The following is a 288,358-nucleotide window of genomic DNA, read 5'->3' as shown; positions in this document are numbered from 1 at the left end:
AAATTATATAAGGGTAAAATACTTGTGGGTTATTGGGTGCAATTTATTAAGTGAGAATCCACCCAATTAATACTTGATAGGAAAAAATCCCTTATAAATTCAGTTAAATGAGGAACTGGGAACAAGGAACTTCAGCCAAAGCTGAACATTTACCTGTTTTTCCTTCCCAAAATCTGTCACCAGTCCCTCCAACAGAGCACACATTTATCTGTATCATCACAGATAAATGGTATTTCCAACTCCAGCTGAATTTTTCATCTTACATTCTTTGCATAAACTCTGAGGGATTAAACAACGTCAGGAAAAACTAAAACTAGGCCTGGAATAACTTGCATAGCAACTTTTGGTTGAGTTTTTTTTTTCAACTGTCCAGCACAGCACTTGTTTTTCTCTCATGTGATGGAGTCGTAGCAAGGAAATCATGGCCAAAGGTCCTCTCCATTAAATCATTCAACCAGCAAAATCCCACAAAAATGCTGAAGGAATCTTACAGTTATAAAGAGACTGTCAGTGTAGGGCTCTTCCATGGACGGAAAAAGGATGAGATTAGTTTCATATTTGTGTTGGATGTGCCAGGGTTAACAGGGCTGGTTTTACCTTGCCAGGTGAAGTCCTAACCAAGCACCAGTATCAGAGTCAGATCTGAACCAGGTGGCAGAACTTCAGGCTGCACCTGCAGGATGGTGGCCGAAGGAAGTGAAAGACATTCCTGTGTTGAGGATCTTGGATTCCTGATTACAGATCTTGGATTACAGTGACCACAGGAAGAATTTGGCAGCTGGATGCACTGTGTGGTGGGTGTTACACCTGCCCAAAACCTGCAGAATCTCACTCAATTCTCTTCTGCTGCTCCGTGAAGATTCTGACAGCCCAGCAGTGCTGAGGAAAATCACCAACTCCTTGTTTTCCTCAACGGTCTTGGCTGCTCTTTTTCACAGCGATCCTGGGATTCTGTGATTCACACTTCCCTAGCATTACCTTCAGTTTTGGGTGGGGTGGGGAAAGCCACTGCCTTCAGCCCCACCTCAAATGCACATCCTGAAGAGCTACAACGCTTTTGGCAGCTCCGGGCGAATACGCCCTGTGCTAAAATAGCTGCCTGGAGCAAAGAAATAACCTCCCTGTCACAAACACAAACTGTTTGGAGCAGTAACAGCAACCTGTCACTTCCCTGCTTCCCTCTTCACTCCACTGACACCCCTGGCCACCAGCAGAGGCCTCACACCCCCCCACTGCAGCTGAGAGAACAGCACTGTCCTGTATCGTGACTTCTCCCACAGACAGCAATTATTACAGCTCATCTTTAACAACCCAAGGAGAACCACTCCCTAAAAAAAAAAAAAAGAAAAAAAAAGGGTGAAATTGCCAAGGGTTGTGCAGAGTCTCATGCTGATTCCACTGAACTAGAACATACAGATCCTAGTAGGAATCCTCCCAGGAAAGGCCTCCAACCATGAGGGTTATCTTGTCCTTAAAAAGACACAACAGACTGACAGCCCTGGAGAAAGTTCTAGTCCCACTAAAACCTTTTTTCACTGATCCTTGATGAAATTTCTGTGAAAAGGCATTAGACCACATCTTCCCCTCCCAGCTAATACGGACCATACTCACAATGGCAACATTTTGGAACCACTCCAGCAATTCTCACTCCTGTGAGGGACAACAGAAGTTGGTTTTGCCTCTCTAGATGTTCCACCTGAATGCCTGCTGTAGGGATCATACTCAATATCTACCTTGTATGGCATATATGTGTGGCACTTCAGAAAGCTGAGCACATGGAGAGTCCAATACCTGGACTTGTTAAAAAAAGCTGCAATTAATCAATAACGGAAACTTTGAGCTGGAACCACAATATTTTTTTCTCCCCTCATAGGAGCTACTAATTCTGCCTGTCAAAAAGAAATTACTCCAGCACTGCTGTCACATAATTATTGCCCAAGTTTTGGCAAGAACAGTCCCATGTAGACCTTGAGAGCGAAGGAGGCAGTTAAATTGTTTATTAATGACAACAGAAACAAAGTAAAACTGATAAACCAAACAGATACTTCTTTAAATATAAAGTTTCTAGTCATCTAGTGTTCTGTCAGGCTCCTCTCTTTTTTTTTCTTTTCTTTTTTTTTTTTTTTTTTTTTTTTTTTTATTTTTATTTTGTAGTTACAAAAATCCAGAGGATTTAGGGAAATATACTTAACATAAATTGGTCACCTATGACAACAGCAAACATCGTATAAAGAAAAAAACCTCAAAATATATTTACAAATCCATCCTTTGTAGTCATTGAGAAGTTTCTTGGTCAACAAGTGGCAGATTTATGCATGGACACTACATTCCCAGAGGCATTATCCAACCAGAGTCACTTAGCATAAAATTAAGCTGACAAACAGATTGTCTAAAAATAAGGCCAGTTTCACTCCTAATTTATGCATTTGATGACCAGAATTTTCTGCTATTCCTATGTTGATTTAAAAGAAAAAATAGCATAAGAGCACCTAAACTCACCCAAATAGGATATACAGACCAAACTGCAAATTTCATTCTTAGTTATTCAGAGCAGAAATTCATGAGCAAGGACAATAGGATACGCCTTTTTTGCCATCTTGTCTATTGCTGATTTTAAATGCTAATTTTAAATGCTTGTACAAAAACAAACCCCCCACACCCTATTTCCAGTATGATCATAAATAGGCGATAGTTTAAAAATGTAAGATATGATTACCTTGGACTATCAAGCTGTTTCACACTTCAGAAAAAAGTGGACAAAGGCTAAACACCTTTCTCTTCTTTTCCCTCCCTCTGTCCCCTCCCTCCACTCCTGTTTCCAAACTAGGGGAAAAAAAAGTTATACTCTAATGGATCTTGGAACTGGCACCAACATTCATGCTAGTTGCCCTGATGTGCAACAGAGAGTTCATTTACAATTGTCAGAAATATTCTTATGCACTAGCCCCAAAGAGTTCAGCTCCAGAAGCTTTCCAGAAACAGTCTGGGAGAAATCCCATCAGGTACGATGTGGGCAGCACCCAGAGGGCTCAGGAATGTCCAACACCCTGGGTCGATCTTTAGTGTCATCTGTGGCTGTGGAATCTTCGTCTTCATCCACTGCAGGCTCGTTAGGATTTGTTTCCTAATACAAAACACACCCATGGTTTAATTAAAACCTTCTCTTCAGTTATAAGAAAGCACCAACAACTGCCTAGAAAAATCTGATCTGCATTATCATGTTGATGAACTGAAGCAAACATTGAGATCCACGTCCTGAAACCAGCTCCTTACAATTACTGAGTTTAATTTGCAAAAGAGATCATTTTACCAAGTTACTTGACCTTTAACTCAGTAAATCTTCATTAGGTTTCATCATTCCATACCTACCACTATGTAAGCCCCAATTCAGTATCTCAGCTCTATTTATTTTCTTGGTGGCTTAGGTTGTCTTTTATTTATTTTAAAAACAAAAGGATCACTGCTACCTTTAAAACAGAGGTAAAGCAACAGAGAAAAGCAAATTATTTTTACAGTCAGCTGAAGGGAAGGAGGTTTCAGCTCCCAAAACTGTGAGCAAGAGTTAAGAGATGTCACTTTCTGTTAGAAGCACGACATCTGCTGGCACCTCCTGTTAGAGCCACAGGGAATGAGTGTCTCAAATCCTGGGATAAACCTGAGAAAGTGCACAATGCCTACCCCTGAGGAAGGACCCAGTGCTTGTACAAAAACTAGGAATAAAATACATCAAGGATTCTTCTCTAAATGTGCCAAAGAAAAAGGAGAAATGATACAATTAACTTGCAATCTCCAAACTAAAATTACATTATAATTAACAGCAAGTGAATCATCTTGGTGATTTGCAAAGCTACTTTATGAAATGCACTTTCAGCAAGAACTAATGAACATCACACAGACTGTACAGCTTTTAAACTGCCATTAACTGGAACTTGTCTGAAAAAAGCAGACGTTATTAAAGCTAAAACAGATGAGCGTGGTCATACAGGCCACACTTCAAAGAGCCTTTCAAGAAAGAACCTCTTAAAGAACTCTGAAATCCAAACAGCTCCTGCAATATCATCTTTGTAGGCAAAATATCTGAAATATCATTCATGGTCTGTTTGGAGCTGTTTTGAAAACTGCATCTCCACTTACCATTCATGCTGTAGACACCTTGAATGTTGGACACACCATATGAAATCTGGGAATTGTGACATTAAAGAATCTGTCCTTGTAGTAGAGGCAATGGAAGGTGTAATAGCCCTCCATGTATCCAGATGTTGTGGAAAACGTAGTACAGCTGGTGTATTCATAGACTCTCCCTGGACTGATAATTGGAAACTCCCCTGTTGGTAAAATATTAAATCAAAATGGTAAGGACTGAAGTAGAACTACAATTTAGCAGTTTGCTAAAGCACTTGCACTCCACAACATAATCAGGCAGCTCATTTTATATTCCAGGGGATGCATAAATGACTTTCAGCAATTATTGATATTCAAAAAAAAACAAACCCAACTGTCTGAAGAGCAGTTAAGTAGCAGGATGTTCAGATATCCCTTACAAACCAACTTTAAAGCCAAAACAGATGGAAGCATATCTTTTTCTCTCAAGCAACAAAATGATTTTGATACAAACCATAAAACTACTACCCTGATCAACAACTAATAACAGAATTTTCATAATAAATACATTAAATATTCTCTCTATTAGGTTAGGAAAAGCAATCTTTCACTTACCAACTACTCCAGGACCTTGGACTTCATCCACATCGCCTTTGGCATTTGTTATTCTCCAGTATCGACTGTCCAGCTGACACGTCTTCTCAGGAAGAGCATCTTTGGACATTTCAATTCTAGAAGCCAAACGACACAGTGGTTACAAAACTACTTTCCCACACTTCAGGAATTCTTAAAGTGCCCTTGGGATCTCAAAGTAAGCTGGGAAAAAAAAAACCATTAAGGTAAAGTAACCTGACTCAGTTGGCAGGATACATCTCCATGCCCCTGCTTCACTCTGTTATTTACCCCTTTCTAAATCACAAGAGCTGCTTGTAATTTCTTTCCCCCTACCCCACTGTGCTTTTCCAATTACCACCTGACCAGGTAATAATTTAGTGTGTTTTATATTAAAGTACAGCATGTTGGGCACATCCTATTAATTTTAGAACTGTTTTGAATGCTGGACATAAATTTGCAACAACTGATGCTTTGGAGATTCCATAGATCTATCCTGTGCTAAAAGAAATAATTCAATTTTATTCAATTTTTACCTGATTCTGTAAGTGAAGAAATAATGTGGTGGATGTACAGAACTAAGTTCAGGCAGAAAAGAGGTGGACACAGACACAGTAATATCTTCTGTGGTAGCAACACATTCTTTATCATGCACATACCTACAGAGAGGAAAACATTAACTCTGCAAACAGCTCTGCATATTCAATACAGAAAAACAGACATGGAAAGCAATTAGTTAATTACTAATAAGAACACTGTGATGCTAAGTTAAATGTAATTTTTAACCTTTCATTAAGCAGTAAAATAAAGGATGGGCGTGCGCAGTGTCTTCATGACGTGTAATTCCTCATCACCTAAGAAGCTGTGCCTCTCTTTGGAACTCCATTAACACTTGCACCAAGTTAGGTGCATTGTTTGATCTGAAGTCAATGAAAACACACTTGTTTAATAAGGTTGTGTCATTCTGCTATTCAAAGAATAAAACCTAGAAATTCTAACAGCAAATTAATTTACAGATCAAGAACTTGGTTCTACAGCATCCCAGTTAGATAGGATTAAGGTTCTTGATTGTATTTAGAAGAATTGTAAGTGCAAGAAGATTCAAACACCAGATCAAGTCCTGTTTATTGCATACTCAAGTGTCATTTTAAGACCAATTTGCTGAAACAATTGGTTTTTTAATAACTCAGAACAGTCCTGTAACAGCAACACACTCATGGCACACAGAATAAATATCTTGCTGTTCACTAAACTTCAGATCACCTATAATGCAAAATTCTGGTCCCATTAATGCAAAGTTATAAGCTCTGAAACTTCTGGTTAAAAAAATGAGGTTGCTGTTTTACAGTTTTATTTTCAGGAAGTTTCATGTGCTTTTTCCTCTCTCCACCATCAGCTTTTGTCTCAGATACCAAAAACTACTTGGAAAGAGGTCAGAATTCTAGAAGCAGCATCAAAACCTTGCACTGAGGTTATAAATGCCAGTCACGATACCTGAAAATCTGGTCTCTGATGATGGGATAACCTCCAGTTACAACTTTGTTTACATAGGATGTAAACCATTCCAAGTAGGATGTACCTACATACCAAAGAAAAAAAGCATTCATAAGGACAGGCAAATGTACCACTGAGCACGTTACAGTAAATACCTCAAGGAAAAAGTTTAAAGCTTTGAATATTTTTATAACAAACTCTCACTTCCTTAGATGAGTCAGTCGATATTCCAGTTCATCCTACCAACAAGGAGAATTTGCAGGAACCAACCAAGAATTAGGAGTTAAGAGTGCACACTCCAGAAATCACACAGCCAACAAAGAATCCCTTAACTACAATACCTTCACATTATGATCATGGTCTCACTATTTGGTTTCCATATGAATAGTTTCTAAAAAACATGCCAGCAAGGTGCAGAATTTCCTCTCCTTAAAAAGAGTGATAAGTCCGACACCCTCCACATTCCTGCTACAATCCCAGAAGACTAAGGCTGTGTGTCATTCCAAACAGCCTGGGATTTTCATACAATTGGAGCCCTTGTCTGAGAACAGCTTCTCATACACCCACAGCCATTCTTTTGGAACAGCCTGATTGCTAAGCAGACACTCAGGATGTCACATTTAACTCTCAGTTTCATACACAGAATTTCTCAGCCATAAATCTTCCAAGCATTGCAATACAGAGCTCTATAGAAGAGTTCAACTGTTTGTCAATATTTGTGATTCAAAACTGGATTTAAGCTGAAATACTGAGAACTGATTATCCTCACCTTCACTGATGTGTTATTAAGTGCTCCCACTCCTATTAGATTAAGTGTACTTACCACTTCTTCCTTTGAGCACGAGCTCTGTGTGCTGTCCTTTGCCCTTTTGGAAGTCTAAGGGACTCCATGTCTATTATCCTCCTTTCTACCACTAACCTACAAAATGCAAACCTTGTGTAAAGTAACTCCAGATGGAGAAATTGGATCAATTTACCTGCCACCTTCAAGAGAAATGCTGTGTGTGAAGCTTCTCCTCCACCCTGTGGTAAGCCAAGATTAACCCTTCCAGCCAAGTGGAATACTTTGAAATAAGTTGGACCATCCCACAAGCAGCAACACCTAAAAAGGTTTCCTCAAACTGACATAGCTAAGAGTTTGACCACCTTCTACCCAAGGCATAGCATTGCCCAGTGTGGCTTCTCACAGTAATAAGAAATGTGAGAGGCTACATTTTAGTTTTAATTTTGGTGACACTTGTTACATGTCTTCTTTGCCACTGAAAGGAATTAAATTTGACATAACCACAAATACCAGATTTTTTCAACCTCTCACATGGTTGCAGAAACTACTGGGGAAAAAGAAAAGAAAATAAAATCTTTCTGTCCACTTGGGTGTTGTATTTAATAAGCACTGACATCACCCCATGACAGCTAACAGAGGTTTTGCTCACCTTGTCAGACAGGTTAGAAAGTGACTGATTCGTACCAAAGACATACAGAAGGGCAAGTTTTAATAGAAAATATTTTATCTCAATTGTTACCTGTAATGAACATAACAATAGCAGATGGATTTCGAGCCATTTGGTCCTAAAAGGGAAAGTTTAAGGTGTATTAGAAAGAGAGCATTGGACTTACAAGGTTCAAATTCAACACTTGAAATATAACAATGGGAACACTTTCCCAATATTCACTAAACCTAAATCTGGCTGCTTAACACAGCAGGGCTGTCCACAGATAAACCAAAATAGAAGTGTTTGAGGAACATTCCAAGTTCCCAAGCTGCACCAGAAGGTTTAAATACTTGGCATAATACAAAGGAGAATCTTAACATTCTTCAAGTGATCCATTATCAAACAATCCCTAGAAATGTCATTGCTACCTGCTTTGAAAACAAACTGCCACAAACTCAACAGCAGGATGAAGATCCCCATCTTTTTTACAAGAACCATCCTTTACACATCCCACTGTTTTTTCAGGTGAATGGATGGTGGAAGGGAAGCCACCAGGTCTTTTCTTCCTTACAGAAACAGGGAGTGTGTACATATATATACACACACCTGCCATAAACTGAGCAAATTAAATTGATACCTTCCAATAAGAATGAATCTTGTCCACTGTCACGACCTATAGAAATTGCTATAGCCATTAACAACTTTAAGTCAATGATAATCAGATGGTAACTCAGGGGCAAACTAATAATCATCTCTTAGTGTTCACTTTCTGCTACATAAAATATTTCAGACACCCAATAACATGCAAAGGGGCACCATCAATCATTAGCAAAGTACATTGGCAAGTATAAACATATGTTCCTTACTGGACACTGGTAGAAGATCTCGTATTTATTCCGTCCTTCCACCTTCTCCAGGGCCATGTATTGGCTCAGGCCAGTGTGGATGCAGAAGGTGAGGGGCAGGCACTGCTTCAGCCCCAGCCTCTGCTGGAACCCTCCAGCTGCTGTGTCGATGTCCAGCAGATCCTCGGAGCGGTAGTGGTTGGACAGGGCCATGCTTCCCATCAGACTGGAAACAGCAAAAACAGGAAAGATAAATCCACAAGGCAAAGTTGTGATCTTCTGGGAAATATAATAATAGCCAGCGATCTGTATCTCCAGTTTTGTACAAGTTCATTTCAATACTATCAAAGCATCCGCGATGTTTCCATGGAATAAACAATACCGAGCTGCTACAGGGACAGTCAGTGATCAAAATTACACTGAGCAAGGTGGTCTGTGCTTCAGGGAAAAGGTTGAGAAGCAAAATAACCACTGAGTCAGAGATATTATAATTTCAGTATAAAACTAAGGCATGCAGACACAAATAAACAGACATACGAGGCAGGAATGAGACAAGATTCATCAACATGATATAGCAAGGTCATCAACTGCCTAATTTTTAACTAGCTTTGTGTAAGCATCACAGCAAGGGATGGGATTTTTTATTTGGTTTTGACAGTAAGAAAGTGATGTTGAAGCAGTAAAAGCAGTCTCTCTTCTCATATATAAAAGACGAAAATAAGCATTTGGAAAAAAGTAGTGCTAATCGGAAAGGTGTAGAGATTAGGAACGGAGGTGAGCATTGGAAGCTAAGGTTAATGTTGATAGGAGTGTTGGGCTAGATGAGAGCCAGGGTGAAAATAAAAAACCCAAGCAACATACACTCAATGTAAGAATGATCAAAAAAGGTAACATGATCAAACTGATAACTCCCAAGGGCAGTGCATTTGGCAAAGGAAGAGTACACAGGTCTGCAGTGTATAGATCCACACCCACACTCCCTGCTGAGAACACCAGGGAAAGGCAAATTAGATGCAAACTCCTGCAGATGCTGAGCTTTCAGTGGTGTTATGAAAGCAGTGACTCAGGTGCAAGCTGCCACATGTCAGTGTGCCATAGGCTGATCCCATCTTGGGCAACAGGTTCCATTCCTCTTTCTCCTTACGAAGTCATGCCTGGAATTAGCACATTCTGCCAACATCCAAACACAGAAACCTGGAGCACCTGACAATGACAATTGCTTCCATTTCTGATTTATGCTGAAACTGCATAAAATTGTAAAATCTAGTGAGAAAACTTAATTTGCAGAACTGACATTTTCATTCTACTTAATATGACTGATTTGAAAGTTATTCCCTAACCATTTTAAAGAAAAAGAAAGGTATTAAAGAATGAAGTCTGAGGAGTGCAAGAGGCTAATTTACTTCTGTAATACAAAGCAAAACTTCAGGGAAGCAACTTGCAGTGGGATGATTAAAAGTGTAACAGCTGGAAGTTTGAGTTACTGCAAAAAATCAAAAAGGTTTTCACTAGGAAACAGGGAAGTTTAAGAGTAATTGGAGCAATTAGAAATCTATCCTGTGTTTTCAATTACTTCCAAGATTAGAAGGCAGCCGTTTCTAGCAGTGTCACTCAAGTGGTGACTCAGTGACAATCCATTTAAATGCTTCATTTATCCTGTTCAGGAGACATTTTACATCATTAATAAATAAGGTGTCCAAGAAATACAACAGGAATGAATAACTTGGTGAGTAGTTTTCTCTCCTTACCCAGGCACAACCAACTTCTGCCCGTTGTGGATGCGGAATGAACATCGATAATCATCTGGTAGTTTGCAACGTATCTGCGCTTCCACAGCATCCAGGTCTTCCTCCCTCACACTCTCTGGGGACAAAAGAAATGCTATTTTAAGTATTTCCAACACAAAGCATGGAATTTGTAAATGCCTTGATCAAAAGAACACAGACTCAAGTCAGTATCTGGTGACTTTACTGTGTGCTGGGTGGCACAGAATGAATATGACATAAATTTGGAAGGGAGATGATGACGTGAACTGATTATTTAAGACAGCACCAATCTCCAGCCAGAGAAACCTCAACAGGCCTGACTTCAGCACAAAGTATTTATCAAGTGAAATCAACCTTTTCCCCAGAATTTGTCATGAGCTGAGTCCCAGTTACAACTTTCAGGCAATATTGATTTTACTCTTTTATCATTCTCTCTTAGTTTCCAGTTCAATCAGTAACACAGATATGTTGGCTGCAGCCACCATTCACCTGGAATTTGAAGCAATAAATGGGTTTTAACAAGGGGATTTTCATATCAACAACAGAAAGGGGCGGAGAGTAACTATTCTTACACCTCCACATGCAGGTTTCCACACCCTCACTTCTAGCAAAATTCAACTGGGTGGCCTGTATGGTCTGTTCCAATCAAGGTTTGTTTGGCAATCTTTTGAAACCCTTTATGCATTCATTATCTGTTTAATTTATAGGACATAATTTAAAAATTCATTGAAACAATATCCCTTACAAAAGGTATTAAAAAGGTTTGAAACAATATCACTTACAAAGGGTATTAAAAAGATTTTATCTGAAAGGTTTATCTACAAAGATCTTATCTAAAACCTGCCACTGCTCTACAAGTGTGAAAATTGATAATTTTAATTTATATTTGACTTTCTGTAGACAAAGAGAAGCTTCATTGCACCAACTGCTTACGAGGGATTTTCGAAGTAAAACTGTGGTAAAATCTGTCCAACACCCCCAACTTTCTATTTTAGTAACCAAATATCTGACTGACAATGCAGAGGTTCTGAATACCTGAGTGAAGCCTCAAGCTACACCTCCACAAAAATGTAAAGAAAACATTAAGTTCTAACCATATTCTATTATCACAAATACTTAGCAAAACTTAGGAATCCAGCACTATCCAGCAAGGCAAGAAAATTCAAGATTTAAGTAGGAAAGAGATCATTTGTCTTTTAATTTCTCAGATCAGGTTATATCAAACATCTTGGGCTATAAGTCAACTTCATACAGAAAACCGAGTAGTTGAAAATTTAAAAGTCTTTTATGTCCCTATACCAGAAAAGCTCAAACTCAACTGTAGCTGTGTAAGATTCATGAGCCAGAACACTGGATGTACTTCAAGTCTTAAAACACAAACTGAAATTGAAAATAGAATCTTAAGTGGGAAAAAAAAAAAGGAAAACCAATTGTTTGACCACAGGAAAAAAAAAAAAAAACAACTTCCTTTTTGTTTGGCTTCAGATTAAAATGCCTGTTTTCGCATGACTGTGTTTTAATTAAGTCTTAAGAAAACCTCACACATAAAATCAGAGTAATATTGGGAGTAATGGGATTACTACACTAAAAAATATTAACAAACAAACAAACAAAAAAAATCAGTCAACCAAAGACAAAGCTGGGTGAGCCAGGCAGGTGTGACAGTACCTTTCAAAGAGCCGATCATGCGGGGACACCACTGTCCCAGGTATTTCACCAGGTCATCCCAGGCCTTTTTCAGGGTGGCATAGTAGCGGATGTACCTCCCCAGGTCGGAGTAGGTGCTGATGAAGATGGATTTCCAGCTCTCATTCCGTCGGCTTTTCTCCTCTCTAAGTCAACACAAAGGAAATAAGTTCAATACCAGCCTGAAAAGCTCGTGTTCTAAACTCAAGGAGTTGGGATTTGTTATTTGGCAGGAATATGAACCCAGGAACACTTTGTGCTATGTGAAGCTACACAAACTCAATTAATTCCAGCATCTATTCAAACAGCAAGCTGGAACCAAATTAGGAAACATTTGGGGTACTTAGGGGAAAATTTGGAAACAATGCTCCTTTACACAGAGTGCCTTTTAAACAGATTCTGTATAATAGTGAGTTCTGGAACTGGTGAATAGCTAATTCACAGCACATTTTACACACACGCTTTTTATCTACTGCATTAGTCACAAACTCCTTTATTCACTCACTAAGAAGGATTAAGGAGCAAACCAGAGAGTTAAATGAGAACTCAGAGACTTTCAGATCAGTGCACATTCTTAGGGAATTCCTGTATATTCCGTTTTCCTCACAGGCTATGGGAAGACAGGCTGTCAAAAAAGTGCTGACTAACATCTGACAGAGGATGTTTGCCTCCAAATTGTTGCAGCCCTTGCATCTCTCTGATAGGATATATTTCAACTCCTCACTTCAATGCTGAAGCTACAAAATTTAGCACACCTTCACACACCTAAATAAAAATGTAACAATTGAGAAGTCTCCACACCAACTCTTCTCTATCCACTCATAAAACTTTTTAACCCTCACATGTTCATGAAGCTTTTTTACATAATTTATCATGTCTTAGAAATTCATTTTTAGAGAAAAAAAGGTTTTAAACAACCCTACTTACTCTGAAATAAGCCAGTATTTCTTGCAGTGTCTTTTCCACAATGGATCATGGCTTGACAGCTGATTCAGTCTTCGATTTAAATAGCAGCAACTATAAATATAAAATCATTACATTTGATTGCAGAAGAGCAGCAAAACAAACAGGGATAACCACTGAGCAATGAAATAAATGCAGAGTTTGAAAGTTAGCTAGCTGGCCTTTTAGAGCTGTGCTTGCAATGATTAAAAGTCTTCAGTAGAGCTGTGTAAGTCATGAACTACTTTTCTACAAAGTGATTTTGTAAAGCAGGTCATCCTGTAGACCTACACCCGTACAAACACTGCTTGAAGGATTCCAGCATGACTCCACTCCTCCAGTGGTAAGCAATCCAGTAGCACTGGCTGGCTATGATTTAAATCTCTTTCTTACCTGGATTGTCAGGCTCTACCTAATCTTTTCCACAGTAAGCCACAGAAACTATACAGTTGGAATGTTACAAAGCTACTTTCCACTTAGAGTTGTTTAAACAACAAACTTCATGACCAGAAAAAAAAGACAGACACAGGAAAAATACAAATGATGATAACATGGAAATAAATACTGCAAGGTCACCCTAATGAAAACCAGATATCAGCTATTGCCATTGCATTGCTGCTTCAGAAAGTTAAAAGAATCACATCCTGCACTACAAAGCACTACTGCAAATGAAATATTAAAACCCCTGTAGTATATAGGTCTAAAACAGCCCTCAGAAATCATTTAAGTTGATCCTGGCTTGATGAATTTGAGCTGAATTATCAGCTAAACTTTGAAGAACCTCCCCAAAAGATACCACCAGTTCAGATGTGGAAATATCACTTCCTCTGGTAGCTTGTTCTAACAGTTAATGTGTGTGAATGGCTGTGATTAACATCTAAATACCCCAAATGAGGTTACCAAACTTAAGTTTTCAGTTACTACTTTTTGGGGGTTTGTCAGTGTAGAACAGAAACTGGTAAATAAGAAAGACATAGTTAGATAATGAGATAAAGATGACTCTCAGTCTTGTCTTTTATAAGTAAAATCAGCCAAAGTCCACAGCTGGTCAAAGCATCTTGCACTAATACAGAATTATTCATACTAGCTGTTCAAGACATCTTTTTTCCTCCCTCATATCCACTGTAAGCTGTTTAAACTGGAATTGTAATTGTATTTCAAAATCAACCTCATCAAAGTGATTCTCCTGCATGTACTGAAATTACCCTTTGCATCCTCAACGACACAAACACGTTCACTTCAATCCCTGACATCTGGATATGTAAGAACTTAATTCATGACACAGGGATTTTTTTATATTTACATGTTTTATTATTATATTTATATTATATATGGGCTGTGGGGAACAGAAATATCCCAAAGTCAAAGCCCTTGCAGAAATCTGTTGTGTTGGTGTTTTTCAATCAAGCCTGTAATTTCTGGAAGGAAAGAAGCTACTGAGGCATCACAGGATCACGTGGCTTAAAATGTGATAAAAGTGCAATTAAAGCCATTCTCACTAATTACATAAACAATGCAAAAGCTGAGAAGTGACCAAATATTTAAGGGCCACCACCAGATTTACCAGTTGGTGGAATAGAGGGAAACTGTAGTGTTTGTAATGCTTACAGTATATATGTCACTTAAGTAAATATAAGCAACCTAGAGATTTCCTCAATTAACACTTTGAGTGTTACAAACAGCCAGTTCCGCAAAACTGCCATTACTGACCTTATAAATAAGACATCTACACAGTATTTAGCTATCTTTGCACAGCAAAACCCATCTTATTTTCTTAAATACGTTACAAAAACTGTAGTGCCTTTACTACACCATTAGCAACTACAACCAGACCATCTATAACAACTGTAAAGAGTTTTTGTTACACTTAATCTCTTTTTTTGTTCTCCCTGATGTCTTTATCATTCTTGACTAATATTTTTGAGGGGGAAAAAAACCCAAACCAAGCCCCCATATTTGGGCAATATTCTATTTTATTCATAATTATTCTTTCCTCCTTGACTGAACAGTGATTTCAATCACTGCCAGAGCCTGCAGTTCACTGGTGAGGTTTTACCTGAAACCACACTCTCGTCTTTACTGAGTCACAACTCTTCCAAGAAGCACCTGCAACTTTCCCTCCCTGAAAAGTCACCCGATTAATTTCATTTGGTCTTCCTTCAAACAGAAGCTCATTCGCATGATGGAATATATTTACTGGCAGCAAGACCACCCTTTGTCTGCCCATGGATACACAAGAGTTTTAGGGGAAAAAATTACTAATTTCCCAAATTCAGTTATTGGTTCGCTTAGGTACAAAAAAAGCCAACATATAATGGGGGAGATAAAAGCAGAATCGCAGAATGGTTTGGGTTGAAAGGGACCTTAAAGACTGCTGAATTCCAACCCTGTCATGGGCGGGGACACCTTCCACTATCCCAGGTTGCTCTAAGCCCCGTCCAACCTGGCCTGGAACACTTCCACGCATGGGGTAGCCACAGCTTCTCTGGGCAACCTGTGCCAGCGTCTTACCACCCTCTCAGTAAAAGGGAACATCTCAATTTGTTAAAAAAAAAAAAAAAAGGAAAAAAAAGGAAAAAACGGGGGAAAGCCCGTAGCTGCTGGATGGGAAGGGGTGCTCAGGCCGTGTCCGCCGCAGGAAGCCAAACCCTTTTCCCACCCAGCCTCGGGAGCGCCGTGCCCGTGCCAGCCCCGCGAGCCGCCCGTACCTCACCAGATCCCGGTAGTCGAGGAAGCTGAGGATGAGGAGCAGCGGGTCGGTCGGGAGCAGCTCCAGGCTCAGGGCTGCGGGCGGCTCCATGTCTGGGGGCGCCGCCATCTTGAGAGACGTCCCGGGGACGCACCGCCCATCGCGGCGCTCGCGCGGCACGGCCCAGGCAGCGCCCCCTGGGCGCGGCGGAGCTTCACCCTCACCCGCAGCAGCCTCAGCCCTCAGAACTCAGCCCCCAGCCCTCAGCCCCGGAGGGATTAAAGGCATCCGACCGGGCTGCGGGGCTTTGGGGCGGGCAGGGTTCCGCACGCTGCCCCGGTGCAACCCCCGCCGAGCAGCGGAGGGCGGCCGCCTCCAGCCCCCGTGCCGCCTCAGTGGTTAAACGTGTCATAAAATCATAGAGCGTTATAAGGGGTTGGAAAGGACTTTAAAGATCATCTTGTCCTCTGCTATGGGCAGGGGACACCTTCCACGAGACCGGGTTGCTCCAAGCTCTGTCCAGCCTGGGTTTGAACACTGATAGGGTTGAGGTATCCACAGCTTCTCTGGGCAACCTGTGCCAGTGTCTCACCACCCTCACAGGGAAGAATTTTATCCTAATATGTAACCTAAATTTTCACTCTTTCATTCTGTACCCATTACTCCTTGTCCTATCACTACAGTTCCTCACAAAGAGTCCGTCCCTGGCTTGTCTGTAGGTCCCCTTCAGATACTGAAAGGTTGCTCTGAGATCTCCACGCAAACTTCTCCAGGCTGAATATCCCAAACTTTCTCAGCCCGTCTCTGTACGAAAAGTGCTCCAGCCCTCTTATCAACTCCATGGCCTCCCCTGAACTCACTCCAATAGTTCTATGTCCTTCTTATGTTGGGGACACGAGAACTGAACAATATTCTCCAGGTCAGATCTCACGAGAGCAGAGCAAAGGGGGAAAATCCTCTTCTTTGGCCTTTGGGTGCAGCCCAGGATGCCATTGGCATTCCAAGCTGTGAGCACACACTGCTAGCTCATGTTGAGTTTTTCATCAGCCATAACCCCCAAGTCCTTCTCTGCAGGGCTGCTCTCAATCCCTTCTCAGCCCAACCTGTGTGTCTGGGATTGCCACGACCCAGTGTAGGACCTTGCCTTTGTTGAACTTTGTCCTGTAGAGATGCTTGACTCAGACAGAGCCCCAGCATTGTGGGGAGCTCAGGCCACCAGGGTTTTGGTGGTCTGTGCCCTGGTGCTGCTCAGCCCTTGCTGACTGTGCCAATCTGTGAACCCTGGGCAGGTGTCTCCATATCCTCGAGCATCCCAGATGGTGTCTGGCTCTTGTGGTTTGGGTACTGGCAGGAGCCCAGCTTGCCAATCTGGGGCTTAACAGATGCACACAAAGCTGTGCTTTCCTTCTAATGAATACTAAGAGATCAAGTGTCTTAATTTGCTTTCCTGAAACAGAAAAAATTACCTGTGTTCAGTAGAGTACTTGGACCACTGAATTTTCATGTGGATATATTCTTGTAGGATCAGACCATGGAGATCCCTGAAAGATGAGGGGGAACTTCCTGCTTCCAACAGCTTTGCCATTTGTTTTGAAGTTTTCTGTTTACCAAAGGGATGGGAATTAATAGGAAGTGTTGGGGTTGTGCATCCAGGAGAACTTAAGAACCCCTTCCAGTGCCTAAAGGGGCTCCAAGAAAGCTGGAGAGGGCCTGGAGTGACAGGACAAGGGGGAATGGCTTCAAATAAAAAAAAACATGTTGCATCTTAAGGGTATATATGGATCACATTTTATATGAAACAAATCACATGATATGCAACAGCTGCAGCAAAAATAGAAGCTATTCTTTTTATGTCCCTCACTTTTAGTGAGCTTGTTCTGATTTGAGAGAAAGAATTGTTTCTAATGCATGATTAAAATGTTACTAAAATGCTTTTACTTGTGTTTGTCCTTGGGCTTGTGGTCCATGAAGATCTAACAATGCAGAGCCAAGAGAAGGTCTATAATTCTTTATCTCCATCAGGTTTTGCCAAAAGATTGATCCAAAGCCTGGAAAGTTTTGCTTCTAGTACTTGCATAGATCTGAGGTGTTAGTCAAGGGTTTAGCATTTTACTTTCCTAAAGGATCTCCTAACAAGTGTGAAAAACACATAGTAAAAGAGAAATACCCGTTCCTGAGGCAGAAGAAAAAATTCACAAAAAACAACCAACCAACCAAAACCCACAAAACCAAAAGCAAATATAAAACCACTTAAAATTGCCGTATTTTGATCTTGTACCCACATCAGCCTTTGCATTCTCTATTAAGTAACTGACAGCTGCACAAAGTGACACCAGTAGGTTATCATGGAATTTTTCCAGCTCTCTCTAGACATAAAGGTTCTTTTCCACTTTAATAATTGGAGCCTAATTTTTCTTCCATTATCACCAGTCATAGAGCCCAAACGGCCAAATAGATCAGAGGTGCTCCTCAGGCTGAAAATTTCTCAGATTGCTTCGTGCATCCCATGTTTAATCTTTGAAAGATGATGAGGCTTTTAGCATCCTTCATTTATTTTTACTTATAGAAAACCTAGTGAAATTAAACACTAGGGATCTTCACCACCGGATGCTGAGTGTCTCTTGAAATTCAACTAATGTGCTAAGGTTTTTGGGCAGGGAATGGTCTGCTTTTCACATCAGCTTCTTAGTGCTCTAAATGGACAATAAAAAGTGGGCAAAACTGAGACTTCGAGGGGAGTAGGCAGCTTAGGGAATTGGTAGTAAGAAAGAAGCTGAGGTCTAGAAAATTTGTATTGTTATTATACTGTTATTATTGGGTTTGTTCTTTACTGTGGCAAAGATGCAATAAGGTTGAGGCTTTATAGGAACAACGAGGCGGTGACCTTTCCTTGGAAATCAGATCATCTCAAATTACCCAGAACACAATGAGTGGCTGTAATAAAGAGCACGGAAGGAGTAGGGTAAGAAAATCAAAAATGGGAGCTCTAGGGTCATCCAGTGACTCCAGTGAATCACTTATAGACATAAAGACAGTTCAGCAGTCCTTTGAAAAGTGGGGGATTTACAAATGAACTGATAACAAATTGCTTGTTGAGGCTTCACAGGAGTGAATCTCAGATGAGATGTGAAAGATGACAGGGAGGCAGAGAAAGGGATCAGAGCCAGAACTTCAGGGAAATGTGTACCTGAATAAATTAAATATTGCAGAGTAGCTTGTGGGACATTTTAGTAACAAATGGGATATCTGTCAGAGTACAGCTTTGAGCTGCTTTCTCACAGAATGAAACAACACATGAAAAAATCCTTTCCTCATTACTGCCATGTGGACCCAGGCAAAAACACCCTCCTCCTGAATCTCACAGGTTGGTAAATTAGCCTTGACAGCTCCACAGTTAAACAAAGTTAAAGGAATCACCAAGAATCAATCAATGGACTTCATCTAGTGGTTACAGTGAAAGACTCAGAGCAACTGGAATTGTCTGTCAGTTCTGTCTGGAATTGTCCAATGACCCTACATGGTTGCTCTTGCCTACATCAGTTGCCTGAGGTTGTCAGAAACCTCTTCTGGTTGTCCCAGCTCTGAGCCAAAGTGCTCTGTGACTTCAGGCTTGTTTTTGTTATTAGCAAATATTTTTGTCTCAGATTCTTAGCTCTGAAATGGGTCTAAAATATTTATGTATGTTTGGAGAGTTTGGAATCCCACTTAGAGAGGAATGTTGATAGACTGGGCTTTTGTCTTTGGATGAAAGATTCAATGTTGACACAAACTGGCAAAGCCAAGTTTTTTTCTTTCCCAGGGTTGCTTAGCTCGGAGTTGGTTTGCTTTTCATATCATCCTCTTTCACATAAACCAAATAGAAAATACTACTAAAAACGGAAACATTAACCTATGAAAGTATAAAAAAAAAGTTTATTTACTTTACAGAGCATGGATGGCATAGAAGGGCATGATTCTTGCCTCCAAGAGCTAACACATGCAATTAAGCAGATAATGTATAAGAGTAACTCAGTGGATAATCAGCGGTACTTCATCAAAGGTCAGCAGCACTGCTACCTGTGTTCAGGTTTTGTGCATAGTTGTGTGTGCTTGATTAACACTGACAGAGACTAGCACTGACTACATCCACAGGAGACCAAGATTGCTAATTTCAATCTTAACTTGGTCCAAAAGGGCAGTAATAAAGCCTCAGGAATATTCCTGATTTCATGCACTTCCAGCATTTTCACCGTGTGTGATTCCTGATTCCTGACGTGTGAAAGACTCCAGCAAAAGCAAGGGTTGGAGGAATATTTCATGATCCTGTGGAAAGTGCTGAGACCTTGGTTGTTTTGTATGGGAGCTCAGGAGGCGTTTCTTTACCTGAGGAACATGGAGAATAATGAGGCATCCCCGGAGAAAACTGCTGCTATTCTTTCCTGAACTAAAAAAACCCCACATCTGTATGAAGCAGACAGCAGCTCACTCTTCAGCTCCACACACTCTCTTTAGGTCATTAGCTGAGATTGTTAACGAGGAGGGCAGCTAGATGAGGCTGCAGTGGTGGGTTTTTTGGTTACGAACACCTGAACCCAGAGTGCACTCATTCATCAGAGGATGGCAATAACAAATGTCTGAAGTGCTGAGCTAGATTTGAAGAGGCAGCACACAAATAAAAGCCTCCAGAAGCCCTTTGCAATTCCCTTAGTCATCCATTCCCACCGAAAGCTTCTCTTTTGAAGCTTCCAGGAAGCCTGGTGCAACCTTTGGTTGTCCTTTTGGTCCGAGCTCTTATCTGTGTAGTGCAGACCCGGCCTCTCTCTGCTCGTCCTACTCAAAAACAGTTGTTATGGGATAAACAAACCATATTTGCTGATGCACGTTCTCAGTTCTCTTATCAGCTGAACAACACGCTTCTCGTGCATGGTGGGTCAAACAAGCTGCTGGTCCAACTCCAAGAATTCCAGGGCAACTGCATCACGACTCATTTTGAGCTTGTTCACAGCTCTGGACTGCAAGAAATCACAACCACGTGATGATAGAGCATGACTGACCAAGAGTTTCCCAGTGTTACAAAGCGTATTTAGGTTGATGATTGCAGGCCTTAGGTCTTTTTTATTGAGATATTAACATGATAAGCACTGCTTTGGGTAGCTGTTAAGATGCTTCAGGATATGGTCAAACTGAAGACTATGTGTCTTATTGGAGAAGAATTTCAGCTTTATTGTGATTGTCTCTTAAAATGTAAATAAATAAGTAAAGCATCTCTAGCTCAAAACTACTTCACAGCTGTCCTGAAATACATTGGTAAAGTTGTTTGAGATGAGACACACATCTGAGGAGAGGAGAAAACCAAACCCCTGTGAGCTTTTACCAACCAAGCCAAGAAGTTACAGCCCTGTGATGAGGAAACATCTCAGGAATCATATGAAAGGTAGCTGGCACATTGGACAAAAAAAAGGGGTTAATTCTCTTGGTCATGGCTTTAAAAGGTTACTCCTCTCTCAACACCACAAAGCAACAGCTTTCCATCGCTCTAGTCACTCCTGTTACAGCATTCCTTCTTGCTACCCCTCCAGTTCCAGCATCTCCACAGAAATCAGTGCAGTCTGTTCACCTTTGATTACAGCTTTGCTGTCTTACATCAATGTATAAATATAACCAGAATATGCCAGAGAGCAGAGGTGATCACAGAGCACCTAGCAAAAGGTGTATTCAATTTTTTCATTAAAAAAAGAAATATCTCTACTCTGAAAATCTTTTCAAAAAAATATAATTTTTTCATGCATTATCTGCTTTTCGCCCTGCAAAAAATTAAATATTTGAAAATTTACTTTTTAATAGAGAAGCAGTTTAACGGGAGCTTTTTGATCATCCCTTTGCTGTGGGTGAAGAGCACAGGGGCTTCAAGAGTTGCTTGAGTATTTCTACACAGAGTAAAATGGTGGGTCAAGCTCTGTGTTTGAAGAATACACCAGAGATGTCACCAAATGTGTTTATTTTAGCAGAAGTTCATGGCTTTTTACCACCCAAGTGCAAATGTCTGCAGAGGCTGTTGAGTAATTAATGCTTGCAAGGCACTTGAAAATGGAACATGGTGTATACTCCTGCAAACTATGTTTAATTAACCATCAGAGATCTGCTGATTTATTAGAGACCTTTCCAAGATGTGCCTTCTCATTAGCCTGGTACAAAGCGACCCACAGCAGGAGGGAACAACTTGCTTCAAACAGGGTTCAACTTTCAGCCAGTTTAATCTTCATCCCATTGATAGACTTCTGAATCCTAATTTAATTATAGTTCCTTAAATGTTTTGTGATATCATATCTCAGTCTCTCTGTTCTGTGTCTTTTTATGTTTTTTTGTCAGTTGTTGTGGGACAGAGGAATAGATAATTTTTTTCAATATCCATTAAAATTCTCTTTGCCTGCAGTGCAGTATATGCTCTACAAAAGAGATGAACCTGCTGCAAGTGAAATAAGCTGATGCCGCACTGTCTTTTCAGAGCAACAAAAATCTTTATAGATTATTTTCCCAAGTGTCACGAATCTCCTTCAAAGCCTTAAGCCACTGATACCAATTAATAAACTTAACAGTCTAATTTTCAATTCACACCCAGGCCACACAAAGCGGATGCTCACCCTGGCAGATGCTTGAAAGCTTTGCCTTTCAGAGATAAAATGTTACCTTGTGTGTGATAGGGATGTTAAGGTGGGGGTGATTCAGGAGCAGAAAGACCTGTTAAAGTGCAGCACCTGAGGCCTTCTTGTTTTCTGAATTTACAGTCTGGGGCTGGCAGTCGTATAAATGAGTGATGCTCTCTGATGTTCCCTTCCAAGGCAGCTACAAAATTGGCAGGGAGTCTTGGGTTTTGTGCTGATGTGTCCAGAATTCAAATAATTTGATTCTTGGGTATAATGACAATTGGAGGCAGAGTATTACCTTGAGAAAAGAGAGGGGAGAGACAGCTTCTGGATCCTGTATTGAATTAACAAGCGATTCCCATTTACTCTCTCCCCTGAAAACTCCATTATACAGGGCTCTTATTGCCCTTATTCAAGGGCAGGGAATTAAAAAAGTGATATGGATGGTAATGCTCCCATCTTCCTACCATGACATTGAATAATGGGGACAAAGAAGGGAAATCTTGACAGATGATACGCCTTTTAAAATACTGCTGATAGTGAAAACACAGGAAGGATGGTGCATTTGAATATCAGCGATGAAGTCATAGTCAGATTTTTGTGTTTTTTGCTCATGAGTTCAAGTCATCTTTGCTTTTATTTTTGCTGTGGTTTTTCGAATATTTTATCTTCTTGTTATTCCAGTTCCTTACTCTAAGGAGCATAACTGAGGTGAGGACAGAGGTGAAGTGTTGGTTACACTAATTCCAGGAGAAATCTGCTCTCTCTCTCCTGGATTCGAAGAGCAAGAGTTGGGAACCCAGTAGGGAAAAGTCCACCAGCAGACTGATATAATTATACAGTTAGAGCAATGTTACTGCTCAAGAGGAGGCTCTTCTTCTTTCCAGTTCAGCCTAAGCTTTCTGAAGTTACATAGACTGCATCACACTGGTGGTCTTATAACAAAATAAGGATACGCACTGTGGACCCTTCAACATCCTTGCTTTACAAATACATTAATTTAGGTTTAAAAAAATGAATTTTGCTGTTTAAACTACACCTTACACAAAATGAGCATATTTGCATTAGGAAATCTTAAAAATTTTATGGAATAATTGACAATATCTGCATTCTACAAGTGCATAATTGAAAAATAGAATATTTAACTACTTTGACAAAAGTCACACAGGGAACACCTTCTGAGGTGAGAACAAAATACAGATCTTGGTCTAGTTCATGTAAATCACAAAGCCTCCCTGAACTATTGACACTCTTACCTGATCTCAGCCCAGATGTTAACGAGGCCCCTTAAACTAAATTTTTGGTCAAACCTCTTTGTGAGGAGGAATCATGAAAATCAGCTCTGCAGCATGACCTAGTAAGGTTAGAAATGACGCTGGGAAAGGTTTAGGGAAAAAGTGTCAAAACCCTTACCTGTACTGATACCTGTTGATTCTGACCATGTCGGTGCTGTTGTTATATTGGTGTAACTCTGATTTTAGAGTCAGTGGTACCATCTTGCTGCAGGAGAGCAGGATGTAGCTCAAAACCTCTTGAGAGCAACTCTGAGAAGCCAAATCATGGCTTGCTTTGTCGAAGGGAAGCTCATTTTATCTCCCACTGCCCCTCACCAGTCAGCAGATGCCAACCTGTCATCTGGGTACATGCACCAAGCCATGTAAATTAATTAATTAATTAATTAGTTTAGACTTTGTTTCCATCTGGATCTAAGATTTGCAAGGAGCCATTGTGAATGAAGAGAGCTGACAGCTGAATTTTCCTCTTGCACATCTCTTTCTTTCCTCTAGTGGCAAGAATTTAGGCTGGTAATTATAATTCCAACCAGCCGCCTGTGGCCTCCAGAGGTCAGCATATCACCGGAGAAGAGCTCAGTCACAGCGCCCTCAAACCGTACTTTTCAATGATTTCATTAAGTGTAGTTTCCACTTCCACTAGTAATAAGATTTAAGAGTTTTGTCCCCAACGCTTGTTGTGGCAACAAAATCAAGAAAAGTCAAACGAGCTCTCAGAATATCCATTGTAAAATGCAAAGTGTTGTCATTGATCTGTGCTGCTACTTGGATGGGAGATGCCTTAAGTGACAAATTTATTGAAAATAATCAAATTGATACCCATAGGTATGGGTGTTATTCCTGATGCGTTAGTTCTGATGGGGGGAATGGACATGCTAAGTGTATTCTAAGTGGATAGGACTTGTTCAGTTCTGTCAAAAGGTTTAAATTTTAGTGTATTTGAGCACAACTTGCAGTTCTAGTGATACCTATCTCAAAAAGGGTAACATATAATCAGAAAAACAGAGACAGATGAGAAATAGAGATTGTCAGAGGTGAGAAACAGCTTTCATGCAAGAAGGAATTTAGACTATTTATCCTAGAGAAAACAAGTTGGAGGAAATATGATACCACAGAATCATAGAATGGTTTGGGTTGGAAGGGACCTCAAAGATCAGCCAGTTCCAACTCCCTGCCGTGGGCAGGGACACCTTCCACTAGACCAGGTTGCTCCGAGCCCCAACAAGAAAATAAATAATACAACCAAAATCCAGCCCAACTCAAAAAAAAAAAAAAAAAAAAAAAAAAAAAAAAGAAAAGGAATAACAACACTTAATTCTTCCATTATTTTTATTAAAGCTGCAGAGTCTTACTACACACAACGAATATTTTATTGATATAATCTAAGTTAATAAAATAGTTGAACAACTCTTTAGATTTATATTTGTATAGAAATGATCTGGGGAACATCTCATCTCAAAACAGCAGTGCCCGAAAACAACTATACAGCAGGATTTTTTAAAAGAAGAGTTTGGGACTAGAGGATGCACTGTTCATTCCCAAAGGAAAAACAAAAAATCCATGCAAAAATAACCCCCACCCTCCTCCTGCTTTCTTTCCCATCCAAAGTGGAAGGCCATGTGGAATGACCACGTCAGGGATGGTTCTTTCCTTCCAGTATTCCTCCTCACACCTAATTTGGGAGCTGTAGTCTAAACTTAATTCATTAAAACAAGACAAAAAGAAAATTTAATTGCACAATCCTAGTCTGCAGGTGATGACATCATAACATCTCTTTACAGAAGTCCCTACTCTTTCCCAGCTGGGAGAATTGGTTATGGAGTTGTGTTTGTCCCCGTGGCTGATGTCAGTTACTGTCCATGTGGTCACCACAAGTCAGTCTATCTGCTATTGCTTTGCTCTCCCTCCTTCACCTATGTGTAGTTTACATTCTATGTGGCACTGCCTGCAAAGGGCCGACTCCGTGGTGTTTCCCCCCCTTTTAAATTCCACAGCTCCAGTGTCGATCTCCTCACTGCAGCTGGGCACCGGCATCGCCCGCGAGATGTCTGTGACAGACTCTGAGACACGTCCTTGCTAGATCATCCCATTGATCTTAGTCCACTCGTAGATGTCCTGTTCACACACTATGTCCGAGTTGATGAGGAGGTATCTGTCCCCAACACAGAAATGTTTCTGGCAGGCAGCGCATTTGAAGCATTCCAGGTGATACACCTTGTCCTTCACCCTCATGGTCATCTCGTAGGCCCGGATTCGCTTGTCGCAGGAGGCGCAGAGCCCGTCCTGGCCGAAGAGCCTGGAACAACACGGCAGAGGAGTGAGCAGAGTTCCTTTGCTGGGAGGTGGGAAAAACCACATCAAAACAAGGACACAACCCCAGTGCCTCGAGCCATTAGTCATAGCAGTGTGGAGTTAGAAAGACTTGGAAAAGATGAGGAAAGCTGCCGAGCAGAGCTGGAAACTTTGCAACACCAAAAACTGAAGCAGAAAATCCAAGGTCCTCACCTGCTTTCAGTATCATGGAAGCAGAGTATGGTTTGGGTTGGAAGGAACTGTAAAGTCCATGCAGTTCCAACCCCTGCCATGGGCAGGGACACCTTCCACTAGACCAGGTTGCTCCAACCCCTATCCAACTTGGCCTTGGACACTTCCAGGGATGGGGCAGCCACAACTTCTCTGGGCAACCTGTGCCAGGGCCTCACCACCCTCACAGGGAAGGATTTCTTCTAATATCCAATCTAAATCTCCTCAAATCTATCAATATAATTTACTTCTCTGATCAATGACCTTATCCTGAATTGCTGAGCACTTCAGGAAGAGGTTCCCCAGAATATTGCACAAAGTTGTGCCCTGCTAATACTTCCACTTCTGTAAATGACAAATTACCTTTCCATGGATAAATGTTGCTTGTCTTCAGCTGTGCTTTGTAGTTTAAGGAAAGGATTAAAGGGAAAGAACATAATTTCTTTCATCTACCAGGAGATGTCACTGTTCGCTTCTGCCCAACAAAAGTAATGCTAAGGTTACACAAAGGTTGCCAAATTTTTCATTAACGGGGGAAGATATTATCTGTTGCATTATTAAATAAATAAAAGGATTGAATTTCATTGCAAGACAATGCATTAATTGTATTGCCATACTTCCTGTTGCTTCCATTTTAAGATGAAAAGTATTTGGGGAGTCTAATTAACACTGGATCACTGCTAGATTTACAAGTGGTCCCATTAGCAGAACTTAGTCCTTACTTTCAGCTTAGCAAAATTCCCATCAGCAAAGCTCAGGGACAGCATAATTAGGGAGTCCACTGAGATTTTGGTATAGTTTTTATTGGCAGGTAAATCAGCCTTCAGTGAAATAGCTGGAAAAATACCATTAAATATCATTATTCTGTTCCCTGACACGTTAGGGATCCATTAGAAGAAATGGAACACAACCAGAAGAAATGGAACACATTTTAATTGTACTCAAGAATGTAAAGATCCTTTGTTACCAATTTTTATGAAATATATTAATCTCCAACTAATCCTTCTACTTACAAATTTTGGGAAAAACTGACAGGTAGAGGGTTATCAACGAAAATACCCATAAGAAGTAACAACACTGACCCTGTAGGGTTCACCTGGAGCTGTGGGGTTATGTCTGTGCAGACCACAAGATGCCAACAACCCCAAGTCCTAGGAGCTCTTACTATGTTCTTCACATTATCAAATAATTCTGATTTATCCACCACATGTAGCAATGCTTTTGTTTCCATTAGAAAATGCCTTTTTTTAAACAAGATTTTAAAGACTTAACTGTAAACAACTCCAAGTTTTTTATCTAACCAACACAGATAATCTTTAGATTTGTCTAGAAGTTACTGAAGAATCCCAGCAATACTATAAAGCATCTGGACATGAAACCCAAAATTATGAAGACAGGCTGAGAGAGCTGTGGGTTTCAGCCTGGAGAAGAGACAGCTCTGGGGAAACCTTATAACACCTACCAGTGCCTAAAGGGGCTCCAAGAGAGCTGGAGAGGGACTTTGGACAAGGGCTTGAAGTGCCAGGACAAGGGGGAATGGCTTCACACTGCAAGAGAGTGGGTTTAGATTAAATATTGGCAAGGAATTCTTCCCTGTGAGGGTGGTGAGACCCTGGCACAGGTTGCCCAGAGAAGCTGTGGCTGCCCCATCCCTGGAAGTGCTGGACGGGGCTTGGAGCAACCTGGTCTAGTGGAAGGTGTCCTTGCTCATGGCAGGGGGTTGGAACGAGATGATCTTTAAGATCCCTTCCAACCCCAACCATTCTGGGATTCTACAAGTATGATACGAGTCCACATCTCAAACCCGAGCTGCGTCACACTCCCGGCTGCTGTCAGGCCTTAAGAGCAATTAAAAATCAATTCCTTATTCCTCGCTGTACTCACTAAATGAACAAGCAAAGCTGAAATGTGAAGGAGAGGGCTGAAGGTGTGAGGAGTGGGTTGTGTACCTGAGATAGTCCCTCCTGCAGAGCTTTCTGCCCAGTTTGTAGTAGAGGCGTCTCCCCACCTCGCCGAGCCTGCAGCCACAGAGGTCGCAGCTCAGACAGTCCTCGTGCCAGTACTGGTCGATGGCCTTCAGGAAATACCGGTCCCCAATGTTCTGCTGGCACCCTCCACATGTCAGCAGAGAAGGGGGGATCTGGAGGACTTCATCCACTGGCTCCCTGAGGGAATGAGAGAATCATTGGAGTTGGAAAGTCAACTCTGATCTGAAAGCATCTGTGTGAGGAGAAGGAAAAGCAAAATAAAACACGTTGGAATAGGGATTATATCCTTTTTTTTATTCCATCTCACCAAGGGCTAAAGGACTAGAAATGGCACCTGAGGGATTTTACACTTTCCATTGGGAAATGTAAATTTGAAGGCTGAGTCTGAGGATGTCATTTCCCTGAACACCATGAAATGAATAAATGCAACAGATGAGACCAGTGCCCAACTGGTTTGAGATTCACTGCTGGTTTTAATAGAGCCAGAATTTTACCTCATGTTAGTGCAGGACTTCTTTTTTGCCTTAGCCAAGGACATGAATCCACTGGGATGGGTCTCTATACTCAAGCAAATATTTGGGATTACACATTAGACACACAAATCTTTATTGTGATATTAGCATTGACTAGTCAGCACCTTATGCTGTTGCTTTTTTAAAAAGCTCTGAAATCTAAGATGGTTCTGGTAATATCTGGGGATAAAGCAAGAATTTTCTTCAAAACTATTTTCTTAAGGAATTCTCTTCTTTGTCTTTTTGGGTAATTTTACAAGTTAAGAGAAGAAAAAAAAAAAAAAGAACAGCAAAAAAATTCAAAGGAAGGTGCCTGAGCTCAGTTCTGTAAGGTTTTGGCTTCACTCAAACCCCATGGAAGTCACTAAAAAATCTCTTGGATCCATCTTCTAAGCACTTGCTTAATTTCAAACCTGTGGGAACTAGAGTGGACCCCCAAATTTTTTCATGTTATTTGTTTCTTGCTCTAACACAGAGCCCTTCAGCAAATTGTTTCTGTCACTGGTCTGTCCTCCCTTGGGCTGGTGGGGGTAGAGGAGACCTACACTGATGGAGAAGGAGCTGGCTGCTCACAGTTTCCAACAGGCAACAGGAAAAAATTATATTACTCCTGCTTATTTACTGGATCAGCAGTTTTCTGGGCAAAAATGACTTTCTTCAGCAGGGAGGAATGACCTCTGGTCAAGAACTTCTGGGCTGAGAAAGTGATCCTGCAGTTTTTATTTAGGCAAGCTGAGCCCTGAGATATTATCTGGTTATATTCTGCTCTGGTTTTCACTCTTCTAAGTTTAAACTGCTGTGCCCTGCAAGTTGTGTGGTAACATCCTTCTCCTGCCAGCTCTCCATCCTGTGAGTTTTCATTAAAAATCATGGGGAACTCATGATTAGGCCCTGGTTTTTCCAAATGTATCCTTTTGGGCTCCATTACTCCCTTTCCTAATGTGTGGGCTCCATTCTGGCAACTCCTGAGAGCCTTCCAATAGGAAACACACATCATTATCCTTTATTATCCTTTATTTGAAACTTCAGATGCATCCCAAAATATTCCATCTGAGGGGTGTTTGGGAATCCCAAGCCAGGTTTCTTGGACAGCCCTAAACTCCAGAACAGCCCAACAGATGTTTATGCAGAACAGCATTCCTGGTTTACACATTAAGCTTTTTGATGTCCATAGATTCCTAAGCCAGCACTTAAGTCACTAGAACACAAGGCAGGTAAATAAATAAAGATTAAAAAACTTTGTAGTTGAAAGTTGGACATCATTAGGAGCTTGGATTAGCATTTCTTAAAAAACAGCATAAAAGAAGAGAAAATGTAACATGTAAAACATCAGATGTGACATGGAATGAAGTGATTTAATCCCCAAAAGCAGCGGTTCCCATGTGTTCACTCCGGGCTCCAAGTAATGGCATTTTTAGTATCTCACAGGAAACAAACCACGAATGACTCAATTTACTCTGAGTGATGTTTGAAGCGTTATCTGCAAATGAAGATTTTATAATTCTTTTTTTTTCTTCCCTCTTATCATGATTCCAAACAATCCTAAGTGCAGTTATTAGCATGTGCAGGGCTGAAGTGACCCTGGGTCTGTGCTGAGCTCCCATCCCTGGGTGTGCAGGAGGGACGGGACAGCAGGAGCACAGCCCAAAAGCCTGGATCGGGGTACTGGAGCCAGTCCCTTCTCTGAGTGGAAAACCCAGCGAGGGAAATTCTCATCTCCTACATCCCGGCCATCAAGTCTTTCTCCATGCCCTTAGCAGAACACCCAGCCCCCACCAAAGCAGTTTCTATGAGCTCTTGAAAGTTGCATCATGAAAACGTGGAAGTTGGGCACCCGCAGACAAAACAGCCCCGACCTTCCACTGATGGGCTGCAGAGAGCTGGGCAGACCAGGGATGGGGCACAGGGGGTCCCTAGGGATGGGGCAGGGAGGTTTCCCTCCCTGAAAAACCTTCAGGCTTGGGAAGCGGGATGCTGTCCCTCTCTCCTAGCATCCCCAGCACCCCGGGGTGGGATGAGTGGTGCCTGCCGGGAGGGGGGTTGTGTGTGTCCTGCGCCTCTCTGCTGTCGCTGCTGCTCTTTCCCACAACTCGGGGGGCTCTCCCCAACCTCCCCCACGCCGCCAGCCCCGCGGGTCGGGGCAGCCTGAGCGCAGTGCCCGGTGTCCCCGGTGCGGCGCCTCCGAGCGTCTCCAGCACCGCGGGGTGGGATGAGCGGGTGGGAGATTCCCTGCCCGGGGCCGGGGGGGTGCGTTTGCCTGCTCCCGGCTGCTCCGTCCCACAGCTCGGGGGGCCCTTCCCAACCTCCCCCAGATCGTGAGCCTCGCGGGTCGGGGCATCCCGGCCGCCGGTGCTCGGTGTCGCCGGCGCGGCATCTCCAGCACTCCGGGGTGGGATGAGCGGGTGGGACATTCCCTGCCCGGGGTGGGGAGTGCGTCCGTCTGCTCCTGGCTGCTCCTTCCCACAACTTGGGGGGCTTTCCCCATCGCCAGCCCCGCGGGCCGGGCATCCCGGTGCGGTTCCAGTGCGGGGGCAGCGAGGAGCGAGGGCTGGTGCCGAAGCCCTGCGGGGCTGCCGGGCACACAATGCCAGTGGTGGCTCCGTCGGGGAGGACGAGGTGGCACCGGGAGCCTCTTGGGGAAGGATGGACAGCGGAGATGGAGAATGGGGAGGACCGGTCAGAAAAAGCAGCCACTTACTCGGAAGGATCGAGGCTTTTCCTCTCGATGGCCGATGACATTGGCAGGGCCGGTTCCTTTGTGGCGTGCCGGTGGTGGGCTCTGCCCCCGCCGGCTGCGCACAGGGTGTCTGCCCGCGGAGCCTTGTCTCCAGCCGCGCTCCCTCGCCGGCCCGCGATGACATTCACAGGATTTCCTCCTGCAGCACCGACACACAGACACAAACAGGCGCTGGGGCTGCGTTCCAGCCCCGCACCTCCCTCCTCTCCCCCCTCCACCCCCATCCCCGCACTGCCCCCGCCCGCAGCTCTGACCTCCCATCCCCGCCGCGCTCCCCCCGCGCCCCGGCCGGCGGGGCCGCTCCCGATCCCGCTCCCGATCCCGCTCCCGCGGGCGGGGGGCGGCGGCCGCGGCCGCCACCGCGGCTACTCCGCGCCCGGCGCTCGCTGCGGGCGGCGGGACCCGCAGCCCCGCGGGGTTATTACTGCGCGGCTCGGCCCCCGGGGCTCTGCTTTCATTTCCTTTTTCCTGATCGCGGTTCAAATACAATGGGAGGAAATCACGCTTTAAAGAGACAGATGCCCGTTTTCTTTAACTGCACCCCTGGGGGCTCGGCGGGGCGAGCGGCAGCGTCGCGGCTCGATGGGTTGTTTAAAGGGGCAGAACGGGGCTCTCTGGAGCCGGGGCTGCGGGCTGCCAAGGCTTTCTCCTCCCTTATTATTCCTTTGCTAACGTTGGCTGGGTGGGCAACCTGAAAATCATCCCAAGGGCTGGGAAAAAATAAGCGCCTGGCTCTGTGCTCTGCCGCCTTCCCAGCCCCACACAGGACCAGAGCGACACTCACCATCCCTCTCCTTGCCCTCTCCTTCTCTTACATGTGTGTGCACATGCCTGCATGTGTTTGGACGGTGCTTTGAGATCCACAGGTAAAGATCCCCAAGCATTATTTTCCCACCCAGAGTTCAAACTACTCAGCTCAGTCGTGTTTCATTTATACCCCCCGAGTGAACGTTTGCGGGTGTTTGCTCCCCGCCATCCCCCAGTTCTTGTAACGTCACCCAGTTCATTTGTTCATTTAACAAATTTATACCCTGACACCGTTTGATGTTAATGAGCGATAAAAGCCGGCGAGTACGAGGTATCGATCTGTAATTAATCACAGAGGAGCTAAAGATGGGAAAGTCTTGCCTGGATATCTCTGTTTTCCCTCCCACCCTTCCTCCTTCTCCATCAGCACAGCACATCCCGGAAAGGACTGATTTACAGCGTCGGAGTGAAAACTATTACAGCAAATCGAGCCTTTCCCAGTCTCTGTGGCATTAGATACTGGCCCTTGCTGGAGGCAGACTTCTGCATGAGATGAACTGCTTGCTCTGTTAATTCCTTTAAAAACAGTAAGAAAATATCTATAATAAAGCACTAGAGAGCAGTAGTAGAAACACTTTGCTTCTATTTTAATTCCCAGAAGAGAAATTCACTTGATGTCTATTTTTATTACTAGATTCTCGGTTTTTTTCAGCTTTTTGGCAGCTGGGGGTATAATATCTGCAATTTATTAATGAGCCAGATTCAAAGATTAGTAATGTCAGCAGAAGGACTGTTATTCCTTTTAAGGGTCTTTGAGCCAAGCTCTTGCAATACTTTAGAGCCATCACTGGTCATTAGAACACATCTTTCTAATTCTTTAAACACATTATCTCCAATGTATTTTAAGCTATTACAGCATGACAGTCACTCTTATTTCTGTTAAAGGAAAAGGCTCTTTTGTTAGGTTTTCACAGACGGGATTGAATTATATGATGACTATTTAATTTCTGGTGTATTTACCCTGTGATCAGAAAAGTAAAACATAAATCTTTCCAGAAGACTGAATATTTAAACTGCCAAAAAAAATCTGCCAGGAACTTTACTTGGTTTAAAAAAATCAGAAATTAAATTTAAAGGTGGCTCAAAAACATCCATAAGGACATCAAATGTTTAAAAAAAATGAAGACACTTCTATGAGCTTGGTTTCTCACTTTGTGTCTCAAGGTTTAATACAGTATAAACTCTGAAGCAAAATTTTCCTGATGATTGGGGTATTCACATTCTGAATAACTCCTGATGGAATAATGTGAACAATTCCATGATGCTAGTGAATGTTCTGCTTTCATAAATTGTGCACAGACTACAGACATACTGGCCTGCTGCCTCCCTTCTATTTATTTTTCCAAAATTCACAGGAAATTGTTATATTTAAGAACTCTGTCCCTTAATGTATCTGAAAGAGATCAGCTGCTTCAAAAGTTTTGATGAGGGATGAAAACACCTAAGGAATTACTTAATTCCTCAGAAAAATAACATAAAAACAAAGACTTATGATACACAGTGGCCAGCGATTATTGGAAAAAACCCAATTTTTAAGGATTTACAATTCCTTGCTTTGGTCAGACCACCTCCGATCTAATGAGATATTTCTCGTATTCCTAGTCGAGCACATGCATTGCTGGACAGACCAGGAACATTCTCTGCTTTGCCAGATTAATCCCTTGACTTGCAGAAAGTTTTTCTGTATAAAAAACAGTGGAGCAGCTTGAAATACAGAAGCTGAAGAGGACAATTTGTATGTGTTTTATTTTTTTTCAGTCAGATGCAGAACAAACTTGGCTAGAATAAGTCAGATCTTGAAGCACTGAACTTGTGATAGTGCTGGGATCATTCTATGGGCCTGAAAGCACTGCCTGTTTGCTCATCTAAAATAATTGTAATTAAACTGTGAGATTATTTCTTATTTTCTATCAGTCCTATGAAGGGGAGATACCAAGCAAAGTCATGAGCAAAGAAAAGTGAAAAAAAAAATCTGGATTTGCAGCAAAAAGCCCAGCAAGCAGGTCCTCAGAATGCTGACCAAGACCTGCATCTTCTAACAGTTCTGAGGAACAAAGACATATACCTTTTTGGGACAATTCCATTTTCATTTATTGGGTTTACATATACTAAACTCTTGCTCTGGACAGTGAAATTTGGCATTTCCAGACGAGGACTTTCTGTCCCACCAGAACAGATGACCAATAATCATGAGCAACTTCTTTTCTTCACCTTGAGCAAGTCCCCTAATACCTCTTTGCCTCGATTTTCCCATCTGCAAATGTTTACTTTCCTCAGCAGAATTGGCTGTTGATTTACTTTTGCATCCCGCTGAATAACAGTTCACAAAGACAAAGCGTTATTCAGCCCTGGAATTGGTGGTGCGACATTTCCTGCCCAGGGACAAAAAGACTTGCACTATTTTTAGTCAGGGCTTTTCTTTCCATTGTCCCTTTCTCTGTGAAGCTGAATTTTCCAGTGTTTTTTAGTGTGCCTTTGTGTGTGTGTGTGTGTGTGTGTGTGTGTGTGTGTTCATTGATTGAAAATCCTAAGGGATGAGTTTTGGTTTCAATTAACTTTTGTTAACAAAGATCATGCTATAGGCTAATTATTGGAGCATGGCTGAGGTCAAATCTGCTGTTAGAAACTACATTTAGCATTCAGTGGAATAATGTGCCTCAAAGAAGTCAGCTGGACTTTTCTAGATGTTTCTCACTGAAGATGTTTCTCACAGTTTAATGTAAATGTAAATGTTTAATGTAAAACTGCATTATTTCTATGAGTGGTGTAATTTAAAGAAAGAGCCCAGTGTGCCTGTTTCACGACCCTCTTGGACTCTGAGTATTTTCAGCTTGGTTTTGGAAGGCCATAGTATCATCATCATCATCACACAGTCTCAGGTTGTTCCTACCTTTTTTCTTTAGCATATCCCAGCTTTATTCCCCCTATGGCTTATGGATATTACTGAGATATTTCAGGTCAGCCTCATTTAGAGAAGTCTGTGTTCAGTAAGATTAACTTTGCTGCCCTCAATAGCCAGTAATGCTGGTTGCCTAAAAATGCAGTTTATGAAGTCTCTGCGTAGACAGAAGAATTAAATCTCAGTGATGGTGGCCTAGATTTTCTGGTAATGCTTTCTAGGGGAGAGAAAACTCAGGACCATGACTAAAGGGTGAACAATTAACATGAAAGGTGGCAGAAAGGAATAAGGATTTCTGTAATTTGGGCTGTGTTCTGCTGCTGACCCACCATGTGGTGTTTGAATAATCGCTGCTCCACTCCAATCCTCAATTTACCTATTTGCAAAATCCTCCTCTTTCCCACTACACACTGGACTGAAGCCTTGACATGCCTGCCCTTCAGATAAGACTCTGGAGAAATGGAAATTTTGGGTTGGTTTGGGTGTTTTGAGCACAACTTTGACCTTGCAGAACAAGTTGGGACCTTGGTCTCTGCTAAAGAATACAGAATATTTGAGGAGAAATTTGGGGGTTGGGTCTAGATGTTCTTCAAATTCCCTTCCAACCCAAACCACTCTGCAATTCCATGATTCCATGAATATAAACCAGGACATTTGAATGTGCCACTGGAGAATCAAACCTGTATCAATAGTTACTCATATCACCACCGTGGCATATTAATGGCATGAAAAGCACTACATAATTCAAAGGCAAAAAAATATGTATTTATTCCCTTTTCATGTATCTTTTTCTTTCTCAATTTCTTTTTCAGCCAGTGAGTTCTGGTCTGGTCTGTGTGCTCTCCACAAGTGCTGTTTCGATGTTGTTGTTTTTTTCATATCAAGAACTCCTCATCATTATCCTAATAATTAGTACATTTTCTAACCTCCCTAGGGACAGAATAGCAAGGACAAGGAGCTGTCCTTGAGCAATGACCACATGCACTGACTTGAATGCACTTGGGAGGCTTTTGGTAAAGTGTGACTCAGAGAGCTTACAGATTCCTGACCAAGGACACACTTCTCTTTTTGGGGCTTAACCTTTTCTTTGAACTGGAAGAAAACAAACCAGAACAATAAAAACCACACTCAGGGTGAGGTTTGCCCTGGGACTCTGAGGTCCAGACGTTAGATAAGGATCCTGCTGCATAAAGAGGTTTGAGCAGTTACAAAGTTCTGTTTTGTTTTGCCTTATTTTCTTCCATGGGCAACAAAGATGAGAAAAAAACACCCAGCCCCTCACTGTGTTTATAGCTGAGAGAAATCTCCAACTGCAGATCACATCAGGGATGATGAAAAGTAAGTTACAGGCAGTCAGATGAAGGGATATTTCTCTGCAAAAATGTGAAAGGTTCCCCCTCCCCGTTTCCTCTCTCTTCTTTTATTGATTTCTCTTGCTGCCATCGAGCCCTTGCTGCCTTGCACACAAGCCATATCCAATTAGCCTGTCATGGTTTTCATAAGGCTCCTGCTCTACAGCACAGTCCTTTCAAGTAATTTCCCCTTTTTCCATGGTAAATACTCTCTGCTATGCTGGTGCATGGGAATGACCCCAGTAGGGCACTGGGGATAGTTTGGACTTTGGTATTAAACATCTCATCCCAAGCCATTCATGTCAGAGGAGAGACATATCTGAACTGAAATGGGCTTTGAGTTGGACCCACAAATACTTTCAGTTTAGAAAAATAAATGGTGACTGGGAAAGCAATTCCCTCAGGGAACATTTTACAGGGAGACAGAGACAACCAGAAACTGTAGCTCAGGCTGTCCTGTTTATACATACAGACACACATATGTGTATATATAATTATATGTTTATGTAATTATACATATGGATGCATTTTTACATGTTTTTCTATGTTATATGTATATAATTATGCATTTGTGTCTGTTGTCTGTTAGTAAACACACAGAGGCACATACAGACTTGCAGGTCATCTAGTTTAATCTTTTGCTGCTTTCCAAGCTGTTTCCCAAACAAAAGTAGCTTTTCCAGATTCCCACTGGCCCCAGCCACCACTCTCCTTTGTGTTATCTCCTGAGAGAGTCCCCAGGTAGATGCAGAAACCTTGGCACTAATCAGCAAGATTACTAGGAAGTCTGACATCGTTCCAGGAACCTAGCGCTCCTCCTGTTCCCCTTTGTAATGTTGTTATTTCTGCTTTTAATTTCTTTTGGGGCTTCAACAAGAAATAAAGCAATCTTCCCTAATTAAGAACATTAGGAGCTAACGAGAAAGTCTGGTGTCACCTCATTCACACCAACTGCTGAATCAGTGAGACTGAGTGGCTGTGCCATTCCATTGCACAGGCAGACTCCCAAAAACACATGGCCTGGGGACTGGATAACAAGGGGGTTGGAAGGGACCTTAAAATCCATCTCATTCCAATCCCCTGCCATGCACAATAACATGACACAAATAATGGCCAAGCATTATTGGACTAGATGGTGGACCTTCAGAAAAAACAGCCAGAAACAAAACAAACAGTCAGAAATAAAACAAACAGCTCAATTCACTGTTGTCACACCAGCTCAAATTAAAACTGAAGTGTAGAGGAGCCACATTCACCTCTGTTTCAGAAGCTTGAGCTCAGCTTCAAACCTTACCACCCATTTTCCCACACTCCCTTTAGAAATTCATCTGACACGCTTCATGCTGGAGTCTGTCCAAGCTTCATCCATAGACCTGTGTGCTGGACCACTTCATATTCCCTAATCCACTCCCTTCACTGGCCTACCTTCAGCAGGTCTGCTGATGCTCCAATGAAATTTCATCACCTGGGAGTGTCTGATGCATCCTTTAAATTGCTTCTTATTTTTTTCCTACCTAACAAGGGTCTGTCCCAGGCATAGCAGCCACCTAATTACTAACTTTGACCTTGGGAAAAAAAAACCCAGCAGAGTGTGTTTAATAACAACTCCAGTGAGCTGAGGCAGCTTTACAATTATGTTGCATAATGTAGTCATGAGGAGAGGGTTACCAGGGAGATAATGGTAAACATCAGCCTTAATTCTGCCTGAAAAATAATTGGAGTGGTCTCCCTTTGTGGCTGGGGTAGAGGAGAAAATTGGATGGGTACATTTCCCGTTCCTGCAGATGTTAGTAGAACATGCTGCACTCCATCACTGACCAAATTATTAGCTGGCTCTGAATGCCATGGGTATGAGTTGTCTGGCTTTCTCCCCATGCATGCAAATCTGTGGATAAGTATCATTTCCAGGGAGAAAACAGCATTGGTTGCAGCAAAATTGGTGTCTTTCCATGCTGTTACTACATCTCCTCTTCACAGTGGCCCTATCAAGCTGTTTACTGTAGTATTCATCAATGCTGACACATTTTTAAAATATAGAGCCTTTGTGACCTTGTCCATGAGAGTTGAAGTTATAGTTATCCTGGTGCAATCCTTATGCCTTCAGTGGGCTGCAGAGTGTGATCCAGGCAGGAATCTGCCGTGCCTTGTCCCGCCTCCTCGCTCTCTGCACCAGCCATGGCTCTGGAGCGCCTGGCTCACCTCTGGAGCACCTGCACAGCTGTTGGCAGAGCCATCTCCTTGCTCTGGCGGGACGTGGAGGAGTCAGGTGTGAGCCCAAGGAGGAGTGATGGGATGCTGAGAGGTTTGCTGGCAGAGAATTTCACACTGTCCCACTGCTGAAGCTCTGTTTGGACCTGGTACCACAGGAAACACGACTGGGGCCATTCTCAGGTAGAAATACACCCAGAAGAAGAACAGACACTGCGCTCTGGAGTGCACCATTTGCTGGAGCTCTCCCTTCTAGTTTCTTAGCCCCTTTAGGGACCTTTCCACTGATGCCACAACCCAGATTATCACCAGGAAGCTGCAACTTCTCTTCCTGGTCATCAAGAACAACAGCAAAGCCTGGACATGCTTTCCTGCATTTTCTGCCTGCACCTCAGGCCAGATGCCTCTCAACCTGCCTGTACTACAGCTCTCTCCCAGACATTTTAGGCAGCGAGCTCTTCAGCCTTTATTTATATTTAGAGCAGGCATTTAATTCCACAACCACAGGGGCTGAGCGTGCTCAAATCAATTTGTGTTTTCAATTCCCCTTTGACTCAGTTGTGGAGTTACCTGAGCACAGTGACAGACAGGTGTAATAACTCTTATCACAGAGGTATCAGGCAGCCTTCCATGGAGGTCCAAGGGTGGAATTATTCAGCATCTCCTATTAATATTAAAGTGAAGGCAGTATTAGACAGCTGTCTGTGTTTTTCGGTGTGAAGTTTCTGTCAGCTCTCCTGCTGCTTTGCAGTGCCTTTGGAGCAGCAGGGGCTAGTCCTGGTGGATTCTTGCTGGATCCCAGAGGATCTAGGCTGATGGATCCCAGCAGGTAGAACTGGGAGCACTGGTGCCTACCTCGTACAAAGCAAAAGAACTGGAGGAGCAGTAGGAAAACTTACGGTAAAATCTAATGGTTTCCAGTGCTTGTGGCTTTTGCACCTGCCATCTTCTGTGGCTTGTGTGGGGATGAAATTAGATGATTTTGAATGTCCCTTCCAACCCAAAACATTCCATGATTCTATAATTCCAGGCAATTTGGGAGCTCGAGGACACAGGCACCTTGTTTTGGCAGAGCAGCCAGGCCAACCACTTCTGATTGCTTCTGATTCCACTCAAACAGCATCTTCTCCGCTTTCCACACCACAGCCAAGCTCAGCACCACCGAGCTCTGCTGGTTGTGAGACCCCAGCCCTGCTGGGCTCGGCCCACATCCAGCACTGCCACACTCCCCCTCTCCACTGCTCAGCAGAGCCCTCTTGATGTCAAGCCACACTTGTTGGCACAAACACATCCTTTCGAGCTGCTTTCTTCTACCCAATTAGAAGGTTGTCAGCAGCACAGCCATCACTCCTCCTGCAGCTTCTGACAAGCCTGGACACTGCTATGCTGCTGCTGAAGATGAAAGAAGTCTCTCCTTTGTGTTACCCAGCAGCTGTGTGCCCGCCAGAAACTAATTCCCCTTCCCAATGGATGTGAGTGTGGAACAGCTAATAGGCTCTGCAAGCCTGTCTCCTTGTGAAAAGAAACACACACACTAAAGAACTGAGTTTTCTAATATACATTTGTCCCCCGTTTTCCTTTTCACCAAATTGCATTTCCTGAAAATTGGAGATTTGGGAGGGGTGGAGGTGCTTTCTAGTAGTTACAGCAGGAATTCTCAATTTTAATGAATCATTTAGCAGTGATAGGGATGGTGTCCACTCTCTGCTCCCCACATCCTCTGAAACCAAGGAATGGGTGGGTGTGTGATGCTTTCACTTCCATTTTGCTGTTTCAAAGCTGCTCTGGGCTGGTGACAACAGCCCCTCGTTATGCTCCAAGGGCTGTTTGGTGTGAAATGGCTTGAATGACAATGCTGTACACTAACTTTACCACCAAACATAAAGATTACTGGGCAGTACAAAAGAAACGTTGCTTTAATCTCCTGCAGCAGAACAGAGGAGCTCAGATTTGGCAGAAGGACTGATGGTCTAGGGGGGGACTCGATCTCAACAGCATTCCAGGCTGCTCCTGAGGCTGCACTTGGCCCATTAACTTCCAAATTCTGACTGTATTACATGGTAAACCTGACTGATGGAATATGGAAACCTAAAACACAACTAAAATAATTGATCACGCTTAAATTCCATCAAACTCCCCAAGAATTGGAACAAGTATGCACAGAGTACTCAAAACTCATAAATTCATTTAGCATCGGATAAAGTCCACCTATTTCCACTGGTGTAAATATGGAGTAATTCCACTGAAGCACAGAATACGTGAGGTCAGTGGAGTTGACTAGCATTAAACTGGCATCGTTGAGAATAATTTTTTAGCTATAAAGAATGAAAGATAAATGCTCTTTGAATTCATGACCCTGCTGTGAAAATGAAATACAAGATGTGGCAACTCTTTGAAACTGATAGAAATGTCTCCGTCTCAGATCTCCCTCTGTTAATCAAAACAAGGCACTGTAATCAGCCCCAGTTCTGGGTCTATCTGTGAGGAACAAAGAGAACTCAGAGAATTAAATCATTTAACACATTATTTCCTTCCTCATTTTGGTGCTGATTGAGCTTATTGCACAATTTCTGCCCCCCCCCCCCTCCCTACCCTGCAGCCGGGTTACTCTGCATTTGCAGGGCTGCAGGGTAGGACAATCCCCAACTTTCCAGTTTACTGCAGGGACTTCTACTTTGGGAAATTCTCCTCCAGACTCAGAGGTTTCTTCTCTGCCTTCCTGAGGTCCGGTTTCCTATTTCCTTTACTACCTGCTGAGTAGGAAACTCTGGAGAGACCTTAATAGGGAATATTTGCCAGTGCTGTTAAACCATCCCAGCAAAATACTGGTTGTGTAGCCATAGCTAGAAGCTTCAGCACAGAATCATGGAATTGTTTAGGCTGGAAAAACCCCCTAAGACTCTTCTCCCAGCACTACCAAGGCCACCACTAAACCATGTCCCCACATTTACCTGGCTTTTACATCCCCCAGGGATGGGGAATCCATCACTGCCCTGGGCAGCCTGTTCTGAAGCATCTTCTGGAAGAGTTTCTTGCTGCCTTCCTGGAATGAAACAAAATCCAGTGGTCTTTTCCACAGCAGAATTGGCAGAAATTACATACTTAATGCTTATTCTAAATTTATATTTGGGGAAAGGCTGAAATATGGTCTTTTTTTAGAGATAGTACCAGACTCTTAAAATAACATTGTCTTCATTGAATCAATAAACCTTATTTATGGTTTTTTAGATTTTAGATTTGTTTTATAGATTTACAGTTTCAATCTAGGAAGATTTTTATCAATATCAATTGTTCAGGGAATATTCTAAACATACTTTGGTTATTTCACATAATAGGAAATGTAATAATTATATAGCCAGTGGCCTGGGCAGAGGAAAAACCTTTTCCAGGTGGGATAACTGCCCTAATATTGCATAGACAATATGAACAATCAGATATTTTGCAATCTCAGAAATATTTTCTGTATTTTCTGTGGCTTTTCTAGAATTAATGGCCATTCTTTTAGAATTAATGGCTATTTCAGTCACTATTTACCCATGGGAAAAACATAACTTTAATTTGGAAGGTGGGATTGGCTTTGCCTTGTTAGAGAAGTATCCACTGAGATCCCACAGGTACATTGTACACTATTGCTTTTCTGTGACTCATTTAAAGTTTTATGAGGGTTTGGCCACTAAATAATTTGTTTCCCCCTATTTCAAACCCTTGTGTGTTTTTGAGAATTCACCAAAATGCTGAGCGTGAATTTCTGGCCAGACAAAAATTACCCCTCTCAAGAAAACTTGGAGGGTTGGACTCGATGATATTAAAGGTCTTTTCCAATCTAAATGATTCTAAAAGCACCCACTGTACTCTTATAATTATTCCTATTTCAAATAGATTTCCTGCTAACTGTGCCTACAGGAAATAAATGCCCACTAAATACACATAGGTTCTTAACTAAAGCACTTTGCATTCCAGGGCTAATAACGAGTGATGATTCTCAATTGACAACTGGCTTCCTCCCCGGTGCCGTTTCGGGAAAGTGTCAAGGAGAAAACTGTCAGGGGAGGGAAATAATAATAAAAAATGGGTGCTGGGCTGGCTGGGTTTCCTGCAGAGCTGCCTGTGCACAGATGGTTCCTGCGATAGCTCCTCCCGGGCACCACGGCCGGGTCCCGCCTCACACACAGCAGCTCTGAGGGTTTGGTGGCTGAGCCTGTGCTTGGGTTGTCTGGGCTCCTTGGACCTGGATCAGAAAGTGGGTGAAATATTTGCCTTTGGGTTTGTCTGATTCTCACAGCAATTTAAACCTCACTGCTTTCTTTGTTTCCACAGAAGGGATACTGTGGGTGTGGAGCAAGTGAAGGCTTTGTTCCAGAGCTGTGTGAGCACAGGTGGGGTATGAACTGTGTGACTGTACAAGAGAGCTGCAGAGGGACTTTGGACAAGGGCCTGGAGTGACAGGACGAGGGGGAATGGCTTCACACTGACAGAGAGCAAGTTTAGATGGGATATTGAGGAGAAATTCTTCCCTGTGAGGGTGGTGAGGCCCTGGCACAGGTTGCCCAGAGAAGCTGTGGATGCTCCATCCCTGAAAGTGTTCAAGGACAGCCTGGATAGAGCTCTGAGCAACCTGATCTAGTGGAAGGTGTCCCTGCCCATGGCAGGGAGTGGGACTAGGTGACCTCTAAAGGTCCCTTCCAACCTAAACCATTCTATGAATGTACGTCCCAGGAGAATGTCATCCCAGGCAGTACAGGAGGATATAGAGAATTTAACCCACAGTGCAAATCATAAAGGAATTGTTTCACTGGGATGACCACACCAGACAGCAGAAACAGATAAGAACTGAATGTAAAGAGGCAGCTTGAGAGCATCTTCATTTATGGTGCATAGGTGAGGCAAGACCAAGTCTACAGGTCCCTTCAGTAACTTTTTAGCACAGAGGAACAAGATTCCCACCCATCCAGCAAGTTAAAGCTGTTCATGTGTCCTGCAATTGATGCCAAGTGCACGGGCTCAGTCAGAAACAAAAATTCTGGATTCTTAGATTGCTCATAAGTAAGTCCATATCTTGAAGCCTTTCTTTTTTAATGGATCCATTGGCTTAACTATTCCGAACAATACTGGAGATATAGGGGAGTTCTGACACCTTCCTACCAAAACCAACAGCAGCAGTCAGCTTATCTTGAGGGGATGTTCATTGAATTATGGAATGGGTTGGGTTGGAAAGGACCTCAAAGTTCGTCTCAACCCCATGCCATGGGCAGGAATACCTTGTACTAGACCAGGTTGCTCAGGTTGCTTGTGAAATATGACAGGACCATTATTTACCAACACTATTTCAGCCTTAATAAGCTTTGGAGGTTATCAAATTACTTTCTAGCACAGTGTGGGCAAAATTCAGTGTCTGGGTTGGAAAAGCTTAGTGGTGCTCTCAGTTACACCTTTGGGAATAGAATAGAATAGAATAAATATTGATATCTCTCCTGCAAGTGCATATGTTTCATTAACATTATGACAAATGTGGTGTTGTGTAACGAAAATATTTAAAACTTTGAAAATTAGTTCAAACCCCATTAAATCAAGCTTGATTTTCATGGGTAAAAAAAGCCTCAGTCCTGCTGGGTACAGCTCCAGCAAGGAAGATTTCATTCTTTATGACAGTCTGATTTGTCTTCATTCCAAAGCTTTATTTTGTTTGAGCAGGACTGATTGTGTGAGTGATTGACAGATGGAGAGACAGACACACATCTATCAGGGACAACCTCTCCCAATTTGCCTTGGCCAATATGTACCTGAAGGCTGTCACCTCTTGCCTGTACTGACTCACATCTCACCCAACTTACCAAAAACCTGGGGGAGCCTGAATTTTTAGCAGAAATCACTAAGCTTATAATAAATCTTAACAATCAGTTTTTCACCTCTTTTCCCTGAAACTTTAGTTTTCTAACAACCTGCCCATTTCCCTTGAATTATGCAGCAAAACCCATCACCTTCAATATCCACACTGGACTCTTTTATCACCACAATATTTATTGCTAACTGACCCATGGAACCTATTCAGCATATAACCCTCTTTCTTTTTCTTTTCGACCACAATCCATTTCCCCTGTGTGCATGTCTCCCTGTATCTCATCCCATCCCATTAGCTCTCTGTGCTGAATAGCCTGTTCCAGGACATCAAACTTTAATTTAAACAGAAGATGATCAATAAGCTTAGCAAATTGCCTATGGCAACATCAGCAGTTTGAGTCAAAGGGGTTTATAGGTAATTTAAAGGGCATCCTCATTCATCCCCACAACGTGGGACGTACCTATTGCTTGCTTTGCCAAGTGCAGCCCAGTTGGTTGAACACGAGGAAGAAGAGCTTTCCCTCCACAGATGAGCTGGGAAAAGGTACCCAAAGCATTCATCCTGGGGGGTTTCAAAAGTGTGTTTTCAAACCACAAAAGATAGGGAGGGAAAAAACAGCCTAACTCACAAGACTTGTTAAAAAGTCTCCAACAACAAATCAGAGCTTAGAATCAACATCAGCACTAAAGCAATAGAGATGTAAAAGGAAAAAACACACACCCCTCAGTCCAACCCTATTCTGGCTTAAGACCACCATATTTTCATGTAAGGGAGAAGAGACCATGCTTTAATCTGTTTCTAAAATCTCACCAATTTGATTTTCAAACATCCCAGGTAAATCCTCAATGTTTATGTTGAAGAGTTTAGGTGAGAAAAACTACATCTGTAGCCACAGTTTTGGGGGTGCTTTGTTTGTACCAAGTTCCATGGCCACTGACTTGGATGATGGTACTTTGAAGCTGCAAATACATTTATTTTGAACTTTTCTTGAGGACATGAATGGTTGGAATGAAAATGAAAAGAAAATGAACTGGTGAGTTGGACTGGTGGCTCAGTAAAGCCAACAGCTGCCCAGCACATGGAATCACAGGATAACAGACTGGTTTGGGTTGGAAAGGACCTTAAAGACCATCTTGTTCCATCCCCTGCCATAAGCAGGGACACCTTCCACTAGACCAGGATGGTCAGAACTCCATCCAGGCTGGCCTTGAACCCTTCCAGGGATGGAGCAGCCACAGCTTCTCTGGGCAACCTGTGCCAGGGCCTCATCCCCTTCACAGGGAAGAATTTCTCCCCAGTATTCAGTCTAAACCCACCCTCTGTCAGTTTAAAACCATTCCTATCCCTCCATGACCTTGTAAAAAGACATGATCTTCAGGATTCATGAAATGAATATGAGGGGAATTCTTTGGGCAGTCAGAAATCTCTCTGGCCTGTTTTAGCCACACACAAACATTGTGCCCTGTTATTTTGGAGCTGAGGGGCCGACAAGGCCCTTGCAAGAGGGGACATGTGGCTCTGGAGGCACTTAGCTCCTCTCTGGCTCGGAAGTTACACAATGGATGTTGAAATGCTGGCTTGTTGAAAAGTTGTCATTCGAGTAATGGATGCTTTATTTCCTGTTTTTGCTGAAAGCTAAAGAGAAACATAATTAGCAAGCGAGAAAGCAACCTTGGCAGCCAAACAAAAAAAGCACATTTTGGGCACACGAGCCAATTAAAATTGTTTATGTAGCTCATGAACAATATTTTTCTCAAAATCATTATAACTGAGGGAATTCAGCATAACACAGCCAGGCTTGGTTCTCCCAGAGCTGCTCCTGTGACAAGCTGTGACAGCTTCCTAGGATGGACTGAGGGCATGATGTGATGCCCAGAATACTTGCAGGGCTGAAAAAGAAAAGGCTTGTGACTGGCAGGGGAAGGCTCAGCTCCCATTTGTTTTAGTTTTGGGTTAATCCTGAGCATAGGAGAACTTTAATGTGCCTTTGTGATTGGAATATCTATTAATTATAAATTAAAAATCTCTTTTTTCAGCCTGTTTTATGGCACAGAAGTTCAGATCCTCTGCCTTTTGCTCTCTAAAATGAGAGTTTAAGAAGCCCCCATTATTCTTTTCAGTACTTGAATCCATACCCTGAGAGATTGTTTCACAGTTGATGATATAAGGTCTGCCTTCTCTTCTTTTTATATGAGAAAATAATTCTTTAGGAAAACAAGAACAATAGTGGACAAATATTCCTGCTAAGGGATGATACTCACTTGCTCCTCTTGTAACAAATGATTGAATTCTCAGCTTTCATTCCTGTATGTGGAGTCATTTTATGCCAAATATTTCAGTATATTTTTATGAATTGGCCTGTTTAAATGTTTTGCTTGTTTCTGAAGCAAAATTAAATGTGATCGTGAAAATTATCACCACCCTTTGGTAAAAATTAGACATGTCCTGAAATAAAGAGAAGTGAATGGATCAACACAGGCAAAAATCAATTTCTCTAGCATGTAGCCCATTGCCAAGCAGTACCAATTAAGTGCTTACACACACCAAACAAATGTTTGTGTCTAGACATGCCCAAACTTGTATTTTTCTGTAAATTTGTTTTTCTTTCTGCCTATTTCAGGCCGTGTTTGGGGGGTGTGTTTATGCTATCGAGCATCACCTGTTTTGTTTCGAGACCTTCAGAAAGAAAAATGAATTGGGTGTGAAGTGTCCTGGGAATGTTCTCAAAACAAAGCATTGGGTGGGTGTTCAGGCTGTTTTAACTTGCCCTTGGTACAAAGTCGAGGGCACAAATGGGGTGAGTGGACTCATGGATCGAAGCTGCTGGAAGCAGCAATCCTGGGTTCAGGCTCTGATCCTGACGGACCGAGAGGATAAAAAAGCACCTTGTTATTTACAGTGAAATAGTGGCAGAGGGCTGTGTAGGAGCAGTTCTTGTGCTTAAATACAGGTGTTGGCATTTACTGAGCACTCACAGCTTATGTGTTACTGCTCATAGATCTGGCTGGAAGGCACCTTAAAGCTCATCTTTAGTCAAACCCTCCTGCAAGAAGCAGGAACATCTTCAACCAGACCAGGTTGCTCAGAGCCCAGTCCAACCTGGCCTTGGACACTTCCAGGGATGGGACAGCCACAGCTTCTCTGGGCAACCTGTGCCAGGGTCTCACCACCCTCAGGGAAAAATACGTAAATACACAAACCTGGGTGAAGGGAGGGATTAACCACAGTCTTCCAGGATGGACCAGTGGGCACTGAATGACCAGAAACAACAAAGGCAAAGTGGTCATGGTGGGAATCACTGACAGGCACAACTGTACTTTTACAGACACACCAGCAGGGGATGGCGAGGGTGAAAATAAGCACTGTTGGTTAGTAAGAGTGGTGAGTATAAAATCAGTAACGAAACATGATGTGCACTGTCTTAACTGACCAAACAAGATTTTTTTTTTCTCTGAAATGTGTTAGCCTGGAGTGGACTTATCCATTTAGCCATTTTCCTTGATAAATGCCTCCCACTCAAATAGTCTGTGATGGAGTAGAGAAAGGAGCCTGGTGAGACCACGATAGCCTACAAACCACTTTGAATGCAACAATTGCTTGTCTAAAAGGTAACAATTTGGTCAAATCGTTGCTATTGTGAGGTTGTGGGTTTCGTGTTGCTGTCATTGTGGCATTAATACACTGAGAAATTCAGATAGTTTATCAGCATCCATTAAGGAATGGCAGGAAATTAGGACAAAAGCCTGTTGTTTATTCAAGGTTGTGTTTTATTTATCCTCTGGCTTTTAAAAGCCTCTTATTTTATGTGCCTTCTGGGCACAGAGGCTTTAGTTTAAAAACATCACCGCTAAAACAAACAACCAAACTGACAAAAGTCCTTTTGGGGAGAGCAGCTGAGATGTAAAAGCAGCTCAGTAGTCTCAGCACCCCTTGAGGTAAAAACCTTCTGCTAAGGTCTGCAGGACCACGACCCCTGGATCAGACCAAATGGGGGAATCGTGACTCCCGGCAAAGCAGATGTTCCTACTTTGGCTCTTTAGACTTTGTATCTGTGAACTCTGGGCAGCCCGGGAGGTTGTGGGGGGGATGTGATCACATCCCTTTGTGTACAGACACCAAGCTCATCCGGGGCTCAATTAACCAACGAGCACTTCCATGTAGAATAGAGGGGGGAAAACAGACAGGAAAAGCAGAGATCGAAGGACAAACATTTGTATTTCTGTGGACACATGATAAGCATAAAACGTTGGGAGCTTTCTCCCTGACGTTATCTGATTTCCCAGCCTCTTCTCTGACAGCTCAAAGCTCATGTACTTTCCTTTTTGTTATCCATGGTTAAACTCACCAAACAGCAAAACATTGGAACGTTCTGAAGTGGTCTATTGACAGAACTTTTTGTTTTCTGTTTTATTCCTTTCTTTCCAGATCCATCAGGGACTGTCAGAAGGCCTGGGCTGAGGGCAGACTCAGTTGAGTAGAAAGAGCTGTTAAAATTCTCCTTCAGGAGAATTCGTTTTCACAAATTTTACAGATTTCACGGCTCCTCCTTCGCCACCACCTGACATCCCCAAACCCACCTGACTTGGGTGGGACATAGAAGTCCCCACCCGTGTTCCAGAAATATGGGAAACCCTTTCTGACCAGCCTTCCTTTGACTCCATTCCCTGCTCCCTGGCCATCTCTTCCAGTTAGATTCTGTGTATTAACCAAATTCAGTGTTTCTGTTTCCTTTTGTAGAATATGCTGAGCTCAGGCTGGGTCTTGCTACATAATGCAGATGCAAGTACTCTGCTTGTAGTGTGGGTGAGTCTGTTCGTGGATGGATGGATGGAGGTCAATCTAACAGTCAAATGATATTGATGAACCTCCTGATGGATGAAATTAAGTTTTCTTACCACTTGGACAGGGTTAAGAGGCCACTATGTCAACTAGTTGTGTAAGAGAACCAACTTCACACCCATCACTGCTCCTGGGATTATTCACACACATTGGGACACACTTTAGGAAGAACTCTCAGGGGAGGTAACCTGAAAGGGAATAAACAGATAGAGTTCAAGGAGCATTTGGACAATGCTCTCAGGCACATGGTGTGACTCTTGGGGATAGTCCTGTGCAGGGCCAGGAGTTGGACTCAATGATCCTTGTGGGTCCCTTCCAACTCAGCATCTTCTGTGATTTGGAAATTAGTCACCCAAGGATCTTCATTATTTTTCTACACTAAGGCAGTTCTTCCCCTTGAGGAAGTCACCCAATGAGGGCGGTTTTCCCAGTGCAAACTCTTGGAGCCCTCAGGGAAGGAATGGCACCAGTTTCCCAAACTGGTGGAAAGACCCCTGCATTGTATCCTTGAGGACTTTTTACGTTCTGTTGAGGAAACACAGCAATGTTTGGGGAAGCCAGACAGGGAGTCAAAGAGGAACCAGGGTTCTTTCAAAATGCTTTGGCTACAAAAAAGTGCCCTAAAATGTTTTTTTTCTGCACTCAGCATGGAGGGAGCAGCAGCCAATTGTGTTATAGCTCTGCTGATTACTTATGATTCCCTTCCTGTGAGGACAGGCCCTGATGTGTTGTTTTTTGATAACACTGACTCCTTTAGAGCAATAATGCTGGTACAGTTTCCTTCCTAATCGGAGAGCAATTACTGTACCTCAAAAGGGAAAACGTGGAGAGGAACCCAGTTTTAGCTCCAAAGTGATAACAGGGACATTTTCCTGCTAAGCTTGAGCTCATTCAAGCATCTCCCATGGCAATATATGAAAAAATCAAAGAGAAAGGAGTGGCTGGGTGTTGTTCTTGTCTGCCAAGTTCCTGTATGGTCAGATCCCCTGGTGCTTGTGTGGTTTGGAAGCTGGGACCGCGTTGGTGCACATCAGTTGTGAGAGAACATGGAATCTTTCCCCTCTAGGTCCTTAATTTGAATTTGCTCTAGTTTAGGAGTGAACATTTTTACTGTTACTGATGTCTGACCTGTGTTGATTGACCTGGTGGCCTTGACCAGCTCATGGTGGCAGGTGACTACATCCAGAAGCAGAAGGCTGCACTTCAGCGGTTTGCAGAAGTGCTGTTGCCTTTTATCTTGACAAACCCATCACTATTTTCAAATTAATTTGCCAAACATCCGTGGGAACAAAAATCAAAGATTAAAGGGCTGACAGGTTATTCTAGCAGAATGGTGTAGCCAAAGGCAGCGTTACCCTGGAGTTTTGAAAAGGGGCTGGCAAGCAAAATATTTTTTTGGGAAAAAAAAGTAGTTTCTGCTTGGACTGCTGGACTATTTCTGGTGATACAGGGCTGTCTTTAGGACTCATGCACTCAGGCATTTCCACCTAAGGCTGAGGCGTATGCTTTGGACCCCCTTGCTGGAGAAGTCCCTGGCTACAAAGGGTGTGTGTCTGTGGTGAGAGAAACACTATCTCACTGAAGTCAAGCAGGGAGAGGAAATGACTCAGTCATCAAAAGGCCCTCCTTCCTCAGGGAACTGTCCTTAATCAGTGTTATCCCGTTACAATAATACCATTTCAGAAGGACTGGGAACCAGAGCACTTGCGTAGCCATGTAAATGCTTCCTGTATTTGCCAAACAAAACAGCCTTCAGCAATTAATAGAATTTAGCTATTAGTCCTGCTATGATAAAACAACAACCGTGGCTCTTCATCCTGCAAAACCCTTGGTGCCATCCTTCTCCCAGGAAAAGTCCTTTTCTTTTGGATCTGCATTACCTGCTGCTCCAGGAAAGAATAAATAAGAATAATGTTGCCTTTTGCTTGGCTGAAAGTGTCATAGCTACAAAGATTGTCCTCATTACCCTTGCAAGAGCTGCTGCAAAGCTTTCTCCTGGGATGCCCTGATTAGTCATTGCTTTAGTATTAAGCTCGGATACTTTGCGCAGCTTGCCAGGGATCCTGGACAATCTTTACCTTTTGGTTCTTGATAATAGGCAGCTCCCAAAATTGGCAGTTGCAGCGATGGGATAAAGCAGTGGGTCCTTTGGAGCCTGGGGACCAGGAGCATTGCAGAGACTCAGCTCTCCCTAATTAACTCTGATTAGACACAGCCACAGATGGGCAGCAGCTCAGCAACAACTGGATCATTTGTTCTCCTTTGATTTGACAGGAGAGCAGCTCATTGCGTGACAAGAAAAGGCCACTTGTAACCTGCTCTGCCCTCAACACTTCCCTTCAGCACCAGCCTTCAGTCACTGCAGGTCAACTTCCACAGAATCCCAGAATGGTTTGGGTTGGAAGGAACCTTAAAGATCATCCAGTCCCACCCCCTGCCATGGGCCGGGACACCTTCCACTGGCCCAGGTTGATCCAAGCCCTGTCCGACCTGGCCTTGAACACTTCCAGGGATGGGGCAGCCACAGCTTCTCTGGGCAACCTGTGCCAGGGCCTCACCACCCTCACAGGGAAGAATTTCTTCCCAATATCTAATCTGAGCCCACCCTCTGTCAGTGTGAAGCCATTCCCCCTCGGCCTGGCACTCCATGCCCTTGTCCAAAGTCCCTCTGCGGCTCTGAAACACACACTGAACAGAAAACATTCTTGCATAAGTTAATTTTGACATAAATTTATCAGTCAGCAAGTTATTTAAAAAAAAAAATCATTCCGGATGCAGTGTTACCCAGGATGACTTCACCAGTGTGGGTTTTCCTCCTGGGAATAAATTGGCTGATAGCCAAAAAGACTCAATATGGGCATTTCAATGTGCTTTGGGAACATTTGCTTTGAAGCCTTTGCAGATGAACAAGGATTAGAATAGGGATAGAACAGAGGAAGGGAACACTTTGCTTTTCTTGGAAAGAGGGGCTACAAATTTTAACATCTTCCTCTGCTGGTTTCTGGTTACTGGGAATGATAAAAATGCAAAATTATACACTGAGTCCTCTCATTGCAAGAGGTGAAACTAAAGGCCAAAATTTATGGCTGATGCAATTTCACTGGAGGCAGTGGCTTTACACTGCAGAGTCCGACCATGTGGTTGGGTGTTTTTATACACCATAAACCTGAATGATGTTGATGATACTGTGACACCTCTGCTGTTGTGTTTCAACCCTAAAATTCCCCAAAACTTTCTGCTGTATAATACTCCAGAGGGTACATGTGTGATAATAGTAAGCTGCAGTCTGGATATTGGATTTGCAAGAATAGCATCACAGAGTTTGTCAGAAAAAGGCTTTCCTTTAAGTATTTTAAATATAAGATGTGAGCTGAGCAAAAAAAACCACTCCATGTCTGTATTCAGACTGCAAAATTAAAAAAGAGAGAGCGATGGTACCAACTTACCCCATGGTTAATTAAAAGAAGTGACAAAAATAAACCATTTTCTTAAAGCACTGTCTGCCAGTGAGGGTGCAGAGCTCCTGCTGAGCCACCACCCTTTACCTGAACTTCTGAGCATAACTTGGCAGAAGTAGAGGTTGAAATTCTCCTCTGGCTTGGGAAAACAGCAATGAATTTTTGGGAGCATTTGGGACTCTGCTCAAATCACTGAAATCAAAGGGTTCTTTTCATTTGCTTTGGATGAAAAAATATACTGCTGGGTGGGGGAAGGATCATCTTTGAAGGACTCAGGAGATGTTAATTCAGCTCTTGGCTGTGCCAGAGGTTCCCAGGGTGTTCTTGGGAAGACTGCTCCATCTGCCTCTGGAAGTTTTCCATTTGCATAGTCAAATGATACTGCTTCCTTCCTACCACCTTCTGCCTGCCTTGTCCTTGGAAACTGTTTGTGTAGGATCCATCCCAGACTTGTGTTTGTGCAGCATCTATTGCACTGCGGGCCCAGCTGAGGTGGAATCACAAAGAGGGACACAGGAGTGAATGAAATAAGTGATTTGGTAGGAAAAACATTAATCATGAAATATTATTTATGAAATGAGTAGTTTGACTAGAAAAACATGAGAATATTTTGTACTGCACTAATACTCTTAACTTTAAATCCTTAAATCATTTTGGGCTAACTTTCTGTGCTGGAGTTAAAAAATAACAGACAAATTGAGCTAAAAAATTTGGTTAAAAGTTAGGAAGAAATTCTTCCCTGTGAGAGTGGTGAGGCCCTGGCACAGGTTGCCCAGAGAAGCTTTGGCTGCCCCATCCCTGAAGTGTCCAAGGAGAGGCTGGATAGAGCCCCTACCATCCTGGTCTAGTGGAAGGTGTCCCTGCCCATGGCAAGGACATGGAACTGGATGATCTTTAAGGTTCCTTCCAACCCAAGCCAGTCTATGAATCTGTTCAGCCAGAAAGCTTTGTGACACATCACTCATTTCTAGCCTGGATTTCTATATTATCCAAAGAATCTAAATCCTTCAAAGACCTTTTTTAGAGATGACTCAGTGATTACTAACAGCAGTACCAGCAAGCCTGGGAGACTGATCCTAAAAGCAGGTACATTTTAGGTGAACAGTGAATTTTTGGGAGAGCTGTTTAAACAGATTCTTCTTCTTCATTAAAGTATCAGAAATAACATCCTTATTTCTGCATTTCTCACCATTCCCCTCTATGCAGTTTCACCAGCTTAATTGGGGTAGAAGCCCTTTTTCTGTTTCTGAATTTGCTACCCATGCATCCCATAGATACACTGTGGTCCATAATAAATCATGAGCAACAGGGATCCAAAAAGTGTGCTCAATGCCTACAGTCACCCAAGGCAGATTTGCAAATTAAACCTTTGTTTATCATGGCAACTGCTCAGGAAAATCTTCTTTCAAGATAATAGTGTTAACTCAGAAAGAGCAGGGCCACAATAAATCAAAAATCTTTGGCAATAAAAGGGAGAAAAAAATGGTTGGATAAAAGATACAAGCCCAGATGGGTAACCATTACACCTAGAATGATACAAAGCCAGTCTTTCCTGGGAGCAAAAACGATACTTGGCAAGACAGCAACAGAGGAAAAATATAACATTTTTCTAGCTTTATTGGCAAAGATTGCACAGGGTCAGATCCATCATGCCTTTGTTAGATCAAGTCCATGGAGACTTTCCTTGACACAACTAGATCTATCAAAAGAGGAAGAAAACCCAGTTAGCAGTCAGCAGTAAGGGATTCTCGTCAGGCTCCCCCCAAATTACTTGGAAAATATCTTTTCTTCAATCCTAGGCTTGTCCCTGGCTATTAAATATCTGGTCAGTTGTGGAAATACTCGGAAGATTACTGGGAGGTAAAACTGAGAAGAAAATAAAAGGTTTTCTAGTGCAGGGTGATTATGTGTAAACATACCTAGTAAAACAGATCCCCTTCTCATGGTCTGTGAGACAGCAGGGAAGAGTCTTGGGTGAAATTTGTCACCTGGACCATGTTTCAACTCCTCCCTTGTTCCCTGAGTTTCTTCATATCTATAATTATCTATGATTCTATGACAAATTATCACAGCAGAGGCTTCAGCTCTCAGGTGTACAACTATTATACCAGCCTGCCATAAAAACCAGTTGCTGGTCTAAAATGGCTGCAGACAAAAGCTTAGTCCTACAAAATTCTCTTAACATGCAAAAATTTGGGCAGAACTCAATAGGGCTGCATAAAATCTCTTGGATAATTATGTGCCTTAATGGCTGCAATCGGGAGCACACGTGGTATTGATACCAATAAGCAGAGCATCAGTTTCTCTAATCAAAACTGGCATTTAGAGAATTTCCATGGCAGAATATTTAAGAAAGGTAAAATACATGCAATTGAAATAAAATCAGCGACCCAGTAGAAGGGCAGTGACAACCACACAGAGTAAGAAATATTCAGACAGAAGGGGAAAACCTGTGACCCACCTGCGAGTGGCAGTAGAAGGTTATGGGAAGAGAAGGGGCTTATGGGGATGGATTAGCACATTAGAGGGGCTGAGCCATGTCACTGGGAATATGGGATGGCTGCTTGCCCATCCAAACTGGCTCCTCTGGAAGGCTCAGGGTACCTGGGAGGGTGGGAGCTGATTGTTCTTCCCACTGGATCCCAGCTGTGGGAAGCTGAGCTTTGTGTATGGTATTCTTTGGAGGGTAAATCTTTTGAAGATGGATGGTGGGAGGATTAAAAGGTATTTGTGGCACATCCCTGACTGATGAAGGAAAGTGCTGGAAGGAAACCTGCTCTCCTGAAAATGTACTGATAGAAATCCCTAAAAATATGCAATTCTGCCGGCCCCAATCCACCACCCCCACCCCAGGCCATCCCTTTCTGCCTGCACAGGGCAGGAGGTTCCCACAAATGCTGCAGAATTGTCCCCTGGGTGGACACTCCCTGTGTCCCTGAAGGAGCTGATAAAGTCACTTAACAACAGAGCTGGAAACACAAGGTACAAACAGAGGCAGTGAAGCCCAGGCAGATGTTGCTGAGAGCTTCTCTGCAGCCTAGTGATAATGGGGAGAGGGCTATCCCTCCTCCCAGATGTCCCCTCCAAAGAGCAGGAGGAAAGGGAAAGGCTGTGTGGTCAGGGGTGAGACCACCACCTCTCACCCACCCTTATCTGCCTCTCCAGAGACACAAACACTCCTCTCACAAGGGTGTGTAAAACACTCTTCAAAGTGATAGCAACGGAACCAACCGAGAAATGGCCCCTAAAAAGAATCAAAACAAAAACTTCAGCCGTGGGGGTTTATTTCCTGCTTTCTTTTTTTCCCCTCTAAACCCATTTGTGGGTTAGCACCCCCCTGTACACCCATTTCATAGTATGTGTCACATATATACTTCACATTGACAGTGGAAAAGGGAAGTGTACAAAATGTACTGAGCTCGGGGAAACCCAAATTCATTGCTCAGCAAGTGTTGACCATGTTCCCTTCCATGCAAGGGGAGCTGCAGGGACTCAGAGGTTCACTGAAGGCACACAGGGATACAACCATTTAGGGGTTCACAGGGAAATTATAAATTAGGGGTTCACAGGAGGGAAGGGGTTCTTGGAGCTCTGGAAAGGAAAACATGGACAGAGCAAAAGGGGAGAGAGGGAGGGAGAATAAAAATGAAAGGAGGTGAAGGGAGTGGACAGAATGGAGACAAAAGTTAAGGAATGAGATGCTATATCTAATTTAAGTAAAAAATGTAGCTGGAACACAATGAAGCCATGTGGTTTACTGTCACTGGAGTAATTGAATGAATCTGCTTTTGTAATCAACCCTGTTTACAGGAATAATACACATAAGGACTCTAAAACTCAAGTTTTAAATATCTAATATATCTATCTAATAAAAAATTAGTGCTCGTTTTTTTGCCGGTAACAGGGATATGAATAATAACAAACAAGAGGACAAGTCCCAGTAGGTCCAATCTGCCCTCTCCAGAGTACAAAAGTAAAGCAACACTTCAAGATAATGAAATAAAATACATTTTTTTTAAGGCCAAAGCTTTGATTTTTTTACCCAATGAACAGTTCACCTATGAACTTGTTTCTGTGATGTTTAAAACCTGGTATCTGCAAAGCTTGCAAGCTGGAGCTGACTTGTACAAATGATGAATGCAGGCATAAAAAGGCCTATTTTTTAGCTATTTGACTGTTAACAGACAGACCTGAAAGGAAAGTATCCTGCTGCTGGGATTTTGATTCCACAGTTGCCCCCTAAATTGTTAAGTACTGTTCCCACATAGAATGGACTTCAGGGAACGGGGCCACAGGGATGAAATCTGAAATGCTGGCACAGCAGGATTTAAAAGGGAATGGGGCAACAGGAGAAGGGGGAATGCCTTCCCACTGCCAGAGGGAGGGTTAGATGGGATGTTGGGAAGAAATTCTTCCCTGTGGGGATGGTGAGGTCCTGGCACAGGTTGCCCAGAGAAGTTGTGGCTGCCCCATCGCTGGAAGTGTCCAAGGCCAGGTTGGAGCAACCTGGTCTGGTGGAAGGTGTCCCTGCTCATGGTAGGGGGTTGGAACTGGATGAACTTTTAGATCCCTTCTAACCCAAACCATCCTATGATTCCATGATCCTGCAGGCTGTATATTAAACATGAAGGATCAAACCCATGGTTTGAACATCTTGGTGTGTGAAAGATTCCACGTCACTTTGCAAGAACAGACTTGTCAGGTTGGAAGGCAGTGACAGATCGGTGTTTAATTGAGATCATAAGAACGGTGAATCAGTTAAAAACGGGAAAGGTTGCAGAACATGTACCAAAATAACAGCAGTTGTAGGAGGGAGAGAGTACCAGGTGACTTGCTGAAGGCAATCTTTGTTTCCATCCCGGCAAAAGGTGATAAAAATAATTATGGAGGTGAAAGTTTATTGTCAGTACAAAGCAAAACTCTGCAAAAGTAGGAGCCAACAGATCAAAGCTGGGTTTAGAGGGAGCAGTGTGAGAAAAGCTGTGTGGCTTCAGACCAGGATGAAGTTGCATCAATCAGATATGCAGATTTTTACAGTTGATGGGGAGAAAAAAATAAGGAAGAATGGGGTTTAAAAGTGCTTCTTATTTTCCTTAGTACTATAAAGGCATTTTATTTGGAAGGAGCCATTAAAGAATGCAGCAAAAATGATACAACACCCAGATAAGCACATTGGTAGGACAAATTTTGGGAACTCCTGCAGTGCTGTAGGAATTGTGGAAAATTAAGCAACTGGTTCAAACCAAGGCTGGTATGAAACAAAGAACTAGGAATGTGCCAGAGGTTTCACTGTGCACTTCCAATGGACATTAGAGTGGTAAATGGGTGGAAACACGTGTCAATGGAAGATCTAAATTTCACATTATGCAAATGACATTGCATAATTGTCAGATAAATGAGGTAAAGTTGATTCTCTTTGCTAATTGACAAAATTGCTGCAGTCATCTTGCAGTTTGAAATCTGTGGGGGAAAAAAAGTGTTTCTGCCTTGGAAAGAACAGGGATTTTTGTATAAATATGTCTAGAGAGTTTAATCGGTGCTAAGGAAAAGGAGGAAAAAGTAAAAAGATGTGCTTAGCCAAAAGCTTAAAACATGATATGTGTTGAAAAATAGCACTAACACTCTATAGGTTGCTATCAATTATATCTTACATACATAAATATTTTGAATTAAATCATAGTGGCTGTATTAAATAAGTGTCATCTGGCCACTGCTGATGTAGGAATTCCTCCAAAGGCAGCAGGAATCAGGCAGCATAGGGATGGCAGAGAAATTAGGAGCAGGAAAAGATGCCAAATCAAGATTTGGTGGAATTAAGGCTGTGGTGGAAAAACATGACAATGAGGAGGGACGAGGATGAGAGAATACCAAAGACATTCCCACACCCACAGGGCTCAGGGCTGAACTGCCCCCCAGCCCCATGGATGGACCTTCCTGATGGGAATGGGACTGAAATAGATTTGCCAAAGGCATAAGCTCTAGATAAGGGTGTTACACAACTCCTGAGTCTGCAAAACCCCCCCCAAAAAAAGAGCCAGGAAAGAAGACGTATTAAAGTCTCTGCCTTGGCCAAACTCCAACTCAATTAATTACAATCTGCCTTTAAAAATTCCCCCTGAAGTTTCAGCTGGATAATAAATTCTTCCATGGCTGTCCTGCAAGGCTGGAAGAGGCACAGCCCACCACTGAGCCACCAGAGAGGATGTCATGGGTTCTGCACGGAATGCTGGTGTCAGCTCCGGTTTGGGAAGGCCCTGGGACCCTTGGAAATGAGAAGCACTTGGCAGAGCAAGGATGATGAAACCATAAAGAAACAGCAGAAGTCAGTTTGCTATAAATCTTCCTACTGTGCAGGGTTGGGGTTTTTTTTGAGATAAATGTGCTCAAAAAACCTCACTTCTGCCTTCTAGTGGGGAAAAGACTGGAGAGCATTGCAGGAGAGAGAACTGCTGAAAGGAAAATTAGCTTTGGATTCCTCAACAGCATTATTAGCAAGCCCTGAAGATCAGACACAAGCAGAAATCTTGTCATTTTTACTCATAACAGTGACTGTTGCCTGATTCTATTGATTGCAAGGGTACAAAGCCCAACTCCTCTCCTTTGGCATGGACCCAACCCTGCAGGGAACACCAAGGATATTGAAATGTTCTATACTGGGCTGATTTTGATTAGAACAGCTTCTGCTGCACCCACTTCTGATACTGCAAAAAAAGGTGAGGACAAGAAAGGTTTTTTTCTTGAGAGCAAAAAACACCTGGAGACCTCCTATAAGGAGGGATAAATCCCAATGGAATGTGCAGGCTGAGGTTTAGAGTTCTCCACTGCCTTTGCTAATGAGGCATATTTGGTTTCTTTAATAAAATTGGCTTTGGAAACTGCACTGAAGGACAAAGTGCAGCACCTGGCAGCACAAGGGCTCCATGGTTTTTTTGTTCTCTGTAGAGGTCTCAGTCTGCGCTCTTAGAATCATGGAATCCTGAAATAGTTTGGCTTGGAAAGCCCATCCAGTCCCACCCCCTGCCATGGGCAGGGGCACCTTCCACTAGACCAGGTTGCTCCAAGCCCCGTCTAACCTGGCCTTGACACTTCCAGGGATGGAGAATCCACAACTTCTCTGGGCCACCCGCTCCACTTTCAGCCAAAACTCTGAATATGAGGAGAAATTTTACAAATTAAAACCAAGTTTTACCAGCACTTAATAAAATGGCATTGCTTACTCATCCTTGGAATATGCAATCCATACCTTTTCTTAATAAAACTAGAACTAAGGATCTTTTCTAAATCTCTCAGGGCAAACACATCCAAGATATTTTTTCCTCTGATGTGCTGTTTCCCATCAGGGGTGGATACACCTGATTGGTACATCATCTGCTGAGAATAATTGTGGCAGAACATCCAGAAGTCTAGGATTGCCTCCATTCCTTCATCGTACTCTTCCTCACCGGAAGGAAGAGTGGAACCAGCAGAATTGTCTCCCTATTCCTCTTTCAAAATGCAGTGACTTATGCCACGCATCTCAGCTAAATCCTGGAGTCCAAGGGATGAGTTAAAACTGGAGTTTTAAAGCAATTCTCGAACGCTCTCTAGCGGTTAAATAGCAAATACTGCCAACGGCACCTTCCCTCACCTTTTCAATTTTAATTTAATAAATCATTAACAATGACTCATGCATCTCGGAGATTAAAAGATTTTTTTAATTACTGTTATAATTAATGTTGTAATTAGCATAATACTGTATTACAATTTATTCTTGGGCACTACAGTTGTGTTTTTCACTATACTCTCACCGCTGCGACCCGGGTTCGATTCCCGGCCCCCTGGGCAGGTGGAGCTCGTTAGCCGTGGAAGGCAATCCACCTAAGAGAAGGTCACTCTAAACAAACCTACATCCTGGGGACCTTACTGCCACTGTCCAAGCTTTGCTCGGCCCCGGCAGATGAACCTCAGGACTAAAGGGTGGGCTCAGTTCAGCGCACGCTGTGTCTCACCTAAAAAAAATCCACTGCGCAGGCTGGAAGGGTTAATGACCTTTCCCAAATCTTCGCTCGCGAAGACTGGCCATTATTATACAAAGTCATTCCTCTGCATCAAGTAATGTTTATCTTTTTGACCAACTGACAGTTGTCATCCAAACTGTTTGCAAAGCTTACTGAAAATCCATGTTGTCCATAAATATGAATACTTTATTTCCCCACCAATTTCAGGATTCCCAATTTCTAGAATAGCAGAAGCCCTGAATGTCTGTCACAGAAAATGCTCATTTTTCATTTCACAGCAGAAAACAAAAGTTGAGAAAGAACTAGGTGACCCAGTTATGGAAATCTGGCAGCTCCAAGACCAAAGGACAAGGAACATGTCACAGACAGTGACGGCAAAATCCTTGTGTTGGCTTTGAATAATTAATAGCTCACAAGCCTGTGTCCATGGGAATATTTGCATGAAGCATTATTTACATACTTTTTCAATGTTTAATTGCAACCTGTCTTGCAAAAACAAACACTGGCTCACAGACACTCATTATTTAAATGTTTTCTTTTATTTTTGTCTGCTCTCTGTTTATTTACAGGCTGTTACTACCTTCAGCATCATCAGCATCATCCGTTTAAACACCAGCCTGATTTTCAAGTAGACTGAAAGAACTTGGTTAGTTGCTCCAGTAACAATCCTACACAAAATCCTGGGTCATATAAGACCATTTGTAAGTATTGTATCACCCATATTTATTCCAAATGACAAATATTCCAGATATCCCCAATATTTATTCCAAATATCCCCAATATTTATTCCAAATCCCACATTTTTCAGCTCTTCAGGTCTCCCAAATAGAGTTTTAAGGATGTGAAGACACAAAACAAAGCTCAGTGGTGGGTCTGTGAGGAGCTGATGGAAACCTGCTTCCAAACTTCATGTTTGGTGTGGAAACTTTCTGTTAACCAGCAAATGGCACTCCCTGCTAATTTTTCATGACATTTCCCAGCCTGATGACAATTTCTCAGTTATTAAGTCATTAAAACACGTTGTAATTAATCTGACTTTCTAATTAGATAATTATTCTGTCATTGCAATTCTCAGAGTATAACATATTATTGCAATATGTTAGTTATTAATGTCAGTGAACCAAAATTGTGTGGGTTTTTTTTTTTAAACCTTAAATTTTGTGTTGCTCCTCAGATGAACTAAGTGTGCTACAGCCTCCTCAGGGAAAGCTGCTCCCAAATTTTTGATTTCCTCAGCTGCAGTAGGGTCTTACCCTGTATGTTTGTAGCTGCCTGGGAATAGTTCTGTTGCTCCTGAAAGACATTTATAATCCCTTCATCACTAAGGAAAAGCATCGCCTGGTGGACTTGAAGAGTTTGGATTTGAAGTAAGAAATTATTGAAGCACAGGCAAAAATTAGAACTGAATCTGAATTTACATGGGTGATCTCTTCCCCTATTTTTATGTTATTTTTATGGCTTGGGGGGTTTTTTCTTTGTTTGGGGTTTTCTGTTTGTTTGGGGCTTTTTTAAGCAGAAGTACTTGCAATTCTCGAGTGGAAGTTTTAGTTGAAGAATTCTTTAGTTCAGCTTCCCTTGAGGAACATATTTATGTTTCCTTTGGGAGTGCTGAGCAGACAGGAAGAAAAAGGGCTGCAGTGCCAGTGGGCACTCCTGGAGTCAGAATGGCTTGGCTTGGAAAGGCAGCCGTAACACCAACATGTTTGGAAATACCTGTTTCACACAACCAGTAATTTTTCTTTAGCATGAGGTCTGTGATTAGTCTTCCTAAAAATAGCCCAGCTGAGCCTAAAATACTGACTGGAGTGTGAGAATTGTGACAGACATTCAGGGCTTCTGCTATTCTAGAAATCAGCAACCCTGAAATAGGTGGGGAACTAAAGTATTCATATTTATGGACAACGTGGATTTTCTCCATCCTTGTTCTCCTCTGGGCTGGGGGCATTTTATCCCTTTATCCCAGGCTTTCTGCATTCCTTATGCCCATATTTCTTGTGAGATGTAATTCTATTCTCTATAAAGAAGTATCATCCATATTATTACTTTATCTTCTAAACAGACAAGTAGACACAAGACGGACAGACAAAAAAGCCAAAACATAGCCAATATATTGTGAACTTTAAAATATTCCTGACTTATATGAGAAATCCTCAGAATCTCTGAAAGGCAGGACAGATGTGCTAAACTATGATATAAACAAAATGACAAAACATTCTGTAATTTTATTTTCTTTTACTTTTTGGTTACATTAATAGGTTTTAAAGATTTTTAGAGTGGAATTGTAAGGAACAACCTGTACCTGCCCTTTGTTAAGTGCAGAGGTTTCATTGTTGTTCACTTCCAGTTCTTTTAGCCATGCTCTCTAAGTACACTTTTGTTCTCCACCATAAGAATATTATCTATAAGAGTTCTTAAGTATTTCCAGTCCCTTTCTGACCATGCAAAGAGACATCAGGTTAAGAAATGTGAATTATATAATAGAGCCTAAGTTAAGCAGGTCAGTATAACTGAACGCAAGAGTCAGACTGAGGAGAGGCGTCTCCTCATGTCAGTGCACAGGGCTTTCACATCAGCACTAATTTCTTTTTCTGGGAGAAACTTTGCCATTTGAAAGCTCTTAAAAAGAGGTTTTCAGCTTGGAAACAAAGCAGCAAGCTGATGTGGCCACTTGCAAATTAAGCTGTGTACTAGGTGTTCCTAAATTAAGTTAGAGATGCTCTACTGCTATTTGTGAAACATCCCAAGTGGGAAATAAAAGAGGTAACAGGCAACGTAAAACTGTCACAACCAAACTGTGAGAAACTACTTAATTTCTTTCCACAAAGAGATGGACAAAGGAGAAGTAAATGACATCTCCTGACTTTAATAATGTTTTTAATACTCTCTCACATGACTCAGAAGCAACCTGAGAAATCACGACCCAAATGAAACTACTGTAAAGCCAGTTTATGTAAAGAATAATTACCAGTGATTCCCTGTCAAAAGGAAAGGAAGTGTAAAGCAAGGAATTTGTCCTATATCAGCATTATGGATTCCCTAAAATAGTCAGTAATCCTTCACCTTCAAGTTACTTTCAATTTTACTCCTCCTTTACCTTTCCTATGTATGTGATGGGCAGGAAGATTTTGATGTGCCAGTTGGAGAAAATGAGGTTTGATTGCAATTTTCAGGTTTGCTTGGAAGCTTTGCATCATGACTATAAATAAATCATGAATATAATTAGAAAACAACATTGTTTGTCTAATGATTATGCCTGACCAAATCAGCTGAAGAGATGAAGAGCTTCAGCACAAATTTATTGGGGTGTAGGAGGGCAGAAAGTACCTGGATCTGCCCATTTGACTGTGAAGAACAATTTGGACTCCTCTATTCACAGAAATATTCATAGAAATAAAGATAAAATTACTCTATCCATAGAAATAAAGGTAAAAAGTTGGTATTAGACACATCATGAGCCCCATGTTACTACAGTAAATTTTGGCTTCCCACCAGGAGCAGCAGGCCCTGGCTGCTCCCTAACAGTATCTCTGCCCTCCAATTTTTGATTTTTATGATACTTTTCAGCACTGGGTTGAATATCCTTTCAGTGAGAGCCCTTTTTTCTCCACAGTTATACAGCACATCTCTTTGAAACAAAAAAGAACATTTGTTTGAGGTGATTACAAGTTTTGGCTGACAACCCCTCTAGATGTGAAGCAGAGATCTAAGATACTCATACTGTGATAAGCCTAAATTTGATTTACAGCCTTGTGATTTAAACTGCTGTGATACAGTCAAGTGGCTGACAAGTGAAAAAAACTCCCCACAATTGAACGGAATGTTGTTGTTTAGGAAGATGCTTTAGTTGGAGCATTTGTTGTAACACTTAACAATAAGGAAATAAAGACAGAATTACTTGACATAATTTTGATATGATTACTTGATATAATTTACAAATGCAAAAAGATGAGTGAAAAAGTAAATTAGAGGGAGGACAGGTATACTGGATATTGTGGTAAGCTGGGCCCATCCAATTGAGCTAATTCAGGTAAATATAAAGCCCTGGGCACTTTTGAACTACTTTTCAGTATTGAGATTTCTTTGGTATGTGGGACCAACCTACTCCTTGTCCATAAATGGAGGTTTAATCTGCTTTTTGTGTACAGTTTGTGTAGCGAAGGAGTGTCCCAGCCTGGTTCTGCAGCTGAAGACTTCTGTAAACAACTGCTCCCTGAAATGGTTGAAGAACCGTGTGACATCAATAGAAACAGAAATACCTTTTATAATGATTTATGATGATCAATGGTTGTGTAGGGAGATCTATCATTTAGTAGCATTTAATCAATTTTTTGCTGTATTGGATTGGAATTATGCTAGTTTTGACTGAGCATACCATTAGACATCACTTAATCTCCTCTGAACTCAAATACCTCCTGAATTTTTAATTGATTTTTCTCCTAAGACATCAGTGTTTAACATTTTTGATAAAAAACTTGTATTTTAATTTTATTCAGATGAAAAACATACACTGAGCTTTCAATCCTTATTCAGGGAAGTTTATTTTGTCTGGGTTTGATTTTGTTATGAAAGTTAGGTAGCCTGTGGCATTCCATAGAATGGGAATTTCTCTCCTTTGAGCAAATTCCTGTGGGAAAAGGAAACCCAAATAAAAAACAAAGTGATAACTTTCTAAAACTGCCTGACAAGCAGGAGGAACTCCAGCTTTTGAAATTTGCAGACTTGGCCCCTCTCAAAACCTAATAACCATAATCCTTGTGTATTAAATCTGGGAACTGGAAATAGAAGTTGGTGTTTCCTATTTTCTGTGCATCAGCAGTGGAATGGGATCTGCTTTTCAACTTTAACCTCAGGAACATGACAGAGTACTGGCAATACTGAAATCCCATAAGTATCCATGAGATCAGTCAGGGAACTGCTGGATGAATAGATCTGTGTAAAGTGCAAGAAGGAAATTTCATTTCAGTCTTGTGGATCCTATTTAAAAAAATAAAGTCCAATCCAACATAGAAAAATTTATATGAATTTCAGAATAATTCTGAGTATGCAGAGGGAGTAGATGTGACAATTAAGGAAAGAACGCTGCATACATGGGTCAGAGTTCCAGATTTGGGGAAGTAGGGAACATATCAACAGGGTGGGAAAGCTGGTGAGCTGTAGAACCAGTTGGATAAGTTGAATGAGCTGTTTTGGATAAGTGGGGAACAGGAAGATGGAAGGACACAGGCATGGGATAGCAGGTTTGGGGAGGGAGAACATCTCTACCTGTGTGCTTGGGTTTTCTGTACAGGAACGACCAGAACAAGGTCGTCCGCTGCAGGAAAACACAGCTTGGAGCTCCCAAGGAACTAACATGAGAACTCACTCTTGCTTGGAAGTAGCTTTTAGGACACTGGGAAAAAGCCATCATTTTTCCTTTTTTTCCTTGGAGAAAGAACAAGGGGGCAGAGAACCAGCAGTACTTCCCTGCAGGATTTTCCCCAGAGGGAGTGGCAAGGCTTGGCTTGGTTGAAAGTCCCCGAGCAAGTGGGCAAAGGGAGGAAATCTGGAGTGGGAAGGGCTGGGAATGTGTGCCAGGGGTAACAAAAGTGATATAAAGGAAGATCAGGGAACCCTGCCCGAGACAGTATTTCACTAGGGAGGCTCTGTGTTCCCACCAAGTATTTATACAAAAGTTGAGCCCTGATTACACCAAACAGATGAAGACTTTCTTTCCCTCTGTTGGTTTTTTTCCCTGTAACTGGCTGGTTATATGTGTTTTAAACACACCTGCCTCTGGCCTTGCCCTTCTGAAGGCTGGAAAGTGAGACACAGAAACAGTGTAATTCAGATTTCCCAATTACAGGTGATGTAAAATGATGATGAATAAAAACCCAGAAAAATCTGGCATGGGAGATGCTCCCTGGAACATGAAGAGCAAAGCCAACTGTCTCCTAAACTGGATCGCCACACTCTCTGCAGGGAGGGGGAGATCTCCCTCATCTTGAGCAATTCTGTTCACATTTGTGGGGGGCTTTCTCTCCTCTCTTGCCTTTCTATAGTGACTATATATGACTCCAAAATCAACAGCTCGGGAGCTGACATTTATTGACACAGCTCAGATGTGAAATACAAGGCCAGTTCCTTACAAATAAGATTTGATCTGTGCCATAATTATGCTGAAGTGTGATTTCAGCTGGGTACTGACATCAAAGAGTCAAGAGCAGAGAGACCTGAATCCAGATTTACCCCACGTGGTAAGTGAGGGGGATACTCATCTCTCAGAAATGTAAATGTTGAGACCCACATGCTAATTCCAAGTTTGCCAGGCTGGAAGTTGCCAGCACAGAGTTTACACCCAGATCAGAAGTGGTTTCAACACTTCCTTAAAGCAAAGAGGTTGAGGTCTCAGTTCCTATTTGATGGTCGGGAATTCTTCTGTGGGGTTTTCTCTGTCAGGCATTGATGATCAATATTGTTGGCACAAGATGATGAATTTGTGGTCACTGTTTCTAGAGGAATGGTATGAAAGAGGTAGATTAATAATTCACAGCATGATCTGCCTAAAATTATGAGCACATTAAGTATTCAGAGATATTTTAGGAGCTGAGATCAACTGTGTACTCTCCTGCAATAACTGCTCTCAGGAGCAGCATTTTAACTTCTTTTATTTTTGAGACCATAAGCATTTGCTACTTTGCATTTCACTTTCCTGTGAAGGATAAACATTTTACATTGGTGGACAAGATCAAGGTTTTATTGATCCATCACATATTCTCAATTTATTGTCCCCACTTCTCCCATCAGCGCTGACTTTTCTTTTATTGCAAGACAAGTTTTGAGTACAAACTCTATTAGGGCTTGGCTGAAAAATTTGCCCGAGTCCAGAGCTTATGGAGAATTGCAATGGCAACATGAGAAAAAGGAGAAATGAATAGGAATGGATGAAACAAATCCATATGATTTTAAAGTTTCACATTTTGTGGTCAAAAAACCTCAAGTGCTTCACATGTTCATGAAAAAACTACATTTGACTTGGGGAAAAAGGTCATTCCAAATCCTGTGTATGGACCTGGGAGAATTTAATGCATAAAAATGAAATCTTGTAAATATAATGGTATTAACAAAATCTTCTTTGTGAACAGTGGAAAGAAATGGACTTTTAATATTTGAAGATTTTGGTTTTATACTTTATTTATTCAACTGAAGTAATTGGGATGGGTGATTAGCTACTTGTGTTATAACCTGTTATGGAAAACAAGGTGATTTGTAAAGCAAATGGCCTAAAATAAAAATGACAAAGCATTGAGGTGCTACAGCAAATGCAAGAATACACCAAAGTAGAAGAATATTTACAGATGTAGAAAAAAATCTGACCATTCAAAATTAACCACTACCAGTTTATTGCTGGATTATCAACTTGAAGTAACTCTTGGATTATCAATTTGAAGTAAATCCTGGGAAGAAAGAATGAGGGTGGAAACAAAGGCAAGGATTTGATGAGGAAGGGCCATGAGACATCTCTCTTTTGGTGATACAGAACCACCAGGTTGGCCCATTTGTTCAAGAAATTGGGATTTTTCTCATGTCAATGTCATCAGTTGTGTGGATCCATGGTTGAACAAGATCAAAGGAAAAATCAGCTCTAAAAAACAACGACACAAATATAGTCTTAAATCAGTATTACAACCAAAACTCCATCTCCAGTTTGCAACTACTGTGAACTGAATTTCCAGAGATTCATATTCCCTGTCTTCTACCCATTAATTCCAGAAAGACAACTGAATAAATTCCAAATCCTTTCCTATATAGCTTCCAGCCTGCTGAAGGCATTTTCCAGCTGTACCTCACTAAGCAGGCAGAGTGTTCACCCAAAAATCTCCTTTAATTCACAGAAAGCCTGATGTTATTTCAGTATGTCTTTAGATTAATATTCGAGCAATTAATTGTTATTCAAGTAATTCTTAAGTAATTAATTGTTATCATAGAAGTAAAGGTTTACCAAGTGCTTTGTGCCATTGAAACGTGTAGAACTAAAACCAAACATGTTTTGTAGGGATTGTAGGGACAGTCATTTGGAAACGCAAATCCCTGAACAAAAGGCAAATGAGGCAACCGTTCCCAGTGACTGAACCGCGGTTATTACGGGCCAATTACAGCCGTATGAGTTTAGTGACATGCCCTAGGGCATGGAAGGGCGGAAAATATGTTTTGCAGCCACATTTATTGCTGGAAAAGGCGGCGGGGGAGGCGCGACGCAATCTGAGAAGAACCCGCCTATTGTGTGTGGCGCGGGGGCGCCCCCCGCGCGCCTGAAGGACCCCTCCGGGCGCGCCTCCTCCGCTCGGGGAGCCGCCCAGGCGCTCTCCGCGGGCACCCGCGTGGCGGCAAGGTCCCCGCGCGCCCCCGCGCCGCCTCGCCTCCCCGCCTCCCCGCGCCGCCTCGCCTCCCCGCGCCGGCGTGCGCGCCGCTGCTGCCTCTTTCCCTCCCTCCTCCCTCTCTCTCTCTCCCTGCCTGCCGCGGTGTAGCAGGAGCAGCGCGGCCGGAGCGCGGCGGAGGCGGCCATTCCTTAACACAGCGAGAGAGAGCGCGAGCGCAGCGTGTGCCCTCCCCCCCCCGCGGGCTCGGTCGCGCTCAGGGTGAGGGGAGGGCGTTGCGGCCCCTCCGGGCGGGGATCGGGAGGAGTGTTGGGGGGTGTCGCGAGGGGAAGTGACCGTTGGACGCGCGGCGGTCGCGCGGTCGCCGCCGCCCCGCGCGCGCCCCGGGGGGGCGGGCAGGTGCGGCTCGTGCGCGCGAGCAAGACCCCCCCCCGGCGGCCGCGTGCGCGCGCGCTCCCGCGCTCTTCCTTCCCCCCCTTCCTCCTCCTCCTCTCCCCGTGACGCGCCCGCCGCTCTCTCTCTCTCCGCTCCTCTTGTTTCTCCTTTCACAGAGATGCCCTCGGCTACCAACAGCACCATGGCGAGCAGCACCACCGGCGGCAGCGGCGGTGGCGCCGGCAAAGCCGCGCCGGGCAGCGAGGCCGCCCCGGCGGTGGCGGCGGCGGCCCCGCAGGCGGCGGCGGCGGGTGTGAACATCACTACGGTGCAGACCGAGGCCATGAAGCAGATCCTGGGGGTGATCGACAAGAAGCTGCGCAACCTGGAGAAGAAAAAGGTGCTCCCCCGTGTCCCCCTCTGACTCCCCCCACAGCGTTCTGCCCGCCCCTGGCCCCGGAGCTGCCACGGCCTTTCCTTTTCGTTCCCTTGTGCCGGACCCTCCGCCGAGCTCTCCCGGGTTGTTCCCGGCGTGGCCCCCAGAGGCCGCCCGCTGGAAGGTTCCAGAAGGGCGATCGCCGTTCCCCTGGCCTGTCCCCTTCCCCTCGCGGGGGTCCCGCTGCCCCGGGGCCCGGCCCCGCTCGGCACAGCCCGGAGGAGTCGCGGCTGCCTTCCTCCCTCCCCCCCCCCGCCGCCGCCGCCGCCCGGATCCCCCTCAGCGGCGCCGCTCCCTTCCCCCTCCTTCCGCCTTTTGTTCCCGGCGGCGGGGCCTTTCCCAGCGCCGCTCCCCTTATCCGGGCTCCGTGCGGCGGATGGAGCGCTCGGGATGGATGAACCCGGCGGGAGCGGTGCCCCGGGGCGGGCACATGGAGCGGAGCTGTAACATGGCGGCGGCCCGGCCTGCCCGGCTCGGCTCATTGTGCCGCCCTCACAAAGCCCTCACAGCCCACCCCGCCCCGCCATGGCCCTCAGCCCGGCCCTCCGCCGGCCTCGGCCCGCCTGCAACGCCTTATTTTTAGGAATGGGGTCCTGGACGTGTCGGGTGTGTTTTACACTGGGCCAGCGCTCCACGTTAAACCTCTGAGGGCTTTCCAACCTACAGAGCTGCCCGTCAGTAAAATAACTAACACAGAGCTCAAAGACTCGCCTCGAAACACCACATTGCCAAGCTGAAATTAGGGATGGGTGGAAAATGATTTCGTGTCTGAAAATAATTTCATACTGAAAAATAATTTGTGTCATAGCCCTATTTTTATTTTTATCTTTAGAAGTAAACAGGCAAAATAACTCTCCCTTTTTCTTTTAACTAGCGCTTTTGGTCGTAGTAGCCCAGACTAGTACTTGATACACCAGTAACACTGTGCTTATCCTCTTGATTTACTTCCAAGGACAGGTCAGAATGTTCACCTGAAAATTTTAGTTTTTCAAATACACATTTTTAGCATCATATAAAGTATTTTCAGAGGGGGAATATTAGAAGTAAAACAGTGTGTACAGGTGAGTTGTAAATGAAACAAACTGTGCTTTACCTGTAAATAATACACTGTACGTAAATAATATACTGTGTATAAATAATACACTTACAAATACACCGTGTAGTGTAGCTTCCCAGTTAAAAAAAATCAGCAGGGGATTTTCCTACATTTTAATAATGAAACGACCAAAAGCAGCAAACCAGGAACTCTTAGATAAATTTTGGAGTAGGACGAGCTTTAGATCTTTGTCTGAATACTGTTGTGTGTACACAGGACGGCATCTGTGTTTTAAACTTATTATTAATACGTGTGGATATGTGCACACAATACTGGTCCTCAGCTCAAGAAAGGGAGCAGATATTTTATGTCTCTGATTGTTTCAATTAAAAAAAAATGGATTGAAATTACTGTTGCAGCCAACATGCTCAAAAATCTCTGAAAATGTCTTATATAATGCTAAAAACGTGTATTTTAAAAACTGAAATTAGTAGGTGAACGTTCTGTCCTTTGAAGTAATCAGGAGGATAAGCCCAGTGTTATTGGTGAGAGGGTCAGCTTTCCTTGGGAGCAGTTTTTTATTTACCTTTGAAAATAAATAATTTACACCTAATTTACACTTGGCTTAACCCTTCCTTTCTGAGTGGACTTTTAGTCAACTTCCAGAGTACAAATGTAGTGTCACAGCAAGTGAATAAAGGGGACAAAGTGCCCTTTTTTCCTGGAAATAGCTTCTGTTGGAAGATATTCCTTTAAAATTACTTCAGGCAATTTGGGGGTACTCTGTGCTAGGCAGTGTGGGCTTAAAGAGGAGGAAATGGCTGGGTCTTGGAAACCTGGATGTGATCTCACAGGGATGAATTAAAGCTCAAAGACTCCTAAGTCTTAACGGGCTGAAGTTGGGAAACTTACTGAGTTAGGACTCAGATAAGCACTACAGAAGTCAGTAGTCCTTGATGTATTAAATAGAACTACAAATTTTCAGGCTTGAGCCTCTACTTTGATTCCTCAGTCAAGAGTTCTGTAGTAAATCAGTGTTCTTTATTAAAGAGTATTGAGGGCTTTGTGTCTTAAAACAACGCCTGTTGTACACGAGGGCCTCAGTATTTTTATTTTACTTCTTGGTAAGTGTACACAAATTCATTTGCTTTCCTTTATTTTGAATCTTTGGACAAGTATATATTAATTTTTTTAACCATTCAGGAAGTAAAATTACAGTGGATGCTGCACAGATGAGAAATCCAGTAAATCTCACTGAAACTTGTGCTTAGGTGAACATTTAATCCTTTCTTTGTCAGCAGCTGATAATGAAGGCCAGAAGAGAGTATTTTTGAGAGCTTTGTGTTTGAGAATGAATACAAAAATGTAGTTGAGTTAGACCCATCCTTCTGAAGGATGAAAAATGATTGCTCTGTAAGAGGGACCATCTTACGTTTTAGATCATATGAGTGTGTAGCTTTTAGTTGAGGAAAGGTCACCCTTTATGAAGAAAATAGAATTTTTGAATTAAATTTAGTGTCCTGTTTCCCTCTAAACTCTGAGGATAAAATGGCATGAGCACCAAAATACAATACACAAAGTGAAATAATATTTATAGCTTTGTTCTATACTATTTTGAATGTTTCTGTATAAACTGTAAATACAAGATTATTAGTTACACTTTCATTTTCTTTTCCTAAAAGTGACCTCATTTGAAGAATGAGTATTGCTTACATTAAAAGGGACCAGGGTAAACTGAATTGCTGTTCATAAATGGAAGTGAAAACATGGCCTGATAATGTCTGTGTTCCCCTCACGGCTTTATATTTGGAGATGATAGGAATGCTCTCCTGCGTTCTTCCTCTTCTTAGATGACAGGATATTTGTGTGTGCATGGAAGGGGGTAATCAAAGGGATATTTTCTCTACAGAAGATTCAAACCTGCAACTGGAGTATATGTTGACAAACTCAGTTAATTTAAAAGTTGCCTGAACTCCTCCCGGTGTTTGTTGGGTGTCTGAGGTTACAATCCTGCCTAGGAGAAAAATACTTCATTAAGACCTGCGTTATTTTCTTCTTTTCCCACCTTTTTTTTTTGTTTTGTTTTAGAGGGAAAAAACTTTCCAAATTCCAAGCCAAATGAATGTAGGTTGAACTTGGGTTTTGTTCCAGTGATGAATGAAAAAAAAAACAAACCAGTTATTTTTGCTTTCACCTTGTGTCATACAGCATGATCTGTATAAGAACAGTTGATGAAACAAATGTTCTGCTCAATGGGCAAAACAATTATTGCTAACACGTGATTTAGGGTATGGGCAGGTGTTCACAAGAGATTAGTCTTGGGCAGCTGTAAATATGAGGTAAAGCACATGATCTTTAATAACTCAACAAAGTTGGAAAGATGGCCCATGTTGGTTGGGGCTAGTAACTTGAGCTGCTGTTGCTTTATCAGCCTGACTGAATTTCCTACTGAGTGTAACCCGGACTGGAGTGGAAAATGAGGAGTTAACAAGTGCTGCTGTCGTTACTATGCAGGAATTCTCATGTAGCAGCAGAGGATATTTGACTTGATCTGACTTGGTTCAATAAAATGTTGAATTTCCCATGGGAAACAGCAACCTCCAGTAAAAGCTGGGATCAGTTTTCCACCGTTGTAGGTGCAGTTAATGGTGGCAGGAAGTGCCACACTTGAATTGCCCATTGGTAGCAACTTTCTGAAGTGCTTTTGACCACTGTTTGGGCCTCTTGGATGTTCCAGGCACATGAGTGTCTCCAGAAGCTCTCCTTGTGAAGCTTGGTTTGGAATTTATCTTTGGAAATTAAATATTACTCTGAAACAAATTTGTAAAATTTGTTTGAAATCATATATTGAAAACCCGTATCTTTGAAACCTCTCTTGACAGCAACTTTGGTTATCAAGCTTCATGTGTGAAAATCCAGGCAGGTTATCTGTGAAATCATGTGGTGGTTGGTGCTTCCAGGTTTCAGTGTGGTCTGTTTTGTTTTTAACTTGTCTCACAGCAACTTGTGTTAACTGGATACATGGTGAGTCCTACAAGCTGTGAAACACATTCTGGTTAAAGGTCTTCAGATGCTGCTTTGATGTTTTGTTGATGCTTTTTCTTTCAGAAGAAAAAGACACACAATGTGTTGGGAGAGCCTCATTTGTGTTCTAGAGCCCTGTTTGTGTTCTAGAACTCACTTCCTGTTGTAAAAGCAATTTATTTTGAACATAAATAATGCTTAGAGCAAAATCCAGGTCTCTTGCAGTGTAGTCAACTTCCCTGTAGATTCCTAGTTTCTGTAGGAAATGCAGTGTGATGGTTGTTTGGAAAGAATATCAAAACTTGGAGTTCCACTCCTCTGATTTAATTCTGGTAACTGAGAAAGCTTTTTTTTTTCCTCCGGGGTAAGCTGCTCATGAAACTGCAGTCTCAAACTAATACAGTGTGGAGGTATTTTTTCCTCAGCTGTCAAACTTACCAGACTTTGGGGAAAAAAAAACATAAGAGCATCTACAGCTGTTATTTCAAAAATAAATTCAGTTTAACCAGGAGACCTGTAAATGTTTTGTGTTCTGGAGTACTGGTGGTTTTTTATCCTTACATCTTGGTTGTAACTCAGGACTGAAACAGCTTCTCAGGACTTGTTGGGGTGTGTGTGTGTATATATAATTAGAAATTGTATCCAGACAGTGAGTGTGAGAACTGTGGTGGGTTTTGAGAGGTTCTCAACTTCATGTTTAATTAAACTGATATGATTTAAGTGTTTTACCTTTTTGATTTTTTTCCCCTGCCTATTTTTTGAGGCAATGGGAAGACTGATTTGGTTTTGGGGTTTCACTTGGTCGTTTCTGGGTAGTTTTTGCTGCAAAGTTAAACAGATGAATGAGTGAAGGTGATGGTGGAGGCAGAGAAATTACAATGTACAGATGTAAAACAGGTTAATAAACTTCTGGTTTGTAACTTGGCTTTTCTTTTGCTTCAGTGCAAAATGTATTACACAGCTAATTTAAATTTTGGATTATCTTCATTGCTTGGTGCTGTCAAAAGCATCCATGCAGGTTTTGAGATATCTCAGAAAACAGGCTTGCAATGTCCCCTTCATCTTTTCTTTGCTTGTAGTGAACTTTGCGTTACAAAAGGGTCACTCCAGCTGGTTGAAGAGGTTACCTTGTCCCCTAGCACCTTGTCACACACACTTGTGCTGCTGTCATTGCTATAACCATATCACTGAAATTATCTGGTTAAATATAGAGCCTCCCTCCTGCTCCTGACCCCCTTTTTTGAGGGTTATTTTTAATCTGATGATTCCAGTGATCCAGTTTAGAGCACAGCACTGTAAATGACTGTACAAGCACGGCTGAGTGATCAGGCATTTTTAAAACCACAGTTGGTTTGGAAGGTAATGTTATGGGACTGCATTTTTTTGTTTTCACTTCAGGATGACATTTTTGAGGCAATTCAGAGGAGGTCAAGAGAACTTGGGTGTGAGGAGAAGGTGTCTGTTGCCACAATAAGTAACTGAATTTTGGATTCCTATTCAAGTAAAATCCAGGGCATAGTTAAGCAAGGAACACCAGCACCTTCCCCCTGCCCCTGGGAGCCTGTTTGTAGTGCTTTTCTCCCAGGAAACTCCAGAATACTTGAGGTTTCTCAGTGGAAAAAGCTGGAGCAGGGTGGTTTGCTTCCTGTACAACTGGGAGCTGCTGACTCATGAGCTGTTCAATACACAATTTATGTGCTCACTTTGCCACTGGATTATTATTTTTTTCTGCTGGTTTAGCTTTTATGCTTGGAGATCTCTATCTGATGAGTGAGGGTGAGGTTCTGTAAGGGGGTAAAATCAGGAAAATCTTCCCCTCTTGCAGGCACTGCAGTAGGTTGCTAAGCAGGAATTTTACTGCAGTTATTTTACAGCACTAATGCTGCTCTTAGGTTGCTGGTAGAGATAAAAAGGAGGCATTTTACTTAATATTTGTGTGTAATGCAGCCTTTGGATCTCAGAGTGTGTTTGGGATGATAGGAAAATGCTTACTTGGCATTCGAAATCTTTGTGATAATGTCCAACTAAATGCACATTTGCTTGTCCTCTGCATTGCAGCTGACAAGGCTTTCCTTCCTCTGCTTTTACCTTCCCATTTGAATGTTTTTAATGAAGAACAAGTGAAGACAAGTAACTTTTCTTCTATCCCTTTGTTTTTTACTCAAATAAAACTGAGCAAAGCATTTACATTAGATTTCTAAATAATTGACCATTTAAGAAAACCTTGTGCATTGTTAAACATGTTACTGCAATATCTTAATCTGAAAACACCAGCTACGCTGAAATGCAGCAGCATGGAAAAAGTGTACAGGAATTGTAATTATTTAGGAGGTTTTTGTCTCTTCCCACCCTCGTGCCCTTGGCCACCAGAATGGATTATGTGAGTGCTTTGCAATATATGTTTTGTCGAACAAAGTAGTGTTCTGGAATATGATATTCTACCCTATTTGTTTTACTGTTGTTTATGGGTTTGTGTTGCAGACTGGCTCACAGAATTTGTTGGGGTTGTTTAATGCATTTTTGTAGACCTTGTTTAAACTGGTGCTTGCAGTGTGTTTACTGTGCAGCCTCCCAAACAATTGCATCAGTGTGACCAAGGGAATTGTGATCTGCAGCAGGGGAGTCAGGGACTCGAGCGAGTAGGAGCTTAGTTTAACATTTCCTTGCGTGCAAGCCAGTTTTTGTAGGATTTAAGCCCCCTTAGGCAGGGAAGGTCTGGGTAAGCCTGGCTTTGCTCTGGAGCTCTTTTCCCCTCCCTTCTGGCTTCACAGTTCAGCCACACTCAGAAAATGATGAGAACTGTTCTGTGATTGCCCAACCATGTCAGCATCTGTTCTAAAATCAGTGTGGAGAGGAGTAAACTAACCTTACTTCCTGTTGTGGGAGATCTGCAATGTGGCAAATGCTCTTCAGGGCTACTTTTTTGGTGTGTTTTGAACTGTGGCTGCTGTCTTTAAAAACTGTTACCATGTAGTGTCTGTCCCCAGCAGGAAATTCCCAGTAATATATTTTTGAAGCTCAGGAAGTTCTTCCTTTGACTTTGCCTTTCATCTATCAGATGAAGAAGTTAAATTTTGTATCTGACCTGTAGGACTTCCAAAGAAATAAACTGGGCATTAGATGACATCAAAAGGCCTGAGTCTCATAAGGGTGCTTGTGGTTCAGCAAGTGATGCTGGGCATCAAATACCTTATAAGAGGGGCTTTTCTGGTAAACTTTGACAGACTTTGAGCTTTCTGTAAGATCTGAGATTGAGCATAAAAGTTGAAATAACTAAAAAATTATCAGTAAAATGAAACAAAGGCCAAAAGCAACCAAAAAAAAAAAGTCACTCAGTGGGAAATATAAACCCTAAAGCAGTGGTTGCATCAGGGGTTTGATTCTTTCACATCAAAAATTAGGTGTTCCTCTCACTTTTCATGTTATGCTAGATTGGGAAGATAATAGTTAAGGATTCATTTTAATAACTTTTTTATTAGATCAAGGCAAATTTCATGCAAAATACAATCGTGTGATAATAGAGAAATGATGAAAACAGGTTAGTAATTAGGTATGTCCTTCTTATAGACTTTACTTCCTTTTGAAGACCCTTCTCCTTAGCCTATAGAGTCTCTGTGTTGGGCATGCAGGAGTTTTACCTGCTTTTTTGGTCGTGTCAGTGTTCTACATGAGTTTCTATTTAAGCAGATTAGATCTGCTGAAAATTAGCCTAATGATTCCTTTTTCAGTTTCTTCCCATGAAGAAAAAAAAAATCCTTAATGCTCTTGAAGGAAACTGTTTTAGAGCTATTAATATGAATTGTGTTGGTGGGCATTCTTCACAGAGGATCAGAAACTATTTTGAATTCTTAACAGCTCTTTTAACTGATGCAACTACAGAGAATTACAGTTCTGAATCCTAATAGAGTTGACAGTGGAGGTTTGCAGTCGTGTTTTTGGTGGTGTAGAGATACAGTGGTAATGAGCTCTAACTCAGACCTCAGTTCAGCTCTCTGATGTTTAGACTGAAGGAAACGTGTATGAGAGTGGTGTTCCCTTTGGCAGGAACGTGTATTTCCTTAGAGATTCACTCTAGTCATGAAGACATACTGTAATAACCAAATAAAGGTTAAAATATTTATCCCTTAGGAAGTATTTACATTTTGTTAACCCAGAAGACAGTTTTTCTGGGCGGTCTTTTTACATGACAGTTTCATGCTTGTGTTAGGTATTACTCTGTTTACTGGAATATTACAGTACATAATTCTGTTGGCACAAGTAGAAAAAGGCAGTAACTGGATTTAGACTCTTCATAACAGTGTTTTTCTTGCTTTTCAGAGCAAACTTGATGATTACCAGGAACGAATGAACAAGGGAGAACGTCTGAATCAAGATCAACTGGTAAAAACAACAAAAAAATACTATCTAGATTTCTGTTAAATTGTTCTGTGTTCTTGCATGGGAGGGAAGGGATGGATTTCACTTCCCCTGTGTAGTTTAGTTAGAGATGCAGCTCAGACCAATAATAAGCTCTGTCTGTGTGTCTGTCCCAGCTCTCAGTGCAGATGTGGAGCTCTAGATGAGCTCTGTGCTGCTTCTCTTCTTGTTGGGGCTGGTTCTTAAAGTAGGTTTTCGGAGAGCTCAATTCAACAGCAGTTTTGCAGTTGTTGTAAATACAGAACAAATAAGAATTTAAATTCAGTTGTGTGATGCAAACATGCATATTGATACTCGAGATTACCAGATGCTCAGTAATCAAGTGTTTTCTTGATGATTTTTAACACTGAGAAAGTGAAGCAAAAAAAAGGTACTTGCAGCTATTGCAGCTGTTGACACTTAAAAGATTATGAGCTACTTCCATTGGTCCATGTGCTCTTGTTCATCTGCCAGGGCTTCCTCACTTGGGCCCTTCTGTGCCAGCTGAAAACTGAAATATCTGTGTATTTTTATTTTGTAATGGCATCTTGTGAAGATAAAGGTTGCTGTTTGAGGAGCAGGGCAGAGAACTGACGTGTCATGTTGAGGAGGGATGGTCATGATTAAGTTTTAGGAGGGCAATATCTTGACTGCCAGACTTGAGAAAGCCCAGGAAAATCAAAATTTTACTTACCATAGTTGCAGTCCCATTCAGGGATGCTGTGTCTCACTTAGAAAGTAAAAATGTGGGGATTCATTTGTTAAAAGTCTGGGGGGGTTTTTTTCTATTTGTGATGATTTACATTTACTTGTGGTTTTCTCTGGGTTTTTTTTAAGGATGCAGTGTCAAAATACCAGGAAGTGACAAATAATCTGGAATTTGCTAAAGAACTGCAGAGGAGTTTCATGGCTCTGAGCCAAGATGTAAGTAAAGATCAAGCCATGCCATGTTTGTTTTCCAAACCTTTGGGCTTTAAACTCCTTTTCACTGGTGCAGTCAGTAGTCACCTCTGTTTACAGAGATTAATTGGTCATGGTTTCTTGTATGTTTGACTCTTTTATTCTGTATATTAGTTGGTGTCAGGTTTTCTGAAGACGATTTCTAAAAGATTTTCCTAATGCACTACATAAATGTATGGAAACAAGAATAATGACATAATTTTCTGACAGAAAAATAAGTGTTGAAAACAGTGGGATCACAGAACAGGCCTGTCATGCAATGTTATAGGTGGTCACTTGCTGCCAGTTTTCTTAAAGAAAGGATTTCACAGGCCTGCTTCTGACTCTGCCAGGTGACTGAGGGCTTTCATTTCTTGATTTACCACGTGGTATAGTCTCAGCACTTGAAAGCATTGCATTTCCTTTTTTAAAAGATTCTTCCTGTCTTGTTAGTTGCAAATAGTCTGAAACTATAGTCTGAGACAAGACTAATCTTATTTTCATAAAGGATAAATGAACTGAACAGTAGTAAAACGAGTCATCTTTTGGGTCGGTGTTTCATCAAGGATACAGAATAGGTGTGATCAAGAATTCAGTTCTAAAAAGTTATGGAAAGAGCAGCAACGCTGGAGGAATTGGTTGTGCAGTGGGTGTTAGTGCAGCAGACTGGTCTAATGAGTGTATTTAGTTTGTGAACAGACTATGTGATAATTTGAAGGGCATCAACATCCGCGTGTTACAAACAGCTTTCTCCATTCGTTCTGGCTGTAAATTTGTAGGACTCTAAGCCAAGCTGTTCCTTGGCTTTTGTTGCATCAGGGTTCCATCTATGTTTATGGAATGTTAGTAATGGAGAACTTGTCTTTTCTGGACAAGTTTGTCCTGAGGTATTTCCCTGGTCAGCTGACAGCAGTCAGTGAACCCAAATTGGTGCTCAGCTTTCAAACTTGGTTGCAGTTTTTCCTGATTATAGTTAGTTCTCATGCAGTTGATTTTAAGATATGTCTCTGATGTTAAAAAAAGAAATTTAGATGTTTCGAAGAGAGAAAGTTACTGTCACAAGTTAAATTTTTGGAAAGAGAAGATTTAAACAAAAAAGGAAACAAGCTGAATTTGGGATACTTAGATTAAGAATAGAGGAAACATCCTGTAGGTTCAGACTAATGTTGCATTTAAGACCTGTGTTGTGACTGCAGGTTTAGAAGGTTAAGTGCAGAGCACAAGGTTGATGATTATCATCCACTCCCTTCCAGCATCTGTGAGAATGCCAGGGTAGATGCAGATTTGTTCCCTGTAGTGTCTGACTGGGGACCACATGTCCAAGAATTCCTTTAAACCCTTTTTGAACTGGCTGATCCCATCTATCTCCCCAGCCTTTCATGGCAAAACATTCCATGAGTTCCCTCCTGTGGTACACGAAAAAACGAAGAATACTTTTGTTTCTCTGTTTTAAGCTGCTCTCCTGGTAGTTCCAATGAATCCCTCCTCCTATCATGGGATACGGTGAATATCTCTGTACCTTTTCTTAGCAATAAAAGCCATTTCCAATCTGTTTTTCCCTTGGGATCCCTCAGATCCAGAAGACAATAAAGAAGACAGCTCGCAGGGAGCAGCTGATGCGGGAGGAGGCTGAGCAGAAGCGTTTAAAGACTGTGCTGGAGCTGCAGTTCATTCTGGAGAAGCTGGGGGACGATGAAGTTCGCAGCGACTTGAAACAAGGCTCCAGTGGGGTCCCAGTGCTGACAGAGGAGGAGCTCACGATGCTGGATGAGTTCTACAAGCTGGTTTACCCTGAACGAGACATGAACGTGAGGTAGGGTTACAGCAAAGAGCTTTTCTTTCTAATTGTCAGTCACCTCATGTATTTACTGTAGTATTGAAAGATTTGGTAAGAAATTAACTCTTACTAATTATTTTTTAAGGTTGAATGAGCAGTATGAGCAAGCATCTGTTCACCTGTGGGACTTACTGGAAGGGAAAGAAAAACCAGTTTGTGGAACAACCTGTAAGTGTAGCCTCAGTATGAAGAGAGACAGCACACTGAATTTGTGCTTGAATTACAATACACTTCTGATATAAGAGAACTTAGACATCTACTTATCTTTGAGTTTTTAGAGTAACTGCTTTTTTTTCAGATCTTGGCTGGACTAACAATAACTTCTGAAGTGTGGGCTCCCTGTGTAGTGTATTTTTTTCATACTGACACAGCATTACTCAGTATTTAACCTGCTGTTTCAGCAGTATTCTGCTGCTGGTGGTGCTTAGTAGCAATTCTTTGTTTTCTGGAAACCTGTGTGAGAACAAGGAGCTTTTCAATAACATCTAATACATAAACTTTAATGGCCTTCATTAGTGGGATGTTCTCTCTCCCTTGCTCCTGCAGAAAGCGTTCTGGTTTTGCCATATTTTCATTGATGAACTCTGCAGACCAGGGTATGATCATGCCAGTAGTCTGCTTTTTTGCAGAAATAAAAATCTCCACAGTAATCTCCAGTAATGCTGCCTTGCCAGTGTGGCTGATTTCTTTTGGGTTAAGATGCCCAACCACTCATCTAAGGCATTGAATGAAAGTGGTTTTGTTTTCAAAGGCTGATTTGAGCCACTTCACCACAGAGGAAGAACCTTCACAAAGGTGGTACCCGTGTAAATTTGTTTTGTAAGAAATTGTTTTACAGTAATGTTTTTTTTAATGAGGAAATTACAAACAAGTCTGAGACAGTTGAAAGTTCAGTGAGTTTTGAAAACTTTCCAAACTGAAAACTAAGCAACCAGAGATGATTTTTTTAATAGCAGGAATAAAATAAAAAAAACCAACACAACAACACTTCGAAGTGTTTCACAAATCTTCTGAGGAGTATTATGTGCTCTTAAGGTTATTCTTGCCCTTAAGAAAGTGGGTTATTTATTGATTTATTTAATGTAACCTAGTAAGAAGTCCTGTAACAATAGTGGTCGTGCATTAGCTTGGGACAGCAACATCTCCCCAGCAAAAGGGTAGTAAAATTTCTGTGATCTTAGGGAAGGAAGGCAGAGATGATTAGGCTTGGGTTAGTGTTAATCTTTCACTTGCACTTTCCTAGACAAAGCCCTGAAGGAGGTGGTTGAACGGATCCTTCAGACCAGTTACTTCGACAGCACCCACAACCACCAGAATGGGCTGTGTGAGGAGGAGGAGGCAGCACCTGCCCCTGCAGTAGAAGACACTGTGGCAGAGGCTGGTAAGAACCTCAGGATGCCTGGGAGTGAGGTGTTTGTGTTGTACTGGCTTGTCTCTGGGTTCCTCACAATGATTACATTGCAAATTAAAGTTCTACCTGCCTGAGGCTTTCCCATTTTTCGGTCATTCCCACCAGTTTAATCCTTTGTTACGAGGGAACAGTTTTGAAGCAAAGTCTTAAGCTTACACACTTAAACTTGGGAATATTGTATCCAATTTTAAGAAAAAATCATTACTTCTTTCCTTTTTGAATATGGAGAAAATAGAAGCTTGGGGTAGCTGAACATGACTCTCCCCAGCAGGAATTTAATGTGGGGTTTTTTCTTGCTAATTCAAAACTTGGAGGTTATTTTTTTATTACTAGTTCTCTGTTATTGCCCCTGACATTTTCTCTTCATTCTTAGATACAAGAAGAGCATTTTTCATCTAATTTTGTATCTTCTTGATCTGTAACATATGTGGGTGGTGGGGTTTTCTGTTTGTTTTTGTGGGATTGTGTTGTGGTTTGTTGGGGTTGTGTTTTTTTTTTTTTTTTGTTTGGGTTTGGTTTTTTTTTGGGGGGGGTCTTCTCTTTGGGTCTTTTGCTTGGTTTTCTTGTTTGATTTTTCTCATACAAGGTGGTTTTTTCCCACATAAATTATGTATTTCTTTTTCTTACAGAACCTGATGCAGCAGAAGAATTTACTGAACCAACTGAAGTTGAATCAACTGAGGTATTATTCACTGGAAAGATTGTCATTTTGTATACCTTTAATGCCACTTACTTTTACTTTCATACCCTTTCTTATTTTTATTTTAGTATGTAAACAGACAATTCATGGCAGAGGCTCAGTTCAGCAGTAGTGAGAAGGAACAGGTAGATGAGTGGACAGTTGAAACGGTTGAGGTAAGATCTTGTGTACTGCAGGTAAAATTGCAATCCCTGTTTCTGCTGGCTCACAATTCATGAGAGGTTTTAGTATTGCATCCCTTCTCCCCCAATATATAAAAAAAATACATATATTTAAGTAGGCTTGGACTCACCACTCATTCTTTAATTACATAGTTAGCTCAGGAGTAACTAAAATAAAAAGAAATAAAACTCATGCAGTCTGGCTAAGTTTACAGAGAACTTGCTTTTGTTCATTAGTGGCTTACTTGGGAAAACAGGACTTAAAAGTCTTGGGCATAAAAAAAATACTTGAAATAGTTTTTTGAAGCCTTTTTTTTTAGGAGAACTTAGCTGCTAATACAGAACTTCAGGTTTATCTGCCCAGCTGCTGACAGCATGGCATAGTTGTGCTTTCATTGAGCAGGTCCATGGAGAGGGAGCTGAAATTAGTAACTCAACTAATAACCTCCTTCGGGTTGCTTATGTGCATAATTTTATGTTAAAATATGCTTGTATGTCGTCTCTGTTTCCAAGAACTACAGTTCCTCAAGTATTTCACTTGTTACTTCTTTGCAGTTGAGTGATTGTTCACTTATGGTGTTTGTGGCACACTGGGTTTGGGATCCATTCCCAGTTTAGTGATTTATGCTCTAGAATTTATGTTCTTCATGTGCTGTAAAGGACAAGTCCCATGGAGTCATTCAAATGTTTAATATGTTGGAATTTGATTTGTGTCCATCTGTTAGAAACAAGTATGAGCAGCACCTTTCAGGTGCTGGAAATTTCATTTTTTCATTCACTTTACCAGCAAAGTCCAGATTGTCAATTTTTTAGACTCTTCCTTGGTGTCTTCAGGCTGTTTTAAGTGTAGGAGTGGAGTAAGTGTTCAGCATCTTGTGGTGAAAAAGAGAGCAGCCATTTTGATCCTGCCTGATTTTACATGGAGTTGGGCAGAAATTTGTATCTTAGGGTGTTCAAGACCACTGAAAGATTTAACTAAGGATGGGTGTGGGGTTTCTAGAACTAACCAGACAACTTTGCCATGGATGTGAATGTTTGGTAGTTTATTGTCATAGTATTCCATTCCCTTACTTAAACCAAAAATATCGCTGCTATTGAATGTGTTTTAAGAGGTCTTTTTAAAAAACTGAAGAAACCCTCCAAGCCACACATAAAAGTCATGCTCAATTGAAATATTCTTAAAAGGCCCAGCATTTTAAAATTATTAATTGATTGGCTTCAATCTAACTTGAATTACACCCACAGTATATTTGTGTTTACACCAAGTGTCCAGAGTGGTTCAGTTCTCTGTAGTTCTTAATGCTATGGATGAAGACACAATTCAGGTTGTAAATTTGTATCTCAGATTTCAGAAGCTCCTCATTTTTCATGCGTCTTTACTAGTCTGCTAAGTCTGCGGTCTGAGCTTTGTTTTCATAGAACAATACAGAGAATATACACTGAGGTTGTCCTTTCTGTCCCAGTATCTTGGACATTGTAAAAAGGAATCATGTAAGAAATGGAGAGTTGAAGGCTGTTTCTTTGTAATTAAGAACCTTATTTTCTCAGATGTAACATAAATGGGGAAATTGAGAATATCTCTCTTTGACATTGGTTTTACTGCCCTTACTGGCATCACAGTCCCATTTCTCATGGGAATTCAACTGACTTGTCCTTAGGGAAGCTCATGGTGCACAATGTACAGAGCTTTTGTGCTCTTCAGCTCAAGATGGTTGTGGCATTAATAGAGTGATAGCTGGGAATTTTGGAAGCTGAAAGAGAACATTTGCTCAGAAAATCTCCATAGTTGTTCCTGAGGAGGAAGGATATCATAAACTCATCTCTTTTTCAGTAGATGGGATACAGTCACGATTTCTGTGGTATGTTTGTAGTTTGAGAAGTGATGGTGTCTCACAGGACATTTTTTGTATTGGCCTTCTGAAGTTTTGAATTAAAGAATTTGCTTGTGAATTTTCCAAGTGTATTTGGATTATATGATGTTCTCATTTTGGTGAATATGTCCTTTACTGGTAATAGTATTTATGGGGTTCTGTGTTGTTGTTTGGTGGGCTTCTAATTGATTTTTTTTTAAGTGCTTTCTTTGTAAAAAGGAATAACCTGAATCTGTTTGTATGCAAAATTCTCTGTCTTAAATTATGGAGTGTTGGTTGGATGGATTTTTTGTCAAATTGGAACCTGTTCTCAGACTGCCAGAATACGAGTTCATTCTGGTTGGTCTGTGGTCTCATTAAGCTTCTGGTTTTCCCTTTCCCCCTGTCAGTCTCCTGATTGTGTCTGGCAGCTCTTTCTGCTGCCAGTGTCAAGGGCAGGGTGTCAGAGGGGAGCCTACAGTTTGAGTCAAATATTATTCTGCTAACAGGTTCAGCTCTCCTGAAATAAAGTTGTGCTGTGCTGCCCTGTCCCCAGGATCAATGGACATGCATGGTCAGGAATAATTTGATTTTTGAGTAATGATCCTTTTATTTGAGTAATCTCTGTACCTTTTCATGCAGCACTGTTAGAAAGCTGTTAAATTTAGAACTGTCCTGTCCATTGGCAACTGAACACACTCATCTTGAAATTTATTTAGCAGTCTCATCCTACTATGATTGTACTCGGTCAAAGTACCTGGTAGTGCTGATAAGACTAAAGGAATAGGCCCTAAACGATTCCTCTTGACATTAAAAGAGGAGTGATGAAAAAGATGATCTAGAATCTGAAGCACCATCTGAAGTTCGTACTGTACTATTGGTGAAAAAGGAAAATGATAACATTTTGTCCCTGTTGTGTGTTGTTGACGATTCCATCAGCTTGTATTTTTGTCCTGAAGATACTGGATTGTTATGAATGACTTGGACTTCATAAGTTTAATGATAGTGCTTAAATAATCGAGAGTATTTTTGGTAATAATTTTGCAGGAGACAAGTATCTGATGGTTTCAAGTTTCACCCAGTGATCTGGCTTGTGTTTTTTCTTTGACTTTCAAACTCTGTAATGTGCCAAAGGTCTCTATATGTGATCTGAATAACATTTTCAGATAATTTTTTATTTCTTTACTTGGAAACAGTTAAGATTGTGAAACTTGGGGACTGTGTGATAGACCAGAGCAGTTGTGCTTGGTACTTACATGGGATTTATCAAATTGCTTCTCTGTGGATGCTAATAGCAGTGATTTGGATCTGAAGGGAATCTTGAAAAGGGACTATAGGTTGTGGTTAGTTTTTAGTTTTGTTGATATTTTCTGTTACAGATGGCTAGGGATTTGGTCAGGGATCAAGTCACTGGAGCTGAGGCAATTGCATGTGCAGAATGTCATATCTAAAAAAGGTTTGGAAGTGTGAGCAAGAAGTAGGAATACTGGAAGATGCTGTGTGTTTCTTTGAGAAATCTAAATAAAAAAATGCACAGGCTTTAGTGACAATTTGAAGTTTAAAGTTCAGACCTGTGATAATAGGACTGGTTTGTCATGTGTCCCAACTGCTGTACAAAAGTCTGTCTCCTGCAGTTCTAATGAGAAATCAAGTATTTCACATAAATATTTTGAACTTTCAGGTGCATGTATCCTAATTTATATCCTGTGCAACTGTAAGTTTAAGGCATTCCTGTTTATCTGGAAGATTATTAATATTAGAAGCTCATGGGAATAGAGAAGTGATAGACAAGTTATTGACAATGGTGTTGTTAAAGGACATTTGTTGACATGAAAAGGGCACTTCTGTATTCTGTGAGCTGCTCAAAGCAAAACTGGTTTAGGGACATCCAAGTGCTCCTTTGTGCAGCTCAACTGTCCTTGTTGCTGTTTGTTTTCAAACTCTTTGATGATGGATGTTCTCAGCTGCTCATGTCCAGCTTTCCTGGTGGCTCTGCTGTCTCTGATAAGGTGGTATTTGTTGCACATTTGATGTGTTGCCATATTGGAATCTGTCTGGTAAATCTGAGCTTTCCTGCCCACTGTGAGTTGTGCTTCTGCTTCTGGGCTTCTGGTGTCCCCCCATGGTGCTGCCTTGCAATCTTTGTCATGCAGTGCTGCCTGCTGTTCCCTGAGACAGTAAATCAGTTTGCTAGGATAAAAGTGGCTATGAAAATTGACCATTTTGAAGTCTTAAAAAAGACCCAAAAATTCTGGCTCCACTTGCACTTACTAAAAATCATTGTTCCCCATTTGTGCATATTTCTGAAGCTTTTTTCCTCCCCACCTTTCTTTAAATTTCCAAATGCTGATAAATTGCTGTCTCAAATCCTGCTATAAAAAATCCCCCTAGTATTGAACAAACATTTTATTAATGAGGAAAAGAGTAGATGGAGAGAAAACAGAGCACTATAATCCTGTGACTGCTGAGATCAGTAGCTGCCACTGATACTGGCATGACTGTAGGATGTAGTACTTTTCTTCAACATCACTACAGTAATTCCATCCATAATGAGTTAGGCAATAGCCATAAATTCCAAGAACTACCAAGTCACTTTTGTGTTGACTGGAGCTGAAATTTGAGTTGGTTGCTTGTCTCTTGTTAGGTCGTAAATTCGCTGCAGCAACAGACACAAGCGACATCTCCTCCTGTTCCTGAACCTCACACGCTTCCCACTGTGGCTCAGGCAGATCCTCTGGTGAGAAGACAGCGAGTACAGGACCTCATGGCCCAGATGCAGGGCCCCTACAACTTCATGCAGGTATTTCTCTGTTCTGAGTGCTCGTATTTTTAACAGACAGTAAATTGGATTTGATTTTTTTTTAATTGCTTTTTAATTTCTTCCCTTCAGGACTCCATGCTGGAATTTGAGAACCAAACACTTGATCCTGCCATTGTATCTGCACAGCCCATGAACCCAGCACAGAGTTTGGACATGCCACAAATGGTTTGCCCTCCAGGTTTGTAATGGTAAATCCTAAACATAAATATTGGGGAAGCCTGCGAGTCATCTGTTAAAAATGCTTCAGTTACTGCTGCAGAGTAAAAGGATCACCACAAGTAATGGTACAATCCTGGTCAAGTGTGTTTTTCTCAGAAAGGTATACTAGTTTTAGTCTTCCAATTCTCACTTGCTTATAGGTTTTGCTTAGAAATGTGGAACATCTGAAACATTTTTTTTTTGAATGAGCAAAGTACAATTTTGCTTTGGATTATTTTGGACAACTAGAAAAAATGTTCTTTGCATGGAGTTGGTAATTTGAGTATAGCTTTGGCATGCTAAAGGCTTCATCATCTTATGATGATTGGCTTTCAGATAACTGAAGCAGATATGATAGTAATGCTGTTCTGTAAAAGGTTTGATTGTATAGTAAGTGAAGTTATTTTCTTTCAGTTCATGCTGAGTCGAGACTTGCCCAGCCTACTCAAGTTCCTGTGCAACCAGAAGCTACACAGGTAAAATGTTTAGTACACTTTATTTTGGATTTGAGCTTTATATTCAGCCTGGTTACTGTTACAAAAGGATTTAATTCCGAACTGTATGAGAAACTCAAAGTAAAAGTTCTAATTTGGGGAAATGGTTATCTCCATTATTTCTTCAGCATTGTTGCTAAGAAGCATTACTAGGTACAGATTCTGTGCTCTGCAGACATTGCAGATTCTCAGTAATGGAGTCTTACCTTTGCCTAGTAGTGTTCCCTTAAGTTAAGTCATGTGTAGTAATACTTGTAATTTAGCTAGGAGCAGGTAGTCCTTTATGTATTTGCAACAGAAAGGCCAAAACCAAAATAACTTAGTTAAAGGGCAGCCCGTGTCTGTTCAAGTGAGTGTCAGCAGGAATAGATTTAAAGGATTAACTGTTCTGTTTTATTCACTTATTCTGTTAAGGATTATTCCCAGTTACTTTTTGGGCTGTGTTTTATACTGGAGTTGTATACTGAGTTGAATGGTATTTTCAGTTGAGCTTTAAGTAGGACCTCTTTAACTTGATTCTGTACTGTATAAATGGTCCCCTTCTTGTGAAGATGCTTCAGTTTCTTACTGAGTTGTCTAGTGATTAAAGAACTTCCTAATTTTGTGTTAAGCCATGTGGCATCTCTGAGGAATGGGTGTGATCCCTGTAGGTATTTGAAAGCCAAAGAAAAAATCTGGATAGCTTATGTATCTCATAATACTGGCAGTATAAATTGCCTGCTTTGTCCTGTCCAGATAGAGCTGCAAGGTTTAAGTCACTCATTCATACAGGAACAGGAGTGAGGGTTTTTTCATGAGTTTCCTCTGTAAGTACCTCCTGAAGTGTTGGTGCTCTCCCCTTTTGTTGTTTTGTAGGCGTAGAATAATTTCTTTTGGCAGAGGGTTTTCTCTGCACTGGCTTTTATTTTACTTTTAAGTGATATCTGTGAGTTAATCCAGTGGGATTTTTTTTTAAATTTATTTTCCTTGTCTCAGCCAGTGCTGCCAGTGATTCTCTTGAGGATCTTACAAGCAGTAGCTAAACTTAGTCTTTCCTTCTGAACATTCCAACATGATGTGAACACCCCCATCAGTTTTATCATTTTCCTCTTGAAATCCCCATGCCCTTAAATGCAAAGTCCTCTGCTTTGCTGGCTGGAGTTTTCACTGGACTCTTAAAGGAGCAGAGGACTGAGCAGATTCAATCCATGGGAAACCAGCACTTGTCCACTTCTATATGAGCTCATATTAGAATGTTGGTCAAGATGAGGTGGTTTAATTCTGCTGGTTAAACAGAGCTCTACAGACTTGGACTAAAGAGTACCACCCATGCTGGGGGTTGTCAGATACTTTCTATAAAACTGTGGGTGAGCATCAGCTGACTTTTGGGGACTTTGGGGTTTATTTTGTCAGGTTCCCTTGATTTCTTCTACAAGTGAGGGATATACAGCCTCCCAACACATGTATCAGCCTTATCACACAGCACAGCAACGACCACAGAAAGAATCAATTGACCAGATTCAGGCAAGTCAGGTGTCAGAGGGGTGGGAAGGACTCTCCTGGCAGATATCAATCTTAGTCTATGTTTCCTTGTAAAAAGTGGTAGTTTTAGTTGCCTGTTAGTAGGGCTGCTCCAGTTCCCTTCAATTTCAGAATGTTGAGCCTGTCTGTGACCGGTAAGTCCTTCATAGTAAGGCTTAATTTGCAAGATTGATTGTTTAGTTACATTCAGTGTGCCAGCATTAGTTTGTGAGTGTCGGTGTTGATGATGGCTTAGGAAATGTGAATTGCTTTTTACATTGGCCAGCAGTTAGCCCAGGAAATACATTTCCTTTCTTAAGTTTTTCTAGTTGTGTTTCAAGTCAACAAGGGAGAAGGCTGCAAGGTTTTTCCTCTCTTATTGTGCTGTTGCAAATGATGCTGTTGAGCTGAAGTAGAAAATAGTCATTTGTAGAGCTGAAGCTCAGGCATTGCCACTTTTTTTTGTTATCTCAAAAGCTGCTAAAATGTTGTTTTCTTTTCATTCTTAGGCTTCAATGTCACTGAATGCAGACCAGACCCCATCCTCATCATCACTTCCCACTGCATCCCAGCCCCAGGTGTTCCAGGCTGGATCCAGCAAGCCTTTGCATAGCAGCGGAATCAATGTCAATGCAGCTCCATTCCAATCCATGCAAACAGTAAGTAAATAATAATAATAAATAAAAAGAGAAAATAATGTAAACTAAATCAAATAATTAATTCTTCTGTTTTGGTGGTCATTCATTCTGTTGGAATCAGTCATGTAGCTGCATAGAATAGTCTGGTTATTCACATCTCTTAGACTTTGATACTTTATGTGAAAAGTTGTAAAGATTAATTGGACCAGAGAACCATTTTTCTGCCATTACAGGTATTCAACATGAATGCACCTGTTCCTCCTGTTAATGAGCCAGAAACCCTTAAGCAGCAAAATCAGTACCAGGCCAGTTACAACCAGAGTTTCTCCAGTCAACCTCACCAAGTAGAACAATCAGATCTTCAGCAAGAACAACTCCAGACAGGTAAACTTCTTTTAGCAAAAGCTAGAATGGCAACAGCCTCAGTGTAGAGCAGGTGCTCAGGCTGTGAAGGTCTAGAGGATGGAGCGAAGCATGTCACATGTTCTCAAATGTTCCTAGTCTTGCAAAGCTTTCCCCTGACAATACCAAGTTTTGTTACTCTGTCTCAGCTTGAATATCCAACAGAGTGTGAAATTCAGTATATCTTACTTCCAGCTGTTAAAAGAATTTTGCCATTTGATTGGGTTTTCTCTGGGTTTAAAAAAAGCATGAAGATGATTATTCTAAAGTGGAAGCAGTAGAGCGGAGTACAAGGTTGGAAGATCCTTAAACTTGCTTTTAAAAAAACTATGCTATTTGAGGTGGCATTTTATACAGGAGATAGAATAGTAAGGCAGAAGTGAGAGCAAATGTGGGCTGCTTCTCACAGATGATGTAAGGTTTTCAAAGGGCCAGAACCTTCTGGTGAAATCAGTGAGACAGGGTTTGAATTCAGCAGGCAAAATGCTTTCCAGGGTAGCATCTTGAAAAAATCAAGTCTATATCCAGAGTCCACTGAGATGAAAGTTGCAGATGCAGAGACAGACAGAGTTAACAAGGGTGAAGTGGTAATAATACTGGGTATTGAGTAAAGAAGAGCCAGATCCTTTTCCTCTCTAACTGAATATTGAGTGTGAAGGGAGTAATGTGGGAACATAAAGAAGTACAGACTTAATGCTACTTTTTTTTCCCTCCCATTGCACTGCAGTGGTTGGTACTTACCATGGGTCCCCAGACCAGACTCACCAGGTGGCAGGCAACCACCAGCAACCTCCCCAGCAGAACACTGGGTTTCCCAGGAACAGCCAGCCTTACTACAACAGCCGAGGGGTGTCCCGTGGGGGATCTCGCGGGGCCCGGGGGCTCATGAACGGTTACAGGGGACCGGCCAACGGATTCAGAGGTGAGCAGCTGCACAAGCACTCACTGAATGTGCACCTCTAGCAAATGTTAAGCTGACCTGCTGTCGTTAGACTGTAATAGTATCTCTACGTGATATTGAAATTTGTAGCAATAAAACCGCTTGCTTTAGTTAAGCAACTTAAATTTTAGATGTGTGTTTGGATATCCTACGAGGATATTGGGATGTATTAGGCATTTACTGCAAGTATAAGCAAATAACAGAAATACCCAACAGAATTTCAGGTGAGGAATTTAAATGCTAGTTGATGGTTCAGAAATGTTTTCTGTTTCCATTTGTGGTAGAAGTAGTATATTTTAGAGTTCTGTGTTTGACCACAGTCAGAAGAGACTGGGTAATGTAGAAGTGTAAGAACAAAAGAGTGTCAAAGTCACTACTCTGAGGGAATCGACAGGAGTGGAGGAATGACGCTGTAGTTGAGTAAATTAGAGAATTTTCATGATTCCTGTAGATGATTATATGTGGCTGTCATTGTTAGAATGGGAGGGAGAGATGGTTTCCTTGTCAGGTGTTCTGGGAGGGATTAGATTAATGGACACAGGTACTATCTGCCACGTTCTTTTCCTCTCCTGTGGCTGGGGAATAGAGAAGAAACCTGTATAATAAAAATACAACTGATTGTAGTAGGAGTGCAGCGGTCACAGCTGTTAGATACAGATCCTAGTATCATGGTTAGTTCTGGATTGAATATTCTGTAAATCAAACCTCAGATTACCAGAGAGATGCACTGAATTGCTTTTTCCTCCCAGTTCTTACTAGATCTTTGTTCTTGTTTCTTGTAATAGTATTAACCTGACGTTGCAAACATTTGCTTGACTTGCAGGTAAACAGCCCTTGCTAAAGGGGTGGGGGGTTTTGCTCAGGTTTAGTTAAAATCCCGCTACTGCTTTTCTTTATATGGTAGCAGAAAGTCGAGTAGTAAGTTCCCATTTTCAAGTGAAAGACTTGTGCCCTGTTCCTTAGGGGGATACGATGGATACCGTCCTTCCTTTTCCAACACTCCAAACAGTGGTTATACGCAGCCCCAGTTCAATGCTCCTCGGGATTACTCAAATTACCAGCGGGTAAGAGACCACAGTGTGGGGTAAAAAACAAAAGCACTCAAATCTATTAGTGAAAACTCTGCCAAGGACTTCTTTTATTGGTAATGAACACAAACTACCTCAGTGTAGTTTGAAAAATTTAAACACTAAATACATCTATTTACATTTCTTATTTATACTGAGCAACACATCCTGTAACTGGAGGGAGCATTTGTCATTGCACATTTTATTACAGCTGCTAGGCACTAGTAGAAGTAAGAACTAATTCTTCTAAGATTAATGCAGACTGATGAAATGCTGCATGTTGAAGTCACAGATGTTGTCAGTGTATGCTGCTTTAAAAGCTCCTTATTTTATTTGCGATTAATAACAGTGCCCATGTTTTATGTCATAACTTTCTTAATTTCTTTGCCTCAGGATGGATATCAACAGAATTTCAAACGTGGCTCTGGACAAAGTGGACCTCGGGGAGCTCCTAGAGGTAATTTCCTGAGTAGTGAATAATTGATTTGGGCTGAATGGAAGTTTTTGATCCAACTTCCAGAGTTCTGGATTTAGAAACCAACCTCACCCCTTACTCAGCAGTTCACAATTGAAGTTTACTTTCTCTGACCTCAGAGCTGACCCTGCTTTTGAGCAGGGTCTTAGAGAACCTCTTGAGGACCCTCCTGACTTGAATTGTACTGGGATCCTTTGAACTTGTGGTGGAAGTTGTGTTGGCTGTTGAATGAGGAATTTCTGGAAAAGAGGCTAAAACAGCAATTGCTGTTGACACTTTAAATGTAGCAGAACTAGTTACCTGCCTTTTATTAATGAAAGCCTTAGGAAACAAAACAGAAAAACCCACAGACATAATGAGGCTGTAGTTGAACTTTAAATTTTATTTTGATTACTATTGCCATATATTTTAGGAAGCCCAGTTGTAATGAAGAAATTCTTACACAGTTTACATCAGAACATTTAGGAATATTTTTAAATGCTCAGACTTCATAGTTCAACCTGCTTTTTGTGTTTCCCAGGTCGTGGAGGACCCCCAAGACCAAACAGAGGGATGCCTCAGATGAACGCTCAGCAAGTGAATTAAACACATTCACAGGATCACATTCAACGCCAAAAACACGCTGGCCAGTGTACAATACATGTTACCAGAAGAGTTATTATCTATTTGTTCTCCCTTACAGGAAGTTTGTTGTAAAGGGACTATTTTCATTACCCATAATGACAGGACTACAGTTGCCAGCTTTATATTACCTGGATATTGAAAGGAACGAAACAACGTTTACTCTGCATGTTCTGTCCTAAGCATCATCTTGAGCCTTGCACATGAGATTCAGATTCCTCACCCTTGCTAAGAGTAAAGCAAAAAAAAAGGCAATTTCCAGGGTGATCCAATCTCCATGGTTAACTGAAGTGGCAGGAAAAAAGTAAAGACTCACTTCTGACATTTAAAAGCGATTTAACAAATTGGGATAAAATCTGCAAATTCATAAATATTTACTGTGGTGGCAGTTGACAAAACAATGTGCCCATGAAAGGATGGAAAAGGTGAAGTGTGGCTTGGTAGAGCAACTGCATTTCAACTTTTTCTTATTAAATTGAAGCACTGAACAGTTAAAGATGTGTAGTGATGCAATTGCCCTCAATAGACAGATGGGCTTAGAGCCAGTTTTTGACAAAGAAGCACCCTTAGCTGCAGCCTCCTCCTCACCAGGGCCCTGAATCCTGTGGCTAAGGATTTAAGAACGCTTGCATAACTGCTAATGTAACTGTGTAACTATTTTTTTTTAGGAGAAAAGGAAAAAAAAACCCAAAAACAAAGCTTTGATTTGGCACTTCAACAAAATTTTGCAACAAATGTGAGATATAATCTGGATGGCCACTGTATATTTGATGTGAAGTATTTAGGTATCTCTCTGAAACACTTTTAAGTTCCTCTGATAGCAATGACTTTTGTAAGGATTGGTATTCTCGATCATTCCTTATGACTTGCACATTGTCTGTCACTAATACTTGACCTTGCTGTATTATCACCTAAATAACTGATGCCGGTACTGATGGAAATCTCTAATGGATAATCATAACACTTTTGGTCACATGTCCTTTTGTCTTTCCTGCAGCCTTGAAGGTTTGAAGAAATCTCAAATGCCCGCTGCTGCTGCTGCCCTTTTAATTGCTCTCTTTTGAAAAGCACCAGTATGTGTTTGAGTTGATTTCCCCTTTGAAGGGAAATGACAGCCAGCAGTTACAGTTCTAATGGTATAAGCAAGACAAATAAAACATGTTTATAAAAATTGTATCCTGGAACACTGGTTTTCAACGACTGAAACAGATTCCATGTGATGGGGTGACATTTCATAAGGTTTTTTATTTGTTTGGGTTTTTTTCTCCCTAATAATCTCTTTTCCTGACTAGATGTAAACCCTCCTCCTGTTTTCCTGGTTTTACTCTACTAGCTGTGACTTCTGGGAAACCTTTATTTTTATGGACTTTTCCTTTTCGTCAAGGCAGCGATGTATAAAAGCAATGGCATAAGCCTGGGAGCTGGAAAATAACAAGTCTTACTCAAGTTTTACTGCATCCTTGTGGTATAATCCTTGGAAAAATCACTTGTGCCTGCCTTCTGCGCACATGCACTCTCTCTGCAGTGGGGAGAATATTTTGATGCTGCCTCCATAGAGGTGTTGGTAGTTCTGTTGCATTCTATAGCACATGCAAGAAGAAAAGTGCTATATACTCTATGTTAAATATTGCTCATCAAATAATTCCTGCCTGTGGAAAGGTGAAATTAAGGAACAGCTGCGTGTTGTTTACCTGTTCTATACAAAACTCAAGGTTGTTTTCACTCAGAACTTTCAGAACTTGCAGTCAGATGTTTTGACTTCGTGGTGGAACAACCTGGAACTCCGTACAAATAGGTGGTGATCTCACTTTTCCATGTCCTATGCGAAGAGCACAAATGAAAAATGGTTTTGCAGCGGGAAGTGATAAGTTTGTGAAGACAATATTCCACACCAGGCATCCTGAAACGGTGCTGATGTCTGGGAGCAGCAGTTTGAGTCAAGGCCTAAAAACATTCCGTACCAGTATCACAATCCAAAAACTGCAGCCGGGGAGAAGTTGCTGTTCTGTGTCTTTTTTAGGAGGTTATTACTGAGATAATAGTCCCAACTGTTTTTTAACTGGAAACAAATAAAAAGACAAACCTTTTAATGTCGAACTGATGTAGGAAAACAGTGAATTCCTTTAATTATTTTTTCTTTTTTGTGCATCAGCTTCCTGTTTAAATGGTTGGTAGAACACAAGCTGTTCAGCTTTTCCCATTGCACACCAAATGCTCCTTAAGTAGCTGATTGTAGTTGGGCAGTAAACATGCAACATACTGAATTAAAGATTCCTGAATGGATCAGAACATTCCACTGAAAGTATTGGGGGTTGGTTTGGGTTTCTTTCCAACTTAAAATAAAACATCGGGTAGATAAGGGGCCTCCTGACAAGTTTGTAAACGTTTTCTGGTGTGAGAACAGCCTTTAGAGCAGCTGCTCTGCTGTTTTCTGGGAGAGGGAGAGGAGGAACAAGTCCATGAGAGGTGTTTAAGCTGGGAATTTGCACTGACTCCTTTAATCTCATCTAATAAACTGTAGCGAAAGCTCTTCTGGGGTCACCCTGTGGCACATGGGTCCACTCACTGTTTTTCTGGCCTGTTCAGGGGAGCTCCAAATTATCCTTACTCTGTAGCTTGGCTCTGGGTCTGAGTCCCATCCTGATTGTGAGCATTCCTAGGTATGTTTCCTTTAAAAAAGGTCATATCTTGAACCAAGACCGTTACAAGAAGTTAATCGTGAGGCAAAGTGGTGGGATTTCGAGGCTGCTTCTGTTGCAGAGCCCAGGATGAGGTGTTTATCCTCTGGGGAAACATCCTGTGTTGGAGAGAGTGAGGATAACACAGTGCTGTGTCTGAGCCTGCAGGTACACACAGCAGTTGCACCTTTTTGGTGGTTTTACCTGATTCTTCCAAGAAGTGTTTTTGGGAGAATTGGAGCCTAGTTCTGGCTGCCTTCTTGCATATACAGCTACCCTGAGAATTTTATTTTGGCAGGGCCTTTGTTATCTGGGCTGTGATAACGTGCAGTGGGGTGTGTTTGAGAACAAACCTCTGCCTTCAGCCTCTTGCTGCTTCTTGGCTGTAATTCAAGGTTTCTTGAGCAAACAGTATTAATCACTCAATTACTTCAGATGTTTATACCTATTGTTACTGTGTTTGGGGAACTCGGATTCTTCCTGGACATCCTAAAACTTAAAAACTTAGAAATCAGAGCTGTTGTCTCGTACTTGAGGCCAGTGTCCTGAATTTTACTTCTGTTGTTCCTGCATATATTAAGAACACTGTACAACTTTGGGATTTTGCTGTGGAGCATTCTAAACTTCACTTAACTCCTGTTTTCTTTCCAAGATACTGCCTTTTGCATCTCAGCAATCAGAGTAGTTGAAAGAGGATTGTTGGCTTCTTGTTTTAACCAATAAATGCATTCTGCTGGGATTTGAAACTCTCAGAGAACTTTGGGACCTTAATGTGTCTTCTCAGAGTGTCCTGCTGACGTTATTTTTGAGGCAGATTGATTATGTCTTTTACAGGTCTTTGGAGAATGGATCGAGCTTCCTTCTTTCCCCAAATGGCATTTGAGTGACTACTTTGGAGAGAAGTTACTGAAGAGGTTTTAACTGTAGATAAATACTGAAAAGATGACAAATGAAAAGTGGTTGAACTTCATATTATTAAAAACAAATCTGTGAATATAATGGGGGACTCAAGAACTCATTAACCAGCCCAGGTAATGAGGCTGCTGGATCCGTCTTGGATAAAAACACATTATGTCTCTTGCTTATGTGAAACTTCTTGGTTAAAGTGTTTGCAAAGATGGAAATGGATGCTTGAAGACACAAATTTGTAGCTGGAGCTGAGGTTTGTCACTGTGAATTAGACTTTTAATTTCTAAAATGTGTTTCAATGATATTCCATCTGCTTTCCATGTGGATGGGACAGGAAAAGTTTTCAATCCTTGAAAACTCAATTCTTGAATATAATGCTATTAAAATTATTTGTGGCTCTCTGGGTTTAGCCTTAATGGAGGGAAGGAAATCTGTTTTCCAAAATCCACATCCTGAAGCCACTCTGAGCAGCACATAAGAGAACTGTATTAGGAAAACTTCAGCTTAACTTCACATTTGGTTCTGAATTAAATTTATTGTTTGCTCTTGCTGCAGTTATTAATTTTAAAAGCCACACTCTGTTTCCCCTCCCCTCACTTTTTAATGTCCATAAAACAATGACATGGGTGTAACTGGCTCAGTTCTCATTTCTATAAAATGTGTTCAAATAGTGAATCAAAGTACACCTGGAATTTTGGTCTCAAGCTAAATTTTAGTCATTATCCATTAGACTTTTATTAAATGAAAATGTATTTTTTTTTTAAGCTCTTCAGTTTTAGAATAAATTTTAGCAATGCTTCTACCATATAAAATAAGTGTTCAGAGTTTTAGTTTCTTGTCAGGTTTAAATTTTCTGATGGCCTTAAACATACCTGTATATATGTCTTTGCAGTTCTTAAACTCAACGTTGGAAACCAATTGGTCCATGGCTTATGTAAACACTTGAAAAATAAATCTATTTAAATGTTTTATGTCCTTTCAAGCAAATATTTCGTACCTATATGTTCAGGAATTGTCTTGCTACACTTCATTGGTGATTTTGTCTCAGTGACAGGGTCTGTCTGGGTTCACCTAAAAAAATTACTATTCTAAGCCTTTATTATGATTAATTCAGTAGTTTTATCATATTTTTGTTATATTTTAAAACAAATATCCCCAAAATACATCCAGTGGTATTAAACAAAGTTTTCCTATGATGTTACCTGGTTTTAAATGCTTCATTGTTCAAATGTTCGAGTTAAAAACCAAATTTTGGCAGTATTAAAAGCTAAGAATAAATATATCTATGCAAATAGCTCAGCTCAACTTTGGTATTGAAAGGTTAGGAATAGTTTAACTGTCAGTTTGAGAATCAATGTCATGTTTCTGAAAACTCGCTGAAATTTCAAGTCAGGTTGATCGTTTTTTCGTTGAAGCTCCACAGTTTTGCAACTTGGGCTTTTATATAGAAAACTGTAAAACTAATGAGATGGTTTTATTAAACAGTAGAGCTTAAGTGTTATAAGCTCTACCTAGATTTATTGAGGAGCAAAATAATATTTTTGGGGGTTTCATGGTTTGGTATCAGATAATTATGTATCCTAAAGGTTTATTAGTTTCTGTATGTGTGTTTTGTTTTCTGTGGTCATGTTTCCATGGGAAAACTGTGTCCAGATGCCCTTTTATGTATATATTTTTTGGTTTTCCTCTCTGCAGTCCCAAAGGCCACCCAGACTCAGTGTCTGGCTCACGTAGGACTGTAGTGGGTGGAAAAGAAATATCTTTATAAAATCAGAGGAACATGGTCTTTGGGGTTTGCAAGCAAGATTCCTGTAGAACAAGAGATTTGAAAAATAAAATGGGTGTTGCCATTGCGGCTGGAGTTTGGTTTCATCCCCTTTTTACAGCGAGTAACGCAAACCCCACCGAAATAAACCAAAAATAGCTGTGAGACGTGAGGGCTGGTCTGTGTCTGTGAGGGCTGTTGGGAGCCGGTTGGCCACAGGGGTGCGCGTAGTTCCAGTGTGTGTGCTTCCTCAACTCCGCTGCGGCTTTCCCGTGTGGAAAATTACCTTAAATTATTATACTTTAAAAAAGAACTAGAGATGTTTGTGTGGGTGTGCGGCGCAGGCGAACGGCGCGGGCAGCCCCGGGGTCCTCCCGCGGCGCGCGGCGCCCGCGCTCTGCCACACGTGGCTCCCACGTGGTGCGTTGGGAGCGCCGGGAGCGGGAGCGAAACAGGGATCGGGATCGGGAGCCGGGGGAGGCTCAGGGAGGCCCGCAGCCATGCAGCGCCGAAAGGTGGACAACCGCATCCGCGTGCTCATCGAGAACGGCGTGGCCGAGCGGCAGCGCAGCCTGTTCGTGGTGGTGGGAGACCGCGGCAAGGACCAGGTAACGCTGCCCCGGAGTTACCGGGAGCGTGGGGCGTGATACCGAACCGGGGGTTCCCTAATCCCCGGCACAGGCTTCTCCCTCCTGCAGCGGGGGTTAAACCCGCCAGCATCACGCGCGGGGGTTAGAAACGGGTTTTAGAGACCCTGCCCTTAGACATCGGTCTGAGAAAGCTCATGAGCATCCAATAAAACCCAGGACAGGCAAATCGGATCTATTTATTTATTTATTTACTTTAAACTGGGGGAAGGTATATTTAATTTTCTGGCCAACAGGAGCCAGGACAGGTAAATCGTATTCATTTATTTGTTTGTTTGTTTGTTTATTCATTTATTTACTTTAAGCTGGGGGAAAGTATCTTTCATTTTCTGGCCGGCTGGAGCTTTCTTCCCTGTCTCAGCTCTGCCGTGAGACGCGATGGTTTTGGGCTCAAAACGTGCTTTATGTACTCAATGGTCTTGCAGATGAACCCACTTGGTAGCGTTGTGTGGAAGAAAGTGATTGCCAAACTCGCTTCATTTCGGAGACTAGGCTTGTGTTTTTCATGGGGGAGAGGAAAGAACAGCACGGCAAACCCGTGATGTTTTAGGATAAGGCAGGTCATAGAATCATAAAATTGTTCAGGCTGGAAAAGACCTCTAAGGTCACTGAGTCCAACCATTCCCTCAGCACTGCCGTGCCCACCACCAACCCACGTCCCCAAGTGCCACATCCTCCAGGGGATTTGTAACTTAGTTACAAAAAAACTTGGAAAATAAGGAGTTGATCAGGTGGCAGTACAAGAAAGTTGCCATTAATTTACTGGTAAGGTGGATGGGTAAGGTCTGTCAGGGCATATCCCAAGTCTGGTTGTGTTCAGTGTTTTCACTGAAATACTAAAATATTCTGTGGAAAATCCATTGTAAGATACAAATACTAGGAACTGTATTTAGCCTGTAATAATCTCCTTCTGTCAGAGCAGTTTTTAGCAGTTCTGCCAAAGAGAGCTAAGGAAAACTGGGCATAAATCAATGTCATGCAGCCCTGGAGAAGGCACAGACACACAGGACTGTGTGAAAAGGAAGGTCGTCTTCCCAACACATCACAGGATCCTTGTTTTGCACAGTAGAAAACATAGCTATAAAATAAAATATGGACAGATATTTTGCTCTTTGATTTTGTCCATGAGCGTTTCTGTTTCTGACAGGTGGTGATCCTGCATCACATGCTGTCCAAAGCCACAGTGAAGGCCAGACCCTCTGTCCTGTGGTGTTACAAAAAGGAGCTGGGCTTCAGCAGGTAAGAGAAACCTCGTGTGTTTCCTTATCCAAAACTAAATTTGGCTTCCATAATACACTTGGCACCAGCACTTGGTACCTCTGGTTTCTTTCTGTAGCTCTAACTTTAATCTGTTGCCCTGGACCAATCTGTCCCTCACCTTTTTAACCTCAGTAATATTCAGGACTGGGCTCTGACTTCCAGTGGGACTTGAACTTAACCTTTTTCCAAGAAAAATTCTGTGTGATTTGGTCCTCCAGCCACAGGAAGAAGAGGATGAGGCAACTCCAGAAGAAGATTAAGAGTGGCACTTTAAACATAAAGGATGATGATCCCTTTGAGCTGTTCATAGCAGCCACAAACATTCGCTACTGTTACTACAATGAAACCCACAAGATTCTTGGGAACACCTTTGGAATGTGTGTCCTTCAGGTGAGGACTTCAACTTTGGACTCAAAAAGGACATTGCTCTGGTATTGATTAATTTAAATTTTGCAGGAATAGTATTTGTTGCTTTGTTACTCCAATTTTACAAGTTCTGTGAGGGTGAGGTGGCCTTGGTGGTAGAAGTTTTAACAGGACATTTGTTAATGCAAATGTTAAGTGTGAATTAAATAATATTTTTAGGCTTTCTCTGCCGTCCAGTAGGACTGATGAACTCCAGGCAACTTTGAAATGTTATTTATTCCCTAGGATTTTGAAGCCCTGACTCCAAACCTGTTGGCCAGAACTGTTGAAACAGTGGAAGGTGGTGGAATTGTGGTGATTCTTCTGAGAACAATGAACTCCCTGAAGCAGCTGTACACAATGACCATGGCACGTTCTACATGATGTGTCTGTGTTCTTTGCATTGTAATGATGCCAAGTGGTTGTTTATTACTTTTATTATGGGCTCTGATCTCCCTTTATGGTCTTTCAGTCACCTCTGACTGAAATGCTCGGGCATTTCTGCCTTGAAATGCTGCTGGGAAGGAAGGAATTGCAAGGAAGAAACACCTGCCATTCACAAATGTAACTGTGTTCTTTAGTTCCACAATAGTTTTGAAAAGTATTTATTCTATCTGCCCATGTATCAGCAACTTAAGTTAAAAAAAACAGGTCTTTTGAGTGTTTTGTGACCTGTTACTTGGTGAGATCAGCTCCACAACTACTATGTATTTCCAGATAGGAATTATATTCACACTGAGTATACTTACACCTAGAGCAGGAGCTATTTCTGTTACTAAGCAGTGGGTGAATTAAAGTGAGAGAATGTTGTTTCTTTGCATCCCCAAGGTGTTTGATAAATTCTGGCAGAGCTGACCTTTAAGTCAGGCCAGAATAAATAAAAGTATTGGTAGTAAAAGTACATTTTTAACAAGTATTTGGAAAATGTGGGTGTGTCACAGCAAACAGGAAATCAGGATTCTGTCTGGGGCGTGCTGTGGATGGAAAGGAAGGCTATGATCCACAGGAGTGGAAGAGATGGATTATACCATGTGTCATAGTCTTGCAGATGTCACTGTCAGTGCTGTTCCTTCTCCAGAGGGATGTCTTCTCTCTGTTTCAGGATGTTCACTCTCGATACAGAACAGAGGCACACCAGGATGTGGTGGGAAGGTTTAATGAGAGGTGAGTTACTGAGAGTGGAAAGGGTCTGGGCTATCTGGCCCAGAAAAGCATGAGGAACATCATGTATTCCTAATAGGAAAGCATCTTATAGGTTTGCACTGGAACAGGGTTTTTTGGCTGCTTTGGTGAACTTGGAGCTCAGTTCTAAGTACCTGTAATTGTCTTTGTTTAGAAAAGAGTTTGAAACAATTACCAAAAAGTGGAGTTTTTACTGCGCTGCCTTTGTTTTCCTGCTCAGGTTCATCCTGTCTCTGGCCTCCTGCAAGAACTGCCTGGTGATTGATGACCAGCTGAACATCCTGCCCATCTCCAGTCACGTTGCAAACATCACTCCTGTCCCTCCACAGTCCCAGGTCAGTGAGGGATGTCACCCCTTCCCCTTGGGACAAATCAGTCTTGAGCTGGCCCACGATATGTTTAAGATTTAAAGAGGAAGAATTTTTCCTTTCACCCAGATTTATGTCAAATATAATGGGCTTGCAGAGAGGAAGTAGAATGTTCTGCAAAAATGACACCTGGTGTGGGTGGAGCACTGGGAGACATATATTCTTTCCTTCTTGTTTTTTTATTGTCACAGCTTTTTTTTTTTGGTTGGTTGGTTTTTTGAGTTTTTTGGGGGTTTTTTTTTGGTACTTTCCCATATTTATTGATTTTCTTGTGTTGCTGTTTTCCATGTGAGGTGAGGCTTAATTGTGATTGCTGTTTCAGAAGTACATAGAAATTTCAGGCTGATGCACAGTTGGAATGAGACAAATAAAAAGACCTTTTGACAGTTGAAGAGTGTGAAAATACTTTGGAAATAAGTACATTACAAGCTTAGGATGCAACTGGAAACTGGTAGTTTCAATTTCTGAATTCTGAATTTCTGAATCTTGGGAAACATTCCCAGAATATAATCCACACATACTTGCATTGTTGGAAGTGTATCCTTTTATCATTTTCAGGTGTAAAACTATAGTAAAATGGAACCAGTTTTAAACAGAAAACTTTTACCTTTTGAACTGTGTCATGTGGCACAAGAAATACCAACATGGGCTCTGTCAGAGATGTAAAAACATTTTAATAGGCCACTAATTTTAAAAAACAAAACAAAACAATTCTCCTTTATCATTAGAACAATACTGACAGAAGCACAAATGCTTATCTGTGGGATGGGTAAAGTAGTGCCTTTGGAATTTTGAGTGACAATAAGGAAAATCAGAATTCATTCCCATCTAAAGTTGACTGTGTTTTTTTGTCCAGGTTTATTGTTTGGCTTTGAAAATCATGATAGTGGTTTGAAAAATGATCTGTTGCTGCTGCAATAGTTTTTCCCCCTACATGGCAATATGCACAAGTATAACAAAGATCATACAGTTTTGGTACAGCCTGAAGACTGAAAAGTTAATTAAATTATTGAGAAATTTTTTACTTGGTCTCTTCTTCTTAATATCTACTGAAAAATCCTTTCCTTTTTTCCTACAAGGTTGGGGAAGCCAGGATACGTCTCTCTGTGTAACCATTCTCCTGAAGATGCCTGAAAATTGAACTGTTAAATATCTGTCTGTCCATATAAATTTTTGTGTTTCTAGGGATTATATTTTTCTTGTGGTAACATTTTCTTTCGTATCTCTTTTTCTACCTCACAGAAGACCTCACAAAGGTATAATTGTGCTGAAATGTCCTTTACTCATCCTGTTCTGGTCAATCCTGTGCTTGTAGGAAGACAGACTCCGGCCACAGGACTTGGAGCTGAGGGAGCTGAAGGAGAGTTTGCAGGACACCCAGCCCGTGGGGGTTCTGGTGGATGGCTGTAAAACCCTGGATCAGGTTGGTGTGGGGCTTAAATCCAAAATACTCTGTGCTTGACAGGTCACAGTAACGTGACAGTAATTGCCATTAATGCCAGTAAACCAGTTATGCAATTTAATTCCAAGTAATGCAATTTAAACACAGCTGATTTCTGTTTGCTCTTATTTTTTATAATCCTCAGGCAAAAGCAGTTCTGAAATTTATCGAAGCCATTTCCGAGAAGACTCTCCGCAGCACTGTGGCTTTAACAGCAGCCAGGGGACGTGGCAAATCTGCAGCTTTGGGCCTGGCTATTGCTGGAGCAGTAGCTTTTGGGTAAGTGATCCCCCTTCAATCTCCCAGGCTTTATCTGCGTCCATTAATTGAAAAAAAAAAAGATGACAGGATCTGAATATATTTGTAATCTCCACTCCTAAATCTCTCAGTTTTATTCCTTTATGTTTTGATTGCTGTGTACACTGTTGTTCAATTTTTATATTTTATAGTAATGAGAAAATCACAGTCTTTAATACTCAAAATCGCACATAAATTGAGATGATTGTCTACAGAAATCTGCTTTATTTTGGTTATTAGGTAAAATCAACCTCTCATAAAGAAAGATATAAAGAAAACATCCTATTTAGTATCTGTATTTAAAATTTGTTGGGAAAATAGTTAAACTCTTGTTTTATTTTTCTCTGCAGTTACTCCAATATCTTTGTCACGTCTCCAAGCCCTGATAACCTTCACACTCTTTTTGAGTTCATATTTAAAGGCTTTGATGCACTACAGTATCAGGTAAGGGGAGCAGACTATTTTACAATACTTTCATAGTGTTCCTGTTTAGTAAGTTTTACATCTCATCTGTGATTGTTTTACTTATTTTTGCTACCAGCTTTTTTTGTAATGTTCTGCAAAAAATGAATTATAGGGGAGTTATGTTTCCTTCTCTAAGGGGAGTAAATCAGTTTCTATGTGAAGCAGTTGATAACATTAGTAAATAATTTCTCAATTCTCAGGCCTCTGAACCTTTTATAAGAATTTTTAACTAGAATGTGAAAGAAGTGTCCTCTTAGTGAGCTTATTTTGATGATGATGGTAAATGATATTTTTCTTAGATCTTGGCTTTAACAGTGTTTTCTTTCAGGAACATCTGGACTATGAGATTGTTCAGTCTTTAAATCCAGAGTTTAACAAGGCAGTAGTCAGAGTGAATGTGTTCAAGGAGCACAGACAGACCATCCAGGTAACCTGATCTCTTGCCTTCCTACTTTTTATTCCTAACCGTTGGTTTTTCCAACACTGTAATTGTTTTGATTTTAAGCATGTTCATTTTATGTGATTGTGTAACTGTCCTAAAGGATTTTGCTTTAAGGCAAAACCTTTGGATGAGTGACTTTCACAAAATACCTTCTTTCCTTCTGGGAATAACTTGTAGATTACAAAGCTCCCTTGTGGGAGCTGAAATAAAAGCAAAGAAGGGTGAAAGGAACAGTGAAGGAAAAGCATATGTTTTTAGTGATTAGATTTCCTCTATTTTCATCATCTCTGCAGATAAATTTGTGTGGAAATGTGCTAAATAAAAGACCCAGTCTTTACTAGGGTAGCATAAACCCTGTCCTGACTGGATTTTTTTCATGTCTCAGTCTCTGGCTTGGTGGCTGTGGGGAACAAGGACAACAAACAGCTTTTCAGGGCTCCAACTTTACCAACTCTGACGTTTCCCTAATTCCAGGAGAGGGAATGCTGCTGTTGGCAGTGACAGTGTCTTCTCTTTCCTTGCAGTACATACACCCTGCTGACTCCATGAAACTGGGGCAGGCTGAACTGGTGGTGATTGATGAAGCTGCTGCCATTCCTCTACCCCTGGTGAAAAACCTGCTGGGCCCTTACCTGGTTTTCATGGCCTCTACAATCAATGGGTAAGGTTTGAGCAGCAACTGTGTGCCTGGGGAAGCAGTTGTGACGGTGGATTATTATCTACAGTACTTGTTTTATTACATACTGGGACAATAACGAGTCAGTACTTGCTGCTTCCACTGTGGACTTGCACTTCTGCTCTGCTACAAGGAGCAAATATATAAGCAGGATTCTGCAGTTAGAGAGGGAAGGACATTTTCCTTTCACTTTGGCAAGGCTTATAAAGTACCAGGGTCCTGCACTCTCAAGAAATCAAAAGGCAGCGATTCTCGCAGATGGTTGGGGCCCTGACAGTCCCCAAAGCAGCACATGGCTCTGGGTGGCATGTCCATGCTGGAGCTTCCCTGTGAATCAGGATTGCTCTTTGGTTCTTTGCTTCAGAATTTTGTGTCCTGCTTTCCAGGTATGAGGGCACAGGTCGCTCTCTGTCGCTGAAGCTCATCCAGCAGCTTCGCCAGCAGAGTGCCCAGACCCAGGTGACCATGACAGCGGAGAACAAATCCACAGCCACAGCCAAGCTCACCTCAGGTAGGACAGTTCTGGGCTGTGCCGTGTGGCCCTGTGGGTATCCTGTGTATCCATGTGCTTTGCAGCTGGAGGGAAGCAGAAAATACAGGAACTCTCCTCTGTTTTTCCCCTCATGATTTTCAGATGAAAAGCTTTCAAGAGATGAAAGCTACGTGATTAATCATTTTCTAATCTGGGAGCCCTTCAAAGGACACGGATCTTACTGGATTCTTTGCCAGCTGTAACTTCCAACACTACATGTTCTCTGCCATCTGTTTGCAGCTCGTACCTTACACGAGGTCTCCCTCCACGAGTCCATCAGATACGCCCCTGGGGACCCGGTTGAGAAGTGGCTCAATGACCTGCTGTGTTTGGACTGTCTCAACATCACCAGGATCATCTCTGGCTGCCCACTGCCTGAGACATGTGACCTGTATCCTTATTCAGATGTTGTGCCCTGACCAAAATATATTGCTTTCTGGTGAAGGAGGCTTTTTTAAGCTCATTAATAGTTGGTTCTCTGGCTAATGTGATAATTTTAGCATATCATCTTTTTATTAAGACCACACTTCTGGAGTTAAGCTCTTACCACTGCCTTATGGCACTGGTGGTGTGTATTTTACCAGGACATTACCCAACTCCAGTTTTACTCCAGAGACAATCCTAAGAAAGGGTTGCATGAAGGGAAGTCCTTATTGGAGTTATAAAAGCTTTGGCTTTACAGATGAAAGGTGTGAAAGCTACAAACACTGCCCAATGTCATTCATTCTTGTAGATAAAAAGCACAGGCCAGCATGTAGCCCCAATATTGAAAATAAACCGAGAAGCTTTTTTCCCTGTTCCCGAGGAGGTTGTTTCCTTAACCCCTGTGCTTAGATACTATGTAAATAGAGACACACTCTTTTGTTACCACAGAGCATCAGAAGTTTTTCTGCAGAGACTGATGGCCCTCTATGTGGCTTCGCACTACAAGGTAGAGTTTGTGCTGCTTCTATCAAAATTTCAGCTGGGGAATTTTGTGGGGGGAGCAGTGCTTGTTATGCCAACCTAATTGTTCTCACTGAGATTTCTGAACAGCTTCTGTTGCTTCTTGCTGTATCCTTTCTCCGAGATCTCTGCTTTGGTCTTGGCTGAACATACTGGATTTACTGGAATATTTTTGTCTTGAGAAATTCTGGAGGCTAAATTCTAGATGAGTCTAGAAGCTTGTCAGTGATGAACCTCTTTTGCAGTTCTTTTTACTGTGTTCTAGGAGCCTCAAGTTAACCAAAAGAGTAGCACCACTGTACTACTGAAAAGAGGAATAATGCATCTCAAGGTTTCAAGACCATGGGTGACTAGTAAATGTGAGGGGTGAAGTCCATAAGTACTGAAGTACTGAGTATTAAAAATCTGAGGCTTAAAACAAAAATTAAGATTTGGTAATTAAAGAGGCAAGGAGCTGTATAAAAATAGAAAATTCAGTTTCATACATATTAGAGCAAGAGGTTTCACTTGAGAAAAGCAGATGCTGTCTGATAGTGTGACAGCCATGAGCTGGCCTGGGATCTTCCCCATCCATCAGCATTGTACTACTTCCAAGTTTCTTAATATTCCTAAATTCAGAAAACGGAAGATTGTTTAGAAGTCAGCTGCTAGCATTACACTGGACTTTGAAGCCCTTCTCATGGAATAAGCATTTGGACAACACTCTCAGACACATGATGTGATTCTTGGGGTTGTCCTGTGCGGGACCAGGAACTGGACTCCATGATCCTTGTGAGTCCCTTCCAACTCAGGATAGTCAATGATTCTCTGAATATTTTTTCAACTCTCTGATATCTTTACCCACCAGAACTCGCCTAATGACCTCCAGATGCTCTCTGATGCACCTGCCCACCATCTGTTTTGCCTTTTGCCACCCGTTCCACCAACCCAGAATTCACTACCAGAAGTACTTGCTGTTGTTCAGGTGAGAGAGCATCTGAGTATAAACTTGAATTCTTATGTAGTTGAGTGGCTGTAGGAGAAGACATTTTTTCTCTGTTAATTGGTTTTTGCCTTCCCTGGCAGGTGTGCTTGGAGGGAGAGATCTCCCGCCAGTCCATCATGAACAGCCTCTCGAGGGGAAAGAAAGCCTCCGGTGATCTTATTCCCTGGACCATTTCAGAGCAGGTGAGTAATTTGACTGTGTCCTCACCCCAAATATACTTTCAGCACTATTTCTTATTCCCAGAGTACCCATCCGTGTTCTTTAAACTGACTTTTTTGTCTTTGTGTAGTTCCAAGATCCGGATTTCGGGGGCCTCTCCGGCGGGCGCGTTGTTCGCATTGCGGTTCACCCGGATTATCAGGGGGTAAAGTACTTTTCTGTCATGTCCTTCTCCATGGAGCTGTGAAACAGCAAAAAACAAAATACATTTTGCAATGACTGAGTGTTGTCTGCACTGATTGTTAATGGGTTTTGAGGGGAGAATGTTGTTGCTCTGTCTTAAAAACTAGAACCATGTTTTTGCTTACGTTGTTGTTTGTTCCTGCTCCACAGATGGGCTATGGCAGCAGAGCTCTGACCTTGCTGCAGATGTACTATGAAGGCAAATTCCCATGTTTGGAAGAAGAAACAATTCAAAAGCCAAAAGAAATTGCAACTGTAAGCAGTGAGGTATGGAACTTAGTACATTTTTTGTTTTCTGTTGTGCTAAGATGTGTAGTTTTCACTGTAAGTCTCCATAATGATTCCTCTCTGTAAGGAGGACATTTAATTTTTATACAGAATAAGAGCTTTAATTTGCAGGTTTCTGTGAGGATTGCTGCTAACCTATTTCCACTTTCTTTTTCAGACTGTTGGTTTGTTAGAAGAGGTTGTGACACCTCGCAAAGATTTGCCTCCTTTGCTTCTCAAACTGAGTGAGAGACAAGCTGAGAACCTGGACTATCTCGGTGTGTCTTATGGCCTGACACCGAGATTGCTTAAGTAAGACTTTGTTCTATTTCTTAATTACATTTGATGCAAAAATACAACTATGTAAATCACAAATATGATAATGTATATTATATAGATGCAGATGCTCTAGCCCTTGGATATTCTCTTTATCTCAGTTTCTGAAACTGGAACAGCTCCAAGCCTACTTCTCCTGTAAGACCTTTCTGTGATGTACAGTAGAACTGATCCTAAGTGCATCATTCCAGGTAGTTTTTCCTCAGACTCCTTCTGAGGGCAAACCCATTCCCTTCTTGGTTACCTCTGTGACCCTTCTAAACAGATAATGAGCTTTAACTGCTCAGTTTTTCCAGGCTATAGACATAAGAACAGCCTGTAATAAGTAGGGAGAAGTTAAACACTAATTCCTGTGACCTGCTGACTTCAAAGTTAGTTGTTTGTTTCCTGACTAATGTGAATGCTTTTCACTAGCAACTGCAGCTGCTTCTTGCTTTTCTTACTGTGGAGAAGCTGAGTTACTGCAGCAGTAAATAATTTATTAATATTTCTCAAGTTTTAGCTCCATCTTACCACATAGTTTTATATAAAATCCCTTAGGAGTTTGATAGATGTTAAGTGTGTCATTAAAGTCTCCCTTCTCGTCGATTAGGCTTTGAAATATCAAACATTAAAGAACATCCTTTCTTAAGAAAATTTTTACGTATTCCACATTTTGCAACAGTATTATTGGTCCAAACCCCATCTGCCTGTTTTTAAAGGAGGCCCTGGGAGCATGTGAAATACAATGACTGATATCATGTCTGTCTTTGAAAGTTTGTTGATCTTTTTGATATTGCAGTCATCATTTTTCACTTCTTTGAGGTAGAACCTCAGTTTGGTGATTGTTACTGCTTTCAGTGTTCATTTTCACTAGTTGGTGGGATGTTTCAGAGACTCACTAGTTCCCCTTGTACAGTAGATAAATTGCATTTAACCACAAGTATTACTGTACAATCAACAGCTCTATAATTCTCGGAGTGTTTCCTCTTTTCCCAGGTTTTGGAAACGTGCTGGATTTGTGCCAGTTTATTTGAGGCAGACACCAGTAAGTACCACACTGTTTCTGAGTGAAAATCCAGCCCTACTGAAGTCCCTGTGCATCTTTCCATTACCTTCTGTGAATGTGATTGGGGCAGGAATGTTTTCTGAGGCTACTTTTAGGGTTTGGTTTATGTTCATTTTTGTTCTTTAGGCCTGCCTAGTTAACTAAAGGAGTAAAGTTTTTAGGATTGTGAATGTGGGACTCTTAAGTAGTTTTCACTTTAAAATTCAGAGCAGAGGTGCAGCTTTTTAATTATTAATTAAAATTAATGTGGGTTATTGTTAAAATAACTGAGATTTACCAAATTCTAGCAGTTCATAGGTTTTCCATTAGATAGTGGTGATCAGTACCAGTTGATATGTTTGTTGTTGTTGCTGATTAAGAAGATATTTGCCTTCCTCAGCTGAGCACAGAGTGCAAAAGGTTCATGGGGATGGTGGGAAATACATCACAGAATCATAGAATTGTATCTTATTTATTAGAATGACCTGACTGGGGAGCATTCCTGCATCATGCTGAAGATGCTGAATGAAGAGGACTCTGAACAGGAGCCTTGGCTTACTGCCTTCTGGAAAGGTAACTTTGACCTAACTCCAGAAGAATTCTCTGGGATATTTATCGTAGAGGTCCACAGAGGTAATTTATTGTATCATCCTGTGCTGTAGATTTTAGGAGGCGGTTCCTTTCCCTGCTTTCCTACCAGTTCAGCACATTCTCTCCCTCGTTGGCATTGAATATTCTGCAGAATAAAAATATCAAACAGCAGCCACAACCACGTGAGTACCCTGGGTCACAGTGTTCCTATGATCCAGAAAAATGCTTCTGTTTCTAATTAATAGCTAAAACAGCATTTTTTGCCACTGAAAACAGGTAGTGATGGGGGTTTTGCTGGTTTTTTTGTGGAGTGTTTTTTTCCCCCCTTGCGTTTTTTGGTCTAAGATTTAAGTAACATTAAATTAGAGGGCTCCTGACTGTGACAGCTAAATGCATCACAGAGCACAGATGGAGACTGACACCTACTAGATCCAGTATGGAACTAAAAAAGAAGCCTTGAACAGCAGCAGACAGAGCAACTTGCCTCTTAGGAAGAGCACTGTCATCAGGAATTTGGCAATTGGAATGTGATGCTCTTTCCAAAAGCAAGCACTCTAACAAAAGGGGCCAGACAAGGTACTTCTAACACCCACTTCTGGCTTAAAAGCAAGTTTCTGCTTTCTCAGTATCCTTAACAGGGGAGAGAACTTGGTAATCTGTGTCTTGTGGGTTTTAGTTGTCTCTTTGGTGAGAGAGTTTTGGTTGCTGCTACAAGAGAACCAGCAAAACCAGTGTATGTAGTTAAAGACTGGGCAAACTGTGTTTCTCAACCTTCACTGTTTTCAGTCTCTGGCATATTTAAGTCGATATACTGGTCTGTTTTGACAGTTGTAGTGTTTTTCATATGGATGTATGTCTGCCTGAAAAGACTTGGATTAACCAAGCCAGCCTGGGTAGCAGTGTTACTGAATTCTGAATTGTGTTGGGAAGGGAACCTGTGGGGTGGCTTTTGGCCTTTCTCAATAATAGGAAAAATAAAGTGTTAAACACTGAGATCCTGGGTAGCTCTGAAGAACAGTCTGGGCTGTGTTTTTATTTAACACCTGTGCTGTGTTTTTGCTGTGCCCCTCAGCCATCAGCCGTGCTGAGCTGGAATCGGTTTTCATCCCCTATGACCTGAAGAGGTTGGAGATGTACTCCCGCAACATGGTGGACTATCACCTCATCATGGACATGGTTCCTACCATTGCCAGGATGTTTTTCCTCAACCAGCTGGGGGATATCTCCCTCTCTGCTGCACAGTCGGTGGGTATGGCTGGAACAGAGCCAGGACTTGGGAAAACACAGGGACTGTAGTGGGCAATATGTGTTTGAATTTGCTCATAAAGCTTCTATAACATGTCATTTCCTTAGGCCCTTTTTCTAGGGATTGGCCTCCAGCATAAATCTCTGGACCAGCTGGAAAAGGAGGTGGAACTGCCCAGCAGTCAGTTGATGGGCCTCTTCAACAGGATCATCCGCAAAGTAGTCCAGGTACAGCTTTGATTTGGTTTTATTGGACCACAGTGGAATTCCAGCACTAACAGAAAGTATGGCACTAATGGAAAGCTGAATCAGAACTGTGCATCTTAAACAAGTCCCCAGTAATTGACTGTACACTTTTTTGTAAGATGGGAAAATCCCGGTAGAAAAAGCAGGTATTTGTGGCCTTGATTTATAAATTGAAACTCCCTTGGCAGGGGGTTTGGAACTAGATGATCCTTAAGGTCCCTTCCAACCCAAACCATTCCTTGATTGTATATAGTGTTTTCGCAAATAACAGTGCTTGTTTTGTGGTTTTGAATGTTGAAATGTTCTGACAAAAGTGCTGAGCATAAAATCCATGTTGCCAGCTGAGCCTGAGCTGTTTGTTTACCACTGTTCACTGCACTGGTGGCATCTCAACCTTTCTTGGAAAAAAATGTTTTCCAGCGTTATGCAGAAGTAGACTTGAAGTCCAGTGAAACAACTGGAAAGTTTTGGATGTGGTTTTCTGGTTTCCTTTCTCTCTAAGGTTCAAGATACTGTAGCAAAGCTTCTGCAGCCTGACATTTGTCATTGTAGAGGTGATAAATGCTGCTTAATAAACTATGAGTTCTCTATATTTATGTGAATGACATTGAGTGCTGACTGATTGTAGATTGATGCTTTTTATAAAAGCTATATATAATCCTGCCCTCGGGTAGCAGCCTTGGGCTTTTTATTTCAGTAGGATGGAAAAACAACTGCCTGATTGTATTTGCAAAGTTAGAAGAGTTTAATGGGGACAGACAGCATTTCTTTATTTTAAAGCAATAACCCTAAAGAAACATCAACAGGTCTTTACATGTGTTGGGTCACTTCATTTTCAGCTGTTCAACACAGTCCAGGAAAAAGCCGTGGAGGAGCAAATGGCAGCAACAAAGGATGTTGTAATGGAGCCAACGCTGAAATCTTTAAATGATGATTTGGTAATTACAAACTTTCTTCTTGATAGATATGTAGACATTTCATGGAGTTCCCTAGAGTGTAGAAGCATGGTAATCTAAATTTTCTTGGATGGAAAGAATTCCACATCCTGTCTGTCATTTCCTGGTAGCTAAAACCTGACAGGTTTGCGTTATGTGCTTGTAGAGTCATGCTTTGTTAAGCTACAATGTGGATTTTTCACAGAAAATTACAATTATAAGTAAAGAAATAATGTAAAAGTGCAATTATATAACAGAGAGAAGCTTTTCAGGATCATCTGGTGTTTGTTTATAAAGGGATATATTCCTTTTTCAGTGGGAAAGGCATTTTCCTCCCATTGCTGTTGCACTTCGGACTTATTGCATCTGCTGTGCTGTCCTGTTGTAGGAGGAAGCTGCAAAGGAATTCCAAGAAAAACACAAGCAAGAAGTGATGAAGCTGAAGGAAATGGACCTTACACAGTAAGAATTCATCTGTATGAGTCCCTGATATCCAATTGGATGCCAGGACACTAGTGTGTCTTGCTGGGATTTGTGCACAAGGCTGTAGTTGCAAACCATCAATAAATGAGAATTAGCAGTGGGTAAGAGAATCCTACCTGGGTGACATAAGAATATGCTGCTCTGCTGAGGAAAACTTTTGGGGTCTTGTGTGCCCATGTCACTTAAATGATCAATTATTCTTACTCTATGTCAGCCTTGATCTTGATCTTATATTCCACGTATATAAGTTATTTAGTTGTAAAATATGGACTGATAAAACAAGCTGCCCGGCTGTGGACTGTTTCTAATTTTACAGTTTCCTGTGCTCCTAGAAATAGTCATTATTTTCCTCAAACCGGGATACCCAGATCCTGGTGGCTGCTGTCCTGTGTGTGCAACTCCAGTGAAAATAGTACCTGGCTAATTTTAATATTCTCTTCTTTAACAGCAACAACAAAACCAAACTAAAGTCAAAAACCCCAAAACAAACAAACCAACCCCCCCTCCCCAAACTAAAACCAACCAGAGCTTCTTTTACTCAGTGTATCAGCAGATTTCTCTCTTTCTGGACCAAGAGGAGTTACACGTGCCACTGATTCTCTCCCTTCTCTCTCTCCTCCCACTTTTTATCTTATAAATCTTGTTTACTGACATCCCAGGAGAGTTGTCTGTTTTGGCTTTAGATTGATCTCTGCTAGGAGAAAAGGAATAAAAAGATTCTTTGAATCTTCGTTTGTCTTGTTTGAAGAAAGGATAAGAATGGAAGTGATTTGAAGTGACTTGCAAGTCAGTCAAACAAGGAAAATAATATAACCAGAATGTTTTAAAAGTTTTAATTCCATTTCTTAGCATTGTTACATACCTATTTGTCATTTTGGACCATGCTCCCTTTTTTTTTTCTCTCCCAGAAATAGATTTCTGTTCTCATCCATGAGAAGAGAGAGACAAAAATCTATTCTAAACACTTTTCAATACAGGTTATAGAAAACTAATAGAAGAGACAGAGCTGTCTGATTTGAAAAGGCTTTGTCCAGCATTGTTCAGCCTTGTATGAACAAAGCCTCCTCTATTCTAAATCTCCCAAGAATTTGAGATGGAGAGCATCCACTCCATTTTGCTCCATGATTGCTTTGCCCGGTTAAATCTCTGTATAATTTCCAGGGTACTTGAACACCCAGACAAGGGCCACAAAACATGAGCTCATTTGAATGGCAATTGTTTTAATTTCTCTTTTCAAAAGAAAAGCTGTAGGTCTTCAGTTTTTCCCAGATTGATCCAGACAAACTGTACCATGCAGGCACTGCGAGCCTGGCTTGGTGTGTGTTTCCCAGTTCTGATCTGGTTGGGTGGCTTTGTTTGCAGAACTGTGTGTGCCTGATGACAGAATCACCTTATTTTTTTCACTTTGTGCTAACAATTTGACTTGAATTTTCCTTTACTTTTCCCTCTTAGATACATTATCCGGGGGGATGATGAAGAATGGAACGAGGTGCTGAGCAAAGCAGGACAAAACGCTTCCGTCGTCAGCGTGAAAAGGTTAAGGAAGTTGCAATAACTCCCAGAGATCTCTCTGGTCTTTCCTGCTGCCTTTATTATAACATTTCCCAAAAGAGTGAAGCCTAGGAGTTAAATGCAGATAAATTGATCTTAGTATCCTTAAAAGATTCCCGGTTTTCCTGGAGAAATTAAAGTGTGAGCCCCTGCGAGCTCTAGTATCCAGTGGTTCTGTCTTGCTCTTAGTCCTCTCTTCGTGTAACTTGTTTGCTGATTCTGACTTTTTTTCTGATGATCTGGTTAAGTCTTGATCCCGATCATACTCAGAACTTGCTCCTATTTCTCCCTTGGTTCACTCTTTCCACCTGACTGTCCTGTTTGCTTTGGGAACTAACACTGGATGTGAGCCTGTGGAGGTGCCACTGGAGAAAATGCAAATTCAGGAAAGAATAATTCTTTTAAATGTGAGCTTAAGCCTGCAAAATATCTGCATTTCTGCAATTCCTTCCTTTTCATCCATCTTCTTTCTTCTGCCTTGCCCAGCATGGAGTCTTTCCTCATTTTTTCCTTGGGGATTTATAGTTGAGACTTGCCTGTCTGCTTATTTCCCCTTCCTGGGGTGCCTGACAGCTCAAGTAATTATGTGATCTCAATTCCACCCTTTCTTGATTGTTTTGTTGTTTTTTTTTTCCCATGAATGCTGGAAGCTGTGAGTTTCCAGAAGCCTTCCAGGAATGAGAGAGTCTTGCCAGTGCTTATAAAGATCAGAGCTCTGTCCCCTTTGCTCTAATCAGAATCCAGTGCAGGAACTAAATTGTATGCTTAAAACCATTAGTGGTAATTTTTTTTCTGGGCACTCTACATTCCAGATGCCTGACTTGAATTGCCTTTAGGACACACTGCTTGAAAAGCAATGACAAGAGATAAAAATCAATATCATTTGGGATTCGGTTTGGATTAGAGACTCTGAGGACACTAGAAAATCTTAAGTCAGGGTCTTGGTTGTGATTTTTCTAGCACTGAGTTTAAATGACCCAAGAAATTGAAAGTGTTTTCTCCCAACCACATTTCTATATTAGATACTCGTCCCCCTTTTACAAAAAAAAATTTCCCAGCTGAAATACAGTCTGGTGTACTATTAACAGCGATTTTGTTTCTGCTTCCCAGTGAGAAGAAAAGAAAATTAGAAACAGCGAGAGGACCCAAGCAACTGAAGAAATTTAAGAAGACTAAAGATCTAAAGCAGAAGAGGAAGAAATGACTTTAAAGCCAAGCAGTGAACTTGAATTAACAAGTGCTGGGGGTGTCCTTAAGAAGTACTGTTTTCCCTTAAATCAACAGACTTTCTTTTGGAGGATGAGAGCTGGAGAGAAGAAGAAGCCTTAAGAGACATTTTTAAAGTGTTTTAATTATGGGAAGAACAGTGACACTGCCAGGAGGTCCTGTATGAAAATTTTTTTATCAAGTGTGACTGCAGAGTGTGAGCAGGCACTGCAGCACACTGGGATGTTATGAAGGTGCTTTAGCAGCTCCAGAGTTCCCATTCCAAGAGGGCAGCTCAATCTGTAAACTTCCTGCATCTTCCTGGTTCTGTGATTTATTAAAAAAGAGCTTGGACAACAAAGGATAAAGATCTATTACCCTTGATATGTGACTGTGCCATTAGCATTGCAGATATTTGATATTTGCAGCTGCCAGTTCAGTGGTACTCTTGTTCCTTTGGAGCTTGATGGGGGTTTGATGTATTTTTATTTGGGGCTGGCTGAGCACTGAGCACTGAGCACTGTCTCCCTGCTGTCCCAGAGCTGCTGCTTGGCTTTGATGGAAAGTTTTGTGTCAGGTTGCCAGGAAACACATCAACACCTGGCTGTGGTGATCTCTTTGACTTCAGGGGCCAGTTGAACAGACAATCCATTTGGGCTCCCAGCTCTGCTTGTCCTTGCTTTGCAATAAATATGTTACCAGTCTGGAACTGGGATTTCTGTGACTGGAGTACCCTGGGTCTGCTGCCTGCCAGGCTTCAAACCCAGGGCAAACCTTTGCCATAGGATGTCCTTGTCCCAAACCTGATGTATTCCCTTTCCTTCATGCTGTAAAGGCTTGGAACAGAATTACCTAGAGCTTTGTTCTACTTACTTACAGGTAGCAGATGCATTAAATTTACTTCAATACCTTTAATACCTTTACTTTTTTTTAGGATCTCACAGCTCCTTTTCCTAGCAAACCCTAAAGAAACAGTTTCTTACCAAGTAAAGGCAATATTTCTTCTCTAGGAGGCTGATTTATGTTAAAAGTGTATTTAACGTGGGTCTTGCACAACACAAACCTGTGGTTTGCGAGCTGTTGGGTGTGAGTTGGTGACAGTGGAAAAGCTGAGCCCTGAGCAGGGAGATCTGCAGCTGCAGCCCATAAAGGCTTGTTGGGGGGCTCTTATCACCCAGGTGTATGAAGAGTAGCTCTGGCAGCCCTTAACCAGTTCTCAAGAACTTGTGAAAGGAGCAGACATGGAAGGCAAGAAGCTCTTCAGAGCTGCCCAGGAAGTCCTTGGAAGAAAAGGTGGGTGCATATTCTCTCTAGTTTTGCTGTTATTATTGTTAAAAGTAATGTAAATGGTGGCCTTGCTGTGGACTGTTTGTAATTTTACAGTGAAGAACTGCAACAGTTTTAGGAGATGGGGTTGCTGGATGTGCTGCTCTCTGGATGTTGTCTGTGCTGGTCTTTCCTGAGAGACCAAGAGCAAAGTTATGCTATAAAGGGAGTGTTGAAGCAGTTGGAGTGTCCCTTTCAGCCACATGAGGAGAGAGCAGTTCCCAGGAATACTGGGGCTGGATGACTGTGCCTGGGGGCTGTTCTTTAGCCCAGGGGCTCTGCAGCACCAAAACCACGTTCCCATGGATATCCACAGGGCTGTGGTTTCCCAGTGTCCTGCTTAGCCCAGTACAGAAACCTTGGACTCAGTTGCATTTGTCTGAGGGATAGTTCTTGTAAGTTCATTTTTTGTGGATTGTCCTGAGCCACCTACATCCTGCAGCCATTGGAGGAAGGGATGACAAAGATGCGGTGGTCTTGTGACAGGGTGCTTCCCACCCTGACCTTCATCAGCCCGTGTGAAGATTTAAATGTGGTTTAACAGACTGCATGACAAAACTTCAGACACCTTCAGACTCCTTTTAAAGCCTGTTGAAACTCCGCATTACTAAAGCAGCTGTAACTATTTTGGATTCTCTAACCTGTGCTGATTGCTGGATTTGTTCACCCAGGGGGGAGCATTTTACTTCCTCTGGGCCTTGCTGTGTCATAGGTGACAATATCAGAAGGGTTTTTTAAATTACAGGTCATTCCTTGTGCTAAGAAAATGCTGATCGAACTTGCTTAGAATGTAGAGGTAGTGCAAATTACAGCACGTGTCTCAGAGGGGCTGTTAATTTTTGGGTCTACTAATAGGCTCAAAACTAAGGTTTAAGAGAAGTTTTATTACAGAATACCTATGTGCTGTTAGGGCTCAGAAAGTGGTTTGTGTTTTTTAAGAGCTAATATTTACTGGTGTGTCTTGGGGAAAGCACAGTGCAGGAATTTGTGGTGATGGGCTGGAGCTGATCTGTGAAAATATCTATAGTGCAGCCAGATTTGTTGTAAATTATCTGTATTTCAGGGTGGAAGACAGGAGGCAAAATTAAACTGGATTCTTCAAGCAGATTAGAGTTTTATTGTTCAGCTGAGATCTTCCTAGAGCTGCCTCCACTGCTTTCTGTGGGCTGGAGTAATTCTTGCTCTGTTGTCTGTGACCTGGGAGCAGTGGAGTTGTGAAATACTTGCAGGATTTGGGCTGCAGGTGTGTCCCTCCATTTCTGAATGGGAGCTGTATTTAAGGAGAACTTTGCTATTTCTACAGAAAATGTGTGTATTTAGTTGAACTGCTCCTTTTCAGGTTTTCCCTGTTCACCTTGTAAATCCTGGCAGCTTTTTAGATTCTTCTGCCTGTCTCTCGCTCTTTGAACAGCAGAGGGGAAAAAAGCCCTCAGATGCTAAAAATAAGGGAGAGGTGTATTTCTAGTTTTTTTAACAAGTCTAGTCAAACCACATTTTCCTCTCTGTGCTTTCCATCAGAGAAGCTGGGTTAAAATTCCACCTAGAGCAAGGGCTGCTTGAATGCCATCCAACAGCGAGGCAGAAGTGTGTGTCTTTCTGTGGCCAGGAATGCACTAAAAAAAAAAAAAAGCCACAGGAGAGTGAGTTCTGCATCTCTGAATTTTTAGGATTGGGTGGGTTTGATCAGGTTTGAGCCTGGTTCCCTGTGGCTAGAGCAGGTTTCTGGGCTCTCCATACCCGGACTCCCAGCAGATGGGGCTGTGAGTGCTGGAAGGAGCTGGGTGTACCACTAATTGCAGAGTGTACATTTAATCCCAGCTAAGCCAGCTCAGCAGTGCCTTTCCTAGTGGGGGGACAGGTCTTCGCACAACCCAGTAACCAGGTCCATCAGTGTCTCGGGGCTGTTTTAAACCTGCAAGGTCACTGTTCTGGTGCTCCCTGGATCGCTGATCATGCTGCAGCAGGTTCACCCTCTCATCTCCTGTGCCCAAGTGATGGGGGTCCTTTGGCTAATTGGAGGCAAATGTGGCAGCCACGTCTGGCTGAGCAGCTCCCTGCAGGTGGTGGGTGATGTGACCTAGTTGTCAGTGGAATCATCCTGTGTGCTCGGAGACCCGTGAGCTGTTTTGACAGCTGGAGCGAGCTGACCTCGGAGGTGGATTTGGGAGGAGGGAAAACCAGGGAAGCTGAGGCTGCTGAGAGCTGGATGTGCTCTCAGGAGAGGTGTGTGAGGGAGAAGGGAGCTGTCTGGAAAGCAAAGGCTGGTGCACTGGAGAAAGGCAAGGCAGGAGGAAGTTGTGTCTTTTCCATTTGGCTGTCGTGAATTCCTTGGCAGTGTTGCTTTGTTAACTTCCAGGTCTGGATTTTTGTTGGGCTATGTCAGTCCTACTTCATCTCTGAATCACAAGCCTGTCTCTTGGTGAGAGCCCTAAAACTACACAGGATGTGTGATTTCTGGTCAGTGCTTTGTGTTAGAGTGAGGGCTGTGGATGGAGAGAGCTGGAGATGGACATGGGAAACCTCCTGTCTGAGCCAGACATGGAGACAGGAGTGTTGGGTGAAATCCTGTGCTCAGAACAGTAGGAATAGGGACAGCACTGATGCGACTCCAGCTCTTGGCTGTGTTGCTCCTTTTTCCCTGCTGTGCTGTGATTTTTCATCGTATCGCAGACACCTTTTTTCTGTCCCAAATAATGCTGAGTGCAATATCTGGTTTTGCTGTGGATTAATGGATCCTTTAGGCTCCAAACCTGCCCTGTGGGGAGGCAGATCCAGCTTTGGAGTCCCCTCCCTGCCACAGGCAGCGTGACAGCAGGTTGCTGCCCCATTCCTCAGGGGAGTCTCCTCTCTTTTCCCTCCCGTGTGCCCTTGGCTGTCTGGCTGTGGCAGGTGCAGGAAGCAGTGTCTGCCTGCCTGGGCAGCATTTGGAGAGGGCAAAGGGCCAGTGAATAGTGGGGCTGCATTAGCCAGTGCTTGCCTGCTGTGCAGAGGCTTATTAGAAAGCAAAAAGGCTTTATTTTAGGCTAGAATTCATTGAGTGTGTTCAGGCAGATGTGTGAGCCCTGTTTATTTCCATGGCATTATGGCCAGCAAAGGTTGGTGCTTCCCCAAAGCTGGGCAAACTGCTCTTTTACCTTCTCAGGCTCCTTGGGCAGCACTCTGTAAAATATTATAGGCTGTATGCAACTGGTTTCCTAAGAAATTTCTATTTAACCTACTTGTTATAGTGCTCCAAGGGGAATCTGAGGTGTTTGTATTTTGTAATTCTTGATAACAAGTCAGTGTTTGTGCTGGTGGGTTTCCAAAAAAAAGAAGAAAAAAGGTAGCTCTGGGTCAAATTCTTACTCTTAAACCTTTATACTTCTTAGCTCATCGATGAGTCCGTGCCTCTGCTTCCTGTACTGTTGCTGTCAGAATGTCTTAAATGCTCTTTGCTGTTACATCAATCCTCCCACAGTGCACCAGCCACAGCCCTTTTGGCCTTTGGGGTCCTGAGGTGATGTGGAAGGGAAGGGTCACTTGCTTTTTTTTTAGTATCTCTGGGGTATGAGTTACTTTAACCCTCACTGTCTCTCCTGCTGCAGAGAAGATTCCTAGAATTAGGGTTTTCCTTGGACACTACCATCTGCTGCTTTCTGATGGAAATTAGCAATTATGCAAATTAGCAATTAATTATGCACATTAGGAACCAAAAAATTTCTCAGCCAGCGATCTCTAACCCCTGCACCAAAAAAAAAAAATAAAAAAAAATAAACTACCTGCAACATAATGGGGGGAAAAAAAGAAAGAAAGGAAAAAACAACCCCCTCAAAAAAAAAAAAAGTCCAAGCTCCAGTCTAGACTGCAGACAGGAGTGCTGTGAGTTGCTTTTGTTCCTGGGAGAGAGAATTCCTTTGGGAAGCTGCTCTGCCAAGTCTGTGAGTTTCTACAGGTAAGAGCAGAACTAAATAAGATCTGCCGGACTGATGATGTCAAAGCTGTTCTTTAGGGCTGGGATACCAGCAGGGAGCAGAACTGGTGTTTAGGTGTGTTTAAACACTGCTATGAGAACACAAATGGTGAAGTAAATACCTTAAAAAGCCACATTATAAACCCTCTTCATTTCAGCCAACTTAAAATATGAATATATGCATAATAATATGTATATGTAATATGAATCATCTTGTAATGCTGCCATATCAGCTGCAGTGGAGATACCTCTGTGTGCACTTTGGGAGCTCATTCCCAGGGCACCCAGCGGGCTGGAATGATTCCAGGCTGTTGTAACCAAGGAATGCCTGGCTCCTAAAACTCACCAGTTGAGTCTTATAGGTTTTTTTTAGGAGCTGATTTCAGGCAGCAGAATTGGCCCCTCAGCAGGCCCTCTGCCTGCTCTCCTGGATCTGAGGGATCTCTGGACCTTCACGCCGGCACTGAGCTTTTCTTGGGAAGGCCCTCAGATCCCCAGACCATTCTGGGACACAGGAAAGATCCCCCTGCATTATATAAATCAGGCATTCTTCTGGCTTTCTACCCATACACCTTGGGTGGGGTATTTGTTACTTTGGATATTAATTGGGGAGTCTGGACTTAAAAGTTTATTTGGCCCTGGGAACTGGTATTTAGGGTTTTTTCTGTTCTGAGTACTTGAAGTTCCAAAGAAGGAATCTTGAACAAATGACTTCTGGGTTGTATGTTGAAAGCTCGGGAACAAATTGGGGCCTCCCTGGAGGGATGGTGCTGTTGATGCCCATCGGGGTTCTGAGACCCTGAGGATTCCAGCACTCACCAAAAGGATTATTCGGGAAGATCTTCTGGCTCCCTAGACCTGGGGAGTTCAAAGCAAGATTCCTGGGATTTTATTTAGGCATTCCTGGGAGTATAAAAGGTGTACCTACCCATCATAGAAATGGAGCTCTATAATGTAATATAATTGGTTTATAAAGGTGGTGATATAACTGTGAAAGAAGTTTATATTGGGATTGAGAAATGACTAGTGATGTGCAATTGGCTGTTTTCTATTAAATGTAATTGTAAGAGCTCTTCTCAGAGGAGGCAAAACCACTTTGCTTTCCCTTGTAGGACTGACTGAGGCTGTGGATTGCAATGCAGAGCATCTGCAGGCTCCTGGTGCTTGGGGCTGTGGTGTTTGGAGTGCAGGAAACATCCCTGACTGTCTGACCTGGGTGTGGATGTGCATTTCCAGGACTAACTCAGTCTGGGTATCCCACCCACCCAAAGCTTCTGATGAAGCTCCAGGACCAGCAAGTCCCTGAAACTTGAGGGAGAGAAGAAATGAGTTCAAGTAGAAAGATCAGGTAACACATCTTGACTGATAAATCTTTTCCTGCCCAGAGTTGTTACTGTGAGGGGAAAAGCCTTTGCATCCCTGTGGAGCTGAGCTGTCAAACAGCCCAGAGAGGTTTGGTTTCCAAGTGGGAGACAAATCTGGGACTCATTCCTTGTCTGGTGCCAGCTCTGCTCTGTGCAGCTGAGTGGACAGGAAGTGCAGAATAAAGTTCAATCCTACTTTCAAGCAATTCCCAAGGAGCTGATGATGCTCCAGTGAAATCCTGGCCTGGGACAGGGCTGTCCTGCCTGTGGATCGATCCAGGTGAGCGCAGTGCTCCGGGCTGGGAGTGACACTTCCTGCCCCGCTCCCTGTCCCGTGCCGGAGCCCCAGGAACTGGGATCAGGGGGCTGGGGTGGCTGCAGCCCCCTCTTGCTCTGGAAGGGAAGCCAAGATGAGCCCAATTCCCAGGGCCTGTGCAGGGGCTCTCTGTGCAACAGCAGTTCAGTGTTTTAGTCCCTGGCTTCTGGCCCTCTGAGGACAATACCTTGGTCTCTCCCTTATTTTTCAGACACTCACATCCTGCTCTTTTTGCCCCCCCTTCGGGGGCTGCATTTTGCCAGTGCTATTTTCCCACTTTTCAGTAGACCAGGGATCACTTTCCAAGGTCCCCAGGACATTTCTGGAGCTGACCCATTACTGAGCACAGAGCACAGGACAAGGGAACCACAAAGTTTTTAGCACCACATGACATTTTCTTTTCCCACAATAACTTGCTCCAGCTCTTCCCATCTCAGAAGATTGTCTTCGTTCAGCCTCCAAGGATTCTGTGAGGAGATTTCACACCCACAAATCAAGATCCCAAACCCAGAGGGCTGTCTGTGGAGGTGGAGCAGTGTTGGCTGCTCCAATAAACTTCCTCCACAGGCCCAACATAAAAATAATGACATCACTTCATAATCATAGTGGGCTGTACTGTAACAATGGAAAACTCCTTTTGCATGTCCAGAGGCAGGAGATTGTCTTGGTACAGGCTGTGAGACCTTAAACTGCACATTTGTCTGGGGGGCTGTGACTGGGATTCCAGCAGAGAATGAGCCTCCTTACACATAAAAACTCTTCCAGAGACCAGCACTGAAAAGGTTGGAAGCTGCTGCTTCACCCCATGGTGTCAGAAAAAGAGAGAAAACACAAAATGTGTTTCCCAAAATAATGATAAAATGATTCCTCCTGCTTTTAGTGGGACCAGGGATAACTGTGCTATGGAATGACAAAGAATTTCTCCCTCAGACCACCAGAGCCCCCTCCAAAAGCCAAACTGCAGCAGGTCAGGATGGCAGGGCACCTCTGCCTCATCTGTTAGGGACAGCACAGCTGCTGCTGGTCCCAAGGGCTGGGAATGTGGTGGGAGCCAAAAGCATCTTCCCAGGCCAGAGGGTCTTTCCTAAAGCACCACCTCTGGGAAGCCAAGGGTTATGGAAGAAATGGAGTGGTGATTTACAACAGAACCAAGAAGAATAACAACAGTAATAATATTGGTGAAGAGCAGCAAAGGGAGCAACTATAAGTCCAAGGGAGCAGGAGGGATGCTGAGCTTTAAATGGGATTTGGGTGAGGCAGCATCTCCCAGGATTTCTGAAGCATAGCTCTAGCTCTGGAATTACATGATCAGTGCAAAGTCCTCCTGTCCACTCTCTGCATTTGACTCCTGCCAGTGCTTGGCACCTCAGGCATGTTTTGGGTGAAAGTGCTCCAGTGCTGCTGCCTGAGGGACCAGGAAAATGGGCATTCAACCACTTCCCACAGGGCTGACTCTGAGCTCTGTGCCTTTGGCACCTCAGGCTTTTCAGTAAAACCAGTTTCCATCACTGTGAAAATACACTGAATAAACCCAGCATAGATAAATAACCTTTCTCCAGAAGGACAACCCCAGGGAATACACAACTATTCCTACACCTGGTCAAACACACCAGCAGCCAGTTCTTGGAGAGAGATTCCAGACTCTTGGCTCCCTCCCTGGCTGTAAAACACTTGCAGAAGCTTTGAAGTTCATACATGCATATCAGGATTTGGATACTTGGGCCTTAATTTAAATTCCATTGACACTGAGGAATTGGAAGTGTCCTAAAGGCACCTCCACTCATACTTTCCTTTTAAGCTTCTTTCTCCCACCCATGAATTTTGCTGTTCTTTTGTCAGGAACACACCACCCTGCTTCTTTAGGCATCTCCACTTGGGAAATACAGTATATGTGGAAAAAGTTTGGAATGCTGCTTCCAACGACACCCTTTTATTTTAAGGCATCTCCAAGGGCTACTGCTTGGGATTTAATTCCTGTGAGGGAAGACTCCCTTGGCTTTAACCCTGCTGCAGGCCATGGAATGTTGTCGTATTTTCCCCCAATATTTTGAGGTGCTGCCCTGAATTAGTTGATTTCTGCCTCCCTCCCAATGGTGTTTCCCAGCAGTCCCAAGGCATCTCTTGGGCAATGCAGCTGCCAGAGGTCCCTCGGGACTGTGGGACAGGCAAAAACCCCACAGCAAAGGAGAACCTGGATTTGGGAGATGGAGAATTGAATGGCACCAGTTTGAGCTGTGCCAGTCCAGGGAATGCCAAAGGAAGTAATTCCAAGACTCCTCCAGTGGGAGTGCTTTTCCTGGATGTGTGTAAACACAGGCACAGTTTTTTACTACAAAGTGAGTTACTGAGATTTGGGGTTGTTTTCTCAGTTCCCTCTGTAAGTTTTCCCTCTCTCAGCCCCACTGGCCAAACGGGAGGTGCAGCAGCAGCTCCAGGGCCGGAGCTGTTGGATGGGTTTGGGAGCCCAGATTCCCATCCTGGTGCAGATGTGTCCTGCAGCCTCCCAGGGGGGATGTCCCTGCAGCAGCGCCCTGGGGAAGGGATGAGACATCTCCTGGCACTGCTGGCGCACAGGAACCCCACTGACTCCCACCTGGGGCACCCATTAATGATCATTAAACTTACTCCAGCAAGGGAAAATGCAAGTTCAACCTATTACTTCAAAAAATGTTTGAGCCTAGAAGGGGGAAATGAATGACTCTTTATCCCTAAAATTAGGTGTATATAAACCAAAACAAATTTAGGATGCTTAAACTGCAACAGCCTTTTGCACTGAAGTGTGTATAAATACATGGTTTTTTTCTCATTGTTAGAAGAGCAGAATAAATAACAGCAACTGTGTATTTTAAAATTACATTGTTAATAAAATCCTGGTGCATTTACATACAAGACAACATTAATGTACAATTAACGAAGCATTGTAATATTACAGCAACAAAAGAGGACCTACATATTTGTACAGGTAGCTGGAGCGAGCAGCTACTTGAAAATACTTTCCAAGATCAAGCCTTCTGTGGTATTTCTCAGGCAGACCAGTGATAATTTTGAACCCCCTGTATGGCTTTCTGCTAATAAATAGGGTTATTGGAGCTGGTGATGTTCAGAAGCAGATGTGTACCTAAAGCACAAAGGGAGTGTGCCCTGACCAACCTGTCAGCTGACTAAGCCTAAATCCTTATCCTTGCATGCAATTTGCCTCTTGTGTAAATCCTTTAGGACTGAGGCTGTGTCAGCTTTTGATGGATTTGTTGGGAGATGCTGTCATTCCTTCTCCTTCCCTGCATCTACCTAAACAGTGTCTATATTGTGCTTTGGAGCTTGGGCCCAGCTGAACTTCCTTCTTTTCCAGTGTGTTTAATTATAATATTGATTAATTGTTGAGTTTCTAAGAAGGAACAGTTCTCCACTGAAAACTTGGTTTCCTCCACCCATTTAAAATGAATGAAAGGGCCTTGGTGAATGCTTCTGGTGGGTGCAAGCAAAGCTCAGTGGGAATAGCTGGAGGTCTTTTCCTTAAATCTCTTGGTGAGAGTAAGGTCTGTGTTTTAACCTTCCTACAGCTGGGATTACTTGAAGTAAAAACACACACAAAAAACTGTAGATTGAACTGTCTGCTTTTTCTTCTCCTAAGTCAGCTAGGATGAGGCCTTTTGGACCAGAAACATCTGTGAACAAAGGAAAAATGTGAATCTTGGGCATTTGAGTTGAGGCATCTTGTTTAAGGCTGCAGCCAACCCCCAGGTACCTGCCAGGTGTGCACTGTGCCCAGACCCCCTGAGGTAGTGTATCTGTGGAAACAGCAATCCAGGGATGAGGCTGTGGGAGTGGAGTATAGAGGTCAGAGCTGCTGATTCCAACTAGCTCCAGAAAGAGACCAAACCATGGAGCTCTGTGTTCCTCTTGGGGTCTTGGGGAGACTTTAATTGCTGTTTATGCAACTGGGCAGTTTTTAGCATAGCTCCTATTACACCTGAGTCTTCTAGAAAGTGTCTTTTATGCTGTGAGGTCTCACAGATAATGTCCAGAAACAGGTTTTGAAGGTGAAAGCAACTGAGACTATCAGACCTTGACAAGTGAAAGGGCAGACAGTCTTTTTATATCTCCTCAAGATAAAACAAGATTAACAACTAGCATAGTGAAAACACACAACCCCCCGACTCTCCCCTCCCTGCCCCAGCTCAGTTCTTCATATAAGGTTTAAAGAACGAGTAATTTCAGAGTTAATATTAGTTTCTACTCAGCTTTGAACATCCAAAATATCTCTTTCAAGGTGCAAACAGTTTTGGGGGAAAAGTTATGTGAGTCTCTTGCCATGTACAGACACTGGTGGTGTTACTGAAGTAGTTTGTGGCACTGGCTCATCGGATGGGCAGTGGATCAGAAAACTCCTTCTATGCAGCCTTTTTACACGGAAAACATCTGTTTGTGTGTGAACTAGGTGGTGTGTAGACACTTAAACCTATGTATTAGGCGTCAGGTCTAGGTAAAACTGCCTCTTTCTCTCCAGCCCTGCCTTGTGCTTGTGGAAAGGGCAGCGCTGATCTCTGCGGTTCAGGTTCTTCCCTTGCACCCTCAGCCCTTATTTGTGCTGTGCCAGGGGCGTTTCTGTGACAGCAGCAGCACAGAGAAGCCAAGCTCCCCCTCCCTCAGCACCCTGGCCTGGGGGTGGCTGCTGCAGGGGGCTTTCAGCGAGATCCAGGAGGCAAACAGGTCAGCCACAGCTTTCCTGGTGATGAATCCCAGTGCCTTGTCCCGCCTCACACCCTGGAGGTGACATACATGGAGTGCAGGCGCCCAGCCAGGGCTGTCTGCAGGTCTCTCAGTGGGTCCAGGCCCTGCACTTTGCTGTTCCTGCTGTAGATGAGCTGTTTGAATGAGTCCTGCTCCAGGAGGGAGCTCATGTGCTTGAGGAAGAAGCCCTCGCAGAAAGAGGCCAGTTCGGGTGCGTTGTGAATCTGAGGGAGAGAGGAAGATTTTTTTAGCCTTGAAGTCCTAAATTACATCCCTGAGTCTCTCTTTCTAATGCTTTTTCCTAAGACAGAAAAAGGACAGTGAGAAAGCACTGAAGGCAGGACCAGTGATGGCTGATAATTTCTCCTGGTGCTTTTTGCAGGCACAGGTGTGAGCAGGGAGGCATCCAGGCTTTTTTAATTCCTTCCCCTGCTGGCCTGCTGTTGGCAGAGCCCCTGGCCTGCACTCCAGCCTCCTGCTCTTCAAGGAGCAGAGCAGCTGGCTGATGAAGTGGCCAAGGTACCTGTTTAGCTGTGACACACAACACTGCACTGCCAGATGGTGAGCACAGCTCAGGGCAATCAGGATACGGTTCACAGGATGTGAGCCTTGCTCCTACAAAAAGGAGATGGATGTAGAAGAACAGGGATATTACACTTCTAGACCATACTGGGTGATTTCTGGCTGGGATCTTCCCTTTGCTTCAGAATTAGTCAGGTCAGTAATGAGAACAAAACTCAAGTTCAGCATTAAGAAGCTCTGTGCACATACAGCTTGTTCCTGGGAACTTTGTGCAAATACTATTTTAAGGAAAAGTACTAAAGGCCAGTAGGAAATGTTCTTTTTCCCCTCTCTACCACGGCATACTGTTAAATTTTAGATCCTGAAAGAAACCAGCCCAAGTTCCATGGGAAAAAAACCAGCCCAGTGTGAGAGTCAGGAATTGAAAAGCCTCAGTGTGACACACTGCACACAAAATAAAAAAGTCATGATCAGCTCTCTGTTTCTTTTGCTTAAGGGATTTGATCCTGCAAAATTCCAGGAACAGCAAAGTATTTATGATTTATTGATAACATGGGTTATTTGCTACAGAGGTGAATATCTGCCACACAACTGGGTTTATGTTAATTCTGGAACTGTAAGGAATATATTCCAGCAGTAGGGGTCCTAGGAAAGGGTTTATTTTGTAGCTGCTGTGCTGTGATCAATGGCCCCTGCTGCTCCCAGGATTTGAATCCCTTGGGCTTTGCTGATGTTTGCAGGATCAGCCTGCTCAGACAGCTCTCCCCTCCTCTGCAGGGATCCCCCCTCAATTTCCCACATGATTGCTTCAGACAGGAAAACACACTGGGGCTGTGCAGGACTTTACAGACTCACTTTATGGTGGGGTAGAGTCACCTGCAGAGAGGTGCCCACCTGTGCCTGTGCTATTTACTTCCCAACAGGAGCCCGTGGGAAGAATCCTGCTGTTTCACTGGGATTCTTAAACAAGGGGGGTTGGCATTTACCTTTGCATATTTATAGATGTTCACAGAGTTGTCCATGCTGATGGTCTGGGCACAGAGGATCTCACAGTGTCTCTGGAGGCCATCCAGCTGGAACAGGCTGGCAGCCGACAGCAGCTATGGGGACAAGAGAGAAGCAGCTATTTGAGATCATGAGCCTTGAAAGGCCTAGGGAAGGCAAACAGAACGGATCATTTCCTCTCTGAACAGCCTCTGACTCCCTGTTTTAATGGCCAAGTCCTCATGAAAGAGCAGAAATGCCACTCAATGCTAAAGTGATTGACAGACACACTTCCCGTCATAGCAAAGGCTCCTCACGCAGGAAATGTATTTGTGCTCCTTTCTGTCACAGAAGCACCAAGCAATGATGTTTTGAAACTTTTAAGCTCATTTCCAAGTGTTAAGTACGCTCCTGGATTGGATGGGAGCTTGCTGTTAGCTCCAGGAGTTTGCCTTTCAGCTCTGTTTATGCCCCAGTGCACTTGGCAAGACTTAGAAGAAAATGCTCTCTCACCTCTAAGATATCAGTGGTGGGAATTTCCATAGATTCTGTTCCTCCATAGTATAAATACTGCATCAGCATCTGGAATTGGAAGAAGGCCAGGCATGAAGTTATCACTGAAGTCACAAGGGGCTGCTGATGGCTGTGTTCCCCTTCCTGAACAGACGGGAATCGTGTCCTATTCCGGCTCTCGCCTCCATTGGTGGCTTTTTTTTTCCCTAGCATTGCAAATCTGCTGCTTTCTAACAGTCCTTTCTCTCTGGGGTTCTGAAAAGGGCCCTGCTGAGGATTTTAGGCTGAGGGTGACAGTGTGTCTCTGGGCAACACCGCTGTCCTTGTAAAGCGGTGTCTCAGATCCGGCTTTGTAAAGCCCGGCCGGCTGGTCACGCGCGGAGCTGCCAGCGAGCCCAGCATGTGTGTCCCAGGGACCTCCCAGCCACTTGCCTTCCCTGCTGGGCTTCTAATCATCTTCCAGCCTCCCATCAGGGCCAGAGGAAAAGGCCTAATTGTTTTCAGAAAAAGGGAGAGGCAGCTTTTCTGTTCTTTGATGTGCATGCGCTCACCCCCAGCCCAAACGGTACCATCCTACCAGGGACAGGACTGGATTTGGTGTTGGGAGAGAAGTGTCCTGGGTGCTGTGTAAGCAGGTGTGGGGCCTGCAAGCCATGCTTACCATGTCCCACAGGGGTAGTAACAAACTAAGCTGCTATTTTTAAACATTTTCTAATTGTATATATTTGTATATATAACAATTACGGGAGAGCAAAGCTGCTTTCCAGTAGAACACTCAGATCTCTGGTGGCTCAGCATCCTCCACTGTAACTGAGATGGCATCTCCTTAACTCATCTGATTATATTTGCCATCAAATTGTTTAACTCTGTGAAGCATTTCACTGTTTCAATTCAATTCCCATCTCCCTGTTCTGTACCTTTCTTCCAAATCTGAAATGCAGGTCTGGAAATCTGGAATACCATAACTATCACATTTCACTGACTTGTTTTTTAACTTCGTTGTGTGTAACCTGCCTTCTCTCCATCATGAATAATCCTCCCTTAGGTCCATTAAATACATAAATGTCATAAAAGCAAAGTATAATTGTCAATTCTGACCCTTTCTTGACAGGAACGCCATTGATTTCTGATCACCTAATCTGAATGAATATGAAGCCTCGTAATCCACCTGCTATAAATAATTTACTTTTGTTTAGCACAGCATGAAAATGGTGCTGTAAAAAAGTATGAAAATGGTGTCTTAAAAGTATAAAATGACTTCAGTAGAAGGCTATTTTCTCCTGCTTAATGGAAGAGCCTACTAAGAAAATAAGACTACAGACTGGAGGATTCTGTTTTAAGGCTGGTCCTACCTGAGAACTTTGGAAAAAGGATCAGAATACTCCTGAAATTCAGATGTATTGAAAGGAATTCCATTTCTACTTGTAAATTACCTATGATATTACATCTTACCTTCCAAGTAGGTGAGAAGATGATAAAGAATAAAGCAAAAGTAAAATAAGTTACATACCTTGAAAATATTGTATTTCATATCACTGATTTCAACAGTCTTGCTGCCGTGGCTGTCGTGCTCTGTTTTATTGGTCATTAGTGTCTTAAACCTGGAAATTGTTTTAAAAGATTAAATTTAATTACACTTTAGATTGCTGTGTTAGTGTGTCATATACTCATCAACTACTGACAAGCAGCCAAAGCAAGGGGAAAACAAAGATCCTTGTTCTTGTTTGCAAGTTGAAAATTGAAACATTTCTTTCAATTTAATGGTATTTAGTTAAGGGACAATTTAACCTACAAGTTGCTTGGGTCTGATCCAATCCCACCTTGTAATAGTTGGAAAACCTGTTCCTATGCCAATAATAGAGAAAATAACTAATAAATCCAAGTGTACCAGGTCAGTGTACCAGGTGAGTGTGAGATTCCAGGAAAGCTGGAGCGAGTGTAGCTCTCACTGCAAACTCCGAGAGAAGGAAAGGGAATGGGTATGTAAAATCCCAACTACTGCACATATGTTTTAGGGATAATCAGGTTATTTAATTATATCCCTGGTTAGTGACTCACCTGTTAGATGCAGTAACCAGCAGGACTTTGTGTGCATAAAAGAGCTTTCCTTCTACTAAGAAAGTTACGTCGGACATTTCTTTGTTGTTCAGAAAGTGAGGATCTGTCGGGTGAGGGGAAAAAACAGGTGAATATTTTTTTTTAAACTGTGCATGTTTTTAAAAAATAAAAAAGCCCAACCACAACCACAAGAACTTCCCGGTGTAGGTGAGCACCTTACCTAGGCGAGCGGGCAGCGTCTTCCGGATTTCAGGAATGCTGGGGATCGGGCTGCTCCCATAGCAGTGAGTGAAGATGGACGCAAGCTGCTGGTTGATGGAATCATTCTGTGAGGGGCATGGAACAGGTATTATCACTCTGTTTGGAGCAGGTTTCAAATGTGCTGTAACAGTTCACTTGAGGCTTAGAGCAACTGCATAACAACAGGAATAACCTCCCCACAGAGGGACAAGGATCTGAGCAAGTGTGTTCTGACAATTCTCAGCAACAGAGGAACAGCCTGTCAGCAAAAGCTCATGCCCTTCTCTGGAACAGATGAGCCCACAAGTGTGTCCTCAGCAAGGTCTGATTTACACTTAGCTCATGGTCAGATCCATTTGGTTCCCAGTCTGCAGTTGGTTTTAGTCAGCCAGTTACATCTCTTGCTTTTAATTTAAAGGAGAGTTACAACGCATGTTGTAGTGACCAGTTATGGAGGTATCAAGAGCTGGATCTGCTCCTCAGCTTCCCCCTGTCTGTGCATTTCAGGACTGCTTTGGGGGCTGTATATGCATTTAGATAAATGCTATCAGGGCCATTTCCATACCATAACTCCTTAGGGACTTTGCACTTGTTCTTGTGCACAACCTCGTACAACAACAAAAACACTGATTTTCACACTGTCACAAACTAATACTTACTTTGCTGGTTTTGAGGATATCAAACATGAGCTGCAAGCCTTCATTAACCAGTTCTTCATTGTAATCCTCCTCTTTAATAGTGACAAACTCCCTGAGGAGGGTCTGTACCACAGAGTAACGGGACTGGTAGAAGGTTGTCCGTAGGGATTCGATCCACACGTGGAGTTTCCAGGGAACCCCTGCAGCCACAGAAAAGGAACAGTGAAAGATGATTTGCTGAAGTACCTGTGAGTAATTGTCCTGCTGCTATTACTAACACTTGGCAGCACTGGAGTAGACCATTACATACAAGCCAACAGCACATACATTTTTGTTTGATATTGAAGGTGACTGAACTGGGTCATTGACAAATTATCTACACAAGCAAAGGATTGGTACCAGGATCATAAATTGGAGCTTTATGCTGATTGTTAAGGACCACAGACTCCCTGTTTTGTTCTGAGCTTCATGATTAGTCAGAGCCACAAAATAAATTTGAACTGAACTTGTAAGAATACATAACCCTACGCAAACATGGTGTGAGGGGTCTTTTCTCCTGGTTACCTGTAATACACAAGCTTTAAAACTTCTCTTTCCTACCTTTACATCAGGTTTGTTCTTTCACCTTTAACCATTTAATCTCTGAATTTTAGGTGTCAGTATCTGACAAAGGGATACGTCCCTTTGTTTTGATATGTGGGAACAGAGAATCCAGCCAAGAGTGAGGGACACCCCACATCAGGAATTTGTGAAGAGCCTTAAACACTTCTTTAATTTAAACTACACAGCCTGGGATAGCTTTGCAGTTGGAGTTAGTGCTCCTGCAAGTGGAAGGGGCAGAGGAAAAAGCTTTTTATGCCTTAAATTTGCACAATGGTTAAAAGGAAGAGCTTACCCAGTGCCCTGAGCTCCATGGTGATGTCCACGTAGCCGTGCTCAGCACTGTAGTACATGGCCTCCTGCAGAGCCTTCATCCTTGTCTTGCAGAGCTTGACCTGGCCCTCACTGGAGCTTCCCTGGCTGGAGGTGTCACTCTCCACCCCCTCAGCCAAAATCTCCTCCAGGGAGAGAACATCTCCCTTCACTTGCTGGGGCTGGGTCAGGAGCTTGCGCAGGACGTTCCTGAAGAGAAGGAGGAAGAGATTTCACTTATTAATAAGTGAAGTATCAATTCACACAGGACTGTGGTGATTTAGCTGTGGGGATTTGGCTTAGTAGATAATTTCCTTCCCAAAGACAGACAGCAGGCACTATGGAACAGCATTTAAACAACTTGTCTTTCCTTACCCCACATCCTCATGCCCTGTTTGTGCACATGGACTATACCCCTCATACGGTGGGTTTGTTTGGAATTTCACACAGCAGTTGCAAGAGAGAGACTTTCTTGTTTGTGTCCGGCCACTTTGGGAAGTTTGCATCATTGGTGTCCCTCAGCCAGCTGGAACCATCTGCTCTAGACATTCCCAATCCCAGCAAGGCCACCCAGCACTCGGCTGTGCTGCTGCATTGCCACTAGCTGGTGCTCTCCTTGCACCCACACCACTCCCTGTGGCTAAATCCAGTTAATTTGGGTCTTTAGGATTCGAGAACAAACCTTAAATTTCACAGTTTGCACGGTCAGAAAATGGTGGGAGGGGAACAGTGTTTGTGTAGTTTTACACTGTAAATAACTGCATTAGGCCGTTCCAGCTTTGCAGAGTTTGGGCCTCATTTGATCTTGGAATACTTTTCTGGGTGTATCCAGATGTGAGATGTACCTGGAGGTGCAGTTTTGTCACTGTAAAGCTCAGCTGGGTTCAAGGGAGCTGTTATTTAACATGCCATGTTGTACAACCCTGTGGGTTTCTCTCAGCCCATCTCCATGGTTGTTCCAGGGCTGTTTTAATTGGCTTGTTACACTAACATTTTTCCCTGGGAACAGAAGGATTTCTGGAAGAGTTTGAAAGTAATGACCTAGTTCTAAATAACTACCCTGCAAACAGGGTTGGAAAGCCCAGACTGGCTGCTCAGCATCATAATGACTCATCTCTTGGTTGGCCATCCGAAAACCAGAGGTGCAGTCAACCAGATTCTGTTGCAGATTATTTTTGCCACCTTAACAAGATTAGATTCTGTCTCAGAACATGACCCAGGATCTCATAACCTCAATCTCATAACCTACCCTTAGGTGGAACTCAGTCTGCTCACACAGGCCCTAGAACCAGCTCCTGCTCACTCCTAGAGCTGCAGAGCCAGACCAGCAAGTGACAGACTAAGAAAAAGCAAAGATCTCTGTTGTATTTTGTGCTTTTGACTAAAATATAATCCCTTTCTTTTATGAAAATTATAGTTGCTGAATAATGAAGTCTTGCATCAATTTTTTTTCAAAGGGATGCAAAAAAGAGCAACAAGCAATTTAAAAATCATGCCTAAAAGGCATCAGAATAGATTGAGAAACTGGTTTCTCACCTCTAAAAATGGTTATCAGGAGTGTCCTAACACCATCTTCTGAGCCACACACCCTGCGATTTGGGTCACAAAGTCATATATACCCATATATATGGGTATATATATATACACCATAGTGCAAAATACCCATAGTGCAAAAACCCCACCCTGTTCTGAACATAAACAGAGCCTTACCTGTGCCCGTGTGCTGCTGAGTGGCTGAAGCAATTCATGTCTTCGTGGAGAGATGAGGACATTCCATTGACTTCCAGCATGCTCAGGAGGGGATCTGCACCCCTGCTTAGCAGCAAACTGACCAACTCGTAATTTCCTGGGGAAAAATGGACAGAAACATTATGATGGTTCCTCTCTGGAAGCATAAAAATAGGAGTGGTAACACCAGGGCTCCTTTCTCTATCCTCATTAGGTGGAGGAGTGAGTGGCAGGAGACCCAGCACAGTGAGTATCAATATCCCTTCAATAAATGTTGGAGCAGAGCAAACCAGAGAGACTCATCATAAAAGCACAAAAATGAAGCGGAAAGAAATCAAGGGAAAAAAAGTAAAACCAGTTAGAGGTGAAAAGTACTGAAAAACAACAACTAGCACAGACTTGTTCCCAGAATGCCCAACTCCTGACAGCCCTCTAGAAGAAATGCACAATTTTACTTGTACTTAATAAACTAATAAAACAAATTTCTTTACATAACAGTGATTTTTCCCCAGGCTGGATTTAAACTTGTTAATTTTTTTGCATCTGGATCTTAGATCCATGACATGCCTGGACTAGGCAGGGCTGGTTCATGTTTCTTGACAGTGCTTTGCAAAGGAGTTGGTGCCATCAGCTTTGCTGTGGTGGCCTCTGGGAGGAGGCAAGTGTGGGACTAATTACAAAAGCAGATAATCAGGGCCCACCAGGCTTGTGGAAGCAAGAAATGGAGCATGCTGGGGTCACAAGGAGCTCACCTGCAGCCGAGGCCAGCTGGAGGGGCGTCTCGGCGTAGTTGTCCTCTCCAGTGTTCACAGCAGAGCCCTCAACATGGGCACCAGCATCCAAGAGCAGCTGCAACAGGCACATGGAAGACAGGGAGGTGGGAAAAGAGCAATTCAGAAGGGCAAACAGAAGGGGCTGTGTGTTAGGAAGGAAAACCAGTGGATTCACACTGAGGAGGGCACACACACAAAGGGCCCGCACACAAAGGCTACGGCAAAGTATTAGTTACGAAGCAAATTTCTCTTGCATTTCCTCACTCATTCCTCACCATGAATGGCAATTTACAGCTTTCTGTAAATTTTCTTTCGTTCACTGTGCTTTCAGTATTTGAGTTTATTCTGGAAAGGGGCTCAGCTGGCAGCCTGGAGAACATCACCACCTATTTTTTATCTCCTTTATGGACGTGCCTTTGCAATTGTAATTTCCCAACTCCAAAGAGCTCTGCGATCAGAGCTTCTCTTGAGCACAGGAAGTCCATCTTACTTAGCTTCATGCTGTGTGCAGGAAGCGGGGTTCCTCCAGGGAATTAGCCCTGGAGCTGGTCATGGCTCTCGATCTGTTGCCCTGTGGAGCCTGCTGAAAAAGGAGCTCTGGCAGCTGCAGTGATTTGTCACACAGAACCTGCTTTCATTGAACCACTGAGCTGCCTGTGAGGGAAGAACCCTCTCCCAGATGAAGGGGACAAGGTTACAAGGTGATGGGGGTGTTTTATGGCCAGGTGGGGCTGGCAGATGGCACAGGGGGTGGGACAGGGCAGGGAGGACCAGCCTTGTCCATGTGTATCCACCAGGATATTCTAATTGTGGGTAGTGCAGTCCAGCAGGAGCTTTGATATACTTGGCTTCATGTCCTGGGAGAATCAAACTCATATCTTACATGTAAATTAAGGCTGCCCAGGTAATTTGCCAGGTGGAATCTAATCTTTATAATTATTTACAAATGTACACAAATGATGAGTGTGTGCAGCCTCCATTTACTTATATCTTTTTTTCTTTCCCTTTGAGCAGAAGGTAAATTAAATTCATCAGCAATTGACTATCTGCTGTGATCAGTTTGTAATTCCTATGGAAGTCTGTGTAGGATTTCCAGGACTCCACTCCATTTTGCTGCCCTTTAATTCCACAGAAAAGGGAGCAGGGAGGATGTGCAGGCTCAGATCCCACGACAGTGTAAGTCTTATTCATGCAATTTTCAAGGATTATAGAGAAAGTTACAGATGATTTGCTTCAATTAGAGCAGAAATCAGCACACACAGAATTTTTGCACATGTAAATTTATAAACCAATCAATATCTACTGTCAGAAAGCTCCTGATCAAGCAGTCAAGCTGTAACCACTCCACATGAAGCACTACTTTGTCTAATACTAAAGAAATGATTGTGCAACATTGTTCTTGAAGCAGTAAGCCCTGGATCAATAGTGAAACCAAAGAAAAATAAGGAAACACATTGTGTTTTGTTAGGAATTCTATCATCAATTTTCCTTCTCCTCATTTCCAAACATGCCGTTTCTTTAGGAGGCTTTTTTTTTAGGAGGCTCCCACCAAACTGCAGGTGGAGCCTGGGCCAGATCTGTGCTCAGGAAGGCTGAGAGTCAGGGTCACAGTGCTGCACTTCAGCCCCTCCATGCCTCCCGGAAGGATTCTCAACCAGAATCTTACCTGGACCACGGAGATGTGCCCGTGTAGCACAGCAAAGGTGAGGGCAGTCCAGTGCCGGCTGTCAGGATGCACCGAGGGGTATCGTGGAGAGGTACTGGGAACCTGGCAGAAGGGAACCAGGCAGTCATTCCCCACTCTGCCTGTCTGCCACCATCTCTAGACTTGTACAGACCTGGCTTTTTCCTTTGTAAGTGACTTAGGCCACCTAGAGAACGCTGCTACCATCAGTCCCCTGAGCCTTTTTAATGGGCTTACTGGTTTCTCCTCATGGCAGCTCCCTCCCCTCCCCCCACCCCGTGCCTATTAGACTTCCAATGCCAATCATAATTGTAGTCACTAAATTCTCCAAGAGGTTTGGAAGGTTTTCTCCCCCCTCCAAAATCTCTGAAGACATGGTTTCTGAAAGAAATTCCTTGCTTGAAGCTTCCAGATCTGAAGCCTTCAGTTTCTAGAAGGAATTTCATAGCTGCTCCTATTAGTTTACAGATGAATAATTATGGGGAGAGGGTCCTCTGTTACTCACTGGTATATCTAAATTTGCTCCAGCATCTATAAGCATTTGGACCATGGCTTCATCTCCAGCAGCACAGGCGTACATGAGGGGGGTCATACCCTTCAGAAAGAAAAAGAAAAGAAAAATCAAGTTATCTTTCTATATCTATCAACACTGACACTGTCACGGACACAGGGAGTTTGCATCTTGTGTGTAGGGACAGCATAACACATGTTTTTAAAACAGTTTTCTATGCAGAGTAGGAACAACATACTGGTATTGGAAAGTGAGGTGGACAAAACACCAGGGGACAAGGCTGCAAGAATACAAAAGGCATCACTGAAAATCCTTGCTGTGTATTGTCCACAATTCTCGAGGTTTCTCAAGGCTGCCAACAAAGAAACAGCATTTCTTGGCTCATTTGTAGTCAAATGAACTGAAAGCAGAACGCAACACAAAAATACAGAAGATGAATTTATTTGGCAACTTCTCCCCATTGCTAAAATCCTATTTGCCACAATATTTCAGAATTTCAATCCCATAAATCTCTCTCTCTCTACTTAACCAGCAAACCATGACGGCTCAGAGATGAATTATGAGAGAAATGAGCCTTACTTATGGAGTTCATTCCAGAAGTAGCCAAGGACAGAAAGGAAATGGCCTAGTAAAATCCATTCCTGCTCAAATCCTATGACTTTCCTGCCCCCCCTTAATTATTGCAGGCATTTGAATTTTTCACAGGCAGCATCTCTGTTGCTTGGTGTGTAACAATAATACAGCTTCATCTTTACTGGGACCTGTATTGTAAAACAGAATTACATCTCTCACATAGGAGTTCTGCTCCTGAATTTGCAAGGCATCTTTTCCAAGCAGGCACAATTCCAAGCTTCCTGCTTTGAGGCAGTTACATGTACAAGTCTTTATACAAAAATCTTCACAAAGGTATATCTGGGTGAGGGGGTTTGGGAGGATCCCCTCTCATTAGAGATAAGTAAACTGAGAATTCAAAACTCAGGTCTGCAGGTACAAGCCCATATTTACTGCCCTGGTCAGGGTTCTAAAATTATAGACTTACCTTTTCCTTTTTTAAAATTTTTAGTATTAGTTTTGCATTCCCTGCTTGTTCCTCTATGCAAAGGGGAGTGTTTTCCTAAAAATCTCAAATCCCATTAAACCAGAGTGCTGCTCAGTTCCCACTAGAAGGCAATAACAGGGTCCTGCTCCAAATTTGAGTTTCTGAGCACATGTTCTGAGTTCTTTCCAAAAATCTCCACACTCATAGATGGAGAATTGGGTCTGAACATGCTCACACTCTGGGAATGGTCAAAATTCAAACCTGGATCTAAAGCCTTCATGTTAAATTAGTCCAGCAGTCCTGTCTAAAGCTTTTGCTGCACATGGCAGGTGAGAGATGGTCACACCTGTCTGTGAGGCCTTGCAGGTGCTACCAACTGTGCAACCTGTTAAGGAGATGCATCCTGACCAAAAGAACCCAAATGTATGAGCTTATACACTCTTATCTTATGACAGGACCTGTTTTATCTTGTCAGTTTTCCCAAGGCTGGGCATCTGCCTTTGACTTATTCCTTTCCAGGAAGGGCAAAACAAACTGGTGGCAAAATTCAGCTTTGGTTTCATACTCCAGCTGTGGCAGAGCTCGCTCCTAGAACTTGGATTTCACTCTGTCTGGGGTTGGTAGTGCCATGAAGGATCAAGTGGAGAATTTCCAGGCAACAATGTCTCCAGAGGGGGCCTGTCCTGCCCTCCTTGACTGGTGTCAAAACACTCTTTGTGTGGCAAAGATGACAGAGCTGCCCCGCTCACAGTAGGGCTGGTGAGAGGATCCCATCAATAGGATGGCAATGAGACCACCAATCAGTGACAGCAGAAACTCCTCCAACTTCCAAGGAGCTGTTTACAAGGGTCTCCACACATACAAAAGCCAGACAGCTCCCAGTTTTCTGGCTGAATGAGAGGTAGGAAACACCCCCCAGCGAGAAGTGACAGCCTTGGCACCACTGTCTGTGGCGCTGGGATAGTAAGGTTCACACAGCAAAATAATCTCTGAGAGAGCAAAAGGGCTACAGAAACAGGAACTGCAAAATTTATTTTAAACATTTAATACAGCAAGTGGAAAACCTTCATAATGTAAATCTGCCACCTTTGTCACTTTGACAGAGTGAATATAAGGTGCACCTATGAGGGGATACACACCTTTGTGACCACAAAGCTTGTGGTATTGGGTATGTAAATAAGGCAACTACATACCTAGATATATTTCTGCTCTATTTGTCTATACATCCACACTTCCTCTAAAACTGCAGAATGGTGGGAAGTACCAGAAAAGATGTGCCGGGTTCAGAATTCAGCAGTAAAATGCTGTCTGTAAGAAAACGTCTCTACCTGAACATAAACCCTTCCCACTGCTCAATATCCTCTTGTTTCAGAGACATGACAGCTCATTCTCCTTGCTGTGACAGCTGTAACGAGTGTTTATTTGGGGGAAGTTTTTTTTTTTCCTTTTTAAATTAAAAGCTAATTCTATGCACTGAATGATGCCCCAGAGGACAGACTCTGCTGTTACTTGATGGGACTGACAGCATGAGCAGAAGCAGCCAGAGATTCCCAGGACTACCAAATCCCTATGGTTCAATGGAGCAGAGAACAGGTAAAAATGAATAAACAGACACATCAGCACGATGGACTTTGAGCAAATCTAGTACTGACTGATGACACTACTGGGGTTCTCAGTGCTGTTTCTTGTATTCCAAACTGTTCCGAGCCTGAAAACCATCAGACAGCAACACCTTTTGGTCACTCATCACTGCCCCAGGCTGGATTTGGGCTGTTGAAGCAGAAGAGAGTGTCAGTGGCAAAACCCACTTTGTCTTGACATCAGACTTTCCATTCACTGCCTGCGTATTAACCTGTCTGCCCTCAGTGCCTGAGACAGCCCATCCAAGGAACAGACCTACATTCCAGCTGATAAACGATTCATTCCAGCCTCTGATGGGCATTTTTGGAGGGGTGGCATGAGAATGGGGGGGGGGGAATTTGAGGGGTTATTTTTTTATGTTTTCAGACTGCACTTTCAGACTAAAACATGAGGTAGAATTAGAAAAATCCTTGGAGAGGCAGCAAACACGACCTGGTGTATTGATTTGCCACATGGAAAGGAACAGGGAAGTTGTTCATGCAGAGAATTTGGGGGTGTGTTTGTCTTCTGTGACATACCTGGTCATCCATGGTGTTAACCCCATCGGGTCCCAGTGCATCGATTGCTTGGTTGATCAGATCTGTCCTCCCGCAGTTCAGCATCCGGAAACCCAGATCCTGCTGGAATTTTTCAGTAGCAGCTTTAGCATCCAGTCTCCGGAAGGAACTAAAACAGCATTCAGGTCTGTGGAAGACAAAATCATTCCTAGATGGTGCCCAAAACATGACAGGCACTGAGCAACCAGGGTTATTGCAGCAGGACTGAGGTTACTGTGCTGTGCAAACCTGCAACAACCAGGTCTCCTTAGTCCTACTTCTCAAAAACCCCTGTATTGTTTTAAATAATTATCTATATATTTTTTAAATATCATATTTGTATTTTTCTGCCTGTTATAGTCCATCAAACATACATAAAACATATTGCAAGGAGGAGAAAGAGGTGGAAAGTGTGTTTATTATACCAGTATCATTCTAGGATGAAATAATTTTGCTGCCTGCTTACCGGACTAGCTGTTATTTTGAAATAAAAGACATTTCTGAAAGAAAATAGATATCCCTTAGTCTTTTCTGGGGGAAAAAAAAATCAAAAAAAAAGAAATAAAAATGAAATTTAGACAGCGGAACACTCTCAACTCTTTTCCACCGAGGAAAGTGGGTTAACATTTCTACAAGGCTCTACCTAACTCCTTATCCTTCAGATGAGTATCAAACAACCTTTATCTCATCTGCATGGAGCCCAGGGATTACTGTAAAACCCTCTGGTTGTGTGCTCACAGACTCCTGAATCCAAACCTGGAAGTGTATCTCCTTCACTGAAGAAGCACTTTCGAACTGGAGGTTTCCTATCTCAGCTGGGCACTGATATGGTCAGGCCTTTGATGTTATTTTGGGGTGATGCCTCCACCACCCGCCTGGTTTCCAGCACAGCCTCTTGTGCAAGCTTTCAGTGAGTGAGATATCACCCTGCCAAGTTCCTCTGATAAATGAGATGCTTCCAGTACAGCTAAACCTCTTCTGGAAACTCTGGATGGCCTTGCCAGAGAAACAAAACACTCATCAATTCACATAGAAGATGCAAGATGAATCTTATTCACATTTTAGTTCAGCTGGTCATTTTTTTTCTGAGCTTGCATGGCTGGTGGATGACAAATGGTGAGCAGAAGCTGTGAGCAACGTGCTGAGCAGGCAAAGATCCCCCTGCAGCCTGGGGACTGGTCACCCTTGTACCAGAGCAACCAGCATCTCACCACAGCTGCTCTGAGAAAGGAACTGCAGCAGGGCACAATTTGGGGCAGAGTCAGCAGGGAAGGGAGCCACTGGTTCTTTGGAGATACAGCTGCAGTAAAACGTGCCTCTGTGGCAGCTGAGCTTTTGAAGGCAAGATCACTGAACTACTCAGATCCTAGACCAGGACACAGCACAGAGCAGAAGAGGACAGTGGGGTAAAAGGCCTAATATGCTAGACATATATAAGTCTTACAGCTGGGCTTTAATAACCCTATTCTACTAAGGTGGTTGGTACAGTATCACAGTGCTACAATATTATGACTTTGTATAATAGTAAGAAGAAAGAGAAAAAGAAGGATTCTGTGAAAAAAGTGAAATAAAATGACACCTCTTGAAATCCAGTGAACCTCAGAAAATAAGAGTTTTTGAAGGGATGGCACTTGTCTTCACATATTTTTCCTGTTTTGCCAACAGGCATAATTCCACCCAGAGCTATTGTCAGGAGGAAGAACACTCACTGACAAGCCCAGCAGAGCCACCAGAGAAACCGAATAGACGTGTCAGGGACCTGGAAAAAAAGGGGGCTCTGTAGTTCTCAGTGTAGAGCTGCCAAGAGGCCAATTGAGGCACAAGAATTTGAAGTTATAATGCGTGAGCTTTGCTGCTGGGGACCCACAGGCTCAGGCATGCAGAAGTTCCTGTTGTTCTAGAGCTGGACAGTGTGATTTTCTCTGATGGATGCAAAGGAATTGTTTTGTTTTAGAATGTGATAAAAAGTCCTACAAGAGCTGGGGGGGAGAGCTCACTGCTTGCTGCTGAGCAGCAGCTGTAACCACAGCAGGATTTCCATGTGTGAGTTGTTATCCTGCGGAGAAGAGAGGGAAACCCTTGCATGCTTCCCAGAGTGAAGGCTGTGCTCCTGCAGCTGCCCAGAGAGCAGCTCCTGTGTCCAGGGAAGGGACTGAAGAACTGGAGGTGGGCTGGGAGGAATGAGGAAGGCAGAGCAGGGGATGGGATAGGGCTGAGGTGTCCTAGTTTGGGAAGGGATATTTTCAGAACAGAGCAGGAACCTGGTGTGCTCTTTGCATTCCATAAGCAGTAACTACTACTGGAACTACTGGAAACAAGTGGGTTAAACAACTACTAGAATTAGTGGTAGTAAGTGATTTAAACTACTACTAGAATTACTGGAAACAAGTGATTTAAATTTGCTCTGCAGTGAGGAAAAATAATAATAAAAACATTGTGTGCTAATAATATTAACCCCCCCAACACTTATATTTAAGTAAGTGGAAGGGAAATACAGCTCTCTGAAATCTAACATTTCCCCACTTAGATTCTCATTTAACCAATAACAGGTGAGTGCTGAGGATGTTTATAAATAAATCATCTGGCAAACATAAAACAAGAGCATCCTATTAGAAGGCTTCATCCACTGAGACTCAAACAGTTGTTGTGGAGGATGTGGCAGAGAATAGATATTAGAGGTCTGAATTTTAGGTTATACTAATTATACTCTGTTTTTCTGCACAACTTCTCTTTCAGGGATGTCAACATACCCTACCTGGTGTATCACCACTGCAAGGAACATCATTATTATTATTTAATAAACAGACTTTTAGCCTGTGCTTCATAAGGAAAAGGGAGTTTCAATTTGCCTACAGTCACACAGCAAGCCAGGGATAAATCAATCAATCAATCAATCAATCAATCAATCAATCAGTTCGAAGATTTCCTTTCCCTCTAAATGTGCTGGATACAAAAGACTACTTTAAAGGGTCATATAAATGGCACTGGGAATGACGGATTCCCCTCTCTTTTTTCTGTTAGTTTAAATCTTTCATTCAAGGTATCCTAAAAAGCAAAGAATAATCTTGTAATTAAGGCATAAAAAAATCCCCCAAATCTTTGTTTTTCAGTCATTCTCTGTCTCATTCTTACTTTTGGCAAGACAAAAATCTCTGCTGAGTTTGGCCAAAGCTTCTTTACCTCTTGGAGTACCTAAAGGTTAAACAGGTGTCACCTGTGGAGTATCGTGAGCTCTGGCTCCCGTGAAATGCAGTAAGAAGAATATTATAAGTCATACAATTACTGTAGGTGCTTATAAAGCTTAGGCCACGTACTTGAGCTGCCTGGGCTCGCAGTCCAGCCCAGGTAGGAGCAGCCTGGCTGTCTGCCTGATGTCATCACTGTCCACGGTCAGGCTGCGCCGGTGCTCGGCATAGGTGATGGCCACTCTCATCCACTCCATCAGCGGGGGCAGGAGCATGAAGGGGCTGTGAAAATGAGAAAAAGCCCATCATTTAACACTGCCTGATGCAGAAGGACACTTCATTGCTTGCAGGTCGGAGGCTGGCACGGGTAAAACCCACCTGTGGAGGCAAACTGTGCTCAGAGAGACTGGCAGGTCACAGCAGGGGGAAGGAGGTGGAACTGCTCAGCCTTGGTCATCTGAGCAGCTTCTTACCAAAAATAGGGCCATGCTGGTCTCATTTTGTACTGAGCCTGAACAGAAGGGACCTCCTTCTGCTGTTCTTAGCTACAGGTCAGGCCCCTCCAGTGCTTTGCTTTGAATCAGAGGGGTTCTCACCTCAGCATGCAGCTATATAACAATTGTGTCCGTTCTAAATAATCCATACGTACAGGCTGCTCCACCACCAGGAACATGAAAAATATCCTTGATGGTTTGAAACTTCAGTTAAGCCAGGCTAATTCAGTCCTACCTCCATTAAGCTTTACATTACCACTATCTAATAGCTTTTCACATCCTACATTTCTCAGGACTCCATTTTTGCCCACCTGACCCTCTAGAGCACAGCAAAACTGGTGGAGCAGGGAGGTTTGACTCCATGTGAAGGGTTTCAAGGCAATAAAGGGATATAAATAAGGTAATAACAGCACTGGTGATGAGGCCCCCTCATTCCTACAAGAAGAATGAGCACAATACTGAGACTACACATTAATATATAGGTACCATAATACTCATACACAACATATCTCATCCACCCTCTCAATAAACAGGCAGACCGATCTATTATTTGCTTGATTTTTCCCCAAGGATACCTGCCAGCCCAGTGGAAGGCTTGGAAGTGCCAGCTCTCCCATTTCCAGTAATGACCTTATTAACGGTGTGAAAACAAAAAAGGCTTTTCCATTTAAGCATTCAAAAGAAAATAGGGGAGAAAGTACCAATTTCTTTACAAAGTTCAGAGAGAAAAAAGATACAGATGAGGAAATATGAAGTGATTTGGGCATTAATGAAAGCAGTTGAAGCCATGAAAGGCATTTTCAAAGCTCTGTGTGTGTACATGTGCACTCTCATGTGAGAGCAGTAAGAGTGAGCAGCACCGATCCCGTTAGAAACCATTTATCCATAATGGGATTTGCAAGCAGAACTCCCTTTGTTATGACTTTGAACACCCTTGAGGGTGGAGTAACTCCACTCTGTAAAATATGTGCTCTTTCCGTTTTACCAGTTTCAATGTGCACCCTAAAATGCTGCCATTGTCACTTTGCAAGCACATCCACTGTTTTTCCCCTCTTCTCCTTCTCTTCTTCTGAGTGGAGAAGCAGCATCTACAAAATCAGAGGTGTTTTAAGCACCTGATCCACCCTGGACTGCCAAGACAAAGGTGTTTTTAACAGGACTGTTGTTACCGTCTATTTGACGTCAAAGAATGGGACTATCAGGGTTGCTACATTTATCACTTTGAAAATCACCCAGTAGCTCCTCTGAAAAGAACGGGATGGGACGAATCACTCCAGCCCAGCCAATTCAGAGCTGAATGACTTCCCTAAGGGAAGAGCAGCAATTGTCAATAGGCATTTGGGAGCTGCCTTTCAACAGCCTATACCAGAGAACATCGATCCTTATCAGGCCTGCAAATGAGGCATTTACACTTTTTAAATTCAGGTCCTTAAGGGAGGAGCCAAAACTAATTATTTGTACTTTCTATGTACTCTGAGAGTCCCTAGTATGGGATTCAAGCTCTGTAGAGGACAGAGAGGTAGGCAAGGGAGGCTAAAAGCACCAGAATTAAATACAGAATTAAAGTTAGATGGGGTGAAAAGCTCAGGAGCACTGGAAAAGCTCATCTTCCAAGCAATTATATCTGCCACTGTTTATGCTAGATAAAGATTTAGGCCACATCCCAGCTTCCCTGACACTCCCAATGATGGGAACACTGCTGGACAGAGAACCACGTGGATCCAGCCCTCATCATACCTTGGGAACTGTTACTCATGGCACTGGTCAGCCAACAGCAAATACCATGCAGTCTGCACCAGAAATAACACCTAAATTTCCATTCTGTAAAAAAATCCACATGTGCCAGGGTTATAAATGGCTTCCAAACAATCCATTTGAATGTGGAAAAACCTGCTTGGGGAGGAATGGGAAAGAAAAAGGATTTTTTTTTTGTTTCTTTTTTTAATCTCAACAGATTTTTCCAAAGGCTTTAAAAGTGACAGCTCAGACTGCCTGGTTACCCTGTGTCCAAAGGGAAACAGGCTTTGGATTGCAAAAGGCAGCGTCAGGAAGGATGTTCTCCTCATAATGCTCTTCTGATTTTCCAAACCCCACCACTGGTATTGCTGTGCAAGTTGGATAATTCATTCTTTATTATCCATTATTCTATCAGGGGTGACAATAATGACTCCAATTGCTATTTTGCTGTAAAAACTTTACTTCTCTCCCAAATTTCTAGCTTGAGGATGGGCTTTCTATTCCTCCCTCCACCCTTTTATCCAGCTATTTCCTTTCTCCATACTATAGGAACAGCTTTATCTTTGCTCATAACACTCCACCAGCTAAGCAGCATTATCACAGGATCGAAGCAGAAAGAAGAAATACTGGATAAAACACCCACACTGGGTCACATTGCACTAAGAAAATAAATGCAATTATTCATTTTTTAGAAAATAAAACACAATTCTCATCCCTGTGGCCCTTAACCTGGGCATCCATCTGCCTCCAGGGAATCACTGATCATTTCACAGTCTGAAAAACACTGCAGGAGGGGAAGGGGAAAAACCTTCATGGAAAATTAACTGGGAGATGCTGCAAGCTAAAGAATTAATTTCTGTCTCTGCATTCCTGTCTGTGCCACATTCTGCAAAGTGCCATTTTCCTCTGGTCTTTCTGACATTTAGAAGCATTTGGTAGCTCATTAAATTCCACACATGAAGTGATCCAAGCCTTGGGAAACTGTCATATTCCAGCAGCAGCTCACTGGGGACACAGACTCTGTGATGTCTGTTACTGTCATGTGCTGTCACTATTCCATCCATAGGTTCTTTGAAATCCTCTCCATTTAGAACTGGACAGCCACTCCATTCCCAAGGGGATCAGGCTGGAGCTGGGTGAGATGTGCTCTGAGAAAGGCTGGACTTCACTGTGGGCTTTTCCCCCTCATTTGAACTAAACCACATTGTTTTATTAGACATAACCAAGGAGGCCAAGCAGCACTTGGCAGAGATTTTATATCAATTTTATACTAGCTTTTTCCTGGAAAAAGGTACTGGCATGTGGAGATCACATGCAGCATCCTAGAGGAGAAGCTGTGGGATCACAGATGTCCTGGGTACCAGTTCCTCCTGAGGAGATTCTGTCTGGACACAAGAGGAAAACTTTCACAATGAGAACAGTCAGCCAATTTCCCAAGGGAAGTGGTGGATTCCTCAATATTGGACACTTTCAGATTTGTCTGGACAGGATGCTTGGCCAACTTGCTTTTGCCCAAAAAGGTTGGACCAGGTGATCCTTGAGGTCCCTTCCAAGCTGGTGTTCTATGATTTATCCATCACAAGGAAACCAGCCACCAAAGTGGGTTCTTCTGAAGGTTTTTAAGAGTGCTGGGATCCAGGTTTTTCTGGCAGAGGGAAGTTAATTGTATGCAAAAAGGAAAGAGCTCCAGAGGAGTCAGAAAATTATGTCATCCCTCCTCTGCACTGAATGCTGGGACAATGCTTTGGAGCTTCACTCTCAGAAGTGAGGAATATCTGCTATCAGGTGAAAACAGTCAGTTTTCTCAGAAAAAACAGACATGCTGTCCCATTCCTTCCTCCTCCCTGGGTCCCCAGGAGGGTCCTGTGATTAGGTTGCTGAAGAATCACAGAATAGTTTTGGGTTGGAAGGAACCTTAAAGATCATCTCATTCCAAATCCAGGAACACCTTCCACTAGACCAGGTGGCTCTAAGCCCCATCCAACCTGAAGGAAAAAAGAAGCAAGAAGGAGACATTTTCCCTGCAGACACACCTCTTCTCTGCTGTTTTTCATTGCCTCCTGTTTTGCTCCAGCAAAACAAAGCAGGAGCCAACAGTGACAGCAACAGCAAGAGAGAAAAACCTTGTTCTTCTAAACAAAAGTCTCCTTCTTCTAAAGCAGGGAAGAAATGAGTGTCCTAATGGAAGCAGGTGAGAATGGCAAAATTCACCTCACTCTTGGCAGCCCGAGCAGGTCCTGAGTCACACATGCACAGTCTCCCATCCTGCCTGTCCTATGGTCTTCTAAATGCTCTGAGTGAAAACTTTCTCTTCCCTTCATCTCTAACTGCTGCTCTCTAAGTCCCTGATAACATTTTAAACACACACAAACTTTAGCATCACAAAACGTGAAAGCATCAGAGTACTTTTGGTCAGAGTGGGGTAGTCCATGGTATATCCCCATATTTGATTTACTGGAAATATACAGATTCTACTGCAGAAAAGAACCCCAAATCTTTAAAGATCAGTGTGTGTTTTTGCAAGAGACTGAAAAAAAAATAAAGAAAGGTTTTCAGTACACTAATGCTTGAGTTTAATGCTGGAACCAAATTCTATGGCTCAGTCCCACCTTGCCCTAAAATGAGAGAGCTCAAAGTGACTAAGACTTTGCACGAAGATGGAAAAATCCCCAGGATGGCAGCAGAGTGAAAAAGAAATCAGAGTGAAGTCTCATTAATTGGAGAAGGGAAAAGACTTTGAGGCAAGACAGAGTATCCAAAACCCAAACCAGGTCATGCTTATGTGGAAATAAGTGGCATATTTATAATTTGGAATCTCAAACACTTAAAACCCCTCTTCAGCCAGCAGGAAAAAAATAATATCTCAGAGTATATAATTACATGTGAATAGAACAACAACAGAAATGCTGATTTAGAAGAAACACAAAATCTTTGCTCCAAAATACAGTCAGTCTCAGTCACAAGCCATTCCTCACAGATTTAAAAATATTTTACAGAATTTTAAAACTTCCCATATTTACAGAGAAAAGATAGGAATTACCATGCTGGATCCTACTCAAGGATCATCTCAACACATGCCACGTCTTTTAAAGCAGACAGTTTTCACATCTTCACAGAAAAGGAAGAAGAAATTCAATCACTTTCAACTGACCCAAAAAGTATTCTTCTGAATCCCCTTGAAACAATGGCTGGCTCCCATCTCAGAAGATAAGAGTTCTCAAATTTTAGTGGATCATTATCAAGTTACCAAGGTCTTGGCTTGGATATGCCATGAGTTTAGTGAGTCATCCTTCAGTCAGACACTGATGGAATGAAAACCATCTGGATAATATTATATTTATTTGGATCCTTTCTCCACTAAATCTGCATTCACAGCTTCCTCTGCTTAGAGAATATAAAATGGTACAAGAATAATTTCAATCTAGAACCAGCAGCTCTGATCTCTCCTACCACTCCTCGTAACCACAGACAGAAATAACACCTTTTCCATCCTTTGCAAATCACACTTAAAAATAAGATGCAGCATCACACAGGTTTTACTTCATGCAAAACCAAGTCAAAACTAGATTTGAGCTCACTAAAAAAAGACATGAAGGGAATTCACTGGGAATCTTAAAAAAGACCCCCAAGTCTGTGGTTTATTTATTATAATCACATTTTACAAACTTTAACAACAGGGAAAAGATTCCATTTTCAGGCTGAAAACAAGCACTGGTGCTGTTCTGGAATGTACCATCAGGAAAACATGTTTGTAACATCTGTGTGCTGTGGCAGGAGGAAGGTTTCTAGAGGGATAGAAAATAATTAAAACCAACTTAAATTGTATATACTTGATGATCAGAGGCAGATATAGATACACATGATAGTTTAACTACAGCAATCTGGTCATAGTTATGTGGTCAAGGATGTGACCGACTCCCATCTGCCCCCCCAGCCCCACACGGAGCTGTTTGATCCCTGATGGACATTGTGAGTCGCCACCTCCTGCTCCTCTTGCTCCTCCCAACTCCTTGGTGTCCTAAAACTCTCCATAAAGTGAAAACTACTGCAAACAGTTCAGGACATGAACTGTTCTGAGTCTGGACCTAACTGCAGTCTTGACCTCAATTAACATGGAGCAATTCCAGAGATATGGAGGGAGTCCAGAGGAGGCCACAAAGATGTTCCACGGGCTGCAGCAGCTCTGCTCTGGAGGCAGGCTGGGAGAGCTCGGGGTGTTCAGCCTGGAGAAGGATCCCAGGAGAACTTAAGAGCCCCTTCCAAAGCCTAAAGGAGCTCCAAGAGAGCTGGAGAAGGCCTGAAGTGACAGAACACAGGGAATGGCTTCCCATTGCCAGAGGGGAGGGTTAGATGGGATATTGGGAAAAAATTCCTGACTGTGAGGGTGGTGAGGCCCTGGCGCAGGTTGCCCAGAGAAGCTGTGGCTGCCCCATCCCTGGAAGTGTCTGAGGCTGGATGAGGTTTGGAGCAACCTGATCTAGTGGAAGGTGTCCCTGTCCATGGCAGGGGAGCTGAATGAGTTGGTCTTTAAGGTCCCTTCCAACACAAACCATTCCATGATGATTCCATGATTCTAACAGTGGCTCTGGCCAGGTCATCTACATCAGATCTATTAAGCCTCTCCCAGCTCTTACAAAAAGGTGTCTACCCTGCTTTGCAAGCACAAAACACCCTCCCAGACAAGATCCAACAAGTCCAACACATGGAGTCCTGGTACCCAGGACCCACCCCAAGGAGACCGACCAAGGAAAACCTTGCCATGCACGATTCCTGCAGCAAAGGAAAACACTGGTCCATTTTGGAGCAGGACATGAATCCAAATGAGATGCATGACAGAAATGAGCTTGTAACAGCATGCTAGGTGATAGTCAGAGATAAACACGGGCACAGAGCCAGAGTGAGGTGTCTGCTATTCTTGGATTAGCCTTGATCCTGTGGGCAGAAAAACCAAGAGGTAACTCCTACAGTGAATTCCAGCAGTTCTGCTGGCAAACTAAAAAAAAAACCCCATTGGTCTCTCAAAGCAGATTATCAGGGGTCAGTGTGATTCTTCTCTATCCACTGCTGAGACTCCTTCCCCACTTTTTTTTGCCCATTTTACTTAATTCCCAACAGCACGAGGAGGATTGAGATAACAGGCCTTTTAGTTATGACTTCAATCTGATTTGCCAACATGCATATGTTAAAAACATATGCTGATTCTCGAGCCAAGACCAATCTGCCAGATTCAATCACTGAACTCACTTTCAGGGCCCAGTTGTAAAATCCTGACACAGAGCGTTGCCACGCTCAGGAAAACTGCCTGAAGCTCCTGAGTTACAACTGTGGGAACAAAGAGCCAGAAAGATAAATATTTTTGTGTAGTTCTGGAAAACTGAAAGCTGTTTAATTAATTACAACTGAAAAAGTTTGCTCAGTCAAACACATGACAATTCTCACCAAAGCAAAGGGTTTTCACAATGAATAGGGGAACGTTTCCCATTTACCTCCCAGCATAAGCCAAAACCTAATTAGTGTTTCAAAAGAGGAATTTTAAAACACAAAATACTGGTATCTAGAGGCAAAACATTTCAAGGTTAAAAAGATGATTCTTTCCTTTTCAGAACTGAGAAATAGTTGATCAAACTGTATTTTTTTAATAACTTTAATTGACATTACACTTGTGTGCCATGTCACGCTCCCGTGAGCATGGACATCATGTGGCGTCGCTCACCCCCTTGCTGATGTCAGTGCTTCCTTAATTAAAATCTAAGTAATCTTTTGGCTTTCCACATTCCCGCAATCCGAGATGTTCCAGAAACTAATTTAGCATGGAGGCACGAGGAACACACCAGTACATGCAGATGACAGGAATGGGTTTTGGAGCTCTCTTAGGTACAATTGCACCATGTGTGCTCTGAAATCAGGTACCCACTCCACCCCCACAGTGGAATTACACAACCCAATTTCTGGCTGCTCTCTTACAATCACAGAAGGTCTCACAAAAGAGCCAAAATTTAAGAGTCCACTTTCTTGAATAAAAGGCATTCAAGCCCACAGTGTGTGGCATTTGTGGATGAACAGGCAGAACTATACCAGTGCCAGGTAAGACACATCAAATCTGTCATAAATGAAAGTTCAGAAGGAGAAGTATCATCACTGCTGGATCAAATAATTTCTTAAATTATTATTTTTCAAGAAAGTAAGACTCTGTCCTAATGGCAAGCTGCTTAATGAACATATTTCACCTAAATCTTCAGGGAGTTTCTGTTCCTTAGTTCTTGTCTTAAAATATTGAAGAGTTGATGTGCAGGATGAAGAAGGTGTTCTGTTTGCTACCAGTGGTGAATGGATTTGTTTCTGTTTTCTACCGGAAAGTATAATTAGATCCATGTTTGCATTTTGCCTTAGATAAATAAATAAATAGTGCCATGTAAAGGTACAGATATGAGAAATAAAAGCAACAGAAGTGTCCTGTTTAAAGAAAACTATCACTGCAATGAAGTTCTTTTATGCCAGACTAGAAATCATCCCATCCTTCCCTTTTGTGTTTAATACTGTGAAATGTCCCAACTTCAAACTCTTTTTATGCTGCTATCCCTGTGATTTCTATGGTCCTATCAATGGGTATCACAACCTAAATAACACTGGGAATGGCAGACACAACAGCTTAACTCTGGGATTCTGATAGGTGGATGGATTTAATTGGCCCAGCTCAAATTCCTTCTGTTTCCAAATATCCTAAATTTAGAGCACGCCTGCATTACATTTCAACATTTGGAGCTGCAGTGCTTCTCAGCAGATGCCACAAATTCCACTAATTAAGTCTGCTTTCAGTACCAGCAGTGCTGCCGAGCAGTCTCTTGCTTTGCCTGTGTGTGAACTTTCACTGAATTTCAAATAAGAATAATTAAAGTAATAAAAATACCTCAATATATAGATCTTTCAGTAGATAAGTTTCACCTAACATCTCATGTATTCTGAACAACAGAGTTGCAGATTTTATGCCAGGATGGCAAATGATTGAATAAGACCCAGCAATGTTTGTTTATACCCAGGACACCTGCAGTCCAGGGAGATGAAAAAACCTGACTGTCCCACAAGTCTCCATATCAAGGTTATCTGTTACCTCATCTCTCTCTCTAAAAAGCCACACTTAAATAGCCTTATATTAACAGATTAGATAAAAATTCTAATGGGGGGTAAGAGAGTGAAGTTTTCTTATCCACACCCAAAACCTGTTCTTGCAACAAGCCCAATCTGGTTCATGCTGACCATTGCAGAGGGTGCAGCACTATGGTTACCACAGGAACACAGAGGAGTTTCAAGCTCCAGCTGCCTCCTCAGCTAATGACCAGCATGACAAAATAATAATTTTTGTTTCTAATACCAAATTACAAGGATTTTCTTTTTGTTTTCAGCCCCTTGCGGTCAGAAAGCAGATCTAAAACCACAGAAGCAGCAATGATTGAGATGTTAAAAATGACAAAGCTGAAAGTGCATCAATTCTAATGCCAAGTACAATGTGCACAATTATTCTTTTCCAGCTTGTTGAGAAAAATATTTTCACTCAAAATCTTCATATGCTCTACACTTCAGCACCTGTTGCTTGAATAAACCTTTCTATCAGCACCCAGTGCTCTGCATTCCAAACACAAAAAAAAAGATGAGACACGGGAAACATCTTTCTTCCCAGAGTTTTTTCCTCAAAAAAACCTGAAGAAACAAAATTATTTGAGAAATAAACTGATTTTCATTTACCTTTCTTCACAGGAGGTACCTCTGAGCCCTGACTGTGTGGCTAAAGCTGTAAATAGCCAAAACTGTGCCACATCACTGTCCTGGGGCAAATGCCCTTTTGCTCTCAGATTAAGCCAGTTTGGCCACTTATCCTTAAGCATATTAAGTGTCTCAAAACAGACAGTTTAGCAGACTAAAAGTGGTCCCAAAGTGAGTTAATTAAACTATTGTAACTTCTTGTGTAAGGAAGAATGGCATGCCCAGATGGAAAGTCATTTAAAGGCACATATGTTTCTGTGATGTTCTAATGCACCAACTCTTCAGAGAGATCCTTCCTGAAGAATTTGGCAGCCCCAACAGGGAACTGAGCACTGACTACCTGGCACAGTGCAGAGCTGCACAGAGGGAACTCTTAATCACACAGTCTGGCTGCTCGGAGCAACGTAATTACAGCAAGATACAGGTTATGTTAGTCCTGTTATAATTTCATGCTAATGTGCTCATGTTCCTCTCAACTAATTAACTATCCTGGACATGCATCATGGACAACTCATCCTTTCCTACTGAAAAGGTCTCTAGTTCTGCAGCACCTGTCTCAGAAGAGCCCCATGTTTCTCTGGCAGGATCTTTTCCATTTCTCAAGGAAGCCAAAGGGGTGAGGAATCATTAACTGAATTCCTTACAGTAGCAGAGAGTTTTCCAGGAATAAAACTTTCCAGCTCCTGTCTCCCCCTTGTATCCTCTAGCCATTATGATACACTTTCTAATCCATGGAAGAAAGACCTCCAGGTACAAACTCTTCAGTGGAACTCGTGTTGTCAGTGGTTTGGCTCCAGACTGAGAGTGCCCCTTTCAGCAGCATCACCCCAGATAAGCAGCAGCAAAGCACAGCTTGGTCTCTCCTCTCTCAGCAAACATGTCAGACCAGCACCCGTGGTATCAACACCACGTGGTTTTGCCCCAGAAGAATCCATGAACCAGGGCTGAATCAGCTCAGACATGCAACTCATTTGAATAGGATTTGTCTTGCAGAGCAGACATGCTTTTTCAAACAGCCACTTCAGCAGTTACTGTAAAAACATGTGATTAAAACAGGGCAGTTGAGCTCCATAAGTGACAGTAAGGTCATGGCAGCACAGGCACTCATAGGTATGGGACAGGGAACTGCAAATTGCCAGGGTCTCCTTTAAAAAGGAAACCAAGCAGAGACACACCAATCTAGGATTACCCCAGGGAAAGCTTAGTTCTAATCTCCACAAGGTCAGAGAAAAAGAATGATTGTTGCTATTATCATAAATTACACCCAGAAACATTTACTCTTCAGAGGAGCTTTGCTCTCAGCTCTGTGTTACAGTGATGTCAGGAACAATAACAGCAAAGCCCCCAACAACCTGCCAGCCCTGGGTGCTGCACAGCAAAGACACACAATTGTATTTATTTACTGTGGCCTTTGTTAAAGCACCAGCTAACTCCTTCCTCAGGAAACAGGCAAGTTCTGCAAGGGAAGGGCTGTAATTTAGTCCAATAGGAAACAATATTAACTTCAATTGGAAACAGCAATTACTGAAAAAGGAGAAACTTGCTGGCTTGATACCATCATTGTTCTTTGCTACGTGCTCAGAACTTTTCATCCACCGAGTTGCTGCTTTTTAGGTATATTAGTACAAAAGCATGATGTTGGTATCACAATACTGACAATTAAGGATCTATTTAAGGAAAAATGGAGACAGGCTCATAGGAAAAGACAGCAAACCAGCAAGAATCAAGCAGAGAAATGTAGACTCCGCCAGTCCTCTACTGTATCAATAGGCACTCACTGTCCAAAAGGCGGAAAAAGAAGCCAGAAGACCTTGTCTTACTCATTTCTGTGTTTCTATAATGTTCAAACAGTTTTGTTTTAGGTTTCCCTGCATTATTTTCCCTTCATTTTTAATGCTGGGTTGCTGCTCATTCTTCTCATCATGAACAGCAAACAACGAACAACACACAGCCCAGGGTGCCTGCAGGCACTGAGGATTCCTGGGTGCACCAGCCCTGAGACTCCAGGCAGCTGAATTGCCAGGCTCTCATTTTCTTACACCTTCTTTTTTATCTGCACAGATGGAAACTCAAGAGCAGAAGCCAAGAGCTCGACGTGGGCATCTTTACAGTACAGTAATTACTGCAGCTGTAGTTACAGTAATTGCAGGGTGGTAGCACACACATACACAGTGGCTGTCATCTCTTCACTGCTAAACAAGACAGCCAGAGATCATCCATCCACTTTCCAAACATCTAGACAAACAGGGACTTTCAGCAGGAATGGCTTAGGTCAGTGCCAGTCTTTCTGGGGATTTCCACCCACCACCGGAAAAATGTCTATGAAAGAAGAAAATGCTTTTTTCAAACAAATGTTTTGTGACTGAGAGGACAAAGGCTGTCAAATGCCTTATGCTTCTCTAGGTAGGTGGTGAGGACCAACGACTGCACTGTCTGTGAAGAACCAGTTTTAGGAAACAAGGTATTGATACCTGTGGATGAGAGGGAAGTTACCAAGAGGACAGAGGTACAACAACTTTAAGGACAAATACTGGAATTAGAACCACAGAAGCTGAGGTAGAAAGGCACTTCTGCAGATCATTCAGTCCAAACCCCTTGCTCAAAACCAAGGTCAGCTACAGCAGGTTGCCCAGGACCACATAAAATGGGTAATCTTTCAGGTGACCTGTCCCACCTGCATCTGTGATACCTGAGACTTCTCAGACCATGAAAACCAGTGAATATGCAGCAGCAAGGTCCCAAGACAGCCCATTTTTGGCTCATGGCTCCACTACAGGCATTATCATCAAATTTTTGTTTCACTGTGCATTCTCTTTTTTACCTGTAATGCCTTCCCCATGTGTCAGGCCTGGCACACTCTGCTCTCCACACACTCTGCTCTGTGCTGCTCCATTTCATACACAGAGAGATTCCTCTCCTTGCAGTTTTGCAGAGAATTTAAATAATCTGTGTTTGTACCCCACCCCTGCTCCAAAACAGCCAGATCAGAAGATATAGGAGCTACTTTGGAAACACAACAATAACACTACAAATTGCTTACAGCCAGTAATGTGGAAGAAAGGCTGGGCTGTCCCAGGTGTGAGATATGCAGAGTTAAAAAAAAATAAAATTGAGCAGTGTTTGTTTATACAAAAACATAAAAGAGAAGGGAAAAATTATCTAATTCAGAGCATTGCCAGCTACAGCAGTTGCACTTGGATGAATTCGATCCTCAGGGTTTGCAATTAACTCCCTTCACTCCTGCCAAGGTCATCTCTCACATTCCAATTCTGCAATCTTTGAACTAGAAAGAAATAAACAATTAAAAAAATTATGAGATGTAAAAATAGGTGATGCCAGGCAAAGGCAGGAATGTTCCAGGAACACAAACATAACTAGTGTCTGTCATCTACTGACTTCAGCCTGACTTGGTTTAATTCCATTCCCTTTAATATTCCATAAATAATTCATCCTGGATCTCTCCCCTCAGTCTTTCAGTTAAAATACCAGGAGCACATATAGAAGGAATCCCACTTGTGGGCTCTGTCAAGAAATCATTTTTTTCTATCTAAATGTTACTGAGATGTCCCATAAACAGCAGGAAGGTGAAAGTTGCTCATCAAAAATGTTGACAAATAAAGCTACTGACTCCTCTTTTTAAAATATGTTTCCGATTTTTAAAACTGTGGAAGATATTCAATGTATTGCAGCAATTTAGTACAGGCTCAGCAAACAGATTATCTCGTCTAAGGTCAGGAGCAGCACTGCCAATGAACAGTTAATTTCAGTCAATAGACACATGTTGATTGCAGCTTACTGGCCTCTGAAATAGGCCATTCACTCCATCTTCCCTGAGAATGAGCATCTCAAACCCACAATTAAACGAGACATTAACTGGTCAAAGTCTGAAAAACACATGGTAACAGCTTCCCTCCTTAGTGCTGGTGGAGAAAGTTAACCTTATCTGTTTATAACTTTCTTATTCTTCTAATAAATCTACCAAGTTGATTTTTCATCAATAGCAAATAGCTGCTTTTTTTTGGTCCCCTCTGCACAACCAATGGCACAGTTCAATGTAAGGCTTCTGTTTCTCTATATTTAATCAGTATATTTATATCAAAATAGCTTTGGGGGGAAAAAATAAAATCAATGGACTGTTGCATGGGGATGGGACTGGAATATGCTCATCACTGACATATCTTTCTGTAATCACCCTGTTGACTTCAGGGATATTCTGAGTGGATTTAAGTACTGTTAAATATGAGTGTATGATTGTGCTCTCTCAAGGCAAATAACTGGATCAGGGTTTACTTTTATTATTCCTATACACCTATTTTTGTCTGGTGAGGCAGTTGCAGACAGAATGGAAAGATACTCAGATCTCTCAGACAAGCGACCCCAGAACTTGTTTTATTGCAGACCTTTTCAAAGGCACAGCTCACTGAACTAAGTGTATCAAGTTCTGTCCCTGATACTGCATGGAAACAATAGGATATGGCTGTAAAATACAAGAATTCAGACATAAATACATTAAATTTGAATTAGGAAAGGCTAGGCCACAGATAAATCTAAAAGACAGACAATGATGTAGCTATTACACTTCATAAAATTCCATAAACCTGTAGTTAAAAAGAGTAGAGGGGGGAAAAAAGCCTCATGACAGATCAGGGAGAGTCTGGAAACATCCAGCTGGAGAAGAGATTTGTCCTGGAAAGCCTTACCCAGTTCTGAAATCAGTGATACCTCTCGGTGATGTTGGCGATGAAGCTCAAACCCAGCCCTCAGCAACAGGCTCTGCAGGTTATTCCTGATTTTCCTTCCTTTTCTGCCAGTTGGATGCCCGTGCAACACAGAGCAAGGCTTTCTGGAGGCAATTCACATTAATAACTGGGATATTAATGTCTCTTTAATATGGATTAATACTGCTGTATAAATTTGATCCATGTAGCCAAATCACTCCTGTCTCAAGCAATTCCAGAAGGAACATTTAGTTGTGCCAGGTATTTTCTGGACACAGGGGAAGAAGGCAGCAAAACATGAGGGAAGGAGCTGAAGGCTCTAATTATTCCTAATGATGCACCTAGAAACCATCAAGTAAATAGGAACTAAGTAAGAACAAAGTAATGCTTTTTCAAAACATGAAATTTAGGAAATCTGATGAGATTCAGAAATAACCATAGCACAGGGGCTCTTTATTTGAATCAACCACTGCAAATCAATCAATTAATAAATAAATAAATCCTGCTTGGGCAGGATTTTGACAGAAGAATTAATTTAGGCCCAACTCTGGTTTCTGTGCCAGCCGAAGTAGGTTTAGATTTTACACCACAAGACAAAAAATATTAAGTGTTCCAGCCAATGATGATTTAAATCAAGAGCTCAAGTATTGGAAGAACAGAACATTTGAGCAGAGAGCACTCAAAAATTGCATGAAAGGGCTACAATCTTTTCTTCTTCCTTCAGAATCAGATGCATTTTTCATCCTTTCTCAATAAATAATGTCTCAGAGCTGACACTGCTGGAAATACTCCACAGAGAGAAAACCCAAGTAGATGGTTCAGCTCCTTCCTCCTCCTGCCCCAGAGGAGGAGGAGGCACAAGTCCATTTTTCCTGCTTGACTCTACTGAAAAATATGGTTTGCATGTTTATCCAAATCATGTGAGGTAACAGATGTAATGGGAAGACTCCTACTGGAAGTAGAAAAAAATTTAGGTCATTTTTCAACCTTGTAGGTAAGAGCAGGCATTGAGCTGAAAGCAGGATGAGCAGCAGCCTTCCAGCTAAAAGCAGGATAAGCAGCAGCCTTCCTGAGGGATTATCTGTGGCAAGGAAGAAACTGAGGGAGCCCAGGTTTGTTTACAGTCACATCACAAAACAGACTTCTCCAAAAAAGCAGCAAATCTGGAGCCTGCACATGGCAAACAGCACGAGGTGGCCCCTGTGTGACTGCAGTTGGTTTCCTGCATCGTCCACGGCTTTTCCAGCTGAAGAGCTGTGAATTTCCAGCAAATTGGCAAGCCTCAAATTATACTGTTGTTGGCAGCTGACAAATCCTCCATCAGCTCTGGAATTTCCCTAGTGTTTTACTGGATTTTCACTGACAGAGTCAGATGGGTACAGTCTGTGTGCTTCTGCTGATGCAAATTGTTTTGTACTCACTGATGTTTGGAATAAAATAATGCCCCAGCAAACTCAGACAACATGTAGAACTTGGCACAGCTGCCACATGGATAGTCGGGAAAGGCCTGACATGGCTGGATCCACGAGCACTGATGGACAAGCCTGGAATTAGTTTTAGAATGTTCTACACACCAACAACAGAAAAACACAATTCAGAGTTTTTTAAAGGGGTAGCTGGAAGGGGAGGATAATCAGCTACACAAGGAAGCAGGATCCAACTTTTTTGCCTGTTCTTGAGTATTAGATCATGCTGATTTTCCTATAATAAATGCTGCAGGCACATGATAACCAAAAAGAGACAGGATGAGGACAGTCAGTGGTGTCCATTCCCAGCTTTAAGGCTGGACCACTATGCTGGCCAAGTCAATTTACCCAGGGCAGACAAGTCCACCCAGCTGTAAAATGAAACCATAATATTGACCTGGATTTGGGCTCTATGGGAGCAGACAAATACTCCCCAAGATAAGCATCACTGTGAGAGCATTCTTGCCTTGACATACCATTAAAAATAAAACAAAAGCTTTATGTTCCACTTAGGAAAAGTGAAAAAGGAGAAAGAAACTTTGTTTACCTTTGAATGGCTCTTGTCAAGTCACAGTATCTCAAACAATCCCAGTAAACGTGATCTCAGGCTGTGGAGTGCTCCCAAGCTCAGCCAGCCTGACATAAGCAATGGGAAAAATCCCAGAGCAGGAACAGAGCAGAGAGTGGAGTGCCACGTGTCTGCTTGCTCCTTGTGCTCCAAAAACACATTGTTTGACCCCTGACACAACACAGACTAAGATTTCAGAGAAAATCAAAATATCTTATTGCCCAGCAGAGCCATTTTTTTGCAGCAGCACAGACAGGTGTGCTCTGATGACACCAAAAAGCTCTGAGCCTTCAGGCACCCAGGTGTATCCTCACTGAGCAAAGCAGCTTGTGCTCACCTCAGGGTCTAATTCCTTTGCCAAAATATTGCACAAGTGGCACTCTCTGTTTGCAAAATGCTTCCTCAGGTGGCCCATCTGACACCAAATAGCAGATGGTTTATTGTCCCTCCAGCAAATAAGGTCATTCTGGGGTTCTAAGTGGGCCATGGCTCGGTTATACAGCTGCATTCACTTTAATGTTTTGCTTAAGATACCTGAGTGCTTTCTCTCTAATTCTGCCTCCTCTACTCCTCCTGCTTCAACACCTTCATCTGGAGGTATCAGAACCAACATCACAACAAACTTTCCAGAGTTTCAGTGTATTGGGATCCATTCACATACTGGAGGCCGAAACAGAGCGCTCCTCTCTCTGCCAAACTAGAGGTAGCTCCACCGACCCTACTGCTGCAGGACTCTCCAGCTTTCTCACCTCAGGTCTTCTGCCAAGGTGTTTAACATGGATAAACCCCACTTTAAACTGGTTTTGTTCACTGGGGTGCCTTAAATACCTTTCTGCAGCGTGTCTGTTTTCATACCTTATGAACTTTGCTGCAGGATACATTCAGAAGCTGAGCAAGATTTTTAAAGTCCTTTATGGCACGTGACAGCCCCCATTAATTAGGTGTGGTTTCAGAGCTGAATTCTGTGCTTGCCTTCATGTTGAAGACCTTCCAGACCCTTCAGTGTTATGATTTTCACAGCACTTTTCCATCACAGTGTGAAACACAGAAAGCTCACAGACAGCAGAAAGCCAAAATAAACAGCAGATTGTCAGGTCTCTGGATGAACAACTGCAGTTCCTTCCACTGAATCAATGTGGCTTGTGGATTTTCCCAAAACAAGGTTCTACCAAGTTTGCAGCTCTAACAGCCATCCCTCTCTTTGCTAAATTTCACATCAATGTTCAACAGATTTATATATTTATACAGGAAACTGAAGCACAAGCAAACACAGAACAGCTCGGTGTTACTGTCCTGGTCTGCGACAGATTTTTCCAGCAGGAAACAAACTGGGATTGCTGTGCACTGAACAAGGATATTCCAGAGAGCCAGCACAAACACACAAAAGAGCAATGTCAAGTTTGCAGCTGATTTAGCACAGCTCAGGAAAGAATAAAAGGCTGCCCAGCCTTGCCAAGTCACACTAGGTGAATCAGTGCCCTCATGCCACGAGCCCAGCATCTCGCATGCAGCCTCCACTGTCCCTCCTCTTCAGCCAGGAATGAGTAAACCACCTCCTCTGCAAAGTGCCGCCAGCAATATTTATATAATAATAATATTTATATAAATAACTTGCCCAGAGCTCAACACATTAAGACACAGATAAATCCACCTTGGAGCAAATGAAAGGTAGGGCTGGATGTTCAATTCTGGCGTACCAAGAAATATTAATTTCATTCTCAGCTTTCATAAACTCAAAACCAGTCCTTTAATCTGATAGTGCTCACTTTTGGTTGGGTTTTTCTTTTCCTAATTTTATTTTTTTGCTCCATTTTAATATATCCTCTTTAATTTCCTTTACAGCTAAGTACTGGTCAGTAAAAAATGGCAGAAATTTCCCTTACACCAGCTGTCACAGGATCTAGTGAGGATTTTAAAACAGAATAGAGTTGCAGCCCACATTCCAAAAAAACTCCGGTGAACCATGTGAAGAGCATTGTTTGGGAGCAATTGGAGAGATAACTGCACTCCTGATTTAACTCATTTATTGTCCTCAGTGTACAAAACAAGTAGCTGCAGTAACATCATCCCATTGAGAGTACTGAAAAGGACACAAAATAGAAAGCCTAATCTATATTTCTGGTACAAACTGTTCAGCAGCTTCAACTGTACAATTGTTGTACCTGTAAACTGTTGTACCACAATACAGTGGTACAACTTTAGACAATCTGGTCTCATAGAAAGTAATTTTTTTACACAGAGTGCAAGCATGCACAATCAACAATCTTGCACTAGGTAGGGCATTTGACTAAAGCGAGTAAGCCCAAAAAACTGAGCTCCCAATGGGTTCTGAGTTATGCAGCTGCCTCTTTCTATTCCTGTTTATTCAACTTCACTTAATTCCTCTTGATTCTTCATATGTGTACATCAGTTCCCTCTCTCGGTGTATTCCTGCTCCTTTTGAAAAGATTTTAGAGGAGGATCAAAGAAAAAGACAATTTTTTCTACCTTTGTAATTATTTGTCTGTTACTATGATTTCACAGTAATTTTAGAAGCTGGGGCTGAGCACAATGAAGCTCAAGATGGGAAGAAGAAACCATGTTATTTCCAAAGCTGCAGATATGTTTTCCTTTCCTGTCCAATAAGGACCTTGCTTTTTTTGTTTTGTGAGTGTGGCCTCCCCTCCCAGACTCCAATACCTCAATACACCATGGAACTTCCCACCCACTTTGCTTTTGGGAAGGGGCAGGATACAGCCTTCCCTCAACCCCGATGTCCAGCAGGCTAAAGGACATCCAAAGAGCAAGCTAGCATAACTAATGGATAATCAGGAACCAGATTTTCCCATTTAAGATTTCTGAAATAAATAGGAACTTGGATATGCACTTGGAAATGGGGAACTGAGCCTGTAACAGCCTGGGTCTTCCTGCAGAATGCAACTGGAGAGCAGGAGCTGCCTGACCTGTCAAGGAACTCAGCTTGTGGCCAGGGCTGTGAGGGTTTCTCAGCTCTCCTCTTGCCACCAGCCTGTCAGGCAGACTGCCAAGGAGCTGGGCAGGAAGGAAACCAGGGAGGTTTCCAACAGAAAAAACGTCCCTCTGGAAAACTTCTGACCACTCTAATAATGGGCCTACTTTCAGAGTCAGTTACGGTGCTGGCAGGAGGCAGGGAGACCCACTGCATTCTCTGTTTAGTTATTGGTTTCCTATCCAAATTCCTTTCTGCACGAGACACAGGGCATCAACTGAAGTAATCCTTAGAAGGATGTTCATAAATCCCTCCAACCCCCTCCACGGCAAACGTTGCTTTTCCCCAGAACGATGACAATTGTTAATTGGTGCCATTCAGAAGGTAACATTTTCTTTGGTAAGGTCTTTACCGCTTCAGGCAACCACATGTACTTTTGGCAAGGTCTCCAGACAAGCCCTGTTGGCAGCACACAGCATGTGCCTCGCTCGGAAAGACTGCATGAAAAAACAGCTCACTTTCCAGTTCCAATTCCAAGGCTTCGTAAACTTGGCCACACAACCTGGACTGACTGCAGGAATAACTGATGCCTGATAGGTAGCATCCACAAAGCTGCCCACACAGTTACCCTACAGAAGGGTAAAAACCTAAAAAAGGGCAAAACCCCTTCTCAGCCTAATTCCACAACTACCGAGAGCAAGCTGACTGATTTACGTACCGCTCGTTGCTCAGGGTCATCCGTGGAGGGTCAAGGTTGGGGTTCTCCATGGACTCCATCTGGGGACAGCGTAGGAAGTAGTAGAGGGTGTGGAGAGCATCAGGGGACCAGGAGATGGGCTGCTGCTGCCGGGTTTGCCGCACGGGGCTCATCCCGGGGCGGATGGTGTTCAAGCACTGCATGTGGTGCATCGCTCGTGAGACCAAATCACCTGCACAGAGAGAGGAATAAAGTCCTTTTAAGTGCACTTTTTGACCTAAATAAATAACACTTCTCTCAGCTAAGAGAAATGTCTTCTGTGTGCACACAATTTTCCTCCACAAAGGCCTGTCCTCAGGCTGCCACTCTGCAGGTTGTTGCATGGGAAATTTAACTCGCTTTCAAATGACAAGTTGTTACTTAGAAAACATTAAATGAAACTCAGTCCCCACACATTCAGAACAACAGCTTTACACTGAGTTTTCTGGTTTAGTGCTGGTTTTCACCTCTTTCCACCCACATACACCAGTTTCTTGCCTGCCTACAAAAACTACTGATGTCTTTGTAAAATGTCCTCTGCCCAACCTGGGAGCAACAGCTTTCACAAGGCAAAGCCATCAGCACCAATACAAATACTTTACTCTCATTTCTGTTATGAGGTTGCTCCCATCTTTTCCAACTGGGTCATGCTGTTCTACCCTCCTGCCCAGGAACTTGAGACAAACCAATGACATTATGTTCAATACAGAAATTCCTTCTTTTAGGGATCTGCTGCTCTCATTCTTACTGTAGCTGCAGGTTTCTCCAGAATAACAAGACCTGACTCTTGTATTAAAAAGCCAATCTTTATCATGCTGCTTGTCACAAGCTGTGCCAGAAATTTGCTCCTGAGCTTAATCCAGGAACTTTCTGGGCTTCTCAATCCTCTTGGTCTTTGAACTCGAGCCAACCTGCCTCTATGCTGGAGCATGGTGGACCTGAGCAGGCCTGGAAGAAGGTGACCTGTATTACACAGTTTCACTCAGAAAGGATTTTAAGACTGCAGATTTTTAAAAAGTTCACAAAGCAATGACCCCAAATCTGCTCTTTGTGTAATAACCTTGCTTTATGCACACCCTGGTTACTCTCCTCGTATTCTGGTGCATTACAAAATCTAAAAAATCTTTTAAAAGCTTCAGACATTACATCTCGGAGCAGTGTGACTACAGGGAGCTGAATTATTACTATAGATTACTATACTTAGCTAGGATCTATTTTTTCCTTGGGAGAATCCTCTATTGCTTTATGTTTAACAGTCCCCTAAAACTCTCACAGGAAACGTTACTCTATTGTGTCCAAAAGTCACAATACTGGGAAAGGATGGAACTGAAATAGTCTCCCCATCACAAAGCTGGTTCCTGAGAAGGCGCCCTGAGTTTAGCTGTGAATTAGTAACACCTCCCTCTGAAATCCTTAGGAAGTTGTTATTTGTTCATTAATATCTAACAGCAATACACTCAATTTGCCAACCAAACTCTGGTTGAACCCCTGGGCTTCTGCTGTTACACGGGAGAAACCCCTAAAAAGCTACTCTATGTCTAAACATGACGTTATCAATGGAGTATTAAAAATCTCACTTTGCAATCTAAAGCTGTGCCACTCGTTTCTTGTACAGTATGTTCAGCTTAAGGACCCACTTCAGAATTAAAAAAACCTCCTAACAACTCTGCCTTTCCACTCCAGTAGCCACAAGATCTGCACATTTTATGAGAATATCATGAATCCTCCAGCACTGGTGCTAACACAGAAGTCTGTGCAGTTATAGGAGAAATGCATCTGGAATTCAAATATTCAGCTCAGAATAACGTTCCTTCTCCTTTGCACACTCACTCTATTTTTCTGGCAATGTGCAGCAACATTTAAAAGAAAGAAAAAAAAAGTAGGCAACTGTATCAGGAGATCTATTCACTGGATGTACTGACCAAGTTGGCCAAGGCAGGGATGGGGGAAGAGAGGGAGAGAGGAAGCTGTATTCAATCTCAGACCCTTGATACAAATGTTCTCTTGTGTTCCAGGATAAATAGAGGTGTGTTAAAGGAATTCGAAAACCTCAAATTAAGGCAGGTTGCAAAATAAATGGTGAAACCCACAAACTCCTTGCTGGCCCTGACATTCATTAGCATTCAGATGGTGCAGACTAAGAAAGTGATGCCAGCAGAAACTTTGCAAGGGAAAAGTAGGACCAGGAAAACACAAATCATTTTTGTTTACTTTAAAGGAGCTTTGTGAGTACTCTAGGAATGGAACATTTCATTTGCTTAGCATGAAAAAAAGAAGGGTTTGAACAAGTTTTTGTTACCCAAGTGCTCTCCGATTTTTTTTCCTCCACTTTTTGTTTTTTAAGTAACCAAAAAGCTTTTCCTTGAATATCCTGCACCCTTGACATTTCCACTGCAGAAACACTAACAAAGAGAACCCTCTCTGCCATCTGAGGGAGGTGTTTCACAAATCTGCAAGAAATCCTCCACAGGCATCTAGGCAAGAGCATCCATCTTCAGTTGGCACTAACACCACTACCAAAAGGCTAGAAAAGCCACATCTTGTATATCTCCAGGTGAATTAAATTTAAAGCAGACTAATGAAACAAGCTGATTTTCATAAACAGCACCACGAGACAATTAAATCTTCCCCAACGTCAGCCAAATGCTGCTTGTGCTGTCAACAATGGCATCGCTCCCACTGACCTCAGAGGAGGAACTGGCTCTCCTGCTTTGCTGAAAGAAACCTGTGGTTGATTGCAGCCAAAACTTACTCAGTTCAGAGATGCTTCCAACACACGTTGCCAGCAGGGACTGCTCCAGGGTCCGGAGTTCCAGCTGGGCGTACGCGTCGGCCCGTCCGTCGCTGCACACCGAGCCGTCGTTGTAGGGGCTGAAATAGGCAGGTAGGGACAGCACACCTGGGGCAAGAGCAGACAACAGACCTGTTAGAAGTGAAGCTACAGATGTGCAAAAGCAAGTCCCTCTAAGAGAACTCAGCACCTTTCTTGGGGGACTTGAGGTCTTCTGACAAGTTCAAAGAAAATCAAACTGTGCCATAAATACCCTTGGAATGGTTGAAACAGGGGAATTGGGCCCTGGGGACTGAGTCTGGGTGCTTCTTCAGCCTTTAAAAGCTCAGAACAAATTGCAGTTGAGATAAAACTACATGAAAAGCTTTGGTGAAGTCTCCACTCTTGTTTACACAACAGCTCTGCTGCGCACACAGCTCAGCTTGCTGGGGAACAGCTGTATGCAGATTGTGGGATACAAGGGCCTGACCTGGAGATGTGGAATAGCCTCGAGTCTACCTCAGGTAGCTGAAATCTCTGCCACCCTGCAAACAAAACCATGGGCTGTGCCAGCCCTTTGAACCTGCCACTGCAGTTTCAAATCCTCAGACTGTGGTTTCTACATGTGCAAAGATCTGGATAAGCCAAGCAACGCCCACGAGTTTTGAGGTTATATTTTCATCTCTATAAATGACCCCTGTGCGAGAGACAGAGATTAGAAAGATAATTACATTGCACACATGCATTTACCACACACACACTCCTTCCATCTTCTCTTGCATGCATTACTATGCAGTCATTGATGGATTTGCACTCAGTTTTGTTAGTTGTTGTTGGGACCCCATCCTACTTTGTGCATACTCCTACAACTCATTTGCATTACTGGCAAATTAGAGACCTTTTGGGTAGATTGGCTGGAATGGTAGATGCAGATGCAGATGCAGGCAGTCTCTAACAGGGGCACTCATTCACTTTCCCCAAGTCACCTTTCTCACCCATTATCTTTGGCTGACCATGGCAGCCACAAGGCAAGTCAGTGCAACATAAAGATCAAAAAAAACATGCCTTCCCTGCCTTCCTCCCAGAAATCCATTAGTTGATCAGTTTCTCTTCATATTAGCCAGCTGAAATTTGTTGCCTTTTGGCCACAAGATTGTTCCATGTGGCACAGGGAAGGGGGAATGTGATCCCTGGAGTTGGTGTGAGACAGGGAGCTGGGTATGTGATGGGGGCTGGGGTGGGACAGTGACCCTGGGGTGGATCAGATGAAACCCAGCATGACACTGCGTCCACATGGCGGGTGGACTCCAAAAAGCTGCCTGCAGTCACTCAACCAGTGTTCCTGTGCCCTTGCTACTGCCACACCTTCAGCTGTGTTTGACTGCTACCACAATTTTAATTACAGATCCATCCTGCAACTGCAGTAGCCCCCCCAGCCCAACTTTTCCATGATTTCAGACAAGGATGCTAACAGCCACGACTGCCTGTGCTCTTACCCTGCGGCATCCTGTATTTTTGCTTTTTAACTTTGATCCATGCACAGCCATACCAATCCATTTCAGCTTGGACCCACATTTCCTTCCACCCTTCACCTCCCGACCCCGGGTCAGTCTCAGATGTGGAGATACTTTGCTCCTGTGGCAATGACCTCCTGTCTCATTGGTGCTGTGTATTCTTGTTCAACAAAACCCTGCCAGAGGAACGGCAGCACATTGTACAAGACCTTTTGTTTCTTTGTCTTGATGTTTTCTTTTGAGATTTTATGCTGCATTGATCTCTCCTACCCTTTTCACATCCTCTTCGCATCCTGCTTGGTGGTAAAGCCAAGGGCTGCATCAAAAACTTCCTGGACACTATGAGAATAAGGGAATGATTTATCCTGTTGTGCTTCTTCACTGTACATCACTGTTAGTTAATGGAGAACACTCTGCCAATGCCCTCTTAACCTGAATAATTAGGAAGTTGAGGCTTTAAGAGCTACCAGAAGTGATGTATGCAAACTAGAAGAGCTTGCTTTAAATACACTATACAGAGCCTAAGCCACTTCCTTTTCCATGCCAAAGCTATGAAAGGATGTTTGAAAGACATATGGATTGAATTTATGGCAGAGGGAGAATGAAAATAGACTGATTTGTCAAAACTTTCAAATAGAGGCACATAATTCTACAGAGGCGAAAACAGAAACTGGCAGTTACATTACCAGGAAAAAAATGGGGCACATTTTCTCTGCCAGCCGGTTCCAGTTGGTTCTGTTTTCTAACAAGGAATTAAAAATAAAGATTTGCAGAGGGATTGAAGTTGGCTCCCAGACACAACAACATTTTCTCAGTTTTTCAGTTAATGCTTCACCAGGTGGTGTGAGGAAACAGGGAGGATTTATTTACCTTTGGAAAAATGACTCACGCAGGATGGTCGTGGATGAGATTTATGTTGTCATCTGCCTTGGTACAGCTGAGGAGCATCCTCTGTGTACCAGGGAGAAATAAGGAAGTTACCAAGACTTGGGCGATGCGCCAAAGCCTGATGGTGCCACTGGGAATTTTCCCTGGGATCGGGAGGGGTATGAATCAGGCCCTCATGATATAAGGTTTCAAAGGCTCCTTGTGTCTGGCAGGCCTTGATAGATATGAGCAGTCCTGGGAATGAGGACACACCTCCCAGCACTGATTTTGAGACAGGGAGAACAGTGACTAAACTCTACTTGTGGGGTAGAAACATACCCCACAATTATTATATCTTGCAGCACCCTCATCAGGATTTCCTCTCTGATACACTTCCAGTGGAGTTGGAAGAAGCATCATCTTTGCTCTTCAGATCAGAAATTCAGGCACAAAGACATTTGAAGTTGAGCTTTTCTCACTGGTATTATAATTAGGAACAGGACTCAATCATTTATATAGAATAAAAATAGTTGTTTGATAACAGACAACTGCCTTGTGATGACTGTTTATACCCCAAACAGTGGTTCCTGCTCTCCTGCCTCTCAAATCAAGGAATGTGCAGTCAAAAGGTGTTATAATGGTAAACCACAGGGACAGTTTCTGTCTGGCATTCACATTCCTACATTTTTTGAATGTATAGAACTACTGCTTTTAATCACAACTGGCTAAATAAGCAAAACTGGAATTGAAATAAATCAATCCATGTCAAAACACTCTCTGTTTGAAATCACCTTCAGACGGCCCACTTGTTTCCTGACTTGCAAATATGCGTTTTCCCCATAAAACAACAATGTGAAACACAGCACATAATTACACTGCAGGAACGAACTGCTCTTACAGTATTTACTCTATGTTGCGTTTCCTACAAATCCCTGGCTTTATCCTGGAATTCTGGTCATTTTTTTTCAATTAACTAGGATTTTTAAGTACAGGATCCAAGCCCAGGTGAAGTTAGTGAGTTAGTTAACCAATTAATTTGAGCGTGGCTTAGCTCAAACCTCAGCAGAAGGAGCTAAGAATTCACCTCTCTAGAATGGTGTGATTCTAGATTAACAATTTGTTTCTCATATTTCCATAGCCTTTGAAACAGCAGCTGGAAATAAAGGCATATTTATTCTACCTCAGTTAAATATGAAACCTGCTCATGAGCACTTGCTGCCAACCATCTTAAAAGGCAGTCACGACTGGGTGAAATTCCAGTTAAGCAGTTCCTTAAATTCAAATTATTCTGCTTGCCTAAAGAGTTTGAAATTGTTGTCTGTAATTTGATGCTTTTTAATAGCAACTGAAAATATTTCCAGTCTGAGCAAGATCCAGGGAAAAGTCTGTTCACACTCTTGGACATCTTTCTGCTTTAGGAGGTGCAGCAGTTCTGTGGAGAGCTTTGGCTATAACGTGACAACTCCCACAAGCAGGACTGGGCAAACTCCTGCGTGGTTTCCAGCATGTGCTGGAGCTCCTCTGCTCTGGAGACAGGCTGGGAGAGCTAGGGGTGTTCAGCCTGCCGAAGAGAAGGCTCTGGGCAGACCTTAGAGTCCCTTCCAGTGCCTAAATGGGCTCCAACAGAGCTGGAGAGGGACTCTGGACAAGGGGGAAGGGCCTTAAGCTGAAGGAAGCCAGGTTTAGATTGGATATTAGGAAGACATTTCTTCGCTGGGAGGGTGGTGAGGCCCTGGCACAGGTTGCCCAGGGAGGTTTTGTGGATTCCCAATCCCTGGAGGCATCCAGCACCAGGCTGGATGGGGCTCTGAGTAACCTGGTCTAATGGAAGGTGTCCCTGCCCATGGAAGAAGGGTTGGAACTGGATGATCTTTAAAGTCCCTTCCACCCCAAACCATTCCACGATTCTGTGATTCCCTGAGCTGGTTCTGCTCTTTTGGTATCACGATAAAGTAAATGCAGAATTTTACCTCAGTTTTATTTTAAGATCTGAATGTTTAAAAATCTTATTTCAAATAACTTTCCAACTACCCATTGTATCTTCACACTTCCCGTTGTTTGCATGTTACATTCATGGCAAAAGGACTCGCCATGATTTTTACCTTGCTGGAATGATTTTCTCTGGCCTTTCCCTCATCTGATTCCTTGATGTTGGCAGACAACCTCCCAGTGATTAACTCATCAGCCATTTGATGACTTTCAAACACTTCTCTGATGTCTAGAGGTTAAGATGGGGCCACTCACAAGTGGCAAAGGGCCAAGGAGACTTGGCTGGAAAGCACTTGAATTCTGCTGTCTGGGATTCCTCATGGAAATTGCCCAGGGTACTAAGTCCCTTATTTCAGAAATGCACTGACTGTATTCATGACAGATTAGGCAAAGGATCAGGAATATAATTAGGACAGGGGTTTACACCATAAATTACTGACAGAGAAAAAGTCTTTTTTTTTTTTAATATACCAAGTAAAGTCTATAAGACAACACAATGTGTATTGATTTCTCCCTTTGGCCAGAATAAAACCAGGTTCTTCAGGCAAGGATTCTTTGTGCGTTGTGTTTTCATTGCACCTACATCAGTGGTGATTGTTACTGAACACTTCCATAATACAAATTACAACAGTAGGAACAAAAGTACCTATTTGGTCAAATCAACCAGAAAGCCCTTGGAAAATTCAGGATCACCTTCATACATTATAAATTGTTTCTAAAAGCCCCATATGTGAAATGAGAACTGCTGTGAGTATGCTTGAAAAATGTATTAGGGAATTGAGTAAGAAAAATTGGTCTCCAGCATAAGTGTGTTTTTGCAATGTTTGGCTTGAGATAAATTCCACAAGGAACATTCCGTGGGGTGAGAATGGCAGTTGATCCCACTGAACTAAGCTGTGACTTGGAAGGTCAAAATTTTGAAGATGATGACCTGATTACACTGAAGTGAAACAGCCAAATCCCACTGATTCCAATGGACCCATCCATTGCAACTGCAGTTCCCATGCTGGAATTTGGCCATGACATCAGGGTGGCTGTCACCTTGCACAAAGTCCTGCAATTCTTCATGGCAAGGAGCATTCAAGGCTCTCCTTGTTTTTTGTTCCCCATTCTACCACACAGCACAATGCCCTGCAGTTCCCCCTTGCCAATCAATTCCGAGCACAGAGCACCACCAGGAATTAATGCCAATTCCTGGAACTCTGTTTTCTTCTTGCTGACCCACCACTGCTAGGAAAGCTCAACCCTCTTTGTTTTATGAAATGAGACGGGATCATTTTGACAGAACATAAACATACTCTCCCCACCTCTCCATAAAACAGCAAGCAAAGTGTTCCTGATAGAACCCCCTGATAGAAAGTTGATTATAGGCTCTATAATCAACTCCAGTCATGCTACAGATTGTGAGAATGGCTTGTGATCAGGAAACAATGCAAGTAATTGCTAACATATAGGAAAATAATGTGGCTCCTGCTACAGAGCAGGCAGGCATCTCTCTCAGTTTGTCAGCAGTAAGAAAAATCAAGCACAGTTGCTTATATCTGTATCCACATTAAACAGTAATTGTGTAACTGAAACCAGGAGGAAAAGCAGAGAAGGGAGGAGCTTCAAGCAGGAGGGAAGATCTTTTAAATCTTCTGCAAGTGCTCAACTGATCTCTCCATCAAAGAGCTGATGTCCTCATGGGACACTTTTGGATCCTCAGTCTTGATCGAACTGCTCAAATAGACAATGTCCTCTTCAGATTAACAAACTGCAGTTTGCCTGGACTTCAGGAATGTTATTAAAAACATTAATGCACACAGCCTGGTCCATCCTGTAGCTCAGTGTCAACAGGCACTGCTGGACTGAAGTACCAAAATACTCCAAAATGGAGTTATGAAGCACTCTCAAAATCCACTACCACTTCTTCCTGGGGTGCAGCACCTTGAGGTCCAAAAGCAGGGAAAGCAGTAGAGTTCAAAGCTCACAGTAACTGCCCTTCCAGGGAAAGGGCAGGAGCCCGGGAACACTCACTACAAATACTTAAATGCCTCCTTAGTTATAAATAACTCATTGTCCCTGTCTTTATCCCACACTTGGAAAGGTTCAACATTTTGCCTCCCTTTTGCTATGGAAATGGTGGAAGTTGGAGGAAAAAAGGTAGGAAGTGTCTGTATTATATTTGAATCCAGCTGTGATATATGGGATTGCAAATGACTACAAATGTAGGAGAAAGGCCTTGGTTTAGTACCGAGTCAGTGTTTCCTGAGTCATTAATCCCACTTCCATATCCCTGTGGTCTTCTGGACAACCACTAAGCTGGCTTGGCCCCAAGCACTTAATTGAACATAAGCACAAGGGAGCATATCCTTGGCTTACATTGTGATGGCTGCCAAAAAACACAGCACAATGACTGTCCTCATTCCCATTTCCTAGATGGAGAAACAGACAAAAGGAAAAGAAGCAATTACGAATTTTGTGCATCAGAACCAGCTCTTTGCAAAGCCCAAACCTCCCAGTTCAGAATCTCTGTGCCATCAGAAACTGGCCAACCACGCTCCCACAACCTGGATCCAGAGATTTGAAATAAATGGAATGATTATGAGGGTTTAGTCTAGTTTTGTAGAACTATGTTTCCTATTTTATATGTCATCATAAAAGACCTTTGAGATATAACCTGTAAATATGACCTGTAAATGCTTCCTGGTATTATGTCTACAAGTACTTTTGAAAAGGAGCATGTGAACCTAAAATTAGGTTGATCCATTAGAATTTGGCATGTGGTTTTCCAGGCATTGGATCTTCTACACAGGGTCCAAGGACAGGCAAAGACCCACACTACAATAATATCAGTATCAATAAATCCCGCAATTATCAACAAAACCATGTTTTTAGGGCTCTTGTTTTCAGGATCCAGTAACTAAAGAGAAAACCCCATACTGGGCTATAAATATCAATGAAACAAAAACAGAGAAAGTTTTATGAGGCACGGTATAAATAGATTATGAACACTGTGAAAGAAATACAAACCCAGAATCCTGTGCCAAAAAATGACTGTGGTCAAACAGGGGGAAGACTTAGAATTAACTAGTTGTGTAAACCTCGACCAGTTTATCTCCGTGTCCCATCTTATCTGGAAAATGGGGATATTGCTTCATTCCTGTTAAGGGTTCTTGCTTCATTTCTCATTCTCATCTTACTCTTTCACGCTGCTCAACATCTCAGCAGTGTCCCCTTTTCCCAAGTGTGCCAATAGAACATTTTTTTGTCCCTTAGCAACAGTCCATCTTTCATTTACAAGGCCCTTTTTCCCTCCAGTAATCCCAAAGCTCTCCCAGACACAGCTACTTCTGAGATGAAAGGACACAATATTGTGACAGTATATAATTGCACCTCAGTGGAGCTTATCATACCAGAAGAGGACCTTTACCCAACTGAGAGGGTTAAGAATGGCAAAATGATTTGAGCCCAATAGAGATTTGGATATGGATACAATACTGGGACAGTTATTCTGAAAAACACAGAAGAAATTCCATGAGAAATTACAAAGAAGAAACAACACGTATATATAAGAAAGCTAAAAAATAAACCTTATTTTTTAAGGAGGTAGGACAGGTAAACAGTGGCAATTCCAAGAGTCCTTCAATGGCATTGCTAAGGGGATTAGAAAGCTCAGGGAGAAGAATTTTATATCTCTTTCTCCATTCCCTTGGAATTCTTTAGAAGTCTCCAATTTAGGTGCTTATACAGTAAAAACAGCTTTATCTGGTGTAACCAGTGGGACTGAAGCAACTGCAGGCACCAGCTAGAGCCCTCATAGGCTCTACAATACCCTCTTCTAATCCATTCCTTATTGTTCACTGTCCTTCCTGTAATATGGCCTTTGAATCATGCCCAGCTCCCCAGATGTGGTCTGAGTAAGCCCTTTGTACATGCCATAATGACCTCTCTCTACTTGCCTTCAATTCTTCTATTTATACATCTCATGACTGTGTGCTTGCCAAACAAAGAGGAGAGTAAATTTATATCCTCTGTCACTCCCAGTTCCTTTTCGTAGGGAACATCAAGATGGAGAATCTGGCCAGAGCAGTATTCCAGAATAATCCAATGCAATCCCTCCTCAGCTATTCCAGAGCAATCTTTTGGAAGACCTGTGCCCAGCAGCTTCTTTATACAGGTGAGCCCTTGCCCTGATGATATCTCCTGGACATTACAAGAATAAGGCAATGATTTATCTCCTGGCTGCTGTAAACATGCCATTAAAACAGAATTTTAGGAACTGTGGCCACTTAATAATAAACATCAAGACTGCAATTACATCAGTTAATGACTTAAAATATCAGAGTGTCATAAGAACTGCTTATTCTAAAAAAGCCAGGAGGAAGCAGGAACTCAGCAGTAACCACCCTACCGCTCCTAAACGACTGGAATTCTTTAGGACTGTCTCCATTAGCCATCAGCTAATGCACAGCCTGAATTTTGCCAGGGTGAAATATGCATCTGTCACTCAATATAAAATTGAAATTTTATCTAAGTGAAACACAGTGCAGCCATGAGACCATAAAGTGTGACCTCAGGAGGGCAAGGCTTGGAGACTCACTAGGATGAGGACATCCATCCCCTGCCTGCAGACAGGTTTTGAGTCACCAGCCAGACAACACAAAACTTTAGGTGGGTGTATCCTGGGTTGTTCACGAGAAAACAGACAGTATATTGTAGATCTGATACCTGGGGTTTAATCTCCAATATTATCACTGCAGAGCAGTGAATTGCTCACACCAGCATTTACGTGCATGAGTAATTAATGAATCACAAGCGCTGTCATTTCCCCCCCCAAATCTGCCTCGAGCCCAGTATTAGTCCAAGCTTTTGGGACAAGACAAACACAAACCTCCACCATACAGATAACAATGTTTGTGTTTGCCAAGCACCATTAGGCAGGGTTTGCTCTAGAGGAGTATTTTGATAGCACTAAAGACCAGCTATCCCAGGACAGAAGCTATTCCTCTTTTAATTTTCATTTCCTCAAACAAACACTTGGAAGTATTTGGCAGGTTTTTCCCCCAGAATACAGCAAATCAGTCTCTTACTAATGACAGCATTTCACAACTTTCTGCTTCCTCCCATCAAAGCATCCTGGAGATCTTGTCAACAATGACCAATTGTTTAGAGCTCAGAAGTGGAGTTGAGGAATTCCACTTAGTCACCAACTGCCCAATTTTGCCCTCTATCTTTGCAACACTTCAGCCCGTTTCTCACATCGTGTGTGGTACTAAAGGACCATCTCATACCATCTACTTGGCTTTCTTGGCTTCTAACACCTATTTTACTCCCTGCTCCTGCATTTGAATTCATCTTTCTTGTTCCACACCACCTACTTATTGTCATCGCAATTGCACTCAGGATTCAGCCTTTCAAGGCTCAACACCAGTCACAAACAAGATCTATTTTTGAATGCACCCTTTAGGGGTGGCAACACTGTAAGAATTTGGCACTGTTTGTAAAGTTGGAGGGTTTTTTTCTGCACTACAAGGCTCTGGCCTGTCTCTCTCGTTGCATAAGTGCCAAATGCATTTTAAAGTCTAAGTTCTCTTGGTTGTAGCCATTTATAGTTGGTATAAAAAGCATAACTTGTACACTTCCATTAGAGCCCTAAATATAACTGCCCTGAGCAAGCATTCCCTGGTCAAACAGTACCTCTTTGAATTTTGTTTTCAAAAGAATCCTGTGGCCACTATATTATTTATAGACATTTACATTATGATCTGAATGCTTGGTGAGGAAACCACTCTAATTAATGGATCCCCAGCATTGTTTTATAACTCAGAAGAAAACCTAGTTGCCTATATTTTTATTCTAGAACAGCAATTTTTTTGCATAAGTATAAAAGCACCAATATTTACAGTGCTCAGACTGGATGGCCATGGTTCTTTGAAGAATTTGGGAACACTACCACGTTTCAGTTTTCAAATATAGCAGCTGTGTGGAGGATGAAAATTAGAATCTTAATCTTACATTTTATTTTAAAAATATATTTTGATATCTATTACACCCATGCACCAGATCTCTTTCATTGACAACAAATAACAGCTGGAAAACCTTTTTTCTTTTTTTAATAAACTATCATAGTGTTACATCTGTTTATAAAACTTATGTAGGCATTAGCATATAAAATAAACTTAATATTTGCTATTTTCTTGGTTCTGTGTTGGTCTACATTGTGATTTTCTCTCTGATGGCAACATGAAGCATCTCCACTGCTGCAAGGCAGAGATGCACAACATGGAAGTACTTTTAAAGCAAAAGTCCATCCCACATAAATAATCCCATTCCACAGAAGTAATCACTTTTTGGATCCAGCTGTTTGTATGTAATCACTATATCCAAGCAATATTAATAGCTTTGATTACTGCCAAGAAAAAAATGTCTTAGAAGGCTTCTTAAATTTATCATGGAATAAAGCAAAAGCCAGAATCATGGCAGAGGCAGATTTGGGGAAGCTCGACTATCTAAGAATACTTTTTTCTGTTCCTTTCACCAAATTATTGAACAGTTTGAATAAGACACTGTTCTGTTAAAACAGAACAAGCTGGTAAAGGCTAAAACCAGACTGCCCTGCAGCTCCACTTTGGGAATTTCTAAATATAGATGGGAGTAAAGATTGGAATAGGAGATAGGGAGCATCACTTGGATTTGACACCCAGGTGGCTCCACAATGTAAAGTTATTTGGATTTCAAATTTTACTTTAGAACTATTTTTTTCCCCCAAAGAAATACAACAGTAAGAGGGTGGAGAAAGGCTGGAAATAGATACATCGAGGAAGGATGGTGGAAAAGAAACAGGAAAAAAAATAACCAAATATTCCATGATGAAGAAATCAGTGAAAGAATGGGAGAGCCCCGGGAAACAGTCTAATAAGTAAGAGCCAATTCTGCACCCTCATCTTGGAAATATTTTATTTTTCCTAAAAGTTTTCAGGGTCTTTAGGAACACATAACACTATATCCTTTAGCCCCCAGTATCATTTGTCTCCCTTCCACTCACCTCATTCTCTGGGAAGTGGCACAACAAACAAAGGGTGATTGAGCAGAGCTGGACATGCCTCTGCTTAACACTGCTGGAACCTGATACCCACTGGAGCTATCTGGGCAAAGCCATTCAGCTTCCATTGCACCTTAATTTCAAGATCACCATAATAAGATACAAATAGGAAGGAATCTATTTTTTAATACTGTGCTCTGAAACCTGAAGTTACTGGGGTTTATTTTTGCTTGTTTATGGTTCTTCAGGGCAGAATAATCAGACAAACAGAAAAATGCTACAGTCTCTTAACTACCAATTTTCAAGATGATCTTCACCTTCCTGCCCTATTCTTACTAATAAATCACTGATTCACTGTTAGGGCCCTGCAGGCCCCACCACTGCTTCTTCATCTCAGTGGGAGCCAAATGATGATTGAGATGCCAATATATTAGGCTGGCCTGATTCAAAGCAGGATAAGGAACAAAGCATTTGTGCAGAGCAAAGATAAATGAATATAAATCAAGTGCTGAACCATTTTCTGTGATGGATTAGCACCTTTCTTTGACCTAATAATGTCAAGGGGTCTCCATGCTGACAGCAACTAATGTGGAAATCTCTGTGTTGTGTGAAGTCAGGAGGAATCCTGATCTCCAGCTGCACTTTTACTGTACTTATATTTTGCCGGGTGCCTCACTAAGATGTGAGCAATCCATCTCCTTTATCTCACCTTTGAAACATCACTACAGTGCCCACCAAACTACCTCTAGAGTATAAAAGATTGCTTCCACTCTGTCTTTGAGTTTCTCCCTGTAAACCCATTTTTACCAGTAAACCAGCATAGATAGTACTGACCTAGGCAAGGACTGGATGGAAAAGCTTTCTCAGTGTCTCATGGAATCATAGAATGGCCTGCATTGGAGGAATCATCTCATTCCAGCCTGCTGCCATGGGGGCAGGGGCACCTTCCACCAGAGCAGGTTGCTCCAAGCCCTGTCCTACCTGGCTTTAAACACTTCCAGGGATGGGGCAGCCACAGTTGCTCTGGGCAACCTGTGCCAGGGCCTCACCACCCTCAAGGGAAGGATTTCTTCCTAATATCTAATCTATAGCTGCTGTCTTTCACTTCAAAGCCATTTCCCCTTTTCCTGTCACTCCAGGCCCTTGTAAAAAGTCTCTCTCCATCTTCCTTGCAGGCTCACTTCAGGTCCTGTGAAGGCCACAATTAGGTCACCCCAAAGCCTTCCCTCTGGTATCTGGTGATGTTGTCAAAGTATAAAACTATACAAAGCCAGCAGCAAAAAGCAGATGTTTGGATCAAATCTGGCAACTGCAGTTTTGCCAAAACCAGATGACAGCAAAAAAATTAGTACACGCTGAGAAAACTTTAGCGGAGGGGAGCCCAAACCTCTCAGTTTTGGCCATGTGCGGTAGCCAGAGCTGTATTATACAGTGGTTAAAACCCCATTGCATCATTGACTGGTGGCAAAAGCTGCAGGTTTAGAGAGCAGGAAATACATCAAAGTCCTGCAGTTATTGTAGCCTCCACTATTGGCATTTTCCAGATGCAGAAGTTGTCTGTGACCTGTCCAAAAAAAGAAGAGAATGATATTTCTCCTGTGTTTGTGTTTGCAACATGAGCCCCTGTGGTACATCTTAGATTCCTGGACACTTGGGTCAGTAAAAGCAAGGTTTTTGTGTCTGGGCTGTTCCCACAGCTCACTCTGGATCCTGGTGTAGACAGCCTGGGATGCTCAAATCACAGCTCTGCCATCAACCCACCCTGCAAGTGAGTGGCACTTGTCTAACCTGTTGGACTCCGAATCACATCTCACCCTCTCTGAAGAGCTGACCTGATGAAAGATCACCTCTATAACGTGCCTCAGGCCAGATTCCACCCCTGTGTCTCCACATTACCCATCCCATGCAGACTGACAGACAGGAGGCACTATCTCAAACAGACTTGAGGCACTAAAAATGAGCTGAGGGCTTGGTGTTACATTGCTTTAAACTTCCACTGAACTACTTCCAAGGTGAGAGAGCAGCTCTGCTCCTTCCTCACTCCTCTGACATGAACTTTGTGCTCCCAGTCTCTGCTTTTGTCGGAGTTGGAATCTCCTCCTCTCAATAGGCTCAGCTTTGGTAATATCGATTCCCCACCTCAGCATCAGCACTGTAAAAACACATAAATGCAAATGCAGGTGGAAAAGGGGCAGTGGGCACATGTTTGGGAGCAAAAGGGGATGGGTGAAACTGCAGCACTCCCAATTCAGTTCAGCTTAAGCTGCCACAAAATCACACCCTGACAGTGCCACCATGTCTTGCAGAAATAACAGAAACTGTTAAAATACTGAAAACCATAAATTAAGTAGAACCCCTTAAATTTAATCTCCTGCTCTCAGAGAAAACAGTAAAGGACTTACTTTTAGAAATTAGTAGAAAACCTAATCCTCAGCTTTGGCCTTCTGAAACCAACTGAGTTTGCCAAGTGCAAGAAGTTGTTTATAAGAAAAGAAACAGAGAACTGGCAATGGTTCCAGAAAATTTATTATGATCCACCTGACTGTAGCCAAGAATATTACATCAGCCTAGATAGCCTGAGAACTGGAGCAATATTGCTCTCAAATTAGCAACTTGCTTGGTACCACAGGCAGGGAGAAATGGTTTTGCAGGAGGTCTGGAGTTCTGTCCCCACCTCTGTGAGCGACAATGGGCAGATCTGCTTCTCTGCCTCTAAATTTACTCCCTGTAACCAGAAATAAAGGCATTTCTCCTCTTTACTCCTAAGGCTGGTTTTTGGTGGATTTGGGGGAAGGGGGTTTGTTTTTAAAAAATATTAAGATTCTTAGGACAGTGAGCATCTCTTACACTTCCAGAATGTCCTGTTCTTTCTCAGTTCATGCTTAAAGAGGGATTAATACAAGGTAACTTCAACCCAAGAGCCATAGAGAGCCAGTGGTGCTCATGGTGAGTTCGACTTAAGTATAGTCCCAGCATGCCAAGGAATTCTGTGTGTTGCCACATTAAAAAAGGAAAACAACACATGCAAAAAGATCAGCTGAGCTTAAACAATTCAAAGATCATAATTAGAGAACACCTTTTCAATAGTTAGACAATTTCACTGCAAAATAAAACACAGCACTGAGTAGTTACAAAATGACAGCTCATCTAATAACCTTCTCTTCCCCACTGCAGCTGGAAGAGAATTTCTCTCATTTAGCATCACTGATAAATTACCTATTTTATGAGTGCCTAAGAAGCCAAGACTCATAAACTCTCTGATGGAGCTGGCATGACATCATTAATTCTGAGATAGTGTTATCTTGAAGTATCCAAAAGAACTTTCTTATACATTAAACAAGGTGGTTCATCGGCAGTGCTTCCTGGAAAGTGGAAATACAGCCACTTCTGGGTGAAATCAAAGAGAAAACCAGTAGCTGCCCACACACAGCAATGCTGTCCTACCAATTAGGAAAACTACTCTCCACAGACACACGATGCACTTGAATGTTCTTATGAACTACCTGGGGAATGCTGAGGAGTCAGGGCTGGACTATTCCAAGCCCAAAGCACTCACTCAGTGAAGCCCTGGCCCGTTCAGGATCCCTCCCATCTGCTTCCACAGAAAAACCATCCCAGAGAGGTGGGAAGGATGGAAGAGCCTATGCCCATTGCCACAGTACAGGATGGGAGGCTTGGAATGCCAGGGGCAGCCCAACATCGAAGGGTGGTTATGGTGATGCTCTGAGGGTCTTAGTGTTGGACTAAAAGACAGGGCAACCCTCATAGACCCTCTGCAGCGAGGCAGATGGCGGGAACACAACTCAGTCTGTGGGGACACAACCTGAAGTTTGTCCTTGTACCATCATTTTCAAATCAAAGTCAAAACCTTCATGTAACTGTGCAGACATGGGACTCACAGAAATGAGTTTTCACGCTCGTAAGTCCGCCTGGCCCTGAGGAGACATAACCCACAGGTTGTTTTCTCCCCAGTTTTGAACATTAATTTATTTACTTTGCATAAAACATTCTCAGAGGTGCAACTGTTCAAGCTCACATCGCTTGTCTTCTGAAAGCTGAAATTTTAATCAAACATCCTGATACAGTTTAACATGGACAGTATCTTCCCAATTGCTCTAATTCATTTAAATGCTGCAGAAATACAAACTTTACTGTTACATTACAGAAAAGAACCCAAACTGCTGCAATGGAGGAAAAGATGGTAGGAAATTCTCTGCTGTTTTTCTTCAAGATTTCTTCTTGTCTGTACCTAAATACATCTGGTAATATGTTTCTTCTTCACAAGAAGGATCTTTAGAAAAATGTAAAAGGGATTTTTTTGGAAGACTTTTTCTCCCTTCTCCCTCTCTCCCTTCACACTGAGCATCCTGATGAAGGAAGGTCTGAAACGAGGTTCATCTTCTGAACGTTCAGTTCTTACAATGGCAAATCCCCTTAAAGAGCTCCAGTAATCTCCCATTAATCTCCCACCAGTGTTAAAAGTCCGGAGCAAAAATATAACCATTTTATAATCCCCCTCTTGGGCTGGGGGAAGTGCCAGGATACAACACTGAACCAAAGGCATTTAGTCCCTGAGCTAAAGTTTTCAGTAAATCATCAAATATCCTCCCAGGACAAAGGGGCTCTCTCCAAGTTATCAGCCTATCCCTATCCTATACTTTCATGAATACCAAGGGCATTCCCAGGTGGAAAAACACAACTTCAGCAATCTCATGAGTTGACTTGAGTAAGAACCATGTTGCATATAACCACAAAGAGTTCAGTTCTTATAAGCTTGATCACATCATCCATAAGGTCCATGTTAGGTCTAAATCATACCATAGTTCATATTTTATAGATTTTTTTTATCTGTACAGTACATAAACCTCATAAGCAAATAGCTAATGAAAAGCAGAACGCAGGAAATTTTACAGGGCAAGCAAAGGTCATCTGTTTCAAAGGGGTTATGTTGTCATTTTTATTTCAGCTGCCAAATGTCTTCTCCACAAATAAAAGTGCATTTGTTGCATCAGGTTTCATTCCTAACTTCTCCTTTTGAATTTTATAATGAAAGGAAATGCACTTTAGATATATCAGCATTTCTCTTTTCCTCACCAAGCACCGAGGAGGAAAATGTTGGGGTTTAGGGGCTTTTTTGTTTGTTTGTACTGTTTATTTGTTTTTAATTTACACCTGCCTGAAATTGAGGTTTGGATTTCAAACTGTGACAAAAAGCTGTGAAGGAACACATTGGCCCATTACACAAACACAGTATATTTGTCAAAATTTGGTTCGGATTTAGACTTCAGTGAAGAAATCATCATCACTCCTTTTCCAAACATGGTTAAAGGTCTGAGGTTTGGGTCTAACTGGAGCAGTTCTGCTTCCAACTTTGCACTTCTTAGGTATGAAGGAAAAGGTCTCTCTGAATCTCTTCTCATCTAATAGACTGAAAAAACAAACTGGGAACTCCTCCTTTCTTCTGGAATGTGATGAATAGACCTAAACCACTCTTTGCAGGAACACTGATTTATGGATTTGAATGGACCTGGCTCTTCCTCCTTTTAAAGCAGTTTGAAACAATACCTACAGAACCCCTTTTTTCAGTACAAAGAAAAGATCTATATCACTGTCTTTGTTTTTCAGCAGAAGAAAAGAGGCACAGGCACCACAGCCCTTGCTCAGCATCATTCCAGGACCGTGGTGGAGCAGTCCTGGAAGTCAGGCGTGCTCCAGGGAAAAGGGTGTGAGAACAGAAAGTGGTATCAATAATTCTTTTCCTGTTTGCACATTTATGGTGACCACAGGGCACCTGGTGCAGTGTCCAGGTGAAATCCATCTCCTTCAAGCAGATTTATGCAACACCCCACAGGGTACCTGGTTGACAGCCTAAAAGCTCAAGGCATTCCCATATGGATATGGTTTATTCAGTGTCTTCATCTGGGAAATATAACAAAAAAATAAATCACTTAAATGTTAGACTCTCTTTCAGTGTTATTTTGGTTACCCTCTGGCTTGTTTTCCTTATGTTCCCTTTCTCCTAAGGGATAGTGCCAACAAGACCTGCACCACTACAAAAAAAGCATGGAACAGCCTAGAAGGAATGGACACATTAATTCTGCCACTCTCATATTTTCTCCCCTCGTTAAACAAGCACCACTGTATTGTTTCATTGCTTCTGTGCACCGGACTAAGGGCTTCCAAGATTTTTCCACAACAACATCCAAAGCCTTGCTCCAGCCACAGTACTCTGGATGATTTTTCCAGTGCACACATAATTCCCCCAGCTGACTTCTTTCATTTCCAAGTTATTGTACCATTAGAATGACAAGATGAGATTTATGACACCGTAGACGTATCCTAAATAACCCAGAGAGGCGCTGACATTCCCAGCTCTGGATGGGGCCTGTGCAAACCCCTCTCTCCTGCTGGAAGGACAAGCTGAGATCAGATTGATGTGGAGCTTTTCAGCAGGGACTGATTAAAAATAAAAAACTGGGGGAGCGGAGGTATTTTGAAGAAAAACTTCTCTATTCTCAGAAGAAAAGGAAGACTATTTTGAGGCAGCTTTATAAACCATAAGCTGTGCTGAAACACAGTGGGAAAAGCCTTAGTAGGCTGTAAAGGCAACAGTAGGTTTAGTACATCGCTCATGGGACCCGGCAGCAGAAATACTGAATTTATTCCAGTCTGCCACTAAATCATGTGACTGAGGCATTTCCCTCAGCTTTCTCATCTGTTAAACAGTTAACAATCCTGCTTCCCACAGATGATGCCTCAGAGATGCTTGGAAAATGCTCCGAGATGCAGAGGAAGGAAGCGGCACAGCAGACAAAGCTCTCAGTCTTCCCAGGGAAAAGATCTGATCCTTGTGAACACTAAATCCGTGATCCACTGAGACGAAGGGCTGCTGCTTCATATAAAATATAATGCTGTATATAAAACACAGACTATATGTCAGCCTCTTCATAATTCTGTTTTTCCTCCAAAGAACTCTCGGGGGGGGGGAGGGGGAATAAAAAACAAAGAGCAAGACAACCCTCAGCAAACAGTCAGGACAAAGTGAGCAGCTGCTTCAAGACAAGTATTAACCCGAAAAACAAGCAGTTTCTTGTCTATGGCAAGGCAAGTGTTGCTGAAATTACAGATTTCTGGTATTCACAATTAAAACTAATTCCCAACCTATGCAGGGGGGCAACGCAGAGCCAGGGAACAGTCCAGAAGTTCTGTCCAGAACCACCACAAAAGCACAAGGGCTGTGTGTTGCCTCTGCATTTGTGGCAACATCTGTGCTCTGATGGAAATGCAATCTTTTTATATTGATAGAGAAGATTTCCAAAACCAATTATTCAGCAAAGAAGCTGTTCTACAACAAATTATGAGATAAGGCTAAATCTATCTGTGCTCTCCCAGGGCCTTTAAAAGCCTGAAGGGAGATGAAAGACAAGCCAGGGCATGTCAGTGGGAGCAGGCAAATGACTTAAAGATCACCAGTTACAAACAGAAAATTCCCTTTATTGCCAGTGTATGACTACACTGGAAAAAGGAAAGAAAGTAATTAAAAAATAAATCAATCTGTTGTGGTTAGACTAAAAGACACCCTGCTCCACCAGCCATCTTCACTTTGAGCTGCAAGACAAAGCTGCACTTTGTTTGACACTTGGAACCTTGCAGCAAGAGATGTCACAAGGTACAGTACAGAAGGGTGTTGTTACAGACCCAGGGCATTACACTTCTGGGATTACACCCCCCATTTGGGACATTTTCCACATCCAGGAACTGGGAAAAAATATGGTCATTTTTATGAAATATTCACATTTTCAATAGGGGAGAATATATATATGTGTAAGGCTCAGCTTCTCTCTGAGCAAAGACATTTTCTGTTTCAGATTTATACAGTTCCAGATGAGCCAGATAAAACAGGGAGAGGGAAATGAGGGTCCCGGGAGCAGGACCACCAGTGGATGAAGCAAGAGTGGGAGTGTGTCCCACAGGAGAACAGGTTCCTGCGGGTGCTCTGAGAGCAGAGGCTCCAGAAAGGACAGTTTCCCATAATTCTGCAGTGAGTAATGAATCCACACAGCTTCCAGCCAGAGCATGTGATCCATTTCACTTTCCAGAGGAGAAGGCCTTTCCCGACTGGACTGTATCAACAGCTATTCAGGACTGAGCTCCACTCACGTGCTCCACCATCACCCTCTTGCATGGAGTCAATCCATACCGAAATTCCACTTATTCCCGACCTCACTTTGCCTGGGACTTAAGTTGTCATCTTGAAATGAGAGTTATTTCTTTCCTTGCAGTTTTCCACATTCCCTGCCTGGTTCTGAGCAACTCCAGCTTCATCTAACATTAATGACATGGCCCCTGTGGGGACCTGCTTGGGGCTGAATTGCAGAGAAGTTTGTGACAGGCAGAGCCATCCTTTCAGAGCAACAGAAAAAAAAAAAGACTTATCATGTAAAAGACTGATTTTTACTTTAATTCCAAACCAATCCCTTCCAAAAATAAAAGGCAAGTAAATGGTCAATTCAGCTTCTCTGCTGCCTTTCCCAAGGTCATGACTAAGGGCTGACAGGCTCAAAGCCAGGCTGTGAAATGGATAAATTTCCCTTCCCTACTCTCTTAAAAAGTGTAACATCTTGGCTCACCCTCATGCCTCTTTAATCTCTTTGCTACATTCATACAACCTCCTGACCAACTAGATTGCAATTGCTGTTCCACAGTTTGTTCTTTTAAAACAAACAATCCTTGTTCATTTCATTCTTTAACATCATCTGATTCTGTGCTCTGGAAGCAGAGTGATTTTGGAATGCCCATAAATCACACCACAAACTAGACTAAAATAACTTTCTTTTTTTATTATTATTATTGATTTGTTTTACACTCTATTATTGCAACCAGTTTATCCTGTCATGTGTAAAGTCTGGACAGGTATCTGTTTAAAAAAAAAACCAAGAAGAAAACAACAGAAAACCCAGCTAATACCTGTAGCTGATACTATTGGAAGCAAAGGCTGAGGAAGCTGCAAGGAGTCAACCCTTGATGTCATTTCTACACTTACACCTTCACTGGAGTATTTCTGGCCAAGAATCCAAATCATGTTCTCACACAGTCTTTCACCAACTAAATTAAAGGGCTAAAATGAGGTATTACAGCTAACAAAGAATGGGGGGAAAACCCTCCTCCCAAAAAAGCAGTTGCTGTATTTTGCTCAATAGATCCCATCACCTCTCACAGGTTTAGAGTCTCCTCTTGGGCAAGAGCCTCACATTCCCTGGCCAGGTGACTCCAGTTGCACCAATACCACCACCCCCAGGGCCACAGCTCCAGCTCAAATTTGCCCTAATGCCTCCCAGGTGGCTGACTGAAGATAAGGAGTAGGATCCTGTCCCACAGGCAAGCAATATGCACAGCCTCAAACCCCAAGATAAGAGGAGGCAGACAACCTTCATGTTTAATTTCTGTGAGAAACCACCCCTCCCTGCTGCACAGGAATGACTGAGGATAAAGCTGGGATATGAGAGGAGCAGGGGCTGTTTTAATGAACACACCAAGTCACTCATGTCACATCAGCCCACTCAGCATGGTGGCTTTTGAAGCTGGAAGAAGGAATGGCATTTTTTGCATGAGGAAGTTACAGAACATGCAGGAGACTTGTATTAATAACTTTATTTAGGTTGGTAGTTGAGAAAGAGAGGGAACAGCACAGGGATATAGTGTAATTGGATCCTGGCTTAGGAAGGAAAGACAAGGCTGTGCTCTGTGTGTACACACACACTGAGGAAAAGAGAAAGGAAAGCCAAAAAACCTTGTCAGAGTTGACCACACTTGCCTTCCACAACTGAGGTTTCCAGCCACTCTTTTTACTACAAAAGAAACAAAATAAATATAAACATAGAAGAGGATTTCTGTGAGCTCTGTGGGTGTGGGAGCAGGACGTGTGACAAAAGCTGGTATGACAGCAGAGTTGTGAATCATATGGTAATGAAATGAGGAGTTCCTGCTCAAACAATGCACTCAGTGTTGGACTACAGGTCATGTAGGCAGCAGCCCTGAGCTGAGAGATCCAGAGCTAGAAAAGCCCGTGGAAAAGCTGACAAAAGGAAAGCCCCCAACAGACACAGTGAACAGCAGAAAAATGGGCTCTGTAATGGTCACACTTTGAGAACAGAAGAACCTCAAATCTACAGAGAAAACTTTGCCTCCTACTTCACCGTCTCTCTGATGAAAACTTGCCCCAGAGCTTGTAACAATGAATTAAATAAAAAAGACTTTAAGATCTCCTCAGATGTTTTTGAACGCCAAACCAATATTTTACTACATTAAACTCCTAAATTTGTTTTTTTCAGCCTTAGCCCCAACTAATCCTTTTAACAGCCTCTAAAGGCATCCTCTTTACCGTTTTCCCTTTAGCTTTCAATTACTAAATGCCAAAATCAGTGTGTTACCAGTATACGAAACACTGTTCAAAAACCAGAAGACCCACCTTTCTTTTAGAAGGCTAAAAGTCCAATTTGAGGACTTTTTCAGCTTTAGAAAAGCAATGGCAACAAAAAAAGATGCAGCAAGAACTCTCAGTCAAGCAGGAGGTGCTGAGATGACCAAGATCCAATGCTGACCAAGATCTGGACAATCAGTGCCAAGAGCTCAGGAGAAAGACAAAGGCCTGAATGTCACCTAAAAATAATCCCATAGCTCCGAGAAAAGAAGTAACACAACAAAATGCAAAGAATATGCAAGCTTAACCAGTAAATGCCAGAGCAGAAGATGAAAATAAATCACAGCTGAAGCAAATCTAGTGAAAACCACAAGCGTAATAAAAAACAGACAGTAAAACACAACGTAGATGGATCACTAGCTACGAGTTTTCTCTGGTAATGTTTCCAGTAAGTCCCAGAAAATAAATCTCATTTTGGAAACGATAAGAACAGCCCTTCTGAGTTATAAGAGTATATACATGCACAGATGCATGAAACTGAGGAGGAAACAGCATAGTCTATGATTTCTAAAGACCTGTGCAGTTGCAGTTTTTTCTGAAATAACATCTGTGCACACCAAGGGAAGGTGGGAAGGAAATACGCTCCTTAAAAACACGCTCCACTTCTTTTTACAAAAAAGCAAAACCACGTACACACTTCTGACTCTGTTAGCTCCTACTATGCAGCCAGTTCTCTGTACACGCAGCCCCCCACTTCTCCTTAGGCCATCTTCATCCACCTTTTTCTCCTTATTTCTCCTTCCTCAGCTGCTAAGTAGAGCTCATCTCAGATGGAAAGCTCTTTCAAAGGAGATAACACAGTGTCTTGCACTGTGAGTCTTAATATATAGAAACAGTGCCCAGAGGTGAGCTTTGGATTTGGGAGAAAGCTTATGATAGGCTGGTTCTGCTTTGAGGGCTAAATAGCTCATCATATAACCAGTTAGAACCAAAGAATCATTCAGGTTGGAAAAGACCTCCAGGATCACTAAGACCAAATACCACTTTGCCCACTAAACCATACCATGAAGTCTACTTGTTTTTTGAATACTTGCAGGGATAGTATTCAATACTTCCCTGGGAAGCCTGCTCAAAGGCTTCACTACTCTTTCAGTGAAGAAATTTTTCCTAATATCCTACCTCAACCTTCCCCGGAGGAACTTGAGGCTGTTTCCCCTCATCCTATTGTTAGTTACCTGGGAGAAGAGGGTGACCCCCACCTTGTCACAACCTCCTTTCAGGGAGTTGCAAAGAGCAAAAAGGTCTCTCCTGAGCCTTCTTTTCTCCAGATTAAACAACCCCAGTACCCTCAGCTGCTCTTCATAGGATTTATGTTCCAGACCCTTCAACAACACTTACTGCCGTATGTAGCTAAACTACCAAGAGTCCCTTTTCCACTGTAGCAACTGAGCACACTGGCCTATTAAACATTCCAAACATGCCAAAACTATTCCAAATGGAACCAATGGCCATGTTTAGGTAGCCCTATTAACTGCACTGAATTGCCACACTGAACACTGCAATGCTGAGGAGACTCTCACATGTAACAAAGGTCCCAAGGAGCTGTTCCTCCTCTTGCCCACACCAGGATGTTGTGACGCCAGTGACTTACACAACTGATGTACCAACAGTCACTATGAGTAAAAGAGCCTGAGACTCAGACACTGTTCTGGCAGATGAAAGGCTTTGCAAAAAAAGCCAGGCAATAGCTGAGCTATGCACACCACGCCAGTATCTGCAGACGTGCTTATTAAAGCTTGAGCAGCCTCCAGATCTCTTACCTTACAGAAACGACAGCAAGAACGTGCAATTTGGTAATTGTCAGTGGCCAGGTAAAGTGAGGATGAGTTAAGGTTGCACTTTCCTCTCAAAACTGGTAGAATCCCCCACTTCACTGTTCAACAAAAGCATAAGTACAGACACTCATCCCTCACTCACTGGGCACTCAGCCAGTGCTACACTCCTGGGTCAGGTATTGCCAGGTTGGTACATCACACTTGCTTTTGAAGGCCTGTATTCATTTCTGTCTTCCTTACACACTGCAGCTTGGGAAAACCTCGGTGAAACCAAGCGAATTTCCCAGTAAACCATTTGCTCCTCGTGCAGAGACTGAGAGTCTGGGTTGTGTTCGTGGGAGGAAATGGGGAGAGCCTTGCAAAGCCAGCCTTGCATAACCTCCTGACATCAAAGGCCTGCCAGGGTTTTAAATCAGAGCAAAATTTGACTGTGCAGCATTTGCACTAGAAACAATCAAAACTCAGATATCCTCAGAAGCAATTTTGGATTCGTGCTTGAATCTTAACCAAGAACTTTTCTCTGCAATCCCCGTTTCTTTATTTTCTCTAAAGCAGCCCAATTTAAGATAAGATTATTCATATTTAGTAAATCACTTTATGTGGCTTCCAGAGCAACTGCTTAAAACGTCTGAGCCCATGCAGAGAACACCAGAATACTAAACATCTGACAAATTCACTGAAGCATTTCTATAGAGAATTAAGAATAGATAAGAAGGGTATGAGGAAAGTGGATAAAGTGTAATCAGCAGAGGGAGGGGGGAATCCAACTTACTATTTGCTGGGTTTTTTGAGTCAAATAACTGACCTGAATGAAAACATAAATACCTGCTTTCTGCATTACATTTTGCATCATGAATAATACATACACCCCCCCCTCTGTACTGAAAATAAAACTCACTTGAACTGTCACTGTGCAGCTGGAGAGTGTCAAGATTAAATGACATCCTTAGGTTACAACTGGAAAACGTGCAGTTGTGCTTTTAAGTGAAACAGTTTTGTATTTTAGCTGTTGTCCCAGTTCAAGAAGAGAATGGGAAATTCCCAGCATATGTGTAAAGGTAAAGCCATTTTATTGCAAAACAAAAATACATGTATTTTCGAGGAGCAGAAGTGATTGATACCCAGAGGATTAAAAGCAAAGTTTAGTTGGGGTCACTTCTGCAGACAGGAGTCCATAGATACCTTTGTTCTTAGTCACTTAGGTAAGACAAATTTATTCAGATGGAACAGATATGAACAGTAACAAGGATTAATTACAACATAATTAATTAATGGTAACGTCTGGATGAAATGATAAACCAGTGGAAAGATTAAAAAAACCCAAAACTGAAGTGTGACATAGATCCTTAGTAAACAGATCCATTTATTACCATTAATGCACAGAGGTAGCATTATTGTTTCTCTCTGTGCCATATAAAGTTATAATTAATTATGCAGCACAGCCATTGACACCTGAGATCGATTCATGATCATTTATACTCTTCCAGGGCCAGACTTTGAGAGGAGAGAACGTTGGAGATACCTGATAGTGCCTCAGCATCTGTTACCTTGGCACAGTGTGTGCTGAGCAATCCCCTCCCCTGGCACAGCCCAGATGCAGGGAAAAAAGAGGAAAGGGGTGTATTTAATTTAAACATATGCACTTCAGGGTTTATCATGTGCATTTTATGGATAAATACACAGAGGCACAAGGAGCTCACTGACTCGTGGCAAACTTTGTGCCCTAGGTTTAGCATGAGCTTCCTTTTTGGATTGGAAAGTCCTGGCGTTTGTCAGACTGTGCTGCACAGCACTGACATGAGGCACTTTCTATAGTGGAAGATAAGACTTTCACCTCAGAGTCCCCAAAAGGAGTAATAAAAAGGGCTGTGAGATTAAATCAGCCCAAATCGATAATGAACTCCAGGTTTGTTTTGAACTGAGCTCACTCTTAAATGGTGTCCCCTCGACTAAGTGACTCAGGGGATTGGTTTGGAATTGGGAATGTTTTGAATTGCTGCGTTCTGGATTTCATTATTCCCCCCGGGCAAGTGGATGCATTTGAGAGCCTGAAACTTCATCTGTAGAAATCCTGCTATAGCTGGAAAAGCAGGAATCAAACCAACCAGGATCGGATACATGCTGATGCCTCTGAGTCAGCATTCAAATTCCTGCTCCACTGCAGCGTTTACCAAGTCTGGAAAGAGACAGAGGAAATAAAAAAGAAAAAAGAGACAAGAGGCTTTCCTTATACTACCAGCAGCACACAACCATGTGTGTGCTACAGGAAACAGTCTTGGTTTGCTTTTCAGAAACTTTTTTCTCCATGAAGCAGCTCATTGTATATTATTACAATTCTATTCCTGTTCCTGGTTAACTCTGTGTCTCACCTTCCTACCAGCTGGTGGCTGTAACTGCTGCTCTCTCATCAGGTAGGGAAAGGTGAGGATGTTGCCTTTTGACAGGAGACTTGTTGCTGCAAGTCTGATATATTTAACATTCTTTCTGCCTGGTTCATTTACTAACACACAATAATTAGCTTCCAGAAACAACTGGCGCAGCTCAAAGGGTTTGTTTGCTGAGACTCGTAACCAAAGCTTTGAGTATGAGCAAACGCAAAGGGAATAAAAAATACAAAGAAAAACACAGAGTGTGTTCAAGATGAGACTTGAACCAAGGCCTCAGCCCAGTGCTGAACCCCGGGTGATAATACTGAAGGAATGCACAGAAGCAGAAAGCTCAATCTGCAGTCCAAGTGGACTCAAATGTGATGGCAATTATGTGGAAGATGTGCTTCTGCTCCTCATAGCTGTTCCTTCCCTTGGCTCCCTCCCAGCAATTCTCAGAGGTTTTATGGGCAACTCATATTTGAGACCAAGAATTAATGGAGATACTGACCACACAGATATCATACAAAATTTGATTTAAAAGACAACTATTGGTGCTTTTCTTTCTACAGCTACCTGCCTTCCTGAGAAATACTCAGGAGACACCAATTAAATCACAACTTTATGATGCTTAAGGACTTAGAGTAAACAGACGTGCGTCATGGAATCACAGATTCCTAGAATGGTTTGGTTGGGAGGGATCTAAAAGAGCATCTAATTCCAAACCCCTGCCACTAGACCAGGTTACTCAGAGCCCCATCCAACCTGGTCTTGAGCACTTCCAGGGATGGGGATGTCTGTCTTATTTAAAAACGGTTTTATTTTGGAAGGGGTGGATACAGTAAGAACATTCTCAAGTGTTCAAAGGTGGGAAAAGGAGGTGCTGAGATGACTCCCAGGTCATAGTTTTGTACTGTAAAAGGCCAAAGCACTACAACAAAAACTCTGACAGGGATCACCATCAGGGCAGGTTCAAAGGAGAGATTTCAAAAAGTTCAAGCAAGGACAGGTCCTGCCTGGTTAGAGCTGTTGGTGCTGCTGGTGGATAGAGGAGCACTTTGAAGACAAAAGTTAAGATGATCTTGGGGTTCAAAGAACAGATTTAGAAGCAAGAGATCTTAGTCTTCTCCCCACTTCAGACACGGTTTCATCTCCCACCCCATCACTACTTGCTGAATTGTCAAAACTCCTTCCCTATAGCACCTCACACTGAGAACAGTAAATGGCTGTTGAGAATCAAGAAATTCAAGATCTGGCTTTGTCTGGCACTTGGTGTTTTCATTTGTAAAGTGGAGGCAATAAACATCTCTGCTACTTCAAAGCACTGAAGTGCTTGTAGCAAAAACAGTAGGTACAGTTATGATCTGCAATGTGATCACTGTAGGAACAGCACAAGTCTGCTCTCTCAGATTTACAGCTCCTTTACAGACCATTCATTTTTTTGTGTGTGTTACAACTGAAGGAGCTGATGACTAACTTACTGAATATAGAAATGCTACTGTACTCCTTGGAGTATTCCTTCCTGCAGCACTTTCCCCACCCCCAGACATATGTTAGTGGTTAGAATCAGCTTGCAGCAGCTCAAAGTTTGACAGAGGAAGGGGGAAAAGGGGAAAAAGAATATATTTGTGTTTAGAACAAAACAGAATACCTCAAAAGACTGCCCTTGTCTCTCTGGCTACATACACACACGCTTCTTGCCTCTTTATAAGATTTTTAGTTAAGGCCAAGGCACAACAAACTGAAGTAGTAAATAATTGAAATGGTCCCCATTATTTATACCTATCCTTGAATAAAAATAATGATTCATTAATGAAAGAACTCAGATTTTACTAATGTACATACATTGTGCATTAGTCTGGATCAGAGGGAGTTATCCTTTAGCTTTAATCACAGAATATCCTGAGTTGGAAGGGACCCTCGAGGATCAAAGTCCAACTCCTGATGACAACATCAGCACAGTAACCATTATAGTTTATCCTGCATTTATTGGTAGGATAATTCTCCAGAAACCATTAGCCCTGTATCCAAAGTAGAGCAACATTCCCTAACAGAATTCCTGAGGAGGAATGGGCAACACCACACAGGACTAGTAAATAGAAAAGAAGAGCAGCAAACCTGCTGCTAGAAATCCCCCAAAAACAATAAAAAGAGTTTTCATGCTTCTGATTTCCCTTATGCCAGAGACATGAAGAGGGTAGAAGGTAAAGGAGGAGGGAGAAGGAACGGTGATCAGAAGCCAAAACAGAGGAAAGTGTGGCTGGTGGTGAACGTGTCACCCAGGCAGGGAATTCCAACCACCGCAAGTGCTCGTTCCAATTGTCATCGCTATGACACAGGAAAAACACCCCAGTGCTCAGCAACCCCAGAGCACAGCCAGCCATATATGTTTATTAATACCCCTTTGGAGCCAGGAGGTGATGGGAACCACGGGAAGAGACGCCAGCTCGGTGCCTACTGGAAAAGGACTGGTGGTATCTCATTCCCAGCCCCAGCAGCACGTCGGTGACACACACCCCCAGCAGCGCTGGCACCCTGCCCAAAGAGCACTTACCCAGCCAATTCAATTAATGTTATCATTAAGTCACAATATAAAATGAATGGGGCAGCCAAGTTCCTCCTCATTATCACAGCGTTTCTCTCCGGAGCAGTGCTGGTGATGGGATGCAGGGAGCAGGCTCCGACGTACAGGCAGCAGGGAGTGGATAAGGGAGGCTAAAACAGCCTGGGGAAATCAGCCACTCTGCTCCTGGGCCTGGGAATAGAATTGTCACCTGGGCTTTTATTTGCATAGGGCCCACACCAGACTTTCTCCTGCTAAGCAGCCAAGTCTGAAGTGAAGAGTTCAACAAAGCTAAAAATACTACGGCTTTTCAAATTTTCAATTTTTGATTAATCAGAATTACATCAGCACTCTAGAAGCTTTCACATGGCATATTTTTATTTTGAAAGAATTACATCTTTCCCCACATTTAGGTAAGTGCTTGGCAGGACACATCTGATAACAATGCTGTCTGTACCTGTGCATGTACTGGAGTTACCCAAAGCAGGAACAGCAGGGAATTCTTGGAGTTTCAGCAACATTAACAATCTCACTGTTTTCATTCCACCAGGACTGCCTTCTAAAAACCTAGTTATCTCCATGTTAAACACCCCAAAACAGAAGCCTCTTAAAAAAAAAGATTACATGAAAAGGTTGAAATTCCACACCACATCTCTCTGGATTTTAGACTCTTCCCTCTCAGATGCCCTGAAGCTTCACCCACTGTCATAAATACAATGTGCTGCTAAACATAAATGTAAAATGTTGCTCTGCTATGGCTGAGGCTTGGTCTGGTAGAAAGCTGCAGATAAGCAATGAAATACTGACAGGGAAAAGGAACAGAACCAGAATTCCACTCCTGGACTACCACTGTATTGCAGGTTGGGAATAAAACCCTGCAGGGTTCATCATCACAGGGAATGAGGCTTGGCAGAAGATCTCATGTGCTTCTATCACAGATGTAAAAAGAACACAGGATTTTGAGCTTCAGACTTTTTTCCCCCTAGAGATTTAGATGCTCCCAACTAAATGACCAACCATGGTGTTTCCCATGCAACATGATTAAGGCTTCGTAGCTATAATTTCCCACATGTGGTTTCCACTGTTTTGTTTACAAAGGACAATTGGATCCAGTTCTCTGATCAAACCCAGTGTCTGGTAAGTTAAAAGCCAGGAGTGCTTCAGTTGACTTCCTTCTTATTCTACAGAATTTAGGATTTGCCTGATCTAAATAAAGTGCATGGACTGATTTTAGGACTCCAGCTTATTTAACTGGCAGAAATACTGATTTTTTGCTGATGCTGTTTGCTGGAAAAAAGGCTTAGCTGACTGCTGAGCGTGGCAGAGATGCTTGTGATAAGTCTAAACAAGTTGGCTTAATCACTAGAAGGGCAGTAATTGCAATAGCACAGCACTAAATATGAGTTAATATACCCTGCTAGGACTCCCAGCGTAAATCTGCCTACAAGGAACTCCAGGGCACCACAGCTGTCCTTCCTCAAATATTCAGGTCAACTCTGTGCTGCAGCACAGGAACACCTGGAATCTGAGAGAAACAAAAATATTTCAGAAAGGGAAAAGATGTTCACAATTAACTAGGAAGTTAAACTAATTTTCCTGGAGTTTTCCTACTAATTTTCTCTGTAGTTTCTGAACATTCTAATAGCTTTTCTTACAATTACAGATCAGAAGGACCTTGGAAGCCTGGGACAGTGTTTTTGGGGCTCAGGACTTCTTCCACATCTAGGAGACTTTAATGTTTCCAACACTGGGGCTTTCAGCACTTCCCTGCAAATCTGCTTGACAGAGCAACAGATCCACTGTCAGGAAATCCTTTGGTATTCAACTTGAGTTCCTTTTTGCATCCTCTTTCCTCTGCCCATTACCTCTCTGGAGCACACTAAGCAAATCCTTCAACATTTACATCTTTAAAGTAACATGGTATAATTAACTCCAGGGGAACAGCTTTCACCAAACTACATATATTTATCTCTTTTAATCTTGTGTTATTAATTTAACCCCTCCAGCCAGTCCCTGAGTTGTTTGGGTTGCTCTCCTGTGAGCTCATGCCAATTTGTTAGCTTTTTTCTGGTGACTCAAATGCATAAAGCTGAGAGCAACATGGTAGGTGTGGTCTTTACTGAGCCACAGAGAGAAATCTCTATGGTTAGAAGTCCATCCTGAACCATGAAGAACGACACACACTAAAATACTTTGGAAATGGAAGCTAATTCCCACATGTCTCTCTGAGGAGGGGAAGTGTCTGACCTGTTCTACAGATTGAAAGCAACAAAACATTTTACCTCTGGCCACAAAGGGAGAGTCAGTGTGAAAACAGTGTCTGAAATTCAGCCTTTTCCTCTCAGTCTTCAGTTTAGACTATTTCCATTGCTCCATAAAACAAACTGAAGGAGCTCCAGAGGGAAAATTTTCAGAAAGAAGTGACTTAGTCCCAGTTGAGCTGTAATTCTGCTTCTGGCATTCTGCTCATATATTATTGTATTGGCTCTGCTACCAAGTACCATTTTGCTTCCCAGGGTTCAGACACTTATGATGCTTGACTTGCTTCCCTCATTCTCATCCATCTGAAACTGCAGCCTGAACCTACAACCCTCTGTAGGAGCCTGATCCACTTCAGCTTTGAAGCAAATGTCAGAACCCAGAACATCAAAGCGTGAGCCTGAGAACACACCACACCTCCAAAAAGCCACAGCCTGAGCAAAAATGCTTCTCAAAAAACTCCGTCAGACGTGTAGATTTGTAAAACGAACTGAACATAAAGCAGTTCAGTGCAAGACCCTTCTATTTGGGGAAAAAACCCTCTAACATTATAAAGTGTTGGCACCGTTCAGCTTGTGCTTCATATGTTTCAGCAGCGCCGTGTTGTTGTTGGTCTTGACAGACTGAGCAATGCCAAATCCTCAGGGAATGCTGCAAGGAAACTTGCATGCCTGGCTGGAGAAGGAGCAGCTGTAGAGTGAGACCATAGACTGAAGAGAACATGTTTCAGCTTGATTTTTATTTTTTTAAAGCCATTTCTGCACCTTCCACACGTAGCTTGTTTCCTTTGCACTCTCACTCACACTCTGAGAAGGGCCCTTTCTGTGCCTGTTTTTTTTTTTTTTTCGTGCCATGGCTACTTCTGTAATCTGGTCTTTCCAAAAAAAAAAAAAGCTCAGCAGAATCTTCTGAAAACAATACAATTATCACAGCCCTTCTGTCTCACCACATTAGTGGCAGCTGCAGACAATTCTGGTTTAATATACCTTTGATGTACTCAGTAGACAACCATATCTACGTGCTTGATAAGTAATTTTATTCAAATTCAGGATTTGAATATCCTGAAGCAGTTTATAAGGCATGTGTGCACTTCACATCCCCTGCCTGTAGTAATCTGAGAGCTCACAAACGACCTAAGGCTTCCAAAGCCAGCACTTCTCCATTCACACCCACTTCCAAAACTCATCTGCTACACCCAGAAGGTGGAGAGACACCAAGGGGTGGGATTTACACAGTGCTGACTCTGTTCTCTAGACAGAGTCTTGCACTGACTGTGGAAAAAATCTGCACCTTCCTCCAACATTACAACATAAAGAGCTGTAAGAAAAAAAAATTAATGGGAGGAGGTGATTGAGAGATCTCAGAAGAAAATACCTTCCAGAAGGGCAGAATCTTCCAATGACACAGCATTTCCAATGCATGCAAAAATAAGATACTTGTAGGGACATGTAAATTAGAGCAGAAGTGATAAATATTTTCAGTTCTGTTTCTTCACAGGTACTTGTCAGGCCTAGATCTGAGAAGGGAAGAACGTCATTTGAGGGGAGATTTCATTTATCCTGGAACTCAACCTTTCCCTGGGGACCTCCTTCATAAAGTTGAATACAATACCTCTATTCATTAACTTCTTTTTCTCTTAGTTGTTTTCCTTTAGGGGGGTCCCTTCCCTGCTCAGCCCTTTCCTCCCATTCCCCCTCCTCTTCCCTGCACTATTCCACACTTTGTGAGCTGTGTTACTCCCATTCTGTTATCCCTGCAATAGGGGTTGGACGTGCTGGTGTCTGTTTAGATTAAAACCATGTTGTAATTCGGAGGAAAAACACACAAAGCCACGGCTGAGCGTGACAGAAGAAAGTCATTCCCAGTTTTGGAAGCTGCGGTATGTCCCTCCTGGGAATAACCCAGCACTGTGTTTATTACTTTAACCAAAAAGAGGGGAAATGGCTGAGTTTTCCTGGTCTTCCAGAGGCCAGAGCTCATCCCCCCTCCAGCTACGTGGGGTGAACATTTTACACATCCTCTCATTTCTACTTAACGGTTCTTCCATCTTTCCAAAGAACTCTCTCCACTCTGGCAAGCACATGATTTATGGAAGCCCAGCAGGAACAAATGGATTACAGAGCTAATGAATGAATCCAAGGAACCCAAGAGGGGACATCTCATGATCAGCTGTGGTGGGACTGAGCTTTTAAATGGCACTTCTGCTACTTTAGTCTTTGCACTTGGTTATACCAAGGTTTCAAAGAGCCAGAAACCAGACAGATACTGCATTGTTTAAAAAAGTATGGAATTTTTTCACGCGGATCTGCCCAGCATCGTCTCCATCCAAATTAGCTGCAACTGATGCAGAAAACCTCTCTGTGACAGCCTATAAAAAACCTAGGGCAGAACAACTTTTGGAACATTCCCTCTCTCAAATATAGCTATGGCACTGGGCATTTCTAACAGGACACTTCTCTTGGAAAACATCCAGGGCAATGAAATGTAATCTGCTCAAATTTTAGTAGTAATAAAAATATAATAAATAATATTACGGATTTGTATATAAATATTTTAATATGTTTGTATTTACATACTTAATATATTATTATTCATTATACATTATAATATATAATTATATACAGTATACATATCTTGTCATAATATGTAATTATTAATATTATGTATTCACTATATAGAATTTCTTTATATATTATACATATACTATATAATATGTTTATAATATTGATTCATATATTATATTTTTATACTTATATATTTATATAAATAGAAATTAATAAATATTACCCTGAACTTCTAAGCTGGTTTGTACCCTAAGCACGGCCTGCAGAGGGTGGGATACCTGGAGACTCCAAGAGAAACAGCAAGGTTTTGCTCCAAACTTCCATTCCAACAATGAAAAAAGCTCTGCCTTTCCACCAGCCTGAAGAAACTCTTTCAATATCATGGTCTATTATTTTGATTGAAAATTTCTTCAGCTTTTACACTAAATGCAAGCAAATTTAAAATTTTAATTCCTAGTGACATTAAAATCTTGGCCTTTTAAACCTAAAAGGCAAATGTTTTAAACTTTACAAATTTTAATTCTACTTGTTAGGCCCATGCTCTGAATTTGATGAATACCCATTCTGAGCTTAAAATTCAATTGCACTTTTGGGGAATGAACCATTTGATTAATAACTGCCTTGTGTTGTTCAGGATTTCTTCCCTTCTGCCAAAGAAAGGTCACCAGAGGGAATGAAGAGATTTAGCGGAGAATTAGTTTAAGATAATCATTATATAACTTTCAGGCTCTTTCTACAGACAGGAAAACAACTATTGCAGAAACAGAAGTTTGGTTTATTTAAGACTATATTTTGTAGAACAAGTGAAGCTCCCAAATAGGATGTCATTCACTTATTTAGCAAATATGTGAATATATCTTTAGCATATATTTATGCAGCAGCAGCTTAGAGTCATTCTTCCTTTAAAGTGGGACATTATCCCATCTGGATGGTGCCTACAGACCTAAATTCATTAAATTTGTGGCTTTTTGGTTAATATTACAAAGAAGTGCTCTCTTTGAGTGGTGCCTCAATACTTTCCAGGACTCATCTTTTCACTGCCCAAACACTAAGTTGGTTTTACTCAACCAGTCTTGAGAGATTCAACATTTTGATGTTAATCATATTTACTGTGAGCTACCAGCACTGAAATGACAAAAACTGCTTCTATTCTTGGAGACTGATATAATTGATTGAACCCTGCTCTGCTCTTTACACCATATGGAAAAATAAGTGGCAAAGACTATTTCTCCCTTTCTCTCCACACAAAGGCTGACATTTCATTTTATCTGAGCCTTTTATTGGTTTTCACATCTGGATTATATAAATTTCAAGCCCAGTTTTCAATATCTGAGTTGCTTAAGGTTACAATATTTGACAAATCCTATTCGCCAGGCTGTCAAATTAAATTAACATGGGCAATGGAGGGGGAACAAAAGGATAAAGAGGCTGGGTTTGATTCCCTTGTGTTTGGAAAGTGAGACAAAATTAACCCCTCTAAAAGAGAAGCATCTCAGCCCTGACAGACAAACCTGCCAAAGTGGCAACAGAAAACGTGACATAAATCCAGAAATTATGCTGGCTGCTATCCCAGAGATCAACTGGCTTTTTTGTTGGACCATCAGCTAAAGTTTTAACCACAAATCAACGGCAAACACACCAGGAAGGATCCATTTAATGCTTCTTTTGAGTGTTCTTTCTTGGATTCAGTGAGAAACACCTGAAAGATGCTGTAAACTCACCAGTGGGCCACAAAGATTAACTGGTCCCATGTTTTTTTTAGCTGATGAGAAGAGTGAAATCCCAAAGGATGCTCTTCACATCACTCCTTTGAAGATTCTTCACACACAGAACCTTTATCTGATGCTCCAAGGTGGGTTTTGGGGGGACACCCAACTTCAGCAGCCTTATGCTGCGGGGAGCACTTCCCAAGAGCCAACAAAAAGGCTCACAAAGTCCAGAAAAATAGTAAGGACAGAAGCAAAACTCATGGAGCTGGTCTGCATGAACCAGCTTAATTCCTAACAGATGCTTAAACCCAGTATAGTGCCGGTTCTTTATCTGCTAGGAGAAAAATCTTGGATCATAGTCTGCATCAATATGGCACTTGAAAGTCTCTGGAGTGGGGCAAGAGGGAGAATTCTTTCCTCAAAATTACCTGGGGGCTCTACAATTGCTGCTGTTTTCTGAGATAAACTTCTGTAGTCACATCCCAGAGTTGAAATCAGGCGGTCTCATCTTCACTCTTCCTACAATTGCATTTTTGCCCCCCCCCGGCTCCTGCATCCCCCTCAGGTATGGATGGACAGACTCCATACACTTTCTTTCTGGGTGAAATTCTGCAATTCTTGTCCAAAACAGATATTAACTTCCACATTATCCACTAGGAGGGTTTCACTGAGAGCACATTCACAGCTATTATGGCATTTCTTCCTACTGTATCCAAGTAATTTGGGGGGAACTGACTGTTTAACTAATTCTTCTTAAGCTCTGGCAAATCGGTATTAAACTTGAGTAACATCTTTGTGTTCACAGTACACACATTACATAAACTGCCTACTGAGCAGCCCCATTACACTGAGCAGGACTCAGATTTTAGGAAATTAAGAAAACCACATGGCCTGGTTATTAGGATTGGTTATCAGTATTTCTTGCCATTGCCATGCCTAAGGGCAATGATGATTTCTCCTTCCAGCTTAAATTTGGAATATGCTTTTGCTTATCTCAACTATCTGCTGACAGGAAACATGAATAAATGCGATCATCTAAATATACACATTAGTTTTTTTTAAACCATCATTTTACAGCAAAACCAAGGGACTGACAGGCAGTAAAAGAGCAGAGAAAACATGCCAGCAGTAACACTGTTCAAGACACAGTAAAGCAAGGCACATCTGTCATGAGATGAAGGATCACAAGGGTAACTCTTTTTTGTAGTGCAGATACACGTACATATATATTTGACACCACACTGACAGTGTTCAGCATTTTTTTCTACAGTCACCATGATGTCAATGTGGTACCAAGGTTCTCCAGAAACTCTGAGAAGAACTGGCAGCTCTCCCAGTCAAAACCTACTCAGTCAAAGCTGTAGCCACTCCTTGGGGATTTGTTTAGGTTTATAATAGTGACATGAACTGATGAATCATCAAAACTCCTCAAGTTTCTGCTTTTACAAATAGTACATCACACTCCCACTGCCCCCAGACCTGTATGACACCGAGTCACCTGAAAACTGCAGCAAACCAACCAACACTCAATAAATCACTTTTTGTTGAGAAAATGGGTGTCTAAAGATGACAAGATTCAGGTACACACAGTTCCAAATGGAGCAGTGATGGCTGAAATCACAGCAGCACAATGCCACCATCCACCTGCACCTCCAGGGCAGCTACCTGGAGTTGTTTTGTAACACCAACGTTTCACAAAAATATTTACCAAGGGTTTGTTTATGGGCAAAAGGTCACACCAAGGAAGAGACAAAGCCCAAAATATAAAGCTGCAGTAGTCCAATACACGGTATTTGCAAGTATGTGGAAATAAGCTGTGAAAAGACAGAAGAAAGAGCCTTGAAGGAAGAACAGAACCTGAGCACAGAAAGAGGGATTAGGGAAGGTTTGGAGCTGTACTGAGGGAAGGCACTGAAGATTCCCAACTATGGAAAAGTGAGGCTGAAATGGAGGAGGAAGAGGGGAGAAGTTTGGAAGAGAACATCAGAAACAACCAGCAGGATATAAAGCATTATTGGATAACTTCTACATCAAGAAGAGGCTTTTGGATAGTGTTTAATTTGTGCTTTCTCAGATTCCAAGCTTCAATTAGCACAGGCAACATTCTGAGGCCTAGGTATCAGATTAGATTTTTCTTTCCCAATGGGAATATAAAGTTAAAAACAGACTTCAAAAAGAAACAAGATCTTGCTTATTTCCTTATCAGCAGTTTCTGAAGTAGTTTCTTATCTCTGCCAGAGGGAGTGGCTCTCCACCAGTGCTGCATTCTGAGCTCAGCAGCCCCTGCTATCACTGATCCTGCACTTCAGATGCCACAGCTTAAGTACCCGGCTGTCGAGTTTTGCTTTAGACCCGACTAAACACTCTCCTTTGAGCCTCTTCTAATAACCTTTTGTGCCAAGAGACATTGCTCCAAATATCACAGAGTGTGAGAGACCTTGTGGACACAAGTAAGGATGGAATAAAGCAGTGGGGAAGTTGTTGAGCACTTATTTCTCTAAAGGATTGATTCTGACCAAGAATCTGAGCCATGAACAGAAACCTTTCAAGCACCCACAGAAAACCAGCTGATTGATCAGTATCTGGAACCGTTGAGGATGTAAAACTCTATTGAATGAGGCAGATCACTCAAGCCAGATAAAATCAGAAGTTACTCCTACACTCTGGTGTGATGGATAATATTGAGCTTTAATGTTCCCAGAACCCTTGTGTAACAATGTTCACTTATCTGTCCAGATCAGCAGTTCTTTAGGGGCATTACATTCTCTCATCAAGAGAGAATCTCCATCTCCACTAGATGTAGAGGAATGTAAAATAAGAACAGCAGCACATGGCAACACTCATACTTGTTTAGAAGGAAAGATTTAAAAAATGAGATCGTTTGAGGGATTATTTATTCTTGGACAATTTATTTTTCCATTAAAATCTGTTTTATCATAGATCCCTCATAGAGGAAATCAGCCTTTCTCAAAGCAATTTGAAAGTGCGGAAGCATAGAAAGCATTATGAATATTCAACAAGGGACTGGACAACACAATGACAATTATAAATTTCAAAACTTAAGAATAACTACAACCTCAACTGCTGGTCCTGAAAACTATTACATTGAAATTTGGAAAGAAAAAACACCCACAATGGAAGAAAAAAAAACAAAAACACAACACCCCAAACCAAGAACAACCTGAACTCCTACCCCTGAACATCAATATAAAAGCAGGGCCACGTGTCCTCACAGCTTCTCCTGTGTGTTCTCTTCCACACTATTATTGGTTCTGCAGTTACAGGATCATCAAGAGAAGGCAAGATTCATCCTTACGTGGCTTCCAATCCCAAATGCTGCACATATGGCAAAGTACAGCAAATAAAAACCTGATCCCATTACCCTCCGTTTGAAATCAAAGTTTTTTTTTTCCAAATCTGCTTTGTGTGGCTTGCTCTATTCCTGAGGGAAAACCAAGAAAATGCACATCCTGCAGGGGAAAAAAAAAATCAAAAACCATATTTGATAGGGATTGAACCAGAAGAAGGAAGGTCAAAAATGCAGGGAACAATAGGAAATATTCCTGTATTCCTGCTTTTGAAATGATCCACATACCAGCTCTTTATCCTACAATGCACAGATGTCATGGAAGCAAAGTGCAACACCGTAAGGCATTGCACTTTTCTCCCAGCCATTCATTATTTAGACATCATTTCTCTTTTATGGCTTCCCTCGAAGGTCACGACAAATTTTCTCTCATCACCTCCAAGGCCCAGGTTGGTAATGAAACACCTCCCCACCAAAATAATTGCTGCATTATATGCTGTAATGCTCCATTTGAAAAGGGGAACACGAAATAGCTCTATCCTTCAGGGAGCAGGGCTTCCACTCGCAACACCAAGGCCTTGCACATTTCTCTCATTTTTTGCCTTCCTGTTCTGCAATATCATGTATTTCTGGTCAGAGGTTATACTGAAAGATTAAAACAACTTTTCCACTTTCTGTCCTTTTCATCCATCAGGCCTGAAAAGTGTAAATTAAGGAATTGTAAGGAAAAAGGCTTATGAAACAGACACATTAAGGAAAAGTAGTTTTACAATAATTAGTAAGATTTTCTGAATGTTACAGTAAAATTCAGTACTAATAAGCAATACCCCAAATATTCTGGTGTATTCAAAGGACCAAACAGAATTATCCACCTGCATTTCCTGCTCTCTTTCCAGAGTCAAAGCACAGCCTCTGCTCTTGCTTACAGTGTTAATGTGACTAACTCCAATTTTCACCAAAAAGCCTCAAGTTTGACCTTCATATTTGCATTTGTTCCTTGTACATTAATAACGAATATACAAACATTAAAAAACAGCTTCCAAAATGCACTTGTGCACATTATGAAGCCATAAGAGGCTTTTTTTAAACCCTATTATTGTTAACCCTGATTCTGTACCTGAACAAAACCAAGTAAGCACAAGGATTTGTACCACAGCCATAAGATATTTTTTTGCAAGGACACACTTTATACACCAAGCTGGGATCATTCATTCTGATTTCCAATGGGTGGCTTACATTTGATAGCATGAGTTGCACATTATTCTACCAATTTTTACCACTATGTAGTTGCTCAGGCCAGTTAAAATGAGTGCTCTGGTAGAGGAAATGTGAATAGCTGGGAGGAGAGAATTTACTGGCAAAATTATTCCCTGCAAACTCCTGTTTGTCCTGCACAGCTGCAGGACTGGATTGTCCTCACAATAAACAGGGAAATGCTCAACTGGGACAGATGTAAGAACCACCTACAAAGCAAGGTAACTTGATAAAGCCCTTTTTATTAGCGACTGTAATAAAGAACATTGATCTGCAGTGTACAAAGCAAAAGGAGTTTCTCTAACAGTCCCCTAATAATTTGCAAACATCTCCTAAGCATGGCTTCACTCCTCCCAGGGATAAGAACTTCCAAGGGCAGCTGCTCACAGGGATAGACCTAGTAGGGCTATTGCTCTCCTGAAGGTAAAAAATTTATTTATTTTCTTGTCCACTGTCAAGGGGTGAGAGTGATACAGAGAGTATTTAGATCAGTCCCAAATTTTAATTGCTATGTTTGTTACTACATCCTATTTATACAGTATTTATTCCCACATTAAATTTGGTCCAACAAACCACGATTTTCACTGATTTAAGGTTTGATTCTGCAGTGTGTATCCCACCAGACTACCTGCAAGGATTACTTCCAAGAATAAAGTTAAAGGATAACATTATGCTTTGTAAATGCCTTGACTTCAAATGGAGTTACTGCTGATCTATATCAGAGGGAATGGAAACAAAGTGGATCAGATGAGACCAGATCCTGAATAAACCTTCTAGAAAAAGGAACTGGATCCACTACTTCATGTACTACTAATCAGGAAGATTAGGTTAGTCCCCAGGAGATGAGAGGATAAAGCGTTTGTTTTCACACCGGAAACTGTCGTTTCCTGCTGGTTAAGTCAGTCAGCAGCTCTGAGAGCAGAGCATTCACCCAGAACACTGACCTGGGCTTCTTCCTGCTTCTCTCACTCAAATAAAGGTGTTCAGAGATTTGTTCCACACCCTTACCAGAGGGAAGTTTCATGTTTATCTCCTTCTTCTCTAGGAAATCCCCATGATGTAAGAGCTGCTCAGGTACTGCACTGGCAAGGAGTGAGTCAGTGGTACCAAGGAAGGGATATTTGCCTTCCAAATTCCACCCATTCCAGTGTTTCCACATGCAGTGCTAGAACCATACAGGGGAATTCACATCCAGTAACACAGAACCAGGATCTCACCTGTAGGTGCCAACTCATTTTAAAACATCCTAAGTAAGTGTTCTCTATACTTCAACTAGATGGAATCACAGTTTATAACTTAGGTTACAGCTTACATTGTGCTGGCTCCTGTTAAAAAGTGAAACCCTCTTCTTCCTCTAAGGTGCAGATTTTCCCCCTCAGTCTTGCACAGGCTTGTGCAGTTTTGTGTTTCAGGTCAATTCAATCTAATAGAAAATCCAATAGAAAATCAATTCAGTCAGCAAAGTGATCCAACTTGCCCACAGCCAGAGTTGCCAGAGCAAACACAAAAGGTGGAAGCACATGGCTGGCCCAGGGAGAATAGGATCTGCTTTCACTGGCAACCCAAACTTAGGCCAAACTTGGTGTAACACAAACTGCACCCTGAACTGTCTGTGAGGCTGTTTCCCAGCTGTTCACAGGATACTGAAGGGTATCTCTGGATAACTGTAAAGAGTGCACGAGGCCAATTCCTCCTCCTCTCATTTAAGAAAACTAAAGAGATGTGAAGTATTTTGCTATAAGTGGTTACAGAGGTTGGCACAAAGCTCCCAGTGGATAAATAAAGGAATAATATATCCAGAAAGAAATCATGACATGTTCTGGATGACACCTTGCCACAACGTACAAACATGATCTTATCTTCTCACATAAGCTAAAACTCAGTAAAAGATTTACCCAAATTATTAATTATAATTCCTAGAGCTATCCAAACTCTTCAGTCTTCAACACAAAGCCAAGTCTCCTTCAGTACAGTCAACAGTTACCACTCTATTGCAAATCATGGAGTTTTCTCTGATTCTCCAGCACAACTCTCAGAGTTTTAGTATTAAATGAGCAGAACGATGTTCCTTAGAAAAAAAAAGGCAAACAAAACATCCATCCTTTTATTCTTCACAGATAAGGAAAAAACTTAAACACTGCAGGCTAAAAATACCAGAAAACAAACCTAACCAAAACAAAGGTATTTTGTTTTGTTTTAAAAACATGCTCTTAACTTTGAATAGCCAGGTTAGGATTAGGAAGACTGAAAGTGTGAGAAGAATCAAGCCTTGATCCTGCAAATTATAACTCCTTAGTATTCCAGGATTACCTTCAATATCTAAACAATAAATAATGTATTTTCTGCTAGAAGGGCCCTTCTAAGTTAGTTGCCTTTGAAAGTCTTCAATAATTTATATTAAGTTCTTGATATTAGTGCTCTTTTCTTCTGTGATTAATAACTTGAATAATAAGAGGATGACAATTATAAGCATTAAAACTTTTATACATAATCTCTTAATTTCTTATTTTTATTATTAATTTTGGTATTTTCATCCTATGCCAGTTCTGAGGAAAAAACTTGAAATTTAAGAATTCACTTAGAGTATTAGAATTTAAGAATTCATTGTAGTTATTTTGGTTTTGCCAGGCAGGTCTTCATTCAACTCTGTCCAGGAAACCAGCCTGGCTTCTGGTCAAACAGAATCTGCCTAGATTGAGTTAGGTGATCGTTTTAATTCAGGTTGGCCTCTTCAAAAGGTAAAACTGGTAAAGATGAACCTCAGTTTTCCAAGCACATCAGCATCAGCACACTCTGAACTGGAGCACTTTCCAAGGGCAGAAGGAATCCCAAATGGCAGCAGATGCTCATTGTTCAGATGTATCATTCTGTTGTAGAATATTAAATATTCTTTTTTAAACTCAGTTTCTAAAGATGAAAAGAACTGTTAAGACTAGAAACAAACCAGTCAATGTGACAAGAGAGTCAGATTTGGGGGCTAATTCTAAAGGACAACATCCTTTAGCACACAAGCACGTTTTACACAAGCTTTTTAAATGGCTTTCACATTTATTTTGCCTCTGCACCGCTGACAATACAATACAAAACTGCCTGAATTTAAAATATGCATTTCATTTCCACTACAATGGATATATCTTTCTAGCAGATGTTGTGTGGAGTATCTAGTGATTTCTAAAATGTCTTGATCTAAAGTGATGACTAAAATGTGCACCAATACCCCCCTTTCTCTGCTGAGATTGGTTTTTTGCAAATCCAGTTCCCATCATTTCACATGAAACCATTTGTGCGACAGCCTTAAAATTCCAGGCACCACCAGGAAGTGTCAACATCACCATATCCTAAAGAAATACTGATTAGAGAATGTTGTTTCTGATCTCCAGGCCGAGACTTCTCAGCATATCAGGTTTCCTTATTTTGAGGAATGGTTTATTTAGGAAACTGTAGCAATATTCCTCCTGGAAAACAAAGAAGGCAGTTGTTTGAAAAGCAGAAGCTGACCTGGATTATCAATGTCAGGGCAAGAACTTCATCTGCTTGATGTAATTTTTAGTAAGCAGGCCAGGAAAAATGCAGAGCATTTGTAATAATAAATGCACAAACACCCCTCTAAGTCGTTGTCTCCTTGGCTTTGAAAACTTCTACCTCAAAACTGAATGTTTGGAAGTGTAATGGAGATATTGTATCTTATCTGCACTGACTACTCTTACAGTTTTGGTTAGTCCTGTATTCAGGATTATTGTTTCAATGTTTCTTTCCAACTCATTTTCTTAGCCAAGTGATGGTTATTTGACTCGCCACACTCACATGCCTGTAACTCTTATTCTGGTCTCTGCCATTATGCACTGTTCAGAAAGTGTGCTGCCTGTTCTTCATATAGAAATTAAAAACAGCTTAAATAGTTAAGAAGAGCAATTTGCCTTTTCTTAATAATTTTGGGATTTTCTGAGGAGCTTAATTGCTTTTTCTAGCAATGATTTGATGCTTCTGTGATAACTTATCTTTGTTCAGTGTTTAACAGCCCTCTTCAACAGACTGCAAAGGCTAAATAAATAAATAAATAACTGTGAAATAAATCACACTCTTGTTTTGCAAGTTCAAAGTTACTTTAAAAAAATCAGACTGAAATCAGCTATAACCATGATCAGCATTAAATTAACTTCCATCAAGAACTGAACATCTGGATTTCAATTAAGCTCAGAGTTAATTGATAACTGTCTTAACTCCTGACCCATCAAAGAGTTAAAAGAAAAAAAAGAGAAAAGATCAGGCTTTGATGATCAGTCTGGAAGTTGCTGAGCTATTAATCAGTGGTTATCAGTTTGCCTTAGATGACTAAAACTCATTAATAGAAACGAGGAGCCTGAAAGGATCACATTAGAGTGTTATCAGGTCCATCATTTACAACACTGAACCAGCTACAAGAGTTAAGCCATCACACACTGCATGGAAGGATAATTTGGCATCATTAATTCTACTCTGCCATTTGCCAAACCTAATTGGGAATGATGGGGCTTGTAAATCTGAGTTCAGTGCCTGAATTTGTTCATTCTTAAAGGGGCTTTTACACTTTTGGCACACAAGGATTATTATGAAATGGGAGTAGTTTCTTCCCTGTTAGTTAAAAATGAAAATAAATAAATAAATAAATAAATAAATAAATAAATAAATATATATATAATTTTCAATTTCTCAACTCAAAAAGGAATACCCCAGGATTAATCTTGGAAGCAAACAGAAAACAACAGTATGTACCTAGTCATCAAATGGTTAATGCACTAGCTCTTGAAAGCAGTAAAATAATTTCTTTTTTGTTAGTTCAGTCTGTGTATGAGCCCAATAGTGAGCAAAATGCACTCTTCTCAGCTTCACTGCCATTGTCTTTGAGGAAAAGCTTAGTATTTAGCTAGTTCATGAATAAAAAAATAATAAAAAGTAATCCATAAACATTAAAACGAGTAATTTAAATATTCAGATCCAACCCACCTCTGATTTCAGGCAAATATTTAGCTAGGTCAGGGAGAGCAATCCTAAAGTAAAGTCAAGGGTGGAAATCCCTGTTCTAATTAATCTTTGTTGCTGGTCATTTTAATCCCCCTAAAGGTATAAGGAAAGCTAAAAGACAGGTGTTTCAATTCCAGCTGTAGATAAATATGCTGGGTCAGGATTATGGTTATTTATTTACACTCAGCCTAAACTGAATTACCCTCAGCTGTAGCTGCATCCCTTGGATCCGAAAGGCTCCGCTAATTCCAAGGAATCATTCCCAATTTGAAGCACCATCAGGGAAGAACAAATCATACCTGTGCTTTCTAAAGAGATGTCACTCACTCCACAGAAGGAAAGCATTCATCTTTCCCATTTTGTTACTCCCCAGATAATCCCTTTAGCCTTTGGGCTGTTGTACTTTATAGAAATTCAAAATAACCAGCCACCAGCCTTATTTCCTAGCACAGCCTTTTATGCAGCTCTTCAAAGAGCATTCATATTCCAAAGAGATAAGGGAGTTCTTTTGTCACATTGACATGGAGACTTTATTATCCTTTAATGGAAACTTCATCATCTGTGGCAGTTTTGAACCTTAAGGAGGTTGTGCTATTAAGACAAAATAGACGTGCTACTTTTAACCATTAAAAGTTATAACTCAAACAGTGGTTTCCACTTTTCTTGATATGTCATGATATTATATGACATTTTCTCTTCTCTTGCATTCACAAGAACACGCAAGTCACAGTCCTCATTCCAAAACTTTAGGTTTGTTTGGTTTCTTTCAATAAATTGTTTTGAAAAACTACTTTTAAAGGCAAAGGAAAAACAAGGGCTTCTCACAACTATGGGTCCTGAAACTTCATGTCATGAGTTCACTTCACACACTGAGAAATAACCATCTGCAAGCCAATAGAGAACTAAATCTAGAATGGAACGTACCTTAGGGGATGGTTCAAAGCATGGAGCTGATAGAAGAATACTTCTCCAAGCCAAAATTACCCCTAGTGAATATTACTTTGGAGCCCCAGGTCAGTGGTGTTTATCCATTAAGAAATGCTGCCCAATAAAAGGAAAATTTACTTTACACTTGGAATCAGTTTCTGAGCTGTGCCTACTTCCTCCCCTCCAATTAACTCAGGGAGCCTTTTACTGCATCCAGCATCCTCAGGAGCCTTTGGAAAGTGGACACTGGTTTGTCAACACAGAATCAGAACAATTCAGTTCAAAACTTTCAAGGGGTGGTGCATTTTCCTTCCTTTAAAAATACAACAGCAATATGGTATTTACTCTCATTTCTTTTCAGCCCACCAGGTTACAACTCCATCCTTCAACTGGAAGGATTAGTCATTAAATTTCTCCCTGTGATGTGAGGACCTTAAAGCTCATCCAGTTCCAATCCCCCTGTGCCATGGGCAGGGACACCTTCCACTATACCAGGTTGCTCCAAGCCTCCTTTTCTCCAGGCTGAGCCCCCTCAGCTGCTCCTGATGCTCCAGACCCTTCCCCAGCTCCATTCCCTTTTCTGGACTCACTCCAGCACCTCAATGTTTTTCTTGTGAGGGCCCCCAAACTGGACACAGTATGATTCCTTTTCCATTGGCATGGATTATTCCTCAGGCAAAAGAAGTTCCCATTTGCTCAGTACTTACACAATCCATTCACAGCTTACATTAAAATATAAGATGTTAAGGAGGACCAAATTCTTTCCCAGGAATTCACCGATACCGAAGCTTTGTTAACCACAACCTTGGATTTACATAATCCCAGAGTCTGAAAAATGTGAAAAAGTATTCACTACCAGGGGTATAAAAAGCATCCACTACAAGGGTGATGTTTGTGAAAGTATCCCAAGGGAATAATTTTGTAACCCGCTGACACGGTGCAAACACAGGAGTCTTGGGGACTTTTCCAAAACCTTTTGGGGCATTTTCACTCTGGCCAAGTAATGCTCACACCAAAACATCCCAGGGGAGCAACAGAAACACCCTTTATTGTTTTATTTTATATAAAACAACGTTCATCTAGTGGTAGGAACAGATTGTTCCTTCCAGCAATAGGAGCTGCTCTAGTAGGAAAAGAATCAAACCAGTAATATTCCAACAGTAGCAGAAACTTTGTTTTCATTGTTTGTTTTAGAATCAAGGACAAATTTCATGTAACAGATTCTGGAGGACTCACAAAGTATTTCATTTTCATTAATATAACTGGCTGAAGTGTGAGGGGAATTATTCCCTTCAGAGCAGTCACTGTTCGACATGGAGGAATTCAACTTCATCTCCCATTGACATTCCTGTGATGCCTCTACTCAAAACCTGCATCTTTGCCTGCTGCAGATATTAAGGATGGATTTCCAAGGATAAAAACAAACCTTACCAAACCTGATTTTAACCCAGTAGTGCTTTACAACCACACATGCACTTCAAGCCACAGTTTTACCTGATAAAGCATTGGCAGTAGAACTGTCAGGGTTAACGAAGAGGCTGAGAGAGAAGTGCTAATTACCATGGTATTGGAATGGTATCCACACCCACTATTACTTTATGCAGCATGGCAATTCCTTATTTCTATCACCTCCAACACTGGATATTAACTAGTTTTTTCAAGTGAAAAATAAAGCTGGTCTACTGGAAGGTGTCCCTGCCCATGGCAGGGGGTTGGAACAAGATAATTCTTTTAAGGTCCCTTTCAACTCAAACCATTCTCCAGGTCTATGATGCTTTTTAAATAATCATCTTTTTTCCCTGCACTTGCAAAGCAGGTTTAACAGAATCTACACTTCTTGGCGCACATCCTATTATTTGAGAGGATCCAATTCCTGCAGGATGGCAACAGGCAGTGTGAAAAGTAAGATTAAGCCCTGCCATCAAAGCATAGAGGTTTTGACACACAGGGGGCAAAGTAAGGAGCATGTAAGCAGAAAAATTAATAAAGATGGAACACTGTAAAGCAAGAGTTTCCAAGAGAAGCAGTCTCTGCTCCCAACACAGCCAAGCAAGTGGAGTCAGGGCACAGAGTGTACTAGTTTGCTACAGGTAAAGCCATTTAGGTTTGGGCTAAAACTCAAATGAGACCCAGGACCCAAATTTCACTGCTGCACTGCCCTGTGGCATCAGAGAACACAGTGACTCCCATTCTGCCAAATCAATCAGCTCAGCACAGATTCAAGTCAAGAGATGGCATCTAGGAATTGCTCACATGATGTGCCTCCAATTCTTCTCTGGTCATGTCAATGTAAGTCTGTTTGGAGTATAAATCCATTCTGGAAACGTACCTGATGATAAAAGATGACAGCATCTCTTTTAAAAGCAATTATTATTTGAAAGGTGCTCATTATTGCTAAAATGATTCCTCTTTGATAGGGCTCCTACCTGCAACACTCCTGGTATTCCACACTCCCAGGAGGGAGCAGCTCTCTCAACTGCTAATTAATGTGATAACACAACGGCTCCACTCAGATACACTGTAATTAAATTTGGGGTCTAGAAAGAACAAGCTCTCCCATCTGTGTGGGGAGGGAAGTGCTTTATTAGGACAGGGATAGGGATTTTTTTTCCTCTCTTTAGCCCCCTCTAACAGGGGACTGTTTGCTGAGAACTTGAGCCCAATTTTATGCTGTGTTTATGCTGATTTTTAGTCCCTGTTATGCTTCGTGGGAAATCTGTCAAGCTTTGTTTGCAAATTTTCTCTCTATATTTTTTAAAGCATTTGTGCCACTGTCCCACCCCCCCACCCCCAGCAGTTCTGAATAACTGATGCCTTTTTACAAATTTTGTAATTAAAAGACCTACTGGAGTTACTATAGTAACAGGGGCCCTTAGAAATCAATTGAATAAAACAAAAAAAGGGGGTTGTTTGGTTGGCTTTGATCTTTTCTCTTTGTTCACTGGTATTAAGAATATTCTGAAAGATCATATTTTTTCCTCAGCTGCAGAGTTCAGTTATATTTCATGGCTTACAGTGTGTAAACACCAATATTCACCATCAAGCCATGGCATAAACAGGGATAACTTTTGCTGTTTTCTTTCTGGGACCAATCCTAAAAAGCAAACTCCACTTATCCAGTTTTAAGACAGCCTTCTTGAAATTTTTACACTGCTGCCTACTGTGCATGGAAATCCACACATGGAAAGACTCTTGACTATGATGCACATTTTAGGGAATATTCCTCTAAAAATAAAAGCCAGCTCAAGTTACAAGAACAAAACTCAGAGCTCCTTCATTTCAAAGCAAGGTCCAACTGGATGGTGTAGTAAACTTGTTTTATTGCAAGTGTTCTATTTGATTTTACTTCCACCAGCACCTGACCCTTCAGGTTTCTGTTTCAAGAGTGTTTCCACTTTGAAAAATTACTTTAAAACAATGACAAGCTCTTATACAACAGCTCTGTTCCTTCTCATGTTGTGAACAGACCCAGATTATCAATTCTCAGGGCACAGATCAGGCCTCTCTTGCTTCTCTCTTTCCAGCAGTTCAAGAATCAACACAAAAGGAGAAGGTGTCTTTGGTAATCGTTATCTTTTAATGATGCTGACAGACAATGTATGTCCTTGTACACTAATATCAGAGTGTGTTACACCTCAGAGTAACTCCTGCAACACAGAATAGGAGTGGTAGTACCTGTGCAAGTCACTTTGTCTCATTGCTTCACCTGATTTAGTGCTTTAAGTCTCTCAACTTGTATCAAATGAGAAAAATCACACCAGAAACTTTCACTAGGAAAAATATTCCACTAGGAGTCACAAATTAGAAGACCACAACAGGATCACAGGCACAAGGAAAGGATGCGATGGCATTTCCCAAGTTCTACCCTGCTGCACAGGTGCTGCTTGCTTTGGGATACCAACCCACCATAACCACAGTGATGCAGCTGCCACCCACGTTGGAAGGGCATGATTCCTGCTCCAGAACCTTTCCTGGGAAAGGTTCACCTCAGCTCTCAGAGCCAAGTTTAGGCCTCTGTTGCAAGCAGCCACCTACAACATCTTCCATTTGCAGCCTTTCATTAAGCTCTTCATATTATTTATTGGTATTTGCTTGAAAAATACTTATTTTACAAATATCTCGTTTCCTTGCAGAATTAAGATGAAACTACAAATGTGAGTCTCAAAATATGGAACTATTCCAAAGATACAGAACCTATCCTACTGGGGCATGGCTCTACTTGATCCTCACCATCAGTCCTGCCTAAACTCCAAACCAGGACTATTCCAGACACTACCTACCATCTTATTTTCCCAACTATGCAGCTGGAAACTCTACTGGAAACTCCCGTTTTCCTTAGAAAACTTGGTTGCCCAGGAAACCAGGCAGATTGAGGAGGAGGTGGAGAGATTCCCTCTCAAGTCCTGTCCTGCCTTGCGGTAGGAACATCAGAAGGTGTTAGACCAGATCTGCAAGGCACACCAGAGAGTAAATCCACCCCACAGCTTATGCAGAACCAGCAAGACCAACAATTTAAAAGGGTATTAAATCACTTTTCTCCAGAGGAAGAGACATCTTAGAACAAATTTAGCAACAAGGAAATTCAGCCACTCATAAATCAATAACATTTCCAGAGGTCTAACATGACTTATGTAAAATCTGTTCTTTAAAATGTCTAATTTAAGACTGTTGTAACAAGTTTATTAAACCAGATAATTTTATGGTCAGACACAGTTATGGAATGAGCCTAAATTTCCATGCAAAACTTGATTTTTACCTTAAATAACTAAGTTTAATAAATAACTAATTTTTATTGGTCTGAAGGGCCATTGCTTAAAACAGGTTTCTTTTCAGCCCAGATGCTCATTTCAGATACTCAGCTGCAGCTCAGATGAACACCAGATCCATTTGGTGAAGTCCAAGCCTGATTTGAAAGTAATAAATCACAATTTTTGTTTATATTTAAGTTATACTAGTGAACTTCCTTTGGAATTTTATATTTGCAATTAAAAATGTAAAAAAAAATCACAACTGATTAGTGACAGAAGCTGTTTTTACATTAAAAAAGAACAGTTTTAGCACAGGTAACAGTAAATTGTGTTCCAAACCTAAAGTGAGCCATAAACACAATAAAGGATTGATTAGTTTTTTGATAAAGTTTTATAAAATAGACAGTAATGAGCTCTCTATGCAGGTACCATAAAAAAAAAAAAAAAAGAAAAATGCAGATGTATCCTCCTTTATCTTCAGCATCTACCACAGGGCTGGAATAGAAATAAAAACTCCTTCTGGGAAGAGCCAAATGGAAACAGACTGAGATTTCACTTTCAACATGGAAAGGAGTTTTGTAACCAAGTCATGTGGCATGCAAAGAGAATTGGCTCACTCTGAGAAGGCCCTTCTTGATTCAGCTGCAGGAACATCTTTCTCCAGCAAAATTCCTGCAAAACCTCTAACCAGAATAATTTATTAAAATTAATGGCCTAAGCATGGCACAACCTTCTGTCCCCAAGTCTCAAGCAGACCACCTTCTAATAACCACTCAGAAGGAATTTCAGGAAGACAACAACCCCTTTCCTGTTTGGAGATGGGAGGAGATGCTGGAGATGCTTTGCTGTGTCGTGTCCACTGTTTGTGGACTATAAATACAAGCAGTGCTGGGGTTGCTCTGAAAAATTCTCCGCTTTCCTACAATCTCAGAGCACAGAAAAGCACATCCAGGACACATCTGTTTTGATCCTTGATGAGCTGGCACAGGCCCTAAACTAACAGCACATCTGGCCATTAGGTAGCACCACAATATCAACTCAGATTTCAGGATTTTCTTTCCAGTTTTGCCACTTTCGTGTGATTTTAAACAAAATCACTTCTGCATACCATTTCATATTTTCCTTTTTTTTTTTTAATGTTAAGCTTGCAGTATTTTTTTGCCTTCATAATAAATCTTATTTAGTAGTCGTAAAACACCACCAAAAATTACTTTATAAAAATCTCAAGTTATGCATTATAATAACAAGAAGCTTTCTAGCTGCTGACTTGATTCCTTGCAGCGTTTTGTAAGCAGGGTGTGAGGCAGAACCACCACACTGAAACTCTTGTGTGTCATCTCCTCCACAGGAGCTCCTCCACCTCTTATTACGCTGCCTACAACGCTCAGGGACCTACACCAACACACAGTGAACTCACCCAACTTTTCCATATAGCTGAAGGGGAAAAGAGAGAGGATTTCCTCATGTGGATGGTATGCCCTAATTCTGCTCAGCTGGGGAAGATTTAAAAAGAGAACCATGACGAGCCTTCTGACGTACCCAGTGAGACTCATCGCGAATCCAAAAATAGATGACTCTGTGCCTCAGAAAGAAAAAGAAAGAGACCTTCCTGTAATTTGCACCGAGGAAACCACCTTAGCTTATCATAAAGCAGAAGTTGGATCATTGCTGGGCTGGGAGTTGTTTGTCACCAGATGGGTACATGGAGGTTGTTGCAGGGGAGCTGCACCAACATGTTCCGTAATGAGCACACACAGTGGTTTGCTTTCCACAACATGGAAATGAGACCCAAATGTGGGTGACTGCACAGCAGGTATTCCTTAGAATATTCCACCAAGAGACACTAAATTTCAATTTGGCAGAATGCCACAGCTGGGCTGAATGGAAATCCTTGGAGTTCACTGCTCTCCTTCACGACTGGGGAGAAAACATCAGACGAGCAAGCTATTAAAAGAAGTAGTGGAATGTATTCCCAGTATCAGTGATTTTTACTGCAGTGAGGCCTTGCAGTTGTTATTGTCATGGAAGGCTTGATGCTCATGGTATAAAAATCACTGTTACAGAACCTCATCATCAACTGGTGCAACTTGTCCTCCAAAATCAGAAGCTTTGAAGTTACAGCTGGGCAGTGGAGGACAAAAAACCCCTCAGAACTTTGAACAGCCAGAACATCTAGAATTCAATCCCAACTCTAATACTGACTGGAAAGGTGGCCTTGGACAGTTAGTTGAAGTTTTGGTGCCACACCAATACAATGGGTAGAGTGTTGTACTAACAAGCAACAATATTAAGATTAAATAAAGTCAAGTTTCACTAGGAAAAAAAAAAGATACTGGAATACAAGGAAATCTATCCCATACGTGGGTTTATTTTCATAAAGGATCTGCTTTCCTTTTCCCACAGAACAACACCAGCAGGGAATGCAGGTCTCATGTTTTCAAGCCTCAGCTATACCTTGTCATATTTATTCTCCCACAATCTTCTATATATTCCTACATTCACTAGAAACAACATGGACAAACTTGGAGAGATTTGCAAACATTTTGATTGCACCCAATGATTAAGTATTAACAACAGACCAACTAGACACCATAAAAGCAGGAATAATATCTGATCCTTCATTTGGAAAGCAGGAGGCATCCCTAATCCCCCCCTGCTCACTGATGTGCTCCTCATGGGACGCTACTACAGAACTAACTACAGTAAATCCATTCAGTGCTGGCTTCCCAAATGTTTGCTCATAATTGTCATTCTTGGTCATCCTTCCCTTTTTTTTTTGCATGAGAAGTGTGAAGGACAGGAAGAATTCTGAGGAATCTGTTTTGCAATCACTACCTCCTTGGTTTCCCAACTGCAGTATTCACCCACAGGTTTTCCACGACATCTAAGAGCAGACCATGTTTTTAGAAGAATTTATGTATCCATATTTTCTTCACAACAGAAAATTATATTTTCATATATATATGAATTTTTTTGTATTTACTAAGCACAAGTTTAAAGTTAAGCTGTTGTTTGTAGACTGTTACTGGTACCAGTGAAACAGGTTTGTAAGCATTGTAAAATGCTTTCCTATTGAAACCATTTAAAGCACATGTTATTACCAACTTCTTAATTTTGCTATTAATGATAAAACTGTAAAGATGAACCCCCTCGTTTTCAAAGTCAGAGCTAAAGGACATAACCAAATTCATGAGCTGTTGTGATTAAGAACAGCTGAACTGCAACAAAAAAAATTACAACAGAATGAAAAGTGTCAAACCAGATCAAAGAAGTGATTGAAGAAGCCTGGAAAGACCTATTTAGCTCAGAATCTAAACAGCTTCTCAGACAAATAACAAGAGATCCCACTCTGAACACAACACACCTTCATCCTAGTGCTGCATTTCTGCTATGAGGGCATTTCACAATTATCAGTATCCCTAAGGAATGGGAAGGGGGTATATTTTACACACAGTCATGGTCCCTGAGACCTTTAAAACCAGTTAGGTGTATAGCCACACTTAGGAGACCCTGGCTAAGCACCTCCTGCTCTGACCCCAAATCTCTCTAGCTACTGACTGTATTTGCAACCAAAATGTTTTAATCCCTTATTAATTTACTCTCATATTAATTTATTCTGAAATGCACAATAAAAGAATTTTTTTCCTTTGCAATCCCACACTCCAGCCCCACTGTCTCAGCTTCGTCCCTTCAATGTTTTGGGGAAGGCTTTTTGATATTTCTGCTTGTAAAAAAGACACCAGATACCCAGAGACACATTTCTGATCCTACTGCAGTTGTAAGTACACAGTGTGCTGGATAAAACCTGACAAATTCCCTCTTAATACTTGGGAAGGGAAGGGAATTAGCAGCAAGACTCAGTTCTGCAATGAGAAAGGTTTAATTAATAGGTGTCAGCATAACGCAAAGGTGGTTTCTCCATAATCCCTTTTGCTAAAGGCTGGGAATGGGAAAGACTGGGAGACGTTCACTCCTTATGTCTGGCTTTACAAGCAGAGTACCTGTGCAAACCAGCAGCTCCCAGCACAAATATCCCATCAGTAAATCCCAGGACACAGCTGACTGGGAGCTTGCATGGGGTTGTATTGCTTTATAAAAGGCTTTTACTAGCACACGTTTCAGATGACTTGAAAACTCAGTAGTGGCTTCCTGAATAATGTGCCTGGCTCAAACTCACACCAATAAAACTTTTATACCGGCCCAAACTGCCACCTAGTATTTTAACATCACACATTATGCAGGGAAGCTGTTTTAGAGAGCTTTAAATGCTGTATATTTGCTCCACTTCCTCACATCTCCAGTGATGCCGTAACTGCCAGGAGCAAATGGTACCCAGCTGTACAGTTGGAGACACAAACACAACATTTCCCAGGTCACTTTTAGGGAGGTAGTTATTAAACATAAAGATGAGAAGCACTGATGTGCTCTGTCTAGTCAGAAAAAAAGGCCATTTCTCGACCTGTGATGCACACAGGGCTTATCCGCGGCAAATGAAGCCGATTTCAGGGACGTGCTTCTAAATTAGCAGAGCTGGATCCAGCGGCACATCGGATCCCTGGCAAAGCTGGCGCCCAGCCACCTTCAGCTTCTGAATCCTTGTGTGCAAGGAATGAAAGAGCCGGTCACATCCGCCGAGTGGAATGAATTAGTTACTGACAAAAGATAACATTTTCTGCTCCCTGAATAAGAAAGCGCTGAAAACGGCTGCGTTTCTGTAACGTGAGTGCGTGTTTAAGAGTCCCCTCTGGATAATCTGCATGTAAATGAGGCAACATTAGTTGCGAGTATCTCTGGAAACTTAAACTGGCTACACATTCTGAAAGTTAAGTAAAAACAGAGCCATGGGAGAGAACCCCTAATTACCACATAGCGAGGGGACTGATTAAAACCATCGGGGCAGGGATCCTGTGTTTCATTAAATAAATACACCAAGTCGAGCTTTATTATTATTTTAGCTGATGAAGGAAAAATAAAGTCTACCTCCAAATGCATGAAATTGCCTAAATTCAAAGTCTCACTAGTAACAGACTTCGAGCAGGGCAGGATTTTCTTTCCCCCTAATGTTTGTATTTAAGTAGCTCACTATGGCTACTTGGATTAATATGAAATACTGAAGGCACAATTAACCTCTGGCATTTCAGCATTCTACATAGAGCCATTCCTTTGGATTTCACATGGCAGGGTGTAACTAATAAATTCAACATCAGAATACTATTTTAACAATTTTTTTAAGCTAAAAGCTGAGAAGAATTACAGAGCTTTTTGGTATAATGGACACCACCACCTCGTTTATTCTCCAGCTTATAGAGCCTTTTTCTGCTTTCTCAGTGCTGCATTAAGTATTCAAAACTGATTGCCAAGAGCTTGAGCAAACAGCCTCAGTGAGGTCATTTCTGGGTAGCAATTTCACAGGGGGTTCACTTCAATTAAAGAAAGACAGACATGAATTTGTATGTATGGAGCAAGTTTCCTCCTCCTACCATCCAACTCAATTTAGTTACACCGCTCCAGGCAGGAGAACATCCTTCTCTGGGCTATATTTTCAGCCTATACCTTGTTAGTCAGCATTATCTCTGCTGATGTTTTCAGAGTTTTTAAGTTAAAAAGAAGCCTCTACTCCTTTTCCATCAGTACTGACAGCCTCAAAGGGAATTCCACATCCAGAACTGGTACTGCTGGTTAATGGGATCTAGCCCCTTTGAGGAAAGGTTCAGCATAATCCCAACATTTTCACAGGAGAGAAAGTTACAAATCTTATCAGTTGTTTTTACTAATCACTTGAAAAGCTCGAGTTTTGTTAAACGCTTTGTTCAAGGGCTGAACAAGTTAATACAGAGTAACTTTCAGTGTCATGCTCTCCATCCCACTCTCTCTTTTCAAGTTTATAGCCTCCGAGCAAAATAAAGGACAGATGGAAGAAAAGCTGAAACTTGCACAGTCACCAGCATTGCTATTTTAATTGGTATAAAATTCTCTTCAACTGCTTACTTATGTATTATTAGTCTTAATTTTTATAGGTGACGTTCTGTTTTTTAAGGGTTACGCAAGACTAAGGCATAATCCTGTACCTGTTTTCCTGGGCAGCCAGCATTTAAAGTCACATATTTCCAAAGAAATACTGAATGAGTTTTTGGTTTGTGAAAGCTCCACAATGCAGTAGGTAGAGAAATCAAAATATTCTCGGTTCTCCACTTGCAGAGTGACTCAATTCTCCAAGTACCTTTAGGCACCATTCATGTAAGCGGCTGTAACCTTAAAAGGGCATCCAGTGATAACAAAGGACAACAAAACTTGGTCTCCTATAACCAACAGATCCTACTTGGCCATTTTCTAAGCTTAAAATGATCAGGCAGGTTATGCCTTCAACTCTGGGAAGGGGGACAGGAAAGAAAAGAACAACCACTGAAACATGAGACCAGATCTCAGGCAGAGGCAAACCTCACAGCCAGACTTCAAACCCTTGATTTTGATAGTGTCTGGATAGTGAAAATACTGATATTGTCACACATTGCAATAATACATCATGGCTCTAACTCAGTGGAGAGAGTCTGCAAGAAGTGTGTAGTAATATTTGACTGTCACAAGGAAGACTTCAGGGATTTTTCTTGGGTTTTGGGGGAGTTTTTTGGTGGTTTTGCAGTGGGGTGTTTTTTCCCCTTTCTGTTTTGTTTCATTATTTTTAAACATCAGAAATAGTTTTGACTGTACCAACGGCTAACAAGGCAACTCAAGATCCTCGTTTGTGGTAGCAAGTAGCTCAGTCCCTAGGGATGAAGTAATTTCTCTCTGGAGACTCCCTAGAGCAAAGGGATGTCTCTGTTTCATCCTCTGGCAGAATTAAAATTCTGCCTTTGAAACCTCTATTTTCCCATAGTTTTTTCACTGCACACAAAGCCACAACTTTGCTCACTGCAGTCTGTCGAGTGCAGGACTTTACTGGAAAGGAACATGTCTTGGTATTGCCAGAGTCCATCAGTGGTCAGGCTGGACCCAGTCGGTCTGGGCTCATCCCTGCCTTTGCCACAGGGTTCTCATACAAGTGTGGGATCACAGGTGATGTAACACTTGTTTGTGAAGTTCTTTCCTTCCCTGAACTTTAGAGACTCTACAAAAAGTTAAAGGAAGCTACTGACACCTTTAAAATGTAAATTAAAAACAGAGACACAGAGAGGGAGAAAAATCACATGGCCCAGAAGTTATCCAGCAGCTCAGAACCACAGAAGGAGTCAGATGATGTGGGACTGCCAAACGCTTTGGAGAGGGCCTCTGGATTGCTGCCTCCTCCTCTCTGGAGCTCGGCCACTGCTTCCCTGCTGCCACCTGGGCAGAATTCAACAGTTTCCACAACCAGAAAGGCCTTTCTGCACTCAAGGTGAGGCCAAGATGACAGTGGACCACATAATATGCGGGACTGTGTTGTGTGCACATTAATTGGGCAGAATGATAATGATCAGAGAAGGCAGCAGCTGATCCTGGGGTCCATATCGCTTAATAAAGCCCTAAACAGCCTCAGCAGGTTTGTGGGTAACACTATTTTAGGCTGCCCAGTTCAAGAGGGGTGTGTGTAAGCTGCAGAGAGAGCAGCAGATGGTCTCTGCCTGAAAATGGTCAGAGACCTGCAGATCAGGGCCTTCAAGGTGAGGGTGGGGGAGCTGGGCTTGTGGTGTCTGGCTTCGAGGACATTGAAGGCCAATTTAAGAGAAACCTACAACTATTTGAAGGATAGCTACAAAAATTATGGAGTCAAATTCTTCTCAGGAGCAGCACACAGTGCACCACAAACTCTGGTTTAGGAGTCTCAGGCTGGATATTAGGAGAAACTTCTTCACTAAAAAGCAAGCAGGTTGCTCAGAGGGGCTTGTGGGATCTACCACATGAATGTTTCCCAGATTTAGAGATGCAAAGCCACCTCTTACCCGACCTAGTTCTGGCAGGAGCCCACATAGAGGTGGGAGGTTGGACTAGGCAACCTCCAGGAGCTCATCCCAACCAGCATTTCAGTGATTCTAAGGTGACCAAGCAGCTATGCAATACAGCCAACAGTTCCAGCTCCCAAAGTGTTCATTTATATTCCTCCTCCTACCCTTTCTTGTGTCTAATTCATAAGCTGACAGAGCTTTCACAATGAATTAATCAAAAATACTTAAAAATACCCAATAAACCCCAAAACTATCAAGCCCATGCAACTTCCCTGATGTCAGGGGGATGTTCAATATAACAGAGCATGTATCTAAAAACACCCTACAAGATAAATCTACATAAAACACTTCATTCCTTTTTAAAGTGCTGCTTTTGTCTTAGCTTGTCATAAGCTGAGGAAAAGAGGGGGGCAAAGGCAGGGAAGAAGCACATAATTGCCCTCCCACAAAAATAAACCAAATATTCATTAAAGGCCTGAATATTTTCAGCAGACCCAAATACTTAAGCAATTCTTAATGCCTTCAACACCCCTGCCTGAATGTTGTTACTGATTACTTGCATTAGGAAGTTGAGGCCAAAGAATAATCTGTCCCAAAGCAGCCAATTGGGAAAGAAAATAATAATCAGCGAACAGCTGTGTGATTGCTGCACAACAGTTGTGGGAAAGGCAGTGCACCGAGGGCAGATCCGGAGCCATTACATCAGTGCGGCTCGAGACAGAAGGAAAGCATTAGAGATGTGAAGTAAGCTCAGAGTGCAGTCCACAATGTGCAGGACAGGCAGCAGAATGCAGCTCATTAGCATAGCTCCATGAATGCCATTATTCAACCAAAATTAAGACTACATTGCTCTCAGCTCCTCAGTGTGCCAAGCCAGGAGTGTTTTAAGAGGAGGCACAACTTGGAGCCCAAGAGATCTCATTCTGGTTCACCTCATGCTTCTACTCACCCTTCTATCCAATTAAGGCTGCCAGTTTTATGAACCACTATATATTAATGACCACACAAAGCTGACTGTACCCTCCCAATAAAGTGAAAAATGCTGGTTGAGAACACTCCTTAAAAGCTGAATGAACCCTTGGTCCTGTGGTTATGATTCCATTTTGCTCTGCAGGAACAGAAAATTGTGTTATTAAATAATTACAGAGCAGGTTTCTCACCAGATCATTCAATCTTTTTGAAAAGTCATCTACTGATCCTTTCCTCCATCTCAAAACTAATCTAGGTTTTAATGGTTGATCCATTTGCTCACAGTACTCAGAAAATCTCTGCAACAAGTAGATGTGACTATAATGTAGTAAGTTCTCAAACCATTAGGGCTACACAGAGGATATATAAGAAAGACATTGCCAAGGAACTCAGGAGTTTAAACACAGAATAAATTCTCTTGTAAAATAAGCACTGGGATTTGAGGGGAGAAAAGAAGGAGAAGCTGGTTTATGTACCTTCCCCCGCAAAAAAGACTTTTAGGAAAGTGAGAACTTTTGTGTTGGCGAGATTGAACAAAGTGAAGAAGCCACTAGTCCAGGACAAAAATTTATACATGGCAACTGTGGAACACAATAAGAGTTCAGTTTTCCTTGTGCAGGTATTTATATACAGCCTCCTTCTACTCCTAAAAATGAATAAATAGAGCCAATACTTCAACAGGGATCCATTTTGCTTTATTCCTTATTATAACTTAATTTGATGCTCTTAACCTGTAGATCTGAATACATAACATACATCTTAGGATTCCTGGCCTTCTGAAGTGCACAATAGATGCAGTAAGTTCTTTAAAATAATAACTGAAGGTCAAGCTCAGTGATTAATGGGTTCTTTAATGTGTTATGCTGATTTTGTTCCAAAATAAGCAGCTGCTTTATATGACCTGCTTAATTTCAACAGCAAAATCACAAAAAGTAAAAGAAATCACTCCCACATGAGTCTCCTAAAGCTCGTGCTGTTCATCACAGAACAAGCAGAGAATAACCTGCTGTCCCTGAACAACAGAAAAGTGTCCTCAGATGAACCAGTCCTATAAAATACTATATATTTTTACAGATATTCCCATAGCAAGCTCCTCAGTAGCAGCTGAGCAAGAAGCAAGGCTAGGAGAGCAGATGATTATTAATGCAGATCCATATTCAGATCCAAAAGTCAAACTAGAATGTGTCCATCAATCCCTAATTAAGATAAATCACATAAAACTCCTGTTGTCTTCTAGAAATCACTGTGGGTGACATTCAGCTGCAGCCAACCCATGCAAGCTCCATGAATATTTTAAAGAAATATTGTGTCTCTCCCTCCATAACTGGCTCAAGGGAGCTGACAACAAAAGATCTTGTACCTCCAAGCAAAATACAGATTGAAAATACAAGTGACAGTAGCTTCCCACCATTGTGGAATATCAGAAAGAGCTGTAAGCCACCCCAGATTGTTCCAATCAGCCTTACTCAATCACTCGAGCACTTCTTTGTTATGCACTCTCATCAGAGAAATACTTGGCAGTGTTCACATGGAAATCATCAGCAGCTTTTTGGATCACTTCTTTTACTGGAGAATCAGCCCAAACTTTTCAGAATGAGGATGTTTCACTAGAATGCTCTTTCAGAAATACAATGCTCTGCTGAGGATTCGGGCAGGTGGCTTGGCTGAGACAGTTTGCCATTTGACAATTGTCTCCAATCAGATTGAAAGAAAATAAAAAATAAAAAAAGCAGCAAGTCTTTTTGAGATATTACACAGGGAAAAGCAGCAGTTACTAGAAGGTATGGGGTCATGGAATAGACTCCTCACTCACTGATCCCAGACCCAGGGTTAAATGCTACCCAAGTTATTTGATTTCTAAATGGGATTAATTGGTATCTCTAGTCTCCTTGACAGACATCACCACTGCATCCAGCAATATTTGGCACTGTAGCCTTCACCTTCCTCCTGTTCACAGTTCCATTCTTTCAAGTAGCTGAAAAGGGACTACATAGCCAAAAAACAGCTATGGTTGGAAAATGCCTGGAGAACAAACAACCCTCTTGTATGGTCCCCTTCAGTCAGAATTAAAAACCACAGATGGGCCTGGGAGAAAAAGTTTTAAATCAGCTTTTTTTGCCACAAGAGGTTTGCTGAGCTCCTATTCTGTCCATCCTGAATGTGTCCTCGGTATTGTTTTGTTGCTATTTTTTAGTAAAGGAGCATCTTCTCTACAAAAATGAAATTGGAAACTGATGGAGAAATTCTCCAGTCCCCCTATATGTCAAGGGAGCATAAGCTGCCCAGTCAGACACTGCTCTTCAGGCACACTGAGAGCTTTGCAAACTGTGCAGTTCATTACACACAGATTATTGTGCTTATCTCTCATAGACAGATAAGAAAACTGTTTGCTCTCCAAAGCAAATCACTCCAGTATCCCCTGTTTCAACCTAAGAAAATACATGGATAAGTGACCCTATGATCTACCCAGAGCTAAAAACTGAGCCAGCTCCACAAGCCAAACAGCTTCTGCATCCCTGTCACTTGGTGGATCATACACATACACTCTGAGCTCTAGACGTTTAACTAACACACAGAATCCGTGAAAATCCTCCCTGAAAATAAAACCAAACCCCCAAAATGAGCCCAGGGAAGCGGAGGCAGGAGGTGTTCTTTTGTCTGACATGCCCAAAGCTCTCTATGGCTCCTCCACATGTGCCAGGGACCCAGTTCTCTGCTGCTTTACTCTCCTTTTAGCCCAGCACAACCAATTAAGTGAGGGTTGAATCAGGCCCCCAGTATATAAATGGACCATTTGAAGTTACACACGTTACTTTACATGGAAAAAATTCCAGCTTTTAAAAAATGAGCATATAAAATATAAAAAGACATTGAAGGCACACACAAGGCAGCTTTGCTTTGCCCTGCCTGTTCAGGAGAACAGATAGCCTGTTCTCTGGCTCTCTTTTAACTGCAAACCTTATACTAGCTGTGTATATTTTGGACCCTTTCCCATCCTACCATGATTTCCTGTCTGAGTCTGCAGCCCATGGCAACAGCAGAAAATTGGAGTGTGGGCTCTGCAGACGGTGGAGGGCCAAATGCCCTGTGCCAGCTCAGTATCTTCTGCCATAACTTCTGCATTATCTAAGGCTTGGTTGTGTGGCAAGAATTACCTTCATGCTAATAAATTATATTCATTGGAATTTGTAAGTTGTGCTCGCCTTAGGGGAGTTCTGGCCTTCTGCAGTGAACGTGAAAAACCACAATCACACAGCCTTACACATACTATAAAAGGAAAATGATCCTCTGAACTGCTGTGGAGGTAGAGAAAATTCACACAGTTTTATCACACAATTCCAGCAGGTCACTGAGACTGTTTAAAAACAAAGGAACACAGTCCCCTCCCCAAATTTAGGGATGTGCAGCGTATACAACGTGCCACAAAACAACCTACAATGAAAGCTGCATTTCCACATGTCTGCAAAAAAACACGAGACCCAAGAATACACACACAGGGAAAAGATGCCAGAAACAATTCCAGGGTTGTTTTCCATTGACAAACATAGTGTTAAGCATGAATCTTCCTCGAGTGGCTTTAATAAGAGACTTTGCACCTGGCACTCCCCTGTGAGAACAGAGCTGGAGGGAGTGGCAGGAGGAAGGCCACACTTTCTCAAAGGAATAATATTAATAAAAGCACACCAGTCACCCTCCTCACACTCACCAGCACAGCTACAAAACTACCTCAGTGCACAGATGCTTTAAATCCCCCCTGCTCCCTCCCATATAAGAGGACATTCAGGCTTTCCATGGAATGAAGGGTCACCATCAAAGCTTCTCCCACCTCAAGGTGTAAAGCTCCTAAATTTATTGCAAAGTACTAAAACAAAACTACCTCAGACAAACATGTGGCCTCAACCCAAGTGCTTGCAGACCAGGCAACTGCTTCAAAAAGAATCCAGGTTTTTTCTGATAAGCAATAACTGATCAGTCCCCTATTAAATCTAAGGGAAATTATTCCTTTGGCTCTAGCAAGGTTAAAACTTGAAGGTAAGCAGCACTTCCCATGTGGATTCTGAGCTTCTTTCAGTAACAGCATTGACAACAATTCCAACAAATTTTCTACTTGATGATCTTACTGTCATCACCCCCAAACATCTTTTCAGTTCAAACAAAACTGATACTCACTGAAGCCAAAATTTCCACATATACTGACAAAACAGAGAAATTTTCATAACAGCTCCTGGAAAGAAACACTTTAAAAGTCTTTATATATTGACAATAGAATTAAATGGTTTATTAAAACCAACAATAAAGATAATAATGTGTCTTGGTTGCTATCGTAGTTTCTCATCTTCTTCCCTCCCCTCTAAGTTAAAGTATCCCTTGAGTGAAAATATCCAAAGGCACCTTATAAATTTGATATAACAACTTAAAAGCACCAGAAACCATGCTAAGAACATAATAAAGCTGTATCAATTCAACTCTGGAGCGATTTTTATGATCTCTAGACTAAACAAAGCTGCCAGTGCAAGCTGAGCATTAAACAGGGTGGGGGGTGGAGGGAAGATAACATATATAATGAAATGTATTTCCTCTGTGGGGGTGGATATATATATATATTTCTGCTCTTTGGCTGAATGTTATCTCTTATACTATTATAACAAGCATCCATCCTTAAGTGTTTTGGTTAGACCTGTGGTGTTATCTCAGGAAATTGCACAAAAATTGGGAAAATAAAAAGGAACCTCACAACCTTTTAAGGACAAGTTTAGGGCATTCACCAGTCCATTAATCATGGAGTCATTGGATCATTTAGGTTGGAAAAGTCCTCCAAGATCAGAGTCCAACACTGCCAAGTCCACCATTTCTCATCACTCCTGTCACCGATTCTTCCCAAACTCAGCCCACAATAAAACACTCCAAAAAGACACCTGTGACATCAACACTCTGGCTGATGGTACACAGAGGGTGTTCTCTACCTGCTACAAAAACACCACACCTGCTCCCATCCCTGTTCCTCCAGCCCCAGCAGCATCCCAGTACCATTTCCTCATCCATCAGGAAAGGCCAAAACCCTATTTCAGATTAAAAAAAAAAAGGATCATCAGTGGATCATCCAAGAGGAATCAAAGATGAGTTGACTGTCTAAAAGTAACTCAAAAATCAAGTTTATGTTTTCATCTACTAGTTTTGCCACACATGGAGCACTGAGTAGCTATTTAAACAAAACATGCAAACAAAAAACTGACTGCTACTAAATTCTATTAAAACATCAGAAATACAACCAGTTTGAAGAAAATATGAGGCAAAACTGGCCTGATTCCCTGCTTTAGCTGTTTGCCAACACTCAACTCTTGCCCTTCAGCTGAAACAGTCGTGTGCTTTATTCACAAACAATAAAATGTAAATATTAGAAGAAACTCTATTCACTGTCAACTTGGAACTAATCAGGAGAAAAACCAGAGCTATACGGGATCAAGAAAATAATAGATAATTATGCCTCTACATGTTTATTTTTTTAATGTATAAATCCCAGTGTAAACACACAGTCATACTCCCTTCTTTATTCTCCAGGACTCAGGCAACAGGCTGCAAATTGGGATAGAAATTCAAGGAATAGAATTACCCAACATGGACTGTAATGTTATAAACACTAAAGACTGGGACAAGCAGATTATGTCTTTTGTAGTGTTCCTTTCCACTCATCCCTGAAAAATCATAAACAACATTTACTTTGATCTTTTACAGCCCCACAGAAAATTTATCAGTTGTTATAAATTTACATCCACGAACTGAAAAGCTGGTCTGAAATGTTTATTTGGCTTCAGTTCTTTGTCTCTATCCCATGATTATACCACAAACACTCCTAATCATCTCAAGCATTTTAGTGTCACTACACAAAACCTACAGAAATTGCTTAAGCACATTTTCCGCTGTTTTCCTCTTTTTTGCTTCTTCATTTTTGGACAGGGAGAGCGAAATGCAGCCCCTGACAGGCCTCTCTGGCACTGCAGGAGTTTGCTCAGTTCGGATGAGAAGCAAGTTAAGTAGCCCTGTGAACATCACACAGGTTTTAAGAAAGAAATGGTCCACGTGTAGTAACTAAACAACCAGAACAAGATGGACAAGTGCTCGGTGCACAACTGACCTATGAGTGTCTGGGTCAAACCCACACAAAGAACACCAAACACTTTTTGCTTGGTCCACAGGAAGGAAGGAAGTGCACTGACAGCAATCCCTGTGACCTGATTTAAAGATGCTCCCAAGGTTACAGCCCAAAGTCTCAGCTCTGCTGAACACCCTTTTCAAGGAAATGTTTCATGTTAAGGTCACAGCAAAGACCAATCCCAACAGCTCCTCCACAAACAGCATCAGTTGGACTAGAGTTAATAAAATCACATCATTAAGTAACAGGTCTGGAGCAAATGAGAAGAAGTTTACAATTCTGAGGCTCTTTCATCTGCAAGTAACACATAACAAGGAGGTTTTAACAGACAAGGATTTTACAGTTCAGAATTCCATTTAGCTTGAATTAAAAAAACTGATTCCCCGTGTCCACTCCTGAAGACAGTACAGTCACAGCATTCCTTTTGCTCAGAAGTTACTTCCAAACTATTAATTCTGCCCCACATATCCCAGGCTCACAAAAGTGCAGCCACCACCCTTGCAGGGTGCAGGCAGACACTTTAATTACAGGTTGACAAACCACCTCAGTTGTGCCCTGCCCATCACTGGTCTCTCCTTGCTCCCCTTGCCAAGCTCTCCAAGTCACCCTCTGCTCCCAAACATTTCCTGAGGACCAGGATGAGCTCCCAGATCCAGCCCAGCCTGTGAGCAGAGTCAGAAGGTAAGTCTGGATGCGTTGGGGTCAAAGGACTAAACCTTTCAGCATTTGGTGCATCTTTTCTTCTTTCTATTATTGCTTTCTTGGCACAAGTCCTGCAACTCCACTTAAAAGGTTCTCTTCACTCAAATGCTTGAAATGTTGGACCAGATGAACCTTCCAACCTGGTATTCTGTGATAAATTCACAACCTGGAATCCTTAAATAGACTTAGATGCTCTCAAAGTCCACCACATATTATTAAATCTATCTCCTCTTCTGTAAGGAAAAGAATCAAGAGTTCTGTTGAAGTACTTTGGCCCCAATTTGTAAATTAAGAAAGCATGAATCCATCATTGTGCTGGATTTACTGTTGCCTCAGGCTTGCCTGGATTTAACCAAATGTCATGTTGGGCACTGAGGTTCAAAATAGCATGTAAATTAATCCCATTAAAACAAGAAAATCATCAGAAATGATTGTGTTCATTCTTTTGTTCGTCAGCCTAAATTCTCACTGCTCAACAAGAGCAAACGGACATTTTCTCCTGCTCTGGTGGAGCAGAACTTAGTCAGGGAGAGAGGTTTTCCTTACTGTCCAGCGTATAAAACTGTAAAGTCCTGCACCATAAACAATGAGAAAATGTTTATAAATATATACATTTTACACATATATTGACTTGAAAAGCTTAGCACTGACCAAATGCAAAACAAGAACTAAAATGTAAACAGATAATTATTTCTCTCTTGTTTCCAACCATTCAGAAGATAAAGACAGTGAGGGATTTGCTGGGCACTGTTGGGTATCCAGTAGGTTTATTGTGTTTAGAAGCCTCTGTTTCTCCTCATTTGAATTCCACTGGCACAATAGGCAAATTGCTCAAGTAAAATGTATTGGTCTTTAAGAAAGTACAACTTCGTGAAGATTACAAGATTAATGTTATCTTTGGGCTTATTTTTCCATTTTCATCCATTGCTGCAAAATGATTTCTTTTTAAAAACCTACTTCTAGTTCAACACTAAGATTTTTGGTATAAGCTCCCAGGTGCACTTTGGAGCTTCAGTTCTTTCTGAAGTTAATTAAGTGTTGAGTCCTAAGCCCAACTCTGCAACTTGGTAATTGTGTATTAAGTGAATTTTATAGTCCATTGTAAAGAAGTATTTCCAGGACTTTACTTATGCTTCCTGCAGAGGATTTTATAAACTTCAGTGTTTCCTTTGAGTTGTTGCAAACCATTACAACACCAAGCATGGGAGAGGGACAGAAAAAATCCAACAGATTAAAAAAAGCTTTAAGTGGACCACTAACTGGAAGAATTGAATCACACCAGGTACATCAGCAGAAACAAGTATTACAACATGAAAACATTAATACCCAAACAAGATTTTTCAGAGTAAAAAGATCATCATTTCACCCCACTATCAAAACACAATTTATTCAAAATTTACCACTACCCTGTGTTACTGGTGCACTGAATTTTGGAATAGCCCCAAATTAGGTAGAATTAAGATGTCAAAACAGTCAAAATATATATGATATCCATGCTCTGGGTGAGTGCTGATCTCAAGGAAGAGGAGGCAGTGTGGAAAGCTAGAGATCAGTTAGGGAAGTTCATTGACAACCATCAACTCTCCCCAGATGAGTTTAGATTTCAAATAATATTTTATTATTAAGAATATGAACACCCAGAGCTCATTCCTCATTTTCTGCTGACACACACACTAAACAACATGCAAGAGCACCCCAAATATCCAATCACTGCTAAAGTTTGAGCTAAAGCAGCATCATTTTTCATCTGAAAAATAAATAAATCAATGAGCCAAACACCAAAACTGTTATAACTTAGAGGTTTACACACCAAGGATAAAATCCTGTGCTGGCCCCAAAAGAATTCACTCAGTTCAAACCCTTGGCTTTGGCAGTAACAAGACACTTCAGTCTGGACACAACAGGTCACAGAGTTTTCTCTCCAAAAGATCCCTCACTCACAGGCCCAGCTCCTCAGTTTCACGGGGTTAAGCTGCCACCAACCCCAATTCCCCTAAAAATCCAAATATAATCAGCATTTGGTAATTATACACCAAGGGAGTTTCAGCTCTTTAGCCAACTGAATTGAAAGGACACAAATTTTATTGCCATGGAGTAATATCAGCAATATGAAGGATAAATTTATGACAGCACCATTACTTCATTAATGAAGTTTTCCTTTACTATCACTAAAAAAAAAAAAATATAGAAATGGAAAACTGATTATAAGGGGGAAAAAAAAATTGACATTTTAGCCTTACTTGAGCTATACCTTAACATAAAACGCACAACTAAAATACAGACAACTGCAGAGAAGCAACTGGTGGTTTGTGTCAGTAGGAGAGGTGAGCATGTACATATAAGCATTAATATTTAAGCTTAAAGAATTTGTCCCTGGGGGTTTGTGGATATAAATCCAAGCTCTTGCCTGTGGAGGAGTGGAAGCACACAAGGTATTTGGGGGTCCACAGGTGAATGAAGCCATAATTTGAGTAGGATCATAGCTACAACCAGCTCATCCAACATGGAAATGTGGACAGAAGTCTATTACATTTCTGCCCAGGAATCCCAAAATTGCTTTAAGCTCCTGCTTCAGACACAGTAACAGAATGCAGAGTTATTTATTTTTTTCTTAAATAATTGGCAAGCCACCTGCAGTATCATTGTCCTAGCCCTCTATTTGTCCTCAGCTTGGTTTATTGATTGCATTTCCAGCTCTCTTCCCGAAAGTCCACCCATTCTACCATGTAGTGCTTTCCTCAATAGTTGTGGAGCTGATAGCTTATTAAAATTGATGAGGTTCTTGATGAGCACACCAGTTTGTTCAGCTCCGATAACAAAAGGACATTCTACTTCTTGAAGTGTCATTATTTTTGCTCATGCTGGATTTCACTACAATACCACAACTACACTGAAATAACTTTATTTCAGACCATTTTGACAACTACAAAAAGGAATTTTTAGACTGGCATAGCTTTAAAAATCCTTAATTATTTATTTTTACTAATTACCCTCAATTTTAAAACTGGCTATAATTTTTAACCTGTATTAGTGCAATGAGAAATATAAAAGAAAATGTGCTTAGTGACACTAAATCTCAAGTCAATGTTTGATGTGTGGCAATGTTTAGAGAAGAAAATTTAATTTTATTGAGTCCAACCCATTCCCTTCTCACTCCAAGGAAATGTTACACGTTTCTCCCCTCAACCCCGTGCTAAGAAAAATGCCTTAAGACATAAGTAGAGCTTATTTCAGGCTCATGTTTCTACTCCTCGTCAGCTGAGCAGGCTTATTTCTGGATTAGTTCATCCAGGGAGAACTTCAAGTGTTTAGGTTGAGAGGTACATGGACAAACAGTGTTATCAAATTAAATTCCAACCCCCACCTTATTTTTTTTTTAGCAAAAACATCTGTCAACACTTGTATCTGCAGAGCACCAGGATGTGCTGATGCATTAAACAGCACAGCAGGTGTACTGGCAGTCACAGGGGTGTTTGGCCACAGCCAGATAGTTAAATACAATCTAAGTGCTCTAGTTAATAGGGCAATAATAGCAAAACGTATTTGCAGTGCTGATAGTTCAAATTCTAAAGAAACAAGCACCAAACACAAGCAGGGCAAGGAAAAAAATCGTGATTCCAAGGTAAGTTCATATTTCAACTCATCTCTCAACGAACATTTTAAATTAATAGACTAATATTCCAAACTAGCATGACTTAAAATCCCTGTGAAACTACTGGGTGCGTTCTCTACTTGAGCTGCATATTACACATCTCTATGTAATTAAAAATAGGAAATAAAATGTGTTTCAGTTTACACAAGTTTGTTTTTTTTTTACCTTCCAGTAGCCACATTCTTCAGTAGCTGCTTATAATTTTTGCTGCTTTTCTTTAATTTTCTTTCCAGCTTGCACTGCATTATTTTTGCATCAGCCCACCTAGACTCTGCCTAAAAAGACTTAGTCCTTGGAGACACCAACACACCCAGAAGCTTGGCAGAACTCCTTAAGGCCACAAGCTCAGAGAACATTCCTCGTTCCACAGAACTCACACTGACAGCACAAAACATCTCATAGAGGCAGCAGAAAGTTGATTAAAGAACAGCTTCACAGAAAGGGCAAATAAATAAGCGAGCCACAGATTATTATTTATTTAAAAAAATATTAAAATTCCCCCTTAAGCACCTAGAGTTTTAAACTTTACCCTTCACACACCAGGTGTTGATTAAAACACATTTGTTATAATACATAATATTACTCCAAAGCCTCGAGACCAGTGAGTGGACTGTGGTCTTTGATGGGAGATTAGTCACTGAAGAAACACAGGGCTAAAGCTCAGTCTCTTGAGAATTTAGGAAGATTTATGTATTTACTTACTATTTCTTTGACTCCAAAGCAGCAGGCTATCCTGATCTAATAATGAAAATGGTATTCCATAGATCATAATGCCAGAAATGTCCATTATGATAATCTCCTGCATAGGACACCGCCATGGATTTCATCCCAAGATTGCAATGCTTGACTGGAGTTAGACCTGAACCTCTGAAGTGCTCTTTATCTCTGACATCAAACTCAGGGCTATAAACAAAAACCCCAACACACACATGCCAAACGTGCAATTTATGAGTCCTCCACTAAAATGCTCTTACTAGAAAAGAAGCAAAAGTGACAGCAAAGCAAGTTTTCCTGTTCCTTAAACAGGAATAAATCCAGCTATTTCACCAGATCTACTTCAGATTCAAATTAATGTAAAAAGCAAGATCACTTGAAAGCCCTGCAGAGAATGATGTGAATGCTACTCATTTACAATTCCTACAGGGAGAAGAAGAAAGAAGTTATTTCAAGCTTTTTTGCATCCATATAAAACCATTTGTGGCCTTACAACTGCAAGAAAAGCCATTTAGAAGATTCACTGACTTGTGTCAGGTAAAATACTAGTGACAGACTGTCACAGGAAATCACAGGATGCCTTCATGTGCGGTTTTATTCAATTTCCAGACTTAAAAAATGCATCCAATTATTGACAGAATTGATCTGAAAGGCAGGAACAACAAAAGAGGCAACAGAAGCCAATCCTTCTGTGGCCACTGCCTGCCTGGCTTTGCTTGCGCTGGAGGAGCGTTATCAGAACTGACCATTTGGTGCTTTGAATATTTATAAGCGTTTCCCTGCACAGTCACCCTTCTTTCCATTGAACACCAGCATCCATTCACTCCCTGCACTTTTTCCAAGGAGATTTCTCTTAAGAAATAAAAAAAAAGGGACTGACTTTTCCTCTCCATTTTACACACAGAACTTGCGTGGCAAAAGAACTGAGCAGAGAACACCAAAAAAAGTATATTTTAGTTCACAGAAGCACAATATTTCACTCCAGTTTCCCTAAATAAGGGGAAACAAGTCCTCTTTTTGGACCAGGTGACACACACTCCCAGGATAAACAAAGAATTACAAGTGTTTTGGCAGACAGGACATCCTCATACCTCTCTAGTCATCCCTGAGCTCGGAGTTAAAAATGCAGAGTCTCTGTTTGACTTTGAAAGTTACAGCTCTACCCTGAAACGGTGCCAAGAGAACATCCCAAAGGGCTCTTCACATTTATTTCACAAACATTTAGTGACACTGTCAGCGGAGGGAGGGCAGATAAAGTGCACAGGAGGGGTTTTGTGAGCACCCTTAACGGCAGGAGGTCTCTTACCTTGGAATTTGAGCCAGGGGACACTCACTGCCCTTATCTACTCGTGATCTGAATCGCGACATTATTGCTTGGGTATGGGATAACCTCGGGAAATCAATGCACCCAGGGAGGAGAAGGTGAGTCAGCCCTGTTTCGACACTGCTCCTTGCTAACACTCACCTAGGGGGTGTTGTCTCTCCACTTGTCTCTAGTTATGAGATTATCTTCTGAAAAGACCAAGCCGCTTGGTTTTAGAGTGAAACCATTAAGGTGTTAAGCATGGAATAAACGACCATAAGGATGTGGCCAGAGAAAGTCCTGAAGCTGTGGGTGGTACACAAAATAGTTTCCTAAACTCCAAGTTTCCCTGAATTTTCCTCAGAAAAATATGGCATTCCTCAGTGTGACAGTGCAAAATAAACAGAACTGTCACAGTTAAGCCTTCCAAACTGCTCCTCGGTCTTGTAGGAAGATGCCAACATTCCTCTATCTGCTTATTTGCTTAAGTGCTCAAAACCTTTGCTTTCCAAAGAAATTACAGGGGTAAGTACCTTAACATCGTGTTATTCTCATTACTGAGGCACCGTCCTACATACTCACTTTGGCAAGCCAAGCACAAGCTCATGTTTACTGCACAAGACAACACAGCTCTCTGCTGAACTAGAAGGAAGCCCAAGTAACACGTAGTTACGAGTTCGAGCTCCGAAACTGAATTTTACTACTCCAAAGAAAAAAGATTGAATGTTGTTTTCCCTCTCCAGGCTGTATGTGGGAACGGCATCTTTAAGATGAAGCTGCAAGACACTCACTATAATAGAAATTTTGTCTAAAAGCGACAGTGGTATTTTCTGAAGAGCAGCTTCTAGAGCACATTTCATCTTACGGTTACAGAGAAAGAGGTTTACACGCCAGTTAAGAGTAAAAAATGCTCAAAACAGCAGCTGGTAGAAAGTCAGATGTTTGTTAGGACAACAGGGCTTGGTTTCCCACAGCTTCGGTGCCTTTTATAAGCTGGGACATCTCAAGAATAGAGCAGGATCATTCTTGCCTGGTAAAGCCGCCGTGCCCGCTTTGCGCACACACAAACCACGACCAAGATGCAATCCAGATGGCAAGAAAAGCCAAGGAAACCACTGAGTCCATAGAGATCAAGGATTTTACTGTAAAGCTCGCTGGTATGAAGACAACAAATCGTAAAAGCTGGGTCTTACCATTCGCGTTTTTCCCACAGATGAGATGCTCGTAAGGTTGCAACACTCCCCAAAGTTCCGCGTCGTTGTTGATAACCATCTCCAGGACTTCGGCTGAGATCTCCCCTCCACCATCCGGGCTCTGACTTGCCAAAACCCTACCCTTAATCTCTTCCACGAGGTTCTCCATGCAAGCCGTCAGGGAGATGGCCGCGTACTCGTGGATCCTCACCGAGATCCTCGTGTCCACCATCCACCTGAAAAACCTCCCCACCGAGAAGGTGAGGCCACACCTGGCGGACTTCCCTTTCCTCAGCCCGTCTCCTGCGCTCATGCTGTACAGGGACAGCGCCTTGACGGTGGCCAAGACGCAGCTTTCCGACAGGGACCAGCTCTGGATGAGCTTGATGGCGCTCTGCACCTCGAACCTGGTGCATTTGGAGTGCATCACGCTGAGCCGCTGAGCCTCCCTGGAGATCCTGATCAGGGCGCGCCGGAGCAGCTGCGAGAGCCTCCTGACAGCTTCCTGGGAAAAGGTCCTGCCGTGGCCATCTCCCTTCCCTTTGCGAAGGATCCTGCCGATGTCTTCATCAGTCCACGGGTATTCCTCTAGATCCGGCAGCTTAGGGCACTTGGAGAAGATATCTGCGACCTCGGGGTCCTCCGGCAGAACGGTGTTCACAGTATCCCAGCTGTTATTCCTACTGTTCATGGAGCCCGAGTAGTACCACCAGTTGCCTCTGTGCTGAGAAGAGGTGAAGGCTTGGGAGTTGGACTTGGAAGAGGAGAGACTAAGGGACCTGCAGGAATCCCCTGCCCCATAACCAGAGTCCAAAGTCAAATCCTCCAGGGTCTTCAGAGTAGAGCTGTATATCCCAGCCATAGGAAAAGACGGGTTAAAGCCAACCGGCAGCGCAGCGCGAAAGGTGAGGCTGGGGCAGAGCCCTATCGAGCCACCAGCGGCGCGGGAGGAGCGGCGGCAGAGCGGGAAGGAGCCCTCCTCGAGGGTCCGGCTACCTCCATCCCGGCAGGAGGCTGCGCTGGGGCATCTCCAGCCTCGGGAAGGGCTGCGGAGGGTCCGGCGGGGCGGGACGGGAGCGCGGCCGCGGCTCCGGCGCAACTTCCCCGGCGCGGCTCCACCGCCGCATGCAAATGAGGGTCGCGCGGAACCGCCAATCGGCGGCGGCGGCGGAGGCCGGCCGGCCAATGAGGTGATAGGTGGGCGGGGCGAGGGGAGGCCGGGACCGGGACCGGGCTCGGGACCGGGACCCCCGTCCCGGCCCTCGGGCTCGGAGCCTGTTCGGTTCCCGGGGCGGGGGTCACCGCTCGAACCGGGGATTATACGGGGCGGCCGCGGAGCTCCCGAATTCCTCAAAGGAGCCTTTGTGGGGTTTCCCCATCGCGGAGCCCGGCACCAAGCCCAGGACCCCGGCTCGTCCCTGCGCGGTGCGAGGGCGCTCCCGCTCGGCCGCACCGGGGTCTGCCCGTGTGTCTGTCTCAGGTCCTTTCAGACTACAGTGATTTAACTTTAAAATTAAATATAAATAATTACTAAAATAATTTAACTTTGAAACGCACTTTTCACAGCTTCCCACAAGGCGCGACCCCCCCCCCCCCCGCCCAAAGATCCTGCCACCTACAGCCAGCCGAGCCAGGCGCGCAAAGTAAAGCAGGAGAGAATGCACGTCCTTGAAAATGTGCATCCTCGATAATGTCGCAACTATGCCAAAATGTATAAAACTCAGAGGATTGGATTTTTATCTGTTGGTTCAAAAGGATTCCGAATTTTTCTTTCTATTCTTGCCATATGCTGACTCTTTGTAGGATGTAAGTGAAAAGATACTTGTTGAAGCCAAAAGACTCAATTCAAGATTTCTCACAAATTATATTCCCCCCCAAACTACAGAGCGGATCTGTAGAACTTCACACGAAAATCTACAGATCTTACACAGTCCTGTAAGAAAATACATAGATCTTACACAGTCCTGTAACTTACCTACAGGTTTTTAAAAAAAATTGTATATCTTTTCCATAGTAATGTCCCTGACAAGATACAGCTTCCAAGTATTATCAGCTTCACTATCTGGAGAATACCTTCCAAAACCTCCTTTTGTGTTTTTGTACTGCTCTATGTACACCACTTAGTGCAAGTAAGAAATAGATTGCAACTATTAGGTATGAATTAAATACTTGAAAAATCATATTTTACTTATCCACTTCTGCTCACAGGATCAAGCAGCTCCTGTTTATACTGAAAAAGAAAGTACTTAACAGGGTGTACTAACTTTTCACTAGCTGACCCCTAAAACTGATTTTTTTAAAAATCCAAAATATCTTCTTTTATCTTTCTTAGATCAAAGTCCAACTGTAATTCATCTCTCTGCTTTTTCACAGCTTCTCCCCATGAAAGCATGAACATGGAGTAAAAGTTGTCTGATAAAACCAGACCTAATTCTCTCAAAGTCATTCCAATTTATTTGGAAATCTTAACACCTCAGCACCTCATTTTGTGTTCTACAGTCAGCTCAGGAATAGATATTTTTACTACACAACTAATACCTCACTCAGGTGTTATTTTACAGATCAAAGCTAACTCTGCTATTTTGTCATATTTTTCAGGTTTGAGCTCTACTTTTAAGAGTTTCAAACTCAGTAAAGACACCAGAGCTGACAGTGCACATGGTAAATAGGTGTGACAAGGATTCAAACCACAGCTTTAAGTCTCATGCATTCAGTTAATACACTGATTTTTAAAAATAATATTTCCTCTCTTACATCTGCATTTAATCCTATATATTAGGTGCCATGGGCCACTACAGGGCTCTTAAGTGTGACTTTTGTGGGGTGCCCATCTCTCCATCCCCACATCTCTCCATTACACCCTCAAAATAAGGGTTTTTTTGGGTCTTGTTTTACAAAACTACCTGTTAATTCTTTAAAGATCATACACAGAAAACTCTTTGTTTTGTGTTGCCTCTTTGCAAATGCTTTCCCTAAAACTCATCCTGTTCCATCTACCCCTTGGGATTCATATCAATCTTAAAAAAAAACAAGGAATAATTGCCATTGAGAATCACTACACAGTTAGCAACTGACATTATTTGGGAAAAATGCAGCTGTGAAATTACTTAAAACTTCCACAAATCATTTTTGTTCCTTCCCTTTATCACACTTCTCTCATACTCCCACACAGTTTGTTATTCCTTCCATTCTGTGCAATTTAACAGCACAAAAATCATCTGTCTTAACAAACAGTGCTTTCCCACTTCCCTCAGACAGCTTTTTCTCATTGTGGGGAGTCACAATTTCACTTGTATTTCCTTATACAAAACCACTTTGTTGATAAATCCTTCTCTCTCTGTACTGCAAAGGTATGACCAGAGTTTTCCTCAGGCAAACAGACCTTGGAACAGAAGCCCCCAAGCACAGAAAGGATTTTCCTTACTGAAGATTTAAACCTCAAGCTCCAAGATATTGAACATAGCAAAGAATCCAAGTCACACATCTAAACACCAATAAAAACAACTTATCATTCCTTGATTTATAAGGCACAATAAGTATTTGGCTTTTTTGCATATGATGCATTAGCAATTGCAAGTTATTTTCATGTGATAAAAGTCAACTTTCTACAAGCAGATTTTCTCATAATCATTTCTCTCTAGAATTAAAATCTTAAGGAAGTAGAAGGTATCAAGAGTCTTTCAGGAACATAAGGAAAACAGATAAAACACCTAACAGTGAAAGTTCCATTATAAATAAAAACCTGGCACTCAAGAAGCCCCATTTTCCCTCATGTAAAGAGTTCAGATATGAATTATTCTAGCTCTGATAAACTACAGAGTTTTAAAATTTGAATTCAAAGTACACCAGAATTCACCAGAATTTAAAAGCCTCAGCATTCTCTGATACACAAATAGCAACTGAATGAATAGCAAACTTATTTTAAGAATAAACAATTTGTTTTAAAGAAACACAACAGTCAAAGCAAATGTAAAACCCCTATAAAGTTAATCTGTACCAAAGACTCCAAATCAATACTTCTTGAAATAACCAATTAATCTGGTACTTGTTCAAAGTTCAGCGAACTTCTAGAAAATAATGTTCACACATAGACTATTGAGCATAGTTTCTACATCCCGTAGAAACTTATTTCAGTCACTTGAAGCAAAGAAGACTCAAGAATTTCCACCAGGAAAAGGCAAAAATATTAATAACAGAACTGTCCTCAGCAGAGCCCTCAAAAAAGCTGCTTGAGTGGTGCAACCAAGCCTTGGAGCAGTACTTGGAGCACACTCGGCAGAGGAGCCCTTTTCAAGCCTTATTCCCTGCAGCTGTGGGAGGGACTGTTGATGAGCCCAAAGGCTCAGCAGCTGGGACCCGGTATTCCATGGGTAGTTCTGGAAATTTCCTTCTCAAGCTGCTGTCTCTGTCTTGAGCTGGTGCTAATGGCATTTTCCTTATATAGCTACTTAATTTACTGCATTTTATCTGCACCATTCAGAGCTAACTTTGTTGATAAACTGGAGCTGTGTTAACAGCTGGTGCCCGTCACCTGAAAATCAGGGTGAACCCAGACACCAGAAGATGTGGGGGAAGCAGAGAAGAAGCAGGTGAATCACGTATCAGGCCTAAATTAAGTGAAAAAAAAAAGTTTACTGCAGTTAAGAGAATACATTTTGTGTATTTTCAAAGCAACAGTGATGGAGAGATAACAAAAATCTGGTTTTCTGTACAGCAAAGGCACTCAATTTCTTGTCTAACTGGATTTGATGGTCAGGTGAACAAGTGACCAAATACTCATTGCTGACCTCACAACTGCCAAAGAAATAAGAGGAATATCTTCCCAGTTGAAGAGAAACTCTATTCAACATGTAATAACTCAAATTCTTCTTCCCTTATTCATTTTGTGAAGAATGGGCTTTGCAAAGGTTATAATACTTACATTTCAGAATGTGTTAATTGGTAATTCAGGTAAATTTGCTTGATAGCACCACTTAAAATTGAAAAAGAGAACATAGAATGTCATGAACGTAGAATTTTAGGTATAATACTACCCCTTGTGTAAACTTTTCAAGTAGGTAGAACTCACTGAAATCTTGTGCAGAGAGTACACTGAAGAAATCTTCAGGATTATTAGTAATAAATGGCTATTCTACCTTCTCCCTGCCTTGGTTTTATCTGTGTGATTTAGCACAGACTGAATCTACATTTTGCTGTTAACAATTCCACAGAAACACTCCTGCCTAGCAAATCCTGCCTCATTTTTTTTTCTACTCAAGTGATTAGTCTAATAAAAGACCTTACTTGTCCTTACATAACTTGCCTCGCTGATATCCTTAGGCTGTCAATTAAAACATCATTTCTATTTAAAAAAGATCAGCCAGGTAAATTTGCTTAGCATAGGAAATCAGCCCAGATTAGCTTTACTGTTATTTGTAATGACAGATAAGGCAGAGCTTCTCAAAATTAATACTGTCAGGAAATGAGGGGTCACGTCTATCATGACTAATAGTGACTGTTAAGCAAAGACCTTTTAAAAAACATTAATTGCTGAAGATTTTATATAACAACCTGCTTCTGACACACGTTTTCACGTATGGAAAGCATAAGAGCCACTGAGAATCTATGAAAATGATCCTTTCTACTTTCAAAAGCTGCCTTTTGCAGTAGACATAATTAAAGAGATAAGTAAGGTGGAGTGAATTCTCCTCTAGGGAGGAATAACCACCTGCATCACTATATGCTTGGGGGCTCACCAGCTGGAAAACAACTTTGGATAAAAATATGTGGTGGTCCTGTTGGAAAACAAGTTGGACATGAGCTGGCAGTACATCCTTGTGGCAAAAAGAAGCCGGCAGTATCCTGAACTGCACCAGGAAAAGCACTGCCAGCAGGTGGAGAAGGCGAGCCTTCCCTCTGCTCAGCTCTGAGGAGACTCAGATGGAGTGTGGAGTCCAGCTCTGGGTGTTCCAGTACAAGACAGACACGGACAGACTGAGTTAGTCCATCAAAGGGACACAAAGATGGTTAAGGAAGTGGAGTTTCTGTCATTTATGAGAGGCTGAGATGCCTGGGGCTGTTCAGCCTGGACACCGTGACACAGTATTTTAGTGTATAAATACCTGACAGGGGCAGAGTAAAAAAGAAAAAAGATTGATAGAGAATATTCCATTTAAACATTAAAAATCCTCACTGGAACAGTTTTCCCACGGAGGTTATGGAGTCTCCATCCTCAGAGATATTCAAAACTCAGCTAGAAACAATCCTGGACAAGCTGCTTTAGCTGATTGTGCTTTAGGGATTGGAATAAAAGATCTCCAGAGGTGCCTTCCAACCTCGATAAGAATTCTATGAATTCTTTCCACCGTGAAGGACAGAGAGATGAACCATTTCCAGCACAACTTTCCCTTCCCAAAGTCAGGTTCTCTGCCTACATTTGGAAGCCTTCTCCTCACTGGCATTTCTAACACTGCTGCTGAATCCTCTGATCTTTAAACATTTCTGGTTAATTTAGTTTTTGATATCTCTTAATTCAGCACACATTTTATAGGCGAAACATCTTTAAGTCAAACACTAAGATTGAAAGTAGTATTGAAGATGCTTCCTACACTTGTTAGATGCAGGAAATAGCCTCCTTCCTCAGCCACAGTTCCACTTGTAATGTATTTATTCTGTTTGTTTTGAAAACATTTTGAAGTAGAAAAAGCAAACTCATCTTGGAAATAACTAGTGACATTTTACCTAATTTAAAACGCAATCCTCAACAAACACTGGACATTTCTGTCCAGAAATTTGGATTGTATGAAGACAAGAGGTGACAACTTTACTGAGGCCTCTTTTCCCACCCCTTCTCTTCTCATTTCAGCGCTGACTATTAATTACAATTTTACAGTGCCTGCATTTTCTTTCTCATGCAGGGATGGAACAACTAGAACATTCTGAGATCCATTAGGCATTACCAAATAGCTACAAATAATGATGTTGTTCTTCAGCATTTAACAGCTACTAATTCATAACATGCAGCTATAAGGTTACAACAAGATAAATTTCCCCACTCTCCAAGATACTTAGCCCTGATATAACACCAGGTCTGCCAAGTCTGTATGATTACCTACCAGTGTCAAATAACTCTTGAGAGGCACTTAAAATAATCTCAGTTATCATGGGGTCATACGTCATGTTTCCACTACTATATCACAAACCTGCTGCAGCTCTGGGTGCCAAAATACTCACGTATTTGGAAGAACTTCATGTCAAAATTGCACTTATTACCGTGGCTGTAATATTAACTTGTCTCATGAGGCACTTGATAGAGCAAATTAAATGTATTGATGGCATAGGATGTGTGTCATGTTTCCTGGGACGCGTGCACTGAAATAATGTTCATGTCTTCAACTCTCTCTTATTAGCCAGGGATACAGTCCTGACAATAACATTATCAAGAGTCAGTCACTGTGATCACAGAGTCAATGGAAAGAATAGCCAGAGTTAAATATTGTATTTTTCATAACCCTGAGCAGTCAGGAAATTGCCAGGAAGCCAAATAGAGTATTATCCTCTAACATATAAAGTGGATGCTCCAAAAATTATGGGTCCATGCTGAGATTAGTGGTTATATACAATGACAAACAGTGCTGAAAAGAATTGAAGACAAATTATTAGGGGACATTCAAGGGCAAAACCCAAATCCTAATGCGTTCTGCCTTGCCTGGGATCATTCAGAGCTGCAGTGTTTACTGTGGTACTGAGATGCAGGATCTCATTCCACGAGGTTCTTACCGGCTCTCACAAGAGCTACTACTCCATCATAGTCTACACTGGCCGTGTGCATAAATTCAGCTTCCCCCGGTTGTGCTTAGACCTTTGTTTTCCCAAGGAATACGAAACTTTGTAGGATTAGGAGCTGTGCTTTACCGCAGTGACCCACTGTCCCCCTCTTGTGGCCGCTTCCAGGTAATAATGTAACAGCACCGAACGTAAACTGCTCCAGGTTGCCTAAAAAAGGTGAAGTAACTCAATTCCCGAAGGACGCTGAGGGGAAGGACGCAGAGCAGCTTTCCCGGCGCCGTGTGAACGGTGGCTGTGTGACGCTCCTCATGGAACGGGGGCAGAGCCGGGCACGTCCCGTGATGTGGCACCATCACAAGGTTCTTGCCTCACGGAGGGATCAACGTGAGCAACACCTCTCCTGTGTGACTGCTTGGAATAGCTGCAGGATTGCCCAGAGCAGCAGCTGAACTGCGTGGTAATGAAACCACCAACTTTCTATTTATAAGACTAGGGAGAGATGTCTGCTTTCTTTCCTTATCCCGAGCCTAAAGCCTCTGGAATGGGGAGCACCCCTTTCTCTTCACAATATGTTGGCAAAGCACGGTGCCCTGTTGCAGACACTTGCCCCACAAAGGCAAAACCTGAAATTCTGCACGAGGAGGAGATTTAAACCTTCTCATTTGCACATCACATTCCCAGCACCTGAGGAGGTGGCCCAGCACCACAAGGTGCTGTGCCTACCAACCCTGGCATCTCTCTGTGGAATAACTTATTCCTGAGTGAGAAAATGCAAGGAAAAAGGAAGGAAAAAGCAAATGAGACAGAGATGTGAAAACAGCATGAGGAGACAAATCAAGCTGACACATTTATGACCAGTGCAGTGTGGAAATGGAACTTGCCTGCTGTACTTCTCTATTCTTCCCTCAGTGAGGAGTGAACCAAAAGCTTTGTGATGCTGCAGGTGCCTCACTTTGAATTGGAATATATTCTGTAATTCCTGGAGCATCCTCTTTTTCACATGTGCCCATGGGTGACAGGCCCATGGGAAGGTGTCTCCTGCATTTAGGAATCTCGGAGAGCAGTTGGCTGGGAAATGCACGTGAAAGCATCAGTGGGAGAGGTGTGATGACTCTCCCTCCACCAGGACGATGTCACATCGTTTATATAAACTGCATTACAGGGTGGTGGTGATGCTGTTTCCATGGGAAGGATGGGTAGAAGGGGGTTTGCACCTAGGGAGTACTGCTTTTTCTGGTTTACACTGAAAAGTTTTGTGGGAAAATCTACAATGAATCAGTACTTCCAGCAACAAAATAATTACTAAAAGAATGCCAAATATTTTAGAATTAGAGGCAAAACCCTCAGAAAATATCTTTACTTGCAGAATTTTGTTTTCACTAAGAACTTCCTACTGTTTTATTTTGTGATCCCTAACTTTCTATTCTCTGATTTCTCTGGTAAACTCCAGAGTTTTTAGCCCTTTCTACTATACACTAGAAAACCTTGCCTACCTGCACATAAATCCATAATAGAATGCTATAAATTTTTCAGTTTGAGGTATATTTCATATTGTTTAAATACCTCAGAGCCAAGAGCATGTAAAGTTAATTTAGTAAATAAATGAGTGGTTGTCCAAAATTAGGCTGAAATTTTAATAAACTTACATCTAAAATTTGTAAAGCTTATGTGAAAAGTGCTATATAACTCAGCTTGGGTTGGGGGTTTTTAATGAAATAAAAATAATTCCAACAAACAAACAAACAAACCAGAAAACAAAGCTTTGTAACACTAGTAGGCCACTAAAACATGAATATTTGAGACAGAGGAAAAATCTTTGTTTCTCTCTCAAAGATTCTGTAGGAGTTTCAAGGAGATCTTTTTATTTTTTAAATGTTATATAAATATTTACAATATTTACAATATACAAATATTTACAATATTTATGTTATTTATATAATATTGTAAGAGCACAGTAACTAGTTTTCTAGTATTTATCACCAAATTATATTGGCCTTATTACAAATTTTACAAACGTTCTTCGATGAGATTTAATCTCAGTATGTTGGGAGCAGGAATTTGTTTAGTTGGACATTTATTGCCCAAATGAGTGGACTAATTAATGAAAACTTTCTAAGTTAATATGACAGTCAGAAAGTAATTTATATAAAACAGTGTTCACTCTTTTTCAGGCTGTTTCTTCCTAGTTTTTATGTGGATGGACAGTGTTTTACCACCTCACTATTCTCGTGGAATGTGTATCCCATGGTTTTGCTACAGCAGAAGAGTATTCAGCCCAAAAAGGAAAATCCTTGGAAAAAAAACATTAGGGAAACAATCCCATACTAAAGTTCCAAACCTCCTTGTCAGCTCATGGCACATGTTGTTAATTAGCATTGGTGGCTCAGGAGCCACCTCGTCTGAATAAATATAGCACCATCCACCTCCTTGTATCCCTAATTCCAGGTATGACACAGGGCTGTTTGTTATCATAGAACCCAGGAGTATTTTTCCAACAAGGAGGCCACTGACACAGGCCAATTTGTCATTGCCACTTGGGATGAAACACATGCTGGAAGCGATGGGGACATAATTACCAACTCCCTTTTTTTCCACCTGCGTCATTGGGAAGGAATTCCCGTGACACATCACCTGTAATGGAAGGATCACAGTGCTATATAATGTGCATTGGTCTCCAAAAATATAGGAACAGTCTGTGGGATTCAGTAAAAGGGTGGGTATTACCAGGATTCTGAAGGATGGGATCCATCAGAGCTCAATAAAATGGTGTATCAGAAGCTGATAAAAAAATTAAATTATATGAAGAATCGGAGAGTGGATGTTGTAGGATAAGTCATTAGGACTGGATAACGGCTAAAACCTCTACCTTCTGTACATTAAAATAGAGATGGATACACCAAAGCCTATCTCAAATCCATTTGGAATACTTAGAAGTTAAATCTCAAGTACAATGGAATGGAATATATTGATTACAATCCCTACGAGTGGTAAGGAGGAAAAGGAGAAAAGCATCAATACAAAAGAAAATGGTGAAAAGCCTCAGGAATCTTTCATGAAGCCAGAAAACTAAGATATCTCAGCCTTCCATATCTTGAAATCTATTTTCAGATTTCAGGAATATTTATGAATAGAAACACGAAACAGAAGAGGGATTAGCATGCTGTGAAACCAAATAAAAAAAATCCTACCGTATTAACAACAACAAAAAAGGGAAAAAATGTAAGCTTCCAAAATGATAACCAGAGAACTACTGAAAAATAGCTGTTTTCACTCTGGGTGAATCAAAAGTAGTTGGTTGTCAAAAATAGGCCTAATTTTCATGATTAGTATCATGTAACTGTAAAAACTTATCAAATTATTTTAGACTAAAAGTATTGAAAAAAGGAAGGCAGCATATCCAGTGAAAAATGTGTATTCCTCTTAAAATTGTTTGGAAGTCCACGTTTTGGATCAAGACCCAACTGTGCTGTTCAACTACTGCCCTCAATCCAAGAAAAATAGGAAATGCTCATAAACAAAGCCGGACAGGAATGCTGATAGATCCCTGTAGATCTGCTCCAAAGGGTTTACTGTCTTTATAAGTTTGGTGGTTTGTAAGTTATTATCTGTATTTTATTTTTATGCCTCCATCAGAAGTTTCTTGGCAATGTAAATAGCTTGTAAACCTCTCACAAATATCTTGTAAAGGGCCAGCCAGGGTGCAGGCAACAATTAGTAGCTAGAAAGAAACATATCAATTAACTTGGTAGCTTAATGTTAACCTCCAGGAAAAGAAAAACAAAACACATTAATTATTTGTTGTACTTTCCAGATAAGTTTCACCTCTTGGTTGTCATGAAACAGCCAAGCTCTGTACTGATACGTCAAAATCTTTTTATCTCTTTTAGCAACTTTTATAAGGAACACGCACATTTTTAAAAACAGAGCTCTGCATACACATAAAAAAATCTTTAAGATGTCTAAAATTGAATTCAATGTCTAGCTAAATGCTGTAGTTGTGGAATTATGTTGGGGTTTTTTTCTACTATATTAGATGCTTCTATAATTTTGTTTTACCTATTTGAGGCCATGAATTTTCTGTTAATGGAAAACCTTGGAAAAATGAGGTAAAATGTACAGAAGACAACTCTGGCTTCAAGAACAGCCACACCTAAATATGTGGAATAGAACCTGCTGTTTGTTTTCCCCGCATCTACCTGCGGCCAAAACACTCAAGGTCTTGTCCAGGGCTTTATCCAGAAGCAGGTCCCTGGCAATTGTGTAAATCTCAAAGAAAACAATGGCCATCTTTGCAACCCATAATGATACATAACTAGGCAGGGTGAAAAACTGCTTTTAGCCAAGGACTGGAACAACAACTCCAATGGTGCCGTTACACAAGAGAGCTGGGGCAAAGGGCATCAGCCAGCTCCTGGCCATATGGCAGGCACTGGGCTGGATCAATTATTCCAGGCTGCAAATGCTATTTTATGTTTATTTAGTGTGCTACTAACTGTTATATTTCACTCTGACCATACACCTTGGTTCTTTGTATCTCCCAAGACCCCAGAACTTTTTGTAGTCTTTCTTATTGTCAAAAATAAGATACGTAAACAGATGGCTTACAGATTTTTTTGCCACTGTTCCATCCTTAGATGCCTCCTATTATGATGTAAAATAGAGTGAGAGTGGCAGTTACTTCAAGGGAAAAAAAAGGCTAAAATATTCACACCAAAATAAAAACAGATTTTCAAAGGTACTGAGAGCCTGCAGCTCCTATCAATTCAAGCAATACTAATTACTGTGCTGGTGCCCTAGGATTAATTATTCCCTTGGTTCTATTTGCCACCATCTCAAGGGACAAGTCTTATGTCGATAGCTGTTATTCCTCTTAAATGGGACAACTAAAGAGATGCCATAATTCATCTTCTAGAATAAAGCAGAGTTTTAAAACTGCATTTATTATCACAATTCATTGAAATTACCTTAAAAATATCGGAGTTATGTTCAGCATCTCTTAATTAATAAAAATGAATCAGTGATGAACTGCCATATTTTAAAGTGTGTGTGTTTTCAGGACAAAAAAAAAGGTGTAAGAGAAACAATATTAAACTACATTTGGATCATAAGCATATCAAATTTAGAAAATATTATCTTAATGGGATCCTGGCAGGCAATCTGAACACTGGGAATTAGCAGCAATTCCCTCCAGGTGATTCCATAGGAACTTGACCCATCAAGTCATCAGGGCAGATTATTATATATGTAAAGTGCTCTCTGAGACTGTGGCATCCAAATACCACGTGTCCCTGTTCCATTTGTCACATGCACTGGAAGAGGCTTTGATGTTTCTCTGCTTGCAGAGCTTCGCATCTTTCACAACTGACACAAAAAATATATATCCAGCCTTTTTTTAGGCACCTAAACATCATTACCTGCCTGACTTAAATCCCTCAGATTTGCTTTAGTGACTAGAGCTATTTGCCTATTGGTTTCAAAAATAATGACATTTTTTCTTTTTGTACCTTGCAAACCTTCTTCTTTGTCTTTCCTTGTTTACCAACATCCATGACACAAATCCCTCCCATTTGTTGCCATTCCACTGACTGTTTTGTTTGGTTTTTTTCCCATAAACTCCCTGTGATAACATTATAATCTCTTTCAGTCACCACCATGATCCATAAAAAAATTCAGAAATCACCACGGAAAAGAACAATGTGTAATCAGATGACAAATTTTACACTGTTTTAATACCAAAACTAACTGAAATTTGATATTAGAACCATGCCTAAATCCATTCTAGCTGGTGTTATTCACTTCACGACCTAAATGTCAGTCATGCACTCAAAATTACACTAATTAGGGCTTTTCTTTCCCTGCTGGTAAACCTGTTGATATCGTAAAGTATATATGCCTATATCCAAATTTTTCAGAGGCACATATCTAATTTTTCCTGGCAATGAAACAACAGCCTGATTTTCCAGTCCTGCTTGGCAGCCAACATTTTTAATTGCCTTTAATTTTCTGGAAATCCAATTGGTTTGAAAAACCAGTTCATTTAGGATTCTCTTCTTTCTAGAGGATTAGAACACATGAAATGACACCTATTGTATCAAGGTATCTCTTGGATCAAACATCTATATTTATACATGCAAACACCCAGCATGCCAATTAAGCACTTGACTAATTTAAAGTACATGTGACTAAATCATACTAATGGTTGACCCATTTAAAAGCTTCAGAGCTTCTGATTCTAACAACTGGACAAAATATTGCTGTGTTCAGCTGGAAATCTTTTGTTATGCAGAATGAAGCTTTTATGGGCAAAAACATGTTTCAAAACAGATGTTTTATTATTTATTAGGTAAATGCTTCAGATAATGCTGCTAATAATACAGGGGACAAATGCAGGAAAACATTCCTAACCTTATGGGTGCTCGAGCTTGAAAGAGAATCAAATAAAAAGAGCTACATTAACAAAAGAAAATTGTATGTGTACGATGTGAATTAATTTTAATAATGTAGTTTTATGGAATAAAAACATAAATATCCAGGATGCCAAACACATGTTTGAGTAACTCGCCACTTGACAATGCTGTATTTCTTATTCTTTTGTTCTTCTTTCACTTACCTCAAGGACTATATTGCAGCTGTCTTTCCAGCACTAAATATGAAACACATAGATTAATTACATTCTGGTTTTGGTAAAAAATACAGAAAAAATTATTTTGCTCTAGGGCTGGTGTATCTATTGGCATTTAGGAACCACAAAGTTTGAAGACATATAGTTCAAAATCACTGAAGTCACTCTCATGTTTTCAATGTTTTCCACTAGATCTGATAACTGAAAATACAAAATTCAGAAGTCTACATATAGTCAAGTTACTGAATGATAAACTTATCACCGTGATGGCTTAAGCTGTAAATTGCTTTCAGACATACCCCACAGAGTACATAGAGATGACCAGTTTATTATTACCTCTCTATCACCACAGACTATGTCCAGCATCTCCCACATGCCACCCAGAGGTTGAAAGGCCTTTAAGAGCATGAAATTCACGTGTCTGTAATTGCAAGTTTGACATATAAAATTATTTTGGGTGTGTATTGTCAGCTTGAAATCAAGACAGACAATATGTTCTGTCTTCTGTATTACAATGGACATTAATCTGTTGTTTCTATTCATACGTCTCTGGGGTTTTTTCCAAAATATAATAGCAACCTTCTTTTTCTGTCTGTATTTGCCATACTCAATCCTCTGTTGTGTGAGTAAACAGATAAATATTAGTCTATGTTGCTCTTTCAGTGACTTTTCTGGGCCCTGATATTTACACCACGTGTGACAGCAAAAGGATGGGTGGAAAAGTCATTTGCAGAGGTTCCTGAGGTGCTGTAAATATCCAAAGGTTGGCTACTGATAAAGGCCAATTACTATTTCACGTCTTGAGAATAGATTCATTGTATTACTTCACAATTGGAGTACAGGCGGTGCTGAATTTGTTTCACGACTGAAAACATACTCAGTAATATCAATTATATTTTTATTACTTGAGCCTAAACCAGAGGTTTTATGTTTTTCTTTCTGACCTTATTCCTTGTGGCATAGGTAGAAAACGTATCCAAGCCTCACCTCTAGATACATAGTTTGGATACTCAGGAAGATACAAGTTTGAACATATTTAGTGGAAGTGTCAAAAATTAGGTTGCCCAATCCTGTGATCACTGTTCTCATCAATAACCAACTTAATTAAGAAGTAGGCACTCTCTGCCTTGTGCTTCTCTTTTCTGGTCTTTTAGAATAAAATAAAGGTTTGGATGCCTGTGTAATTTAATTAGCAAAGCAACAGGCACTGTGGACCTCCTACTCAACTAATTCCCTTGGGTGTAAAACACTGAATTACGTGTAAGTTCTATTTACAACACAATTGTGTATGTGTGTGTGAGTGACACTGACATTGCAGTTTTGTGTTTAAACTCACTTTAAATACAGAAAACAAAACACAAATTAAAAGCACCATGACTTTTAATCTCCCAAAATCTTAATTAAGGCTGAAGTGTGGTTTGGATTATGCCTCAGAAAGTCATGCAGCAACACAGAACCAGTCTCCCCAGGTAAATAAAGATGATTAATTCAGAATTGTTAATGGTTTGTTTACTTAACACATGTATAACAGGAGGCTCACACAGGCAAATAAGACGCCGCAGGAAACAAATATCAAGATAGAAGGGCGGAAAAAAGGAAATAAACGAAGATACCATAGCAAGAAACCAGTGGGATTCAAAACAGTATTCACTGCTTTCTTGACTAAAAAGGTAAAGAATTAGAGCAAGGTGAGAGATAAATGTATTTGTGTCAGGCTTAGCTTTATATGACCTTTCTTATGAAACACAGTCACTTGGTTTTAGTTAAGCTGAAGTGCAAACACTGTTTGCAATACATGCCATTGATGTTGCCACCTGCTCTCCCTTGGGTTTTATTTTGGCTTTTGCATATTTCCTTGGTCAATATTTAATCTCTTCTTGTTTGTTTTTTTATGCAAACATACACGTATGTATATACACTTATATCTTTTTCTCTAGCATATAATAAGAAGGGTTGATGGGAGAGGAAAGAAGCAGTTTTTACAAGTTACTCTTATTTTGAAACAGATTTGTGACCAGCAAGGTTATCTACACACCTTGACCAGAAACGTTAAACTTTAAAGGAAAAGCAAACAATAGCTTTTCATGAAAATGTCCACATTTTCCTCATGTTGCTGATTAAGCAAACTGAAATATCAATCACTGATTGAAAAAAATCATGTGTGTGCAATCCTAGTAGTAAATCTAGATGGTATAGTCTGATGATGTATATTTTGTATAGAAATATCAGAAACATAGGTGACCTTCCTTGCTCTTTTTTATGATGTTGGTTATCATGTTAAGGAAAAAAAGATTATGAAACTCAGAGACATGAAAGAAATGTACCAAATAAGGCTGAAGCAGAAAAAAGGGAGTTTTCTGTTCTTAATTCTGAGGAAAATTAATGATATTCCCCTGTGTAGTACAGACAGAGGTTTAAGCCTCTAATTCTCAATAACATATACTAGATAAAGCAATTGTCAGATTGAAATAATGAGCTAGACAACTCTTTGTGTCTGTTAAGAGAAAAGAATGCAAGCATAACCTCGCAGTTTAAGGTAGAATATTCATGTTGCTCAAATGTTTTACCTCAGAATTAGGAAAAACAACCAGCTGTTAACCACTTTTATCAGCTGTGGTACATGAATTGGGCACAAAGCCAGATTCAGTGTTACCAGTGCCTAATGGGAGAACAGTATTTATCTCATGATTCGTAAGCATAACTACATTATTAATTCAAAAGTGGGGGTTTTTTAAGGGTATACATTCAGAGCTCTAAAGAAATACTCTTTACTATTGGGCGCATACGATTATTACCAATGTTAATGTATGACCTGTACCTCGTTTAAGGTACAAGAGCGAGCCTTTATATAGCTATACATTTATATAGTTTATATAGTTATATTTGGTCACTTTGATTTTGCAGTTTACAAACATCTTTTTCCTGCCGAAACCAACCCTGCCTCTGAAACTCCGTAAGCAAGTGCAGCCTTCACAGCGCCCTGAGCCTGTAATTTCTTAACAACACCTCCACCCTCAGCGGCTGGAGAAAGCTCCGGCATCTCAAAATTTAAAGTAGAGCCGAAAAAAAGTACTTTCACAGCTCCGTGTTAGTTAATTACGCTGCAACAGGGGAACGCCGCGGCCCCACCGCCCTCTCGGGGCGAGGCGGCGGGCGGTGCCTCGCAGGGCCTGATTGACGTGCCTGTTGGCCAATCACAGGTCGATCTGGCAGGCTGGCGGCGATTCTATTGGCTGAGGGGGTAGCGGGGGGCGGGCGCAGTGCCGGGGGTAGGAGCCGTGCGCGGAGTGCCTCCCGCTACCCGCTGGTGCTGCGGGTCCCCGAGGGGTGACACCGTGACACGGTGACAGGGCGGTGACAAGGCGACAGAGCGACCTCTCCGGCGCTGCCTCCTCGCTGGGAGCGAGCGCAGCCCCTCTGCTCCTGCTTTCCCGCAGCTCCCGCTTCCCTCCTCGCCGCCCTTCCTGCCTCGGGGGTCGCCCGCGATCGCAAAATGGCCGACGGGCGGGACGACGCCGCGGACCAGCTGAAGCAGTGGAAGAGCCACCGGGGCTCGCAGGTACTCGCCGGCACAGCCCGTTCCTCGCATCCCCGGGGGGAGCGGGCGAGCCCTGGAGCCGGAGGGTGCAGAGCCCGAGGCGTTCCGGGGGATGCGGGGCTCGCTGTGCGCGGGTGTCCCCGGGACACCGCCGGCGGGCGAGGCGCCCTCGCCCCGTTCCGCCCTCGCCCCCACGGGCTGGGGCCGTGCCCGGGAACAGCAGGCGCACGGAGGGCAGGGGAGCTGCCGGCTGGCCCCGAGCGATAAGGGCGGTCAGCGCTGCCTGGCCCCGGCATATTCCTTAGGCGGTGGTGGGGCTGCTCTGCGCCCAGGCCGGCAGGTCCTTGGGCAGAGATATTGTTAATCGTCTCAAGTCAGATGTTTGCATTTCAGTTTGCTGTCACATTGGTAGAACCCAGTGAAATTGTAACCAGGGAATAACATAAAAGATAAAGTGTGTTCAGCGGTATGTGGGGACTTGCTGACCAGGTTGAAGTGAATTTTTTAGGAAAAAGTTCTTCGCTGAGAGAGTGGTGAGTCACTGGCACAGGTGGCCCAGAGAAGCTGTGGCTGCCCCATCCCTGGAAGTGTCCAAGGTTGGACGGCTCTTGACCAGCAACCTGGGATAGTGGAAGGTGTCACTGCCCGTTACAGGGGGTTGGAAGTAAAGGGTCCTTTCCAACCCAAACCATTCTGGGATTCTGTGAAGTGAATGAAATCATAAGAGCATGTAACCAACAGCATGGCACTCAGCCTTCTGAAGATATAGAATATTTCCAAAATATTTGGGTAAATATATAAATGCTGCAAGACTTGATTTCCCTCATTCTTCATCAAATCACTGTGACAGTTTCTCTATGTATTTTCTGACAGAAATGTGTATATTCCATTAAATACTCTTCCTGCTGGTTTTACTAAGCAGAAATCTTACAAGATGGAAGTGGATGCCTCAGTTCCCGCTGACTATATCTATTAAGTCATCTTAATATTATTTTATTCTTCTCACTTCTAAAAGGTGCTGTGTGAGAACTACCTGCTGAATTGTGACTTCATCAAGCCCCAGTGTGTGTCATAATGGCTCCTTTTTATCCATGAGTAATACTTTTTGTAAGGATGTCGGCTTTTCTGTAACATAGCAGCATTTGAAAACAGGCCAACATTAATTTGAAGGTTTGGGAGGCAACCCATAGTCTGTGTTGCATAAGGAGTCATGAGACTTTAAGATAGAAAGTAGGGAGGACTTATTAGAATTTTAAAGTGAGTTGTATAAGGTACAAAGTATCAGTAATGCCTGGAAGTGTGTACTTTGATGTGTGGTGTTTACAACAGCAGTGACTAAAATTCTTCTGGCTTTGTTTCCCTTCTTTCTGTCATGGCAGGTTGGTGCTGTAATGAAATACAAATGCAGATTCATGAGTTCTTGTCGTTTAAGGTTTGGACTGTATGCAGCTCCCAACCATATGAAAATACAGGCATCAAACAAGCTCAAGCCCAAAAGTAGTGTGAGAATTCTTCTTACAACTACTGTGTGGTTCTTTTCCTTCACACTGATAGAACTTATTTTGTGCGCTCCACAGGTTATCCTGAAACCAAAGTGAATATATCCTACCATTGCAAAAGTAAATATTTTTAAATTCTAATGAGAATGGTAGAAAGGACCTTTCAGAAAGTCTACTTGCATAAACAAAAGAGACTGTACAGCCACAAAGCTGTTAATTTTTTTATAGTCTTAGTTTCAACAAGCTGTGGTTTTAGCAACTACTTCTAGTAGTCCTAAATGTGATCATTAGAGATGAAGTGGGTTTTAGACCTGTTGAGCTGGGAAGGGCTGCGTTACCTCTACAAACCTTCGCTCTTTGTGGCATGGCTTACAACTAATATTCAAAGGTTTTTTCTACCCTTAAGATAATCTCACAGATATTTTAAAGGCATAGGTGAATCAAAAAGTCTCTTTAAGACTAAGGATACATTTCCTCCTCCATTCTGTCTTTTACCAAGCTGTTGCAAGGTCTTTGCAGAGGAAAAGGTCATAGATGTAGTATATGCATTATAGTTCTGCCCCTGTGTGTTTAAGCCTACTGGGCTGCTTAGAACTGATGAAGAATTCTGAGGTAACCAGAGCTGTAATTCCGCATAATTTTTCTGTGTTTCTCTGTGGACTGAGTGAAACTTGGTTGATGCTTCAAGATGACATACTCTTGCATATTTCCATTGACAAACCGTAGATAATGTTTTGATTTAAGCAGATGTTGCTTTGACTTACGATACTTTAAATACAGGAAAGTTCCCATTTCAGCTTTAAGTTTCTGAGCATCGTGTGCCTATTTGTTATTTATACGTTGTCTTTTTAAATGTTTGTGCACATTTCAGTGTAGGTGAGAATTCCAGGCATCCTGAAGGAATTGAATTTATGCTTATGTCTTTATGCTAATGAAGTGGTGAATGAAGAATAAAGAACTTGGATATTTTGGGGATGCAAGCCAGCTGAAGGAGTGTGTGTTGCATATTAGCAAGAACACAGTGGAAATGCAGTTATCCTGTCAAATGTCTTTTATGTGGTTATTCAGGTACCTGAGCTAAACAAAGTGTCTGTAACTCCCTGTATTCTCTGCCTCATCCAGAGCTCTGGGCGTGGATGTGAATAATTGTTCTTTCCCTGCCTTTGGGGGTTGCCTCTTGGGGAAAAAAGAAGTCTTCCATCAGAATTTTGTCTGTTTACCATAATTAAACCCCTTAAAGCAGAACTTCCCTTGTCAGTGTGAAAATTGGAACCCCCTAAGTAGCTGATAGAAAAGTGAAGGCTTTTCTCCTCAAGAGTTGCTTTTTCCTTCTCTTCACCATCCCTTTTCATCTGTAGAACTTTAAAAGAAGGAGAAGTAGTTATGAGGGGCTGAGTGAGTTTATGCTGGTGTGTCCTGTGCTCCAGGTAGGGTGGTGTGGATAGAGAGCCCATATGGATTCGTGGCAGTTTAGTGCAACGTGTGACTGGGTTTAGTGTTAATCTGTGACTTGGGTATTTGAGCTCACGCCGTTGCAAACTTTATTTTCTTTTCTTTGTACTAACTTCTGTTCTTCTGAGTCCTTTATATGCACTGCCCTGGCTCCTGACAACAAATGTACTCCAGGAAGAACTGGCACCTGTGACCATCAGGTCTCTGGAGCTGATGGACCTTTCTTGCTATGTTTTCTGCAGTACCCAGTAATATAGGAGTATTGCCTTAGAGGATTAATTGTATGACCCATATGTGATGCAGAGAAAGTCCTTTCCACTGGGATTTTTTATGAGAAAATAGGAGTACACTCTAATTGCGGTGCTACAGAGTTCCAGCAGGTGTTTCTTGGAGATTTTTTCAGTTACGGGATCATTCCTGCTGCTGCTCTAAGTAGCCTATAAAAACTTAAACTCTTAAGTTAAGGTGTGAAAGGGAGGGAAAAAGGATGAGTGTGGGTTATCTTGGGCAGTTTCTTTATAGACAATAACAATGTTAGAAAAAAAAGAAAAGCTATGATTGCTGTCATTTTGACAGGACATTTCCTGGCAGTAGGGCTTGTGTTGATCTTGGTCCTTCCATGGTTCAGGAGTCAGAATGATGATTCCTCAGGTGTTCCTGTTATTTTCCATAGCTCTTCCACACCAATAGTAATCACAGATACCCCCTTTTATTCTTTATGCTGTGTGACTGCAGCTCTTTCCTTATGCCTCTGTCCCTGTACTGACATTACCTCCTCCTTCCTCTCCTTTCTTCCTTATTACTTTCCAGCAGCTTTTTTAACTTTCTCTTCACATCCCAAATTTTTCTTGAAGCAAGACTAATAGTCTCAACAAGTGATATTTCTGAACCATGGAAAACATTCTTTGATTATACATGACTTGAACTCTTGTTCTTAAATAGCCTCAGACACAGCACTGGGATGTAGTTGACACATGTATTTTCTGTAACTACTTCCAGAAACTTAAGTCATTTTGTCATATACTTGTTCGTGTGACATGTAATGGTTGAACAGTCTGCACGTTGTGTGATTTAAACACAGAGGGCTGAGTGTGATATTGACTGTCCCCTGCTTTCAGAAACCAGATGTCTTGACCACTAGTGCTGGGAACCCCATAGCGGATAAGCTGAATATTCTGACGGTGGGGCCACGTGGACCTCTTCTTGTCCAAGATGTTGTTTTCACTGATGAGATGGCTCATTTTGACAGAGAGAGGATTCCTGAAAGAGTTGTGCATGCAAAAGGGGCAGGTATGTTTAAACCTACGTATTTTCTTTGTGTAGAATTAGAGTTAAAAGCTTTGCAGGTAGATTGTGACAATAAATTGCATTATGTTATCTATAATTTAGTGTTATCAGTTCTAATAAATCTATATGAACAACAGTACTAGGGCCTGGTTTAAAAAAATCTCAGTGCCAAAACTTGAAGCACTGAAAAATTGTTCAAAAAAATTAAGTAGAAAAAATGTAGTTATTCGATTTTTTTACTGCATTTTCTGCAGTCTCTGCTTCCTCTGCGTGTTCTTCCATAGTATCCCATTCCTCTGGAAGGGGAAACCTATCATCTCTATTTTAATGTTTGTTTTCATGTTATTTAATAGAGAATCTTGGCTTTGTCTTCCAATGTATCTGTCTGCCAAAGCAGGCTGATGATATAATATTTAATTTAAAACCCTAAATAATTTAAAAATTTATTATTAATCTTAGAAGGGTAGAACTATCACCTCTGATTTTTGTTATGTGTTGCCCTAGAAGGAGCAGCATATGAATTTATAACGTGAATGTACATGGGAAAAGTTGCTCTGTGGGAGTGGAAAAAGTTTTGTTGCTTCATCCAGCTTGCAAGTGGATCAAAAATTCTGCAACACATAGCAGGATTAAAGAAATAATAAAGATAAATACACAGATCGTGGCAGAAGAGCATCTTCTGTACTGCTACTGGGAGCTGTTAACAATCAGTTAAGGAGCAGAGAGGGAGCACTGTGCAAATAGAGTGTTAAACAAGTTTCATTTTGTGAAAATAAATGGAGTGCTTAGAGCATGGAAATAACTGTGTTTAAACTGCTGTATGTTTGCTTTTGGCTTGAAGTTGTATGTTGGACCACAGTAGAATAACAGATGAGTGGAACGAAGGTACCTAGAGCTGATCTTTTGGAATTCCTGTTCTTCAGGAGCCTTTGGCTATTTTGAAGTCACTCATGATATCACCCAGTATTGCAAGGCAAAAGTGTTTGAGCACGTTGGGAAAAGAACTCCTCTTGCTATTCGATTCTCCACTGTTGGTAAGACTTTAAAATTACTGTGTACCCTCTCCTATGTGTGCCTTGGTTCCCGTGAGAGCAGTGTGGAGCACTTAAGGTAGTTTCAAATGCTTTTTGCCAACCCAGTCCTCCTCTGAATTTAAATTAATTTAAATTAATTAATTAAATGAATCGTGTGTAAGACCTTCAGCACCGTCTGCCTCTTTCTGTCAGAGCTCTCAGGAGACACTTTTCTGACTGAAATGCGAGAGGGAGGGTGACCTGCACTGTGTTTTTTCTAACAGAAAATCTGCTTTGTTTCTGGTTGGATCATAATCAACACTTGCACACTGCAGCTTAACACTTGGAAGTTAAATACATGTAATCTCTTATGCCCTGGGAATGTTTCGGGGATGAACGATGTAACCTAAATACTGGGCAAAGGAAAAGAAACAATCTTCCAGAAATAAACTCTGATTTTTTTAAAGAGTTGAATACGTAAACTAGCAAAATCTTAAATGCTATAAGTTAAAACATGCATTTTGATCAATATCTTGTCTGATAGAAAAAAATTATAATTCATAATGTGTATGTTACTACTTTATCTATATTTAAAAGAAATCCTAATGAGGATTTGGTTCTGGAAGTATTGGAGAGAAAAAAGTAGTCCAAGAAGGCTGTGTCAGCAAAAATTAAGGGGTCCTGATAGAGAGTAAAGACATGGAGCTGAGTTTGACTTTCCCTTCCTCTTCCCCTTCCCCCTGTTTGAACACGTTCTGTAGAGCACAGTTTTTATAATGAGAGGTTGAGTGTCCTGCTTATTTCATCAGGATGTTCTGAACACTTCTGGAACACTTCTGCTCAGCTGTTGTGCTTGGCACTTCTGCCTTGGTAGAATTTACCCATTGAAAATTCTGTCCTGGATGAAGCAGGAGGAATTTAAAGGATTACAATCCTTCCATAATATTTTATTAGGCACGCTGGTTAGATTGCTACCTTCTACATGAGAGCTTTAACCCTGGGATTTGATGCACAGAAACAAATGTGCCTTTAGATGATTCAGCCTTATAATCTGATGATGTCTCTGTTAGTGATAATGCAGATTCCACTCTTAATTGGTTCATGTGGATAGACTTGTTTTTCTTTCTTTTAACTTTAATGTTCGGGTGGGTTTCTGTTCACACTTTGAAGTACTGTTAAAAATATGCCTAAAATTCCTTGGTATAGAAAAGACTTCAATGCCCTTTTAGGATATTATGGCCTAATTTCAAGTTATATGGGGTTTTGCTTACAATTTGTATGCATTTCCCCTCCTAAGACTTCTGTATGTCCATATGTTTCTTCAAGCTGGAGAAGCTGGGTCAGCTGATACAGTTCGTGACCCTCGAGGCTTTGCAATGAAATTCTACACAGAAGATGGGAATTGGGATCTTGTGGGAAATAATACTCCCATCTTCTTTATTCGGGATGCAATCCTGGTAAGCACCAGCGATGAGGGTACTTGGGAAAGACTCCAAAAGTTCATTCACATCTTATTCTTGCCTCATTGAGAAGTAAAACCTGTTAAACTTTGTTACATGCTCTGAACATTTTTAACTTGAAAAGATGTTACTAAAAAAAAAGTGAATTTGAGAACTAATGGTACTTATGTGATTTCATACTTTTCACTCTAAATTTTCACTTTAAAAGCTTCTTGCAAATTCTTTGTATTAAGTCTGATTTTTTTGGTCTTTTAGTAAGCTTAATAGCTCTTTGTAAGATGGTTTCTGGTGTCTTTGCATTTGTTTATAAGTCAGATCAGATACTCGGTGAAGTTACACAGATTTGAAAAGATTTACCTCTCACCTTATCCATCACAGAATGAAAACAGTCTTTATCTCTGAACAACCTGTTTATCCTAATTGTAAATGCTTGACTTTACCCTAATTTTACTGGTCTGTGAATGAATTGGTTGCAGGAGGGACATGACAGTAGAAGATTTTTCAGTTATCTTACAGCTTTGTCTCAGTTTTCAATATGCTGTTCTTTCATTGTGACACATTGAAAAATTGTTTGTCTTGTTCTTGATCTCATATAATTTCTTTTTTTTTTCCTCCTCCACTTCTGGACAAATTAGTTTCCATCCTTTATCCATAGCCAAAAGAGGAACCCTCAGACTCATTTGAAGGATCCAGACATGGTGTGGGACTTCTGGAGTCTTCGCCCTGAGTCTTTGCATCAAGTGAGCTTCTCCTTTGACTTTATTTAGTAAAATCATGCTATGAAGCATGTTTTTAACTATCTCTTCTCCATGTTTGATCTAGAAGTCTATGTAGTCTTAGTTATATTTGTAATTTAAATTACCCGTGCTTACCTGTTCCGTGCTTATGGGGAGGATCATAACATTACCACGAGGTTTATGTCTACTTCTTGTGGGCATAAAACTTCACATAGGTTTAATTCCCAGTTTTCCTTTGTGCAAAACCAAAGCAGTTTTTTCATTAGCACTCTTAAAACTTAAACTGGAAATTCCTCAAGGAATTCCTAACATTAACATAGCTTCCAGTGATACAGATTAATGCAATAAACAAACTTAGTCTTGAATGATCACTTTATCTTTGATCTGATGAGCCCTTTAATATTGTTTCATCCTTCACTTTAGGTGTCTTTCCTGTTCAGTGATCGTGGAATTCCCGATGGTTATCGCCACATGAATGGATATGGATCACATACTTTTAAACTGGTTAATGCTGAGGGAAGAGCAGTTTATTGCAAATTCCATGCCAAGGTATTGATCTTTTCTTTTTTTTTCCATTTATGTATTAGAGCTATATACCATGTTGGATTAAAACCATAAAAGTGTTCAGTGACTTTTCAAGTTTAAATCAGAGACAACTTTTTAGTACTTGGACTCAAAAGGTGTGTGGTGTCCTTGTTTAATATCAGTAGCATACCTTTAATCAATATAGTGGGTCATTGTTCTTGCTAACACAGCAGTCATTTACTAGACTATAAAGAACTCTTCTTTGGGGAACTGTTTCTTGTTATTGGAGCACTATCAATGAACTGATTTTTATTTGAAAGGCAGCTGTTGAATGTACTGTAAATCTGAACTCAAATTGTTGCAAGTTGGAACATGGGCAGTCTCACTCTTGGATTACAAATCTTGTTAAAATTCATTCTGATTAATGATTTCTGTAATACTTTGTAACTGGTGCTGTTGCTTTTATTGCTTTTAGACTGACCAGGGCATCAAAAACCTCTCTGTAGAAGAAGCAGGAAGACTGGCTTCTACTGATCCTGACTATGCCATACGTGATCTTTACAACGCCATTGCCAAGGGGGACTATCCCTCATGGTCTTTCTACATTCAAGTTATGACCTTTGAAGAAGCAGAGAGGTTTCCATTTAATCCTTTTGATGTAACTAAGGTATCTCTGATCCTGTTGTGAATATTGCATTTCAGCTGGTTTAAGAAAGGTCAGGAGATAACGTAGCAAGTGCCAGAACCGAGCTTATCTGTAAAAAAAGTGTAACAGTTTCTGTGGAGTAGCACTGTTCTCTTACTAGTTCCTGTCAATAAAATTAGTCTGGCCTTTTTATTCTTCCCTTCTAGTTTTTAAGTGTACTCTTCATTATATAGCCATGATGAGTCAAATTCTGGAGATGAAATTGCAGTGATGTTGTATCTGATGTTACTCTTCCTCAGTGAAATAGGGATAGGGCTTGATTCCAGAACTGGATGTCACTTCAGAATTGTGATCTCAGATCAGAGGGTCACACCCTGAGCTCTGTTGGTCTAATTTTGTCAGACTTCCAATAGCTGTTCCTAGGAATGGCCTGTTGGAAAATCCTCACAAAAACTTGTACTACTCTTTTTTCCCCTCTAATATTGCTCTCCCCAAATGGCTGAAGACTTTTTGAACTTGAAAATAATGGCTCAAGTGACAAAGACAAGGCCAGTTAAGCTAGTTAAGCATTTTGAAGTAGCTGAAAACAATTGTGCCACCAGTTCCACCTACGAGGTGCATTCCTAGGCAGTTTTTCAAGCCCCTGCGGGTATTTGATTTAAGTACTCAAGAGCTGAGATTATCCTGGGATGATGAAATAAGTTGCATTAATACTCTGTATTAGTTGCAAAAGACTTCTTAAAATAAGACATTTCTCAATGTTTGTTAGCAAAAAAGAAATGCAGGAATGAATTTTCTCAATCAAGGCTTAAATCAGGCAAACGCTGCCTGGCAATTAAGCTAGATAATACTATAATAATGTTGGTTTTAATGTACGTGTGTTATGTCTTATAGGTTTGGCCACATGGTGACTACCCTCTCCAACCTGTGGGGAAGCTGGTCTTGAACAGGAATCCTGTAAACTACTTTGCAGAGGTGGAACAGATGGCATATGATCCAAGCAACATGCCACCTGGGATTGAACCTAGCCCTGATAAAATGCTGCAGGTAAACTGCAATGTGTATGAGATTTGGCCTAGTGAGCATTGTTTGCTTTGCTGTTTATGAAAGCATTCCTATCCCTGTTCGTGTAGCAGCAGTAAACCTGATGGATCAAAAGCAAATGATTTTTTTATTTATTTTTTCTGTGGTGGTGGTTTATTGATCACCATTTGATGTGCTCATGCAGAATTGAAATATAAAGAGAACAGGACAGAACTAAAGGAAGAGAAAATCTGGACTTTAGAGGGCATCTGCAACAATTACCAAAGTTGTCAGTCTGGGATGGATGAAGCCATGGCAGCAATGCACATTTATTCATGTTTTTACAGCGTTTCTCAGAATTCTGAATTCTTACGAGTAAGAGGTGAACTTTGGTGCTCTGAAATACAGATATAACTAATTCCTAATACAAACCACAGGACTAGAAGTAGTATCGGATTTCTTACAGCTCACAACATTTGATAAGGCTCGTTGCAGAGTCATCGATGTTTGCATGTTATGGTTTTTCAGATTAAATCCAAATTGTTATTTCAAATTATATCTATGGAAACAAGAGGGTATTTTGTCAGTTTTAGCTGGATAAACCCTTGAACTATCATGCAGTTCTTTTTTTGCCTCTCTTCACTCCCTCAGACTTCATAGTCAGAGTTAGTCTGTTGTCTTGGCATCTGTATGTCACCAGAACTGCTGAAGGTTCAGTTCAGTAAATAATGCATTTAAAAATAAGTGAAATAGTGTTCAATGCTTTGAATTGACATGTACCACTGCAGTGATCTCTTTTCTGTTTATGACATTTTAGGGACGTCTGTTTGCATACCCTGACACTCACAGACACCGCCTGGGCCCAAATTATCTCCAGATCCCTGTGAACTGCCCCTTCAGAGCCCGTGTGGCCAATTACCAGAGGGATGGACCAATGACTGTTACTGACAACCAAGGTAGGCATGCAAGTACCTTTCAGTGTAATGACACTTATGCATGGACTGCAGAATTCTTTTCTGTTCACTTCCCGAGCTTCAGAATTCCCAGCCTTCACCACTCCTATTTGTGTATCCACTCTATCTCTTATCAGTCTTGTACAAGTTTTGAGACTCAAAACTTCCCGTAAAACAGAAGTTTGATTGGGTAGATTACAGAATATATTATCTACATGTGTTTTTTTAAGACTCTAAAGAAGCTCATGGATGTTTCTGACACAACTTCAGGCTTGTTTCCAGTAGTTGATGCGCTTAAATATAAATGGTTTTCAAATCAATGTGTGTAACTTCTGCTTTCTAAAAAAAGACTAAATTATTCATTTTGTAAGCAAAGGGGGGGCAGGGGGAAGGAAGCTTTTGGTACCTGAAAATTAGGATGTTTGTCATCTTTACATACTTGTTATGATGGGTTATGATCTCTGCTTTTAATCCAGGAAAGGAGACTTCAGATGTTTGGATACGGGATGGGGAGTTTGTTTAAAAATATAACAACCAAGTGAAACTTAAGATGTCTTTAAAAACTTAACAAAAGACCTTTAAGAGAAAGGGGGATTGCAGAACACCTGCAGTTAAATTCATTCAGTATTGTTTGTCCCTAGTTATGTTCCTTTAAAGACTTCTAGAAACATACCTGTTAAAGGGGTTTAATTGAAAAAGTTCTAAATTAATTATTTGAAATGAAGAAACATGTCAGAGAAATATTATTACAGAAATTAATGACTACCTCTTTGTTTCTACTTCTAGGCAAAATCTAATCTAAAAATAATAGAGGTGGGCTAAATGTCTTTGAGAAATCTGTATTTGAATCTGTTAAATTTAAAAACACTTTCTTATGCTCAGTCCACTTCATGGAACTGCTTTGCTTTTCTGATTTCCAAGAGATTGCGACAGGCAAGAGTGAAAATGAAATGTAACTTTCCCTCTGTTGAGCAGCTCATGGCCTGTCAGTGTTTGCCCAATAGTGACAGTTTTACACCTGAGAGTAAACAAGGATATACTTAAGCTGTGGCTCATGCCAAAATATGTATTCCCTTGGGCTGGGGATTCTGACACCTGCTGAGGGAGGAGAAGGAAATATTTGAAAAACAAGAGAACAGCTGCTCTTGGCCAGGAACAGATAATAAGTTCATTTTTATGCAGTTCTGTAAGTTTGTGTTTAAAATACACCCCCTGTATAGGGAAGCTTATGTTCTTCTAAGCAAAGAACATTGTCTTCTGGCTTAATCTGAGAGTGCTGGCATCTGATTGTTTTGGCTTTTGGGGGGTTGTTTTTATTTGTTTCCAGGTGGTGCCCCAAATTATTACCCCAATAGCTTTACTGGTCCAGAAGATCAGCCCCAGCTTAAGGAGAGCCGAACGTTCGTTTCAGGGGACGTGCAGCGCTACAACAGTGCCAATGAGGACAATGTGACTCAGGTGTGGGGCATGGAAGGACAGGATGGGTTTACAGGGTGACTTTAGAGAATATTAATAGTGTTGTGCAGACGTAGCTCCTTTCTGAAGCATCTGGGCTGAGCTGAAAGTCTCCAAACAGCACAGTTCCATGAATAACTGAATTTTTGCTGGCAGGACAATTAGTGAATTGTCCCAGACCTTTGCCATCCATATTTTGGGCATCAATATATAAAAGGCTGCGACGTGACTTCTTGCCAGTAGTATCTGCAGATATACAAACTGGAGTGTGTCATGCTGTGATCCTCAATTCCTGAATTAGATCCTAACAGCAATATTTATTTTCATTAATTCCATAAGCAACAGTTAGTTCAAGTTAGAACCAGAAGGAATTGGTAGCAGGTTTGCCAAAGGAAAACCCTCACAGGTTGGTTGCCTTTTGAGTTTTAAGTATTTTGAGTGTTCTGAGTATTTTCTAACTGCTTGCTTTTGGGAATTTCCAAATAACCCTTTTTTTTTTTCCAATGGCAAGGTACGGGAATTCTACCTCAAAGTGCTGAATGAGGCAGAACGCCAAAGGCTCTGTAAAAACATTGCTGAGCACCTGAAGGATGCACAACTCTTCATCCAGAAACGAGCTGTAAGTGGCCTCTTTGGTTTTTAGCCTTGGCTCTTTATTCCAGGTTTTCTCCCAGTCCATTAATTTTGTCAAAATGGCAACATGCTTATGGAAAAAAAGATCAGGAATTCTCTGAGAAGGCTGGATTTCTTCTTACACAGGAATTCTCAATACAGATGTGCCTATTTACATAATATAAATAACATACAACATGTTAAAATAACCTTTTCCTGGTGGGAAGAATAGGGTAGATATTGAACATTTAGGATGTATTTAGCTTGGTGCTTAAAAAATCAGATGATTGCCAGTGTAATGTTTAGCTCTAAACAAGGAAAAGGCAGTGAGGGCCTGGAAGGGATTGGATCTTTATTCTTCCCAGTGTAATTTGGTTTAAATTGAGAATGAGCTCTAGGTGAGACAGCAGAAATAGTGTTTCAAGATGTTCATATCTCATTTCTGGCTGGTCAGAATTAAACTTAGAGAAAAGAGTTTTCATCCTCCTTTTTGTCCTTATGATACAAGTACTGCTTGTAAACTACAGAGCAGAAACATGCTAAAGAATATGTTTGAAATGGAGGAAAAAATTCCTGTTGCCTTTTCTGTTCTGTCTTCCTGTTTAGGTGAAAAACTTCACTGACGTTCATCCTAACTATGGTGCCTGTGTCCAGGCTTTGCTGGACAAGTACAATGCTGAGAGTGGGAAAAAGGTATGGTCATGATTTTTGTAGCTGATTTTTGATTGGCTGTGAATTCTTTTGACTTCTCTTGTAAATCCAGTGAAGTGAGAAATTGGTTCTGATTCCCATTTGATTTGAAGGCCAGAAGTCAGTGCATGTAGAATTACAAAATAAGGAAACATCACTCTAATAACACTCAATTAAATGTTGATTAACCAATGATGTGCAATTACTTTGTGTCAACTGGGGTTTGTAAAGCTTCTGGAAAATAACTGTATGTGATCTGTGATGTGTTCAGGTTAATTACCCCCTCTTTGTAATGGTAATGAAGCATTTCCACAAGCCTTTCCTGGGCTCAGTGCTTGCTCCAAGGAGCCACAGCATTGACTCAAGTACTCATTTTTTCTCTGAAGTTCTCTAATTTTAACGGAAGTGCTGTGTTATTTTTAGGATGTGATTAGGACATACACACAGTCCACATCTCGTATGTCTGTCAAGGAAAGATCCAACTTGTAAAACATCCTGCAGAGATTTGCTTTATGAATTTTGCATCCCTGCAACTGCACAGGAACCAGTTGAACACGTTCATGAATGTAGCAGATCTTGGCCCAAACACGGGAGTGTTCTAAGTTGTGATTTACTGAGCTTCCAAGTGCTTTTATCTGTATTGGAAACCAGGTGACACGAGCTAATGATCCCCTCAATAGTGCCTTTCAACACAAGTGCTTTACTGCTTGATATGGTGTTTTTAAAGGCAATTCGTGGTTAGAAATTCTCTTCTAATCAAAATACTGTCTAATTTTGTTGTGTCAAACTTTCCTGGCTAAATCACACAGTAGGATTTCTATAATGACACTGTGATTGTCCTCATGGATAAACTTGTAATGTTAAAAAATTGATTTTGCTCAATTATTTCTTATAAAATAGTTATCTGCATGTATTTGTAAATGCATCCTTTAAATTTCAGTTTTGGCCTTCCAGAGGTAAAATGTTATGCAGTAGTTTGAGTAAAATGTTGGTCTGTCTCATTCCTTATGGTAGAAATGAAGTTAACTACAAAATTTAATCTGAATATAGGTAAATTTTATCCCAATATGTGTTTTAAGATAATCTTTGCTTGCTAATGCTTGGTTGGGATATAACTGACATAGGGGACATAGGAAAGGTTATTTTCTTATTCCATACACTGTCCAAGAAATTTGATTCCATCTTAAAGTCCTTTCAGGCACAGGGAGGTAAATTGTTCTTTCTAATCTGTAAGAAATTAAATAGAAAAATAGAAAAATATAAATATGCCACCTGTTTGACAGATTAACCTCCAAATGCACAAATATTTTTAACTTGACTGAATTCAAGCTCAGGGCCTTTCAAAATTATTCCAAATGGTTCCTGAAGTTCTGTTGTTTTACTGCAATAATCTGATATTGCTATTTCTGGATCAAGCCATAGCTAGTTTTCAGAATAAGACTTTAAAGTGGAATGTTCTTGTGAATGTAGGTATCTAGAAAATATGTATAAAGCCTGATTTTAGGCATGTTTAATGTTACCTAATATAATCAGTGTCCAAGCTAAATACAGAGCATTTCAGAGCCCAGCTACTAACACTTAACTCAGACAAATGTGATAAAAACATCAAATCATGGCAGTTTGGAGGTGATTTTTCAATATTCAGTGCACTTTTGGGTTTGTCTTGAGTTGTATTTTGAATAGCATTATTTCCTGATTTGACATTTAAGTGGGAATTCCCAGAAGTGATGGCAGATAGATAAAGAAAAGTACATACTAAGTGCTGTCCCATTAAATTAGAAAGCTATTAATTAAAATTAAGTAGAAAGCTACTTTTTCTGCAGCTCAGTGATCTACTAATATATAGTGTTAAATTATCTGGGATAGAGGTGCAGTAAAATAATATGAACTGATAACCTATTGTATTTGGTATTCCATTGGATTTTTACCTGATCAGGCAGGTGGGAGCTGTGAAAGAGCTACGTGATTAGGTGGGAATATTTCTTGCTGGAACATTGAATCCTAATGAGTTTTGGAAAAGATTAAACAAGGCCTAATCTTCTTAATTTTGGTTGTATCTGCTAAGTGAATTATATTGTTGTCTTTTGCTTCTGAAATAAACCGAATTTAAAAATCTCTTGGCTACATGTTTTCTGTGAAAATGTCTTCAAATAGTGTGTTTTAATCTAGGAAGTTCATAACTTCATCAGCTTTTTTTGGAGATGGTGCAGAAGCTGTTGAAGTTCTGGGTAATTGGTATCAGTTTCCAAATGTAGTTATTTTGTTCCTAAATCCCTACTTTTTCTTTCCCAGGTAAGGAACTGTGTGTCTTGTTGTACATTGCAAAGTATCAGACCATGCCCATAAATTATCATTATTAATAAATTCTTCTGTAATTTAGAGTAGTTTAGCAATTAGGCTAAAATTTGGATGGTGTCAAGTTAAAAAAGAAAATCAAGCACCAGGGAATGAGGAACAGAGAGGAGGAAACACCTTGTGCAGTGATGAGGAGACATGGAATGGGCTGGGTAGGTTGTATGTACCTTTTGCAGCTGCCTTTGTTCTGAAAACTCACATTTCAACTACACAGTTGTGCTTAAATGACCTGTGTTATGCTGCTAAACTGGCCATGACAAGTGTCACACAGAAAACTTGGCTTTTTCAGAAGGTGCTGAGAGGGTTGGGCAACACTGGAAGAACAATAATGCTGTTTCTTCAGACAAATGAGACAACAAATCCATTTACAGCTACTTACTGTGAGAATTATAGACTGTTGACATGGCACAATCTCACTCGTGTTTTGATTTTGTGTTTTATTCAATTAAAATCAAACATTGCTTTGACAGGTTGTGTCATTACAATTTTCAGGGATCTATAGAGGAGAATTTCTCAGTGTTTTCTTATTACAGTTTTATTTCAGATGCTCATCTGTAACAGTGGAATTGGTAACGAATTTGAAACTAATGTTTTGGAAATTACAGCTTCTTCAGGAGTTCTTCTCCTTCTCATGGGCCTTTATTCCTAGGTTGTTTTCCCTTTCCCAAAATGTTTGATCTTGAGTATCCAAAAAACCTGAGTAGATTCTCAAATCCCATTTGTTGAGGTGAGCTGTGCCACGACATGAGTGAGTTCATGGGGTTGCTACATGTTATCCAGGGAAGAAGGGTGAGCTAGGTTTGGATCAGACTGTTACTGCTTTAAATATATTGGAAAAAGGAAATCAGGACTTTCTTGAACCCAGCTGGCTCATTGCATGGTGGAAGCCGTGAATGGAAATTGTCTCCTAAGCAGTGCATAGGTATCCATAACTTCAGCATCCATCAAACCAATCATGTTGATTTGCCAAATATTGTTATTCATCTTGGAGAAAAAGCCTGTTTGTTCTCTGGGGATCTGATACATAAATTCTCAGACAGGCGGATCTGTGAGTCACTGTTTTCTCACCAAATGTTTCCCTATGAGGGTGGGGAGGCCCTGGCACAGGTTGCCTGGAGAAGCTGTGGCTGCCCCATCCCTGGAAGTGTTTAAGGCCAGGTTGGACAGGGTTCTCTGTCCCTGGTTGCTGCAGGAGGTTGGTAGATGGCCCTTCTGCGACTTTTCTGCACTCTGAGTTTAGTTTGGTGTGGGGTTTGGGGCTTCAGAGCAGCCTTGCAGAAGGCAATCAGTCCAGAGAAATGTTGCATGTTCTGATCTCCTGTTGATAGTACATTATATGAAGATTTGCAGTGTGTGGTGAAGCTTGGCCATTCCCCCCAGGCAATATTGTAGAACTTAAGCTGAAATTGTAGAACTTAAACTCAAAATTGTGGGGTCAGGACAAAGGTCATGACATGCAAATGTGGACTTGAGCATACCCTGGACTCTGTTGACGTCAAGGGTGCAACCCAAGCAGTTGCCTAAGTCCATTTTGGACAGAACTGGAAAAGCACTAAGGCTCTATTTTGATGATTTGACATGAAATTAAGGCAGTTTTGCCAGATTTGTGGTTTATGTTTCAGTAATTGCAGGATTCTAACTTAGCTCTTGAATCCAACCTAAGAACTAAAGACTTTTAGTCTGTGCTGTACCATCTTCTCACAAACAGCTGTTTGAGGTACGTACAAATCTATCACGTTCCTGTTCTCTTCTGTGCCATATCAATGTACTTTTCCTGTGGAAGTTTCTCTCACATGAAAAATCCTGAGGTTATCTCATTCAAAGTGATTTCAGTTGTGCAAATGGATCAGTCAGACCGAAGAATATTCCTGAAGAATCCCTGAGTTTGCAAAAGCTTGTAAAAGGGTGCACAGTTACACACTCTGGGAAAGCAAATCAAGGCTGAACAATGAGGCAGTGGTGTAAAAATAACAGTTGAAGTATATCCTGATAGTTCCCTGTTAATGATGACACTTTTACAGCCTGGATTGCTGAGCAGAGCCTGGGATTTGGTTGTGTGATGAAAGTTTGGATTTTGTCACGCTGGAGTTCCACCCGAAGCCAAACTCCCACCCCAGAGCAGCTGGAAATCTCCCTGAGGAGAGCTCTCAGGAGCTGGGCTGAAATTTATTTTTGTATCACTCACTGAAGCTTGGTAAACTGAGAGTTTTAATGCCTTTTTAATGAAAAAGACAAAATAATTTTACATTCTGCCTCCCAGACCAAAGTAGCTGAATCAAGGAGGTCAAAGAAGACAACGTCTTCATGATTTCTTATGAACCTCAGAAATTCACCTTGATCTTAATCCATTTCATTTAAATCTTTACAAGATTATAAAAGGCTTTTTGCTTAGTGGAATCTTATGATTCAAATACTGTAAATCTCTAATGGACTAAGTCAGAAAAAAACCTTGGTTTCCTGTTTCATAACGTGATAAAACAGAGAATGCTTTATATAGATTTATTGTGTCAGTAAATGTCAATATTTATTCTTTGCTCATTTCTCTCACGTTTCCCCATTTTAAAACTTTGACCAGTATTGGGAACTTCGTTATTATTTTATTTTATTGTTTGTTTGTTTGTTTGTTTTCCCTAGTGCAATTATCCTCCTCTCTCTGATTGTTGATTCAGGATTGACACACAAGTGGATGCACTTTCCTACAAATAGCTGGGAAGCCAAACTATTGTATGATCCTATTTTCCACACTTAAGTCTTGGGAATCTTTGACCCTGTGCATATATTTTGTAAGAATTATTGAGGAGAGATAGATGAGAAATTCTGTTTGCAGACCTAGTTGCAGCTGCAACACTCCCCAAATAGACTGAAAATAAAAAATGCCTTAAGCCAACCTTCCCTGGGATGGGAGCTGGGCAAATTGGCAGCTTTAAGCCTGGCTTACAGGATGTGACTGGATTGCTCTGGAAGTGTGTGAAAAAGTGGTAACTGAGCTCTTGTGGAAGTTGGTCTCTTACTCTGTACATGGACTGTGTTTGTGAGAAGCTCTCCAGGAGATGGAAAACACTGGAACACCTGAATCTAAATACTCATTTCTCTCTTCCCCTTTAACTTGCTTTATTCCATCCACTGCAGTCACTTTGCCCTCATTGCCCACGTCCAGCCTTCTTTTTGCTTCCTCCTCGCTTTTAAAAAACTCAATTAAACATGTTTCTTCACCTTGGCATTGTCTTGATAGAACAGATCAAAGGAAAACATGCAAAATAAATTACCTGTTTGGCCAAACATCCCCTTTTGTTGGGTGCTGGAGTGAAGGTTTGACCCTGCCTGAGCCGAGGGCTGCACGACCTGTTCCAACCACCTCTGCTCAGGCCCTTACATTACACAATACCAGCTCTGCCTAAAGGTGGAATCTTTACCAGGAATTTAATGTAGTTTGTCTCACTTGCGTTTTCCCCTCTGATCTTTCTGTTATACCCAGTTAAATCAGGCAGTAATTCTGGTGTTATTTTTTGTGTAGCTCGAGTTGAGGGGGAACATCAATATTGATGTGTGTGAAAGAGATAAAAGTATGTAGCTCCGCTTAATCATAGCTCCTATATTGTCTACAGGGTCTTAATGCTCTTGGTTTTGTGGAGAGAATTTGGAAAAAACAAGGATGAAGGAATCTGCTCATTTTTCCTGCTTTACTTATTGCAGAGTGCAAGATGCTTTAAACACTCAGTACTTTGCCTAAACGCTACTCTTTATTTAGAGTTAAATAAGTTTCAAGCTTCTTTTAATAAAATTATGCATCTGGTAGGTGTATATGTGCAAGTTTATGAGGGCTGCAGGATGAGCAATAGTTTCAACACTTCCATGAAATAAACATGGTGATTATATTATAAAAATTTTGGCTAAGATCTGTCAACATTTGAATTGACACAGCTGTTTGTTAAAATAGTCAAGATTTTTTAAAATTATTTGCTATTCAGCTTTACAACACAGAAAATAAAGTGCTTATTTCATTTATTTAGATTTATTTAGTATGTCTGTTAATGTGAGGTGTTGTATGTAAAATGAAATTTGTGATGCACGTTGTTTCTTAAAACAGGGCCCTTTTCCGGAGAGATTTTATTGGAAAAATACTTCACTTTGAATTTAAACTTTCACTATTATTTCCAGGGGAAACTTGTCTCTCCTGAACCTCTGATTCCAAGATAAGACCATTGGAAAAGAACAGAATTTGCCTTTCAGAGTTGCAGGAATCAGGGGTGTATTTTAGAATAAGTCAGTTAATATTTTGTGTTATTTTCACTGTTCTTCCCATTTGGAGAAGATGCTTTAGTGTTGGTGCTTATTTTACTTTCACTCTGTTTCCATGTACCATAACTGTTTTACATAAGAAGTTTTTTTGTGGTTTTTTGTTTGTTTGTTTGTTTGTTTTCTGCGGTTGTATAACTATTTGTATGTGTTCCCTACCTTCTTTGTAAAATCTCACCCAGCTATCAAATATTTTCCTGAGGGAATGCCGGCAGCCTTTCCTCTGGGGCTGATTCTGATAGGATTGGTCAAAGATAATCGGCAACTCCTATTTGCTCTGGCATTGATCCATATTGCTTAGGCTTTATTCCATATTTATCCACAGCCCTTCACCTCAGTCTTGCTCAACTTTCTTACACACCTTTCCTCATTTGTGCTAAAAACATTTACGGCTCTCTTTTTTTAATTGCGTTTTGACTTGCAGGGTCCTGACTGCAAGTTGCACCAAGAGCCCAATGATGTCAAAGGTCCAAAAATCAAATAAGGATCTTCAAAATCAGGCTTTTCATCTACCCAATAAATTTTCAAAGACTACTTAAGGTAGTTTTGAAAGGCTTTTTAAAGTAGTGGAAATGAGTTTGTGAGTAACTGATTGTTTGACTCATTTACACAGAATTTTGGGGAATTGCTGCTTTTACTCCCATAGGTCAGTTAGGAGTTAGACTTTTTGCTGTTAACCCCTAACCATAATTGCACATTTTCCAAGGCAGAAAATGGTTTAATAGCAAATCTTTCACATGTTCTGGCTGCCTGTGCAGGGGTTAAAGGTTTTTAAGTAGAAGCCAGTGCTGAGCATGGTACATGTAATTCAGTCATTGCACAAACGACACAAAGTCCATTCATTGTATCAGCAGAGGCTTTTTTATATCTTACTTTTTACCTTCTGAGATTTCTATTTATATTAACTTTACATTATTCTCAAAAGTGGTTGTAACTGCTGGTACTCAGCTTTTGTTGTTCCCACAGTCCCCTTTCCAAAAGCTGGTCTTTTATTTCAGGGTCTCAGTACTGTGGAACTCAATTTAGACAAAGATCATGCTCTCTTACTAATTAATGGAAAGATATTACCTCCTCTCAGGGGTGATTCAAGCACCTGGATCAACCTCTTTCCCTGACTCACCTTTTTCCTGGCATAGCCAAAATCTGAGTCCACTCAGGTAATTCCATTTACCCTTGAACTCTCAAAACTGCTTTAACAAGCTTGAGCTTAATAAGCTTTGACACACAAAAATCCATGTCTCCCTTAAAGCCTTGAGTCTGGGTCCTGTACTTTTATTCCCTTATGGTATATGGCCTTTTCCTAAGTCCAGCTGGCTGATGCTGCTTTAAAAAGGAGCCAGGATCTAGTCTTGGATTAAGACCAGCTTTGCATCATGACCAGTTCACGTGGCTGCTGTTCCTGCAAGCCAGACTTGCATAAGCAACTATCTAACTCTCCCCTTTTCCCTGCTTGCTTGTCCCACCTTCCTCACCTGATTTTATTTGTAATCCAAACTCTCAGCTGGGAAGGGCAGCTCTCTGACCCCCAAAACGTCACAGAGTGCTTAGAAACACGATGTGACTTTCTGAATAACCTCCAAAAATTAGTTGTGTTTGCAAAGCCTTGGAACTGAGGCTTCTCAGCCTTGCTCAGTCTGATACTTTACCTGCAACTTTTTATTTGGTTTAGCTGCAACAGCAACTTTTCTATTTGACCAAAGGTCTATAGATAACTTATTTTACTTTTGGTTTATCTTTCTGTAGTATGGTCTTTACATGGGTAGCAGTACCAAGCAGTAAAATAAGAAATAGCTGTCTCTTAATATATAGAATTGGTATAATAGTAGCAGCTTTGAGAAGTGAAGACAAAGAATGTGGCTTGAAAGAGTACAAGGCATTAAGTGTTTGAGAACAGTAATGGAAACACATTTACATTTATTTATTAATTTGTCAATTAATTGTTTTTTACATTTATTTATTCAACTGTGATCTGTAGTTTGTTATAACTTATTATGATTTAACCACATTGCTGGAACAAATTCAAATTGCAATTTCAAGTAACTTCAAATAAGCAAATATTGTATTAAACATTAAACCTTCCACGTGAGGAGAACCTAAGGAAACATGGTCAGAGGACTCTGACATGAAGTGAGGTGTGTGCATCTGCACCAGTCCAAAGTCTGACTTGAGCCCGTGCTCAGACTCAGAAATGCTCAGACATATTTAGCAAAGAGCTTCTCCCTGTTCTAACAATTCACCTTCTGCTTGCCCTCCCCACTCTTAACAGATCTGAACCAAAACCCCAGGAAAGACCAGAAGTAAAATTCAGGCGGCTTCATCCCTATTGGAATGGTATCCTTCAGTTCTTATTCATTCTCTTGAGACTCAAGAGAGTCCCTTGTGATCCCTGCTCCTCAGCTCTGCTGGGAATGCAGACATGGCAGGTTCTGAATGGCACCACCAATCCTTGGCTTCTTATTTGTGCAGGTAGGCGTCGAGCCAGAGCTCTCCTGAGCTTTTCAGGGAACTGGGAGAGGGAGAGAGAGGACACATTGCTTAGAGGAGTGTCGGTGAGGGCCTCCTCCTGCAATCCTTCTGCCTTTTTGTGTGCTTCACTTACTGCACGATGTCTGCAAAGGCCGTGAGCAGGGGCTTGCACTGATACTCCAGGCCGTGCTTGGCACACAGGGACTTCACCAGAGGGGCCACCTTCCAGTAGTTGTGTCTTGGCATTGTGGGGAACAGGCTGTGAACATGAGACAGGCAGGTTCTCTTCCAGTGCTCCATGAGAAATCCTGCCTTTCTCGTGTCCACATCCATTCATACTTCTCAGGAATCACCCAGCTTGCACTGAGCAGGGTCTGTAGCTGCTCCCAGCTCTTCTTTCTTTTATGACTTATACAACTTTTCCTGCTTTTCCCCCTCTTTTTTTCCCCCCAGTTTGTCTCTAGCATCTTCAAAACAATGTTTCTCCGAATTAAGTGCTGCTTATAGAAGAAACTACTTTCCCCCTGCCCTCTTTCCAGAATTAACCACCTTTGTAGCACAGAGAAGGAGGTGAGCCCATCCTTCTCATTCTCTAAAGTAACAGCATAAATAGTCAGCATAAGTGGGCTTAACTACTGTGGCACAGTATAAACAGGTGATGTAACATGGATATTTTCCCTAATCCTTACAAGCTACTACTTGAGATAGACCGTGTTGCTGCCCATGTTCCATTTTCACTTGTCATCCCTGTGATTTTCTTTAGGGGTTTCAGTCTTTTTAAAGACAAACTCATTGGTGCCCCACAACTATTTGTAGAATTCAGAGCAAAGAAGAGAAGGGAAAAGAAAGAGGAATAAAAAATAGTTTTAAATAAAAGGAGGGAAGAAAATTCCCTCTTCGTGTGTGCACTCACTGATGTTCAATCTGGAAGTTCAGATGCCCAGTGAACCAGTCATTGAAAAGTGACTGCTCAACATTACACGTTGCCTGGAGCTAGAGGAGGGCAAAGGAAAGCAAAGTTAGTCCAGCTTAGTAACTGCAGCCTTTCTCATCTCTCTGAAGAGCACTGTGCTGCTCTGCTCTATTGTTTTCTTTTAGCCTAAGCTGAGCTACCTCCAGCCAGGGATCATAACCGTCCTGCAGCTTTGTCAGCCAGCAGATGTACAGACTGGCTAAACTGGACCATGGTAAAGCTAGGAGTTGGGTCTTGCAGAAAGTGAGGAGATAGTGTGTTTAGGAACTGGAGCTGGGACCTGGGTTTGATTTTAGATTGCCCATGAATGTGTCATTGCTGTGCTCCTTTACCATTTCCATAAGTGAATCCATTACCCTGCTAACCTTCCCTGCCCAGTTGCCAGCGGGTTTCATCCCCAATGCCATTGGAGTCTTGCTTATCTTATGGTTAAAATTTGTACCTGTATGGCCACAATCCTTAAGAATAGAAAAATATTTTACCTGCGTAGACACCCAGTCCAGGTTCTTGTCATAGTAAATATCCATAGGGATGTGGTTCATCTGGGAAACCCAGACAAACCAGCTGCTCTCCAGCATCCTGTGCAATCAGACCAGAGGGCAGAATCCAGCGTCAGGTGGGAGGGTTAGTGATGAGCCATCAATTAACAGCATAGCCAGACTCACAAAGACATGGTTGAACACCAACCTTGCTAATCCAGCACCTGGAAGAACTTCCAAAACCTGGAAGTTTCATACTTCCTTTTGAAACTCATGATTATTTAATGTGTTTTAACACTGACATAGCTTGTGTGCAGCTTGTTTTATCTGCAGCCAAGGACCAAACTGATTAAAATCAGTGAAATGGTCCAAGTGGAGAGTGTGTTGTCCATTCAAACCTGGGTATTTGCAAGCCCAGACTAAGCTGTTTTGGTTAAATGTTCTCTTAACCAGTAGAAGACCCAACACCCAAAGCACTGAATGTAATTTAAGATAAGTATTTCTTAATTTGGTCAGCACCCAATGAAGTCTCTTTGCTGCCACAGCAACCTAAAACTTGCCCTGGCAATTGAGCAGATGAGTGTTAGTTTAACTTTATGGAATTAAAACACTAAGCAAAAAACGAGGTGGTTAAGGGAGAATGTGGTAAGATAAGCAGAGGCAGACAAAGGCAGGCAGGTACAGATGGAAAGAATGTCTAGAGGAAAGCTAAAGAGACATCACCTGAATATAAAATAATATGCCAGGACACTCTTTATTTCTAATAATGATCCATAAATATAAAAGAATCTGATATAGAAGGTCACCATCCAGGCCAAGTCCTACCAAAAGCAGAGACAACAAGAAAAGGAAAAAAAAAAAGTGAATTACTTTTCCTTAAGTCTTTCTAATCTTCATTTATATGTGCAAGAGAATAATTTACATTCAGCTTTTGTAGTTTTGGGTTTTTTTTCTGAATGGTATAATCTGAAGAAATTCAAGTTAACACAAGTTAATAATAATTTTTTATGGCTTGTATAAGAGATGAATCTGAGCTTTCACACCCAGTAAGGAGATTTTTATAGGCACAGCTTTTCCACAGAGCTCAGAAGGTTGAAGGCCCCCAGCTGACCCCCTTTTGTCACACAAGGAGCAGTACTTACCACCCAATACCTTTTTGTGTAAGCAATGTAGAATGTATGCCAGTGGAAGTAGGTGGGAAACAGGAGTGGAGGAAGAGCTGTAGGGAAAAATCCAATATCATTGGGAATGTCATGGACTGAATGACTGGATCTGTCCACTGATCTGGTGGTGCTTACAAACCTCAGACTTCATTTTAGGCTTTTAGCTGGGGAACAGCCGCAAGTGAGTATTTTGAGAAGTGGTTTCCAAAGCCCAAAGCTTATCTGGCTCCTCATTCTGCTGTACAAAGCAGGGAACAATGAGAATACACACGAAATCCCTCACCTACCAGGGATTTGGGGTTGGAGAATTAAAATATCAACCTTCCAAATACACATCTCACTTGCAAAGAAAAACCCCCAAACCCACAAAAACCCCACAGACTATTATTTAAATTTGAAAAGTACTGAAAGATGTGGTGTGATATCATAACCCAGAGCCTCTGTGGAGGATGTGGGAGATCGGAGATACGATCTCCTTCCTCAACCAGGCATCTTGGAATTGTATATCTGAGATATTCACACCTGAACTAACCCTGCTGTTCCTGTTAGCCAGAAGAGAGAGACCTGACACTGCTGGGAGCAGTTCTTGCCTTCTTCAGAGGTTAAGGGTAAAAAAATAGGTGAAATTAGTCAAATCAAAGTGTCCATTTCTGCTGGGTTTTATGGTTCAAATTCATACTGTCCATTTTCAAGCAAGAAGGAAACTTCAGACTATTCTGGAGAGAGGCAAAAGTTGATTGCTTTGCAAAAGGAATAAAGCTTCATAAAGCTTCACTAGGGTGGGAAGAAGAGGGAAGAAAGAGTGAGCCTGGAGATCAGGGCACCGATGGGAGAAATTCTGAGTTTTTCCCTCTCCTCTCTTTATATAGTTTATTAACCCTCATTATACAGCTCCCAAACAGCCCCTGGAGCCTCATCTCAACTTCCTTAATTAAGGAGTTAAGAGACTTTCTCCTTTTCTCTGTCCAAATAGCTGTATGTTTATTATTGCAAAGCCATACAATTTTAAGATGACCTGGTATAAGAGTACCCCCCTACTTTTTCTACTCTGGAACAAACAACATTTGGCTGAAAATTCTCAAACCAAATCAATGTGTTTCAAGTCAAAAAGGGCACAGAAACCTGATCTCACACAGATAAGATAATTCAGGCTGGAAAGGACCTGAGGATCTTGGAGCAGCACCAGCTCTGAGGTTAGACCATTTGCTTGGGGCTTGATCCAGTCAGGTCTTCAGCTGTTCCAAAAACTAGGTTATTATGTTCTTTTATTGTGCTCTTTGACACAGGTACCTTCATTCTGCTGAATTTCTACAGGTCAAAAGTAGAATCTGCAAGCTCCATTAATACCTACCCCTCATGGTATTGCAGGAGAATGGAGATACTCACTGATGAAGAAGTATTTGTGTTGGTGATTGTAGGGCATGTACTTCTTCTTTTTGATCCCAAGCTGTGAAAACAATCCAGAAAAACAAATTACTGAGTGGCAACTAGGAAATTTGCACAGCTAACTTGCTCTTTTCCATTTATTTTCCAGAGGCACGTTCTTGCAGACTTCCCACAAGCCTCATTCCTTCTGTCCCCCTCCTATTAGTTTACAAATATAATATTGTCTATAAACCCTCATTGCATTAATGTAGGGATTTGATGCCTTTATCCATTAAAAGATGGTGTGATCTGTAAGTTATGGTAAAAAGAACATTGAGCATGGACAGAGGTGAATTTTAGCTGATGAATTTATTGGTTTTACATTCTTGCCACATTCATAATTAATTTTGTGAGGAATTAGATATTTCAAAGCTAAATTGTATTATCAGTCAAAAATAGTTATATGTATTTTCTCCCATTTCCCCCCCTACTGTCTTCTGTGATTTTATGCACTTAAGTGACAGCTTCATGATGGCAAAGGTCTGCCAAGGAGAAAAATATTTCACTGCTGTAGCTGCTGTGACAGGGATTCAAGAACTGATGAAGATTTATAGCAAAAAGGGTTCAGCACTCTTAGGTTGTCACTTCTGGAAGTGTCCAGGCACATCCTGTACGGTCAAATGACTTCTGCCTGACTAGAGCTACAGGAACAGCCCTGAGTTATTAACTCCTGCTGTTCCTATCACAGCAAGGCTTCTGCCTTCTGGCAGACACAGCCATGCCAAAGGCACTTGTATCTCTGAGCCTCTGACATTAATATAAATAGTAATATAAATATAATATAAAAAAGACCAACTGCAGACATGCTTCATATTAATGTTTACAGGTTATCTAATAATCATAAATTACTGAGTTGGTGTTCCAGGTCGTTAAGTTTCTATAACCATTAACAGTCCTTTTGCTGGTGGGTTTTTCACCCTATGTGTGATGCACGTACATCATGTCTAATTTATTTACAACTTGTCAGCTGTTTAAGATATTCTTAAAGGGATTTAATGTGAACTATGAAGAAAGTAGACCCAATCTTTTTGCAGAAACTGCCATCACATCTCACTTTTAGATCTTTATGGTCCGGCATGGTTTTGTTGACTGAGGTGTTCTTCCCATGCACACACACTGACCTCCACTGAGAGTTTCTTCCCCAAAGTGAACAGGAAAGGGTGCATATCGATGTCAGGGTCTTTATGGAAGCAGTTGGGTTTGGAGTGGTGCTGGGAGTGCAGAAGAGTCCACCAATTGGCTGATGCCCCCTTTTTAAATGAAGAACAAAGTGTGAAAAGTATGATGCTTTCAGAGCCAGATTCTCCCCAGTTTCCCACTTCCCCCAATGCTGAACAGAATCCCCCACAGAGTCTTCAGAATGCATGTTTTTACAGGAAAACCATCCAATCTCAGCAGTTTTCCAGGGTCAGGTACTTACAATCAAGTGGCACATCACAAACTTGTGCAGCAAGTGGTTCCACTTGGTCTTCCTGAATACTGAAAGGTGTCCTAAATCATGTTGTAGCCACGAAGCCTGGACCTGG

At 41.7% G+C, this 288,358-nt stretch overlaps 7 protein-coding genes and 1 long non-coding RNA gene across 10 annotated transcripts in view; 3 read left to right on the top strand and 5 right to left on the bottom strand.

Annotated features, from left to right (window-relative positions):
• Positions 1-2,140: 2,140 nt before the first annotated feature.
• FBXO3 (F-box protein 3) lies at positions 2,141-15,746 on the bottom strand. Its single transcript, XM_027728732.2, has 11 exons — positions 15,588-15,746; positions 12,865-12,954; positions 11,920-12,083; positions 10,234-10,348; positions 8,507-8,711; positions 7,731-7,776; positions 6,208-6,292; positions 5,250-5,372; positions 4,717-4,832; positions 4,135-4,325; positions 2,141-3,124 (listed from the first exon to the last, which is right to left on the bottom strand). Exons 1-10 carry the CDS (start codon positions 15,695-15,697, stop codon positions 4,138-4,140), a joined length of 1,242 nt encoding a protein of 413 aa, XP_027584533.1. The 5' UTR covers positions 15,698-15,746; the 3' UTR covers positions 2,141-3,124; positions 4,135-4,137.
• Positions 15,747-24,794: 9,048 nt separating this feature from the next.
• Positions 24,795-31,764, bottom strand: LMO2 (LIM domain only 2). 2 transcript variants are annotated; one of them, XM_027728775.2, is made up of 4 exons: positions 31,498-31,764; positions 31,205-31,382; positions 27,956-28,171; positions 24,795-25,779 (listed from the first exon to the last, which is right to left on the bottom strand). In XM_027728775.2, the coding sequence occupies exons 1-4, from the start codon at positions 31,502-31,504 to the stop codon at positions 25,560-25,562; spliced, it is 621 nt and encodes a 206-aa protein (XP_027584576.1). In that variant the 5' UTR covers positions 31,505-31,764; the 3' UTR covers positions 24,795-25,559. The 2 variants fall into 2 exon arrangements, with proteins under 2 accessions (XP_027584576.1, XP_039241969.1); XM_039386035.1 differs by having other exon boundaries at positions 31,669-31,750.
• A 36,240-nt stretch (positions 31,765-68,004) lies between these two features.
• Positions 68,005-69,381, bottom strand: LOC120324203. Its single transcript, XR_005565319.1, has 2 exons — positions 68,621-69,381; positions 68,005-68,263 (listed from the first exon to the last, which is right to left on the bottom strand). It is a non-coding gene; the product is annotated as an uncharacterized LOC120324203 (long non-coding RNA).
• On the top strand, positions 69,085-98,872 carry CAPRIN1 (cell cycle associated protein 1). Of its 2 annotated transcripts, XM_039385984.1 has the most exons (19): positions 69,085-69,257; positions 69,548-69,771; positions 78,185-78,247; positions 79,100-79,186; positions 80,776-81,014; positions 81,124-81,206; positions 82,282-82,419; positions 83,079-83,131; positions 83,218-83,304; positions 87,805-87,960; positions 88,051-88,159; positions 88,594-88,655; positions 90,066-90,176; positions 90,683-90,832; positions 91,045-91,195; positions 91,941-92,135; positions 93,117-93,217; positions 93,614-93,677; positions 94,216-98,872. In XM_039385984.1, the coding sequence occupies exons 2-19, from the start codon at positions 69,550-69,552 to the stop codon at positions 94,278-94,280; spliced, it is 2,136 nt and encodes a 711-aa protein (XP_039241918.1). In that variant the 5' UTR covers positions 69,085-69,257; positions 69,548-69,549; the 3' UTR covers positions 94,281-98,872. The 2 variants fall into 2 exon arrangements, with proteins under 2 accessions (XP_039241918.1, XP_027584361.1); XM_027728560.2 differs by lacking the exon at positions 90,066-90,176 and having other exon boundaries at positions 69,087-69,257.
• A 1,224-nt stretch (positions 98,873-100,096) lies between these two features.
• On the top strand, positions 100,097-118,611 carry NAT10 (N-acetyltransferase 10). Its single transcript, XM_027728619.2, has 28 exons — positions 100,097-100,276; positions 101,463-101,554; positions 101,794-101,965; positions 102,227-102,349; positions 103,083-103,144; positions 103,383-103,497; positions 104,846-104,953; positions 105,117-105,250; positions 105,619-105,712; positions 106,062-106,160; positions 106,700-106,836; positions 107,238-107,362; positions 107,624-107,774; positions 108,218-108,314; positions 109,176-109,292; positions 109,394-109,495; positions 109,603-109,677; positions 109,866-109,982; positions 110,161-110,294; positions 111,297-111,345; positions 111,825-111,918; positions 112,008-112,118; positions 113,009-113,181; positions 113,290-113,409; positions 114,267-114,365; positions 114,751-114,824; positions 116,298-116,381; positions 117,507-118,611. Exons 1-28 carry the CDS (start codon positions 100,169-100,171, stop codon positions 117,598-117,600), a joined length of 3,060 nt encoding a protein of 1,019 aa, XP_027584420.1. The 5' UTR covers positions 100,097-100,168; the 3' UTR covers positions 117,601-118,611.
• An 8,785-nt stretch (positions 118,612-127,396) lies between these two features.
• ABTB2 (ankyrin repeat and BTB domain containing 2) lies at positions 127,397-243,442 on the bottom strand. The gene is made up of 17 exons (XM_027728620.2): positions 242,397-243,442; positions 169,429-169,575; positions 166,659-166,869; positions 146,382-146,534; positions 143,050-143,215; positions 139,846-139,935; positions 139,323-139,424; positions 137,636-137,732; positions 136,866-137,001; positions 135,139-135,365; positions 134,265-134,443; positions 133,586-133,691; positions 133,366-133,468; positions 132,818-132,908; positions 131,308-131,376; positions 130,797-130,910; positions 127,397-129,512 (listed from the first exon to the last, which is right to left on the bottom strand). The coding sequence occupies exons 1-17, from the start codon at positions 243,256-243,258 to the stop codon at positions 129,315-129,317; spliced, it is 3,051 nt and encodes a 1,016-aa protein (XP_027584421.1). The 5' UTR covers positions 243,259-243,442; the 3' UTR covers positions 127,397-129,314.
• A 16,623-nt stretch (positions 243,443-260,065) lies between these two features.
• Positions 260,066-275,790, top strand: CAT (catalase). The gene is made up of 13 exons (XM_027728636.2): positions 260,066-260,344; positions 264,393-264,564; positions 265,485-265,595; positions 266,901-267,031; positions 267,670-267,774; positions 268,195-268,320; positions 268,772-268,963; positions 269,837-269,989; positions 270,783-270,921; positions 272,246-272,376; positions 272,885-272,992; positions 273,592-273,678; positions 274,099-275,790. Exons 1-13 carry the CDS (start codon positions 260,279-260,281, stop codon positions 274,162-274,164), a joined length of 1,587 nt encoding a protein of 528 aa, XP_027584437.1. The 5' UTR covers positions 260,066-260,278; the 3' UTR covers positions 274,165-275,790.
• Positions 275,791-282,223: 6,433 nt separating this feature from the next.
• The window catches only part of LOC113991921 (acyl-CoA (8-3)-desaturase-like), a 9,496-nt gene continuing 3,361 nt past the window's right edge, over positions 282,224-288,358 (bottom strand). The window contains exons 4-12 of the mRNA XM_027728660.1: positions 288,253-288,354; positions 287,954-288,082; positions 286,794-286,854; positions 285,387-285,463; positions 284,968-285,065; positions 284,248-284,344; positions 283,706-283,785; positions 282,926-283,051; positions 282,224-282,832 (exon numbers count right to left, since the gene is read on the bottom strand). Of these exons, the coding sequence (XP_027584461.1) occupies positions 282,781-282,832; positions 282,926-283,051; positions 283,706-283,785; positions 284,248-284,344; positions 284,968-285,065; positions 285,387-285,463; positions 286,794-286,854; positions 287,954-288,082; positions 288,253-288,354 (822 nt within the window). The 3' untranslated portion in view covers positions 282,224-282,780. The remainder of the gene's footprint in view (positions 282,833-282,925; positions 283,052-283,705; positions 283,786-284,247; positions 284,345-284,967; positions 285,066-285,386; positions 285,464-286,793; positions 286,855-287,953; positions 288,083-288,252; positions 288,355-288,358) is intronic.

The sequence above is a fragment of the Pipra filicauda genome, unplaced genomic scaffold (genome assembly GCF_003945595.2).
Source record: "Pipra filicauda isolate LSUMZ 115617 unplaced genomic scaffold, ASM394559v2 scaffold45_size4122338_pilon, whole genome shotgun sequence".
NCBI classification, from domain to species: domain Eukaryota; kingdom Metazoa; phylum Chordata; class Aves; order Passeriformes; family Pipridae; genus Pipra; species Pipra filicauda.
The sequence above is the reverse complement of the archived record's forward strand: the minus strand, read 5'-3'. Positions and strand labels throughout refer to the sequence as shown.

Excerpts from the sequence above, each read along its gene's own strand:
- FBXO3 (XM_027728732.2), bottom strand. The coding sequence starts at position 15,697 with ATGGCGGCGCCCCCAGACATGGAGCCGCCCGCAGCCCTGAGCCTGGAG. Across the intron at positions 12,084-12,864 it reads AAATACTGGCTTATTTCAGA|AGAGGAGAAAAGCCGACGGA; the intron begins GTAAGTAGGGTT and ends GTGTTGACTTAG. Across the intron at positions 5,373-6,207 it reads ATCAGAGACCAGATTTTCAG|GTATGTGCATGATAAAGAAT; the intron begins GTATCGTGACTG and ends TCCTCTCTGTAG.
- LMO2 (XM_027728775.2), bottom strand. Across the intron at positions 28,172-31,204 it reads AAAAGCCTCGATCCTTCCGA|GGAGCCAGTGGATGAAGTCC; the intron begins GTAAGTGGCTGC and ends TCATTCCCTCAG. Across the intron at positions 25,780-27,955 it reads TGCAGGAGGGACTATCTCAG|GCTCTTCGGCCAGGACGGGC; the intron begins GTACACAACCCA and ends GTGTTGTTCCAG.
- CAPRIN1 (XM_039385984.1), top strand. The coding sequence starts at position 69,550 with ATGCCCTCGGCTACCAACAGCACCATGGCGAGCAGCACCACCGGCGGC. Across the intron at positions 88,656-90,065 it reads TGCAACCAGAAGCTACACAG|GTTCCCTTGATTTCTTCTAC; the intron begins GTAAAATGTTTA and ends TTATTTTGTCAG. Across the intron at positions 90,833-91,044 it reads CATTCCAATCCATGCAAACA|GTATTCAACATGAATGCACC; the intron begins GTAAGTAAATAA and ends CTGCCATTACAG.
- NAT10 (XM_027728619.2), top strand. The coding sequence starts at position 100,169 with ATGCAGCGCCGAAAGGTGGACAACCGCATCCGCGTGCTCATCGAGAAC. Across the intron at positions 100,277-101,462 it reads GAGACCGCGGCAAGGACCAG|GTGGTGATCCTGCATCACAT; the intron begins GTAACGCTGCCC and ends TGTTTCTGACAG. Across the intron at positions 103,145-103,382 it reads GTGGGAAGGTTTAATGAGAG|GTTCATCCTGTCTCTGGCCT; the intron begins GTGAGTTACTGA and ends TTTCCTGCTCAG.
- ABTB2 (XM_027728620.2), bottom strand. The coding sequence starts at position 243,258 with ATGGCTGGGATATACAGCTCTACTCTGAAGACCCTGGAGGATTTGACT. Across the intron at positions 137,733-139,322 it reads GGCACATCTCCGTGGTCCAG|CTGCTCTTGGATGCTGGTGC; the intron begins GTAAGATTCTGG and ends TGCCTGTTGCAG. Across the intron at positions 134,444-135,138 it reads CATGGAGCTCAGGGCACTGG|GGGTTCCCTGGAAACTCCAC; the intron begins GTAAGCTCTTCC and ends CTGTGGCTGCAG.
- CAT (XM_027728636.2), top strand. The coding sequence starts at position 260,279 with ATGGCCGACGGGCGGGACGACGCCGCGGACCAGCTGAAGCAGTGGAAG. Across the intron at positions 260,345-264,392 it reads AGAGCCACCGGGGCTCGCAG|AAACCAGATGTCTTGACCAC; the intron begins GTACTCGCCGGC and ends CCCTGCTTTCAG. Across the intron at positions 268,964-269,836 it reads ATCCTTTTGATGTAACTAAG|GTTTGGCCACATGGTGACTA; the intron begins GTATCTCTGATC and ends TATGTCTTATAG.